The following is a 288,358-nucleotide window of genomic DNA, read 5'->3' as shown; positions in this document are numbered from 1 at the left end:
TGCCTGAATTCCTAACCCACAGAATCTTGAGAAGTAACAAATGCTTGCTTCAAACTACCTTTGTCATGGGTTATTGGGACACATGTCAGCTCTGTTGGAAGGAGCTGCCTCGCATACTGCCGTGTACAGGAGACTGTGACTGTGGGCTCAGATGGGGCAGGTTTCGGTGATGCCTCAGTGATGCCTGCCAGGGTGCAGGTGGGAAGCTGGGAGCTCCCTGGCTGCACTTTTCATATCCCCGGTGGATGGTGTGTTGGCTACGGGTGGGTCCTGGCTGCATCTAAGCCTCTCACACAGGCTTTGTCATCCCCATTCTCTACATGCTCTGCTGAGAGGTGGCATAGCTTCCCGGGATGATTTAGGGGCAGAGTCGAGTCCACATCTCTCCCCCACTGTTTAGTTTGATTGCTGTGCCTTGTTTAAGGCACAGTAAAGTGCCCAGCATAGGTCTCCAAACCCCGCTCTCCCTGACGACTAATTTCCTGTCTTCCCTTCTCTGCTTGCCAGGCTCCATTTGCACCACCAGGCCTGGCTTTCAGTGTAAGGCTGGGGACAGCTGGCGCCTGGCCAGCGTCGCCAGGGCCCCAAAACGGCTGGGCTTCCCCTCTGTCATGGGAGGCTGGCGCTTAGGTATCTCTCAAGGGTGGAACCAGGCAAGTTTGTAAAGAGCTTAACGAAGCTCTCCTGTCACAGCTCCGGAGCCAGTCAAAGCCCAGCGCGCCTCAGCGTTCTTAGAGAGCAGTTTCATGGAGCTTTCCTAGGGGAGCCTGAAGGCCCAGGAGGGGTGGCGGGGAGAGAGACAGGGTCAGGGAGTGGCAGGGCCGAGAACTCTGACCCAGCTCTGTCCCTTCCTGGATGTGTGGTCATGAACAACTACTGACTTCACCATTTGGACCCTCTGTTTTCACATCTGTCAGGTGGGGATTACTAGACCTCTGTGGCATGGGCATTTTGAAGATAAAAGGTTTCAATCTGACTAAAATACCTAGAACAATGCTTGGCTGCTATTGGCATTTATCAAACAGTTTTGTGATGAATGAGTGAGTGGGTGAATGAAAGAGTGGCTGGGCGGGTGACGGTCGACAATGCTGCAGTATGTGCTCAGGTTTGAACCCCGTGTTCACTATCCTGGGGACCCTCTGTGTTTGGGCAGAGTAGAGACCCCATGTCTATTTACTGAAGAAAGGATTCTAAGTCCAACTTAAGGAAGTTGTGTCCAGGAGTCTGTATATACACACCCACACACACATTATACAATACATTCTGAACCAGGCAGAATATTTTCAGGTGATAATAATGCCTGCACCCTTCAGACCCCTTATCAGGCAGCCTCATCTGTGAACCAGGAAGTTAGCCAGAGAGACCTCTGAACACAAGAAACAGTATAAAGTTCACACACAGATGCCTCTGACTTCTCTCCTAGAATTACCTTCTGATTCTCATTTTTCACCCAGTTCTTGGTTTACAAGAAAAATCCCACTCAGTCAAAAGCCATGCCAGGGCCTCATATCCATAAAATAGGAATAATAACAAAAAATCAGTAAAACCCCTTAATAATGCAACTTCTGGTGAATTGCAAACCACAGTGGGTTTCTGGCCCCCTAGAAGTCGTGGCCAGCTCTGCAATTGCCTCTAACCCAATTGGACGCCTGGGGCTTCTCTTCTTGGGTTTTTGTTTCCCTCTCCCACCTCACCCCTCCCCTCCCCTGCCTACACACACACACACACACACACACACACACACACACACACACACACACACACACACTCTTATTATGACATCCAAATCAACGTGTTCATACATCGCTGAATGTCTCTGGTTGTGACCTTCCATTAGAGATGAAGACACTGTAGTTCAGAGAGGTTGTTCAAGGTCACACAGCTCAGAAATAACTGGACTAGGATTTTCACCCATATCCATGGGGCCCCACAGCATAATCTCAGAACCTCCTGGGTGCTTTCTTCTCTACAAAGGCAGGGACCCTATTTTTGTCAACTACCCAGAATCTTCAAGAGAGTGACTTCTTAGCAGAAATATCACCACCTTCCAGCTCCCTGAGTGGGTTAGCAGGGTTATATATGATCTGAGCTGATTGTCCTGTTAAGGTCACTAATCCTTGATAACAGTTAACTAGTTAACTTGAAGGCAACACAACAGCAACACAAGTTTAGTGACAATGTGTGTAGAGATTGATTCAAAGGTCACATCTGGGTCCCGTGGGGAGGAGGATCATCCAACATGGGTCCCAGAGGAGGCAGTGGGCCAGACCATTTCTATTCTGCTTTGGTGTTGGAGGGAGTTGGTTCTCCTTGAAAAGGGGCAGCTCCATCTCCCAGGCAGACCAGGACATTAGGCCTATACAAGGCAGGCTTTTGCCGGCACATCAAGGCCTGTGCCTCCCTCAGGGTCTGCTCTCCTTGCCCTGGTTCTGAAAGAATCTTGGTGATTGAGGCAGGCGGCTCTCCTGTGGGGTGTAGAGGGGAATTTCACACAGAAAGGGCATCAGGGAACTTGAAATGTGTTGTGGTGGGTGAACCCTACATGGAGGGGACAGATGATCTAATGGTGTGACACTTTTTATGCTGATTTTCCTCTCTACCTCTGTTCCTACCTTCATTACGGTTAACTTAAAGGGTTTTGGGGAAGGAAGGTGAGAACTCCAAGGTCAGGCCGGGTCTACGCTGCTGGCGCTGGAGCTGAAGGCTTAGATGCGCACATTCCTTAAAACACGGTCGGCTGAGGGGCTGGAGAGATAGCACAGCAGGGAGGGCGTTTGCCTTGCACGTGGCCGACCCGGGTTCAAATCCCAGCATCCCATATGGTCCCCTGAGCACCGCCAGGGGTAATTCCTGAGTGCATGAGCCAGGAGTAACCCCTGTGCATCGCCAGGTGTGACCCAAAAATCAAAAAAAAAAAAAACAAAAAAAAACACGGTCGGCTGAGGGCTGGCTGGCTCAGAGCAGGAGCTGCAGGCTTCTGGGAAGACTGAAACAACATCACCAGTGTCCTGACCACTGTGGTTCCATCCACACCACACACCACATACCACACACCACAGCCCTGTGAATGTGTGTGTGTGTGTGTGTGTGAGAGAGAGAGAGAGAGAGAGAGACAGAGACAGAGACAGAGAGAGACAGAGAGAGAAATTTAGGAAAGATGAGAATGAGAAGAGGAAGAGAGGAATCCTTTTCAAGTTAAAAAAGAAAAAAAGATAACCCCTGCATTGGGATGTGTGGGTGACTACAAAATAAAGTGAGAAAAGTAGCAGGAAGGAACTGTGCACTCCAAGGTGGGGATGTGAGTTACCCCAATATGGAGTGAGGCTACAGCAAACAATATTAATGATTCCCAGGGACAGTGGCCACAGGCCTTGGATTCTGGGCCTGTGGTCGAATAACTGTTTCATTCTACACTATTTTATTCTACAAATAGATGCTTCATTCTATACTATTAAAAAAGAAAGGATTTAACCCATGGAAACAAACTTTTTATTTTAGTAGGGCGAAGGTTGAGGCCACCACTGACCTCAACCGGCAGTGACTGGGGGCTACTCTTGACTGTGCTTAGCAGTCACTCCAACTCCAGGTAGGGCTCAGGGGACTGTGTGGTGCCAGGGAGCAAACCAGCGGTATGCAAGGCAAACATGCTAACCTCTATACTATCTATACTATCTTTTCAGCGTGAACATTTCTTCTTTTTTTTGGGGGGGTTGGGCCACATCGGTGGTATTCTGCACTCAGAGATCACTCCCAGTGGTGCTCAGGAGACCATATGTAGGACTGAGGATTGAATCCAGGTTGGCCCTGTTCAAGGCAGGAGCCCTACCACTGTACTATTTCTCTGGCCTGCCTCAACTTTTCTTGATGTGAATTCATTCAACTGGTTTATTTTATTTATTGAGCACATCAGTGTGACTGAACAGTATCAGGCCCAGTGTCTCCTGACACTCATCCTGGCCTACCTGGAAGGGCCGCAGGAGAGAGAGACCAAAAATAATGACAACAGGTTGAAGGACAAGTCACACAGGGATTGTTGGTATGGGAAAAAGGTCAAGTGTGTAGACAAAGAAGTGAATAAAAGTAGAAATGGGGCCACCATAGAGGTGGTTGTGAGGAGAGGCTGTTGGTGAGATCCTGCAGGAGATGAGGGTGTCAGCGAAGGTCTCCTGGGATTGTTCCAGGAAGCAGAAAGAGCAAGACCGGAGGTTGAGGGTGGGGTGTTGGCTGCAGGAATGGGAGCAGAGTGATGGAGACAGTGTGGAGGAGGGGGCAGAGGTGGGAGGCCAGCTCCATGCTGGGATCTGGGGATGGCATGGCATTTGGATCTTCCTCTCAGTACAGGTACTGAGTCCTGTGACAAACACAGGAGTTTCTCTGAGAAATAGGCTTTTACTGGCCTGTCTGGAATTAATTGTTGTTTATTTGTCTAGTTGCCTTTAATACAATGGACCCACATTTCTTTTCAAATAAGGAAAAGACCAAATGTAATTTTTTAAACTTTTTTATTGAATCACTGTGAGGTAGACCCTTACAGAGCTGTTCATGATTGGATTTCAGTCATACAATTTACCAAGACCCACTCCTCCACCAGTGCACATTTTCCAGCACCAGTGACCCAAGGTTCCCTCCCATCCACCTTCACCCGCAACCCCCCAACCCCTACCTGCTTCTGTAGTTGGTGCTTTTCTTCTCTCTCTGTCTCTGTCTCTGTCTCTGTCTCTGTCTCTGTCTCTCTCTCTCTCTCTCTGTCTCTCTCTCTCTCTCTCACTCACCTTTTAGACCAAATGTATTTTCAGGGTATTTTTTTCCTTTGATTAAAAATAATAATTTTTTAGTGACACCCCCTCCCACCCCCTGTGGTGCTCAGGAGCCTTCAGGGCCACACCAAGTTGAAGGGTGAGGTGCATCTGGTGTCACGGATCAAACTTGGGATCTCACATATGCTCGGCATGTGCTCTATACCTTGAACTATCTCTCTGGCCTGATAGTTTAAAAGTCATCCTTTCGCTGACTTTTGAATCTCCCCATATATTGGGGCAATTCTCCAACATTGTGCTGCCTTCTATTTAAGTTGTATCTTTGAAGACTTTTTACGTAAGTAACATAAGTCACCTGAAGTATTTCATGGACTGAAATGCATAAAAAAGAGTCACATTAAACATATAGAAGGTGAGGGTTAGAAATAGAGTTAGGGTGCTTACTTTGCATGTGGTGGAGCCCAGTTTGACTGCTGGAATCCCATATGATTCCATGGACACCAACCAGGGTTGATCTCTGAGCACAGAACCAGGAGTAAGCCTTGAGTACAGCCAGATGTGGGCCCCCAAACTAATAATTAATGATGATGATAATGATACAGAGCAGCATTTTTCAAAAAGTGGGAAATAGTTTTTCCTCCAATGTAATCCCATGAATGTATCCAGAGTGTAAAGGATACTAAGCAGGGAATAGGGGTGGTTGGGACACTGGGGAAGGCTGGTGGCCAGGGTCTGTGCCTATTCCCATTCTGTCACTTGAGTAGGTTTCTCAAGTACCCAAGGCTCAGTTTTATCATCTAGGAAAAGAAAATAGTAATTATTTCAATGTTCATACGGGAAACGGAAGCCACTCAAGGCATGTTAAACAGAGGGACTCATTCTAGGGATTTAGGAGCTTATAGAATCCTTGGAAGGGCTAAGGGAACAAGCCTTAGACCTGACAACTGGAATCTGAGTCTAGAGTTGATCCACTAGGGGAGCTAAAGTGTATGATGGAGAAAAATCCTCCAAATTGAGTGGAGAGGAGAAGGCAGATGGAATAGAGAAAGGATCACTAAGAAAATGATGGCTGGAGGAATCAGTTGGGATGGGAGATGCGTGCCGAAAGTAGATAATGGACCAAACATGATGATGACCTCTCAGTGTCTGTGTTGCAAGCCATAATGCCTAAAAGTAGAGAGAGAGTATGGGGAAGATTGTCTGCCATGGAGGCAGGGGAGGGTGGGAAAGGGGGGGGCATATACCGGGGATATTGGTGGGGGAGAATGTGTACTGGTGGAGAGATGGCTGTTTGATCATTGAGTGACTGTAACCCAAACATGAAAGCTTGTAACTATCTCACAGTGATTCAATAAAATAAAAAAAAGAAGACAAAAAAGAAAAATCCTCCAAATTGCCAATCATGGAACAGAGAGGCATATTTAGAAGCCACCACTGCAACTGTCCTGGCCCCCAGATATAAAGAGCACTGGGATATACTGTAGAAGCATTTAACTTTGCTGGCCATCAGAATAATGAAAAAAGAAAAACATCTGTTCTGACCTTCTACAAAATCACACTAGAGTCCATAGCCAGGACTTTAGATGCAAGGGAATCTGGGAAATGGTATTTAGCTGTCCAGCCTTTTCAGAAATGGTAAGATAGTCTGGGTCCTTTGGAAATCAGCTGTCAAGATTGAATTAAACGTGGAAGGATTTGGTTAAGAGAAATTCCTGCATAAGAAAAAATGGTGAAGGAGTCAGGTAGGTGCAGGAGACAGCAAAGCAAGACTCTAAGAGAAGGTGTGAAGGTGTGGCTTGGAAGGAAGGATTTGAGGATGTTTCAGCAAAGTTATCTTAGTATCCTGGAACCAGTGTCAACTGATAAAGGATGTGTGTTGCCAAGGAACAAGTCATATCTCTTTTTTGTATCTCTTCATTGATGGTTCCATATCATGAGGATGGACTTCAAGGCAGGCCTGGTGGGGGCCTTCAGGCAGTTACACTCCCTGTAGTAGAAGGTTTTCCATGCCTATTCCCGTGGCTGCTCTAGAGGGTGGGTGGAGGTTGAGCAAGTCAATCCACAGAACCCACCCTGATAACAATATCTGTCTCCTAGGTACGTGGAGAGTTTCCGTGAGATTGTCCAAGCAGAGCACTTAACAGAGTATCTGTGATCGAGTAAGTGCTCGGCACATGAGAAGAGCAGGTTGGAGAAGGAAGAACAGGGAGGCCCCTTCTTGTCCTCCAGGTTCTCTCCACCCTCTGTGGGAGACCATCCTGTAGGAGAACAGGATAAACATCCTGGAAACAAATAATTATACCAGACAGACAGACAGACTGGATATCCACTGGCTGCTTGTCCTCATCCATTGAGAAGCCTATTAGGTGACAGAATCTAGGCCCTCATCTCACTTGGAAGATCTGATTCTGTTAGTGGGGCCAAGACATAAATCAATTGCACAGGAGGTCTGGGATTCAAGGACCCAATCAGGCTTGAGAGCACAGCTTTGGAAGTGTCAGGGGAAGCTAAGAAAGATTTTAAAGCATAGCTGGTAGCTGAAGAGGGTCTTGAAGGATGAATAGGAGTTTCATATGAAGGAAAAGAGCTTCAGGTAGAGGGAACAGTTTTTAGGAGAGGGTCTGGGAGGAGGGCAGGTGTTTGAGAAGTTACAGGACCTTGGTGCAGTTGGGTGAAGGGTTTCTTTTCCCTTTTATTAGTAGCCAGACTAAATGCAAAGCTTTTAATATGCTTCACATCACTAAGCCTTCACAAAATACTGCTAAAGTCAGGATTATTGCTCCTACTTCACAGATGATGCATTTGAGGCCCACAGAGAGGCTCTTTCTGGGGTTATAGTTATTTTTTTTTAACTTGAAATTTTTAGGGGGTGGAGAGATAGTACAGTGGGTAAGGTGCTTGCCTAGCATGGTATCTGGGTTTGACCTCCTTCACCCCATATGGTCCCCTGAGCACTGTCAGGAGTGATCCCTGAACATAGAGCCAGGAGTAAGCCTGAACACTGCTGGGTGTAGCCCCAAAGCAAAATAGAACAAAACAAAATTTTGTTGGAAACATTCTATTCTTCAAAATGTTTTCTTTAAAAAAATTATTGATTTTACTTTATTATCAGCTCACAATATTATGGAATTTCAAGGGGTAAGTTTCATATCTTATATCTGAGTATAAGACCCACCACTCCCTCTACCCAGTTCCAGTGCCATCCCCCACCAAAGTAATATTTCCACTTAGTCCCTCCACCCCCCCCATTCCTCCTTTCCTTGAGAAATCACCATAGTTTGCTCTGAGTCTAGGTGTTAGTTTTGTTGTTTTATTTCTAGCTTATTTACTCACATTCCACATATTGAGCAAAGCCATCCAGTAATTTTCATTCATTTCATAATTTATTTTACATAGACAAATCACCTCAATATCTACTTGTTTTCGTTTTAAAGGCACAATTTTGGTTTTGGCCACACTTGATTGTGCTCAGGGATGACTCCTGGCAGGCTCAGGGGACCATATGGAGTGCTGAGAATTGAACCCTGGTCATTCGCATCAAATTACACCTGTGCTATCACTCTAGCTTCCACGATTTCATTTTAAGAGCAGAGTTGTATTTCACTAAGTGTCCACACCACCACCTCCATACCCAGTTATCTATGATGAACATTTAGGTGGATTCCATGTTTTGACTAGTGTGAATAATGCTGCTAGGAACATATTAAACCCTTTTGAATTGGTGTTTAATAGCCTTTAGATAAATACCTGGAATGTTTTGCTGAATAATGTAGAATTTCTAATTTTTTTTTCCTTTTGGGTCACACCCGGTGATGCACAGGGCTTACTCCTAGCTCTGCACTCAGGAATTACTCCTGGCAGTGTTCAGGGGACAATATGGGATGCTGGGAATCGAACCCCGGTCGGCCACGTGCAAGGCAAACACCCTATGCACTGTGCTATTGCTCCGGCCCGAATTTCTAAATTTTTGAAGGCAGTTTCCATACTGTTTTTTCACAGAAGCTGCTCCAATGTGCATTCTTCAATAGCAGACCAGGGTGCCTTTTTGCCCACCGTATTTTATGATGAACTCAAAGCCAGAATTCATTTGTTGTCCCAAAATAATGCTACTTACGCTACTAATACTTCTGGGGAAAGTGGCTGAAGGGGAGGCAGAACTCGGAAAGGAGCATGCTACAGGTACATGGATACTGTGGCATCTGGGAACACAGTCTTTGGGGACTTAGACTACTGCTACTGGCTTTGCCTCTACAGACTTGGTTTTCTTCATCTATAATAGGGTAATAATAATGCCCAGCATATGGTAGGTCATACGATAAAAGCAGTTGTGATATGTGAAGCACCTACCACAGAGCCTGGAGTACATTAAGCACACAGCAAATGGGACCTGTTGTTATTAACTCATGAAAACACATTAGAATTTAAAGACAATGGGGAACTTAAAGGCTCTGGAGCAGGATGAGGGCAAATCTCTATAGGAGGTTGTTAGAGAGTAAAGTCTTGCACTCAGATGATGGGCCTCAGGCACTAACCAGTGGTCCAGGCAGCTTTGGAGCAGGCATGAGCCTTGGAGGCATTTGGCTTTGTGGGACTTCAGAAATCTTCCCATATTCCAGAACTCACCATTTCTGTCTAAGAAACTTAAACTACTTCAACAAGCTTGGGGGGCACTTCCAGGCTGAGCTGGGGGAGAAAGCCATTTAAATGTACCCATGATGATAATATTGGTGCACACTTACAGAGTTTCGGTATTAGGACAAACACCAACATGTGACATGTGCTTTGTGAGTGATGGAAACTTTTCATCCTTATCTGTTTTTTGTATGTTTCTATCCCTGAATGTGTGATTTCTGTATTTCAAAAAATTGATGCTACTAGAAAACTAAAGAGTCCGTCTCTCATGGGGAGGCTGACTACCATGTCCCCCCAGCAGCCAGGGGAAGGTCTGTGCACCCCCACTCTCAACTGCCATGTGGGAACTGGCCAGGTGAGTCCCCCTGGACTAGCCATTCTTTTTTTCGTCTTCTAGTCTGTTGGCTTGTATGTGGTCAGAGCTGTGGGTCTGAAAGCTCTTTGCCCCAGGATCTCTTATACACTTCAGAATTATTAAGGATTTTGTGAGTTATATCTATTGCTAAGATATATATTTGAAATGGAACCTTATATTTTAGAACAAAGAATCATTCATTTATTCGTTCATTCAAAGCAGTGGTTTTCAGCTGGGAGCAATGTTTTGCCTCCCAGGGGACATGTGCAATGTCTAAAGACACTTTACTGGTCATAATGGGGGCTGCTGTGAGGGCTTGCTAAGACACTTGATCAAAGAGTCCAGAGCCGCTGCCCACACTCACCTGTAAGGCACAGACCAGTCTCCCAACAGAAAAATCACCTGCCCAAATGCCAATTGTGCCAAAGGTCAGAAGCCCTGGTTTAAAAACCAGAAGGCACACTTCTTACATGTAAGCACAAAGGCATATTTTGGGGAAGAGTCTTTTCCAGATGAAAACAGCTTCGTGAGAAGACTGACACAGTTAAATGCTTTTGCAACCCTCGTCAATGTTTGGCTGAATGGGAGATGGTTAGATTCCCGCAGCGCCACTGCGTGCCATCTGTTGCAATATCATGTCACGTAGCTTCTGGAAAATTTCACAGTATGCTTGTCTAAGAATGAGATAAAAAAGACACAGAGCATCTCAGAACTCTTAGGAAAATCGGAATGGCCTTGTGCAGGCCCTCCTGGGGTCTCTGGGCTCGACAGGCATCTTTAGTCTTTGCCCTTTTTCTGGGTATCAAGGACTGAAGCCAGGGCTGCATATACGGAGGCACTTCAGACCTTTTGATAAATGCAGCTGCAGCTAGAGGCCCTGCTGAAAGATTTTCCAGAAACCACGGTTGTATTTGGAGTGTGACACATCTGGTCCCACTGTCCCAGTGGGAGGGGAGGAGGTGGGTATTGGTGCAAAGCCAAATATGTGTTCCCAGCCCCCTCCCCACTGCATTTCTGCTGTCAGCTGGAGACAATGGCCGAAATTTCTAATGACACCTCTCACGTTTCACCAGGGTGAGAAAGCAACAGGCTAGACAAGTAAATAATAGGAAAGAGGAGAAAGAGTGGGGGAGGGGGCTGCTCTGAGAGGTAAGAAGGGGGGCTCTCCTCTCCAGCTGCTTTGGGGTCCCAGTGGGGTGTAGGGGGGTGGTGAAGGGTGGGGAGGCCCACGCCTTGGCCTTGCCCAGGAGCCCGGCCCTGGGAGCAGCAATCAGGGTGGCCCGCCTGTCTCTGAGTCACCCACCTGAGTTTCACAGGCTGCGATAGGCTAATTCTTGGCAGGGAGCGAGGGAGCTCCAGCTTTGGAGGCCCAGGCTGGGTCTCTCCACTTCCCTCCGAAGGAGCCATGAATCCAGGTCAGGAACCTGCCACTCACCCAGGGGTCTGGCCCCTGAAGTCTTCCTGGGCTGGTCTTCAAGCTCCTGAGAGGGATGAGGGGCACCATGGCCACTCAGAAGTGAGGGAGCAGAACTTCCAAGGGCCTTGGTGGGTGTTTGGGTGTGCAGTAGCAGCCTCCGAACCAGGGGCTTGAGCCATCCCCATTGGCTTCACCAGGACAGCAGGGCTGGGAGAGGAGCTCATGGGCCATGGCCCGAGCCAGAGTCGCAGTGGGGATTAGATCTAGGTTAGTTTCTGGCCCCTCTCTATTCCTCTGACCTATACATTGTTATGTTGACTCAGGCAGCTCTGATGGATCCAATTACTGGAGGTCCACATGGGCCCTATGGAAGAGGCCTGGGGTTTGGGCAAATAAAGTGTGCTCCCTGCAAATAAAACATGCTCCCTGCCTGCCTCCAAGCTTTCAGCCAACACTGGGCCAGGAGGGGTGTGTGTGTGTGTGTGTGTGCGCGCGCACATGTAGGATGTGGGAGAGTGGAGAGCTGCACGAACAGACAGGCAAACCATGGTGTTAGGTGCTGTGATGGAGTGAGCAGGGTAAGAGGGGCCTAGAGAGAATCCCAGCCCTGACTGAGGAAAAGTGAGCAATGATGGCTTCCTGGAGGAGGTGATATGGAGGTTAGGAGCTGGGGGAAATAAAAGAAACCCCACCCCAGATATGGAAGCTAGGACCAGAATGGATGGGATGTCAGGAGGGCTTTGAGGTCCCAGAGGGTGGGGAGACAAAGCTACTTTTCAAACTAGATAGATATAAGAGGGCGGAAGTGATAGTACAGAAGCTAAGGTGCTTGCCTTGCATCTGGCTGGCCCTTGGTTTAAATATGGACACCACATATAGTCCCCTGAGCCTTACAAGGGGTCACTCCTGAGTGCAGAGCCAGAAATAGCCCTGGGCACTGCTGGGTGTAGCCCCATCCCCCAAATAAACAGAAATAAATAAAGATAGAGATCTGCCTACTAAGTCTGGGCTAGCCAGGGAGCAGCTTGGAGCCTGGGTGAGTTTTGTTTTTGTTTTTGTTGGTTCTGGGGCCACACCTGGCGGTGCTTGGGGTTTACTCCTCCTGGCTCTGTGCTCGGGGGTCACTCCTGGTGGGGTTTGGGGACTCTAGGGGATGTTGAGGATGAAACTGGAGTCAGCCACATTGCTAGGTCAGTGGCTGCCCTCCCCTCCCCCACACTTGCTGTCTCCCCGGCCCTCAGGACGCTTCTGATTCCTGCAAGAACCCGTCCATGGAGGCTTAGTGTGATTCCAAACTTTGGTGGAACAAAAACCCCTGCCGCTCTGCTGTACCGTCCAAGAGAGCACCCCTGTGTGGCTGCACAGAAAGCGATCACAGTGGCTGGATCCGCCACGGAGATCTGTAGGTCTGGGAACTCTTCCATTTCTGGGGGTGGGGCGGGATGGGGACACAGTCTGCTGCATATTCCATGTGGTGTTTTTCTCCAGAGGTCTTCCCAACAGCTAGCCTCCGAGGGGCCTCTCACTCTGCATGTTGCGGGAGAGGAGAGAGATGGAGGAGGCAGTCTGAGGAAAGTGGGAGAGCTGGGACGCCCCCCAATTCTCACCTGCCTCTCCTGTGCTGGGAACAAACCTCAGATCTGGGAGGGCTCCCCAGCCTCACCTAACTCGTGGGCATTCTTTCAGCTCTTTCTCTTTCCTGAGAGAGGACAGTGGTGGGCGAGGGAGGCTCTGGAGCAAGTGTTTGAAGGTTTTCCCATGTGACTCAGGGGCTGGACTCAGAGCAAGTCAGTCCCAGCAAGCCCAGACAACACTCCCTGTCTCGGTCCCCTAACCCCCACTTCCCCAAACAAGGCAGCCAGGGAGGGGGCATCTGGGAAGTGAGAGAGGCTCTAAGTGGGGTGCCAGAGTGGGGGTAGGGCAAAAAGATCTTTAAAACTGATCCACAGGAGAGAATTACTTCTTATTGCTTCCAGACAACTTCTATTTCAAAAGTAATAATAAAAATTGGCACTCCGATAAGCCCCAAGAAGAAAGTTTGAAAAACCCAGAGTCCCACCACCCATGCATAAACACTATGATTATTTTGGGTGTGGTTTCTCTCAGGCCTCTGTCTATGCATATGTATACACATTCATATTTATAATAATAAATGTATTCACAATAGCTTTTATTGTTGCCAAAATAACATTTGCGGCAGACCTTCAAGAGAGTAGAAATGAACAAAAGGAGAAGGTGAAAAAACAAACTAGCCATTTAGTGTCAGTTTTTGGTGCTTATCCTTTTTCCTGGGAGCTGTGTTATGACTCTATGAATAAAAAGCGTCAGGCTACCCCGGCATGGTAGGGTTTTCAGCATGAGGACTGGCTTAGTGAAGTCTGAACCCCAAATAAACGAAACTATGAGCTGTGGATTTTCTCCTTATCTGCCCTTAAGAATCTGGTATGAGGGGCTGGAGCAATAGCACAGCGGGTAGGGCATTTGCCTTGCACGTGGCTGACCCGGGTTCGATTCCCAGCATCCCATATGGTCCCCTGAGCACCGCCAGGGGTAATTCCTAAGTGCAGAACCAGGAGTAACCCCTATGCATCGCCGGGTGTGACCCAAAAAGCAAAAAAAAAAAAAAAGAATCTGGTATGAGCCACAAACACACAAAAATGCACAGATGGGTCATAGAGGTAGTGCAACAGGTAGGGGTCTTGCCTTGCATGAAGCCAAACCCAGATTTGACACTAGGCGCTACATAGGGTCTCCCAAGCACCATTAAGAGTGATCCCAAAGCGAAGAGCCAGCAGTAAACCCTGAGCACCACGGGGCATGGCCCCCCACCAAAACCCAAACAAACAAACATATATATCCTCTTCATTTATACCAGCAGGTCCCTAGTCCCTCAGTCTTCTGCATAGAAACCAGGAAACCCCAATTATAAATCACCCCACTTCCTCATGATTTTCCAATAAAGAAGGACTTACTTAAGTTAGAGTTTGTGGCTGAAAAATAGTCGCACCCACATGCCTCTGTCCTGTCTTTCACCAGAATGTTTTTATAGGAAGCATTTCAGGTTTGTTAGCAGTTCAAGAGGGGATTTCTACTGGTTTGGTATTTCATTTTTTAGGAAAAAAGCTATTTCTTTTATTTTGTTTGGGTTTTGAATGTTTAAGGTTTTTTTTTTCTTTAAATCTAATGTAGTTTCAAGCTTACGGAAAAGTGGCACAAATAGCACAAGAAACTCCTAGGGACTGTTTTGTTTTGCCAATGACAATGCGTGCGAGTCATAACATATCAAATGATGTTAAAGTGTGCATAGACAAAGTTCATGATCTGCCATGTCTCTTTGCAACACACTGGAACTTCTCCAAGCCCCCACAAACATGTGCATGTAGATGTAGTCACTGCACTGTTTTTCTTTTTGCCTGCATTAGAAATGTTTATTATAACATACAGAATAGCTTATCGGTGTGAGATTCATGTCTTCTGTTAACTGAAGGTAAAGCACAAGACTGATTTAATAATATCCAGCTATCAACTGTGAAGACTTTCAGAGAAATTTGAAGGAAAATGAAATCATAAGCAGAGAAACCAGGGGATTATTGGACAACATCTCAGGAGCCTGTGTGGTAATCTCTGGACCCAACACTCCCAAGCTGATTCTTTGTGACATATCTCAAGGTGAACTCCTGTGGACTTTGTTCTTGTTAATCACATCTTACTTACTTTTCATTATATTGCTGGCTCTACCTTCTCCAGCTATTCTCCTACCAGAGGCCTATCCAGGTTGTTGCTGATTTGCTGCAATCACCATGTCTTAAGAATGGACTGGGCTGTGCCTAGTCCATTTTCACAAATTAGCAAAAGATGTCCCTATAGGTGGACATGTGATAAGGTAGGTGTTAGTGGGATTATGTGGTAAGTGGGATCATGTGATTACACTTGTTAGTGGCCATTCAATAAGGCAGAATATTAGTGGGTAAATAAATCAAGTCCCCCCACCCTTCCCAGCCCTGGTGCCCTGGTGCTGTGAACCTCCTGCTCATTTCTCTATGACAGTCTAATTTCACCTGTCCCTCATCCCGTGTATAATAGATTTCACAGAGTTAAACCACAAGGTGAAAGGGTATTGCACATTTTAATTTTTAAACATTTTTCTTTCTAGTTTTTGTTTTATTATTTATTTGCTTTTCGGGTCACACACAGCAGTGTTCAGGAGTTATTCCTGGCTCTGTACTCAGGAATTATTCCTGGAGGTCCTCAAAGGACCATATGGGATTCTAGCAATCAAACCCAGGTTGGCCACTCCACCCGTGTGCACTTTTAATAATGAAAGGTTTTGCTAGATTTGTGTGTATTTTACAAAGTTGGTCTATTACATTTGCTATTTTAAAGTTTTTTAAATTGTGTTTTGGGGATTACACTCGGTGATGCACAGGGGATACTCCCGGCTCATACACTCAATAATTACTCCTGGCAGTGTTAGGTGGACCCATATAGGATGCTGGGAATCAAACCCAGGTTGAGCGTGTTCAGGGCAAACACCCTACCCGCTGTGCTATTGCTTCAGCCTCTTTAAAGTGTTTTTTAAGAATGGTATTTCCTCAGCACATTTTTCTTGTCTTTACTATCACTAATTCTACATTTGCGCTTTAATTAAAGAATAATCTTAGAGGTCAGGGAGAGAGCCTAAGGGTTGGAGCACATACTTTGTGTGTGCAAGAGTTTAGGTCCCATTTCTGGAACCACATGGTGCCCCTCACACTGCTGGGAGAAGTTCTTGAGCACCAAGCCAAGAATAACTCATGAGCATTGTCAGGTATGGCTTACCCCACAAAAGAATGGAATCTTTGGGGATGAGAGATTACTCAGTGACTAAAGTAACCACCCATACACATGAGGACAAGAGTTTGTTCCCCTGTGCTGCAACATGTCCCAAGCATGATCCTGGAGCTCAGGATCCCTGCCCCACAAGTCATCCCAGCCCTGGTGTGTGCAAGCACTGCGGTGAAAGGGTTTGACACCGAGAAAGCACCCAACCAAAGCATGTATGAGTGTGTGGCCAGGCAGGTGCCTCCTAAGATCACATGTGTGAGTACTGCAGCAACCCCCAGTAAGTACTACAGCCAGAAGGTGAGCTAGTGCCACAACTGATGAGTGTCACTTTGGGGAGCACTATTGTCAGGGTGGATCTGAGCCTGAGACTAAAGCAGTGTGACCCCTGGTGAGCATTTCAGTGGAGCCTTGAGCACTGCAGCTTGCTGTGTGAACTCTGGCGAGCACTATGATCACAATGTGTGAGTCACACGTTGTGTACTCTGTGTGTGTGTGTGTGTGTGTGTGTGTGAGAGAGAGAGAGAGAGAGAGAGAGAGAGAGAGAGAGAGGATAGATCCCAGGTCATTGAAACATCAACAAAATGAAGGAAGGAAGACAAATAAAAAATAGTCTGTCTCTGAGACATAATTGAAATTATTTATTTAAAATCAATGCAATAATAAATGGAACTATTTAAATTGTCAGTTTAATAAACTTTGACATGTGGATACACTGTAAAATCATCACCTAAATCAAGATAATGAGCATATCCATCACCCCCAAAACCTTTTTTTTTGGTATTTTGTTTGTTTGCTTTGAGCCACTCTCAATGGTGCTCGGGCTTTGCTCAGAGATAACTCCTGACTGGCTAGGAGGTACCATACAAGATGCTGTGTGCAAAGCAAGCTTCCTACTGGCTGAACTATTGCTGCAGCCCCTTCCAAACTGTTCTTTCCCCTCCTCTCAATTCTAACATTCGTGTGTGTGTGTGTGTGTGTGTGTGTGTGTGTGTGTGTGTCTGGTAAAATAGGCATATCTTCAAGAAAGAAGGGGGAGGAAATTTACTAGGGATTAGTTATTTTCACTAAAAGCAAAATGCAATTGACTATCCATATGCAAAAACCAACCAAATGATACACACATACACACATCAATATGTATCTCACATCGTAAATATAAATGATTTCAAACTTTTATATCATAAACTGAAATGTAAAACTTAAAATGTGGGTTTGGCATGAGGATTGAATTAGTAGGTAAAGTTTGTCAAATGCAGTAGTTGTTCAGCAAAATATTAATTCTGGTCATTGGTCAGAGACATTAATGAATTTTTCTTTTTAAGACCTTGGCTTTCATTAGTGGAAAACACTTAAGGTTTCATCTCTTGGTAAGAAATTCCAAAATCCAAGCCCTGTGATCTTTTGTCCTTTTGTTGAAGCTCCGTGTACAAGAAGGTTGGAGTTTGGGAGAGAGTGTTCATTCAACAATTAACCCAGTGAATCTCCTACGCCACTGCAGATCCACATTTTAGCACTGGTTATATTACTAAGTAAAAGAAAACAAATGAAGAAGTCATGGAAAGTGAAGTTCCCGAAGTTTTAGAGGCATTTAAAAGTGACATTCAAATATAAGAGGAGCTTAGGTTTATACTAATGACAGTCCCATGCTGGGCACTCGTCTGTGCTTTTACGTATGTGGGTTTACACATCTTCCTATTGTAGAGATGAGAAAAACTGAGGCATGGATGGAGAAAACTTGCCCAGATATATATTTTCTATAAACATTAAAGCCAGGATTTTAATTTTAATTTTAATTTAGGTAGCGTTTCCCAGTTCCAAATATAGACTGATCATCAGGCGTGGTCCCTGTGAGTTAGGCCTCCTGTGAATACCATGGAAACCAAGGACAGGAAAGAAATGGGTCTAGTATGCAAAACTGTTCCTAATATGCACTTATTTGGCTGGGGATTTTTCGCGGGGGGGGGGGGGGAGTTGAGGAGGGGGGATTTGGGGGAGTTGTGTCATAAACACTGATGCTTAGGTTTATTTCTGGTGGGCTTCAGGGACCATATGAACTGCCAGGGGATTGATCCTGGGTCAGCTGTGTGCAAAGCACGTGCTCTACTTGCTGTACTCTCTGGCCCCTGTAGTTTTGGTTTTGGTTTTGGGACCACATCCAACTGTGCTCAGGGCTTACTCCTGCATTCTTTGGTGCTCAGGGGTCACTCCTGGTGGCGTGTGGGGGACCACATGCGGTGCTGGGGATAAAACTGGGTGTGGCCAAGTGCAAGACAGGTAGACAGATGTTTTAACCCCTGTACTATCAGGTCGGGTCCGTATGTGCTTATTTGGAGTGCTAAACACACACACACACGCACTCACACACGCACTCACACACATACACACACCGAGACACACACACACACACACACACAGACACACACACATTGTGCTACTGCTGGGAATAGAATAGAGAAGAAAACAGATGTGGTTCCAGTACAGTGGCAGGGCCAGACTCAGACCACCTAGGCAAAGAAGAAATGAGGATATTTTCAACTCAGAGAAAGCTTTCCAGGAAGAAGGAATGAAAAGATGAGACCTGAGGAAGACTTGAGGCTTGTGGGCAGAGGGAAGTGGGCAGAGCACAGAGTCTTGGAGACTTCTTGGGCCCCCGGGAAGCCACGAAGAGTGAAGGAAAGAAAGGCTTCAGAAAAAATCAAGCTCCTCTGGCAGGGTGTGTGGGGAAATTCCCACCCCCATTTCTGTGGCCTCAGACACTCCCTGACCACTGTGACCTCAGTGATCCTGACGTGAGCTCAACCCTCCCCGCTCTGTGAGAAGGGTCCAGGGAGCCTGCGGGCCTGCAGACTTCCTCAGTGTTCCCTCACTTCCTCCCTCCCCATCTTACTCAGCATAGCTCACTTTTAGTGTTTAGTTTTTTTTAAATCTATTTGTTTATTTTATTTATGTTTTGGTGGTGGTGCAGCATACCTGAAGGTTCTTGGAGACTAGTCCTGTCTCTGTGCTCAGAAGTGACCCTGGGAGGTGCCTGAGAGACTGTCTGTGGTGCCGGGATTAGAACTGGGGTTGCCACATGCAAAGCAAGCCCATTACCTCTTGTGCTACCTCACTGACCCCCAAGCACAGCCCGCTTTAACAGTTAATTTGTCACCAGAAAACTGTACTAACACACTTGGGCCAACTCGGCATATAATTTCTCTCAAAACCTTCTAGTATCCCAAGAGCCTCTGACTGGTTAATTTTATAAGAGAATTCAAGCTCCAGGGGGCAGGTAGCCCAAAAGGTACATTGTCAAGTTGGGAAATTTTTGGCAACTTTGCTCTGTTTGAAGGATGAGATTTTCCTGAGAGTTTTCTGTGGGAAAAGTGAGGCCCCAAGGCCTAGGCCCTGGGGAGGGTTCTCTGGAGGAGTGTCACTCTATCCATCCACTTCTCAACCCCAGTGATAAATCTGGCACAGGTCAGTTCCTAGAGGAGCCCAGAGGACAAAACGAGAGCCTTACCCAGCCAAAGGTCATTACCTCAGGGTCACTGTTTTATAAAAGGCCATTGTAAAATGTGGGGCAAAGCCCATTGCTTCTTTTCTTGTCGGGACTTAAAAGCATATATATCTCTCTTACAGATGAGACTAGGGTGACCCATCGACAGGGTCATGCCAGGATGGAGAGATAGTCCACTTTTTAGGGTGCTTGCCTTGCATGCCCCCTACTTGGCTTTGATCCCCAGCACCCCGAGCCCACCAGGAGTAATCTCTGAGCACAAAGTCAGGAGTAAGTCCTGAGAACAGCCTGGTGTGATCACCCCCAATCCAAAGCAAACCAACCCACAGAGATCAAAATCCTAAAAATGGAGGGGCTGGAGTCACACAGTGGCCTCCTCTTTCCAAAGATGCCTGAGGGAGAGTTGGAGGAGGAAGGAGTTGGGAAACTTCTGGAATTAAAGGGCTGGAAACATTTGTATGTCCCTAGGCTGCTGAAAGGCCTCCTAATGAGAGGTCACAGAGGGCAAAGGGTCAGACCTCACCATGGAAGGCGTCTCTGAGGCCTAGAGAAAGATCCAGGCTGCAAGAAGGCCTGAGCGCATTCACCCTCAAGCTCACAGACTAGCAGAGGTCAGAACAGGAGGGTGGGACTTTTCTGCCTCTCCAGGGGCTTCCGGTGAGGTTTGAGACTGGACAGGGCCTCTGTGCTGCCTAAGGATTGGGGACAGGACTGTATCTGGGAAAGGAAAGACACCACAGGTCCCCACTAGCCCAGCAGTCCTACACCCACTGAGCCCTGCCATGTGCGGGGCACTGCTCTGACTACACACACACACACACACACACACACACACACACACACACACACACCCCACACACACACCACTGTCCCACATCTCACACAGAGATCCTGGGAGTGGGTCAGAGTTGCCCCGTTTTACAGAATTGTTACCCAAAACTCAGGAAGAAGCAGAAGTTCAAGTTACTCAATGAGGAATGGTTAGTGCCTGGTTCCAGGTCGGGTCTGTCTGATTCCGGAGCCCATGTGGCCGACCACTGTGGCATCTACCAAGCTCTGTGTGAAATCCACTGACATGACGAATGGTGACTTTGTTGCACAGTGAGTGGATTGGTAGCTAGTGAGGCTTGTCACTTGCCACCGGGGTTTCCATACCTTGGCATCTACAAGAGGCCTTTCTCACTGCAAGAGGTTAGATTCTGCTTCTGGGGGTGGCCTCACCTGCTCCTCGCCCTGCCAGCAGGACCAGAGGCCTTGGGCCTGTGCTGAGTGTGCAGTTATCATGCCTGTCACCTAATGGAGGTGGAGGGCTTGAACTACTGGGTGATCTATGGAGCCATGGACACAGCCCTTGATGAGAAATAGCTCAGAGCTCCAGAGCAGGGAGAATTCCCTCTTGTCCATCATGGAAGGGACATGCTGGCCAAGTGCCAAATTTCCTTCTGGGAGTTGAGGTTAGAGGGGTAGACCCAGGCAGGTGTGATAGGTGGCCAGGAAATTTCCCAGTCCCTCCTGTGTTGTGGCCTTGTGACCATCTACAAAGCCAGCCTAACAATTTTGCTGTCAGTTGGTGGTCACAGCAGGTTGGCATATCCAGAGGCCCATTTGTGGCCTTGACCATGAAGCTCTGTTTTGCAGGGAGACAAGCAGGGGAGGTGGCCAGGCATGGGTCCTAAGACCATCAGATCTGGTGCAGGGCCAAGTTTCCTCTCTCAGTAGCCTAAGTAATATCTTCAGGACATTGACCAATCCCGCTGAACCCAAACTTCCTTTGTAAAATGGGATGAAGAAGAGGTCTTCCATCAGGAAGTGTGGTGGGAATGAGGTGATACATGCCATCTCATATCAGAGAGCTCCAAAGCACTATGAGACAAGGAGGGACACCTGATGTAATTATTGCAGAGTCTGTGGCTCTCAGAGGCATATTGTACCCCCAGGGCTCTACTCTGAGTAGCAGAGTTGGGACTCTCACACAGCACCCCTCAGTATGGTTCAGGACAGAGGCAGTGGGACTACTGATAGATGCCAGCTGACCTGAATGGGCCTAGAGAGGGGTTCAAGTTGTTCTAGACGCCCTCTGTGTTCTTATCAGCATCTCAGGGATAGGTGTGGGCTTGAGGGAGGGAGGAGTCAGGTGCTCAGGCGTGAGCAGGGCAGGATGGAAGGAAAGAGGGGGCCTCCTGAGAGAATGTGGCTTGCATCCTTTCTGAGGCCCCCTGACTAAGGGCTCCTCCCTGCCAGTCCTCTGCCTGTTGCTGTAACTTTCCAGCCTCTTGGTGATTTCCCAAGATGAGTGCACCACGCCTCAAACAAGCTCTTTGCCTAAATGATAGGATGCTCTTGGTTCATCCACTGAATGAATATTTATGATGTCCCCACAAGATGGACAACCCTATAATCAGGGCTGGAGGGCGAGGTACTGGACTAAAAAAGATCTGGGCCCTGAAGGATCTTCTGACACAGCAGTGGACCCAGGAAGCAGCCTGGAGTGGCCATATTCCTGTCCCCTGCACTACTTCCGGTGTGCACACACAGGTTCTGTTGAAATCAACGTAAGTCCCCCCCCACCCGAGGAACCATGTGCAGAGTGGGTGGAGATTGGCTTCTTTAAGTCCTCCAGGGCTGTCTGGTGGGTGGGTTTAGAGAGAGCTCAGAGCAGACTGCTATTTAACATTCCCTGGGAGGAATGAATCAGGGGTTGTCTCGTATGTGAGTGCCAACTGGCCCTGTCCCTAATCAACACCCAGGAGTGGTAGATTCTTGGAGTAGAGAACAGGGCAGCCTCCACATCTCTGGCTCTCAGGCCCTACCCAGAAGGCAGCTGTGTGCGGGGAGACTGGCTGTGAGTCAGCAGCTAGGATCTTTGACCTTGTAGCAGGGGTCTTCCCTTACTCTGAGGGACTCCTTCATTCTAGGTTACCATCTCAGTAGGAAGGGACAAATTTGAGATGAGCCTCCTCCCCAAGCTTTCCTTAAAAGGAGATGAGTCTTCATAGGTGAGCCATAAAGAAACTAAGCAAAGGAACAGATAAAAATGGCCCTTGGATTCTGACTGCAGAACCGAATTTAGTAGAGGGAGAAGGATGTGGGAGTGAAGGAACCGTGGGGAAGGGGTACTGGTACCTGGTGGTGGAGTACTAGCCTATATTTTTTTTTAAAACTTTTTTTTTTTTTTTTGCTTTTTGGGTAATACCCGGCAATGTACAAGGGTTACTCCTGGCTCTGCACTCAGGAATTTCCTCTGGTGGTGCTCAGGGGACCATATGGGATGCTGGAAATCGAACCCAGGTTGGCCGTGTGCAGGGCAAACAAAATACCCTACCCGCTGTGCTATCGCTCCAGCCCTACTAGCCTACATTTTAAGGGGTGTGAACCCTTGCTTTAAAAACATATGTGATGGAGGCTGGAGGAATAGCACAGCGGGTAGGGCGTTTGCCTTGCACGTGGCCGACCCAGGTTCGAATCCCAGCATCCCATATGGTCCCCTGAGCACCGCCAGGGGTGATTCCTGAGTGCAGAGCCAGGAGTAACCCCTGTGCATCGCCGGGTGTGATCAAAAAAAAAACAAACCAACAAACATATGTGATGGGGTGGGAGGGATACTGGGTTCATTGGTGGTAGAGAATGGACACTGGTGGAGGGATGGGTTCTTGAACATTGTGTGAGGGAAACACAAGCACGAAAATGTGTAAATCTATAACTGTACCTCACAGTGATTCACTAGTTAAAAAGTAAATAAATTTAAAAAAACATGTGATGTAAAACGCCAATGTCACCTAATTAAAAATTAAATAAATGAATTCTAAAAAAAAGAAACAAGTCTTATTTTAATATGAAAAGTAATGCATAGCTAACTACTTGAGTAGATGCAAACATAGAAAGAATATTTAAAATCAATTTAGGTCCACTACTAAACAAAAATTACTTCTTGGTATATTTTATTGGAGCCTTTTAAAAACCATATTATTTTAAAACACTTTGAGATTATGTTTGTGAAAAAAGCCTTAATCACAGGTGAAAAAAAAAAACAACAACCACAAACCCAATCACAAAACTGTTTGACTCCACTTATATGAGGTGGTTAAAGTAATGAGACTCACGAGAAGTAGGAGGTTGGCTGCCAGCAGCTGGAAGGAAGGGGAAAGAGGGAGTTTCGTTCTATGGGTATGGAGTTTCAGTCATGCAAGATGAGAGAGTCCTAGAGCTCTTTGTACTACAGTGTGCTTAGTTAATAATACCACACTATGCATAGAGATTGTTAAGAGCGTAAATTTGTGTTATGTGTCTTTTGGCACAATAAAAAAAAAATCTTTTTTTTTATGTGACTTCTCCACTATATGGGTTGCTTTGTATCCCGCCTTCCTTATTCATTTTATACAATAAAATATTAAAGTAAATCCAAATTCTTTATTACCACTATTTTTAATGACTACATAACATTTACTAGATAAAGATCCCACGGTGCATTCATCATTTTCCTTTGGGACATTTAGGTTGTTACTTTGCTGAATAAACAAAGATGAAGTATCTCATCTATAAAGATTTTCTTTCTTTAAGATTCCCTGGGCTAGCCTCTCTTGGAGAAGGCGCAGGATCAAAGTGTGTAAACATACCATAGCTTTTAATATACATTGCCAAATTGTTTTCCAAATGGGTTGTACTAATTTCCACTCCTAACAGCACTGAATGAGAGTGCTTTTTTCACCACACCCTCTCTAATACTGGATGTTATCATTTTCTCAAATATGGGCTGATTTGGTAGGCAAACATTTGTATCTTGTTTTAATTTTCTCTGTCTGGAGTGTTCACAATTACCACCTACAGTTTTGGTGTGATGATATTCTTTCATTTCTTTCTTTCTTTCTTTCTTTCTTTCTTTCTTTCTTTCTTTCTTTCTTTCTTTCTTTCTTTCTTTCTTTCTTTCTTTCTTTCTTTCTTTCTTTCTTTCTTTCTTTCCTTCTCTCTCTTTCTCTTTCTCTCTCTCTCTTTCTCTTTCTTTCTCTCTCTCTCTCTCTTTCTCTCTCTCTTTCTTGCTTGCTTTTGGGGTCACAGCCAGCGATGCTCAGGGGTTACTCCTGGCTTTGCGCTCAGGAATTACTTCTGGCGGTGCTCAGGGGACCATATGGGATGCTGGGAATCGAACCAGGTCGACCTCGTGCAAGATAAATGCCCTACCTGCTGTGCTATCGCTCCAGCCCCCAATATTCTTTAATTGTTTCCTTCATGATGGAGCTCAAATAGGTCTTTCTGCAGGAAATCATTTCTACTTGTTTCCAAAACAGTAAGCTTGAGCTTTTCGTAAGGATACTTATTAACCTCTATTCCTTATAGTAGTGTATTTGAATGTGATCTCTGAGTTAGATCAACTAGGGTCCAACCCCCATCTTGGCCACTTACTAGCTATAACAACTTGGCAATTCACTTAATTCTCTGAGCCTTGATTTTTCCATCTAGGAAATGGGAGACATAAAACCTCTTTAATGCTATGATATAAACTAAACATTAAAACAAACAACAAGCATTTTTAAAGCTGTTATTATTATTATTGTTGTTATTATTATTATTCTCTTTCCATGAGAATAACAATTCCCATGGGGTTTTTAAAATTTATTTTTAAATTTTTTAATTGAATCACAGTGAGATACACAATTACAAAGTTGTTCATGATTGGGTTTCAGTCATATAGTGTCCCAGCCCCAGCCCCTTCACCAGAGTATGTTTCCCACCACCACTGCTCCCAGTTTCCCTCATGTTCCCCTTTTCCCCCTCCCCCACCTCCCTCTGTAGTGGGAACTTTTCTTTGTTCTCTCTCTCTCTCCTTCCCTCTTCCTCTCTCTCTCCTTGTGGGTATTATGGTTTGCAAACAGATACTGAAGGATTATCATATATGTCTCTTTACCTACTTTCCACACTCAATTCTTGTCCAGAGTGATCATTTCTAACTATCATTGTGATACTGGTCTCTTCTCTATCCTAACTGCCCTTTGCCCCCATACACATTTAAACAGGAAGCATTTCACAATGTCTAACACTGTGGGCTAAATGTATGGTCAGCTTGTTCCATTATACTCCAAGTTCCTTTATAATAGGAACTAAAACTTATACATCCTTGTAACTCTCAGAGAACTCAAAGAAGAAAAAATTTAAAAGTCAATGATTCCTTATCTTTAAGTACCATAATGATATATATTAATCACACACACATATAGGTGAGGGAATTGAGGCCAAAGAAGCGAAATGACTTACCCAAGGCCATGCATTTAATAATTGGCTCAGCCCAGGGGCTGTGTGCCTTCAGAGGTCAAACTGACTCTAAGTAACTCAACCAGTTTATGTCTACTTCCCTTATAAGAGACTACAAAAACACTTCTTGAAAGCAAGTTCTTTATTTTACTTCTTTTTGTATCTCTTGTACCCCCAAGAACATAGAGATATGCCTTGGACATGAAAATATGCTGACTGGATGGATGGATGGTTGGGAGGATGAGTGGGTGGAAAGATGGATAGGTGAATGAATGAATAGATTGAGTAGATGGATGAATGAATGGATGGAGGGATGGAGGGATGGAGGGATGGAGGGATGGTTGGTTGGTTACTTGTTTTAATGGATAAGCAAATGTACCAATAGATGGATGAATGAATGGATGGAGGATGGATGGATGGATGGATGGATGGATGGATGGATGGATGGATGGTTGGTTGGTTGGTTGGTATAATAGATAAGCAAATGAACCTATAATGAGTAAAAGAGACTCCAGATGATATGCTTGAATTCTTCTTTAAAATATCTTTACCCCTTCCCCCAAGGGCAGTCTTAGAGCTGAGCTCAGAGTGGAAAAGTCTGAGAGATAAGTGGGAAAAGAAACACACCGTGCTTCTCTCAAAGTTGCATCACTCTGGATGTGACAGGAGTCCATTCTACCCTCAATATTCATATTTGCTTCCTCAATGCCAACACAAAACACACCACGTGAAACACTTTCCAGGTACCTGTGAGCATTGAGCCAGAGCCTAATTCATGCTTCAGTTCTTTTCTTTTCTTTTTTTTTTCATTTTTTTTTTAAATTAAATCACCATGTGGAAATTTACAAAGCTTTCAGGCTTAAGTCTTAGTTACACAATGCTCAAACATCCATCCCTTCACCAGTGCACATATTCCACCAACAAGAACCACGGTAAACCTCCCCCCCAACCCCCGTTCAGTTCTTTTATAACCCCCTTTTCTTCCACTGGCACTCACTGCCACGCCCAGATTCTTGACAATAAGGTGAGAGGCCACAGGTCAAAATTTGCCACTAGATGATGCACAAAATCCCCAAAGATGGTGAGGCCCAGAGGCTGGCTTTGGCCCAGGAAGTTGATGAAAAGCCGCTGCTTGATTATAAAAATGGTAGTAAAGGTTCAAGATCTTAATCACCACGCTATGTTGATAGCATCTTAGTCCCTCCACCATAGATATCCTGAGAGGAAGGGAGGGGAGCAGGGGTGATGTGGATCTCTGCAGCCCACACTCATTCCTGAGGGATAAAGGAGACAAAGCATTCAAAGCGCTCAGCATAGGGCCTTGGTCCGTAGTAAGTGCTCAGTAAATGGAGCTGCAATTATTAGTGTTATCAATCCTCATTAGAAATAATTAACTGTAATTGAGGTGTACTTCACTCTGGCTACATCTAGAAAGGACTTGAAGCCTGTGGTTTCAGACCCAAGTTTATGTTACATCCTAGAGTGGTAGAAATAAAGATAAAAAGGAAAGGTTGGGTTTGGTGCCAGGCAGTCCATGAAGTGGAGTTCTGGGCAGCTATTCAATTTGTGAATGGTGCCATATCTACTACAAAGGTTTTTTTCTACTAAAGTTCTTAAATGTCCAGACGTGAAGTCAGGGAAACGTTGGCGCTTTTGCCTGTCACTTGGACTTCCAGAATCTCAGTTTTTTGCTCTGTGAAAAAATTGTAAATGAGTTTCATACTTGGGGATTTGTTGAGTGAATAAATGGATATTCCCCTTATATGACATCAAATGAAGAGCTTAGAAATTGAGAATCTGAACTTAAGTCCTGATCTTCATGCTCCTCAGACATAACCGAATAACACACAGTACCCTAAATCAATCTTCTCCACATAATATTCTAATTTTTTTTTAATTTTATCACCATGTGGAAAGTTACAGAGTTCTCAGGTTTATGTCTCAGTTATACCGTATTCAAACACCATCTCCACATAATATTCTAACACAGTGAACACAGACCTACTGAGGGGAAAACACAGAGTGAAGGCTAGGTATATGACTCAGTCATAGAGCGTTTGTCTTGCATGCCCTGGGTAAGGCCCCTGGCACCACTCTACACTTTGAATGCGATTCCTAATACCACAAACAAATGCATGAGCACCATTTATTCACCCAACATATATTCACTCATCCATTTATTCACTCAACAACAAAGTGTTTAAAATAGCTTAAACATTAGCAAATGCTCAGCAAATAACTCAAAAGCCTCTGGGCTTCCCTTAAGCTCCCCATTTCCTTATTTTTTCTTTTTGGGTCACACCTGGTGATGCATAGGGGTTATTCCTGGCTCATGCACTCAGGAATTACTCCTGGTGGTGCTTGGGGGACCATATGGGATGCTGGGAATCAAACCCTGGTCAGTTGCGTGCAAGGCAAACGCCCGACCCGCTGTGCTATCTCTCCAGCCTCAAGACATACCATTTCTTGCTTCTCACATGTGCTTGCTTACTTCATAATTAAGTTTAACTCTCTTCAGTGCTTGTTCTATCCACTGCTGCTACTCTAGTGTTTGCCACCTGGATTATCCTAAGTGAATCCTCTCTTCAAATCACTATTGCCTCGTAGTCCAGATTCCATCGAGTCACAACAGTGATCTTATTTTTCAAATGACTAACTCAGATCTTGGCATTGAAAACTAAATCCAAATCCTGGTCATGATTTGCAAGAACTGGCTCCTGTTTGCTTCCCACTGAGTACTGTCCCCTCACTCAGCTCAGCCTGTAGCTGTTCTGAAAACAGACCAAACTTTGCTCTCATCTCAGGTCCTTTGCACATGCTATTTCCTTTGCATGGATCCAGCTCAAGTCTGGTATTTTCTTATCACTCAGGCATTGACTTGAATGAAAGCCTTCTCAAAGGGGGCTTTTGTGACCACGCTTTCAAGAGTCACCTCCAACATCCTGCATTATACCCCTCCCTTTCAACATACACACACACAGTCTCACACACACACACACGTGTCTCATTTTTTTATTCTTCATTATTTTATTGTTTCACTCACTATTTCATTAACTTTTCACTTTTAGAAGCTTATGGCCTGTACTCCAGTGAGAGGGAAACCTTTTCTACTTTGTTTATGTCTCTGTTTTTGTTTTCTAGAGAAAATGCCCAGAAAATAGCTGTGGGTGTCATATACATTTTGCTGAATGAACAAAGCTATTATTATTACGGTTGTTTATGTGAAAATATCAAAGGTTTATGGTGGGATAAGAAAAATATGGTGGATTTCAAAACAGGATGTCAAACTGCTCCCTTTTCTAAATTTGTATTTCCATACATACAAGTACACATACATTATACATATACAAATATGTTTCTAAAAGTCTAGAAAAAGTGGGCCAGGGGAGATAGCTCACAGGGCTAGCATTCATACTTGCATACTGGAGATCTGGATTTGATCCCTGGCATCACACAGCTTCCCCAAGCACGCCCAGAGTTGATGCCCTGAGCTCCACTGGCCCCATAACAAAACCTAAACAACAACAAAGCCCAAAGCCTAGGAGGAGATATAAATGTTGAACTTTTAATTTACAGTCAACAAGGTTTATTTTTAAAAAATATAATAACCTACCAAAGAATATTTACTTTGGAAAGAAAGAGTTATAAAATTTTTATTTCTATAAGGCACCCCATAGGAGAAGAAGGCTCATTGCACTAGAACCCGGGTTTAACAGTGGTGAGCGCCTCAATTTATTTCCAGGTTCCTGATGGTAAAGGACGGCTTTGGGCTGGTCTGGAAAGACACATTCTCTCCTGACGTTTGGCTGGAGGAGGAATCAGGCATGGGAATCTTGAGATAAGGGACATTGAGCAACTTGGTGAATAACATCCTCAGCTTCAACAATGACACCAACACATTCTTTGGTGGCTGTTTGTTATATCCACCCTCAATAAAAGCCAAAGTATAAAATTCAAATCACAACTTGGTGGAAAGATTTTTGCGTGTCGCAAAATTAAAATACTTTGGGCACCTTGCCTAACTCATGGCGCTTGCAGGCACTCATATAAAACTTACAGCATGCCATTTTACTGAAAATTTCAGCACAAGCCTAAGGACACATAGCTAGTAAATGGAACAGTGGGGATATGAAGTCAGCAGGAAGTCTGGCTCTGGCATCCCATGCTTTCTACCACTAAGCACTACCGGCCCCCTCAGGTCTCCAGCCCCACCCCAACTGGGGACCTCTGAGGGAATTTCACATGCCTTTAGACATACACTGAATTCTCTCTCTTCCTTCCTCCCCGATCTTTTGACACTCAATTGTTTTAGTTGTTCCAGCCAACTCTGTCCCATATGGTACTGTGCATTATTTAAGCATGGCTGGAGATGGCTGGGATGGTAGGTAAGATGGTTCGTGTGTGAGTTTGGGAGACAGGATGCCTGGGACTTGAACTTCAACTTTACCCTTTTAACTATATAATAGTTTACTTGGTGACCCTTAGTCTCAGTTTTCTGATCTATAGGAGGAGAGAACTCATGTCCACCTCGTATTGAGGTGGAGGAGATTAATGAGGTCCATAGTGTGGTTGAGGGATTATCTGGCCCTACTGAGAAGGGGGGCAGTATGGCTTAATTCTTCTCTGGGGGCCAAGTTCTTTGGCCATTCATTTATTCAGCCTCCTCTTCTACATAATGGGGTATAATCATAAGACCATTCCACAGGATTGTTTTACTGATCTAAGTCAACGTTGTATTACTGTGTTGAGCAGGGTCCCTGGTATAGCCTCAGTCCTAAACAAATGTCAGCATCACCATCATCATTGTGGAGCTCACATAAGTGGGTAAGCACAGGGGCTCACTAGAGCCATCCCATCAGGATTCTGGGGCAAATTACTTCACCATTCTCAGCCTTGGTTTCCTCATCTGAGAAATGGGATAATAATAGTATCAACTGTGACACTGTAATGCTTTGGCACACTGCCTTGCAATTAAGCCCTTAGCAACTGCACTCTCTAATGTCTGTTTACCAAGTGCCCACTTGGTGCTAAGTTCCTGTCCCTTTGGGGCCAGAGTTGGATGTCTCTAATTGAGGTCCTTAGCTTTTAGACCCCCAGTTTATGGTTGCCCCCAGAACAGCCAGCCTCAGCCCTGAGTGGGCGAGTGGAAGAGAAATTTAGCTTGAAGCTCAAGGCTGAGCACATGCTGATGAGCCTGCACTTGGCAGAACTTCTGGAAAGCTGAGGCCCACCTTCAGGGCTGGGTCCTGGCTTGTGGCCCAGAGGAAGCCCTTGGTCTTGCCGGCGCCCTGAGCACGCACCGCCTTTGTGCCTGAACAGAGCTTCCTTTGTGCAGTGACGGTGCTGATAACTGCTCTTGGGTGGCAAGTTACTCACCAAAGGGCAGTCATCGACTTAATAACTGGAGCAACGTTGGGCTGATCCAGCTGGGCCAGTGCCAGTCTCTGAGTGCAGGCAAACAGGGGCCGTTACTATGCCCGGGGGGAACCCCAGGGCCTCACAGCTCTGACCCATGCGCCCCAGGATGTTGCTCCTCACAAGGCTGGCCCACAGAGCCTAGGGGGAGATGAACCAGAAGCAGCTGTTCACCCCACAGTGGGGTTTGGAAACATCACATCCCCTCAGGTCTGCAAGCTGTCCCGGGTTTATCGGGTCCCCATGGCTGCTCTGCCAGACAGGAATGATTACCTCTACTTTGACACTGAGCGCGCAGCTCAGAGAGGTTACAGTTGAGTCAAATGTACTCAACCGACTCCAAGGTCTTTCTTCCTGCCCAGCCTTGAGCCCTAAGCAGTACTGAAAGGAATACGTAAGACACTGAAGACTGGGGCCAGATAGATGTACTGGGATTAAGGCGCTTGCTTTGCATGCTATCAACAAGGCACTGCATATAGTCCCCTTAGTGCTTCCAAGAGGAGTCCCTAGATACAAAACCAAGAGTAAGACTGGATCATAGCTAAGTGTGACGCCCCTCCCCCATCACCACCATTGCAAGAAAGAAAGAAAGAAAGAAAGAAAGAAAGAAAGAAAGAAAGAAGGAAGGAAGGAAGGAAGGAAGGAAGGAAGGAAGGAAGGAAGGAAGGAAGGAAGGAAGGAAGGAAGGAAGGAAGAGAAAGAAAGAAAGAAAGAAAGAAAGAAAGAAAGAAAGAAAGAGAGAAAGAGAGAAAGAAAGAGCGAAAGAAAGAGAGAGAAAGAAAGAAAGAAAGAAAGAAAGAAAGAAAGAAAGAAAGAAAGAAAGAAAGAAAGAAAGAAGGAAGGAAGGAAGGAAGGAAGGAAGGAAGGAAGGAAGGAAGGAAGGAAAGAAGGAAGGAAGGAAGGAAGGAAAAAATAGAGAAAGGAAGGAAGAAAGGAAGGAAGGAAGGGGAAGGAAGAAGGAAGGGGGAAGGAAGGAAGGAAATAAAGGAAAAGAGAGAGAGAAAGAAAGAAAAGAAAGAAAAAAGGGCTCACAAACCTATTTAATTTCATGTTTAATGAGCATATACCATGTGATCTATACTAGACTAAGAAATTAAAGTGCATTATTTCACTCAATCCCAAATTTGGATCCAAATTTCTATGAACCCCAATGCCAAAAGTTTTTCCGTTTTATTTTGTTACATAATTAACCCTTGAAAATGCAGAGGCCAGCCCTGCCTCCTCTGGCCCACACAGTTGAAAATCCAAACATAACTGGGTTCCCCAGAACCTTGAATATTCATAGTCTGCTATTGGCCAAAGCTGACCAATAACACAAATAAACTGTTAGTACATTTACTCTGTGCTTTGTGTATTAGATGCTGTGTTCTTGCTCTAAACTAAGCTAGAGAGAAGATAGTGTTATTAAGAAAATCCTAAGGTTGGGGCCAGAGCGATAGCACAGTGGGTAGGGCATTTGCCTTGCACGCGGCCAACCCGGGTTCGATCCCTGGCATCCCATACGGCCCCCCAAGCACCGCCAGGAGTAATTCCTGAGTGTAAAGCCAGGAGTAACCCCTGAGCATCGCTGGGTTGTGACCCAAAAAGCCAAAAAAAAAAAAAAGAAAGAAAAAGAAAATCCTAAGGAGGGACAAGAGCATTTGTACAGTGGGTAGGGTGTTTAATTTGGATGTGACTGACCTGAATTCAATCCCTGTCACCCCATATGGTCCCCTGAACACTGCTAGGAGTGATCCCCTAGCACAGAGCCAGGAATAAGCCCTGAGTACCACTAGGTGTGCCCGCTCCCCCACCAGAAAAAAAGAAAACACATACACAGTACTAGACTTTATTTATCAACATGAGTATTTTGGGTCCTTTTAAGGAGGATTTGCACAAAAGTAATCCCACACAGTTCAAATCCATGTTATTCAGGGTCAGATGAACTTCCAAATACCATAGGATCTGGAAAAACGCATTTAATAGGCAGACAAATGGTGCCCTGACTGAGAAAAAACAGAGGACACTGGGGGAAAAGGGCACATAAGAAGGGCTGAGAGAGTCAGGATAAAAGATGCAATATGCCCTATATTGATTGATGCATGTTAGTAACATTGCAAGTGGTTTTTTTTCTCTTTTGGGTCACACCCAGCGATGCTCAGGGCTGACTCTGGCTCAGGAATCACTCTGGAATCACTCCTGACGGTGCTCAGGGGGCCATATAGGATGCTGAGAATTGAACCCGACCTAGTGGTTTGTTTTCAAACTTCTTTATGACTCTCACACATTCATTGGGACTTCATTTAAATGCTTTAAGGTCCATTGAGGGACTGGAGCGATAGCACAGCGGGTAGGGCATTTGCCTTGCACGCGGCCGACCCAGGTTCGAGTTCTCCATCCCTCTTGGAGAACTTGGCAAGCTACCGAGAGTATCTCGCCTGCATGGCAGAGCCTGGCAAGCTCCCCGTGGTGTATTTGATATGCCAAAAATGGTAACAAGTCTCACAATGGAGACATTACTGGTGCTCGCTTGAGCAAATTGGTGAACAGTGGAACAACTGTGATACAGTGAAGGTCCATGGAAATTTTCAAGAAAATGAACTGATTATTTTAATTCTGGGGGGCTAGAGAGTACAGGTGTTAAGACCCTTGCCTTGCAGACAGCCAACCCGGTTCAGCCACTGGCACCATCTACGGTCCCCCAAGCAAGAATAATCCTTGAGCTCAAAGCTAGACTAAGCCTTGAGCATTGCTGGGTGTGGCTCTCAAAACCTAAACAAACAGAATTGTTTGGTTCTTTAGCTCAATGAAATCACACATTGAACATGCTTTTATGTCTAACTTCTTTTGTGTCACATGATGTTTTGTGACTAGCAAATGTGTTTTACAACATATGTGGTCAATATTAGAACTTAAAACAAAGTTGAAAGAATATTACAATCAACACCACCTAGATTCTGCTATGAACATTTTACTGCACTTGCTCCCCTTTTATACAAAGCTATTCCTCTACCCACTCATTAATGTTATTTTATTGTGCATTTCAAAGTAAATCCACAGACTTCCCTATATACTTCAGCATGTATGTCACTAAAGAGTTTAATATCTGTTAACGATTGTTCCTTTGATGTAAAAAGTTTATATAAAAAGTTACTTTGGCCCTAAGGGGCAGTAGGTAGAGTAAGTTTGGGAGCCTCTACTCTAGAACTTTCTGGGGCCAGAGCAGTAGTTCAGTGGGTAGAGCATTTGCCTTGCATGCGTTCTGACTTGGATTCAATCACAGGCATTCCATATGGTTTCCTGGGCTCCTTCTGAAGCGATCCCTGAGTGAAGAGCCAGGAGTAACCCCTAATCATCACTGGATGTGGCCCCTCAAAAAAAATCCACCAAATAAAACCTAGCTTCTTAAACTAAAGGTCTCAACTCTAAAAAGGGTCATATAACATTTTTAAAAGTGTATTTTAAAATAAATAGCTTGATTTTTCTAGTATTTATTATGAGTAAATGTTTGATTTGTACACTGTTTTATATGCCTAGGTTTTCAGGGCCATGTAAAAATTTCCTGGGCAAAAAAAGCCTCACATCCTTTCCTGATGAATACTTCTGCTTCCCACCTTTCCATCTCTCCACCTTCTCTTCCCACACCACGAGGTAGTAACTGTTCTGATGCTTTTCTACATAGATTAGCTTTGCTTAGTCTAAAAGCTCATATAACAATAGAATTATATTCTTATATAAGACTTATGTCATTTAACATAATGATTTTGAGATTCATGCATGTTGTTACATCAGCAATTTGTTCGTTTTATTGTTGGGTTATATTCTACTGTAGAAATATGCTTTCATTTCTATTCTCTCCTACTGCTAGACACCTTGCCTGTTCCCCGTTTGGAGTTACTGTGGGAACGGCACTAGAAGCTTTTCTGTGAACACATGCTTTCATTTATCTTGAGTAAATAATACTTAAGGGTACACTGTAAGGTCATGGGGTCCAAGTTTATTTTGTGTTACTTTAAAAACATGACAGATCCTTTCCCAAAGAGCTTGTATCATTTTATGTTATGACCAACAATGAATGAAAGTTCCAGTTGCTCCATAGCCTTGCCAACATTTGTTGTTGTCAGTCTTCCTAATATTTCTGGTAGTATGTATATCTCCTTCTAGTCTTGACTTGCATCTTCATAAAATCTCAGCTCTTCCTACCCAGCACTAGAGCTCCTTACCAAGGCTCCCAGTTTAGCCAGCAGAGTACATGCTTTCTTGTGTGTCCCACATGCAGCTGTAGTTGGCAGTCCTGTTTCAGCATTTTCTGCATAAGAGTTCTGATAAATAAAACCCTCTTCTTATTTTAAGAAAAAAACAACATTTCAGATTTTCCCTGAAAGTCAGATTTTCTGGATTTAGAGTTCACCCTCACCACATACCAGCTGGGCAGTTATGGGAAAATTGACCTTTAAAAAACACTCCCTTAAACCTACTTAGAGATTTGCTGTGAAGATTACATGAGATGATACATGCGTCATGCTTAGAACAGTCCCTAGAATAGATGAAACAAATGCTCACTATTTTTTGTTATTGTGTCTTATTTTTTAAAAATTAAATGGTGGTCATAGAAATTTTAAAAAATAAATCAAAAAAAGTTCATAGCTACTATAGCCATGATTCAAAGCTAGCTGTTGTTAATACTGGGTGCATTAAAAATGTTTTTTCTTATTTTTAGGCCACACCTGGCAGTGTTTAGCCTTACTCCTAGCTCTGCACTCAGGGATCACTTCTGCCTGGTGGGTTCAGGGGACCATATGGCCAGGGATCAAACCTGAGTCAGCTGCATACAAGGCAAGTACTCTACTGCCTGTACTATCATTCTGACACTTTTTATTTTTAAAAATGTATTTAGTTTTTTTTATAAAGTAGTTCACAATATTTGATTACATTTAATATTCAGACATCAATCCCACCACCATTACACCTTCCCACCACTATATTTAGGATGTTTCCTTCTTGAACCCCAATCCCTGCCCCAAAGCAGAATCAAAATAATATATTTTGTATTATTTGTCATGAGAAAACCACTGAAAATGCTACTAAAAGTTATCCTTAGAGGAAAGAGTGTGAAGATTGTTGTATTTCACCCAGGGGCTATTAAGCCCTTCTATAAGAGATCGATCAACTAACATGTTGTTAAGGGTTGAACCTTGTGTGCTTATATATATATATACACATATATATACATATATATGTATATATAATATTTAGAAAATAATAGGAAAAATATTTTCCTCTAAGATTGGTTGCCTCCTACTTTGAGTCCCATCAAATGTGGTGTGGTACTCTTGGAGTGTGGGTAGGGTGTGTCCCATGAAGTATCCATTCAAAACCAGCTTGGTCCAGGAATAGGTTCACTCGTGGGTGAGGCTCAGATGGAGTGTGTGGAGAGCAGCTGTGAGCATGGCGGCACTTGAGTTCTGGAGGTTTTTGGCTGCCGGGGCTGAGTCCCTTGGGGCATGGAGGGGTCTCACCTGCTCCCCTGTGGGGCACCCCAAGTGAAACAGCCTGGTGCAGCGTCCAGCTGCATGGTTATGGCAAGTGTCGTGTTGTGTTCCCTTCTGGGAGAGAAGGACATACCTTTAAAAAGTGTATTTTAACAGCATTTTTCTTAAGAAGTTTTTCAAAAGCATAATTTATTTTTTCTTTTTGGGTCACACCCAGCGATGCTCAGGGGTTACTCCTGGCTTTGCACTCAGGAATTACTCCTGGAGGTGCTTGGGGGACCATATGAGATGCCGGGGATTGAACCCGGGTCGGCCGAGTGCAAGGCAAACGCCTTACCCGCTGTGCTATTGCTCCGGCCCCTCAAAAGCATAATTTATCACATACTGTAAGTAATTTCATATCTCCTTACTTATATTTAATTATATTCTACTAACTTTTTCACATAATTTTCCCCCTTTATTTAAACACTACGGTTTACAAAGTTGTTCATAATACAGTTGCTTTGGGTATTCAGTGTTCCATCACCAATCCCACCACCAGTTTGACTTTCCTTCCACCATTGTCCCTATTTTCTACCCATCCCACAAGAGTGACCCCTTGGCTGACACAAAATAATTTATTTTATATTGTTACAACAAAATCGTAAATGGAATCATTAAAAAATAGATCAGTAAATTTGTAAAAATTGTTGTATCTCACAATAGTGCCACTAAAGTCATTGTCTGAGGATTTACTAAGCTGTTTGTTACTAGTTGAATTTCTGTGTTATTCTTTTCACTTTTGAGCTCAGTGGGTTGTTCCCAATCTAATTTGTTGTTCTCTTACTGGGCAGTCAGTATGGTGGAAGTTGGAGGTATTGTGTGGTTGCATATGTGGCTGCGAGCTCCAGGAGTTCCAGGATCTGTGGAACTGGATGATTCTCAGCCTGCCCTGCTTCCTAGAGTTTTTCACCTGAAGGCCAATATACCTGAGAGTTTCATCAGGTAGGCCTCCGTTGTTCTGAGATTAGTCGTGAAACTATGAAGCTGGGCTGTTCACATGGCTGTGGCTGTGGGATGTGGGTGTGTGTGACTGTTGGGGCTTCTGGGAATGGGCAGGGGGAGGCAGCCTTCCTTCCCCCACTCCGAGAAGGCCCCAGAATTCTCAGGCTGAAGACTAGCGTACCTTGGAATTTCATCAGCATGGCATCCCTTCTGAGATTAGTCGTGAAACAGTGAAACTGAGCTGCTTATCTGGTGGTGACTGTGGGGTGTGGGTGCGGTTTCTGGGACTTCAGCAGGGTGGGGACTTGGTCCGCACCCCTGCTAAGGGGGGTCTCAGAGTTTTCAGCCCAAAGACCAATGCACCTGGTGAGTTTCATTTACTTGACATCTCTTCTGAAATTAGTTGTGACGCTAGGCCCTTTACACGGCAGTGGCTGATATTTTATTTTATTAACATATTCCGTGTTTTGCATATTCTTTGAAATTCTGCTTTTAGAGGCTGTGTGAAACCATTGATGCTCCATATTTGCAATGTGCCATGCAAGCAGAGGTGATTAAGTAATGTTTCAGGTCTAACGACCCTACAGACAGCCTGTATCTCCTAGACTACAGGGATATTTCTTTAAAGTATTTTGTTTGTAATATTGGTGGATGGTTGGTTTGGGGCCACAGCCAGCAAGTGCTCAGGGGCTACTCCTGGGTTAGTTTTCTGGGGTGGCCACTTCCAGAATTACTCAGGGAGCTGTGCAGTGCTGGGGGTTAAAGCCAAGCCTTCAGCATGTAAAGCATGTGCCCCTGCCTGCTGAGCTATCTCTCTAGCCTCTTTTAGGGCCATTGGTAAATGTCAAATTGGAATACACCGTTAAAAGCATATCTTTTCCCAACACCCCATGTAGTCCCCCCAAGCCATGCCAAGAGTGACTACTGAGTGCAGAGGCAGGAATAAGCCCTGAGTAACCCAGGTATGTCTGACAACCGAAACAACAACAACAGAATTTATCTTTGGGTGCCAGAGCAATAGTATAGCAGGAAACTTGCCTTGCACACCACCAACCCAGTTTCAATCCCATATGGTCCCTTGAGCCTCACCAGGCATGATCCCTGAGCAGTCAGGAGTAATTCCTGTGCACTGCTGGGTGTGGCTTCAAATAGTATATATGAATATATGTGTGTATATCTATGTGCGCGCACGTGCACGTGTGTGTGTGTCTTTCTACTCCCCACCTCCTGAACAGAAAATGTGCAAGACCATAAAAATGGGGGGAGGGGTGTTTATAATAGAAAAATGAGATATGAAAGTGAAAAAATAAAATGCAAAAGCCCTCCTTCCCTATTACCCCACTAGCAAAGGACAATCCCTTTGATATACATATTTCCAGGGCCTTCTTTCTATTCTTTCTATCCCCCCTAGATATAAATCTACTAACGGGAAGGCAGGAGTGGCCTGTAGACTCTACCCAGCTGCGGTCCAGTCCTAACTCTATCACTTACAACATGGGACCTTGGGCCTATTAACTTACCTCACCATGCTTTTCAAAGGTTTCAGGCGATTTTTAAGACCGATTTTTTTCCCCCAACATGTTCAGGCTTTCAGCTTCCTCCAGCCTGAAGGGATACAGGGAGTCGGGGGTGTGTTGGGGGGGAGCCTATGTCAGAGCTGAAGAAGAGGTCACATTCTCTTTTTGGACCTGATATCCCTGCTGGATTGCTCGCCAAACATCTCCAGGCTCCAAGTCCTCTGAGGAGGGCAATAGATAAGCAGAGATTCATTTGCACAAAGGGGGAATTGCAAACATTCTATGCAGATGGGTTGCTCATCCCCAGTTACCCAATACTGACCTGGGTGTGTATGGTTACCTGGGGACAACTCAGAGCCTGGGCCTCATGACCATCTGAAGCACCATAATCTTCCTGGCTTTGTAGGGGAGAAATGACATTTTGAGCTTTCTCAAAAACTTTGCCTTTTCTAGTGCAGGAAGCTGAACTGCATTTATCCACCAGTAGATAGGTAGTAACTGCAGACTTGTTTGGTTGTTGGTGTTTTGGACCACATCTGGCAATGTTAGGGATTTCTTTTCACTCTGTGCTCTGGGATCACTCCTGGTGATGCTCAAGGTACTGTATGTGGTGCTGGGGATCCCCAGGAATGGCCAAATACCACCTTGGCTTTACATGCCCAGGAGCCCATGGTGCTGCTATTTTTATGACCTCTCTGAGCTGCCTTTATTCAACAACATGGATGTGGATCATCATGCAAGATGCCCTCTGTGTTGTCTGGGCACTCTGACCAAGCTGCTTCCTCCAGGAGGAGAGAATTGGGCCACATGTTTGATTTATTTACTTACCTACACACATCTGGTCTCCTTTGCATTATGACTCATTTCAGGGAGGTAGATCAGATGGGACGGCATCCAGGGAAGAACCAAGCCGGGAAAGGATGTCCAAATCCCGGAATCACCTCAGAAGTAAGCTCTCTCTTTTTCCCCCTGCACACCCTCTCTCCTTCAGGATGAGTTTTCTCGCCAGACTACTCAATGAACTCTGGGACTTCTCAAATATTTTCCACATAAAAATGGGGCTGGCCCTTGGGGAGGACGAATGACCTAGGTTTGATCTCCAGGGAGAATCCCACAGGCTCAGGATGTGACTCTGGAATCCCACGCAGCTCCACAACTTCCTCAAACCTCAGTTTCCATGGACACACAATCAGACCTTTCCTCCCGGGAAGAAACGGGGGTTCACTGACATAATGTTATGTAGCAATCTTACTCCCTGGCCTTTGCACTGTGGCACGTCTTTCCTGTCACAATTCTCCTCTACCCATCGCATCCCCTGTCCCTCACTTCCTCCACACCTTGGTGCCCATCCTCTGGGCCGTACCTTAGGGGTTATTGTTTCTCCAGTAAACACCCCCGGTCTAGCTCAAGTGCCCAGTGAGAAGCACCCACAGTTCCTCCCACCTTTCCGCCTCAGCCTCATCACAGCTGTGTTTAAGAAATTCTTTGTTGTTTAACGCCCACCTCCTAGGCCCAGAATAGGGCTGGGTCTGACAGGCTCTTCCATAACCCCCGCCCCCCACCCCACCCCAGCTCCTTCCTCAGTGGACGCTCAGGAAATATTCACATCCCTTTCAGAACCAGATGGCCCGTAGAGCTGTGAGGCCCTTGGACTTGGCGTCCTCTCGGATAAAACTTGGGATAAGGCCAGAGAGATGATAGCAGAAGCCTCAGAGTTCAGACTGAGGTGTCTCGTAGCTCTGGGCCTCAGGCCGAGCTCCCCTAGAACTTGGGGTTCAGTCAGTTCCCTGATTTTGTGGTCAGATTAGGGGAGGGCAGGCCCAGACAGGCCTATTCTGAAGCACAGGCCGCTGGAGCTGGCAAACCCAGGACCTCACCCACACCACATTGCACCCAACGCACGCAGGCAGCTCCATGCCCAATGGTGGAGCAGCACCTCCATTTTGAAAGAAAGGGAAGCCCCAGTGGAGAGTGTGGTACCATCAGACCCCAGCACTGAAGGTAAAACACGGGCACCCCGAGAAACATTCACAAAGGCACACACTCCCCTCAGAGAAAACTTGGGGACAAAATTCAGCCATTTGCTTTGATTTCTTATGGACCCAGACACTTCTTTCTTGGTTTCTGTGTAAGGAGGATGGGAACCTGATATGCTCCACTCGGCATCACAGAGACCTGGTTGTCTGTGTGCCTGCTGGAGAGAAAAATAAAGCTAACAGCAGCCACTGCCACTGGAGCTGCCTTTCACCAGAGACTTCCTATGCGCCAGGCACTGAGCCAGACTCCTGGGTGATGGCCACAAGCAGAGCTGGGTAGCTCCACCCTCCTGTAGCTCATAGTCGAAGGCAGATGATGAATGGATTAAGTAACATCTATAGCAGTTTAGAAGGTGACAAGGGCATGGGAGGAAGATAAAATAGGAAAGAAGCAAAGAACTATGTGTTGCTGACAACTTTTTTCTTTGGTTGGTGTTTTTTTTAAACGTGTGTTTTGTGTGTGTGTGTGTGTGTGTGTGTGTGTGTGAGAGAGAGAGAGAGAGAGAGAGAGAGAGAGAGAGAGAGAGAGAGAGAGAGAGACTTCCCCAGTGGTGCTGGAGGCCACAGGCTATATTCAGTAGTATTAGAGAGGCCATGGGGGGAGGGGGGATTGAGGATTATTAACCTTTGGGCTCCGGTTGTGCCAGGCCAGTGCTCCAGCCCTTTGAGCTATTTCCCTGGCACTCATTTCTGATATTTTGGTTTGTTGGTTTTAGTCACACCCAGCTGTGCTTGGGAGCTACTCCTGGCTCACTCCTGACAGTGATCTGGGGGCCATGGAATGTCAGGGATTGAAACCAGGCTTCCTGCGTGCAAAGCATGAGCTCAGCCCCCATTTCTGGCATCTTAGTATGATGGAGAAAGATCTCTTGGGAGACTGACCCTCATCCTCATGTCCTGTCATCTTCTAACACACTCTCAAGATCCTTACTAATATCATCCCTGCTTTATGGATGACGGAACATAGGCTCAGAAGAAATGGGTTCACTTGGGAATCTCAGCGGGTAAAGACAGAGGCTGAATTTGAACCCAGACCTCCCTGACGTCAAAGGTCCAACCTGCCCAGAGATCCTGTCTACTGACTCTGAAACTCCGGCCGGTCAGATCTGCAGGTAACAGAGCTGTGTGCAAAACTCCTTCCGCTGCGATCCCTGAAGAGGGCAGCGAGTGGCTGGCCGAGGCTTCCTGGGGCCTGGCATTCCTGCTGGGCATGTGCCTCCACGTCAGACCTGTTTGGGCTGGACTGCTGGCCCCTGAAAAAGTTCTTTTGTGCTTTCTCAAAGGGCCTCACAAGAGGGTTAACCGCCCTCACATTAGTGCTAATTTGGGCCTGGCTTTCCTATTCAGCCAGTGACAAAGCCGCGTGTTTGCACAAGGGCCTGAGGAATGGGACCACACGCACTGCCAGGGAGCCAGCTCCATGCCCGCGGCCGCCCACCCTGCGCTTCCAGGCACCCCCTTCTCTCCCCGTAACCCGAGCTCCCAGGACAGTCCCCGTCCTCTGGCCCTCACACTGTCCCAGCATCGGAGCAAGTCTCATCACAGAATGAGGTCGGACCTCCTCTGACGTGTGAGACGTGTGCTCTTTTACTGGCCAGTGAGACCAGAGGACTTCTACACTAGGCGCCCCCTGGGCCCTTTCTGATTTCAGAACTGGGTCCTTTAAACCAGCTGGCCATGGGCTCAAGGAGGCTCCTGCCTGTCTCCACAAAGGCTCTGAGAGAGGCACACTGGCACTTCTGAGACTGCCTCTGTTCGCACCCTCGGACTCTGGTTCTGCCCACACAGCCGAGCAAGTCTGGCTCCATCTCTCCCAAGAAAAGTCACTGGGAAGCAGAGACGGGGGAAAGGAAGGGAAGACCCGACTACTAAAAGGTGATACTGCACCTTGGTTCGGGAATGAAACCCCTCATCCTAAAAGAAAAAAAAAAAAGCTTCTAACGATGAAAAATGAAAAAAAAAACGAAGACGCCTAAAGGTCCACCCAAGGAGGAGATGGTGAAATGAACATGAGATGGGTCTGTGGGGAAAGTGCGGCCCAACCTGCTGAGATTCGACAAGGAAACAGAAGCGACTAAGCAGCCCACAAGGCCCCATGTAGGTTTGCTACGGAAATTCCCACCAAAAGCCAATGATAAACCAAGCAGCACACCTTGAGGGGAAACACTGACATACGCTAGCGCTCCCAGGGAGCTTGTGCTCCAGTACTGGGTTCAGAATGAGGCAAAAGCTTCATTTTATAGAATATCTGATGTTGGGGCATCTGCAGGCAGTTGACAGAAGAGGACAGAAGCAGAAATCCCAAAACCTTTTACTGTGCCAACCAGGGTCTGGACCACATGAGCATATGCTTCCAGGTTACCAAAGTTACAAGGCAGGACTCTAACCATCTCAAGGCCATCCCAGATGTGCTCCACGGTGACCTTATGTCTCCCAGACTCAGTTGCCCCTTGGCAGGTCCTGCTCTCTGGGGTCAGTCTGCCTGAAGTGAGCCTGTTTGAAATATGGGCAGGGAGGGGCATCTTTTCCTATCAGGTTCACTAAAAACAGTCCTACAGAGGGGAGCCGTACCCTAAGGCAGGGTGGTGACTATATGAGAGTCTGAATAAGAAGATTAAAAAATTTGCACTTAGGTAAGAAAAGTAATACAGGGGCCAGAGGGCATTTGCCTTGCACTTGGCTGACCCAGGTTCGACCCCTGGCATCCCATATGGTCCCCTGAGCACTGTCAGTAGTAATTCCTGAGTGCAGAGCCAAGAGAAACCCCTGAGCATCACCAGGTGTGACCCAAAAAGAGAAATAAAAAAAAGAAAAGTAATACATATTTGGGGGGGCCTGGGGGAGGAGGTTGGGTACCTGGAGGTGTTTTGGGGCTACTCTTTCTGTGCTCAGGGATCCCTCTGGTGGTGCCCAGTTTCAGAGAGCTTTCAACTGCATACAAGGCAAGTGCTTGAATCCCTGTATTATCTCTCTAGCCTAGAAAATAATAAGTACATTTTCTAAACGTTGTTTTAAAAGTCTGTTTATTGGGCTGGAGAGATAGCACAGCGGGTAGGGCATTTGCCTTGCACGCGGCCAACCCGGGTTAGAATCCCAGCATCCCATATGGTCCCCTGACCGAGGCCAGGGGAAATTCCTGAGTGCAAAACCAGGAGTAACCCCTATGCATCGCCAGGTGTGACCCAAAAAAAAGCAAAAGAAAAAAAAGTCTGTTTATTTAAAGGCCAATGTATGTAAGAGCCTGGGATGAAACCATCAAAATCCTAACAGGAAAAAGATGGCGTGATTAGGGATGAGGATTGAACCTGAGTTGGTCACATTCAAGTTAAGTATCCCCATACTGTCTCTCTGGCCCCAGCAGAAGGCGGCTGCTCTAAAGATGCGACCCCCTCCTCCTTCACTGGGAAAACTGGGACACACATCTTCCCTAGCCTGGTGGCCACATTAAATATCCAAGTCACCATGAAAAGACACTAAGGCGTCCTTGTTTCCAGTGGAAGAGCTGAAAAAGAAAAGTCCCCTTTGCAGCCTCAGCTGCATGTCCTCTGAGGAGGGGGCTCTGGTCTGGGAGTTAGGGATCAATGGATCAGCGAGTCAGCACATTCACAGAAAGGAAACCTTCAAGTAACAAGGATTGTCTGGATAACCGTTAGCCTTCCTCCACTGCCAGAATAATTCTCCTCTCATGTCTTTTAAGCTCCATTTGGCTTTCTGCAAGCTCCCTGGTGCCCATGCTGGCCCCTGCATAGTCTTCTGAGTGTGTTCCAGGACAAACTCACTATGTATATGTATGAATATGGCTTTGGGGGACCCAGGAGGGACATCCCAGCACAGAGCCTGAAGTAGCCTGGGTCACTGCCTGGTGTGGCCTAACAACAACAGTAACAACAAAAGCCACTGTTAATCTCATCATTGTCCATTGTCCTGGGAGATTCATTAGAATCATGGAAGAGAGGTCTGTACCAGAGTACCAGGCCGGCTTCCTTTTAGGCACTCCATGTCTCATCCTTCTTCTCACCAGCTGTAGTTTATAATCAGACAACAATCTGAATGTTAAAAATTATAAATTACTTCAGGAGCCATAGTGACAGTACAGTGGGTAGGATATTTGCCTTGCACACAGCGACTTGGGGTCTGGCCAAATCGGATTTGATCCCTGACATCCCATATGGTCCCCTTAGAACACTGCCAGGAGTAGTTCCTGAATGTAAAACCAGGAGTAACACCTAAGCATTGCCGAGTGTGGCCCCAAAACAAAAACAAAAGGGAAAAAGATGAAAAAAAATGACTTCAGGGACCTGAGAGATAGTACAGTGGTTAGGATGCTTGCTCTACCTGGCACTCCATATGGTCCTTGTAACCCCATCAAGAGTGATCCTTGAGCACAGAGCCAGGAATAAGTCCTGAGCACTGCTGAGTGTGGCTCAAAAATAAAAAAATAGGAAACAAACAAACAAAAAAGGAAAATGACTTCAACGATTGTGGGTCAAATCATTGAAATGACGACCCTGTCTGGTATGGCCTTGGGGCTCTGTTCCATCCTTTGAATTCCCTAAACACTGTTCAGCCCAAATCCCATCCTGCTGGGTTATGGTGAACAGTCAAGAGCTGTCAGGTGGGGAGGCAGCTCACCAGAGCAAGGAAGATGACAGTTTGTGCATCAATGGTCGGTGCCCAAGGAATGGCTGGGAGTGAAAACCAAAGAAATAGGGGTCATGAGTGAATCATGCTTCTCCCCCAACGTCCTCCCCAACCTTAGAGTAAAAGCAGTGAGCACATTTAGATCAAATATGGTAAAGTGTGGGTCCCCTTCACAAATATGCTTAACAAGTAGTATCTCCTGTTTTGATATACTTCATACAGTATAGTGAATCTAAATTTTCTACCTGATTTTAAACACGATTTTTCTCATCCTAATAAAACTGTGAGTTGATTCCCAAGACCCTCTGACTGGGTAAAGAAACCATGGTACATGTATCAATGGAATCCTGCTCGGCTGTAAGAAAAGATGAAATGTGCAGTTTGTGCTAATGGGAATAGATCTGTAGAATACCATGCTGAGTGAGTCAGAGGGAGAAAGACCCGTGTAGAATAATCTCTCTCATTGCTCTCATTGCAGAATCTAAGGAAACATAGTAGGGGAGTAATAAATGCTTAAAGGCAATAGAAGTGAAGAACATGAAAACTGGTTTTCAATAGGAAGCTTGCCACTGGGGGAGAGGGCTAGGGGGTAGGACAGGGAAGAGAGCACTAGGACACTATCTCTCTGGCCCACACTATCTCTCTGGCCTCAACAGAAGGGGGTTGCTCTGAAGACACTCCCCATCCTCCTGCACCCGAGAACACTGGCCATAGGATACACTTTCATGCTCAGGATGGTGCCCAGATCCCGTTGCCCACATCAGTGGGTTGGGGTGCCTTTGCTTGCCTCGTTCCCATTTCTCTGGTTTGTTCCCACAGACTTCCCCATTCTCATCTTCCACTTCCATCCCTGCCCTAAGTGCTGCGCCCTAGTTCAGCTTCACTGCTCCTGGGTCACACCTGTATGTTCTTATCTCTAGGCCCTTCCTGCCACTGTTCTGCCCTTGGCCTAGAACATGCTCTCCCCTCCCTGTCTATCGCAATCTGCCCCACGTCTGCCACTCTAACTTCTATGTGCCTCGCTGGGGCAGCCCTCCCTGCACATTCTCCCTGCAGGAGGGGATGGGTCACACCTTGTCCACCTCTGGGCTTCTAGTCCCTCTTGATGTCCCTAGCTCCATGTTTCTCACTAAGGAATCCTCATTGACCACCACCCAGGGGCTGCGTTGTAGCATCCGCCCCAAGCCAGAGGTTGGGACAACAAATTCCAGAGCTTTGTCTAGTTCATGTGCGTGTTCTCATAGTCTAGCACAGAATCTGGCATAGATATGAAAGGACATCTGACCCCTTCCTTGCATTGAGTCTATTGATGGAAAAAATCACTGGCAGTTTAAAAGTCATCCCCACCATGAAGCCATGGTCGACTAATTAGAGCAAGCTGCTGTCGCCAAGTTTTCCATTCCAGACTTCCTCATGAATACCATTTTCCCATCACACCTCTGTGTCTTTGCAATGTGAAACATTCTTCCCCCAACTCTGTGGGGGCAGGACCCACCCTTACTAATGTGGTTCTATGTTCCTTCCTCCAGGAAGTCTTCTCTGAATACTCAGTGCCACACTTTGCCCCAGTTGTTTCTGCCTCAGTGATGGCTAAGTTTGCTGTTACACTGTAATAGGTTGGTCACTATGTCTGTCCCCTGATAGCTCTTTGAGATAAGACCAGGAATGTGTCATATCCGCTCTATGTTCCCAGGACCAAATGAATTTTCAAGCATTTTTAAAGAGTGGTCCTTTCTCCAAAAGAAAATCTATGTTTGTCTCAATATAAAACAAGTTGAAAAAAAAGAAAGCAGTTCTTAACAGAGGTAGGTAGGGGCTTGGGCCCTGCCAGCGTGGTACCTCAGGCCCAGTCTGGGTCTCCGTCTTGGAGCCTCTGGCTCTCTATGGAAGCCTGAGAGCCCTCAGTTCAGCACAAAGCTGGGAACAAGGCCACGCTCAAAAATACACTTTTGTCAGGGCTGGAGTGATAGCACAGCAGGTAGGGCATTTGCCCTGCACGCGGCGGACCCGGGTTCAATTCCCAGCATCTCATATGGTACCCTGAGCACCACAAGGGATAATTCCTGAGAACAGAGCCAGGAGTGACCCCTGTGCATTGCCAGGTGTGACCCAAAAAGAAAAAAAAAACACTTTTGTCAAGTGATTTAAATACATCTTCAGAACCTTAAAGAATAAGTTCCTGAGAGTATGAGGCACCTCAGAAGCCCTGCCCCAAAGGTGGGGAGTATTAGGCTTTCGGGTCAGAGCCAGGGGTTCAAGCCTCAGTCTCATTGCTCTCTGGTGGGACAGGAACCTCATCTCTCTGGATCTCATCTACAAAATAAGGAGAAAAACAGTGCCTCATCAGTACTGACAGTTAGGATTACTCTTGGGGGGGTGCGGGGCTCCTGCCCCAGATTCTTCCTAATCAAGGACTCATGTGCACCAAAGAGGAAGAGCCATACTTGGGAGAGATGATGGCCTGGAGGGCCACTGAGTGTGGGATTTGGTGCCAGAGACCAGTTTCTCTGACATTGACTATGGGGCGTCCAGAAGCCTCAGTTTCCATCACAGTAGCTCACAGTCTAGGTAAGTCAATTATTGGGGCTATGTAGGGGGATACTCTTACTTTCTAACTCTGCAGCTTTGAGCAGGCTGGCTTACTTAACCTTTCTGAGCCACCGTTTCCCCATCTGTCACAGGGGGATAACAATAGCAGTCACCTGTTAGGACTGGATTGGTGAAAGCACTTGAAATAGAGACCAGTGGGTAGAGCCCTTGCCTTGCACATGGCCAAGCCAGGTTTGATCCCTGACACCACAGACAGTCCCCTGAGCCCTGCCAGGAATGATTCCTGAGCACAGAGCCAGAAGTAAGGCCGGAGCACAGTCTAATGTGGCCCCAAAGGAAAAAACAAACAAAAAAGAAATAGAGACCAGTGACTGGCGCATAATAACTACTCTCTGTAGAGGAACAATTGATTTCACCCTCCGGGGCTGTTGTGAGGATTAAATTGGGTTGTGATTAAAATGTGCACAGCCCCGAGTCTGCTCCGTGGTGAGAGCTGCATGAGGGGGGCTGTGATTAAAATTGATGTGATTTCATATAAATTCAGTTCAAACTCAGCACACTTCACATACACTCAAGAGGGGAAGAGAAACCATAGAATCTAGGAAGGAATTCCTGGGCTTTTGATCTCGCGTGGCTATCTCCACCTGCAAAAGGAGCACAGGCAGCGTCTCCATGGGGGTGGGTGCTCCATGCTATGGTTCTGGGTGTGTCCTGTCCTAACTCCCACCTGCTCCCCACCCATCTTGCGGCACCCTGAGTCTGCCATCCATGCAGAGATCAGACCTGGCTTCAGAGAGCAGCAAGATGCCATCGCTGCCCCAGGGCTGGGGTGGTGGCAGGAGAGGTTATAATTATGGGTTTCAGAGAAATTGTGGATACTATGAGCACCGTTTGCTGTCGCTCCTTGAAGGACTCTGCCTCCCAGCCCCTCCCACTTCGGTGCCCCCAGAAGCTGGCACTCCCCAACCCATGGCAAGCTGCCAGTGACTGATGACTTCCTAGGCAGGTCAAGCTCTTCATGTAAAATATCTCATTTAGTGCTCACAGAAGTGTTTGTTATGCGCCCCAACCCCCATTTTGCAGGTGTGGAAACTGAGGCTCAGAGAAGCCATCATCTCACCTTCAGGGGGTCATGACAGGTGCTAAGGTTAATTCCGGTTCCATAGCCTACGATCTTAACCTCCACGTGTTTGCAACCCAAGTCAGATCCAAATGTGATTGGAATCCTACAGTTAGGACAATGGGTTGTAGTAACAAATCTGGGTTGGTTTTGGAAAATCTGGTTGGAAACTGGAGTCAAACAGCTCTGAGTTTGAATCTTGCCTCTGACACTGCATGATCCCTGGATAGTCTCCTCTCAGAGCCTCAGTTTCCTTACAGGTGTGTGGGGGAAGCCTAGGAAGAGCATCTAATCTCTAAAGCCAGGAGTAGAGAATTCAATAAAGGCCAATCAGGGAATTTGCTCCCCACTGTTGATACTCAGTTTATTGTTGAAGAGCCCTGACATCACTGGCTACATAGACTCAGACAGAGCACTAGCAAAACCCTTATTAGTAGGGGTGCCACTAGTGACATTTCCTGTTTCAACCAGTCATGAAGATATGGGTTATCAGAGGATTCCATTTTGCTTATATCAAGACATCACACTATGGGGTCTATAGTGAGCTACGGCTCTTAACTAAAAGCAAATGAAACCCACCTCCTGATTTGCTGCGTGTGTAGAATCCAGTCATGGAACCTCTCAGTTCTCTGTTCCTGAATTGCTCTCTAGCTAAATATGTAAATCTTTTGCCAGGAGGTTTTGGATGATCAGAGCGTAGAGCCTGGAGCATGGGGATGTCTTAGGCTCTACTTTGTTTCTTTTCCCCCTTTGCTTCCCCTATAGAATGGCTGGGGGAGTGGGGGAGAGCAGAATGGAGAGAGGGAAAGTTTGGTGAAGGTGCTTTACGGATCCTGGAGTTCTAACCAGCTGGGGTGACCCACTTCCCTCTGTGGCCCAGAGCAGGTAGAGCTCTGGCTTGTGAACGTGTGACAGTCACCTCCCTCAAACTTCCTCACCTCACCTATGAGTGACAGGAAGGAAACACCACGCCTGCCATTGGGCAAGCCCAAGGACCAGGCAGGATTCCATTAATCCCAGAAATGAACTCTGGGTCCCCACCTGCCAGGCCCCACCCCCAACTCTGCTGGGGCTTCATCGGCGATTTATGAGCTTCTTCACTTTACCTATTATTATGTCCCTCTGATTAATGAGCAGGCTGAAGACATGCCGAGTTTCCTTAATTAGTGTTTCCTCCTCAGAGCTTTCTGTCTTAGGATTTTTTATAGGTCACTTGCAGACCACGAGAAGCTTTGACATTGTACCAGGTAACTTGGTTTCTTCCCTGGAATGCACATGATGTCATCTGAGGAATGAAAGCTTATGCAGATGGGCAGACTTGGGGGTGCAGGAGTGTTTCAATTGGGGTGGGGGGCTCTTACTCATCAAGGGCCAGAGACTCACCATTTCCTGTCCCGAGAGGACAAACAATACTCTCAAATTTTTTTTTTCCAATTCAGAGGCCTTGAAGCTGGGTCTCCAGAATGAGAAATCAGCCCTTGTCTGCTGCTTTTTTCTGAGCAGGTCTTGAGGGTTGCTTTCCCAGAAGACCTTTTGCCTCTGCCTGGAGCCCTAAGGTAAGGCCAATGGGGGTGGAGAATCTGGAGGTGAGGAGATACAGTCCTAGTCAAGGAAAGTGCCTTTCCTCTCCTTCTGCAATGTTCCATATACATCGACAAGCTTAATGGGGCAGGTACCAGGCATGGCCGTCCCAAATGCTGACTCAGCCCTGCACTTTTCCTTTCATCCTGGGCCTGACTGTTTAACAGCCAGCCTTAACAAGAGAAGATGGGAGAGTTGATCTCCTTAATAGGCCGCCCTGATGTTGCTGTGCATCATTCTCCTCTCCAAGAGGAGGGGAGAATGGGGGCAAGGGAATAATTTCTAATGATATTAATTATTTACCTGGTATGCCTAAGAACCATTGATGCAGTCATCTGAAGAAAAATCAAGAAAAAAGTTGATAAAAGAAAAAAAACATTCTGTTTAGACTGGGCTTACCAGATAGTTTCTTGTACTTACATTTTTGTGACAAAAAAAATCCACAGGAATAGAAAGAAGTTTGGAAGGTGTTAAACACCAACATTAAATGGTAGGATAATGCAGTTTTATTTACTTATTCATTGGATTTTGGGGGGTGGGTCATACTTGACAGTGTTCAAGGATTATTCCTGACTCTGATCAGGAGTCACTCTTGGTAGAGTTCAGGAAACCGTATGTGGTGCAAGGGATTGAACTCAACTAGCTGCGTGCAAGAACAGTGCCCTACCCACTGTACTATCTCTTTGGTCCCTGAATAATGTATTATTGCTCCAGCCTCCCACAACTAAACATCTTTAAATCTCATTACTCATGAGGTCAGAGAGATAGTACAGGGGTAGGGCGCTTGCCTTGCACAAGACCAATCTGGGTTTGACCCCCCCTGGTATCCCATACAGTCCCCCAAGTCCTGCAAGGAGTGATCCCTGGACTCAAAGTCGGGAAGTTGGAGTAAGCCCTGAGCTGGGTGTGTCTCAAAAAGCAAATATATATATAGTATAGTATATATATATATGTGTGTGTATATATATATATATATATATATAGTTAAGATCTAAACAGACAGGTTGATGACAAGCCTTTGGGGAGTAAAACAATTATTTTTGGCTGATGAAAGCTGAAAACTGATGTTGAAATTGAGACAGCGGTTTCCTGTGGAATGAGAAGCTACCCTAGCCCAGGGTGGCAGTCCGAAGTGGCTGCCATGCCCAGGATGTCCTGCCCTGCCCCCTTTCCCCAAAAACACCCGTGAGGGATGCTTTGTGAGTGACTCCATGTCTCTAGCTCCAAGGTAATAAACGGCCTGAATGAAACCCCTGCCCCAACCAGCAGCAGGTTCCTTATAAATAAATAAATAAATAAATAAATAAATAAATAAATAAATAAATAAGGGAATCTTGCCAACCAGGAGGAAAAAAGGTGAACTTTGGAGTGGATGGGTCTGGGTTCACATCCCCCTGAGATCCCTGCCCCACGTGGAGGAGAAACCGAAGGGGTAGACAGGCTGTCTCAGAGATGAGGGACAAGCCTGAGTGCAGTGAGGAGTGGAGACACTCTGGAAGCAAAAACTTTCAGGGTGGCATGAGGGCAGTGGGGAGCAGGCACACTGTTCTGAGTCCCAACTGTAGTAGACAATACATTATGTGTGTTTGTCAGAACTGCAGCCCCTATGACCAAAGAATTGACTACACGTTGTTGGTTTTAAAAAATTGCTTAGGGGCTGGAGCGATAGCACAGCTGGTAGGGCGTTTGCCTTGCACGCGGCCAACCCGGGTTCGATCCCCGGCATCCCATATGGTCCCCCAAGCACTGCCAGGAGTAATTCCTGAGTGCAAAGCCAGGAGTAACCCCTGAGCATCGCTGGGTGTGACCCAAAAAGCAAAAAAAAAATTGCTTATCTGGGGGATGGAGAGAAAGAACAGCAGGTAGGGCCTTTGCCTTGCATGCAGCTGACCCAGGTTCAATCCCCACCATCCCTTAAGATTCCCCTGAGTACCACCAGGAGTGATCTCTGAGTGCAGAGCCAGGAGTAACACTTGAGTGTTATGGGTGTGGCCCCTAAACAAACAAACAAAATATGCTTATCTTGGAGGTTTCTTCCACTTTTGTCATATGGATTTCTCCATCTGTAAGATAAGGTTGTTGGAAAACAATGAGAACATTGATATGATCTGGCATATTTTGATGGAAAGAAAGGGGTCCCCCAGCGAGCTTGCTATGGGATGGGGTAGGGATCAAGAGGGGAACCTAAATATAGTGGTGGAGGGATACTGGCACTCTGGTGGTGGATACAGTTAGCAGCATTGTATTCCTGGAACATTCATAGTAATGGTACTGTAAATCATGGTACCTACATTAAAAAAATTTTTTTAAAGAAAAAAAATTCACATCCTCTTTGAACTTAATCTTTCTATTACTCCAGTGTTCTAGTACCACCAATCAGCTGCCAGAATGTTGAGGATTCATGTGTGTGTGTGTGTGTGTGTGTGTGTGTGTGTGTGTGTGTGTGTGTGTGTGATGGCTGGTCAGAACTTCATCTGCTCACTAGAGCTTTGCTTTCCAGTATGGTAGATATGGCATGTGGCTATTGAGTGGAAAGGCAGTTAGTGCAACTGAGAACTGAATTTTACCTTTTATTTCATTCTAACTAATTTGCATTTAGTTTTGGAAACCGAATCAGTATGAAATATCCTATTAAATACCACTTAATTGAGTAGATAGGATTACATTTTATTTGTAATATACTTCATTCTTACTTTAAAAATTGAGATGTGTTGTCTATCGTTAAATTCGCCATTTAAAGTAGGTGCCTAAAGAGAAGCTACCCACCAAGAAAATGATGGCTGGAGGAATCAGTCAGGATGGGAGATGTGTGCTGAAAGTAGAAAATCGACCAAATGTATTGCAAGCCATAATGCCCAAAAGTAGAGAGAGAGTATGGGGAATATTGTCTGCTGTGGAGGCAGGTGGATGGTGGGAAAGGAGGGGTATACCGGGGATATTTGTGGTGGGGAATGTGCACTGGGGGAGGGATGGGTGTTTGATCATTCTGTGACTGTAAACCAAACATGAAAGCTTACAACTATCTCACAGTGATTCAATAATATTTTAAAAAAATGATAATAGGAGCTGGAGTGATAGCACAGCGGGTAGGGCATTTGCCTTGCATGTGGCCGACCCAGGTTCAAATCCCAGCATTCCATATGGTCCCCTGAGCACCACTAGGTGTAATTCCTGAGTGCAGAGCCAGGAATGACCCCATGTGCATCACCAGGTGTGACCCAAAAAGCCAAAAAAAATGATAATAAAGTGAAGCTACTAAGGAAGAAGGAACTGAGAAGAAGAGAAGAGGGCAGAAAAACAAAGAGTCTTGTGATATAATAAATAAATAAATAAATAAATAAATAAATAAGGTATGCCACTCTGCCTATTTGGATATTCACAGGGTTATGTAACTATCACCAGAGCACTTCATCATCCTCAAAAGAAACCCTGTAACTATTAGCTGTCATTCTATATTCCCTCATCCCAGCCCCTGACAGCCATAACATACTTGTTTCTATCTATCTGCTTATTCTGCTTGTTTCTTATAAATGGAATCACTCAATACATGCTCTTTTATATCTTGCTTCACTCATTTATTGCATGTTCCCCAAGTTTGCCATGCAACTCTTATTCCTTTTTATAGCTAAATAATGTTTCATTGTATGACTATACTACTTTTGTCAACTCATTAATTTGATGAACATTTGGCTTGTTTCCATGTTTTGATTACTAATCCTTGAAAATGTAGCATCCAGGCTGGAGCAATAATACAGTGGGTAGGGTCCTTGCCTTACACGTGGCTGACCCAGATTTGATCCTCTGCATCCCACATAATCCTCAAATTGACCAAGAATGATTTCTGAGTTCAGAGCCAAGAATAAACCCTAAGCATCACTGGGTGTGCCCCCCTCCTCCCCAAAAAAGACAAAACCAAAACAAAACATAGAAACAAAAAATAAAATGTAGCATCCAGATAGAGATGTGGTACAAGTATAAATTGCCAGATTTCAAAGACTTGTACCCACCCAAAATTAAATACCTTATTATACTTTCCCTCAGTTGCATGTTGAAAAGTTTCCATATTGAGTTAAATACATAACTTTTAAAACGAAGGCTTAAAACTAGGCAGGAAAGGTATCAGCTACAGAGGTGAGACCAGGACCATTCCTCCAGGATCTCATTGTTCAACGACCCAGCTTGTGATGATCCCATGTAAGCGCCGGGCTCTGATGGCAGCGGGAGCAGCCACTCCAATCCCTAAGTCCCCGGCCTTGGCAGTGAGGGGAGCTTCAGAGAGGACAAGTTCAGGCAGAAGTTGGTAGATGATTTCCTCCCTGGGAGGGTAGTTGGGACTGAAATTAATGGACAAAAGGAGTAATTGGAGTGACTAGGGACAACAATGGCTTCTCCTGGCACCTGGCCTGTGCCAGGCCACAGAGTTGCTCAAGGCTCTTTCAGCTCAAGTCCCCACATGCTCCTGGGCTCCGGTCCCTTACCCAGAACAAGGGCAGCAACGTGAGAAGCTTTGTTACCTCTGGGCACGAGGAGGCTGGAATCCAGGTTTTGTTCTGTCACTATGTCACTGTGTGTCCTTGGGCAAGTTCCTTCTACTCTCTGGTCCCTGTCACATGTAGATTTGCTAATCTAGACCATCAAGAGGGTGTTTTCCAGTGTTAACATTTTAATGTTCTGAAAAAAAAGTCCCAAGTCAGACAGATGTGAGATCAAATCCTCCCTCTATCCTTCCCAGTATGTCCCTTCTTTGCTCTTTATTTCCCAGTCTAGCAGTCAGTGGGGGCTGGAGTGATAGCACAGCAGGTAGGGCATTTGCCTTGCACGTGGCCAACCCAGATTTGATTCCCAGCATCTCACATGGTCCCTGAGCACCACCAGGAGTAATTCCTGAGTGCAGAGCCAGGAGTAACCCCTGAGCACAGCTGGGTGTGACCCAAAAAGAAAAAAAAAAGAAAGGAAGAAAGAAAGGAAGAAAGAAAGAAAGAAAGAAAGAAAGGAAGAAAGAAAGAAAGAAAGAAAGAAAGAAAGAAAGAAAGAAAGAAAGAAAGAAAGAAAGAAAGAAAGAAAGGAAGAAAGAAAGAAAGAAAGAAAGAAAGAAAGAAAGAAAGAAAGAAAGAAAGAAAGAAAGAAAGAAAGAAAGAAAGAAAGAAAGAAAGAACGGAAGGAAGAAAGAAGGAAGAAAGAAAGAAAGAAAGAAAGAAAGAAAGAAAGAAAGAAAGAAAGAAAGAAAGAAAGAAAGAAAGAAAGAAAGAAAGAAAGAAAGAAAGAAAGAAAGAAAGAAAGAAAGAAAGAAAGAAAGAAAGAAAGAAAGAAAGCCAGAGTAATAGTACTGTGGGTCAGGTGTTTGTCTTGCAAGTGACTGACCCAGGTTCAATTCTCGCCATCCCATATGGTACCCCAAACACTGCCAGGAGAAATTCCCGAGTGCAGTTACCCTTGAACATCACTGGGTGTGACCCAAAACCCAAAACTAAAAATAGAATGATCGATAGCTCCTTCACAGGTTACTATCAAGTTCGAATCAAATCATGGTTGCTGACACGCAGTGTGGCCTGTAAAATCATCCCCAAACCCTCTAAGGCAGGTCTCATCCGTCCTGTCACCCAAGCTTATGGAATGAGACGTCTCTGAGCGAGGATTCTGATCCCAGGTTGTCCAGCTCTAGTCAGTTTCCAGACCCACCGTCCTACTGGGCTTCCTGCACAGAGGGGAAACATAATACATCTCAATACTTGTGGAAGACAGGAGGCCAAATTTCCAGATGTTTAGAATAGCTTTAGAGGAAACACTATGAAGCTCCTCCAGTGAACAGATAAAAGATGCCAGATCCAAAAGGATGAAGAGACAAGTCCCGGCCCAGTGCCCAAATGGTGACAGTGCGAAACTTAAACCCAAGTATCCTGGCTCAGTGTTCCCTCAGGTATTTGAAACTGGAGTGAATCTCAAGTTCCACATGCAAATCTGCTGGCTGATAAGCAGCCCCAGCCCAGGCTGATCTCAGGACGTATCACTGGACTGATTAATATCTGAATATCAGGGCAGTGTTTCTGGAAATGCCTTTGCCTTCCTCTGCAGTGTCTGAATGCCAGCCAGGCCCAAGTTGGTAGGTTTTGAGTGACAGAATTGGCACTTCAACAGTCACTCTTGGCTCCTGAGACTTAGTTCAGATACTGTTTACTGTAAGCAGCGTGCACACAAGGCATGGAGGGACAGCGCTCCTCCGTAGAGATGAAGGGACCGCCTCCCTGCCCTGCCCTCCGGGAGTTCCCAGTTGAATCAGGCAGAGAAGTGCCCTTGCTCAAGAATAATTGCTCAAAGATGTACAAAAATGATAAAAGCCATTGTTGATGTGTTGGTGATGGTGCATATCAACAGTCACTCTCCCTGCTGGGGGTTAGAAACCTGGTACAATCTTTCCGGGGGGGGGGGCAGTTCTGTGACAGATATCAAATAATAACAATAATAATAATTATAAATAACTGCACCTGCCCTTAAAATTCTGTCATTTTAGTTCTTGAACATGGCCCCAAGGAAACATTGCAGCTGAGGACAAAGATTTAGCCTCAGTTGAGTTCGTGGACCATTGTTGGTAGTAATGGAATATTGACTCTAGTCTGAATCTGTGTCACTGGGAGGCTGGTAAGTGAGACCGTCCTGTCCATACAAGTTATTGTAGGACACTGAATGCTAAAAAGAAAGTCACACTCTCATTGTGAGATGGGAGTGGGAAGACAAGCTACAGCGTCAAGAGTAGCTGTGGTATGACAGCATTTTTGTTAGATATATAACTTTTTACTATTTTAGCATTTTTATTAAATATGGACTGGAGTGACAGTACAGTGGCTAAAATGTTTGCCTTGCATGCTGCTGACCCCATTCAGGTACCCTGCCAGGAGTCACACTTGAGCACAAGGCCAGGAGTAAGCCCTGAGCACCGCCAAGTGTGGTCTCCCTCTCTATGCACACATAAAGAATGCATACATACATACACATATATTCTATAATAAAAGCTAACACTTGGAGCTGGAGAGAGTACAGCGGGTAGGGCGTTTGCCTAGCACACAGCTGACCTGGGTTCGATTCCCAGAATCCTATATGATCCCCCGAGCACTGCCAAGAGTAATTCTTGAGTTCAAATCCAGGAGTAACCCTGTGCATTGCTGGGTATGACCCAAAAAGAAAAGAAAAAAAAAGCTAACACTTGATTTGCTTTTGGTCATGATTTCAATACTGTAACATAAATGCTCTCTTTGGGGCTGGAGTGATAGCACAGTGGGTAGGGCGTTTGCCTTGCACGCGGCCGACCCGGGTTCGATTCCCAGCATCCCATATGGTCCCCTGAGCACCGCCAGGGGTAATTCCTGAGTGCAGAACCAGGAGTGACCCTTGTGCATCGCCAGGTGTGACCCAAAAAAAAAAAAAAAAATGCTCTCTTTAAAAAATTTTAATGATTTTTGGAGTGATAGCACAGCGGGTAGTGCGTTTGCCTTGCACGAAGCTGACCCGGGATAGATTCCTTCGCCCCTCTCGGAGAGCCCTGCAAGCTACCAAGAGTATCTTGCCCACACGGCAGAGCCTGGCAAGCTACCTGTGGCGTATTCGATATGCCAAAAACAGTAACAAGTCTCACAATAGAGACGTTACTGGTGCCCACTCGAGCAAATCGATGAGTGACGGGGTGACAGTGACAGTGACAGTGAATTTTTAAAATATCACTAATGCTTTGTTTATTTTAATTTTTTTAGTTTTAATCCTTTTTTTCCTTATCTTTTTAAAAAAAATGAATCACTGTGAGATATACAGTTACAAAGTTGTTCTTGATTGGGTTTCAGTCATACAGTGTCCCAACACCTCTACCTTCACTAGTGTACATTTTTAACCACCAATGTCCCCAGTTTCCCTCCTCCTACCATATCCACCCCCAACTCCAGCCCCCTGCAGCCTGCCTCTATGGCACTTCTCTCTCTCTCTCTCTCTCTCTCTCTCTCTCTCTCTCTCTCTCTCTCTCTCCTCTCTCTTTCTTCTCTCTCTTCCCCTCCCTCTCTCTTTCTCTCCTTTTGGACATTATGTTTAGTAGTGTGAAAGGTTCTCATGTTTGTCCTTTTACCTGCCTTCACTACTCAGATCTTGTCCAGAGTGAGCCTTTCCAAATACCACACAGATGCTCTTAATTTCTATTTTACGACAGAGAAAACATGATTCAGATAGTTTAGGAAGTTGGCCCAGGTGCATAGCCAGCGTTAGAATGCAGTGAGCCTTCTGGGGCAATGGGTTCCTGTTAGTAGACAAACTGCCAGGGGAGAACAACAGTGTTTCTGCAGCCTGACTGCTAGTATAGTGGGTAGGATCCTTGCTTTGCACATGACGACCCTGGTTCAATTCCTGGCACCCCATATTCTATAAATCAGTTTTGGTTTGTCTTTTTTTAAAAAAAGACAAGAGTGATTCTTCATGGATGGGCCATTATGAATATATCATTTTCCCCCTTTCATTAAGCTTATCTATGTTTTTCTCTTATCTTGATACACTCTTTTATTCCAAATAACACTGACCTGTTGAACTCTACAAATCCAAAAGACTAAATGCCCAAACTTTCCAGAGAGTGTTTCCTGGTCTTTTCCCATGAGGGGATAGTTTGGGGCTAAGGGCAGGAAACTCTTAGACCTGGTCTTTAGCTGGAAATCCAATGAGAGACTCCTCTGCCCAGCGAACCCCCATCAGGCCAAATCCCCAAAGGGTAAGGTTCTAGGCTTCGAATCCATCCTGAATTCCAAGCCAAGGCTACACCTACACGGGCAGTTCAGGGTGACAACAGCCCCACTGAGCCCTTGTAAGGCTTCCCAGCTCCTCACTTCACATGGGGTTGGGGTAAGAGAAAACCAAAACAGATGGCAAGGATTCTTAAATAACAAAGGAAGAATTATTTTCTCCCAAAATCAGCTAGTAATCCTGAGTTCTACCCATCAGAATTAGCTGACTCATTACGTTGTTACTGTCTTTGTGTTTTGCACCTTGAGCTGACTACTATGATGAAATTATCCCTCACAACTTGAGGACTATATCCCAAGTTTCCAACCTCTGAGGAAAGGGAGTGGTTGGAGATAGGCCAAAAAACTTTTTGGGGGGCGGGGATGAGGAGGAGAAAGGGAAGGAGTGTAATCACAGTAAAAATAGTAACATGATAATAATAATAAAGTCACCAAACATTCATTGAGAACTTACGCATGCCAGAGGTTTTACACGCGTTATCTCTTTGAATCCTCCCTGAAAATGCCATGAGGTAGGCACTGCTATTAAACCAATTTTGCAGGTGGGAGAACCCAGGCTGGGTGACACCAAACAATCTGCCCAAGGTCATGCAGCTAATAAATGGTGCAGTTAGGATTATAAAGCCTAGCTCTCCTCTTGCTGAACTACTTCATTCCCAAAATAATGGGGAGTCTCAGCCTTTACACGTATCAAAAAAATACATATATATATATATGTTGCAGATATTTTTTATGTCAAGGAAACTGTTGTTTTCCAGTCACTCGATTAAGAAGATCTTTACAGCCTTTCCTGTGGGTTTATATAATGCCAGTGTTGTGATTATGCAGTCCTGTATAGCATCTTATTGCCAATACTATGCATTTCTGTGTCTTTGCCCTTCAGTATTCTCACTGCAGAATGGAGCCTGATAATACATACACACATAGTGACCATAAAGTTTGGAAACTTTATGGCTGAGAGATAGTACAGTGAGTACTTGCCTTGCACATCGCTGACCCAGGTTTGATCCTCAGCATCCCATATATTGAGTCCTGAGCACAAACCCAGGAGTAATCCCTGAGCATTGCCTGGTAGGGTTTAAAAACTAAAACTAAAACCAAAATGTTTGGAAATGTAACTTATAATTTTACCTGTATTATAGTGCAATATAACTAAGCCATTCACAATTTGCTTATTTGCCTGCTTTTAGACTTAAAAGCTATACCATTCAACTTATGGGAATTACATGTGTATGTTTTTATAGATGTATGTGTGTTTATATGTTGCAGATATTGGGGGGCGGGGATGAGGAGGAGAAAGGGAAGGAGTGCAATCACTCCTTATAAACACATGCATAGGGTCAAGGGGGGAAAGTGAGGTAAAGAGAATAGTTGAGAAAGGAGAGAAAAGAGAATGAAAAACATAAATTACCTAAGCATTTGTGTAAAGAATTTAGCATTCAATTTGGCAGCTAGTAAGTGCCTAACACATGATAGGAGCAGTTCTTTTTTTGTTTGGTTACACAGTGGTACTCAGGGCTGAATCCTGCCTCTGTACTCAGGGATCACTCCTGATGGAGTTTGGGGGACCAAATGGGATGCTAGGGGATCAGACATGCAAGGCAAGCACCCTACTTGCTGCATTATTACTCCAACCCCCAGGAGCCGTTCTTTGTGTATCCCTCTGTCCTTGGTTTAATCTCACAGTGTTGTTTGTTTGTTTGTTTGTTTGGTTTTGAGGGGCCCACACAGTGTTTGTTGAGTGCTTGCTATATGATTCCTGTGAATGTTCTGGGGTGGGAGAGGGGCTCTTACATTAGTGGGGGAAGCAAACAGCCATAAATAGTTGTCAAATGATGAGCTGCCAGAATTCCCTAAGGAGGAAATGTTTGCCAAGGAGATATATAGTTGGTAAGATGTAAAAAAGTTTTACATTTATAGTGTCAAGAAATGCACAGATCTGGTACACCCTGTTTTTCTGCTCAGAAAATGGTGGCGGCGGCATCATCCACGTGGCGAGAGCCACCCCCTAAGACTTCCACCCAGAGGTAGGAACTTTGCAATGTTGTGGCTCATAAGCGATCATGGTAAGGGGGTGGTACCGGCACGCCCTCGGCCCAGATAAGATCCGGAGCTGTTGCTCACGAAACAGGCCCTCTGCTCCCAAAGACTATGATCCAAGAGGTCTTCTAATCCATTTTGGAACCCAGAGTGGCTTCTTACAGAAATGCATCTAGACTGTGAACTGAACTAAAATATCAGAAATCCAAAACCGCGTGGCTACAAGAGCGGCCGCGCAAGCTCATAGAATCTTCATTCTCAGCAATGAAAAGAAATTACTAAATGATGCCTTTTCAGCAGGCCTGATTGTTGGGGGAAAATTCCAAACAATAATAGTGAGTTCTCTATTGAAATATTGAATGTATTCAAAGTATAGAGAATAAAATGAAGATCATTAGCTCCTTAGGTGGGGGCTGGGTGGGAGGGGGATATATTGGGGTTCTTGGTGGTGGAACGTGTGCACAGGTGAAGGAATGGGTTTTCAATCAATATATGACTGAGACTTATACCTGAAAGCTTTGTAATTTTTTTCACAGTGATTCAATGTAATAAAATAAAATAATAAAAATAAATAAATAAAAGACATTAAGAGGAGCCAGAGTGAAAAAATATATAAATGCACAGATCAGGGTCAGAGCAATAGCACAGCAGGTAAGGCACTTACCTTGTTGACCCGAGTTCCATCCCCAGTGTTCCATATGATCACCTCGGGACCCTTCAGGAGTGATCCCTGAGCACAGAGCCAGGAGCAAGCCCTGAGCACTACCAGGTGTGACCCCAAAAAATAGAAAATAATTAAAAGACTTTTGAAAAAAAAAGAAAGAAATGCACAGATCTTAAATCCCCCCAAAATTTGACAAATGTACATTAATCACCATTGGAATCAACTTACAGAATATTTCCATGTTCCCCAAAAGCCCCTTACTGCCCCATTCCGTTTATCTCTAGTCCCCAAGACAATCAGAACTCTGGATTGTTTTTTTCTACCATAGAGTAGTTTTACCAGTTCTTGATCATTCTGAAAAAGGACAATTAATAATGTTCTCTTTTTGTGTCTATCTTCTTTCATTTAACATGGGTGTTATGTCCTGGGCTAGGCCTCAAAGCATGGCTGGGATTGAAAAAGCAAAAGTAGTGTCGAGGGGGGAAGTTGAGGTCAAGACAATAGTAGAGAAAAGTGGGAAAAGAAAAATAAAAACATAAATTGTATCTGGGGAACAATGAATGTAGCTAGAATATTTCCCATGGGAAATAGTGGAAAAGAAGAATGAAAAGGTAAGTTGGAGACCCTCTGCGCCTAAAGACTTTGATTCCAAAGATGTAACACATTCGGGCATCCAGCGCAGCATCCGAGAGCGATGCACTGGGACACCAAACTGGGCTACAACTCTGTGCTGCCGGGGGTGGATTTTTTTTTCCTCCCCACCCTGTCTTCCTGCACGGAAAGCGTCGGGCTGGCGGCACCCATGTGGCAGGCGCCATCTTCTGTGACTCCAAACCCACAGGTATTCGGATTTTACTTTGGGGGCTCCCAGGAACTCATGGGAAGGGGGCGTAACCGGCATGCCCTCGGCCCAGATAAATCCGGAGCCGCTGAGCGCGAATCGGACCCTCTGCGCCTAAAGACTTTGAATTCAGAGACTTCTTACAGCAATGCACTGGGACTGTGAGCAGGGCTATGTAATTTCTGGCAGAATTTTCCCTGGACTTTATACAGAAATCCAAAACCGCGGGGACGCTGCCGCGTCCGCACAACTTAACATTTATAATTGTCAGCAATGTGAAACGGTTCCATTTGAACAGGTCTGACTTGGGGGGGAAACTCCAAATAATAACAGTAAGTTTTTGTTGAAATATTGAAGGTTTTTAATGTAGCAGCCATCTCTGGACTGTGAACTAAGCAAAAGCCCCACGCTGGCCGACACGGCGTGGCGTACACCATACTATGAGGCGCAGGAAGGGGGATGAGGGGGAAAAAGAAAAAAAAAAGGGGGGGAAAGGAAAAAGAAAAAAAAAGAGAGAGAGAGAGAGTTATGTCAACTATAGTGAGTTTTCTGTTGAATTATGGAATGTAATCAAGGTAAAGAAAAAATGAAGTGAAATTCATTAGTTATACAGTAGGGGGTAGGGGGTGGGGGCGGGGGGTATACTGGGGTTTCTGGTGGTGGAATATGGGCACTGGTGAAGGGATGGGTGTTTGAATATTGTATAACTGACATATAAACCTGAGAACTTTGTAACTTTCCACATGGTGATTTAATAAAAATTTAAAAAAAAAAAAAAAAGGTAAGTTGGAGTCTTGCTCTACAGGGTTTTGTACATTCCACACCAACCAAGGCAGTTGGGCTTTATCATAAGGGCAGTGAGGAACCGTCTAGGATTTCTGAACAGAGAAGTAAACTCAAGAGATCCTGGTTTTGAGAAAAATATATATATATATGTATATATAAACTTAACTTTAGACATATGAGTAGATATATACTTTCTAAAAATGATGTATGGAAGTAAATCATTAATTTAGCCACAGCAAGTTACATAAGAATAGAGTAGACATTCTGAAAGCCAAACTAGTTCATTCATTTGTTTGTACACACATACATTTTTTCCAGAAGCTCTGAACTTTTTTTTATTTTGCTCTTTTGGGCGGCCAGACCTGGAGATGCTCAGGGCTTACTCCTCCTGGCTCTGCACTCAGGAATCACTCCTGGCAGGGCTTGGGGACCATCTGGGGTGTTGGAGATGGAACCTGGATTGACAACAAGCAAGGCAAGCACATTATCTGCTGTACTCTCACTTCGTCCCCAAAGTCTCCTGTATTTTTTTTTACCTCACACAGTCCTGTGTGCTCAGTGATGTTTCTGTCTGTGGAAGACCCCACTTAGGCCACAGCGGTCCTAAGCTACATAGCACAGTCAGATTAGTCAGTGTTACACTGATGTTAGCGAGAAATGCCCTGCAAAGCCCTTCTCAGAATGTATTTCATTCTTATGTGGCACTTGGTTGGAGTCCGTTCATTCACTTACCACCAAAGCGTTTATCAGATACTGGATTCTGACCTACTGGATGGAACCGCTCCGATATAAGTGGTCACTGGCTAAAATATGGTGTTTATTTCAGTGGCCCACTCAGACAGGTCTCCCTTCCCTCTCACTGTGATTCTGTCTCTCCTCTGGTCAAAGGACTGGAAGATGAGTGATCAAGTGGGTCTTCAGGAAACAGGGAGCATTCACATTCGAGGGAGGTAGACTGTGCAGACCCAGACCATGCTCATGGTAAGGGCAGGGCCTCACCAGCAAGGTCTCTGTCATGTTTGTCTGGGAAGCTGCTGCTGCAGCTGATGCTCTAGAGTAACAGAAGACCCACCCGCTCTCAATTTTAGTCCTGCCAGTTAGTGTCAGCAAATCAGTTGGTATCTCTGGGCCTTCATTTCCACATCTGGAAAATGGAAACTATCATCCTGTTTTTCTCTATCATGATAATGATGCCAGCACATTTTTAAATAGTAACATCACTATTTAAAATGTTATAAAACATTTGGCACAATGTTGGGCACTTAGGGCTGCATAAAAGATGACTCTGGTCATTGTCATCTTTGGCCAAAGAAATTCCTCTAGAGCCCATTGTCTCTGTGAAGGGAAATTTGTTACATTTGAATGTTCAAGTGATATTTTACTGTAAGGGGAGAAGTAGGAGAAGTTGTTGAAGCCCATTGTTTTTTCTATTTTCTGTAAATCCTACTACCTCACCCCCCTCTGGGTTCAAATAGGGCCTAAGAATAACTCAGTGGGACTCTGCAGGAAGGGAGAGTCTGTGATGGAGCCAGACTTATTCTTAGGGATAGGACTCCTCCCCACAGGCTGGCATTTGCCTCCTGCTGTGGTGACTCCAATGGCTTGGTGAGCGAGGAAGGGGGTCATAGGTCACTAAACCCAAACCAAAATAAACAAAACCCCCCAAAAGGGAAGAAAATGTTGTATTTCCCTGGTAGGACCCATTTTATAACAGCCCCAGGCTCCTGAGGGAAACAACCCCACCTTACCATAAACTAATCCATTCTGGAGACTCGAAGGGTGACTCTGACCCAAGGCACTAAAGGAAAAAATCCCTGGGTGATGGGTTTAGGGCTGGCCAGTTTTCTAGGTCTGCCCCTTTTGTGATGCAGGCTTTGCTTTCCTTCTTTCCTCGGGCTCCCTTGGGGCTCCAGGCCCCGAACCTTGCAAACACTTTATCTGGCAAAAGGCCACTGGATGGGTTGACATTTGATGAGGACTTCAAAGGCCTGTGCTTTGCAAAATCAGATCCTGGTAGATAAAGATACCTAGCACTAATTCTTTGTTCTCTCTCTCTCTCTCTCTCTCTCTCTCTCTCTCTCTCTCTCTCTGTCTTTTTGTCTTTCTCTCTTTTACACACACACACACACACACACACACACACACACACACACATTTCAAAGCAACAGATCATAAATTGTAGCTGGGCAAACCTTAAGTCTTTCCCAGTTGAAGGAAGTGGAGTTACTGAGCTTGGGACCCTGCATAAAAAGCAGTGGGGCTGAACTGTAAACCCTGTTGTCTTGGCCCTGTGCACCTTCCCACTGTTTGAAATGGTTTTGGAAATGTGCAAAGCACTACAGTGAGTACGTCACATGCGTTTGATCCTCAACAAACATCCTATAAAGAAAAACTTATTATTTTCATTTTAAAGATGAGAACATGAACTAGAGAAATGGGTTATAAGCTTCAAGGTCACAGCTAATAAAAAGCTGAACCAGTATCTGAACCTACGTCTGCCTCAGGACCTGGAGCTTGTACTCATTACCATTAAGTTCACTGAGGCATAATCAGTTTTTAAACAGAGGGCCTTCACTTTCGATAACCCCCCAAACCACCTTTCAGGCTCCAGGGTATCCCCAGAGGGTAGAAAGTATAGAAAGGTAAAACAAAAGGATCCCAAACATATCCCATCCAGATGGGGGATGTGTCTGTGTTGTCACTTTAGTCCAAGGACATCCAAAGGAAATAAACGCCCTATACCAGGTCAGAGGCCCAGTAGCAGTTTACATATATGAGTAAATATGGCCACTGGCTATCGACTCATGTCACTGTCACCTGCCTATAAAGAGTTACCTTCCTGGAGGTTTCTCCGGGGCCTGTCAAGGGGTAATACTGGGGATGTCTGCACATGACATAGGAGGCCACAAATGACTGGGTTTATTGTGAAAGGGGAGAGGGCTGACACGGGAGGAAGCCTCTCTTTCGGGAGCACTAACAATCGAGGCAATTGAGCCGTGACTCAAATTTTCAAGGAGCCTGGGCAGAGAGAAACACTCATGCTTACATCCCCTGGGAAGCTGAGTGAACACATGGTGACTAACCTCCATTACCAAGCACATCTGCCTGGGGCTAGGTGCCCTGGGTGGAGATGCAAAGAAACGAATCACACAAAAACTCACGGTTTCACCAGGGATCCTGATGTGCCCACCCCTATTGATAACACCATTCACACTCTCAGGACTCACTCACGAGAATGGGGCTGTCAACTTTGCAAGTGTTTTCTCATCGAATCTTTGCAAAACCACACACATACATAGGTGCTATGTATGTCCATTTTAAAGATGAAGAAACTGAGGCTCAGAGAGATCAAAGAATTGCCCAAGGTGACAACAGTAAGTGGTAAGCCAGCACTGGAACTGGAGTAGCCTGTCACCTCTGGAATCCAAGCTGTTAACACGATGTGCTCTCCATCATGCATGTGTGCATGCCTGATGTTCTTTTGTGTTCTTTGGTACCAATTCCTGTATACTAGAAGGAGAGATTAGAGAACTTAAAAAAAATTTTTTTTATTGCTTTTTTTTATTGCTTTTTTTTTCACATCCAGCAATGCTCAGGGGTTGCTACTGGCTCTGCACTCAGGAATTACTCCTGGCAGTACTTGGAGGACCATATGGGATGCTGGGGATCGAACCCAGTTTAGCCGCATGCAAGGCAAACACGCTACCCGATGTACTATTGCTCCGGCCCCAAGATTAGAGAACTTTTATGGAGTCCTACACACATGAGCATCTATGCTATCAAAGCAGATTTTGCACAAATCTGGTTGTTGATAAGAGAAAGGAGGAGGAGCTGGAGAGATAGTACAAGCACACAAGCACTAGGGCGTGCTTGCCTTGCTGGCAGCCGACCCAGGTTTGATCCCTGGCACCCCACATGACCCTTTGAGCCCTGCCAGGAATGATCCCTGAGTTAAATCCCTCAGCATTTAACTGAGTTAAATGCTTAAAGAAATGAGAGTCACATTATGATTTTAATAATTAATTGTGATTTTAATAATTAAATAATTAATTAGTGAGTGAAGAAATGTTCATTCTGTAGATAGCTAAGTCTTGATATGGATGTTTCAGAGCAAACAGAGTGGAACATGGCAATAGCAGAAATACATAAATGAATCCAATCTGGGAGGAAAATCTGGCTGAAAGGGTCAATGGGAGCAAGAGAGGTGGTGAGCTGCCTTTTTGAGGAACTGCTACAGGGGCCTGATGTCATGCTTAGGTCCCTCCAGGACACAGTTCCTAAGCCCTTCTCCTTTACTGCTTGACTCCCTGTCTCCAGACTGGAGGCCTTAAAAATCTCTCCGCAGCCCAGTTTTGGCTTCAGAAAAGCCCCACCTAGGACTGGAGTGATAGTACAACCAGTAGAGTGTGTGGCTTGCAACACGGATCAAGGTCAGCCCAGGTTCAATCCCCGGCACCACATATGGTCCCCCGAACACCCCAGGGGTAATCCCTGAGCACAGAGTCAGGAGTAACCTCTGAACACAGCCAGGTGTGGCCCCAAACCAAAAACCAAACCAAAACAAAAAGCCTCACCTAAAGACCAAGGCTCAAGGTCAAGCCTTTAGCCTCTGACATAGGTCTGGTCTCATATCTCTATGCTCGAGAAGGTGTCGGCCCAGGAAATCCCTCCCGCCCCCACTTTTCCAGGGAGATCAAAACTAAATAAATACCAAGAGCAGCCTTTGAAGGAAAAAAGACTTAAGATATAGAAGGCCCCTATGGGTTAATTGTGCCTACTGGAATATCTCTGAGCCTGAGGCAGGCCCTGCCCTGCCCAGCCCAGCTCACCCTGCCTCAACCCTTCACACCTGAGCAGGTAGTCCTGACTTCTGCCACTCTCTTCTGTTCAACCTGGGTTATACCTTGACCCTCTGTTTTCAAGCCAGTCCTCAGGCATTTTCCCTGGTAGTTCCTCCAGGAAACCCTTCAAAGGTCCAGACTGACACCTGCGCACAGATGAGAGGGAGAGATACTTTTTCTGCACTTATCATTGCAGTGGTGGTGGGATTTAATAGATCTTTCTTAGTGATGTGTGTGCTTTGGGACAAGGCAATAACTTGCTGAATGGCCCTTTTCAGATCCAGGCTGGTGATGGGTGCTGCCATAGTTGGGTTGCTGGGCCCATGAAGTCCAGGTTCTTGGAGAGCAGAGCCCCGGGGCTGAGCCAGCTCTCTCCTTCCAGGATGGAGGCTGCAGTTTCCTCGGCCACTTCCTTCACCCATTGCCTCCTGTCCCTACTGTTCTGTTCACAGAGAAGGACTCTCCACATGGCACTCTGGCTCCCCTAAAAGTGATCAGAGTCATCTTCGTTGGTTTTTGGATTTTGGTGCTAGAAATGGAACCCAGGAACCCACAGATGCAAAGCATGTGATGGTGATGTAGCTCTGACCTGACTTGTTACTTTTTTTTTCTTTTTGGGTCACACGTGGTGATGCACAGGGGTCACTCCTGGCTCTGCACTCAGGAATTACCCCTGGCAGTGCTCAGGGGACCATATGGGATGCTGGGAATCGAACCCGGGTCAGCCGCGTGCAAGGCAAACGCCCTACTCACTGTGCTATATCACTCCAGCCCCATGACTTGTTACTTTTTAATAATAGTTGTTATTTTTTACTTTCAGAAAAATTAAGTTAATAAATAAACAACAAAAACAAAAAGGTAATTACTCTAATGCCGTTGACTAGGATATTGTCTGGTGTGTTTTTTTCCTGTTCATCATTCAGACAAATAAGCTTTTATTTTTTTATTGTTTTAGGACCAGTGGCACTTACATTTCTTTCTAGAGGTTCTTTGAACAGGAGGAGTCATTATGGGTTCTATAGTTGTCCCTGAAAACCCCTCTGAAAGAACAGATAGAAAGTCTCTGGGTTACTCCTAGCTCTGAACTCAGGGATCACTCCGGAGACCATACAAGATGCTGGGATGGAATGAGTTTGGCCCGAGTTCAAGGCAACATCTAACAGGCTGTTATATCTCTCCAGTCCCCACAAATGATTTTCTAAAATATGGATGTATTAGTTTAGCAAAGGTAGAGTAAGCAGAAGGTTAGAAAGAAGGGAAATAGTTCCAGGCTCAAGACCCAATTCAGAGACAATCCCAGAAATAATCTTGCAGAGTAAGCTTCACTCCAAATCCTCACTCTTTCTTATTTGTAAAATATGGATAATAGTACTTACCTTAGAGGGTTGTTGTGGGGATTAAATGAGATTAATAAACCCAGTGCCTAGCATGGTAATATGTACTCACAAATGCCAACTATTTTTCCGTAAGCTCAATGAAAAACTTTTGTGATACTAAAGGGCCTTCTCTAGAATCCTTTTAAACTGTAGCTGAAAGTTGGGGATGTTACTCAGTTGCCTAGCATATGAGACCTTGAGTTCAATCCTTGGCACATGAAAACAAAACAAAACAAAACAAAACTGTTGCTCAGTATGAAACCACATCCGGGTATATTTATTTCACTAAGCTTCTGCTGAAGGGTATTTATATTAATTCTAATTTTTCAGAATTATAACAGTGCTCTGATGCATATCCTTGGAGATAACTCTGTGCATACAGAGATTATTTGCTTAGACATAATTTCACTATGAGTGAAATTGCTACATCAAAGGATAAAGTAAAATATAAAGCCAAGGTTTGGACTGATTCACACTCCCTCCAGCAAGGAGCCTGTTTTCCCTCACCTTGGCCAACACTGGGACTTCGCATTTTCTTTTATCTTTATCAACTTGATAACTGAAAAGTAACTGCTTATTATTCAGAGACTTTCTCTCTGGTTCTTTCAGAGGAGTTTCAGGGATAGCTATAGAGCCCATAATAATTCTTCCTGTTCAAGGAACCTCTGGAAAGAAATTTAAGTGCCATTGGCAGGATTTTGACAACAATCTAAAGTAGAGCAGATAAACAAGTTGCTAGGCTATTTACTACTTCCCCCACCCTCTCCATGCATACTTCCAGGTTGTACTGTGAAGCTATACTAGCAAAGAAAAGCCATATTCTCCCATCCAAATACTAACCAGGCCTGACCCTGCTTAGCTTCTGAGATCAGGATATCAGGCACTATCAGGGTGGTATGACCATAGACCAAGGGTCATAGTCTATGTGTAGTGTTTGGTCTTGACTTAAGTTCAAGGATAGGGCAGAAAAGAATAGCATGAAACTTTTTGAAAGCTCTAGGCATAAAGCCCAAATAATACTCCTGCAACCTTTTAGAATTCATAATGGTATCTGTGGCGATGCTTTATCTGAAATCTGAGATTCCAATCCAAACTCTTTCGGCTAAGTATGGGTGATCCCTCTGAACCAATTTATCTATCAAATAGAGCCAATTATACATCCTTATCCCCCCACTTCCACTCTTGTAGTTTTATCAGAGTTCCTAAAGCAAAAGAAAAGAAAGAGCTTTATACTTAGGAGTTGCTTCTAAGGGTGGCTGAGTGCTGGCAACTATAGAGTGGCAGGAAATAGGTCGTAGCTGAGAACCCTTTTCTAAATTGTATTCTCACCTATAACACAAATGCTAACCTGAATTTTTTAAAGGTATTAGTACTGGTGATTGGCTTTACATTGAGATTTATTTAATGTAATCCTCAAGTCAACCTACTGATAGTGGAGAAACTGAAGTTTACACAATAGAGGTACATAGTAGTGATAGGGAGAGAGGGATAGGGATTCAACGTTGGGAGGTCTTCCCTGGGGCATAGGGTGAAAGATGACAGTTGATTTCCCCAGAATGTCAATTATACTGTGTGAATTATATGCATTCAGCATTTTTCCCATTAATCTGACAAATATTTACTGAGCACTTATGTTAAGATTTGAAACGAGATTGATGAAATTTATTTTGGTTTTTCTCATACAATTTCTGCAGTACAGATGTTTACTAATCCTTTTTACCTAACCAAAAGCCAACCTACCTACTTTTCTTTTTTTCTCTACTTTTCTTTTTCTCTTTTCTTTCCCTCATTCATCTAGGCCTTGTTTCAAAAAAGAAACTTAAAGACTATGGATGTGATGAGCAGCAGAGTACCTGCTTGTATGTGAGGCTTTGGGACTACAAAAGGGAGGAAAAATTAAAAATGAAAAAGGATCTCAGGAGGCTGGAAGGACTGTTTCAGTGACTTGAGGGGGAATGAGTGGGGTGTGCGGGAAGGTCAGCAACCTCAGCTTATTTAGGTTGTCAGGTAACCTTAGATGAGATGAGTTACCTCACCTCTCTAACCCTGTTTCTCTTCTGTAGAAGGGGGATAATTATGACAACAACGACTTCATAGAATTCAGAAAAATTACACTAGGTGCACATAGAGCAGCTGGAACTATATCTGGCAAATACTAAAGACACTGTTATCTCCTGTAATCCTCATAGGAATCATTTTACTGAGGAGGAAACTTGAGGCAAACCAGGAAGAAAATGTTGCTTTTCAAAGGTCTAAGGCAATTGACTGGCAAGCTACTCGTGGTGTATTAGATATGCCAAAAACAGTAACAAGTTTCATAATGGAGACGTAAATGGTGCCCACTCGAGCAAATAGATGAGCATTGGGATTACAGTGACCAGTGACAGTGAAGGAAATTGACTTCAGAACTTCTTTTCTTGAGTAACTTGGCCAATTTTCCAGGAGTTGAAGAGTACAACCTCATTTTAGAAGAAAAAAATGAGATAAAGTATCCAAAGCAAGTAGAGAGCAAATAGAAGCTCAATAAATTAGTATAATTTTAATTGTTAGAATCAGATATGCCCCCTGAATACCTTGGAATACCTTCAAGAAACCCCATCCTCCATTCATGTACTTCCCAGGGGAAGCTGAAGGCAAGGACTAGGAGTCTATATTATCTCTACTTTTGTTACAGAGAGAATAGGGACACAGAGACTGTTTAGACAATAGATGTTTATTTTAGTTTTGACACTTAAACTAAAATTTTTACCCACTTTTTGAAATTTTTTTGGTGTTTTGAGCTACATCTGGCAGTGTTTGGGGGGCCATATACACAGTTTGGAATTGAACCGCAGGTCAGCCACATGCAAGGCGAACACCTTAACCTCTCTACTATCTCTGAAGTCCTGACCTACATTATTTTTAAGTACAAAAAAAGCAATATAAGATCCATATAGAAAACTTGGAGAAAGTGAAATAGGAAAAAGTTAAAACCTTGCCATTTTGGCGCTGGAGCAATAGCACAGTGGGTAGGGTGTTTGCCTTGCACACGGCCGACCTGGGTTTGATTCCCAGCATCCTATGTGGTCCCCTGAGCACCATCAGGAATAATCCTGAGTGCATGAGCCAGGAGTAACCCCTGTGCATTGCCAGGTGTGACCCAAAAAGAAAAAAGAAAACCCTTGCCATTTCAAGCACTTACACAGACTGTTGACATATGGGTATTTGTCCTCAACATTTTTATTGAAATAAAAATATAACATTTTAGAGAACCATTAAGTATTTTGCTTGTTTTTGTTTTGGGGCCACACCCAGCTGAATTCAGGGTTGTTCTGGGAACAACGCAGTGCCAGGAATTAAACCAGGGGTGGCTGCATGCAAGGCAAGCGTGTGCCTACAAGGCTCGCACCTCAACCATGAAGTGTTAATGAGAGATAAGAGGAAGGGCTGCTCTCAGATCCTCATGTCCAGTCGTGTAAGCACAGTAACAAAACGGCACTGGACTCTACAGTGCACAATCTTCAGAAACAGACAAGGCAGCTCTGGCTTTTAGCATTTACTTCTTCAGTGGTCATGACCTTTACTTCTCATCAAGCCAATGGAAAGAATCGTGTTCTTTGGGGGTGGGGGGACAGAAGTATAGGGCAATTGGAGGGATAGGATGAGTTAATCTTCAGAAGAGCAGATCATAGTATCTGGAGCTAAAGCATTTGTTAACCAAAAGTAACCAGGGTTGGGCGTAAAGGGATATGATGAGGTGAATAGAGACTGGAGTGCATGCAGGAGGCATCTCTGGCAGTGCAGGGCTCCCCAGTCATCATGACCTCCCAACTCTGGGCCAGGGAGTAGAGGCCCCTTTCCCACCCTCTAAAAGAACTGTGTGAATGTTGCGATTCCTGGCAGACATTTCTCTGGACTTAGTTACTAAAATACAGAAATCCAAAACTATGCTGCTGCTGGTGCGGCCTCCTGACCTCATATCTCTTCATTCTCAGCAATGGAAAACAAATTACCAAATGCTTTCTTTTCAGCAGATCGACTTTAGCGGGGAGAAACTCCAAATCAATAATAGTGAATTTTTTGTTTAAATATTGAATGTAATCAAAGTAAAGTGAAAGTAAAGTGAAATTTACCAGTTACACATGTGGGGTGGGGGGCTGGGGAGGTGGGGGGAAGGGGGGAGGTATATCGTGATTCTTGGTGGTGGAATATGTGCACTGGTGAAGGGATGGGTGTTTGAGCATTGTATAACTGAGACTTTAACCTGAAAGCTTTGTAACTTTCCACATGGTGAATCAATAAAAGAATTAAAATAAATAAATAAATAAATAAAAGAACTGTGTGAGGCTCAAAACCCCAAAATAAATAAAATAAATGGGAAAATAAAACCTAGGTGAGGGGCTGGAGCGATAGCACAGCGGTTAGGGCGTTTGCCTTGCACGCGGCTGACCCGGGTTCTAATCCCAGCATCCTATATGGTCACCTGAGCACCGCCAGGGGTAATTCCTGAGTGAAGAGCCAGGAGTAACCCCTGTGCATCGCCGGGTGTGACCCAAAAACCAAAAAAAAAAAAAAGAAAAGAAAACCTAGGTGATTTTATTTTGTTATTATAATAATTAATATTTTTTTTTACCAAACAAGGTTATTTTATTTTTTCTTTTCACCACCCTGTTCTTTGGTCCCTTTTGCCTGGATGCTGACTGGAGCGATAGCACAGCAGGTAGGGTATTTGCCTGGCACGTGGCGGATGCTGGTTTGATTCCTCTGTCCCTCTCGGAGAGCCTGGTAAGCTACCGAGAGTATCCCGCCTGCACGGCAGAGCCTGGCAAGCTCCCCATGGTGTATTCGACATGCCAAAAACAGTAACAGCAAGTCTCACAATGTAGACCTTACTGGTGCCCACTTGAGTGAATCGATGAATAACGGGACAACAGTGCTACAGACAGTGCGACAGTGCCTGGATGCCAAAGAGTCAGGCATAAGATACCTTGTCTTCTCTTTGCTGACCCTGGCATGCTTGATCTAGCGGGCACTTTGGATGGATATGGCAGATTCTGTCAGCTGCAAGGCAAGCTTTAGTTCTTCAGCAGAGCTGCTTACCTTCTTAGGCGCCCAAGAGAGATGAGAGCCATGGAGCAGTACTCCCTCAGCTGAGCTCTCCAGCAGTGCTTAGGATCACCCCTGACGGTGCTGGCAGACTGTATGTGATGTCAGCGATAAAACTGGGATCAGTGGGGCTGGAGCAATGGTACAGTGGGTAGAGCACTTGCCTTTCATGAAGCTGACCTGGGTTCGATTCCCAGCAACCCATATGGTCACCCGAGCACCGCCAGGAGTACTTCCTAAGTGCAGAACCAGGAATAAACCCTGAGCACTGCTGGGTGTGACCCAAAAAAGCCAAAAACAAACAAAAAACTGGGATTGGCAGCTTTACCCCATGTACAATCTTTCTGGCCCTTAATTTAGTCCTAGAGAGAAGAGAACTGAGGCACTCTGAAAGAAGGCAATTAACTGCCCATTCATAGAGCTAGTTAGTGGTCAGGAGACAGGCAGAACTTTAACTCAAGACAATCCCTAAATTAGTCTAGTTCTGTAAGAATAGAGGCAGAAGGATATTTTAAGTTTCCTCATTAGTTTTGAAGTCAAGTGGGACAGAAACAACAAAAAAAACTTTCCTGACAATTACTGAGCTATGTCAGTCTACAATGGCACTTCACATACACGGTCGGATTTCATCTTTACAATAACCTCATTTAAGGAATACTATTTTTAAGGAATACTATTTTTAAATCAACTTTAGAGGGAGGAAACTGAGCTTCAACAAGTCTAGGTCATTTACCCAATATCACGAAGCTAGTCAGTGGTTGGAATGGGATTTGAACTCCAGCCTATCCATCTCAGAACAGAATCAGTTAACAGAGGTAACTCTTAGAGCTGCTTGCAACACACAAACACTAAATAAATAGCAGCCATCATTATTTACTGTGATTGTTGTGAATATAATAAAATGACCTGTGATTGGCTGAACTGTTTTTAATCTCCTTGACTAAGAAGTCAAGAATTAGACTTCATCAAGGGGCTGCCTAGGTGACAGGGAGTAGGAAAGGGGTGGGAGTGAGAGCAAAGCCTGGGTAGTGCCTAAAACCTTGGCATCTCTGAGTCACACAGTGAAGGCCTGGAACAGATCCTGCCTCCTAACTGGAAAGCGGAGTTCCTATTGAAGGAGTCAAGCAGGGAACTCGTAAGCGGCCTCCCGATGGCCTTTGCCTACCTGGCCTGGACCACTAGTCCCTCCATCTCATCCTGGATGTCTAAGGGAGCCATTCTGCCCTGTGATGTGAGCCTCTGCTGATCTCTGCAGATGGGTGCGGGTGATTAAAGAGGTAGGATCCAGAGGGAGAGGGAGAGGACCCATTTAAAGAATCCCAGCGAGCACAGACACGCCACCTGAAATCGCAACCTCCACCTGAGCATGGCGAGCATGACTCACTCCCACAGTGCTTCACCTCGCGTTGCAACACAGCTGACAGAAACTCCGCAGCCAGCCAGGAGGCAGGCAGACTGGCACATGGAGAAGTGTGCCATCCTTTGGTCTGCAGTAAGCTTTACAGCTACAGCTGACACCAAAGGACCCTCCTACCACCTATTAACCTCTGTGAAGTGGTGGGACACCCCAGCCCTGCTCCCAGAGCAAAGGCCCGCTCCAGCTCTGCTGCTTTCCGGCCTTGTGGTCTGAATAGCTCGCTTAGTCACTTAATACCTCAGTTTCTTCATCTCTAAAAGGATAATAAAAGTGCCTATCTCATGGATTGTTCTGAGGATTAAATGAGATAATACAGGGAAAGCTGAGCTAAATGTCTGGCACATGGGGTGGATACAGCACTTATGTGTGGTTTTAGGACACTCGAGGGGGGGAACAGGACAAGTTCTTTGCTTGCGTGAAGTTCACATTGCAGAGGAAAGGGAGGTAGACAATAAACAATCACAAATACTAGCAAGATGTCTGAAGGATTCTGCCGAGAGCCAAAATACAGCCGTCTGATTGTCACTGGATGTCTTCTTCTACAGGGCACCTGGCAGGAACAGCCAACTCGAGGAGGTGCCTTTAAGAGCAATTATGACTATTTATATTCTGTCAGGGTCCTCTGGGCTGCCTCCAACACAACCTCCTTTGAGGAACCACCACTGATAGTTCTTTGGAAAAAAACAAACAAACATAGTATTCCCTCTCCATCCCAGACGGACTCCTTTGAAATCTAAGTTTACCTTGAAAACCTCTGTCAAAATTGGCAGCAGTAGCTGAAACCTCACCTTTCCCTGAGAAAGGAGTGGGCCAAGATAGGGCTCTCAGAAAGACAAAGAGATAATTTGCCAAAAAGGAAAGGGGAGGGGGCAGGACAGAAAGGTAGGGTGGGGGTGGGGCGGGGGGGGGGAATAAAAGCTACCAAGATCTTTGGTTTAGGTTTAATTTCAAATTAGTCTCAGTAGACGCTCAAAAAAAAAAAAAATGCCCTAGCATTCTCTTGTTTGTGTTAGTGGATCTTCTGGGTTTACCAAGTTTGTTCTTCATAGAAGACAGCTCAGCACCATTATTCCACAATTAGTCTACAGGGCATCTGATTTCTCCTTCCAGAGCAGGCCAGAGTAGCTTCGAGTTTGTGAAATGACCAGGTAGCTAAGGCTTCAGAGGCGGCCGACTTTAATTTTTCCATCCGTTCTGTGTGGACCCGAGGTATGTAGTTTGCCCACTTCTCATTCAGATCTGTATCACAGCAAATAAAAGGTTGCTTCCCACCCGACTCCCCTCCCCCCACCCCCGCCACCGGCACACTCACACACACCCCGATTGTAAACTCCAAGACAGTGACCCCATAGCTTTTTTTTGCTTCTGTCTCCCCAATACTCAGAGTAGGGCTTGGCACACAGTAGGTGCTCAGAGGATCGAGACCACTAAGCAGCGTAAGAGATAGCCGGAACAGGGATGAGACGGCTGCGAATTCAGTAGCCTGTCCCTCACTAGTTTGTGCCCTTGAGCAAGTCACTTTACCTCGCTGGCCTCTATTTCTTCACCCATAAAGTGTTTAAATGTGTGTGCCTGGGAGAAACAGGAGGAAGATAATTTCTGCTACAGATGGTTACTCTGAGAATCAAAGAAATCACTTGAATAATTATAAAAGTTTACTCAGAAATAAGGTTGTCTTTGTGGGGAGGAACCCTTTATAAAAGGAATCTATTCAGAGCCCCCCTATGGGAAGAGCTATTTCATCTTTGGAGAATTTCCCCATGGGTATGAAGAATTTGAAGGGTTGAAGAAGGAGCAAAAGAATGGCAGGGGAAATGTTCCCGGGTGTCCAGAATACTAGCCAACAAACAGGAATCAGAATTTCTTTTAGCCAAGTATCTGTTTGTCCCTGTACTTTTCCTCTACCTATCTTCTTTCCAACATTTTTTTTTTGCTCCCTCCCTCCCTCCTCCCTCCTCTCCACCCCCCACCCCCTCATCAAGGAAGGAATTGGCCAGCTCCACCCCTCCGGCCCCCCATGGCTCCACCCCCAACTCGGCAGGCCAAGAGTTAACAGCTGCACCTGTTGAGGTATACCTGCTGTCTCCGGCACCTGTACCCACAGCCAATCAGCGCCAGCACTGTCGGGAACCTACCTGTCAGCAAAATCCCGACACTCAAACCTCAACATAAATCAAACACTTCCCTGGGCAGGGAATGTCTGTGTCAGGGGAGAATTAGAGCCGACCGGTCAGCAGAAGCCTTGGAGCCTGGGAGCCTGGGAGCCTGGGAGCCTGGGAGCAGGAAGATGTCGAATGAACTTGAGTGAGTAAACATCAGCGGATGCCTGGAGCTCGCTGAGCAGAGGCTGGATGGGGTTTCCAGAAGAGGGAAGAACGGGGAGGCCGGCGCCAGGATTCACAGAGCAATTTGTAAGGGTAAATGAATGGGCTGACGGTCTCGCTTTGGCGTGTCAAGGCAAGCCCCGTCTCAGGCTAGTGCTGAGTGTTTCCCTGGGAAAGTAGTTTTTTTCCCTTTCTCTCCCTGTTGAGCAGTTTCGAGCCAGGTACAGAAACATGGGACTGAAACTATGAGGACTTTGGCATTAGTTTCTGATCCTCTCTGAAGGGGCTGGGGAAACCAGACAGTCCCACTCCTATTTAGGCTTACTGTTGTCATGTCAAAGGGAACTTCTCTGAGGTGGTTCTAAGAGCTGTCTTAAATAGAGGGTTGGGTTTCTTTAAAGGGACTTGTTGGGCTGGAGCAGTCCCAGGTGGGGAGAATGCAGTGTGGTGGTTCAATAGATGCCCTTTGTGGTCAGTTTGATCAGGTTCAAGTCCAGCTCTGACCCTCGTGGGCTGTGTGATTGTGGATATCGTGCAATTTACCTGAGCTGTATTTTCCGCATCTAGAAAATGGGCACAAGAATGTTTTGTAGGAATTCTTGAAAGAGTTAAAGGCTGTAAAATGCTTAGCAGAGAGTCAAGGTCTGAAGATGCTTTCAATAAAATGTGGTTGATTTTATTCAGAGGCAGTTCTAAGGCTCAGGAACCTGAGATGTGGTTTTCAGTGAGGTCATCTCTGTTGCCTGGCGGGTTACAGGTGCCTTCCCGCCCACATCTGGGATTCAGAAATCCCACTGGTGGATGCCAACCTTTACCACCTGCTTAGAGTTCAGAGCTCAGAGAAGGTGGATGTAGGCTGGGATTCTGAGCTGCTTTAGCCTGGTTCCGTGAACTGACTGAGTCAGGCTTCTAAAATAGATTCTCCCTTCCTGCCACCTTCGGTGAGTGGTGGGCAGAGACAAGGGTTGAATAATTTTTGTCCTGACTACCTCCCAATAGATTGTTTTATGAACTTGAACCTTAAGCCCAGCTGCTAATGGGTCCTGACTACAAAGATGGTTCTGGTGAGATTCTCCAGGACTTGGGTGCTCCTGTGTCGGTCAGCTCTGTCCATCACATAATCACTATGGTTCACAATTCCCTGGAGTTGACAATATGTTGAGCATTGGACCACAATGAGAGCAAGGGCAGGGGCCTTCCAACAATGGGGTTTGAGTCTCAGTTCTACCACTCATTAGTGGTGTGTCCGTAGGTAAATCATTTCACTGCTCCGAGTCCAATTGCCTGCCCTGTAAATTACAGCAACCACAGAACCTAACTCATGGAGCACTGCACTGCTGCTGCTGTAGCACTGCTGTCCTGTTGCTCATCGATTTGCTTGAGCGGGCACCAGTAACGTCTCCATTGTGAGACTTGTTGTTACTGTTTTGGGCATATTGAATATGCCACGGGTAGCTTGCCAAGCTCTGCCGTGCAGGCAGGATACTCTCGGTAGCTTGCTGGGCTACCGAGAGGCACGGAGGAATCGAACCCGGGTTGGCCCAGGTTGGCCGTGTGTAAGGCAAATGCCCTACCCGCTGTGCTATCACGCCAGCCCTCATGGAGGGATTGGGGAATTCAACAACTTGAGATAAACTATTGTCTCAGAGGCTGGTAAGAAGTAAGCGAATAATACCAGAGCTGCTTCATATAGAAATAACAAATGAAAATGTCTGAGCATCTTGCTTTTCTATTTTTCCATACTTTGAAAAATCACACATACACACACACACACACACACACACACATTCACAATCAGAGACTCTGTTCCACCTAATTCTGATTAGGGGTGACTCTCAGAAGCTGCCCTGTTAGAACAGGAAGATTTCCTATTGTGTCCTTAAAGATTTGGGTTTGCAGTGGGATTTCCAAACCCTTGAGACCTCTTTTTGCTGTGGGTTGGGGGGAGGGGGGACAAGTGCCTGCCAGTAATTGTCACCATCTGAGATTACAATGACAGAGCCTCAGTGCCTGGGGGCCCAATTCCCCCTACAACTTCTCTGGAGGTGGGGGGTGGGGAGGGGAATGACGTAAAGTGTAAGGCCAGTAGTTTTAAAGTGTTGCTGCTGAATTCCCCACAAAGAAACAGTGCCAAGTTTGAAGGGCACACTTTTGGGGACCAAGAGAGTAGGGCACTTGGCTTGCATGCAATTTTGTTCCAGGTATGTTTCCTCAAGCCCCTCCAGGAGTGACCACTGAGCACAGAGCCAGGATTAAGCCCTGAGCACTGTCAGATGCCCCTAGCCCCCCCCCAAAAAAAAAAAAAAAAAAACAGACTTTAGAGCCCCTAAAGAATAGCCAATTCTTGCCAGCACAGAGGGAAAGGCCGGACTGGCATCTTGACTAAATTCTAGAGGAGACAAATCCCTGTCCTCAGTTTCCTCACCTTGTCCAATACAGACTAGAAACACCCACCTGGCAAGGGAATGAGCCGCCCATATGTGGGCTACCGGTCCAGTGAAGGAGCCGCATAAACACAGCGCCCTGTGATGGACCTCCGCTGGGAGGCCTGTGATGGACCTCCGCTGGGAGGCCGCGCTGCCCAGGCCCAGGGGAGCACGGAGGCCAAAGCAACGCAGCGCCCAGAGGCTGGCAGGTGGAGCTCACAGCCTTTCATGTGGTCGGGCCCAGCGCCTGGCTGGAAGCGTCCACCAGCCTGGAGGCCTCCGCCTGGCATCTCCAGGGCCTCCAGCCCTGGCTTTCCATTGTCCCTAGGGTAGGGGCACTCGCAAGGGATCTTGGGTCGGCTAAGCCTGGCTTGTCTTAAGCTCTGTGTGTCCAACGCACCCGCTGCTCTTGTCCTGCCCCTAGAATAGAAGCGGGCTAGAATAGAAGACAAACCGATGGGCGCTTAGTAGGAGGTCGGTCAAATTGCAGGAGGAGAGCTGGAAATGAGTGAGGCGCGCCAGGAGTCCCCTCTGAAGCCCCGCGATCTCGGCAAACTCCCACCCCAAGCCTAAAATCTTCTCCCTCCCCCAAGTGGCGGGGAGGGCTAGGGGGAGGGCCAGAAACCCCGCAGTCAGCGTGCGCCGACCTCCGCGCTGCTGCATCTGATCTCCCGGAGCGCCGGGCTCCAGACGGCCTGGAGCGCTGAAAGAGTTAACCAGGAACGCCTCCCCGCTGTGGTTTTGTGGTCGAAACCATGATTGCCAGGAGCAAATTTTTGTCGTGCACAAGGTGTGTTATTAAAAGTCGGAGTTACGCTGTTGGTGAATGAAAAGTTAAAAGCCCTCATTAAGCGTGGGCTGTAAAACAGGCGGACTGGGCCGAGAGGCCGCGACTACCCTAACGGCGGCGGCGGTGGGTGCACGACGCTCCCCGAGGCTCCGGGCGCCCCGCGGGCAGCCCGCGCCCTCTGGCTGCCTGGCTGGTGCCTGGAGCCAAGCTTGTCTACCAAACAGACGGGAGGGAGGCAGGGCCGCAGCGTCTGCCGCACGCTCGCTGTGAAAGCTCGTCCTCGGCTCAAACCAAAATAACAGCCAAGCGTTTATGGAGGGCGCGCGCCGCAGCAGACGCTGGGTGCAGTGCCCGGTGAATACATCAGCTCCATAACTCTCCCATAAGCCCCGAGGCATGCGAGTCCAGTTTTGCAGAGAGGGGACGGAGCTCACCCTAGAGTCCAGATCGAAATGGGATTTTCACCAGGCTGGAGCGATAGCGCAGCGGGTAGGTAGGATGTTCGCCTTGCACAGGGCCAACCCGGGTTCGATTCCTCCGCCCCTCTCAGAGAGCCCTGCAACCTACCATATCCCACCCGCTAGGCAGAACCTGACAAGCTACCCTAGGCATATTCCACATGCCAAAAACAATAACAACAAGTCTCACAATGGAGACGTTACTGGTGCCCGCTTGAGCAAATCCATGAGCAAGGGATGACAGTGACAATGAAGTTCTTCACTGAAAGCCCTCCCCACCCCCACCCCCCCCGCCCCTCTTGGCACTATTTTCTGTCTGCGCACATATCATAGGGATTATTTTTGGAGAAATAACATTCCCCCCCAACCTAAGTGGGTAGAGTGCTTACCTGGCACACGACCTCCCTGGATTCAATCCCGGCATCCCATATGCGACCCCCCCACCAGTACTGCCAGGAATAACTCCTGAGCACAAAGCTAGGAGTAGCCTCTGAGCATGGCCAGGTATGGCCCCCAAAGCGCAAATTAAAATGGTGAGCTCAAATCATGCTTCCCAAACCAGCACCCTCACCTGGGAAATCGTTAGAAATGCAAATTTTTAACTCCACTCTGTACTTTTATTGGTCTCCACTAACCTGCCTGATAGTTTCTGAATCAGCTGAGTTTTGGTACTGGATAGTTGGTTAATTTTTTTTTTCTTTTTGGGTCACACCTGGCGATGCACAGGGGTTACTCCTGGCTCTGCACTCAGGAATCACTCCTGGCAGTGTTCAGGGGACCATATGGGATGCTGGGAACCGAACCCAGGTCAGCCTCGTGCAAGGCAAATGCCCTACCTGCTGTGCTATCGCTCCAGCCCCAGTTGGGTGACTTTTGGATGAGCTTCCTGACCTCTTAAGTGTCCATTTCTTCTGTGTAAATGGTGATAGTAACACCAACCTCACAAAGCAACTGTTATTGTAACCCTTGGTAAATGGTGAACAAATCATTGAGTGAATGGAAGGACATAATACCCTGGAGTTATTTCATGGAATTTTACTTCTTTAGAAACTTAAGTGGATGAAAGAGAAGAGAGTCAGAAGAATTTGGGGAGAGAGACAGAGAGAAAGCCAGAGAGAAAAGAGGAAAGAATTTTTCAAAGGAGAGAAAGTGAGTTTCTGTTATCATCAGAAAATTGTACATAATTAATTTAAATGCAACTGAAGCATTGGTTGGAACTTGACGGCCTTCATTTTGCCCACCTGGATCCAGAGAGGAAGTTGGCAGCATTTGCCCTTCTTATCTGGGAATTCCCTCTGCTCTGGGAATCTCCACATATCTTCTACTAGAAAGCAATGTCTCGTATACAGGAGTAGAGGTAGACTGACTTATCATATATTTTTTCTGGGATCTACCCCACAAAGTGAATAAAAATAATGATAACAATATATGCTGCACTGTGTTGATCATTATTAACAGTCATACCTCAGAAAGTTGTTGTAAAGATAAAATGACTGAAATTGTTTGCCACTAAATGGCAGCTGGTAAACTGTCCAGTTATTCAGTGAGGTTAGTGCTTGCATCTTCCCCTATTCAACAGATAAGAAAACTAAGGCACACCACTAGTTAGCACAGAGCTTAAGCAGGAAAGCCAGGTCTGGGGCTCACCCCTAACCATACCAGCTCACATTGCCTCATACAAACTGAATTACCATTGAGACACACTTCAGGCACCACCAAACCTACTAATGAAGCCCCCAACAGGGCCCTTAGCATGTGAAAAGGCACATTTCACAACCTATGCTTCCAGAAAACCAGATGGGCCACTGGCAAGCAGAAGAGCCCTGAAGCTTACTGTCCTGCTCAGGGAACACCTTGCATGGGACTGACTAAAAAAATGAGTCCTGGGTGAGCAGTTGTGGCAGGGCCTCCCTCTGGGTAATTAGCGTGATTGATCACCCTTGATGAGGCTGGGTGGCTCACAACAGGGTTTGGCAAGTATTTGGGTGTATCTATCTGAGTGTCAACACCCAGCACAGGCAGCCCCTGGAACTCTAGTTAGGCTGGAGGGCAGGGGGCCCCAGATCACTGGATCTATTCTGTACCAGGCACCTCCTTTGGTGGGGCTGAAGCTAACCCCCTCAGAGGTTTTCTTCCACCTTCTGCAGAATTGAGTAAGAGGCCTGACTTTTTCATCTCTGAATTACTGAGATGCCTTTGAGATAGGGCCGTGATTGAAGGGAGTTCTGGATGGGAAGCTGGGAGACTGGAGTCTCAATCCTTCTTTATGCTGTATATCCTTAGGCAAGTCACACCTCTCCAGCACAGAATGTCTAAGATCTCTTTGACCCCAAACTGTAGGGATTCTAACAGTGGTGAGAGGCCAAGTCTCACTGAATGACTGACACTTTAACTTAATCTCATTGGCACTTGAAGTGACTCAACCAGAAAGCAGTGAGCCTTTGGAGTCCAAAAGGACTTATTGGGGTGAAACTATACTAGCCTCATTCTAGGCTTCCTCTGTCTTGGTGCTCAGAATGATGCATGATGAAGTCAGGAGACTAAGAGTCTGACTGGGCATGGAGCAGCTGGCACCACACCTCCCCGTGGGCCCAGAGTGAACAGCTGGGGAAAGGCTGGCAGTTTGCATATCCCCCCAGGCTGGGGACAGGAGGCCTCCGGAAGTGAGGCCTATTAGACAGGCTTCCTCAATTCTTCTCTCTTGATCGTATATCTCACTGTCTGCCAATGAAGAAGCCAGGATACAGAGGCTCAAAGGCAACCATCTTGTGAAGGAAGGTTCTCCTTGCTGGAAGCCAGAGTCCTCTGTTTTAGGCTGGCTGTCAATGGACATACCAGCTGGCTAGCCTTAGACAAGCTTGTCGCCCTTTCTGTAGCTCAGTTTTTCCTGCTTTCAAATGGGGAGAGTCATACCTTCCTTTCCTACCTTACAGGGGCGTTGTAGGATCAGAGGTGATGACAAATGATGAGAAGCACGTTGAAAAATACAATACTCTATGCAAATAGGAGGGATTATCAAATCTCAGAGTTGAGTTTCCTCCTCCGTGGGCTGGTCTTCCTTGAAACAAGGCAGTATATGCAAAGAACCTGGCTCACACCTGGCACACAGTAGGCGGACACTTTGGGAGCTGGCCCAGGTTCATGACTTCCATCCTGCCTCTCCTGTCATCTGGAAGGTCTGATATTGCCCTCACCCATCTTCATGCTACTTTCATGCTACTTCTTCCCTCCACCCTTCTCCATCAACACCCAGTCACTTCTCAGGGTTCAGGAGGGTCAGAGGTCCCCCTGCTGCTCTTCCTTCAGAGTTTTCTTCTCAGGTATTAACTGTTTCTTTGCTTTTGCGGTTGTATCTGTCTTGCTGTCACTAAAATGAAGCCTCCACGACCACAGGGACGATCTTGTTGTGCTATTCACCAAGGACAAGGCCTGGCAGAAAATATAACTTGGTGATGACTGGTTGGTTAGATGGATGGATGCCACCCAGAGCTATTGGTTGATGTTCTGCCCCACCCCCACCCTTTCTTCTACATCCTTCCTTAGAAATGAATAGTTTGTTTGAAAGTCAATAGCTATATAGTTAATTCCTCAGCCAGATCCCAGGAGACCTCACTTTGTAACCCTTGGCCAGTTCCCTGAAACAAGTCACCTAACATCTCTGTCGTCTATTTCCTGCTCTGTAGAGATAATAACACATCGCGTATGTTGGAAGGCTCTGAAAGATAATGAATGTGAAAGTCAAGGCAAGGGGTTATTACACTGTCTCTTTTTTGTTTTTGACACAGAACCTGGTTCACAGACAGGAGGCTTGGGGAAGGTGTTAATTTAAGAACCTCAGGCTGAGTCTCCCCTTTACTCTCATTTGGGGGTTCTGGGATGATGATGGTGATGATGGCTGTTATTTACTGAGTGATTATTCTCTGGCAGGCTCTAGGCTAAGCACATTTCTTATTTAATGCACTTAATTCTCCTAACAACCCATGAGATAGCCTCACACTAAAGTAGACAGCCCTGGTGACTCCATCACATGGCTGTGTTCACAGCACTTATCACTAACTAAAATTAACTCATTTACCACTTGTTTATGTTCTGTCTTCCCCAATTAGACTCTGAGTTCCATGGGAGCAGAGCCTTATCTGTTTTATTTTTTGGCTGATTCTCAAGTGCCTAGAACAGTCCCTGACTGATGCAGAAGACACTGCAGAGAGCCATCTAACAGATGAGGACAGGCTCAGAGGGGCTAAGTGCTTTATCCTTAAATACAGTCCCTGAGTCCATGGGGCTATGACCCTTGCTGCTACTTCCTTCCATGGCATTGCATGTTCTTTTGCATTCTGCTCTGGTGAAGACCTGGGATGAAGAAGACTGTCAGGGCCAAGTCTTCTTCTTTCACCTTCTTCCCCATTCCTCTGTGGCCTTCTGATAGTGAAGGAGCTCTGCCTTGGACAGAGATACCAAAAGTGCATGGAGACCCGGGGGAAGGTAACTGTATTGGAAGGGAGTTGCCTGTTCCTGCCTCTCGGTCACCATTAATTGAGCCCACTCCTTCTTGGAATGCCTTATATAGCTTTCACTTACTGGGTCCTCAATCTTCAATTCCAAATCTTGAAGAGAACAAGAAGCCTAAAGTCTTTGCTGGATTTGACAAACAAATCAATGCTGATCTTTTCTTCAGCAAAGATTTCCTCGGAGGCAAAGGCTTTATCTTGGGATGTGAAGTCGATCGATAGTATGCAAAAGCATGGGGCCAGGACACTAGGGCTCCAATTCCTGGTGAGAACCCCTTTGAGTCATCTTTCTTTCTTTTAGGCCCCCTTGCCTTGTATGTAGGATCCATGTCTGCCTGATAGCAGAGAATAGGTTTGGTATATTCCAGAGGAGAGGGATTTCCAGTGTAGGAAAGGAGACCTGTTTATATAGGACTTGAAAGTTCATTTGAGAGTCCAGCTGGCCCACGTTCCACTGAGCTTCTGCCACTTACTTTCTGAGTGATCTTGATCTGGTAATCTTGCTTGTTTGAGTCTCAATTTCCCTAATATTTCAGCTCTATTTTGCAGAATAGATGAGATGACACAAAACCAGTTGGGATGGTGTTTGTCTCTTATAAACTTAAAAGTGTGGTAGCAGTTTGGAATCAAGGAATCAGGGAATCAAGCTGGGATCCCCATGGAATGGAGCAAGACCCTGATAGCCAGAAAAACTCAAGGGAACAGCAGTCATTGCATTTCTTTGGTTCTTTATTGCTTTTTCCCCTACCATTTACTTCTAAACTTGTTTGAAGTAACTGACAGATCACCAAAACTGATAATGATTACTCTCCCTGTCTGCAAATTGGACTCTAGGTCCAGCTCTGCCACCAACTTGAAGAGTGACTGTATCTTACTTATTCCACTTTATAGAACCTTAATGTCTAACTCCAAACTGGGCCCAGAGTAAAATGTATCAAGCACCCATGTAAACACTCACTGCTTGTAATCCTACATGGTGGTGCTTTTTATCAGACTCATTTTTGGGTTTGCACCACTCTCGGTGTTGCTCAGGGGTTATTCCTGGCTCTACACTCGGGAATTACTCCTGAGGGTGCTTGGGAACCATATGGGATATTGGGATCGAACCCAAACCAGCCACCTGCAAGGCTAACAACCTACTGATTGCATTATCACTTTGGTCCCAGGCTCATTTTTATAAATGAAATATGGTGCTAAGCACCAGAGGTCCCAGCAGACCCACAGGTAAGCATTGAGCAGACTTTCCTTGTTTCTCTCCAGGCTCTCTTGGTTTGAGACTTGCCCTTAGACTGGGTGTCTGAGGGAAGTGCAGCAGCCCCCGGGGCTTGTTCTGCACATTCCTCTAATGCTAGGTTCAAGAGGCAGCCAGGGGAACTGTCTTCTGGCCTGTTCATCTCATGGTCCTTGATTTACAGCAGCAGAAACTCAGGGTGTGCCTCCTTTTCTATGCCCCTGTAACAGGAAGGTTTCTGTCATTCTTCTTCCCTGTATGACAGTTCCCTCCCTTCTCTCAGGGCCCAGCACCCCGCACTCTGGGACCTGATGGATGGGAGATGTGGCACCTGGATAACCCCCCAGGAAAGTGCCACCCACTCTCTGCCTGGGTGGGGCCTGACTGCTGTTTCTAGACTCTGTGTCTGAGGATGTCCTGCTGGAGCTGCAGGCAACGAAGGCCATTTACTGTGGTCTGACTTGTGAGGGATCTCCTTGCTCACCAACTTCCTGAAATTTTATTTGCTTGTTTGTTTGTTTTTGTTTGGGGGCCACACCCAGTGGTGCTCAGGGCTTACTTCAGACTCTGCATTCAGGGATCACTTCTGGCATCCATGTGGGGTGCAGGAGGTTGAACCCAGCGACATCTATGTGCAAAGCCAGTGCCTTACTCACTTTTCTATCTCTCCAGCCCCATCTGTTTGAAATTTGACCATGAAAGCCTGTTTCTGCTGCTGTAAGGATGGACCCCCTTGCAATTATGGGAAAGCATGTGGCGCACAGGAAAACACTGGGGCTCTGGGGCTCAGCAAGCCTGGGTTTCAGCCCTGTCTGGGGTTATCATGGACTCGCTGGGTGATCTTGGACATTCTTTTTCTTTTTTTTTAATCCTCTTTAAGCCTCAGACGTTTTCATCTGTGAAGTGAAGCAGTGAAGCACCCTGCACTGCTCATGTAAGGAGCAGCATGAACAATCAGAGCATTCTATGTTACAGTAAATGGCAGCTAGAATTGTTCCTATGTCCTGAATATGAGTGAGTCCCTCAGGATCACCCAGATAGTGGCATGTAAATGATAGGAGGCCAGTCATCATTGCTGCATACTTCACTTCTGAGGTTCTCTTCTGCTTGTTTGTTTTTGTTGTTTTGGTTTGGGGCCATACCCAGCCCTGCTCAGGGGTTACTCCTGACTCTGTGTTCAGGAATCACTCCTGGTGTTGCTCAAGGTCCCATATGGGATGCAGGGGATGGAACCATGTTTGACTGCATGGAAGCGTCTTACCTGCTGTACCCTCTCTCCAGCCCCTCTGAGGATCTCTTTTCTCAGACTAGCCATCCTATCTTCTTACCTACTCCCTGTCCTCGATACACTCTCTGCTCTAAAATAAACACGGCTGGAACTTCCCCATCTCTGTGCCTGTTCTCGTGATCAGGAACATGTCCCATCCCAATGATTCCCAAAGTACAGTCTCCAAATTGTCAGCCTCAGCATTACCAGAGAACTTGTTAGAAATGCAAATTCCCAGCCACCTCAGATCTGAGTCAGAAACTCTGGGGGTGGGGCCCAGAAATCTGTGCTTTAAAAGGTCTTCCGGGACATTTAGATGCAACTGAAGTTGGAGAAAATTATTCTGTATTAAAGCAACATTCTGCTTGAACCTGCATTTTCCCTGGGTCACTCACTCACTGTCAGGGATCTTGGGCAACCTCCTCAGCATTTTTGAGCTTTAATTTTCTCAACTATAAAATAGAAATGGTACCTACCTTAGTGAGCTATTGTAAAAATTAATGAAAAAACATCAGGAAACTGTGTACCACTATGGTCATTAAAGATTAACTGTTATTTTTATCTTATTTGGATTTTTTATCTTGTCCTGGGGGTCACACCAAAACAGTACTCAGGGCTTACTTCTGGCTTCGTGCTCAGGAATCACTCCTAGCAGGGCTGGGATGGGTGGTGCCTGGTCAGCTGAGTGCAAGGCAAGTGCCCTACTCTTTTCTCTCTCTGGCCCCCAGCTTTCATCATCTTTTTTCTGCATCCCCATCCCCATTCCATGCACTTCCTCTTTGCCCATTTCTGAGTGACAAAGCCTTCGTGGTGAGTGTTGTCAACTAAAAGAGTTTCCTTCTCTGAAAACCCTTTCTTGATCTCCTTCCTTTGGGTCCCTGAGACATGGCTTTTAGGTCAAATACCTTGGCTTATTAGTGTAGCACTCAATTTCTGCCTTATACTTCTCCTGGCTTCTGAGCCACTGCTTGGGTCCTCTGTAATGAACTTGGTCTGCAGTGTCATTACCAGATACGGGTTCTGCCTGTGGGCCTCCGGGCCCAACTCTCTGCCTCTCCATGCTCTCCCTCCCACTTGAAGCGATCCCTATTCTTCCTTACCATTTATAGTCTGGGTGAGAACTTCCTGAGCTTATATGCTGGAGGTTTTATTCTTTGCAGAATTCCCCCTCCTTGTTAGATTCACCATGAATAAGTCTCAATCATGAAAGAAAGAATTTATTGAATCCTCTCATGCCTTGCAAATTTAGGATTATAGTCTCCAAGTCATAGAAGAAGTAGAGCCCCCAGCTTCTACATGACAGGTACACAGCATCCACAGGGCAGCATTTGGTATTAAACCGAAGCAGTTGGTTCCTGAGTTCAGGTAGTTTCCACTGCCTGATGCTATCCAATGGTGGTAGAAGGAGCAATTTCAAATTTTCTAGGCTGACAATTTTCTGAATTCTTGAGTATTAGTCTTAGGTTTCCCATGTGTAGAGCTTTCTCTTAGTCTAAATAAGATCTTCTTTACTTGCTTTCCAGTTTCAGGTCTGTGAGGCTGCTAAAGAATGAACCTGTCAACTTCCAGAAGTTTCCTTATACTAATGAGGATGAGGCCTGGAAAACTTACTTGGAAAACCCTTTGACAGCTGCCACAAAGGCCATGATGAGAGTCAACGGGGATGATGACAGCGTTGCAGCCCTGAGCTTCCTCTATGATTACTACATGGTATATCCCCACTTCAGGACATGTTCCCCTTTGAATGAATGTATCTCTGCTTTCACATCTCATGATTCAACAGCCCACCATGGTCACCTTCAGTCCGTCTGCCTGGGCCTTTACACTTGCCCCTCACTAAACCAGGCTTTTGGGTATCAGGGTATTCTCTTATTCATTTACTGAGAGTAGGGCAAGACTTTCGTGGGTCTCCTGTGCCTCCTCTGGGCACCATCAGCTTTCACCATCACCATCCTTGACTCTGTCCTTAGAGATGATCTATTTGTATATTTCCCTATGAGACCAAACTTCTAAAGGGCAAGAACAATTTCAACATTGTTACTATGTTATGAGGTACCCCATACTGACTGCCACACAATGTTCAATGTGAACTGATTGAAGGGGCAAATGCCTTGGCCAACTCATGCCACAACAGTTCCCTCATCTGCCATTTTCTTTCCATTCCAATCTTTTTGGTCACCCTACTCTGCTGTCCTCACCTATGTATTACAATCCCATCTCCTGGGCCACAGCTGCTTCCCCTGCTCCAGTCACTCCAGGCTTCTTCCCAAAGCCCACCCACCACACCATCTTTCCATGTCCTGAGTGTCTCTCAAGTCTTCCCACCTTTCCCACCTGTTTTCACTGCAATATAGACAACAACTCTAATTGTTGTCAGGGCATGGCCTTGACTATCAATTTTGGACAACAGGATTTAGAGCCTCCCATGTCTGTTGAATGAGTGGGTTTAAACCAGTCATCACAAATGCAAAACACAGATGGCATTACCACCCCCTCCAGTGCCTGGGCAACTATTGATAATGGAGTGCAGCCAACATTCGCACTGAATGTTTTCTAACCCAGTACATCAGGCAGTTCCTACCCTTCTGCCTCAATTGTCACATGATAGCAATATCTCTGGCTATCTGTGGATCAGATAATATGGATTATGGAGTCCAGGAGACTTTTTTTATATTTAAAAATGGGGGAGGGAAGCATGAGGAGTCTATTGTTGACATAATTGACTTAAATTCCCTTTATGAGCAAGCCCTCAAATTTACAAGTTCAACAAGCATGTTATCTACCATATTCCAAGGAGGAAGGCCAACTCTTCGTATAAATTCAGAGGTCAGGTGAGGGAAGTAGTGCCATAAGAGAAGATTTTCCTCTCCCACCCAGTTAACTCTGGCTTTGGTTCTCATCCTGGCAAGGTAGATCCTCTCTAGAAGAGATAGCATTTGGCTCAAGCCAATGGTAAACAAATTTGAATTGGCTGCTTAAGCCTGGGAATGTGGTAGGAGCCAGAACTTACAGCTTGAGGTTAAACCAAAAGATTAGATCCAACACCATCTCCTCTGGGTGAGAGGCTGTTCTCCAAGCCAGAATGGCAGGGCGGGGCTCTGAAGGTGACACCTGCAGTGGTTATAGAGAAATACACCCACTTGGCTCTTCCTTCCCCAAACACTGTGGATTCAGAGCACCTTGTAGAGAGTTAGCATAGTTACACAGTTTAATGGAAAGAGCATCCAGTTGAGAGATTGAGTCCTGGTCTGGCCACGAAGTGGCAATGTGGTTTGAGGAAATATAGTCCTAAAGACGCTTACTATGCCTTCCTATCAGGCACCTTCCTGCATGCGTCCCCATGGGCTATGGCAAAGAGCCCAGGCACTGGGGGTGGTGGGCTATGTTGGAGACCTGGTCCTGGATTTTTTTTAAAGGGGGGAAATAATTTAGACTCTCTAAATTGCAACAGTATTGCAATCAAAATCATCTGCAGCAACATTTACATAGTGTTTTCCAGGTGCTGGTTTAAGCACCTACAATAATCCCTGGGGTGGTTATCACTATTATCAATCCCTTCTTTGCAGATGGGGACAGTGAGGTCCAGGGAGGTTCAAGCATTTGCCCACCGTCACCCAGCCAAGAAGTGACAGATCTAGTAGTTAAACCCAAGAAATCTGGACTCAGAGTCCTTATTTCTAACCACTAAGACCACAGAGCCTTGGATTTCCATTTCCTTATCTTTAGAGTGGGAATAACCTTAGTAGATATCGCAGAATGATACTGAGTTAGAGAACGCAGGAACACCCTTTGTTAGGAGCTTTTGCAAAGAAGATACATTATTATAAAACAAAACTCTCCTTAGTAGCTTGACCTAGGTGTTTAGACCCCTATTTGGCCTATAAAGATACTAAGTTTCTGAAAGATTATTTTTTTTTTTTAACCAAAATTCCACCTCTCTGTAACTAGAACTTAACCCAGGCCTGTGTGACTCCAGATTCCGCAATTCCTCATTGCTAATAATCTTGGGATTCTCCTTTGCACTCTTTCTTCACTTGGGTGCTGAGATTAAATAATGGCTAAAGCTCCTGCCAATTCAAAGACTGGTCATTTCTCCCAGGGACCCACATGGCTTATCTGCCTCATCAAGTCTGCAGGCAGGGATAAAAGCTCCTACCACAGCCAGCTCTGACCCAAGAGCCATGCATGAAATCTTCCTTCTTCTCCCCAGGGCCCCAAGGAGAAGCGGATACTGTCCTCCAGCACAGGAGGCCGGAACGACCAAGGAAAGAGGTGAGCTGCACCCTCCACCTCTCTGCCCTTTTTTTCCTTTCCTCCTGTCCACCTTGAGCCTCCTTAGTCACTGGGCACAGGATTCTTTTAGGGGGCCAATGAAAGTACTCAAGTATCTTTTTTTCTTTTTTTGATGTTACCAATTAAAAATAAAATAAAATAAAAATACAAAATAAAATAAAATAAAAACAGTCATTGGTAGCACTGTCGTAGCACTGTCGTTGTCAATAGTGCTACGCCAGTGCTACCAATGACTGTTTTTATTTTATTTCATTTTTTAATGTTTAATGGAATCACTGTGAGAGAAACCCTTATAAACCCTTTCATGATTATAGGAATATAATTGTAAAAGGTATTTTTAATGTATTTTATAAAATAGGGGTCCTCAGATGATATCAAGTAGAAACTTTAAAATCGTCATCATTACCACACACACACACACACACACACACACACACACACACACACACACACACACACCAGCTACAAGCAGGATTATTGTTTCCTGCAAATAAACCTCAAAGTCACAGCAGTGGCAAGGCCCTGGGGGCAGCTTTCCTGTCCCAGCTCCAAAGCCCTCCTCCTTGGCTTCTCATGGGGACAGAGACCTGGGCCTGAGGCTGTTCCACCTAGGTCCCTGGCTACTTTCCCTAACTCCCTTGGGCCTCTGCCTGGTATTCACGCCTCTGGCCGCTGATGTTTCTTCCCCTGTGAAAGCAGCTCAGGTCATGAACGTGGCAGGCAAGTTCTTGAAGGACCATCCCGTCTTCCTCCATCTCCTCCTTTCCTGCCACTGGGTAGGGCCTGGGAGCTTTCTGAGCTCCTCTCTGCCCTTGGGAAAATCAACCAAGGCAGGATTAAGACAAAATGCCAGTAGAAGCAGGCACTGACATGCCTGCAGCTCTCTCGGGCTTTCTCCAGGCTTTGGTATGGGACCTTTCTCAAAACTTTGCAGAAACCCTAGATTTGATCCAGTCACTACAGAGGTTCTCATGCTCCTCTCAGAATGACCATAAGCACTGCACAGCGGGTAGCCTCCTTGAAAATTATATCAACTACTTGCAGACATACTCCCTTGATCTCTATAATTTAGCTGTTTATATTTGAGATCTGACCCTGGCTAAGACAGATATATATTTTAAATGGTCAAGTATTGTCACAGGTAATGTGACCCTGGGCCTGAGCTTGGTCATTGCTGACACCTTCCCTGCTCCTTCCTGTGGCACTTTGGCTGGCTGTGTGTCTTGCTCATGAACCGGGAGGCCCTGCCATGGCATAGGATGAAAGGTCAGTGTGTTGATACGAAGATCAGAGAGGAGACCCACTGCCTCACCTCTCTCCAGGTACTACCACGGCATGGACTATGAGATGGACCTCTCCCCCCTTGAAAGCCCCACACATCTCATGAAATTCCTGACCGAGAATGTGTCAGCCACCCCAGAATACCCAGATGTGCTCAAGAAGAATAACCTGATGAGCTTGGAGGGGGCTGTGCCCTCTCAGGGCAAGGTGGCCCCCCTCCCGCCGGGTCCCAGCAAGTTGGAAGCTGGCTCCGTGGACAGCTACCTTCTGCCCACCAGTGACGTGTATGACAATGGCTCCCTCAACTCCTTGTTTGAGAGCATTCACGGAGTGCCGCCCACTCAGCGCTGGCAGCCAGACAGCACCTTCAAAGATGACGCACAGGAGGTGAGACCCGTCCCCCACAGCCCCCACGCATCTCTGGGCACGTGAGAGCGTGTGCAGGAGGAGAGAAGATGTGAAGAGGTCATGGCCTGGGGAATCTGTGGGAGAAAGACCTAGGCCTGAGCTGGGCTGCCACATTGCAGTCAGGCTGGATGCAGTCTGGACCGTGGAGCCTCGTGGCCTGCAGCTAAGGCCAGAGTTGCCTGAGCATGGCCCTTCATTGTCTCTGCATTGTGTTTCTCTGCAGTCACTACTCTTCCCAGATATCCTGAAAGCATCTCCGGAACCCCCGTGCCCAGAGGATTATCCCAGCCCCAAAAGGTAACTCAGGGGTTACCTGAGTGGCCCCCAAGGGAGTGGTAAAGAACTGATTAAGGACAGACACTGCCAGTGAACCCTGGGAGACAAAGTGGATAAACAGGGAGGTTTGGGGGCTCTTTTATAATAAGAGAAGGAAACTAGTTCTTTATTTGTTTTTATTTATTGTTTGGGGTCACATCTGGAGGTGCTCGGGGATTACTTCCAGTTCAGTGCTTGCAGGACCATGCAGTGCTGGGCACTGAGCCTGAGCCTCCAGCAGGTAAAGCCTGTGCTCAGCGCATTGAGTTCTCTCCCTGGCCTTGAAAAGAGAAATTTCTGTATCCCTTCCCTGGGTTGTGATGGAGTTGTAGCACAGTGGGTAAGGTGCTTGCCTTGCACGCAGCCCACCCGGGTTCAATCCCCAGCACCCCATATGGTCCCCCCAAGCACTGCCAGGAGTAATTTCTGCGTGAGAGCCAAGAGTAAACCCTGAACATTGCCGGGTATGCCCCAAAACAAAAGTGATTTTCTATTGCCCTCAGTCCCCTACCCCTAGTGGTTTTGTCACCTTTTCAGGGTCACTCTGGTTTCTGTTGTTCAGTATAATTGTGGTGCAATGAAATCATTAGGCAGAAATCCCCAAAGCAGAGACCCAGAGAAGTTGAGTGATTTTCGAGGTCACCCAGAAAGGCTGTAATAGGCTCTTGCCCCTGAGATACTCCTATTGGGGATCCCAGCTTCACTGTCCTCTCCCTCCTCCCTGCAGTGATTTTGAGTATACCCTGGGCTCCCCCAAAGCCATCCACATCAAATCTGGCGAGTCGCCCATGGCTTACCTCAACAAAGGTCAATTCTACCCCGTCACCCTGCGCACCCCAGCAGGCGGCAAAGGCCTTGCCTTGTCCTCCAACAAAGTCAAGGTGCGTTGGGCCTGGAGCAGATGGGGAGGGGGTGGGATGAACAGGACTGCCCCACACGTCGGAACCCCTGGGGTGGGGTGCTGGTAGAAGCTTTCCATTGCTGGAATGGGGGCAAATGAGACTGAAGGGTGGCACTCTGGACCCAGAGTCTAGGAAAGGATTGGGACTGCCTAGGTCTCTCTCGAGGCTGGGGTCACAGCAGCCACTGTGCTTACAGAGTGTGGTGATGGTCGTCTTCGACAACGAGAAGGTCCCTATAGAACAGCTGCGTTTCTGGAAGCATTGGCATTCCCGGCAACCCACTGCCAAGCAGCGGGTCATTGATGTGGGTAAGAATCTCCCTAAGTCTCTGTCCAGTTATTCCTCTCTCTCCTCTCTCTCTCTTTCTCTCTCTCTCTCTCTCTCTCTCACACACACACACACACACACACACACACACACACACACAATCAGGCCTTCCTTGCTTATAACTTCTTCCTCCCCTCCAGCTCCTGCCTCCAGGTCAGATATCGTGTCAGATAAATAGGCCCCTAGATGCTGATGGCTTATCCCTTCAGGGTCCGGGCTGAGTGAGACAGATGCCTGTGTCACCAGTGTAGACAGTTTGTGATTCGGAAAATAGAGCACTGTGCCAGGGCCATTCCTCTTTAGGACCTGGAACCCTCGGGGTCTTTAAACACTGGGGTCAGGGATGGCCTTTGTGTGTGTTGTCTTCTCAAGCCCAGCCCTCAGACAGGTTGGCACATCCTTGGGGCTGCAGGTCCTGGCTCTGTCATTTTCTTCCTGACTGTGACCCCCCTTACCTCTGCTACCTGAGTCTCAATTTCTTCCATCATTGATTGAACTGAGGTCAGCTCCCCTGCCTGTCACACAGTGCCTGGAGAACTTTACCAATAAGGACAATTAAGTGACTTCTCTCAGACACCAGATAACAGTGATTCAGAGCATGGGTATAGGAGCTCAGTTCTTGCTCCACCTTTTAATTAACTGTGTTTCTCTGGGAAATGACCAAACTTCTTGAACTTCACTTCCTCATGTGTATGCTCAATACTCAGTGTCAGTGGGAGGACAAGCCATGGGTTTACTGTATTGTATAATTTCGGTGCATGGTAATAATACTACCACTTATCCCACATTCATTTATTCTACACAGTTTAATCTTTATGTTAACATAGTTCAACATTCATTCCATATAATTTAATATTAGTTCAATAGCTCAATATCAGTAGTGCAGATACTAGTACTTTCATTACTGCCACAGTTACTGCTGTGGCTATTACGAGTGTTGCTTTAGCTGGGAGAGGTTTAAGTCCCCATCTCAATGAAGAGTGTAACTTCCACACCAGAAAGCTAAGAACCTAGGCCTGGATACCATATCTAGAGATTCCTTCTGGGGATTGGGTGAATCTACAGCTCAGACTGGTCCCCAGTCCCCGGCGCCCCCCCCCCCCCCCGCCCCCTTCACCCCCTGCAATCAGGGCATACTAAGCAACTTTCTCTTTGGACTGAAGTGTGATTCTCTAAGAAGGTGCAACTCCCTGCACCTAAATGTGGCCCCGCACAGTGCAGTAGCTCCTTCCCTCCTGATTCTCCTCACCTGTGGTTTCAGCGGATTGCAAAGAGAACTTCAACACTGTACAGCACATTGAGGAGGTGGCCTACAATGCGCTGTCCTTCGTGTGGAATGTCCAAGAGGAGGCCAAGGTCAGTGCTGGGGTATGGCTGGTATGGGGCTGGGCCACCTCAAAGTCCCCCAGCCTGGGAACAAGGCTTGTTTGCCACTAGACCCAGGGCCTCTCCTTTGGTGAGGTCCTAAGTGCAGGTACAGGGCACGGTATAGGGGAGAAGCAAACTCCAAAGCCGATGACTGAGCCTGCTCCCAGCTCTAATGCTAGATGAGTATCTCAGTCCTTCCGAACCTCACTTTTCTGGACTGTAAAATGGGTATAGGCTGGGGTCAGAGAGCTGAGCTCAGTGGGCTGAGCACATGCTTTGCATGTGGAAGCCCCAAATTCCATGCCTGCCCTATGTAGTCCTCCAAGTATCCCAAGCAAACCCCAAATACAGAGAAGGGAATAGGCCCTGAACACTGCCTAGTGTGACCGCAATATCACACAATAAAAAATTAGGGTAGAACCATAGCACTGATGTATAGGTTTTGTTTGTTTGGGGGAGTCACACCTGATGGTGTTCAAGGCTTACTCCTGGCAGGGCTGAGACAACCATATGGGGTTCCAGGATAGAACTGGGGTCAACTGTACTGTCTCTCCGGCCTTCTGATTAATAAGCTCCCGTGAGGATCAGATTAAAGGCCAAGCTCAGCCTGGTACATAGATGCCAACAGCTATTCATCCCTGATTCTGGAGGGATCCTGAGCCTGTGCCAGATCACGTGTGCCAGGCCCGTGTGATGCTGCAACAAAACGCGTTTTGGAGTTTGTTATCTAAAGGTTAAAATCCAGCCACCTCGCTCTTGAGCCCCTAGAAAAGGAACAACTACCTATTGTCGGGGGTTATGGTAAAGATCACACGAGATTACGCATGTCTGAGAGACGGGCGCAGTGCCAGGCCTGTCAGGAAGGCTCGAGATCTGGAGCCTCTGGTGGCTTCTTTCAGACCAGTGACTAAGCCTGTTAAGACTCTAAACTGAGCCTCCAAGCCTTCGTGCTCGAGGCCAGTCTTGAACTCGCACTTCTGGGTTTCTCTGTCTTAGTTTTTCTGGCATTGTGAGAGGGGCTCTTGTGGAGCATCTGGGTCAAGCTTGTCCTGTCAGAACAAGGTTGAGTCTGTGTCTCAAGGGCATTTCCGGTCTGGCAACGCTGGGCAGCTTATTCCCATCTCCCTGCCTACCTCTGGGGGTGGTCCAAGCTACCTTGTGAAAATATAGGTGAAGGGGCCCCGAAAACACAAAGGCAAGAAATTATTATTATTATTTTTCAAACAGACGCTAGGGGCTGGAGGAGGAGCGGGGTCTGGGGGGGGCCTCCAGCTCAGGGAGGTGGGTAAGGAGTTTCGTGGGAAGGGAGAGGTGGGTTTCGGTTGCAATTTTCTCACAGTCTCTTAAGCCCCCAGGCTTGGAACTTTCTCAGAAGTGAACTGGGTGGGGGCTGCGTTAAGGCTGAGCTGGCTGAGGGGGAGGTATGTCTGGCATGTGCCCAGGGGCCTGGCCCCCCACAGCCGGCAGGGGAAGAAGAGGGGGTTTCTCAGGTACCATCCCCCCCCCCTTGCTGATCAGGTCAGGGTCATTCATTTCCAAGGGAAATGTCGCAAAGAACAGCTGGGGTGGGTGGAACCCTGGCAGGCCTGGTGGGGCTCAGCAGGTAGACAGGGACCTAGGGAGCTTGGAGGAGACGCTCAGTGGAGACTCAGCCCGGTGCCACCAGCTGAGGCTCCAGCTGCCCGGCTCACCACAGTCCCAATGCAGCCAGCCTCACACCTTGCCAGGACCCTCCGGTGCCTGGTGCCCCACGCAGCCACACAGCTTGATTCTCTCTGTTTTGCACGTCAGGAAATAGAGGTTTTGTGAGGTTAAGGGTCTTACAGCACATGGTTAGTGAGTGGAAGGGCCCAGCTCCCACCTCAAGTCTGGTCTCTCCATCCCAAGCTTCTTCCACACACTGCACCCTGCCTGACTCCTTGTGGAAACGTTAGAAAGTCACGTCACTGTGCAGAGCCCCCATTTCCTCAGCTATAAAATGGGGGTGACCCTTGTGGTGGAGACTGGTGAAGCTCTTGGTTAGGGGTGCAGAGGGATGGTGTCTCACCCTTGGTGGTCTCTGACCCTGGAGTTTAGATGATTTGGGGATTTGGCTCCGTATTCCCTACCCCACTGGTCTGCAGGGAAATGAGGCAGGGATTTGATCCCCTGTGGTCCCTCCTCCTTCTTGGGTCTTGTTCCTGCGGGCTGCCCTCAGCGAGCCAGCAGCGGGACAAGGCTGGGGTGCTGGGGGGAAGTCCTGTCACCCAGTGATGGAGGATCGTCCCAACTGGGTCCCACCCAGCCCTGCCACTTTGCATGACTGACTTCAGTGTGTTGTGAGTTAGGGGTGCCCTCCAGGCTTGGAGCAGGAACAGTGAACGGGGTGCTGAGGAGAGCAAGGCTGGTGGCTGTGCAGCCTGTTTCTCCAGCTTCTCCTCCATCTGCAGGTGTTTATTGGCGTCAACTGCCTCAGCACAGACTTCTCCTCACAGAAGGGGGTGAAGGGCGTCCCCCTCAACCTACAGATTGATACCTATGACTGTGGCTCAGGCACCGAGCGCCTGGTACACCGCGCTGTCTGCCAGATCAAGATCTTCTGTGACAAGGTGGCTGGGGTCAGGCCCCCTGCTGGTTCTTGGGAGGGGGAGGGCCTGCACCCCAGAACCCAAACCTACGAAGCCCCCTTAGCCACTTCCCATTTCTTGCTCTCGCCAGCCTCTGTCCTCTGTGAGCTAGCCTCTCTTACGTACATCTTTGTGCTTTTCTGCCTCTCTCATCACTCATCTCTGATCAGCTCTTACTAGGGCTTATAAATCATCTCTCATTTTTCTCCATGTCCACCTTTAACACATTTCTCTTTCTCTGCTCTCCCTAACTCTGTCTCTTCTCTTCTCTCTTCTCCCCCTTTTCACCCCTCCCCATCTCTCCATCTCAGTTGCTTTCTTAGTCTTTCTCTCCCTATTGGCCTATTCTGATGAGGGCTGGGTGGGGTGGGACAGGCCCTGCTCCCCTCCCATTTCCTGGTCCCCTCTGGGAAGAAAACACAAACTAATATGCGAAGCAGCCAGATCTTTTTAAAACCCTCGTTGACCCCTTTCCTTTCTCTCCTATAGGGAGCTGAGAGAAAGATGCGGGATGATGAGCGGAAGCAATTCCGGAGGAAGGTCAAATGCCCAGACTCTAGCAGCAGTGGTCAGTGGGGACTGGACTGGGTGGCATAAAGGGGAGGAGATGAGGACAGAGGTGAGGGGTATGGATGGAGAGACTTGAGACACAAAGCCTCCCTGTTCCCATCAGGCATCAAGGGCTGTCTGCTATCGGGCTTCAGGGGCAATGAGACCACCTATCTGCGGCCTGAAGCTGACCTAGAGACCCCACCTGTGCTGTTCATCCCCAACGTGCATTTCTCCAGCCTGCAGCGCCCTGGAGGGGTGAGTGCTTTGGGTTGCAGGAGGGTCTTGGCCTGTACGTGGGATATTCCTTAGCACGAACCAACAGGGAGCAACCCAACCAATGCAAGCAATTTAGATGCCTAGCGACCAGACACTTGCATGACTGGATGGGGAGAGAAACCCTTATAAATCCCAGGGATTGCAAGGTGCATGCAGTCATTCTCCAGTGCCTTTTTCCTGAAGACTATTCATGAGAAATTGAACCATGGAAACATGGAAATGTTCATCCTTGAAGCATGCACATATGGACACACACACACACACACACACACACAAATGAACACTCATGCATGCCAGGTATCAGATATCTGAGCCCCAGATTTGATCACTGGGAGTACTCCATGCTGGTTCCAGTCTGCTGTGATGACTTTCCATGCATTATTACTCTAGTCTTCCCTCCTTCAGAAGTGGAAAATGTTTTCCCTGGTTTTGGGGTGGGCCTTGCGTCCCAGAGACCTCCCCAAAGTCCACAGAAAGTGGCATAGCCTGGATCTGGACCCAGCCACTGGTTCCACAAACACTGTGCTCTGAGCCTCGAGCTGTTTCTGGAGCTCCTGGGAGGCACCTGGGCTGCAGGGAGCTCGGATCCCCCTGCCCCCCAGCTTGGACAGTAGAGACCTTTCCAGACAAGGTCACACAGACCAGTGGCCTAAACAAGACCCCGACGCCTCTCTACTGTCTGCTAGTGGCATCCATGCTGATCAGCTGGGGTGCTTCCTACCATAGCTCCCTGCATCCCCAGTCTAGGGGGACTGGCCCTTCACAAGCAAGATATCTAGGGGGCTGACTCAGAACAGGGCCAGTGTGGGAGCGGCACAAGTGCTCTGTATGTAAGGCGCCAGTTCATGACACACACTTGTGTGTGGTGCACAGCAAAGCCCTCCCCGCATCCTTCTTTCAGCCACCCCCCTCCATGGTGTGGCCCCCATGGTGCTGCAGTGACCAAGCAGTCTCTCCCCAGGCCGAGGCCCTATAGGGAGATGACACAGGGGACTGAGTCCCTGTGGCCAGGTTGGTAACTGATTTGTGGGACTGGGGGAATGGACAAGTGTGTGTACATGTGAGCCTGAGACGGGACCCCCAGCAAGTGAAGAACAGAGAGCCTGGGTCTGAACCCCAACTCTGCCTCTGGCTGGATGTCTTCTATTTGGGGGGCACCCTGTCCACTCTGGCCCTCACTGACTCACCTCAAGGATGAGCCCTTCAGTGCGCTTATCAGCCCAGGGCGGGGTGTTTCCTTTCACCTCAAGATCTCAGCTCACTCCGGGTTCCAAGGTCCCACCCTGCTCAGCAGGGGCTGGAAAGTCACTGAAGCAGCAATCCCCCCTACCCTCACCCCCCAAGCTTCTCCCTCCCAGGAACCTTGGGGGCTCCTCCCATCCCCCCCCCCCCGCACGCGTGTGATGGAAAGTGTCTCTTCTCTTTGCCCTAGGTGGTGCCCCCAGCGGGACACAGCAGCTCCAACAGGTAAGGGGACAAACAGCCAGGGGGTCCCCTTTCTGCTTGATGCATCCCCACACCCCTTTACCCCACATGGCCAGCCACACCTCCCAGACACATTCCTGCTCCTTTCTCGCTGAAACTGCCCTGGTTTTTATGGGTTGGTTTTATGTGAAAAGTTGGTGAATCTCTGGCGAGACACCTGCTTGTAAAAGGTCTCTGAGATGGAGCTGCAGATTGGAGTGAGGAGGGAAGCCAGGCTGCAGGAAGGAGGTATCTGAGGCCCAACACACCCACCAGACTTCCTGACCTGACAGTCCCCAGGCCCTGCCTCAGCCCAGGGTGGCTCTGTCAGGGGAGGCAGTGGTCTGGCAGGGGTGAGGCCCATGTGCCAGAGGGAGAGTGCCATGGGTCGAGACACTTCTCTGACAGTAACTTCACTCCCAGGATGCCATTCACCACCTGGACGCAGCCCCCCAGGAGTCAGGCACTCAGGGGCCTTCAGTCACTCTGCTTTGTCATGACGAAGTAGAGGCTCAGCAAAGTGAAGGGACTTGCAGCAGGTCACACAGTTCTAGGTGTCTGGGACCTAAGTCAGTCTGCTCTGAGTCTCTCCCCTTCCTCCTGCCACCACCTCCCACCCAGCGCTATTCTTTCCAGAACAAGCAATGTGGCGCAACTCCACAGCACTGTGCTGTTAGGGAGTGTGTGTGTGTGTGTGTGTGTGTGTGTGTGTGTGTGTGTGTGTGTGTGTGTTAGGGTCTTTACTCCCACAGCCCCCTTTCTCCCCTGCCTCCCCGCCCAGCCTTCCGCATATGCACAGAGAAACTAATATACTCAGCCCCGGGCACCCAGCTGGGGACGGAGTGCAGGGGCTTGAAATCAGCCTCTGTGCTTCGTGCAGGAGGCCCCTGGAGATTCAGCAGGGTCCTTCCAACTCCAGGATCCCCCGTTCCTCATGATCTCCTCCCTGCTGTCCCCACAGGCTGCCCCTGAAGCGGACCTGCTCCCCCTTTGCTGAGGAGTTCGAGCCTCTGCCCTCCAAACAGGCCAAGGAAGATGATCTCCAGAGAGGTAAAGACCACAGCCCAGGTGTTGTCTGAGCCCCCAGCCCCAGGGCATGCTGGGTCAGGCCAGGGCTGGAGGGCCAGAGTGGGTGAGAAGGGCAAGGCGGGGGCAGGGGGTAGGGAGTTGGAGAGAAAGACCAGAGGGCTCTGCCTCCTTTCTCCTTGTCCTGGGTGAGCTGGGCAGTATTAGATTGGGCAAGGACCCCACTTTCTCCAGTGAGTGTGGGAGCAGAGTCGTTTCCATCCTTGGCTTTCTAGCACTGACCCTCTGCTACTTCCAGGAGAGAGGAATATGCCCAAACCTCAGGAGTCTATAGCTGCCCAGAAGGAGAAACCAATCAGCAGCCCAGCCCCAAAGCCTTGAGTTTAGCCTCACACTGCGCTGACTGTTGGCAGATGCCACAACATTAATCCCCATAACTCTGCCAAAGGGGCGGGGAGAGCAGCTCCACCCTCTGTGAGAAAGTGGGGTCCCCAGTGTGAAAGACCTTCCAGGTCAGCACAAGCCCCTGTGCAGTGCAGCATGGGGCCAGCAGGTGGGTTTCTAAATACAGACCCCAGCAAAGACGTTCCCTGTTGCAAAAATTGTCATAAGTTAAAAAGATTTTAAAGAGCGGTGTGTGCCTTGAGGTATTCCCAGGCTCAGAATCTTCCCGCGGCCCCTAAAAACTACCCCTTTGCTTCTCAGTTCTATTATACGTGCGGAGGGAGACTGAGGAAGTCTTTGATGCCCTTATGTTGAAGACTCCGGACCTCAAGGGCCTGAGAAATGCGGTAAGAGGCCCCCCACGCCCCCCCCACACCCAACCGCCCCACCCTGGGCTCGCTGGGTGCTACCTTTCACCCCACTCCTCACCAGCCAGGCCTGAGTTCCCACAGGAAGGCTCGGAGAAGGAATATGCCAGAACCGTGGCTCTCTGAGGCCCACCTGTCCCACCCACCTGGGGGGAGCCCTGCAGCCGGCTGGTGGGGGTGTGCCTCTGTGATGTTATCTCCCAGCCAGATCCCGGGCCCCGCCCTGGGAGTCACACACACCATAAATCCTCCTTAATCTGATGGCTGCAGTCTGACAGGCCCAGCTTTTTGTTGGCTTTGCAAACCTGTTTCTGTTTTAATGGGAATGAAACCCAAAAAGGCCAGGCCCCAGAGACAATCTTTTTTTTCTCTCTCCCAAGGGGCCTCATTCCTCCAGCCCATGGTTGACAAGGGCGGGAGCAGTGGTGTCGGGGGGGGGGGGGGGGGGGGGGGGAGCGGGACGGGGAGGGGGCGGTGCTGAGGGGTAGGGAGAGAAACAGGGCATTATAAGATCTTCTCTACACCCCAAACCACCAGGGAGCAGGTGAAACAGCCCTGCACAGACTATTAGAGCCCACAGTAGCTCTGAGGCCTGGGTGAAAACAGCAAATAGCTGGGGCTGGAGTGATAGCGCAGCGGGTAGGGCATTTGCCTTGCACGCGGCCGACCCGGGTTCGATTCCCAGCATCCCATATCGTCTCCTGAGCACCGCCAGGAATGATTCCTGAGTGCAAAGCCAGGAGAACCCCTGAGCATTGCCGGGTGTGACCCAAAAAGCAAAAAAAGAAAAAGAAAACAGTAAATAGCTTCCACCAGGGCCAGCTGTGCTGAGATGCCTGGCTAGGAGGGAGAAATAATCAAATATCCATATTTGTCCCACTAGGGCTGCACCCCCATTCTCTGCTCTCTGCTGCTCCTGCCTGTTCCCTTCCCTTCCTCATCTTCTCACCAGCCCCGCTTGGCACCAGCCCCAGGAAGCTGGCAACCAAAGGCCATTAATGTCACTCAATGTAGATTCCAAATTTGGGGTTGGACAGATCCTTAAAGGGTCCGTCGCCTGTCAGGTGCTTGAGCTTTCCCCCCGACTGGCCTTCCAGGTGGGTGCCCCTCCTGTGTCCTTTCTGGGAGAGGAGTGCTCACTGCCTGGCAGGCAGCCTCTGCCGTCACCATAAGTTCCCCCTCAGGTTCCTGAGGGAGCTGCCAGCGACAGGTCTCTGAAAATAAATAGTCTACGACCTTCTCTTGCAGGGAGGGATCTCTGTGGATGCAGAAAAATCACAGAGGAGCACAACTAGAATGCTCCTAAAAAGCTTATAGTGGCCAGGCTGGACCAGAAGGTGGATTCCCAACTAGTGGCCTAGGTTGAGGCTCTTGATAGAGCACCAGTTTCTAGCTGATCCTTTAATGACAGGCTCTCTTCCTGTGCAGAACCCCATGTGTCCAAATCCCAATTATTATGCCCACTGTATAGATGGGGAAACTGAGGCTTTCAGGAGAAAGTGACTTGTGCAGAGTTCTGCAACTCCTGGCAGTGATGCTCATACTGAACTAGATTTATCTGCCCTGGAGGAAACTTTCGGAAGGAAGCCTGGGGCGATAAGTAAAACCTGGACACTGTTTGGCCTCTCAGAGGTATATTCCCCATCAGAATAAGCACCGATGTCTGAGGTGAGAAGGCAGAAAACCTGGTTCTAGGCTAGGCCTGGGGCACCTGCCTTGTCTTTGAGTTCCAGATCCTCACTCAGTCACAATTACTGTCTGCTCAGGATGCACTGGCAGGAAGTATCCTCAGTGGGTTAATCCCTTCATTCTTCAACAACCCTGTGAGGTGGGCACATCATTGTCTCCACAAGTAATTTGCACAAAGCCGGCCTGCTGGTGAATGAGGGCCCTGGGCCCTGGGACAAGTTGCAGCAAATGACTGACTATAGTCCAGGGTCAGGGAAAGGCTGGTGCTCTTTGGGTTTATTTTACAGCCACTAACCATGCTGTTCAGTAAGAGTTTGTAGTGATATGGGAAGGTTTTCAACATATGATGATGAGATTTTAAGTTGTGTTTAAACTATTTAGATTTAAGTTTAAATTATCTATATGAAATATTAAAAAATCAGGATCTGGAGATGGGAAAGAATACACCAGATGTTATTAGCAGTCATATCCAGGAAACTGGATGGCAGGTTGATTCTAAAGTTTTGTGGGTTTTATTCTTGCAGTTTTTTTTTTACAGTGTGAACATACTTTTATAGTCAGGAAATAAATCGGGTATAAAAGACTGGTTTTTAAATCCAGGTTGGGCAGCAGACAATGAATGCCTTCCCATTTTCTTTCAGATCTCTGAGAAGTACGGCTTCCCTGAAGAGAACATATACAGGGTCTATAAGAGATGCAAGCGGGGGTAAGTGCCCGGTAGCTCTACCACACCCCCATTTCCTGCACCCTTGGCTTGCTGGCTCAGGGAACGCCCACAGTTTAGGGGTGAGCCCTGTTAGCTCTTGGTAATCAGAGAGATCCCAGACCAGCTAAGGCCACCTGCAGAGACCAGATCTCGATCACTGTTAAAAGAATCCAAGACACAGAGGAGGGGATAAAAGAATTGCAGCCACAGCGGAGTCAGAATTCCTGGGATCAAGTGCTGAGGGCCTTGGCTGACCAAGTCCTTTGATTCCAACTGTGGTGAGAGTGACGACCTTCTTACAGTCACCTGCTCTGTGTCCCTCACCAAACTGAGCACAAACCACACCAGGAGGTAGACATCCTTACCCACATCTTACAGATGTGGGCAGCTGAAGCTTAGAGTGCTGGCTAAGAGAAGCAGAGTAAAGAAACCAGAGCAGGTAAGGAGCTTGCTGTGCATGCGGCTCACCTGGGTGTGATCCCCGACACAGCGTAGGAGCCCCACGCCCTGCCAGGAATGATCCCTGAGTGCAAAGTCAGAAGTTGTTTCCGAGCACTGCCAGGTATGACGTCAAAACCAATAAAAGAAAGAAACAAAAGCAGAAGGACCCAGCACTGTTATTACTGGCAGAGTTAGGGGGTGCAGGAAGGGAAGGCCAGGTGGTGAGTGTGGAAAATGAGTTATATGTGGATGTTGCTTGCAGGAACCTTCTAGGGGGCTCGTGGGGCTCTTGCCCCCACAGAAGGATGTAGGTGATGATGAAGCGGGGAGTGAGTCCTGTCCAGTTGGTCAGCTGCCCAGCATGGGCTCCGGACTAAGTACCCAGTAGCCTTTGCTGTGTGACCAGGGCAAATGTGTCGAGTGGGGATAGATGGAGGCCCCCTGGTGACATCCCTACCAGGCTTTAGTGCCCTGCCAGTTCCTGAACAGAGACTTGGCACCCCCCAGTGCCACCCCAACCACCACCACCAAGTAGGTCACCTGATCAACTCAGCCTGGGTCCCGGCAGTGAGGAACTATTACTGTCTCTGCTGTCTCCCTCCTCGGAGGACCTAAGGCCTCGAAGAGACTCAGGGCCCCTCTGCCCACAGCTCCGCCCAACTGTCCCACTCCTGGCCCTCTAACTGGGGTTGGACTGTGCGCCCATTAACTCACTGTCCCTCCGATGCTCAGGCACTGCCCCCTGCTTCAGCGGCAAGGCTCCGCTGGGTGACGCAGGTTTGCTGCTGGGCCAGGCTGGGGGCAGCCTCCTTCCTAGCAGGCCCAGCCCTGCCTCCCTCCTCGCTGGTTCTCATCCAGCCTCCCAGAGCAGGGTGGGGTGGAGGGAAGGTGTCCCTGCCCCGCAGCCCCTGGGAAAGAATCCATTTGGTTTTGGTTGTATGAGTGTCTAGGGTTTTGTGTGTGTGTGTTTTTTCTTCCAAGTTTCGGTTTCAAACTGGAAACTCACACGCTGTCTTGGAGCAGAATCTACCTCATAGCGGAGAGCAGGCTCCGCTTTGCCCAGACAAGTCCAGCCCCACTTCCCCATTGTGCCAGTGCCCGCAGCCCCTGGCTGCAGCCCCACCTGCAGCTGGCCCCATGGACTGGGCTGAGGGGCCCGGAAGTGCCTTTGTGCATAATGAGGGGTGGGAGGTAGGCACCGGAACACCCACCTCCCCACCCCCAGGGCTGAGTTGTGTTTTCTTTAAGCCCTAGTCAGCTGCTGAGACATAATTACAGTGACTTGCATTTGTGGACCCCTGCCTGCATGCCAGGAGCTGGGCTCCAGTGCCCAGGCACCACCTCGCTGCCCTTCTGAGTTTCTTCTGCCCAATGGTCCTGATTCCTGCAGGTGGGGACGCTGAGGTTCAGAGCAGTCAGGTCACCGTGGTAGTAACTGGCGGGAGGAGCCCTGCCCTGTCTAAAGCCTGGCACGCACACGCACCCATTGTTTTCTCTTGCCTCTTGCTTGCTCCTCAAACCGCTAAGCAATGTGCAAATAAAGCCTGGGCCAGGCAGCTGACTTACTCGCCCAGCCTCCTAGCCCGGGGCATCCCTCAGCCGCCCTTCAGCGCTCTCCACGCCCATCCACAGTCCCAAGCCTGCAAACACCAGGCTTAAGATCGTCTGAAATACCCAAATGAGAAGACAAAGTCCTGGGAGAGGCGAGATCAGACACCTTCCCTGCTCCTCTTGGAGCTGGCTCTCCTCCTCTGAGAATAGGAAGTCAGTGGCCTAGTTTGTTTCACAGAGCCCTCACCAAAGTCCTCTGGACAAAGGTAGATACAATCAGCTGTATAGGCACCACTGAGTGCTTGAAAGATGAACAAACACATTGTTTTTGCTGGCAATTGGCCAGGGGGTTCATGCAAACCAGCACGAGAGACAGCGAGAAGCTGGCAAGTGCCCAGCGGACTGCATTCTATGACAGCCATTCCCAACAAACCCTGCCTCGGGGCAGGGTTGTTGGTGACCTCGGAGGGGAAGGGGCTGCTGGCCTGCCTGGGCTCCTGGGCACGTAGGTGCCCTTCAGCCTCTGGGAGGCCCTGTTGGGAGTGGAAGGGAGTGGGCCCTCAAGTTCGTGCACGTAGGGCACATCCCCAGCCCCTGAGAGGACGCAGTGAATGCCACTGATGAAACAGACATAAAGTCTTGGTCTGACAAAGCAGCCCCCACTCTGCCCAGTCCTGGTCTTCCCTGGACTGTGCCTGTCCACAGTCCCAGGCTAAGATCCCCTCCATAATGGAGCCGCTACAAACCCGAGGGTGGGGGTACAGGTCGTGGGATGCTGTGGTCAACACCCAGCCTCAGAGCCCCAGGCCAGCCCTTCTCTCTCTGAGCAGCAATATTCTTTTTCTAAAAAAAAAAAAAAAAAGTAATGCTAGTTTATGAGGATGGAGCAATAGTACAACGAGTAGGCATTTGCCTTTCATACGGCAGACCCGGGCTCAATCCCAGCATCCCATATGGTTCCCCAAGTACTGCCAGGAGTAATTTCTGAGATCAGAGCCAGGGAATAACCCCTGAACATCATTGAGTGTGACCCAAAAAGCAGAAAAAAAATTAGTTCGGGGGTTCTGGAGAGACAGAACAGAGGTGAAGGCATTTGCCTGCACACAGCTGACCCCAGTTCAATTCCTGGCATCATATATGGTCCCACCAGGAGTTATCCCTGAGTCAGGAATAAGCCCTGAGCACTGGTTTGGTCCCAAACACCAAAAACCAAAACCAAAAGTCTTGGTATTTATTAAAAGAAAACCAAAAAAACTAGTGAGAAGAGACAGAAGTCTAGATTTAAATTCCAGCTCTAACATCAATTAATTGTGAACCCCCTCGCAAAGAACTTTATTTGAACTTCATCTTCTCATTCATGACTATGGTTATAAGGATTTGCTTGCTCAGGCCCAACTCGATTCTAGACTCCTGAAAGGCATGTCCTGAAATTTTTATTTATGCCTCTAATTTTTGTTTAGAATGAAGTGCTGTACATGGGAAGGCCTCAGGAAATAAGTGGTTGAATGAGTAGAAGGATGGACAGTAAATGGGCAGATGGACAGATGGATGACAGATGACTAGTAGGACAGACAACTACCTGGACAGATGAACAGACAAGAGAGGGTCATCCAGCCAGTCACCCAGCCAGTAGACGCTTAGGCAACCAAGCAGGAAATGGGGAGAAGGTGCCCTTGTGGTGGGGTGGAGTAGGGCACTTGCCTTGTATACAACTGACCCAGGTTCGTTCGATCCCTGGCACCTTTTTTTTGTTTTTTGTCCTATGAGCCCCCAAATCTTATCAAGTTCTTCATCAGGGAGGTAATACTGTAATACTGCCCTTGGGCCTAAATTTTGGCTTTGATACACACACACACACACACACACACACACACACACACACACACACACACATGCACACACGCAGAATCAAGCTTAAGGAGCTTCTGTCCCTCTCAAGCTGGTAGAGGGCCTTTCCTGGAGAGTATGAGATTCCAGCATCATGGGGAGTCAAACTTGAGAGATGACTTTTGACACATGTCTGCATGAACAACTGCCCCTGAGTGACACATTGCAGTCTTCCGTTGAACCTAAGCCACAGTATCCCATCTACCACACCTCCTACCCTTGAACTCACACTTTGTCCACATCCTCAGTCTGGCATGGCGGTTAAGAAATGCTGTCTCTCCCCCAGAGCTTCACATTAGTTGCTCAAAAGTGTCCTTTCCTGTGTCCATGAGCCAATGCTACCTGGCACGGTGGATGGCTGTGGTACCCAGCAGGCAAACAGACCAGTGGTTGGGCTGTGGCCTGGCCACTGGGCATCATGCCCTCCTTTGTGAAGTTAGATGGTAAGGATCCATCTGGAAGGTGTTTATCAGGGTCAGAGAGGAAGTTTTTCAGCAACCTGCAGTGTTGGGGGCACCCAATAAGTAATAACCATGACTATCCTCCTTGTTACCCAGAGGGCTTGAAAATAGAAGACCCACCACATTCCAATTCTCTCTTCTCTTCCAGAATCTTGGTCAACATGGACAACAACATCATTCAACATTACAGCAACCATGTTGCTTTCCTGCTGGACATGGGGGAACTTGATGGCAAAATTCAGATCATCCTTAAAGAACTGTAGGGCCTAAATCTCCAGCCTCCACCCCTCAGTGTAGACCAACCCAGGGAGCCAGCTGGGAAGTGACCCCTGCCACAGACCACCTCTCCACGTGCCTCAGTGATGTTACTTGAATGCCTTTCTGCGAGTCACAAACCCACAGATGCCAGAGCAAGGATGGAACCTGGGAGGTGTCCTGACCTCACCCCCATCTTATGCTTGAATCTCTGTCCCTCGACTTCCGATCGGCAACCACCAGCCAGAGACCATGTCACCTTGGATAAGCTGCTGAACAGACAGCTCCCTCCTCAGAAGAACCCTTTCTGCTAATTTTCCACCTGCTGAACTGACATTGTCTTGCTCCCATTCTGACTCTTCCATCAACTTTGATACCGGATTTCTCCTCCTTTGGTAGATGACTCTGAAAACTCTTCAGTGCAAATGCCTTCTAAAACATTTACAGTGGAAAACAAACAAACCTCCTCTGTGTGAGGCATAAATAATAGAGTTGAGCAACTGGAGCTAAGTGAACATTGAGTAAAGCGACCACCACAGCCACTTGCTGGCTTCCACATTTCTGACAGTTTCACTGATGTTATATATATATATATATGTAAGTGTATATTGTATATATATATATATGCAACATTTTATTTTATGCAACATTTATTTTATACTGATCTTGTATACATTTTTATCATTTCAAAAATGTGTATTTCATATTTCTCAGACTATTTTTTTTAGCTGTTATTCAATAATGCATTTTGTATACGCATGTGGTATTTAGTAATAAAATTCTATGTATGTTTTACTTCAAACGCATCACTTGTTCCTTTAGTGGGAGTCATGTCCACCTCTGAGGTCTGGCATCAGCAGCTTTCCCAGAGCACTGGCTGCAACAGCACTAGCCCATTAATGGGAGTTTGGGCCTCTATCTTACTATTATTTTGTTGTTTTATTTTTATTTATTTATTTATTTTTGCTTTTTGGGTCATACCTGGCGATGCACAGTGGTCACTCCTGGCTCATGCATTCAGGAATTACTCCTGGTGGTGCTCGGGGGACCATATGGGATGCCGGGAATCGAACCTGGGTCGGCCACCTGCAAGGCAAATGCCCTACCTGCTGTACTGTCACTCCAGCCCCTATTTTTATTTTTTAACCATTTTTATTGAGGTTCCGGAATTTACAATCCTGTTCCTCAGACTTCTCATGCATGTATCCTTCCAACAGGGAACCATCACCACTTTTCCCTCCACCAGTGTCCCTAGGGTCCCTTCCACTCAGCTCCTCCCCACACCCATGTAAACTCAGTTCCACAGACAAAATTTTCAATTCCAATGTCTTTGATCATTTTTTGTTTCCTTACCATGTTACTTTTTTTTATCCCACATATGGGATCTTTTTTATTTTTAAAGACTGTGGAGGTGGTAACACCAACATACATAGAGATGGACAGAGCTAATCTTTTGTATTTCCACAAAACTGTAAATCAATAATAGCTGGACAAAGAAAAAAAATTTCCCCAAAACTTTTTAGACATATTCAAATTTAAAAAATTATTATGAATAATGTTTTTCATGCAAAACATTTTAAATTTTGCATGAAATAGCTAGATCTTACAAATGTAAAATTTAGTAAGAGTGAGGAATAGTTAAGAAAATTTTAAGGGGAAAATCTGAATAGGCTTATAAAAGTGTTTTATCCTAAGGCATGTTGGCTTTATACTAGAAATTATATTATAGATATGGCTTAAGTGTCTGCATTGATAAGAAAAAGATGGTAATAAAAATCTCTATGAATGTAAAAAGAAACAACCTGATCAGATAGAGAACTTATAAATGAAATGTTAACTTGTTATTGAACATGTATAAAACTGCTAGCAATCTAGGAGTAAACACAGCTTTCATATTCTAGTAGAGGGCAACAATAAGCATCGTGAGTGAATGCCATACTGATTGACAAGTGCTGGAAACTTTGTCTTGTCTTTTAAAGATACTCCTATAATGCTTCTTACAAACCTGGTTTCAAGGCTACGAGTTCCCTGAGCTGTTACCTGTCTATGAAGTTCTGTATTGTTCCTTCAAATCTAAATGATAACCCATATGGATAGAGTGTTCTTGGTGAGGTGTTCATTTCGTAAAGTTTTTGTACTTTATCCTTCCATTCTCTTCTGGCTCACAGGGTATCATTTTCTAGATCTGCTGTGAATCCTATGGGCTTGCATCCATATTTAAATTCCTTTTTTGACCTCGCTGCTTTCAATATTCTTTCTCCTCTTTGGTTTTTGTCATTCTGAGCTCAATGTGTCTTGGAGTGTTCGCCCGGATCCTTTGAGAGAATGGTTCTCTTTAGCAAGCAGTGTCACCTCAGCTGCTCCCAAGCAACCAACCGTGCAGTGCAGTGGATTGCCTGTCTTGCCCCTGGACATGTAAGACTTTGAGCCCCCAATTCCAAACTAACCTGGAAGAAGCCAAGGGAATGAAGGTAGCATGAAGCTAACTGCCTAGCCAGACTCGATTACTCTCCACAGTGTTCATAGTGACCATTCTTTATTTTTTTTCTTTTTTAGGTCACACCCAGCGATAGGGGACCATATGGAATGCTAGGAATTGAACCCGGATTGGCCACGTGCAAGGCAAACGCCCTATCCACTGTGCTATCGCTCCAGGCCCTACCTCCCATTATTTCTAAAGAGAATTTAAGGTCCACAAAAAAGGCAAGCTTTTGTGAGAAGCAAGAATCTGTTTAATGAGATGTTACTCCCTCCTTCTGCCTTACTCCCCGCAACCAACAAGGGAGAACTACCAACCCACTGCCAGCAGGGGTAGGGGGTTAGGGGGGCGGGATCTGTTTTCTAGGGGATAGGTTCCACTTTCTTTTTTTTTATTAGTGAATCACCATGAGTGTACAGTAACACATTTGCACATTTTCGTACTTGTGTTTCCCTCATATAATGTTCGAGCACCCCTCCCTCCACCAGTGTCCATTCTCCACCACCAGTGAACCCAGTATACCTCCCACCCCCCAATCCCATTCCCCCTCCCCACCACCGCCTCTGTGGGGGTTCCACTTTCAAAGCAAAGGATTAAATTAATATTTGGAGGAGGAGGAGGTGAAGGAGGAGGAGGAGGACGACGATGATGATGACAACGACGATGAGAAATTACACCTATTTCCTCCTGGTTCTTTAGGAATCCCTTCCTCTTATCAAGGGAAAATGATTGGGCAGGTCAGGGAAGATCTGGTAATGAGTGTGCCAAATATGACCAAAAGTCAGCAATGGGATAGAGACCAGGGCAGGAGAAAGGGCCAGTGAAAGGAGGTCCCTGCAGTGGTGGTATGTGGCCTCTTACTCTGACACCTTGGTTACCAGAGTAAGGGGGTTGGTTACCTCAGAGTGCCCCTATGACTCTGGTCCACCTGCTATTAATGACAGAATCAGCAAAAGGTGTAGCAGCCTCCATGGATCACAAGCATGAGGGGCCATGGGGGCTGGGGTCAGATATGAAGGCTTAGCTGAGGGCCAATGGGTGCTCCTGAATTCCAAGAGGAGTCTAGGATGGGAGCATCTCAGGCCACAGCCCTGCACTGAAGGCCCTCTCTGGGCCCCCGAGTCCTGTCTCTGCCACCAGGCTTTAAGGGAAGCATCAGACATGGCTCCTCCTCCCTGAGTCCAAGGCTTCAGGACCCCCTACATCTGAGGGGGTACACAAAAGTCAACCTGTGGGAGTGTATGTAAAAAGGAAAGGTCTACCCACTCCCTCATTCTGGGCAGGAACTCACTGGAGACAGCTGGGATGGCAGGATAAGATCAGGCCAGAGGCAGCTAGAATGTCAGGCCAGGTGGCAAAGCTGCCCTCCCAGGTCATCAGCAGTCACACAAGAAATACAGATTCTCAGGAGTATCATGGGAAATATGGGGCATGGGGGGGGGGGGGTCAGTTGGTGGCCAATGTTCTCCTGAAGCTGGGGTGAAGTCATTACAGCACAGGGATCCATTTGTTGTCCTCGTTGTAGAGAAAGGACTGCTTTCCTGGGAATTCTGGCTTGTAGGTGGCTGTGAGGGAGAGAGAGGGAGAGCATCAGGAAGAGAAATGCCAACTGTGAGAGCCCCTATCATTTGATGTCAGAGCTGGCAAAGCTGGTGTGGGCCTCTCTATACCCCAGCATTTCCCATGTGGAGAGACACAGGAAGGGACAGATCCAAGGTTATGTGGCTCTTAAGTAACAGGCAGAACTCAAATTTTGTTTCTGCCTTTAAGAGGAAAAAACTCCTGGGCTGGCGTTTGCCTTGCTCGCGGCCAATCCAGGTTCAATTCCCAGCATCCCATATGGTCCCCCGAGCACCGCCAGGAGTGATTCCTGAGTGCAGAGCCTGGAGTCAGCCCTGAGCATTGCCAGGTGTGACCCAAAAATCAAAAAAAAAAAAAAAGAGGAAAAAACTCCCTATAAATTCCTTGACAGAAGAAAATCTCCAAAAAAAAGGTAACCTATATATTAAGAAAAAATTAGTAAGTAAAGCAAATAGCTTAGTCAGAGTTTGTATTAACTTCATTCAGACGTTTCCAGGACAAATGGAAGGCAGGACAATGACAGGCCTAAGAGACAGGCAGCCAGCCAGGACCATGGCAGCACAGGGGGCCACACTCAGTGACATAGATTCTCAGGTTGACACTGATTTGATCCACGAGGGGATGTGCACGGCTTCTGCTGGGGCTGGCTGGGACCACACAGCCACCCAGGGTCATCTGTGTCTGCATGTTCTGACACTCAGGAGCCCCGAGGAAAGCCACCCCCAGCAGAGCTGGTCACAGCGGCAGGCACTGCGGACTCTTGGGAAAAGGGCTAGCATCAGACAAGGCTCCCTGACGGCCCAGAGCCGCCTGGAGTTGGCCACTCCGGGGAGCTGCCAGTCCCTTCGTGGAACCACAACTCTGCCTGTACTGACCAGGTCACCCCAGGAGGAACCTCTGCAGACTCCTAGTCTCTGAGTCTGAGGCACAAGCATGAGCTTCCCCCCTGCAGCTGCCTGACCGGTCACTCTTCCTTGTCTGTTTCCCTGCCTCCTTCCCCATCTTGGCTCTGCCTTCCCTCGCCCTCTGTTCTCCAGGCCCAGGGCTAGCTGCTCTGGTCAAGATCAGGATATGGTAAGTAGCTACTAGTAGGGACAGAGAGCAATGCCCGGTGAGTCCTGCCTGCTCTCCAGTCCTGGGTGAATCCCTGTTTCAGCACCTCCAGAAAAGGTGGCTGAGCCACTTCGTGACCTGTCCCTGTTGAATTCTTAACAATGGAGGCTGGGAGGGGATCCTCCTGGTTCTCCACCCTGTCACTCACTCCCTGGGGCGCTGGGCCTCTCTACAAGTCTCCCGGCTCAGTAAATGACTTGGCCCCACCGGACCAAGGATTTAAATTTGTGTGTGTATGTGTGTGTGTGTGTGTGTGTGTGTTGTTGTTGTTGTTGTTGTAGTTGTTGTTTTTAACTTTCTTACAAAAACCTATGGCCTCTTTCCTCCAACGATAATGTCTTCCTACTTTCAGCCTACAGCAATTTCACAATTTCAGCCTCACCGTTTCCTTAGCGCCCTTCTTAGAGTTTCTAGAATGTTCCTGTTCCTCAGTGATGAAGCTCTGACCTAAATGATCTCTGAGAGTCCTTTCCCCTTTCCCCTTAAAATTAAGAAAGAATAGAATAAAAGAGCTTTCATATTCTAAAAGTAGGAGCTGAAAAGTCTTCCAGATTGACTCTAAGCCCTATAAACTCTTTGGCAAACAGCCAGTAAATCGGAGGCATCCGGGAACCCAGGAATGGCAAACAATTGCAGATGGGTTTTTTACAATCATGTAGAACCATTTTCTGACCTGGGCCCGGCAGGCCCGTGTCTGCTCGCGCCGTAGCCCACCGTTCAGTGGTAGACACAAATGAGGCGCTGGAGATGAAATGCTTGGGGGGGCCCTCGTAGTCCACAATCTCGTACTGCCCAGGACCAGGGAAAGGCTGCTTCGGGGGCAGAGGCAGAGGCTGCGCAGAGAAGTTCAGAGTGGGGTTTCTCCTTGGGAAAAAAAAACACAATGGGAGGCTGTTACTAACGCAGATTGGGGAACAGTGACTGAGACACTCCCACCCCCACCCTACGACCTGTCCCATGCGAAATCATCCGAGGGGAGACCTGGGCAGAGCTCTGGGGGAGACCCCAATCCTCGATCCTCCTCCTCCCCCTCCCCCCTCCTCCTTTTCTCTCTCCCCCTCCCCCACATCCCCCTCCCCCTCCCCCTCCTCCTCCCTCTCCTCCTACCAGAATAGACTTGACCATGTAAGCTTCTTGGGGTTAAAACGCACAAACAACACGACGCTCAGGACAGGCCCCCGCCTGAGGTGCAAGCTGAGCATGCGTGGTTGTTGGCTAATGTAGCATGGGGCAGCAGGAGATGGGGCGGCGCCTGGCTGGGACCGCTTTGTGAGTCTACAGGGCCAAGACAGGAACCAAAACACTGAATCCCAGAGGTTAAAGACCAGGTGGTCTCTGAAGGCTATTAAGTGTCCTCCTGGCAAGGCAAGATGCTGGAGGATAAAAGACTCACTTAGAAATCAAGACCCCTGTGCATAATACGCCCACTGACATTGTAAATGCTCCCTTTCCCGGGCTGTCTCTTCAGAAATGTTTTTGGGTTTTTTTTGGTGGGGAGGAGGAGGTGCACACTCAGCAGTGCTCAGGGGCTATGCCTGTTACGGTGCTCTGGGGTTGCTCTTAGTGGTATGGCAGGAGCTCAGCCCACTGAGCCACCTCTCCAACCTCATGACAGGAGGGGTCGCTGCTTCCGCCTCACACCTACTGCTTTGTCCAAGGCTGTTCAGCAGACAGGAAGAGGGAAAACTAAGTGGCCACAATGCCCACCCCATGGAAGGCAATCAAGCCAAGCAAAAGAGGGGACGCAGGTGCCTGGCTGCAGGGACCATCACAACACCTTGATGTTGTCACATGCCACTGGTGGCTCACACCAGATGCCACTTAATAACACAAATTGTAGCAATGGCATCGACCAACGTGTCCAACTCAGTGAGAGGGAACCTAGAGAGATCAAGTTCAACCTCACAGTCTTGCTCTAGCAGCTAGAGTCTGGAGAGAAAGTTGAGTCATCATGGGACACCAGTGATACTGTGAACTGCCTAGTAATTGGGGGCAGCTTGTGGCAGAGGGGACTGTGTACACAGACCTGAGTCTGAATGCCAGAACAAGTCCCCTCTTTGTGCCTGCAGCAAGGAATAAGGACACCTACTCTTTCTGAGGAGTCTGTAAGGTCTTTCTTTGCACATAGTAAGTGCTCAATTAAAGCATTTCTATGCTTCTTGATGTACTTGCTCCTGCCAATGAGCTGTGGAGCTTCAAGAAGCAAAGAATAGGGGTGCTCCCTCATGTCAGAGTCACGAAGGGCAGCATGGACACTCCCACAGGCAGGAAAGTCTGTTGAAAGGCATCATAAACCTGCTCGAGGCTCACATCTCTGCTGAAGGAACCGCTGGCTTGGGTGCTTGTACAGAGAACAAAGGTGCCCACAGGAAAAGGGGGGGCTTGACTCCTTTCTTCCCCTACAGACTCCATGGAAAAACTGGTTCCAGTGTGAGATCAGCCACTTCTCTCCATCTAAATTAAAGCTGACTTCTCCTTGTTCTGGCTTGTGTCACCCCTTCAAAGCACCCCCAGAAATTGGATGAGTTTGTGACTGGCATCTAAGAGAGAGACAGAGAGACTGGTTTCCTAGAAGTCACAGCAGGAAGGAGCCACAAACTGAGCACCCCCACAGCCCTCACTCTGGGGCTTCCCCAAGTCTAATTTCTTTGCTAAGACCATGAGGTGTAATGTTTGCCACAAAAGGAGCCCCCAGCAGGAGGCTATGCAGTGGTTTCAGCAGGCCTCTTGGCAACAGTGGGGTTAGAGAAGGCTTCGGCTCTTCATGCTACCCCCTGTGCTGTGGAGTGGCTTGGCCCCAGCAGCACAACCCTCAGATCCCTGGAGAGCATGGTGCAGTACCAGGTACTCCAGGACACTGCGCTCCTTGACAGCTGAGGGAGTGACTTTGAGTTTCCACTGCTAGTGACAGCCAGGACCGTGGCAACCTAAGGCAGGGCTGGCTTTGAACCCAGACAGATGTAGCTTGGAATTGCTCTTCCCACGCATGACAGTGGGTTTCGAGTCCTTTGAGAAACCTCATTGTGTTCCTAAGCCTCTGTGTCCTCATCTATAAAATGGGTAGTAGCACCCGCCGCCAGGAACGCTGCAAAGATTAAGTGGTGTTGTATCTTTCTTTTTAACGGCATGAAATCTTAAAAGTCTCTGCATTGAGAGTAGGAAAAAGAAATTGGGGGCCGGGGGTGGGAGAGGAGAGAGAGAGAGAGAGAGAGAGAGAGAGAGAGAGAGAGAGAGAGAGAGAGAGAGAGAAGAGAGTGAGAGAAAGGACAAAGAGAATAGAGAGATTCTAACTGGAAGAGTGGATAGAAGCTATAGTAGGAGAATTCACATTTCCCTGAAAACCAATAGAAATCTTCCAGTTAGAAAAGTGGGAAAGTGTTTCTTTTAGCTCCCTATGCATTCTGGGAATATATCCTGAGGGTGCAAAAAAAGCACAGTAGAAATGACATCTGTACCTATATGTTTAATGCAGCACTGTTCAAAATAACCAAAATCTGGAAACAACCCAAGTCCCCGAGAACAGATGACTGGTTAAAGAAATTTTGGTACAGGGGCTGGAGTGATAGCATGGCGGGGAGGGCATTTGCCTTGCACGTGGCCAACCCGGGTTCAATTCCCAGCATCCCATAAGGTCCCCTGAGCACTGCCATGGATAATTCCTGAGTGCAGAGCCAGGAGTGACCCCTGTGCATCGCCAGGTATGACCCAAAAAGCAAAAAAAAAAAGAAAAAAGAAATTTTGGTATAATGGAATACTATGCAGCTGTTAGGAGAGATGAAATAATGAATTTGCTTATAAGTGGGTAGACATGGAGAGTATCATGCTAAGTGAAATGAGTCAGAAAGAGAGGGACAAATATAGAATAACTATACTCATATGTGGAGTATAAAATAACATAACATGAGACTGACACCCAAGAACAGTAGATACAAGGGCCAGGAAGATTGCTCCATTTTGGAAGACTGCCTCATGAGCAGGGGGAGGGGCAGGAGAGAGAAGGCAGCTGGACTAGAGAAGGGATCACTAAGACAATGATGGTTGGAGGAACTGGTCGGGACAGGAGATGTGTAGCTGAAAGTAGATAATGGACCAAACATGATAACCTCTCATTATCTGTATTGCAATCCATAGTACCCAAAAGTAGAGAGTATGGGGAATATTGTCTGCCATGGAGGCAGGGGAAGGGTGGGAAAGGGGAGGTATACTGGGGATATTGGTGGTGGGGAATGTGCACTGGTGCAGGGATGGGTGTTTGATCATTGTGTGATTGTAACTCAAACATGAAAGCTTGTAACCATATCTAATGGTAATTCCATAAAATAATAAATAAATAAGAAAAACAAAGAAAGGTGGGGAAGGAACATTTTCAGCAGAGGAAACAGCAGTTTTAACGGACAGAGGACAAACAAGCTATTGTAGCTGTGTAACTGGGACCTTAGAGGGCAGAGACTGAGTCCCTTAAACCACCTGTAATCCTCAGTGTGCCCCCAGGGCCCCTCCTCATTCAGTTGTTTAAATCATGCCTCCCAAAAGATCTTGGAAGGTAAAGGAGAAGTTCCTGGGCATGTGAGATAGTACAGTGGGCAAGGTGATTACCTTGTCGCACCCAACTGGGGGCAATCCCCAGCACCACACGTGGTCCTTCAAGTCTCACCAGAAATAATTCCTGAGCACAGAGCCAGGAGTAAGCCCTATGCACCATAAGGTATCGTAATAAGACAATAAATGAAGAAAAAGCTCCCATTTGTGGCATTTAACCCCAGCCTCATCCAGACCCCAGCTCCTATTTCACCTTCCAGAAATGCCCAACTAAGCCCAGCTCAGCAGCTTTATGCCATTGCCCACACAGCTCCTCGCTCCCCGGCCAGGAGCACCTCCTGTGCCTGCATGCTCTGATTCATCCCTCACGTCTCTCCTGGCCCCCCTTGTTCCTTCTCTGGCTGAAGATTCACTGTAAGATCAGGGAGGGGGTTTTGGGCACCCCGGCCCCCGCCCCTCCAGGTTCCACTCCCTGCCCTCACCCCCAGCCCCCATCTGCCCTTCACCTGTAAACTCCATCTCTAGGTCTAGCCTGGAGCAGAGCTAGAAGCAGGACATCAAATAAGGTCTATCAAACCCTAGCCCCAGCAGTTGGCTCCCAGCTCATTTATTCTAGTTTTCTTTTCTCTGCTCATAGCACACTAGACTCTTGCTTGCTGCGCTCTTTAAGGGAGGGAATTGGTTCTTACTCATCGCTGAGGTCCCTGGCTCTATTCCCAGGACATTGCTGAACTGCAGAAGAGTTGAAGCAAGTAGGGGAACCCAGACATCAGAGCCCCACCTGACAATTTTTTTTAAATAGGCACCACACCCACACCTGGTGGTGCTCCGGGGCCTGTGGCTACTCCTGGCAGAGCTCCATTGGTGTGGGCTGGAGGTGCTGGGGCCATGAGAGCCACACCTAGCAGTGTTGGGGGCTACTAGGAGTACAGCTGGTCACGGTCAAGGAGGAACATGGTGTCAGGGATCTAACTTGGGGTCTTGCAGATGCTGCGCCACTCAGGATATCCGCTTCCCCTCCTGCACCTGACAGATTATCACATCCCAGGATGTTTCTTCTCCTTCGTGGTGGTGTGGCCAAATCACAAAGCTCAGGCTGAATCAAACTCAGGACAGTCCACTGAGCTTTTATGAGCCTCATAACTCAGTTATAAAAGCCACCCTGGTCCTGCCCTGTTGAGAGAAAACAGCTATCAAAGGCTGTGAGTTGGCCACAACTGGAGTGTGTTTGCAGCTTCCAGTGTGAGCTGTTTGTAAATCGGCCGAGAATAATGAACATCTCTGAGGACACAGCAGGTCACCGAGGAAGGCATCTGAGACCCTCAGGACACTCCCAGGCACACATGCACTCTGCCTCAGGGATTCCCAGGGTTGGGAGGGATAAAGGGGCAATTTTTTCTCATCATTAAAGGGCAGCAGATTGCCCCTGGGTGGAATGCAGGATCTGTTTAACAGGTAGCGGGTGACAGATTACAGTTGCTTGGGAAGAAGTATCCCATAGCTAATTGAAAATCCCAGGGGGAACTTTAGGTGGGTCCAATGTAATTACCCAAATTGGAGAAGGGCCAAGATCCCCCCTCCCCACCAGTCTTCAGTTCTGGCTGTGGCAGGACAGCGTGTCTGTGCAGAGCCAGTGACTGAAAATTCACGGAAGTTGATCAGGGGTTAGAAAGATGTCACTGGGTGTTTCACCTTTTCGATGGTGAGTTGGGAGGCAGCACCCAGGAGGAACTATTTTGATCTCCAGGAACCCTTATCCTGACTCACCCTGATCCACTGAATCATCACTGGGATGGAGATTGAAGGACTAAGCAAGTGAAACCTGGCTGACACTTCTCTTCTATAGGCCCCCAGACGTGGCTAGATCCTTAGCTTTTGAGTCCATGAGAAGACCATAGCAAGATGCATACTTTAGCTATGGAGTCTAGAAAAGCCTGTGATGACAACCAGAGATGTCTTTCAAAATCCCAGAAACGCTTGTGCTAATACCCAGCCAGCCCAGAGTGGACCATTTGTCCTTGCATCCTTCAGTAGAAATCTAGACTCAGTGTCTGGAAAGCTCCCAGAGGTGGACCTGGCAAGATGATGGGTGAGCATACTTTCTCCTTACAAGCATATCGAGAAGTGCTCTCATCCCAATATGTAGAGGATAATTATGGATTCTAGGAATCTAAGGGTTCATTCCCTGAACCCAGTCTCTCAAGCTAGTTGACTAGCTTGACTCGAGGCCTGACTTATTTCCCCCTTCCCTGATCACAAGCCCCAGGAACATAGTACCTCACCACACAGAGCAACCCCCTATACCTGACCACTCCACTGTTTTAGCACTAGAACATTCCACCCACCTCTCTGGGCTTCTCTTTCTGTCTCTCTGTTGGGGATCAGGGGCTAACAACTCCAGGAGAAGAAATATCTTCCCTGATTCTCCCAGAGTTCTTCAGAAAGTAGAGGTGAACCATCACTTTTGCCAGCTGGAATTCTAACCAAGAACAGAGAACCAGACACTTCAACACAGCTGAATAAGAGCAGGTCTCTCACACGGTCACAAACAGTCAGGCCCGGCATCTGAGGTGGCTTGTGCTTCTGAGAGAAACCAGGATTGCTTCTCAGATTTTGATTCCCGCCACCTCACACAACCCAGGGACCCCTCAGGCTCTAAGTAAGTACCAACAGGGCAGGAGCATCAATGCAGACCTTGTCAGGGGCCTGCCGAATCCAGAGCAGGGCATGTAATCTCACCAACGGCCAAGATTCAGGGACTATAAAACATCTCCCGAAAGAGAGCGATGCAGAATCTCACACAGCAGAGCCTGGCAAGCTATCCGTGGCATATGAATATGCCAAAAACAGTAACAATAACAATAACAATAACAATAATGGACCTCATTCCCCTGACCCTGAATGCGATAAGGATGAATGGAGATCTTACTGGTGCCCACTTGAGCAAATTGATGAACAACAGGGCGACAGTGATACCGTGATATTATTTTTGGTGATCTGAAATCAGTGATCTATGATGATCTATGATGCTTCTATTGTAATTTTCTGGATTCATGTCCATATAAGAGAATAAACTTCAATGATCAACATGGTGTATATTCTGACTGGCCCAGAAGACTCTCAACCTTCTCCCTTCAATTCTGGTCTCACCATTCCCTGTGACATGATGCAGAAATCAGATCAATGAAATAACCTTACAATAGCCCCAACTGTTTTGTTGTTGTTGTTGTTGTTTTGTTTTTGTTTGTTGCTTTTTTGGTCACACCTGGCGAATCACAGGAGTCACTCCTAGCTCTGCACTCAGGAATTATCCCGGCGTTGCTCAGGGGACCATATGGGATGCTGGGAATCGAACCTGAGTTGGCCGAGTGCAAGGCAAACGCCCTACCTGCTGTGCTATCGCTCCAGCCCCAGCCCCAACTGTTTGAGGGAAAGTAAAAACATCATGTCTCACTTTAAATCTAGAAATGAAGCTAGATATGAAATGATTTTACCTTACTGAGCAAGAAATATTACAAAGCAAGATAGGGCAAAAGCTAGGCACCGTGTGCCCACGTGCCATCAAAATGAGAATACAAAGTATTCTGGAAGGAAATGAAAAATGTTGTTTCAGTGAGCACATGGAGGATAAGAAAGTAAACAGTTCTTTTGCTGATATGAAGAATGCTTTGCTGGTCTGGCTCTAAAATCAAACTAGTCACAACATTGAGTCTTAAATTCTCTGAGCAGAGAGCAAAATTTGAAGCTGGTAGGAGCTCCAGTGAGTTCTCATTAGATCTAGCCAAAGAAATTAAGAAAAGTGGGTACAGCAAACAGCAGAGTTCCAATGCAACCTTATATTAGCATATAGAACAGTTTTATACTGGAAGATGCAACTTCTTCTAGTACTTCCTAGCTAGAAGATGTCTCTGGCTTTCAGTCTTTGAAGAACTGGTCGACTTCTGTCCAGAGCTAATGAAACTCGGGACTTGAAGTTGAAGTCAATGCTTATTTATGACTGAAGATTCTAGGGTCCTTAAGACATATTCTAAGTCTATTCTGTCTATAACTGGGATCCCCCAAAGCCCAGAGACAACACATCTATTTATTACATAGTTTGCTGGCTATTTTAAGCCCACTGGTGATACCTGCTGCTCAGGGGGGAAATACCTCTTTCAAAAGATTAATGATCATTAGCAGTGCACCTGGTTTCCCAAGAGCTCTGATGGAGATGATTACAAGATTAATATTAGTTTCATGCCTCCAAACACAACATTTATTCAGCAATCCCTGAATCAAAGAGTAATTCTTTTTAAACTCAAGTCTTAGTAATTAAGAAATACATTTTAGGGAGTGGAGCCATAGTACAGAAGATAGGGTGCTGCCTTACATGCGATCAACCTGGGTTGGATCACCAGCACCCCAATGGTTACCCAGGCCCCACCAGGAGTGATCCTGACAACAAAGCCAGGAGTAAGCTGTGAGCAATGCTGGGTGTGACCCAAAACCAAAAATATGTATATATTTTATAATGCTATAGCTACCTCAGTTATTCTCTTCATGGATCTAAGAAAATTGGAACCCTTTTGGAAAGGTTTCACCATGCTAAATGCCAGTAGAACACTCATGATTCATGGCTGGAGCTCACCTCAAGAATTGAAGGAGTTTGGAAGAAGTTGATTCAACCCCTCACACTACAGATGGGGACATAGCAAGAGAACCATCATTAGAAATGATGCCTGAAGATGCAGTCAAATTGCTGCAGTCTCTTGGGGAAACTTGAAAGGATGAGGGGTTGCTTCATTGGGAAAAGCAAGTGGATTCTGTTTTGTTTTGTTTTGTTTTGTTTGGGACTTGCACACCCAGTGGTGCTCATGGCTTACTCCTGGATCTATCCTTAGAGATCACCCTTGCCTGTGCTCAGGGGACAATATTGATTACTGGGGATTGAACCCAGGTTGGCCATGTGCAAGGCAAGCACCTTACCCACTGTGCTAAATCTGCAGCCTTAAGCTGGAAGCTACACCTGTAAAGAATCAAGAATCAGTAGATTCTTGAGCTGGAAACTAGTCCTGGTAAAGAGTCTATGAAAATTGTTAAAAATGACAATAAAGGACTTAAACTAATGCGTGAGCTTAGTTTACAAAGCAGTGGCAGGGTTTCAGAGAACTGACCCCAATTTCTAAAGTTCTACTGTGGGTCAAATGTTCTCACACAGCATCACTTGCTTCAGAAAAGCTCTCAAAAAAGGAAGAGTCCATTGATGCTGAAAACCTCATTGTGTCAAGAAATTGCAAGTCATCTGAACCATAGACAACCATCTCCCTGATGGGTCAGCAGTCATCAGCAGGGAAGGGCAAGACCCTCCAGCAACAAAATGACTGATGATTCCTGAAGACTTAGATGATGGCCGGCCTTGTTAGCAATGAAGTATTTTATAATTTAGTATACATGATCTTTGAATTGATTTACTGACATTTTTTTCAGTGCTGGAGATCAAACCCAGGTTCTCATCAATCAAGACAAGGGCTGTACTGCTGAGCCACCCTCTCCGCCCCATACATTGTCTTTCATAATGAGAAGCCCTTGCCCGTGCAATAGACCATACAGCAAAGGCTGAACTTTTAAACACACCAGGAACTGAAAGCATGTGTACGATATGCTTGAATGCAACATTCACTTTATTGCAATAGTCTGGGGCCAAACCCCTAATATTGCTGAGGTGTGTCTGCACACAGGTTCTTGCCTTTCTCTTCCCTCCAGTGAGAAAGAGAGAACAGAGAACTCCCGTTGTAGAGACGGATTGGGAGGCTCCACCACCACTAGCATTAGGCTTATGTAGCCTTACTTTATCCTAACACGATGTTTTTTCACTCAACCTGAACATATGTGTGCTTTTTGAGAATAAGTCAAAGCAAACTCTAGTTTTATCTTCTCATCTTTTCCATGAAGTGATAATAGCTCTCTCTTCTTTCTTTTCATGTCAATTTCAAATACACACACACACACATATATATATATATATATATATATATTTATTTATTTATTTATCAACTCCTCTGTGGTTTTCTGCTGGTTTCATATTACTGCCTAGACTAGGCTCATGAATGTCAGAAGGTGAGTATCACCCATCACTCATGAATGATGCAGACACAGAACACAGCTCGGAGAAGTCAGTTAACACAAATATCCTGTTCAGGGCACCATCCACTGACCAGGATGAGTTCAAGTTTAAGAGACACCAGATTGAACTTCAGAGCATTTAATAAGCCCACACATGCTGCCTTGCATCCAGGGGCAGAGGGTCAATATGCAATGATTCGTGAGCTTGTTATCCAAAGATCTATCATTCACAAGCATCACAGAGAGCCAGTGAGCCCTAGACACCCCCAGACACACCAGCACCACTGCACTAGCCCAGACAGCTAGCATTCTGTTGCATGCTCCCTGCCTGGCTCTGGAATCATTCCCAGGGAAGCACGGCCAAAGGTATGCATGGAGTTCTGTTCACCTGTACACCCCCACTGCCTCCAGCACAGAACCTGCAACCCACAGAGACTGGTGATGGACAGGTGCAAATACCATAAAATGAGAATATTTCAAACCATTCAGCCAAATCTGAACAAAGGCCAGCTGAAGCTGTTAGACACAGAGTTTTCCACTCTCATTGTTTTTTTATTTTTAAATTTTAATGTTAAAAAGCCACCATTATTGATACAATTCTAGAATTTAAATGATTAGATAACAAAGGAGCAATATTAAAATCAATAGGTACCGAAAAACCATTTATGTGAAAATTGTTGTATCTGGTTGCAGGGTTGAGAAGTCCTCATCTAAGAATTTATTAAACTCCTTGTTGCTTTAGGAGGTAACGTGCAGCCACATATGTGACCCCTCCACTCTCATCATTTTTTTTTTTTGCTTTTTGGGTCACTCCTGACAATGCGCAGGGGTTACTCCTGCCTCTGCACTCAGGAATTACTCCTGGCAGTGCTCAGGGGACCATATGCTGGGAATTGAACCCAGATTGGCCGCGTGCAAGGCAAATGCCCTACCCTCTGTGCTATCGCTCCAGCCCCCATCATTTTTTTATATTATATATTTTTTTGTCTTTTTGGGTCACAACCAATGATACTCAGGGGTTACTCCTGGCTCTGTCCTCAGGAATTATTCCTAGTGGTGCTCGGGGGGCCATATGGGATGCTGGGGATCAAACCTGGGTTGGCCATGTGCAACGCCCTACCTGCTGTACTATCGCTCTTGCACCTCATCATTTCTTTAAAAAGCTTCCCAAATCTGACAAAGTGCTTGACCTGCCATGTCAAATAACAGCTGCAGCTCTCCCCTAACATACACCTAGATACATACACCTAGAATGAGAGCTGCTGCTCAAATCCTGGGCACTGGCTCTTTCCAAGAAGTTTCTCACTCAATCCTCATACAATTCCTATAAGATTCTTATCTCCACTTAATAACACCGAAACTGAGGCTCGGAGAGGGAAGTTCTCTGCAAGGGTCAGAGCGGTGAGTCATAGTCAGGCCTGCTCTCATACCCCAAACCCCCTCATTTGCCAGTAAAGTAGGAGAAAGGTTGTGTGGTGTCTGACACTGGCCTGGGGATGAGATACCTGGTATTTGGAGAGAACCTGCTTCTAAAGACATTCCTGCTCCAGTCCCAAGCCCTGCAGTCTGAGAGAGCCCCACATGCTGTACCCACAAAGGACAGAGGGACTTGCCCACCAGTTAACCACTTACTCCACCCAGGTTTGAATCCCTTCTCCACATCCCAACTTTGAGTCATGTCTGGCTCCTCTCTCAACTTTCCTTGTCCTGGACTGATGGGTCAGATATACCCAATGTTGCCAGTCTCCCTGGGTGGCTCAGACTTCTGACCCTTTGTGATTTGGGGGCCCAGCCACCTGTCTGGACTCTTTATAGAGGTGCCAGGGAGACTGTATGCAGTCCCAGCATGCCAGCCATCCTTCCTTACACTTTGTCCTGCTGGACATGGATGAGGTCTGAGATGGTAATCGCAAGAATGGCATTATCTACAGTGAATTTTGGAAATTCCCTGGAGCATTTTCAGGTATAGCCTAGAGGCCCTGTGTCCCACCCAAGTGTGACCCTGGAGGTGCCCAGCACTGCCCAGTGACTCTGCATCCCCAACACCCCAGGACCAGAGCAGCTTCACATTCTCAAACCCTTGCATTGAACTGTTGGCCCAACTGGTTAAGAATTTCTTCTAGTGGGGTGCCCAGGCCTTTGGAAGGGACCCTCCTTTAAAATATGACAATTTAGGGGCTGGAGTGATAGCACAGCGGGTAGGGCATTTGCCTTGCACGCGGCCGACCCGGGTTCGATTCCCAGCATCCCATATGGTCCCCTGAGCACCGCCAGGGATAATTCCTGAGTGCAGAACCAGGAGTAACCCCTGTGCAGAGCCAGGTGTGACCCCCCCCCCAAAAAAAAGCAAAAAATTAAAAAATAAATAAAAATAAATAAATAAAATATGACAATTTAAATTCCTATCTTCTCTTCATTTTAGAAATATGCATTAATATTAAGTCACCATTTATAACTACTACAAGGCACAAGGTGTACTTTAAAATCTGAAAGCAACATTAGGAAGTACGGACTGTCTTTACAGATAGAACCTCAGAGGAGTTAGTACAATGCCCTCAGTTTACACGGCATAAACACTAAGGAGAACTAAAAATCCAGCAGAACCGACCAATTTTAATGTCTAGATTTTCAACCTATCAGTGAAAAACTAGGAGAGGTTCTCTGGTTCTGCCCATCTTACCACCTCAGTGGTGATTATAATCATGAAAATAGAATGAAGTAAAAATCAGAATTGTGCAGTATTGGAAATGTGGAAAAATCCAGGCAGTGCTGAACCTAATTCCCAGTGGCACCCAGTTGAGCTGTGTGGACTTATGCAAATCTCCTAGCCTCTCTGGAGTTGGGCTTACCTCTCTATAAAATAACAATCCTTGCAACAGGATTGTTATGAATAATCAAATATTGTGAAGCTCCTGGCACATAATAGTTGCTCAATAAACAATAGACATTCAACAAAGATTTATTGAGGACTAACAGTATGTCAACAGATGCCCCTAAAGAGAGACCAAATGCTGATTGGCCTGCGTCACCTTTCTCCCATGTTGTGGTCCATCCCCAGAATCACCATTTAAAAGAAAAGTCAGAATAATCAAGACTCACGGGATAAGAGCCTTTTTTGGAACTTTGATGTGATCATTTGGATTGTAATAACCAGGTCCTGGGCCTGCAGTCATAATTTTAAGTCCGCGGTCAGTCTTAGATTTAAAGCAAGACATTAATAATTTCGGCGACTTCTTCACCAGAGATTCATTGATGTCATATTGCCCTGAGCAGAAAAAAATGCATAATAGAATGAGGAACTCTTCTCAAAATAATACAATGCTACTTTACACTTAGGAACACATTTAATGACTCAAAGGTAACCAAGAGGCTCAGATGAAATTGCTCCTGAAATAACTAAATCCACCTTACCTTTAGCCATTTAGGGAGCAAAGGCTATGTGCTTCACATAGCAATACAGAAAAATGGTTTCCACCTCAGATTAAAAGACTCACAAATAGTAATTTGCCCAAATATATCTGTCTAACTAGAGACTAGCCTAGTTTCTTTCTCTCTAAAGTATATTCATTCTTTTCCCAAACTAGATAGTTATGAGAGTTGAACAATTTGTTAGGTTTCTGGAACATAGTTGTTGTTTAGTAAATATATGCAACCAACAAGTATTTATTGAGCAGCTGCTAGGTGAGCCCAGGACCATTTATCTCCAAAGTCCAAGTTTTCCAAGATGATGTATAAAAATCTGACACAGATTAAAATGATGTTGACAGGGACTGGAGATATAGTACAGCGGGGAAGGTGCTTGCCTTGCATACAGCCAACCCAGGTTCAATCCCTGGTACTAAATATAGTCCCAAGCATCACCAGGAGTAATTCCTGCATGCAAAGCCAGGAGTTACCCCCTTAATTATTGTTGGATGTGGCTAAAAACTAAAATAAAGCAAAATACTGTGACGGGGGGATGGATTGGGGGGGTGGGAGGGATACTGGGTTCATTGGTGGCGGAGAATGGACACTGGTGGAGGGATGGGTTCTCGAACATTATATGAGGGAAACACAAGCACGAAAATGTGTAAATCTGTGACTGTTACCCTCACGGTGATTCACTAATTAAAAAATAAATTAATTAATTTTTTAAAAAGCAAAATACTGTGACAGTTCACAAGTTTTCAAGGAAAAAGAGAATGAGTTGAATCAGGAGAAGAGGGTAGAGTTTCCCTCTAAATTGTCAGTTGCCCTGTGTAGGAGCGCAGGCATTCTGAAGCACAAAGCAGCAATACTGGGCAAAAGCCTTGAAGACACGTGTGCACCCTAGCATAAGGCATATACCATAGCAGTAGCTATGCCCCTAAAGGGCATAGGAAGGATACGTCCAAGAAAAATGGACACAGCTGTGGCCACAGTATTGTCCAACTTGGCAGAATGTCAGTCATGATGATGATATATACAAGACCATCAGGCCACATGGCAATGTTTTAGAAATAACAGTGAATATGGACTTAGGTGCTAGCTCAAAGGCCTCGAGAGTGTGCTTTTGCATGTAAAAACCCCGGCTTTTTAAATTTGATTTTGGTTTGGAGGCCATACCTGGTGGTGATCAGGGATTACTCCTGGCTTTGTGCTCAGAAGTCACTCCTGACAGGGCCTTGGAAACCATATGGGGTATTGGGGATTAAACCCAGGCTGGCTGCGTGCAAGGAAAGCACCTTAATCCCTGTACTTTCTCTCCAGACCCAAAAGCCCTGGGTTTGATCCCCAGCATTTCATGGTCCATGGAAGACAGGAAGGAAGGAAGGAAGGAAGGAAGGAAGGAAGGAAGGAAGGAAGGAAGGAAGGAAGGAAGGAAGGAAGGAAGGAAGGAAGGAAGGAAGGAGGGAGTGAGTACATAAAGCCTAAAAGTCTATATATATTCTGATGACATCTATGCACAACTAGAAGCAAATAAAAATATGAAGAACCCAAAAAAGTGGAAAGAATTTTATCAGTGATATCTGTGGGTGAGGAAAATAGTTCAGATTTCATCAACAGTGCAAATTTTACTTTGCTTTAAATAAAATGTACTTCTCCAAAGCAAAAGTACTGAGAACAAAAGTCTGGAATATGTTGGCAAGACTGTATTGAAAGGGGGAACAGCTGCCTTTGAGACGCAAAAAGAGATATTATCCCTGTGCTGAAGGGCAATTTGGCCATAAATGTAAAAATCTTGAAATATGTTACATGCTGTTTGGCTTAGCAATTTAACTTGAAACAAATTACACAAGAAAATAATCTGGAGTATACATTAAGCCATGAGCAACAAATAAAAACCACTATATTTTCTATATTTTCTGTATTAGTCCTTCATTCAAAATGATCTAACTTTCCTCCAAGAGGGCATCTGTCCCTCCCTTATGGTGCCGCCACACAATGGAATACTATGCATTCAGTAAAGAAATGCTGTTCTAGAAGGATCTTTATAATACTAAAAGGTATTTCAAAAAAATAAATAAATAAATTCAATATATGTTAACTTTTTTCTTAAAACAGATGTCCAGTTACTGGCATTTCTAAAGTTTATTTCATTTTGTGTTTTTTATTTTTGGGTCACATCTAGCAGTGCTCAGGGCTTACTCCTGGCTCTGTGTTCAGGGATCACTTCTGGTGGGCTTGGGGGACTCTATATGGTACTGGGGGTCAAACCCAGGTCAGCCTCAGCCTCGGGTAAGGCATGTTCTCTACTGTACTATTTCTCCAGCCCCCACATTTCTAATATTGGTCTCTGTCTCTCATATTACCTTTGCTCTTTTATACACACACACACACACAAACACAATTTCCCCTCTGCTTTAAAAAATGGGTAAAGTAATGCTTGATCATAAAACACTTTAAGTCAGAAACAAGGGGAAAAGGCATTCAATCTCCCACTTGCCAAAGAGAATCAAAGTTAATATTACTATATATTTACTTCCTCCCTTTCCTGAGCATAGTTAAGTTGTTTTGATTTCACAGTGTAGAATTCACAGTGTGGGTTCCATTCTGTAACCTACAATTTTCAAGTGACAAGTTAATAGAGGCATCTCCCCATGTCCTAATAACCTTATTCATTTGTTTCATTACTGTGGGGGCCACACATGGGAGGGCTGGAGGTGGGGGTCATGTGCTTCCGGGGAAGGAACCCAGGGCTCACACATGAAAGGTATGTGCTCAACCACTTGAGCCACATGCTTGGGCCCAACCCTTGTTTTTCCTTTCATTGGCATGTCTAAATTTAGAAAATCCAATCAGCACATGTGGAAAAATGAGTGTTTGACTAAGAATGGACTATAGGTCTGATCTGACACTTGGCGACTGAGTTGGGTCACTCAGGGCTTTGGGAATACATCTTGTGTATGGGAAGCCAACTGCTGTCGCAAAACCCACAAATCTGGCAAAACCCACAGAATTATTCCTGAGAGTTGAGAGCAGCTTGTTTCCAGCTGAGGGACAGTGTCCCTGGGCTCTGGCTTCTGGGTCAAGTCAAGAGGAACAGGGGTAACTGAAAGTACCAGACATCAAATCCACTGGGCCTGGATTCCAATCCAGCTAAGGAACCTCATCTGCCTTCTCTGTATCACTTTCATATGTAAAATGTATAATAATAATAATAATAATAATAATAATAATAATAATAATAATAATAACTCACACTTTCTGAGCACATAATTATGTGCCTAGCAAATGTTCCATGGGGTTTTAGAGCACTCAGTGAGATCATAAATGTGATGGCCCTAGAACACAGTAAAAACTTAACCCATACTAGTGCCTTGCCCCCTCCTACTCCGATATAAGGAGCTGGGCTCCTCAGGACCCTGCCAGCAAGAAGGGGCACATGTGTCTCGCTATGAGGGAGCCACATCCCTGGGCTCACAGGCAGGGCCTCTGGCCAAACCTCAGGGATGCTGGCTTTGTTCTCCTGTATAAACAAACAAGGTGGGGTTTTGCCCATAGATGATGCAAGGCAGGGGAGCTTTAGCTGGGGCTTAGCCTCCTAATTAGGGCTGGTTTTGTTATTCAGCTTCAGACTGATCTTCTCAACTTTAATCTGGATTTGCTGAAATCTGACATGCACTGCAATTTTATCCACATGCCTCCTCCAAGAGGCGTGATTAAGTGGCAAACCCTGACGGCCTTTACCTCTGGCCTTTACCTCTTGGCTCTGGGACCCATGGCTCCCCAGGGGATCTCGGGGACCTATTAGAGAAAGTCTAATATAGTGAGCACTGTGTCTCCACATCCTTCTAGAAATATCTCTAAGGCTGGAAGCTATGGAGAAGATCTGAGGGCTGCAACACCTCCTCTCACCCCCAGGAGGCAAGTGCTTATATCATCCTGAATCCTGGCAATTGCAGGATTATTTGCACAATAAAATGACATGGGGTGGGGACGGTGGGCTGGTGGTCTGCAGTGTCTTCAGTCAGACCCCTCTGGACCTACCTCCATTGTTGATTAGCCTCAAGATGCTGAAGCAGTCACTATGACTCATCAGAAAACAGGACTGTGAGTATGGCCCTGTGAGGACAGAGGGGATGGATGCCATGGAAACACTTAGCCCAGAGTAGAGGCTCCAAAAATGGAGCTATTTGCCATCATTTGGTGGCGAGGTTATGATGAGAAGGGAAACTGCAGTGGCATGTGCAAGGATCAAGCAGCATGTGTTCCCTTCTGTCCCCAGTGGTCCAAGAACACTGTGGGGAGGTGACTGTACATTTCTGATGTGAGAAGCCATGACCAACTTGGCTGCCCAGAGCAGGTGTGCTCAGAACAAAGGAGAGCCCAAGTGTGTTTGGGGCACCATTTCCAGACCCAACCATTTGGCCTTTGCAGAAGAGCAGGTCTCCTGATCAATGCCTACTGCCACTGCTCCATCCCCAAGGCCTAAGGGACTCCCTCAGAAGGAACACTTATTTGTAGATCAGATCTGGCACATCGACCCTTCAGTCAAATGCAAAGTAGCCACTTACCTGGGGCAGGTCCCGATTTTTCAGCATCCCTAAAAAATCCTCTCTGCGTTTTTGACATAAACCCAGCTCGGGCACAGACATTGTTGGTCTGCTTACAGATGGTGACGGAGGTCTGCAGGGGGAGAAAAAAGAAGCGTGTTATGCTTTGTGCCAACCTGCCTTTGACATTGTACCTGGGTGAGTAACATAAAAAATTATGGCCAAAGAAGCTGGCCCCAAAGTTTGGAGCATATGCTTTGCATGGGGGAGCATAGGGTTTGATCCCCTACACCATGAGGTTCCCCAAGCAATTCTGAGAGTGGTCTCTGAACAGTGTTGAGCATAGTCCACAAAGGAAAAGAAATATACCAGTCCTTCCCAGGAAATGCATCAACACAGCAGAAAGGGCCACAGCAATTGTGCCCTCCCATCCACCTGCTTGTGTGGTGGAGGAGTGTGTGATCCCTAACAGCTGTCTGAGACCCAACATGGTCTCCAGACTAATTACTGGACAGAAGGAGAGGAGCCAGGTTGCCGGAGAGGCCAGTGCCCAAAGAGCCCAGAGCACAGAGCATGTGATTCTGCACAAACCGTTTGACGCCTACAAGTGGAGTTTTCTCTCTTGTGAAGATGAAGCAGGGACCGGAGCAATAGTACAGCAGGTAGAGCATTTGCCTTGCACGCGGCTGACCCAGGTTCGATCCCTGGCATCTCATATGGTTCCCCCAGGAATGATTCCTGAGTACAGAGTCAGGAGTAACCCCTGAGCATTTCCAGGTGTGACCCAAAAACCAAAAAAAAAAAAAAAAAAAGATGAATCAGCTAATTCCTGCTGATTGAAGAGACATAGTAGAGTGGGCATTAGAAGTCACTGACAGAAAGAGAGAGACAGACATAGAAAGATTGCACTCATCTGTGGAATATAGAATAATAGACTATAAGACTAACGCCCAAGAATAGTAGAAATAAGTACCAGGAGGTTGTCTCCATGGCTTGGTGGCTGGTCTCTCATTCTGGGTAACTCAGGGAAGGGACCACCAAGTAAAATGTGGTTGGAGGTCATGTGGGGGAAGGGTGATGTGGGCCGAATACAGACTAGAGACTGAACACAATGGCCACTCAACACCTTTATTGCAAACCACAACACCTAATCAGAGAGAGAGAACAAAAGGGAATACCCTGCCATAGTGGCAGGGTGGGGTGGGGGGAGACGGGACTGGGGAGGGGGGGAGGGATGTTGGGTTTACTGGTGGTGGAGAATGGGCACTGGTGAAGGGATGGGTTATCAAACTTTGTATGGGGGAAACATGAGCACAAAGATGTATGGATCTGTAACTGTACCCTCACGATGACTGTCTAATTAAAAATAAACTAATAAAAAAAATAAAAAAAAGAAGTCACTGACATTACAGTGTTATTTTTGAAGTGTGTAACACTGCACATACAAATTCTTCTTATTATTATTTCTTTAGAGGGGGCAGTGCTCAGGGATTACTCCTGGTTCTGTGCTCAGGGATCTCTCCTGATAGTGCTTGGGGGACCATGTATGGTGCTGTGATTAGAACCCGGGTCAGCCCTGTGTAATGTAACCACCTTAACCCCTGTACTACCAGGTCCCTAATTTTTATATTCCTTCCTGGACACAGCTCTTCATATCCCCATCTATTTATTCCGCATGTCCCCACCCTGATTTCTTGCTATTTAAACAATCCTTCTATAATCACAGGATTTGGAACATGACAGGGATTCATGTAATTTAGGATTATGATCAGATTCATAAACATACTCTTGTCTTGACTTGTCTCGACTGACCAGAAATGAAGAATTTTGCTTGATCCATATGACATAAATTTGAGAGTGTCCAATGTGTTTAGAACTCAAAGTAACAGGGTTAAAAAAGAAAACTGAGATTGTTAGTATGTTACACATGAATCATGAATATTTTAGATGCCAATTTCAGTCTCTGGTATTTATTAGATCAAAGATGCAATAAAAATTGTCCCAGCAGTGGCTGGAAATATTTACTGAATGAGTGAAACTATTTGCTGGGGCCAAGACAGTCTGATTTTCTGTGATACCCCTTCGTCAAAAAAAAAACCTTTCTGTAGAAATGCAGATGGCATTTTGATTTTGTGTTTACAAAGGCGGAGGAATTTAGCTTTTCCCAGGGTCCTAAATGGCTAGACTGCATGCAGAGAGGGCAAACAAAAAAGATCAGATGGAGCAGACTAATTACTGGACAGAAGGAGAGGAGCCAGGTTGCCGGAGAGGAAGTAATAACACGGTACCACGGAAAAGCATTCGAACTGAGAAGTGAGGATCTTGGTGAGCGAAGGCACACAAAGGCCCTGACAGACCTCAATGCAGAGTGTGGCTAACAGGATTAGCATGCTTCTACTCCTCGACAGTTGACTCAACCATTGTTCTCCGGGTCTGAAAAAGAGCCCCCTGTAGACAAAACAGTATTTCAGCTTTATTCCTCACCCAGACAGCAAAGCAATGGGGAAAAGAAGGGGGAGCATTTTGTATACTCTGAGTGTGTGGAAGGTTTCATCATGAGACTAACAAACTAGTCAGCTCCTCTGGCAGGTTAGAGAATAATGAAGCAGATTTATTGTGCACCCATGAGGGAAAAACAATCCAAGATAGAGTTCAGCAGAGAATGCTGATGCCTAGTGGAGAATGGCGTAATCCTTACAGGGAGGGAAAGAATGTGCAAGACATTGCACCTGGGTTTTAATGGCAGTTTGCTTTGAGAGTGAAGTATGGAGGACTTCTTCTTTCTAGTTGCTAGATTGTACTTTGTGATGAACGTGATTATTTTTAGAGCCGACAATAATGAGCAGGAAAACACATGCTCTAAAACAGATCTTTTGGTGGAAGAACAGAGGACTTGTGAAATGGTCATTTTGAGATGCATAACTGAATATGCCTGGGGATTTATTCCTTTGGTGCTGCAGCCTGCTCGCTGCATTCTAGGACAGGACCCAAGCTCTGAAGATATGAGGCTGGGGAGAAGAGAACAGAGAGGGGGGACAAACATGGGACACCTAACTGTACATCTTTAGCTACAAAAGCAGGAGGACACAGAAGTGCAGTCACCTCAGGGAAGACAGTGCTGTGATTATTTCCCAAGTGCCCTGGCCCTCTCCCAGGGATAGCAAACATGCGGTCACCAAGAGTCTCCCTTATTGCTTTATTTTTGCAGAGAGGGGGCACACCTGGTGATGTTCGGAGGATACTTCCAGCTCTGCACTCAGGAAGTGCTCGGGGGACCAAATGAGGTATGGGGGGTCGAACTCAGGTCAGCCACATGAAAAGCAAGCATCTGACCATTGCTCTAGTCCCAGAATCACCCTTAAGCTTTCTTGGACCAGACATGTTAGGAAAAGGTCCTAATTGATTTTCCACAACCGGCTTGCCCCATACTACAGCCCATTCTCATAGAGTAGTTACTAGGAGCTTTTTTTTTTAAGTGTTTCAGATGACATCACCCCATACTTTCTAGTCCACTCTCCCCTTCCCCAAAAGCCTCCCAGTAAGTATACAGTGGACAAAATTAGAACTCTCACCTGGTTTCTTTAGGACCCCACATGAATTGGACCCTGACTACCTGTCTGGTCCTTCCTCCCCTTGTTTTCTCTAGCTCAAGCTACTCTAGCTACCATCTCGTAGATTCTTCTAGGCTTAGACGGTCTGCTGTCCCAGGATCTTTGCATACGCTATTCACCAAAGCTGACTCTCTTCAATCCTTGGCTGAGGACCAGTGCTTGGTGCTACAACCTCCCATATTTCCTTCTTCAGGTTCCAACTATTAGTTTCCCTCATAGCTGACCACAGTCTAATTGTCTGTGTTTACAACTGCTTGCTGACTTCCCCTCTAGAATCTAGCAGGGTTTTGTTTTTTTTAAATAATGTAGGAGTATTGCTATTTATTCAGCCATTAATTAAGTTGATCGAATTGGGCATGAACTCCAAATTACTTTTTATTTTTTTTGCTTTTTGGGTCACACCTGGCAATGCACAGGGGTTACTCCTGGCTCTGCACTCAGGAACTACCCCTGGCCGTGCTCAGGGGACCATATGGGATGCTGGGATTTGAACCCGGGTCGGCCGAGTGCAAGGCGAACGCCCTACCCTCTGTGCTATCTCTCCAGCCCCGAACTCCAAATTACTTTTAAAAAATGTTTGTAAACTGAATATCCATGAGATAGACCAGTACAAAGCTGTTCATAATTGGGTTTCAGTCATACAATGATCCAGCACCCATTCTTCCACCAGTGTATATTTCCCACCACCAATGTCCCCATTTCCCCACCACCATTCCCCAGCCACCCTCTATGGGAGACACTTTCCTTCTTGTGCTCTCTCTCTCTCTCTCTCTCTCTCTCTCTCTCTCTCTCTCTCTCTCTCTCTCCCCTTTTCCTTTTATGCATTATGGTTTGCAATACAGGTGCTAAGAGGTCATGGTTTTTATTCAGGGCATTTGGTATTTTTATCAGGATGGTAAGCTGGAATAGCTTTTTAATTGGGTGACCGCTTTGAGGTGTGGATGTGACTGCTGAGGCTTCCAGAAGTACAGGGAGGTGTGGGGAGGTAACCCATCCCAACCCTAAGAAAGTCTGGAGATTTCAGTCACAAAACCTGCATACCAAAATTTTCAACAGTAGAATCCAGCAGTTTCACTGATCTGGCACAGACTGCCCACAGAGCCCACAGCTGGAAGCCCAGTGGTATGCTGGGGACACAGTAACTCTGATAGTTTGTCAGCTTTTCATCTGAGCCATCTAGCTGTGCCCACTGGTGTGTCAGTGGTGTCTTCACCTCTGTTTCTCAGCTTCCTCTTTTTAAAACTGAGAGCAAGATAATTCATTGCATGGATTCTTATGAATATTAAGGAAGATGAGGATATGCAAATCTTAGAACAGCACACAGGCCATTAAAAGTGCTTAATTATCATCCCCATCATCATAATAATCATCATCATCATCTTTATTTTTGGCTCTGACATCCTCAGGGAAAGACTATGCAGAGCTGATCTCTCCAACAGTCACCACTGGCCACAATGTGGCTATTGCGCAGTGGAAAACCTGACTGGAACAAATAAAGAGGTGTTGCAAATATAAAATAAATACTAGATTTTACAGACTTAGTGTAACAAAAATAATGTAAAATATACAATAATAATTTTATATTTACATGATAATATTTTGGATATACTGGGTTGAATATAATATAGTAATATAATTAAATTCACCCATTGCCTTTTTTTACTTTGATATACGGCTGCCAGGAACATCTAAATGATGTTTGTGGCCCCTACACATTTCATGGACAGTGCTGACCTAAGAGAGATTTATATGAATTACAATTGACTGAATAAATCATAGAAGGTAAGCAGGATCATTGTAGTCAGGAAGTATTACTGATAACTAATATTAGAAGTATTACTGATAAATATACAATAAAAATTAGGTATTTCAAAACCAAAATATTTTTAATCACAACATAATATTAATATCTTATAAACAAATCATGTCTTATGCATTTCACAGTATTTCTCATTTAAAGTCTCATTGCTTCTTATAATAAACTTGTGGGGCAAGTGTAATTAATTCCATTTTACAATTGGGGCTCAACAGGAACATGACTTCCCCAAGACAGTTCTGCTCATTTCCACGTGCTATTCTTATATGTTAGGTGCAGTGCTAAGCATTTAGCATAGATTATTTTATTTAATATTTTCTTTAACACTACTGAGTTATTAATACTATGTCTATATATTCCCACTTTACAGAGCTATAACCTGAGTCCTGCAACATTAAGGGACCTGCCCAAAGTCACTACCATGGAAAGTGGCAGAGTCAAGTTGAACTAAATCTTCCTGAATTCATCTTTAGCCATCAATTATGTCATTCTGCTTCAGTGACTACTGTAGCACTGTAGAGACTTGTGAGACTTGTTGTTATTGTTTTTGGCATATCGAATATGCCACCAGGAGCTTGCCAGCCTCTGCCATGGGGGCTGGATACTCTCAGTAGCTTGCAGGGCTCTCCGAGAGGGGCAGAGGAATCGAACCCAGGTCGGCCACATGCAAGGCAAGCACCCTACCCTCTGTGCTATCACTCCAGTTCATATTTTTCATAAGACTTAAAAAAATATTTTCTAATGAGAGATGCCTTATTTTCACTACAAGAATCTAACATAAAATTAATCATGTCTATAGGTAAAGTGGTAAAAAAGATAATCATTGATCCAAATGAAAACATTGTCTCAGAAAGGTTACATGATAGGAGGAATTAAAATAAGAATTTTCACTGTGGATTGGCTTGGTGGTCCTTGGAACCACATTCTCTGTCCCTGGCACTGAACTACCAGCATGATTGAGCATCACCAGAAGTAATCCCTAAGTCCTCTGAGGACCTATTGGGAACACCCCCCCAAAAAAGCCCCCAAATAAATAAATAATAAAAGAGAATGATCATACCCCAGAGTAATGAGCAGCCCATTGTCTACGCTGGCCCCCAGTTTGCCCAAATTTTTCTTGTTCTATAATTTCCTATAACAGATTCCATATTCTCACGCACCTATTGTGTAGTTGATAAATTAAATACTAACTGGTTTGCCATTGCATAAAAAGGCTGTTTCCCAACCACCCCCTAACTGCCCCCTCCTCCGCCTTCCTTTCCTTTATTTCAGTCAACTGTTGAGTCAGTTAGTAGTAAGCAAGCATAAGCAATGTTCTTACATTGTAACGGTTTGGTGCAGGAGTTTCAAATCTGGGAACTTTTCTAGAGCCTGGCAACTGGAACATGCTCGAACAGGTAGTACTGAAATCTTTCTTTGAAACAAAATCTGACCGAATAGTGTATGTGTTGGCAGCAGGGTATTTAGAAATGATGGTGTCCATCCTGGCACACTGTGAAGAGAAAACCAAAGGAAGTTAAAAAAGAAGATGATTTCCAGCATAAGGCCTGAGACCACTTTATCAGAGGCAAAAACTTCAACAAGTAAATAGGCAAACTGACCTCAGGTCTTCAGAATTTGCTCTAGGTAATTGCAAGTTGAGACCTGTTTCAACTTTTGTAAACTTACTCAAATTATTCATCTTACATTTGAGAGTTGGCAAAAATAATTTTGCTGTGATTGCATTTCTATCCAATCCTATTTCAGGCCATTTACACTGAGCTTATTGGCTATATAATTGGATAATTTACATGACAGGAAGCTTTAGGACTTTCTTCCTCAACCCAGTCTTTCCTTCTGAGTAGAACCTCCCATCACGTTTCTAAGGTTAAATAATTGGAATTAAATAATTAAAACTCCATGGGGCTTGGTGTCCGAGTATGCCTTATAATCCCACCTAATGACTGAGCTCATAAAAAATCAACAATATTTTTGCTGTTTCAACAGAAGCGATTCTGGTCCTTCCCGGAAGCCATGGCAACCTATTTTCAGTTTAAAAAAACAAACAATCATTGTTTGCCAAATGAAGAAGGACAGAGGCCATAGAAACTAGATGATAACATCATTTTACCCTAGGACAATATGGCAAATATTGGAATCTGATAAAACGAAATAATCTTATTTTATGGCTTAAAGCTTGATAACATTGCTCTGAGTTTCCTCGGCTTCACAGAATTTGATAACGAAGAAGTGCAGGAAGTGGGGCATGTTGTGGAAAGGCATTGGCCCCTGCCCCAGTTCACTCTGTGGGGAAGCAGGGGTTCTCGGCACCTGGCTTATGCCCTGCGGTGTGTGGGTAGATATGCTGCCAGAGGCAGGCGCACTCCTGCCCAGTCTCAGCTGCTCAGCAGCCACTCTGGGTTTGAGCTTGGGTCTTCTGTTGGTTAACTTAATAGGCATTAAGTTAACCAAATACATTGCACGAGTTCTTGCATTTTATCCTCATGACAACCCTGGGTACTGATGTTAGGGTTATTTCCACTTGGTAGGTGAGGACACTGAAGTTCCTTGACTGGTTAATTGGTAGGACCAACATTCTCACTCAGGGCGCTGTGCCCACTGTGCAGCGTGGATCAGATCACCCAGCCTGTGTGTCCGTTTACATGAGCTGGTGCAGGACTTGGGCCAGGGACAGTTGCGGGGAGGCGGGGTGGCGGGGTGCAGTCTGGTTCAAAAAGAAACATTCACCTCTGTCTCCTTTGCTGGTGGAGAGGCAGACTCTTTTCTTTAAACTTCCTTAAAAAGACGTCAAGGTGAAACTTTCCTTGGCAGCTACTTTGTAGTATGGATACTCTGAATCACCTCATAGAATGGCAAGTATGTTTTTCAAAATCATTTATGTCCCAAAGTAGCTGTCAGTTCCATAAAGCTGTATGAATAGTGGCAGCAGTGACTGGCCCTGCAAGCCCTTGTCTCCCTTGAACATGGATCACACTTGCCTGTCTCTACGCTTCTTTGCTTATTTCCACTCTGGAGAAGCTTGTGTTCTCTCTTCAACGCATATTTCTCTTTTCCTCTCCCCTCACATCTATCCAAATAAATTTAAATTAAGACTATCTTCTTCAAAAATTAAAAATTAAACAGTAGCAGCACCAGGGGAAGTATTCCAAAATCAGATCAATTTGAAAAGCCTCAAATACCGTACTTCTATTTTGAAGATTCATAATATTTGAAAATTCATAAGACAGGTGGAATTATTAAGCGTGCTGAGAAATTCTACAGTAAAGAAACTTCTTTAGGGCTAAATAGAAAACTCAAAGAGCTAGAACACATGTTTGCTTGTGGGGGGTTCAGGTTCAATGCCCACATGGTTCCCCCAAAGAACTACTGGCAATGACCCTGGCCTTGAGCTGGGTGCAGTTCCTAAACCCCACTGGATATTGCCCTGCTGCCCAAAACAAGCAGAAACTTTCCAAACTTAGTCAGTCAGGAAGACTTTGGGGTCTAGCATACCTATTATTGTAACTTTGTGGGGGGAAACTGTTCTCAAAACGCTCCTATCAAGGTGAAGTTTCAGAAAGCGTATCATTGAATTAGTCCCAGAATATAGCTAAACTGCTCCCTCCCAAACCTCTCTCCCTTCCTTGACTTTCTTTGATTTGCCAGACCTGTGGGCGCCAACCTTGAATATGCTGGCATTTACAAACCTCTTTCCAGCACATATAAAGTTTTCGAAAACCACTCCTGCTTCCCGGCAAATAGCATAGAAAGGCTATGAACAAGCCTGCTTCCTTGAACGTCTTTGTCAAAATCATGAATTCTCAAGCAACGATTTAGAATACATAATGAAACCCTTATATTATTTGGATTTAGAGAGATGACAGGTCCTCTCAAAAGGCTGGGTGTCGTAGTTCCAATAGTTACCAGGAAGTTTCTAAAATTTATAGCCCCACAGAGGTTTCTGATCAACCTCACCCATGACACTCCTAGGCATACCAGTGTCACTATGACAGATCCACTTTTGATGAGGGCAAATTTTAATTCCCTCCAAATATTGGGATCTGGAAACAAGATGCTCTGTCTGAAAGTCACTAAAATAAGACAGGGTTGTTTGCCCCGCCTCTGGCTTGTTCTCTCTTGAACATGTACTTTTCTGTCTCTCCCTTCACTTTTCTCTGGATGTCTTTCAATATTATTTTGCTTCAATAAAATAAAATAAATTGGGACAGAGTAATGAAACTAGTATCCAGTTCAGAAAGGAACAAGGTAAAATGTGTGATATGCTAACAAATTTCCACTGAAGTTTCCTGTCTAAGGAAATATAAAAATGAGTTTATTAAAAAGATCCATATCCCCTTGTCCATCAAAAGGTGGGAAAGGAAGCCTAGAAAACTTCATTTCTAATTTCTCTGGGGTTTAGTCAGAACATTTTTTTAATCTGAAAAGACCTGATAGGATTCTGTGATTCTCAGCTCTTCTCTAAGCCCCTCTCCTCCAGTCCAGCCACCCTTATCCTTCGGGAAGTTTCCGTGTGCAAAGCCTCACACGAAATGGATCATGTGCTCTGATTCAGTCCTTTCTTTGGCAGTGAGTAGGAAAGGGCAGTGGCACTATTTGGCAAAGATGTTCTCAGAGAGAAAACCTAGGTGTTGCAGGAAGTAATGTTTGTGACTCAGGTGGTAACAATCATAATATTTAGTATGTTTATAATGCTCTGCAGTTTCAAAGAGTATTTCACTCATTGCAGCGTTAATTTGCACAGCGCCTTCAGGGAGTCTCCCCACTTTCATGAGGTAAGTAGGACATAGAAGGGTGACGTGCTTGAGGTCACATCAAGAATCCACCGCTGAGTCAGGATTAGGTCTTAAGTCTTGTCTTCTGTGCCATGGCAGCGTGAGATGGCACTTCTTTTGCCCATGGCTTTTGAATCTCTTTGCTCAGATGGTTTGGGGAAAGAAAATGGGTAGAGGTGTGGTTGTTCTGTGGATTCACTTGAGGCAAGTGCTTTGCTCATATGGAGTTAATGCTAAAGTTGGTTTGGTCCTTGAGTGTTCAGCTCTGCCAAACTAGAATTCCATTAAATGGTTATAGTCAGTGAGTCTTAAATGATCCCTTTGTGTATTTTTTTAATCAAAAGAAATTCCAATGTCAGATACCATAATACATCTTTGCAAGAGATTACTATAACTTTTTTTTTTTTGCTTTTTGGGTCACACCCAGCAATGCTCAGGGGTTACTCCTGGCTTTGCACTCAGGAATTACTCCTGGCAGTGCTTGGGGTACCATATGGGATGCCGGGGATTGAACCCGGGTCGGCTGCATGCAAGGCAAACGCCTTACCTGCTGTGCTATCGCTCCGGCCCCAAGATTACTATAACTTTTAAAGGGATAAGATGCAGTGTTGTCTTTTTTTAAGGCTAAAATGTGATCTGCTTTCTTTCTTGCTTTTTTCTCTCTATTAGACTTATACTAGTCTGACTCTTTTGCTAGTTTTCTTGCCAATTTATAAATATTTATTCTTATTTTTTGTTTTGTTTTGGGTCACACCTGGCTCTGCTTTCAGAGATCACTCCTGGCAGGGCTCTAGGGCCATTTGGGGTGCTGGGGAATCAAACTTGGGTCAGTCATGTACACAGCAAGCACCCTCTCAGTCCCTCAATTTACAAATATTTCAATAAAGACTGTTCTGCTCAAATGTGGTCAGGTATATTTGCATTTTCTTATAGCTTCTTGATAGAGTTTTCCACAAAGGCAAAGATCCACATTTTACAAAGAAAAGCAGTGGGGAGAAAAGATGATCACACAAATTTCAGGTCCTTTGCCTGATTTTTTCCCCTCCCAACAAATTTCTCAGTAACTGAACAACCCAATTAAACTAAGCCTTATTAAACATCTTAGAGCAAAACATGTCCAGAGTAACATCACTTTCCTAGTTTGGCTAAAAGTATCAGAAGAACATTTGTGAGTCCACACCATGAAGACAAGATGTGTTTTGAATGATCAAGATCTGAATATTTCTTTAGCTTATCTCTCCATTCTGGCAACAGGTGGCAATAGAAAACAACTACTTAAATACAGAGGCTCCAATTGGCCTGCATGCAATTTGAGAATATGGTTACTAATTAGATCTAGGGGGTCTTTGGAGAGAAGGGATCATTGGGCCAGAATATGACAACCAACAAATGAAGGAAATTGCTATCTAATATCCTGACTCCAGAGACAGGGTTCTCACCAGAGAAGGGAAAGCACACGTTCCTTTCTTAGACAACGAGACACTGTTGAATACTGGAGACTGGTGGATGATGTTGTAGAACCCAGGACCAGGAGTCTCATCCTAAAAGGGAAGAGAATGTGGCACCATCAAGACACAGTGAATTCCATTGTGTTTTCTGCAAGCTCTGCATCCATTAACACTAAGCCTCACTGTAATCCTCCTGCACAGGCGCCACTTCACTGCTGACAGCCTGGCTCCACTGTCTTACATGCCCAGTCACCATCTCAGTTACTGAATTCAGAGGCTGGAATTCCAACCTCGATCTGGGACCTCCAAAGCCAGGCTCTGTCCTTTCTGTTCTACTGCATTCCAGAGGAACGCTGTGTTTTGTTTCTGTGCCATTAAAGAAATGAGCATAAAATGGGATACCAAGTGTGGCTGATGTGCTGGTCCTCGGATATCGATTGGGCCAGCCCAGCCCACAGGGAGAGAAGGTGACCGATTTCACGTTAACCACACCCCATCTGACTCAGCTTCCTCCTTAGCCTTTCAGAAGAGAAATCAGGGAGTGTTTCTGTTTATAAAGCAAAATGAAACAAAAACAACCTTCATCCCAAACAACACCGTTTCTAACTCTCAGACAAAAGAGGCAGGCAGGCTCACTGAGCTCAGGTGCTAAATGATACAGGCATATTAGAGAGGAATAAACAGAAGCTTGAGTTCTCAGTTCATTTCTGCTGGTGCAAGTAATTGGGCCTTCATCTAATTTCCCATGCTATTTACTAGGGGGAAATAAAGGATGACAGAGGCTGGCCAAGCATGTGACATGAAATGGTAAGGATGTTCCACGGCCTCAAGTATTTCCTGGGTATCTACTTGGTGCCAAAAGCTTTTCTAGGGTGGTCCCACTTAATCCTTCAGTGAAGGAGGGATTACTGTGCCCATTTTATAGATGGAATTACTAAAGCCTGTGGAGTAAAATTTGCCCAAGATTCCACTTCGAGAAAAGCCAGTACCTGACTACAGTACAAAGCACATGGTATACACAAGCTCTTTGCAGAAGAGTATTAAGGAAAAGCCTAGAGAATTTTGGTCCACAGTTAGTAAGTGGTGAAGCCCAGACTAAAGTACAGGCAACCTGATTCTAATAGTATGCTTCACTCTAACTCCTACTGCCCAGGTCCATCTGTCTCTATCATTCCTTCTTCAGGGCGGAAGTTAAGCTTACAGAACCATCAGGGCCTTTAAGAACTTTCCAGTGTGGCGTAAGCAGTTTGTCTTTCTAGTTTAACACAAGAGAGAGGGCCATCAGGGCTACTAACAGGTTCTTCTGGACTAAATTTTCAAGGCAGTGAATCCTTTGGGCCTTGTTCAGCAGCAAGTGAGAGCTGGTTTCCACTTTATAGGCAGTAATGATCCCTGGTAGTGAGAAGGGGGACTGTTGTAAGAGAGAACAATGCAGGCCTTGAAGGATGCAGCAGGACCAGACGCACAAGCATCTGGATTCTGGGTTGAGTTCAGAATCCTAGCCTCTGCAGATGTAAGGGTCTCTAGTGATACAAGAAAAGGATTTTTCTAAGGCACTATATGCTAGTCCAGAATATATCTATTGAATAGTACTAAGGGCGAGGTACTTTACCTGCACTAACTCAAGGAATTCCCGTTTTAAAGATGAGAAGACAGAGTCCACAGAGATAAGGCCCATGATTGTATAGCCAGTAACTGTCAGAGCCAAAAATTGAACTCAGGAAGTCTGAATCTACCTGGTCAGACTAACTTTCAAAAGAGAATGAGTACATTAAAAGAAGGGGGAAGGGAGGTAAGTCCCATGAGTTGTGAATCAGGCATTCAAGTGTCAGAATTGCTGCTTTCTACATGACCTTGAGTATGTCACCTTTAGTAAGTCACCTCTCTAGAACTCATTTTCTTCATTTGTAAATCTAGAATACTGAACTATATCTTCTGCTGTCTTTAAGTTTCCAAAGTCCCTACCTACAGTGAGGAGAACTGAAGCAGAAAGCAGAAATATGACTCGTTGAAACACTATCAATGAAAACCTATGTCCCGTGTTCCCAATTTATTGCCACGCTCTCTCAATGCCGGCATCAATCCACACAAATCTTCTGGGCATTTCTGTATCCTGAGAAGCTAAGAATTTCAGATCAAACCAGGTCTCCTATCACATCCTGTTCAATAAAATTTGAATTTCAAATAAATAGCAAACTGATTTTATATAAACATGCCCTCACAATATTGGGTAAATACTGATACAAAACTAGCTGATTTTCATGTATTTAAATTTCAAAATTGACTGGGAATCTTCTATTTTCCTTTACTAAATCTGGCAGCCCTATCTTTAATCAGGTTTTGATTCTGCCACGTTGCAAACTTGTTGGAAACCGGGCCAGAGATGACAAGGATGCCACCAATTAGCCTGGAGGGAGAGAACGCTGCTTATTTGCTCTCAGACAGTGTCCAAGAAGAGTCTTTCATTCCCGCCACTGCTGGGGCTGGCCAGTGTCAGCTTATGAGGGCAACAAGAAAATAATTTCAAAACTCTGTTAGTGGGAACTTAAAATTCACCAGGATAGGAGTGTTTATACCAGGATAGGAGAAAAGTTTAAAGTTAAACTTTTCTCTTTCTTTTTAGGGGGAATAAGTTTAGGGGGGCACAGCTGATGTTGCTCAGGGCTTGCTCCTGGCTCTGTGCTCCTGCCCAGTGCTCCTGCCTCCGATACCTGTTGTGGATGACAAACGGCTCTCTAGAAGGGAAATAAAAATGCAGAGCCCTCACCTCTGGGATAGCAATTCATGTGACTAACATTTTCCTGACTTGGATGAGTTGGAACTCTCAGAGCATATCTTAGAGATCTGGAATTCAAGTTGCACTGGCGTAAACTTAAATCAGTCAGCTATTGGTACCTTGGCTGAGACCAGAAGGCAAAAAGCAAATAAACAAAACCGAAGTGGGTCTGGAGAGAGAGAAGATCAGAGAACTATTTCTTGGAGCTCCACTGACAGCTGTTGACTCCTGTCCTGGCAGCACTGGTCTCCTGAACCCATTTCACAGTGTGAGGTTCCAGTGAGTCTGGAGACTTAGAGCAGGGCCAGCACTGGCAGACCATGATCACCAGCTCTTTGGTCTTTGGCTGTCCACAACAGTATACTGGATCCAGTTCCTGTCCTTGGAGTTCGAAATATCAGAGGAGGAAGAAGAAAAGGCTGATCCATAGGTTGATGTGCTCCCATCCCCTACCCAACATATATCTGGGTGACAAACTTGAAATGTTCTTTGAGAGCACTTTAGAAGGATTGAAGGATCAAAAGGCCAGCCTTTGCTGTGCCAAGGCTGGGAACCAGATAAGCAATCACTTAATCTAGAATCAGTTTAGAGAGCTAAGGAGGAAGAGGGGAAGAGAGGGAGAAAGGCATTTACCTCCTCGCTCCAGTTCTCTCCATAGTTTAAGGGAGAGCTGGATAGTCTTTTGCTTGGAGTCAGTCACATCTTTCATAATCGAGATTTTTTTTAGCACAGATTTCAAAAATTCTGTCTAGAAAATCCTTTCAGATGACAAATCAGTGGTTTTTAAAAACCTTTGCCTATCTTGGAAGATGTAGTCCCTGCTGGGTCTTTGGTTAAAGACCACATTGAATCATCTTTTTTAATTTTAATTTTTTTTCTTTTTGGGTCACACCTGGCGATGCACAGGGATCACTCCTGGCTCTGCACTCAGGAATTACCCCTGGTGGTGCTCAGGGGACCTACGGGATGCTGGGAATTGAACCTGGGTCGGCCGCATGCAAGGCAATTGCCCTCTCCACTGTGCTATGGCTCCAGCCCCTGAATCATCTTTGATTCTTCAAAGATGTTTGAAGAATCTACTTTGGTCTTTTATCGGGGCAACCGGTGTTTTTCTTGTGCCCAGGAGTATATAAGAAGAGTGAAAATAGGAGTTTGCTCAAGTCCTAGAAGTATATAATGAAGAAGGGCATGCCTGAAATAAACACTGAGCCCTATTTTATGACTTATTCACTGAAGAAATTGCATAAAAATTGGGGGTCTCTGAGTAGCAATTCCTTTACAAAATGCCTATGGTCTTTGAGTCTTAGCATAATGTATTTATACAGCTCATTGACTTCATAGAAAGACATTTGGTTTAAAGCATTCAAAGTGGTGAGGAGAGCATGGACCAGAAGAAAAGCCAGCCACATTCTCTCTTTGGGCCTCCTCCAAATTGTGAATCTGCAAAGAGACAAGATCGATGGTCTTGATTCTATGCTCTAGCCTTCCACAAAGAACCCAGGAATGGGGGCCAGAACTGGCAGCAGTTTCAAGCACTGAGTCCCCACCACCACAGATGGGCTTCAGCCTAAGGTGCTGTAACAGAAATGACCATTCTGCAAAGCACAGGGATATAGGGGACATTTAAGATCTTCCAGTTCAAACTGTCTATATAGCCTCCGGAAATCTGCATAAGATGACTTCCTCCTTTCTGCTTTCTTCCTCTGCCTAAATCCCACTTCTCACTCTGGCAAATTTCCACAACTCTGATCACAGTTAAAAAGGCAACAAGCATATATTAAACAAAAACAAAAAAAAAAGAACAAAAACAGGACTTCTTTTATAAGAGTAAACGAGGATAGCAGAAACGCAAAATCCCCAGAACCCTGATGAGACTGCAGGAAATCTCAACTGAATTCTATCAAGGCGATTGGTTGTTAGACTCAAGGTGAAGAGTGGGAATGGAGAAAACAAGGTCAGTTGAATGGGTGAAAATGGAAGGCTGGAGAGACAGTACAGTAGGGAGGATGCTTGCTTTGTACAGTTAGTTGACCTGGGTTTGATCTCTAGCACCCCATATGTTCTACTTAGCCCCACCAAGAGTTATTTCTGAGCCCAGATCCAGGAGTAAGACCTCAGCACCACTAGATATAAACTCCAAAGCCAAAGAAAAAAACTCTAAAACACAGTTACAAATAAAAAGAAAGTGGGGACCAGATTCTTGCCTCTTAACTGGCCTAACTAGGTTGGACACATGGCAAGGAAAGTCAATCGCAAATTTTCAAAGTATTCCTTAAAGTCAAATTGTTTCTGAGTGTACCCAGGCTTCACTTGTTTAGAGCCATTTTTAGATCTAGTATCAACCCATGAGCAGTACTTTGAGCAGAATGTGGGCAAAAATTCAACTATTGAAATCTACTGTGGGTCAAAGCCTATGTGAAGGCCCTAAAACATGAGTACAGCAGCTTGTTTAGTCACTCACAACATTAAGAATGGGATAGAGAAGCTGCAGCAAGCCATGTAAACCAGAAGAGTTGTGTTCCCAAGACTCGGTGCATGAACTTGAGTTAAAGTTGTTCATTCATTCTATATCTGAGCGGCTTGGGGTCAGGCATAGCAAAGATCACTTTCCAAGGAGCTCCTGGATAAGCTAAGCTATATGTACACCCATGACCATGGGTGTGGACAGAGACGTGACAACTTTGGAAATTCAGCAGAGGAGGGGATGCTGACGTCTCCCCCAGGAGATGAACTAGGAACACTACTCAGGTTCAACCCTTTCCCGCTGACCCTGGCCATGCAAGTTACTTAACCTTCTGTGTCTCAGAGTCATTATCTGAAAAGTGGGGATAATGATAGGACTTAGCTCATAGGTTATTATTGGGATTAAATGAGTTAATAAATGCAAAGGTCTAAAAGGGGTGTCTGGCACAAAGCCAGTGACAGCAGAGTATTAGTTATCACCAGGAGCATCACTACCATCAGCTCCTGTAGCCCCACAAGAAAGAGTCCTGCTCTCATTTGTGGGATATAAAAATAAAAACATAGTATGAGACTAACACCCAAGGACAGTAGAAACAAGGGCCAGGATGAATGGTCCACATTTGGAAGCCTGCCTCAAGGGATGGGATAGAAAAGGGACCATTATGATAACGGGAGATATATGCTAAAAGTGGGCAAAGTACCAAACATGATGACCTCTCAGTATCTGTATTTGAGACCATAATGCCCAAAAGGAGAGAGAGAGAGAGAGAGAGAGAGAGAGAGAGAGAGAGAAGAAAAATGCCTGCCATAGAGGCAGGCTGTGTGTGGGGGAGGGGGGGCAGTGGCAGGAAGGATACAGGGGATGTTGGTGGTGGGAAGGGAAATTCATACTGGTGGAGGGATAGTATTGGAACATTTTATGACTTAAGCCTGATCATGAAACCTTCTGTAACTATATCTCACGGTGATTCAATTTAAAAAAAGGAAATAAAATAAAATAAACTTGATTATGATATAGAAAGAAAGAAAGAAAGAAAGAAAGAAAGAAAGAAAGAAAGAAAGAAAGAAAGAAAGAAAGAAAGAAAGAAAGAAAGAAAGAAAGAAAGAAAGAAGGAAGGAAGGAAAGAAAGAAAGAAAGAAAGAAAGAAAGAAAGAAAGAAAGAAAGAAAGAAAGAAAGAAAGAAAGAAAGAAAGAAGCAAGCAAGAAAGAAAAAAGCAAGAAAGCAAGAAAGGAAGGAAGGAAGGAAGGAAGAAAGAAAGAAAGAAAGAAAGAAAGAAAGAAAGAAAGAAAGAAAGAAAGAAAGAAAGAAAGAAAGAAAGAAAGAAAGAAAGAAAGAAAGAAAGAAAGAAAGAATGGAGAGGAGAGGAGAGGAAGAAAGGAGAGAAGGAGAGGAAAGGAAGAAGGAAGGAAAGAAAGAAGTCAAGCTGCCATCTGACACGGAGAACTCAGATTCCAGAGGGGAAGGTAAGGGCAGACCTTATTGAGGTCTGATTTGCAGCTGAGTTCACCCTGAAGTCATTGCCCCTTGTGCATAGTGGTCTCAGCCAAGGAAGTGGTCTCACTTCCTTTCTTTTGGATATCACTGACATACTTTTAGATATCACTAACATCAAGGTAATAAGTGAACAGTAGTAATTTTGTTAATTTCACCAGTATTAATTTCACCACAAATTAGACACTGGCCTGCTTACCAGCTGGGCGGGCAGTCACTGTCAGTCTATATATAGCATTAGCATGCATAAAAAAAAAAAACCCTCCCCCCTCTATTATTCCTCTTTTGGAATCAAAAGGGATCAATTAAGTTTAGAATCATGGAAAAGTAATCCCTGCCCAGGCCTGCACCCTTATTTTGAAGGGGAGGGCTGGGAGATGCGGAGTTGAGTGTCCTTACTATTACCACCCAGCTGGGAAACCGGCGACCACCCTCCAGGATGAAATGGGGACAGGGAAGTGGGGGAAGAAAATGTTCCTTTGGCTACTGGGCTCTGCTGAGTCCATTGAGGCATGTTGCTTCATGTCTTCAGAGTCAGCAGCCCTTCTGTAAATAATTGTAAAATGTTTGGGGAAGCCGGCTTCATTTCGAGCAGCCCAAATCCCCAGTCCAGAGACCGAGCTCTGTGAAGGATTCCTGGTACCCAGCAGACCCTTGTGAGGAATGTGAGCTGGGCAAGAAGGCCTGATATTTTTCTGCAAAATGGGGCTGATAAGGTAAGGGCATGTTTCAAGGGGCACCAAGTCCCTCTGTTGTAGATGTGCTAAATGGGTCACAGAACTAATGTGAAGACACAGCGACAATGCATGAGATCAGGCACAGGGTGTGTGCGATTTGTGTTTTAAGAAGGGTGGTGAGTTTTAAAATGAAGAAGGGTGGTGAGTTTTAAAATGTTTTAATTTGTATTGCCTCACTAAATTATTGGGTGATGTTAAACAAGATCCTTAACTTTTCAGTGCCCACTTCCCCCGGGGGGAGTGGGGGAATGAGACAATAAGCATAAAATAACATCCCCCTTCTTTTTTTTAATATAGCTTAAAAATATTTTAAATGTATATAATTCTCATTTTATGCTTTAGACAGGAAGATGAGTCTAGAGAAGTCAAGTGACTTCATGGCAACAGCTAACAAGAGGGCAAAGTACAAGTTGATTGGTGGGCCCCACAGATTTTCTACAAAATTCTATTTTTATGTACAAAGCCCTCTGAGATTTCCTGTTTTCACATGATTGAACCAATGTGACCCACATTTGAGATGCATGAATCAAACTTCTGAGTTGTGTCTCTATATTAGATGTTGTATGCATAGTTTTTAGCTGGCTGCCACCTCGGTTCCTTAGAGAGAAAAATTTCTAAAGAGCAAGCATTTGGTCAAAAAATGTGAATTGAATTAAATTTGTTCACTAAAAGAAAAGTTCATTCAGTTTCTGGATTTGGGTCTTCAGAATGGAGCCTACGCATGAGCTGACATCGCCCCCTGCTTCAGTTTGATCTACTTTACTAAGGCCTTTCCAGAAACACTCACAGACCTTCACAGATCAAATTTATGGCTTTGCAGGCCGCAAAGCAGGGTGTGGTGTGTGTGTGTGTGGAAAGAGCATGAAGCTTTGGAGTGAGCTAGGCCTGGGTTTGTGGTCTAATTCTTTCCACATTGATTCAGCAAATATTTATGTAGGGCCTCTTCTATGCCAAGCCCTGTGTCGTGTTACCTTGGGTGGGTCATTTAACTTCCCTAAACCTCTGTTTCCTCTTCTATTGAGATTATAAGCCCTTCCTTTTAGCATAGACTGAGAATTAGAGATAGGGTCTAAAAATGATTTTCATACAGTAGGAATCAGTTAAAAAATAGTTGATATTATTTTTATTTGAGGAGAGCCTGCAAATATCCTAGAGATAGAGATATATTATCTTAAAATTGATAAGTGAGGGGCCGTAGCGATAGCACAGCGGGGAGGGCGTTTGCCTTGCACACGGCCGACCCGGGTTCGATCCCCGGCATCCCATATGGTCCCCTGAGCACCGCCAGGGTTAATTCCTGAGTGCAGAGCCAGGAGTAACCCCTGAGCATCGCCGGGTGTGACCCAAAAAAAAAGCAAAAAAAAAAATTGATAAGTGAGGAAACAGGAAAGAGACAATTAAAAAATATAAGAAACTAGGGGCTAGAGGGATAATACAGTGGGGAGGGCATTTGCCTTGCACGCAACCAACCCCGGTTCAATCCCCAGCATCCCATATGGTTCCCCGAGCACCGCCAAAAGTGATTTCTGAGTGCAGATCCAGGAGTGGCTCCTGAGCATGGCTGGGTGTGACCCAAAAAGCAATATAGATATGAAATATATATGTGTATATATGAAACTAGGAATCAAACCTGGGCCAGCCGTATGCAAGGCAAATGCCCTACCCACTGTGCTATAGCTCTATCCTTCTCAGAGAGCCCAGTAAGCTACGGAGAGTATCCTGCCCGCGTGGCAGAGCCTGGCAAGCTACCTGTGGCGTAGTCAATATACCAAAAACAGTAACAAGTCTCACAATGGAGACGTTACTGGTGCCCGCTAGAGCCAATCGATGAACAACGAACAACAGTGCTACAGTGCTATGAAACTAGAAGAAAAGAAGGAAAAAAATCCTGAGAAAATATTTGATTTATCATCTTCAGAGGAAAACTACAGGTAATTAAAAATCAGTATGATTGTGTGATTGTGTTATACATACACAATCTGCTCCTTATTATTCTTTTTTTTTTCTTTTTTGGGTCACACCCAATGATGCACAGGGGTCACTCCTGGCTCTGCACTCAGGAATTACCCCTGGCGGTGCTCAGGGGACCATATGGGATGCTGGGAATCGAACCCGGGTCAGCCGTGTGCAAGGCAAATGCCCTACCCGCTGTGCTATCACTCCAGCCCCTATTCATTTTCTTAAAGTCTTAAAATATCAGAAGTGAATTTTCTACATATTCTCTAGTATGGTGTTCTTGTTCTCAAAGGCAAAACCAGGTGGAGGGGAAAAGGGCCCCTGCCAGTGGCCGCCTCTCTGTTAATACTCAGAACCCTTAAAAAAAAAAAAAGACTCAGAACCCAGTTTCCCCCCCCGCCCCCCGCCGGCATCTCCCGGTCCTGCACAATGTCATAGGATGAGAAACGTCTATAGAAAGCAACAAAGACAACTGAGACACTGATTCATCCAAAAGAATATTGTCCTAAAGGGTTGGTGAACTGAACAAAGGAATTAAGATTTTTAAAGATAACTCTGGGAACATCTGTGAGTTGCTTCAGCCCCCTGCCGGTTGCAGGGGAGAAGGTTAGACTCCTGGGATTTTAGTGAAATCGAAAATCAGGAAAAACAGGATATTTGGAGAAGATGGTGAATAGAAATGACCCAATAGCAACACACTGATAAAGGAAGATTAAGGGAAGGGGAGCCTATCACAAAAGGTAATTTCCAATTTAAGATTCTTTCATTTTCCCTTTTAGTTTTGAAGAAAGAATCCTTATTCCTACTCATGAGTGAGGTTAAGGGCAGCAAACAAAGTGTTTTTACCTTTTTCAAGAGACTCATGGTATTTTTGATACTAGTAATTTAAAAATCCTTTCTTTTCTTAATTTTTTTATTCAGTGTGTCACATTAAATCCAGACATGGTTGTTTTCTCCTGAATTATCTTTCTAGTTCATTCTAGCAAAATTAATTCATTAAATTTTGTTTAATTGAATCTCCATGAGATACAGTTACAAAGTAATGACTGAATTTCAGGTCATACACTGTTACAGCACCCTTCTCTTCAGCAGTGCACATTTACCACCATGAATTCCAGTGTCCTACCCCGCCATCCCCCCCCCCCACATTAACTTACCCTACCCTCACCCCCTACTATCCCCCCAGCCTACCTCTATGGCATTTTTCTTCTCTCTCTCCCTTTCTCTTTTTCTCTTTCTTTCTCCTTCTCTCCCTCCCTCCCTCCCTCCCTCCTCTCTCTCTCTCTCTCTCTCTCTCTCTCTCTCTCTCTCTCTCTCTCTCTCTCTCTCTCTCTCTCTCTCTCTCTCTCTCTCTCTTTCTCTCTCACACACACACACACACATTTTCCTTTTAAGCAGTGTCTAGCAAAAATTTATAAGCCAGTCAGTACACAGTCAGACAGACAGGGTGACACTACCCTCTACTGGTCACAGAAACATTCACAATAATTACAACAATCCACACTAATTGTCATTACCAGCTTCTTATAAAATCGCTTGGATTGACTATTAAATCCTTTTTTTTCTGGCTCTGGAATAACAAACTGAATATATTTTGAAGGAATGGAGGAGTTTGTTGGGTACGCAGCTGTGAAACCTGGACAAAAACAAACAAAAATTAGTATCAAGAACTGACAAATGCAGAAAACAACCGCCTTTCATTTGGGTTTTTTGTTTATTTTGGGGTCACATCAGGATGACCACGGGGATTACTCCTGGCTCTGTACTCAGGGATCATTCCTGGTGGGGCTCAAAGAAACATATGGAGTCCCTGGTTCACCATGTGCAAGGAAGGCTCCCTACCCACTGTGCTATCTCTTCAGTCTCCACAGATTCCTTTTAAGTTTTATTTTCAATGGAATAGAACAAAACCATGTATTTTGACCAGAAATAAACATAAGACCTACTTTTAAAAAAGTAGCACTATAGCACTGTCGTCCCATTGTTCATCGATTTGCTCGGGCGGGCACCAGTAACGTCTCCATTGTGAGACTTGTTACTGTTTTTGGCATATCGAATATGCCAGGGGTAGCTTGCCAGGCTCTGCCACATGGGTAGGATACTCTCGGTAGCTTGCCGGGCTCTGCGAGAGGGACCGAGGAATCAAACCCGGGTCAACCACGTGGAAGGCAAATGTCCTACCCGCTGTGCTATCCTGTACTCCCTTTAATTTCTTTGCCACATGTAAATTTATCCAAAACTTCCTACTCCATTTCTTAAACTAGTGGAGTGATCCCACTGTTGAAATGTAGAGTTGCAGGGAAGAAGAAAGAGAGGACAGGGAAGATGCTCTTGCCAAGCCGAAAGAGGGCACAGAAACATCTGTGGAGCAGCCTGGGATAGGAGGCAATCAGCAACCCCCCTCCTACTCCCCCCAGGTCACACATCAGCAGGGCAGACTGACACAGACTAGAGGCATCCTGCTAATGGCTTACTGTCATTATTCAGGTGCTGTCCAAGACGAGAATAAGTTTATTCTTTGTCTCTGCTTTGAACAGACACAGGGGTTGAAGAGAAGCCTGGGATCATTTATAGAAAATCAAGGGAAATTTTTATGCATCTGGTTTGGGGAAATTGATACATCATATGTACCAACCGCTTCACCTTAACTGTCCCTAAGTAAGAGAATATACACAATCAGAAAGCTGTTTACACTCTAACCTCCACAGGTCATGAAATCTGAGAACAAACTATTATTTAATAAAACCATTTTTCAATACTTAACTGCTGACAACTTTTAAGCCTCACCCTTTCCTCTTCCTCTTCTGACCCACACTTGAGTATCTGATGAGAAATCCTGAATGCTCTGTCCTTTGGTACCTGCCCAAAGTTCAAACTATGAACCCTTGACCGTCACTCCATTCTCACTGAAAAAATAAAAAACAAAAACAAACTACCTTCTCCTCCTCCTATTCCTCCTCTCTCTTCCTCCTCCTCCTTTCTTTCTCTCTCATTTTGTGTTAGGGCGACATCCAGTGGTACTCTGGGCCTACTCTCAGCTCAGTTCTCAAACAGTAGGTTACAAAATCAAAAAATGGGAGGGAGAGAGAAGTGAGGTCCATTTTCTGAGTTTGAGATCAGCAGGGGCTTTTAAAACTCATCCAGAAAGTGGAGGTGAGCATTCAGCAATGTTTACTACACCCTGTAGAGGTCCAAGATTATCCAAGTTTTGTAATGTAATGAAACTAAAGAAAGCAGGAGAGCTGAGACGGGGATTTCAGCTGTGTAGACAGAGAACCAATGTTCTGAGTACCTCTTCCCTTCCCTCCATCTCCACCACCCCCTCCGCCTCCCACCCATCATATAACCTCTTTCTACCAAGAAAGATCCAATGACTTAAAACAAGGAGGAAATGATATTTGTACTATTGATGACTGGAGTTCAAATTTTCAACAACCCAGCAGATTGGAACTTTTGTTAAAATTTGGTAAATAAATTTCTCGGATGGAGCGATAGCATAGCGGTTGGGCGTTCGCCTTTTACACGGCTGACCCATGCGTATTGGACATGCCAAAAACAGTAACAATAAGTCTCTCAATGAGAGACGTTACTGGTGCCTGCTCGAACAAATCGATGAGCAACGGGATGACAGTGACAAGTAAATTTCTCACATCTAAAGTTGAGGATGAGCTTTTTACCAAATACATGGAAATGATAACCTGGTACTTTTTTAAAAAATAAATTTCTTCAGCCTCCAACCTGCACATCCCATCTTACAACTCTCTCCCAATCATTTCTCCCAACCATAAGGAGTGGGTACTAACTAAAGCAGTTATCTGATATGCATTCAGGATGATCTTGTGAATATGACATAGGACATAGTACATTCCCTTAAAATGCCCTCCAAAGATGTGTTATTAAATTCACTTTTAGACCTTTGAACAGTTTTCTAGCACTTCTGGAAGATGGTTTTTTCTGTGTTGAGCTATTCATCTTAGAAAAGGTTTTGATACATTCCATTTGTTTCAAGAGAAATTCTACTATATGTTCCTCTATGTACCTGAAACAGAAAAATAATTGTTTTAGGAATTGTTCACATCCTTGTTCATTATGTCTACCTAATGTTATATCTGCAGGAATACTGAGAAATCTTATGGGGTGAGACTGAAATGACCAAGCTCTATGACCCCAAAACCCAAGCCCAAGCTCACCACATGACCTGCAACAGGAACTCTGTACCTGGACACTTCCAGAGCTACTGAAAACTTGGGTCTATGCTTTCATCATTATTGGGATAATTTATAACTAGCTATAATAGTTCACCAATTATAAGGATATAATTCTACATTTTGATTAATTACTACAATTTGTTAAATATCACCACAATCACTGTCACTGTCGTCCCATTGTTCATCAATTTGCTCGAGCGGTCACCAGTAACATCTCCATCGTGAGACTTGTTGTTACTGTTTTTGGCATATTGAATACGCCACAGGTAGCTTGCCAGGCTCTGCTGTGAGAGCAAGATACTCTCGGTAGCTTGCTGGGCTCTCGAGAGTGATGGAGGAATCGAACCTGGGTTGACTACATGCAAGGCAAACGCCTTACCTATTGTGCTATTGCTCTAGCCCACCATCATAATGAAGATATAAATATCACTCAAAAGGATTCCTGGATCACTCCCAACCCTGTCCTCCAGCAACCACTTTTCTGCTTCCCACTAAAACTGTTGCCTTTTCTAGACTATAAAATATCAGTATTGATACTTTTTCATTCAGCATAGTGAATCTTTTTCCTTTTTATGATTTTTGGGCCACCTCCAGTGGTATTCAGGGTTTACCCCTGGCTCAGTGTTCAGGGGTCATTGCTGGCAGGACTCTGGGGATAATTTATATGGTGCTGGGGATCAAACCCAGGGTCAGCTGCATTAAGTCAAGAGCCTTAACCCCTGCACCATCTCTCTAGCTTTTAGCACAGTGATTATTTTGAGATTCTTCTGTACTGCTTCATGTATTAGTATTTGGTTTTAATTACTCCACACCTCACCCCAACATGTGCTTAGTAAACCTCTTTAATTACAAGTATTCTAATGGATATTAGTAGTACCTTACTGTCATTTTAATTCATGATTTCCTGCCTGTTTTTTTCTGTTCCCCCACCCCGCCCCACCCCGGATTTGGGGCCACACTCAGCAATGCTTAGGTATTAGTCCTGGCACTATGCTCAGAAATTACTCCTGGTGGTGCTTAGGGGATCAAATGGGATGCCAGGGATCAAACCAAGTCATCTGTGTGCAAGGAAATTGCCCGATCCACTGTGCTATCTCTCTGGCCCTGCTTATTTTCTTTCTTTGAAGGAGCTGATCAAATATTCTCTGCTCATTCACTGTATCACTGTATCACTGTCATCCCGTTGTTCATCGATGTGCTTGAGTGGGCACCAGTAATATCTCCATTCATCCCAACCCTGAGATTTTAGCAACCTCTCCTTACTCGTCTTTCCCAGTGATTGGAGGCTCTTTTCAGGGTCAGGGGAATGAGACCTGTTATTATTACTGTATTTGGCATATCGAATACGCCACAGGGAGCTTGCCAGGCTCTTCTGTACACTGCCCTACTTTATAAAATTTGCTTTTTGTTTTACAACCATAATCTCACAACTATTTAAATAGATTTAATTTTTGCCCCATTAATCTTACAAACTTTTTCTTGACTTGGGTTTTTTGTTTTAGCTTTTGTTTTTGGTTCACCTTCTTATTTTGTGAGTGTCATTATTCTCATGTTTAAGAATGTCTAATATGCCAATCTATTTTCTTTATATTTTAAGGTTTGGGGGTTTGTTTGTTTATTGTTTGCTTTTGGGTAATATCTGGCAATGCTGCAATCACTCCCGGCTCTGCACTCAGAATTACTTCTGGTGGTGCTCAGAGGTGCTGAGAAGCAAATGGGATGCTGGGGATCAGACTCAGGTTGTCCACATGCCAGAAAAAAAGGTCTACCTGTTATACTATTGCTCTGGCTCCCTACTTTCTTTATATTTTAATAGTAGCTATCATAGTGGAACATTAGGTTGCATATCTTTCAGAACTTGAGAGATTTCCCATTATCTTTTGGGCTGGTGCATTGGTTACATTTGATAAGACATCTCAAGTCCTATATGTTTCCCAGTCTCCCCACCATAAATCTTCACTTTTTACATTTGGACCTCTGAGAAATAATTTATCACTTGGAATAGCAAGAGCCCATTTAGGACATGACTCTGTATTAACTATTTGCAGCCAATTCCCTCAAAGACAAGAACTTTTTAATCTGCAGCTTTTTTAATTCATTTCAAGTCATGTTATTTCTTTTTTTTATTTTTGTAAAAGTGTCCTGTTTGGGTGTTTTGGTTTATCAGCTTTATGACCATTAATAATCTTTTTTTGTTACATCATCATTAAATATAACAATTTGATTATCTTATATTCTGAATATACACCCTTAATCATATATATATGGGTTTTGTTTTCTTTTTGGGGGTCACACACAGCGATGATCAGGGGTTACTCCTGGCTCTACACTGAGGAGTTACTCCTGCGGTGCTTGGGGGACCATATGGAATGCTGGCGATTGAACCCAGGTCAGTTGCATGCAAGGCAAATACAGCCTACCTGCTATACTACTGCTCCGGCCCCTATCATATATATGTTTAAAAACATTTGCTCCCCAGGCAGGAGAAATAGTGCAGTGGATAATGGTTGCCATAAAGGCAGACTGGGGGCCGGAGGGAAACTGGGGACAATGGTGGAGGGAAGTGGATATTGTTGAAGGGATTGGTGTTAGAACACTGTATTTATGTAAACCAATCATGAATAACTTTTAAATTCAATTATAAATTAAAAAAAATTTTTAAAGATACTGAACATCATCTTAGGACCCTATCACCAGATCCACCTGGATTTCTGCTCAGAGATCAGAAGAAATCACACTCTTCTAGAAATGGTTCCCTTGACCATTCTCTATTAATACATACAACCCCATCTCTTTCTTTCTCTAGCCCTTTATCCTCCCTAATTTTTCTCAAAAAGCACTCTCATTATATAAAATATCATTTTATATTTACTTCTTTTTATGTCTCCCTAGGGCTGGAGCGATAGCACAGTGGGTAAAGCATTTGCCTTGCACTCGGCTGACCTGGGTTCGATTCCCAGCATTCCATATGGTCCCCTGAGCACCGCCAGGGGTAATTCCTGAATGCAGAGCCAGGAGTAACCCCTGTGCATCGCCGGGTGTGACGCAAAAAAAAAATTATGAAGTTATAGTATTAACTAAATCTTTTTTACACTATGGGTTATACCAATATACACTAAATCATGTACACTGTTTACTTAATCTGTAAATTTATAGACTTTGCATGAGTAAAGTTTTGACTCTATTTGTGTCAATTCAGTTATAATGCTATCAAGCATGTTAGAAGCAGTTTGCATTTTTTTTACCCCAAAACTACTCTCAGTGAAATTTGGGACATTGGTGATGGAAAATGCACACTGGTGAAGGGATGGGTATTGGAACATTATATAGCCAAAACCTAATCATGAACAACCTTATAACTGTATATCTCACTGTGATTCAATTTAAAAAATTAATAAAATTTAAAAAAAACAACAAAAACCCAAAAACTACTCTCAGAGAAGAATCCATTATCAATCAATATTTCATTAGCTGAGAAAACTCAGAGAGTTGTGGATTCCAATCTCATTCTTTGACTTTACAGACAGCTAAATTGAGGCCCACAGTAGAGAAGGTACTTGCTGGAGTGAATTTGAGACTAGAACTCAGCTTTTCTCTCTCTCTCCTACCGATTCTCCAGCATAGCATAGTGCCCCCAATCCGATGCATGATGCACGCCCGCAGTTGAGGCCAGGAGTCAGTTACTCTGTCCTTCAAAGCAGCCTCCTGGGCTGACATGTCTAGCTCTCCCCACCTCTTTCCAGGTGGAGATTCTGAGGACACACCTCCCGGGAGGGTCTCTGAGCTTTCTCCCCTCCTTGCAGGGACCCACCCGCACCCAGTACGCAGGGTAGGTGTTGGGGGGTCGGAGGCATCCCACGGAGATAAACGGATACTCCTCACCCGGGATCCGAGGACAGGAACTGCCGCCTACCTCGTAGGTCTCCCGGGACTGACTCTGGCGTCACCAACCTCCCCGTCACTATGGCAACCCGAGACTATACATTCTAGGAGTAAGTCTAGCCAATGGTGTTGCCTGTTCCTTTAGCATGAAGTATTCTTGACCAATGGTTAGAGGCGTTTCAAAAACCGCAGGGAAGCTGCCAGAATTTGAGGATTCGGTTTAGTAAGTACGTCAGCACATAATGGAGGAAACTTAATAGGGGCTTATTTAGTTTGATAGCCCCCAAATAGCAAAAGTCTTAGAATTTTGCTCATCTCATCCTACTTCAAAGAATAAAAAGAACTAACATTCTCATATCCAAGCCTATTTTTAATAACGCTGATGACTGACGTGGTCAGTTACCCAAGGGCAGCTTGTAGTGTCTCATGAGCCCCTCTTCCCAGTTCTAGAGTAGTCACAGTGACCTTATCAAACTCCACCTCCACCCCCAACGGTTCCCCCTTTCAATGTCAGGTAAAATCCAAACACACTGCAGGTCGGCCAGTCCTTCTGGTGGCCCTGCCATCACCTTCGCCCCAGAAAACCCTCGCACCAGCCACGCTGCCTTCTGGGCAGGGGCTACAACATGCCAGCCTTTTTCTGCTCTGCATTCGGCTGTGCCCTCCACTCTCGCTTCTGCTCAGGGTCTGAGCTATCATCAGATTTTTCCTATCGTCGGTCTCCGCCCGAAGGTCATTTCTCATCTGTAAAACTGACGTCTTCCGGGGCTGTCAACTGAGTCGTGGCTGCGGATGTGAAATAAAATGCGTGCAAGTGAGAGCTCGCGAGCTCCGTGCACGCGATCGCTCTGACAGTTGCACACAAGGAAAACATCCGTAAAGTGCTGAAGTGTGGCTTGTATAGACTCGGAGGGCTGGTGTTGACTCAAGCCAACAGGTGTTTCGGAGGTCCCGAGGGATGCCTGTGGCTTCGCGAGGGCCCGGGGAAGACTTTTTGGAGGAACCTGGGCGCTGAAGCTTAAGAAGGATTTGAATACATGGCAACCCCCTGCGGATGATGGGGGTGGGAGACTGGAGGGCAGGAGTAAAGCCTGAGGGTGGGCGGCTCTGAGGAGCAGGGAAGACTCCAGGCAGGCCGCCCACCTGTAGGGCGGATGGACGTGGACCGCCACCTGAGCTCTCCAGGACAGCCGGCGAAGGCGATCAGGGCTGGTTCCAGCGTCCTTCTCGTGCCCTCTAGAGGGGACTTCCCCCAGGTGAGTGGGCAGCTCCGGCCCTCGCTGTCTCACCGGGTCCCGGCCCTGCGCTTCAAGCAAGCTTTGAGATGCAGCCAATAAACCGGCGGTTGTCCCGCCCACCTCCTCCCCGCAGCCACTCGTGTGTGCGAAGCTCTCGCCAGCTTCTTGACTGGCAGGCAGCCTGGCAAATCACATCTTGGCCTTTGAAAGCAAAACACTGCAGCACCCAGGGCAGCTCGGAGTTGGGGAAGAAATTAAAGGAGGCTGCGCCTCCGGCTTGCTTTCCCGAAGAGCCCAAGTGCTCTCCGAAAGCTCTGCTAGGTGGGCCTTAGAGGAAACGCCACCGGTGAGTAGTGACTAAGACTGAGAGGGCCGAGGGAATTTGGATTCTGCTTTATTTATTTATTTTTCAGAAAGCAAAATTCACTGGGAATCCTCGAATGTGCCTGGGTATTGACACCTCCCTTCTCGCTGTCACCCGCCCTGTCAGTTTGGGTCACCTTACCTCGGAAATATTTTTTTCCAATCCGGCAACGAAGGTGACAGGAGAGGGGGCAGTGGCTTGCCTCGAGAGAGGTGATGCCCTATTTTATCAAATCAGGAAGTGACATGGAGTAACTTTCATCATTTGCTCTCTGGCTCGGGCGTCCTGGCAGTAGCAGATGGTGGGGTTAGCAGGTGGGGACGAGGGGAAGGCATTCTTGTTCGGCATGGCAGCTGGAAACTGTGTTCCCCAGCTCCACGGGAGAGACTGCAGAGGGAAACCTTCCAGAAAGCCCAAGCCTAGGATAGGGGAACGCTGCACATGTAGCTGACACTCACCGTCTAGGCACCGAATAGGAATCGTCAGGTAGGTGGCAAAGGGCGTGCTGGTGTTGTTCAGTTGGAGCCAAGTTCTGAGCAGACCCTATCCTTAGCAAGCGCCAAGTAGTTTCTCCCGTGCCTAAAACCTGCTCTGTGGGTTGGTGGAATCGTTGGTTGAGATAAGGGGGGTGCGGTGGGGTGAAGGCAAGCACCCAGTGAATTGTTTTTCCTTTCTCGAGCCCAGTGCGCTCATTGAAAGGCAGCTGGAGTCCCAGCCTCCTGCTTCTTGGGCCCGCTTCAGTTATGGGAAAGCGCTTTGGAAGTCAGGAAAAGAGAGGAGACAAGGAAAGCGGGCCTTATAAGGGAGGACAACTTGCAGAGAGTTTCTTTGAAGCTTTTTGTCCAGAAGCTTCCCCAGCTTAGGGAGAACCTTGGATATTTGCAGGAAAATACAGGGGATTTCTGAGAGAGGAAGAGGGTTTTAATAAGCAAATTAAATGCCTGCTACCACCATCAAATACAAAACGCAAAAATTAAAAAAAAATTTAAATACCGCAAAAATAGAGACCCACCTGGACCAGCGAACCAGCTGGTATAGAGATTAGAAGATCAGAATTTATGGACATGGGGAGTATCATGCTAAGTGAAATGAGTCAGAAAGAGAGGGACAGACATAGAAGGACTGCACTCATTTGTGGAATATAAAGTAACATAATAGGAGACAAAATACCCAAGGATAGTAGAGATACGTGCCAGGAGGATTGCTCCACAGCTTGGAAGCTGATCTCACGTGCTAGAGGAAAAGGCAGCCAGGATAGAGAAGAGACCACTAAGTAAATGATGCTTGGAGGGCTCGCTGAGGATGGGAGATGCGCGCTGAAATTAGACTATGGACCAAACATGATGGCCACTTAGTACCCATATTACAAACCATAACACCCAAAAGGAGAGAGAGAGAGAGAGAGAGAGAGAGAGAGAGAGAGAGAGAGAGAGAGAGAAGAGAAGAGAGAAAGAGAGGGAATGTGCCTGCCACAGAGGCAGCGGGTGGGAAGGAATAGGGTTGGCAGGAAGGATACTGGGAACATTGGTAGTGGAGAATGGGCACTGGTGGAGGGATGGGTACTCGATCACTCTATGACTGAGATGTAATCACAGAAGTTTGTCAGTCTGTAGCTGTATCTCATGGTGATTCATTAAAAATAATAATAATAAAATAAACATTTTTAAAAGACCAGAATTTTACATCCTCCCTGTGGCATGATCCCAGGGCTAATTTGCTTTCTCTGACATCCTATGGGTGGGGCTGAATTTATCTGTTGTATATCTCAGGTTGTGGTGAATTAGACCCAAATAAGCCATTTTGTTTTGGACTGTGAAGCAGCCACAGGGTCAGAAGCTCCACAGGCCTCTCTTTAGCCAGTCAGTGGGTGAGTATTGCAATAACTGTGCCAGCTCTGCACTAGATCCTGACTGAAGTGAGTGAACAGGGGATTCCTCAAAACCTTTCCAGAATCTATGTCCCAGTTATCCTTCACCCCCAGAGCAGAAATCCTCCTCCAAGAGTCACTCAGAGATGAAGAAAACCCTGGAACATGCTTCCTTTTTAAGGCTATTATATTAAAAATGTTGAAACTGGCATATACCCATCTAACATGACAGGACTTTTCACATATATAAAATGATAGTGAAGAATAGTTATGATTACAAACATAAGTATGCAGGCTGGGAAGTCTGGGTTATGCGATGTAAGTTATAAAGCCTGATGAGTGTACTTCATAATATGTGTCTATGTGCACATACATATGTGAGCTAGATAGCTCTGTCAATGTGTAGTCTCATCTGGAGGCAGTGGCAATAATTTAATTTAGAGGCCTTTTGACAAAGTGAGACGTGGGCCAAGTAGCCTTTTTTTCCAGCCCTTGTATCAAACCTTGTGCTTGCTGTCTTGTAAATAGTAGACAAAGAGCTACTATCCAAAGGGCTTTGGGTCATGCCTCCGTACGACATGTGACTTTACTATTAACACCAGGAGCCAGAATCCTGGACCCTAGGGCTATATAACAAAAGGAACAGAAAGCTACAAGAGCGGCTGGAGCTATAGCACAGCGGGTAGGGCGTCTGCCTTGCACGCAGTCAACCTGGGTTCGATTCCCAGCATCCCATATAGTTCCCTGAGCACCGCCAGCAGTAATTCCTGAGTACAGAGCCAGGAGTGACCCCTGTGCATCATTGGGTGTGACCCAAAAAGAGAAGAAAAAAAAAAGGTACAGGAAATAAGAAGGTAGCTTTCTGGAACCTGGAGGCCTGGGAGAGACTTTTTGGCACCAATTAAGTCCTCAGTACTTATTTCTTGTATGAATGCATGACAGAGAAAGAAATATTTGTCAGAAAATTAAATATTTAAACTGCTACAGATGAAATTAATACTGATAATCGTTTACATTCATTGCCCACTCACTGTTCAGGCTTTTTACATGCAATATTTCATCACACACCAATTATTTCTCATAACAACCCTGTGTGACAGCAATGTAAAATAGTAAACTCCTTTATTTTGCCACAGAGAAAATGGATTGGGAAGTTAAATCTTTTGGTTAATGTAAGCAGGTAGCACATGACAGGTCAAAAGCCATCTAAAACCTTTTATAATGGGAATGAACATACATAGACATTATAATAGAATTCAAATGTGTATGATAGTTTTCTTAATATTCAAAATCATCAAAAAACACTCCAGGGTAGGGCTTTGGGTCATGCCACCCTGGACAGAAGGATTGCGCGCGCGCACTCTCTCTCTCTCTCTTTCTCTCTTCCCCCCTCCCTTATTTGCAGGAAAGCTTGAAATGCACTGAAAGTATCAGTACCCAATGAAGTTAGCAAGAATTATCAACATTGCTGGTGAGGTCACATTATTTAGCACACTAACCCCACTTTACAAAGGAGGCAGCAGAAAGAATCTTCCAGAAGCCAAGTGATCTGATCACTCAGGTTTAACCCTTCTCAAGGTGCTCAGAAGGCCCTAGGCAGCAACCCAGGCCACTTCTTTCACGGAGATTACTTTTCTTTTCCTTCTTATTTCCCTAAGATGATATTCAGATGGTTCCCTTTTTGTGTGTATCAGTGGGATTTTTTTTATGCCTTCAAAAGTAAAAATAGGAAACATTCTACTTTTTATGTAGAGAAGCCTATGAAAATGGAGGGATTTAAATTAGACAAAAAGGGGGGTTATCTATCAATTAAGGGAATTTTAAAGGAACAAAAAGAAAAATTTTGAAGTAGCTGAGTGATAGCATACAATTCCTTAAGCAGCCTCATCTATCATGGCAATTAGTATCTTGTCCTAATATTGTTCTCTTCTTGGGGAGCAAAGTTGGTTTAATGTTCATTGTACATGAATTTTTATTTATTTTATTTATTTGTTTATTTTGGTTTGGGGGCCACATCTAGCAGTTATCAGAGCTTTCTCCTGAGCAAATCTACCATTCCAGTAGATTTTGGGGAACATATGGGATGTCAGAGATGGAACCAGGGTCAGACGCATGCCAGGCAAGCCTCTACCCACTATATTATTGCTCTACCCCCTATACATGCATTTTTAATGCTCCCTCTCACCACCCTACAGCAAAGATCAGAAAACGGACTTTGTCAGCTTGGAAGAGACCAAAACTGGCACTTCTCTGTATGAAGATGAAAAAAAGTCTCTAAATCAGGCAAGACAACGTGAAAAACTGTGTAAGAGAGAGGATACGATGGCTGGTAGAATCAAGATGGCTTCCAGCTTTGGTGCTGCTTAGCAGCTGTTCCATTACCAAGCCAGACCTGGGGAATGTGCCATTAGCCAGCATGGATAGAGCCCACAGTGCAGCCCTGCAGCTGCAGCAGCTCCCACCCACCAGCAGTGCTGTCCCCATGAATGAGGGCTCCTTCTCCTACAAGGTAAGATCTTTTGGATTTGGAATTTTGTCTTTTACTGACAAGAGAATGAAGCACTGGCTTGCTGATATATATATCACTATATCACTGTCATCCCATTGATCATTGGTTTGCTTGAGCGGGCGCCAGTAACATCTCCATTCATCCTATCCCTGAGATTTTAGCAGCCTCTTTTTACTCATTCTTCCCACCGGTGCCTCATTGGAGGCACTTTTAAGGGTAAGGGGAATGAGACCCATCATTGTTACTGTATTTGGCATATTGAATATACCACAGAGAGCTTGCCAGGCTCTGTCGTGTGGGAAAGATGCTCTCGGAACATTGCCAGGTTCTCTGAGAGGGAGAACTGGGCTTTAAGAGGTCGTGTGGCCACAAATGCAGCCGTACACTTCCAGAAGCTATGTTTTATAGTCTCTGGATCTTAGCCATTGATGGGATTACATAGCGCCAGGGGCAGTTTGTGGGTGTGGATACCAAGCTGCTGGAAAATGGGGGATCTGGGTAGAGGATATATATATATATATATGTATGTATATATATTTATATATATATATATATATATATATATATATATATATATATATATATATATATGGGATGCTGGGAATCGAATCCAGGTCGGACATGTGCAAGGCAAATGCCCTACCCGCTGTGCTATCGCTCTAGCCCCTAGAATGATATTTTTAAGGAATGCATTCCCACTAAGAAGATTTTATATTTTTGTTTGGTTTTATTCTTTTGAGTAGGAGGCACACTTGACAATGCTCAAGACTTACTTCTGGCTTTGTGCTCAGTGATCACTCCAAGTGGGCTCACAGGATCATAAGTAGTACCAGGGATTGAACCTGGGTGTGCAAGGCAAGCAACCCTATCACTGTGCCAGTGCTCCAGCCCAGAAAAAGAAATTTTAAAAAATTCATCTACCAGGAGCAGGGCAGAGAATTCAAAAGCATGCATTCCTGGGGCTGGAGTGATAGCATAGCGGGTAGGGCGTTTGCCTTGCACACAACCGACCCAGGTTCGATTCCCAGCATCCCATATGGTCCCCTGAGCACCGCCAGCAGTAATTCCTTAGTGCAGAGCCAGGAGTAACCCCTGTGCATTGCTGGGTGTAACCCCCCTCAAAAAAAGCAAAAGCATGCATTCCTGAATTCAATCCTTGGCACTGCATATCACCACCCCCAAGCACTGCCAGGATGTTCCTGGTTTGCCCAGCACCTCTGTGTCTGAGCAGCACCAAGTATGGAATCTTGTAACCTGAGACCATTTGGGTGGCCCTTCCCCCCAAAATTTACCTACTGTGTCACTTGGGAGGCAGTCTTTGTTCAGATTTCATTATGTTCCCTTCCCTTATTTCTGTATTATAAATTTGGGGTGAGAGTTATATTATGTTATGTGTTTTGGTCTTTTTACATATTCTTGTTTGCAGAACATTTCCCGTGACATCAAGTAGGAATTGAAAGAACGCTTTTGAGTTAGAAAGATACTTCCAAGAGCTATATAGCACATGCTTGTATGTGGGAACCTCAGGTTCAATCCCTGGCCCTTATCCCTTTTCTTTTTCTTCACCCTCTCCTTCTCCGTGTAGAAAAATAAAAATAATAGTGAATACAAGTGTCCCAGTGATCAATGGATGGCAAATAGTCCAACATAGAAGATAAGAAAACACTGAACACTGTCTGATGAATTTCTAAAAGTTTCCTTTTAATTTCTTTCTTTTCCAATATTAGTTTATGCATTGTGATTTACAGAACTATTAATAATAGAACTTCAGGCATACAGTGTTGCAGCTCCATAGCCATCACCAGTATTCCTCCCCAATGCCCCAAGTTCCTCTTCCACCTATCCCACCCTCTGGGAAACTTTATTTTTTTAAATTTTTCTACTATTATAATTTGGGTCACATGCTTACAAGCTTCAGTGCTTAATGTTCTGATATATACACAACTCACCACCTTACCACTGCCAAAGTCTAAAAGTTGTTATTTTATTTTATTTTTAATTTTTATTTCTCTTATTGAATCACCATGTGGAAAGTAACAAAGGTTTCAGGTTTAAGTCTCAGTTATACAATGCTCGAACACCCATCCCTTCACTAGTGCACATATTCAACCACCAAGAATCACAGTATAGCTCCACCCCACCCCCCCACATCCCCAGCTCCCCACCCCGCATGAGTAACAGATAAATTTCACTTTACTTTCTCTTTATTTTGATTACATTCAATATTTCAACACAAAACTCACTATTATTGTTTGGAGTTTCTCCCCCTTAAAGTCAGACCTGCTGAAAAGGAAGCATTTGATAATTTGTTTTCCATTGCTGAGAATGAAGCGATATGAGGTCGAGTGGCCACACTAACAGCCACACAGTTTTGGATTTCTGTATTTTAGTATTTTAGTAACTAAGTCCAGAGAAATATCTGCCAGAAATTGCATCATTGCAAACTTGTACTTCTCAGCTATATTATATTCCACATATGAGTGCAATCTTTCTATGTCTGTCTCTTTCTTTCTGACTCATTTCACTCAGCATGATACTTTCCATGTTGATCCACTTATATGCAAATTTCATGACTTCATGTTTTCTGACAGCTACATAATATTCCATTGTGTAATTGTACCAGAGTTTCTAAAAGTTGTTATTTTAATTACGAACTTAATTCCATGACTTACCGCAGCAATATCTTGGTGCCAGAGCAAGAATATGTAAGTCATGGTGACACTACCAAAGAGCTAAGGGGTTGTGGTGGAGACAGACATGTTATCAAAGAGTCCCAAACTGAGGGAAGTACTGAGTGGGAAGCAGGGAAGAAGACCTGGGTGCAGTTTCCCACCCTGCCCCTTCCTAGATATGATCTTCAAGACCTTCACCCTTTGGAGCTGGTAGGGGGGAGATGCTGGTAGCAATATCACCCTCCCCACTGTGTCCCTCCGAGTTATATGGAACAATGAAACAGGGCCTTCCTGTGCCGGGCATGCAGGAGGTGCTTGGTTCATAAAACCTGTGTTTACAAAGACCAAAGTGCACAGTGCAGAGGAAGGTATAGTTAGTCTGCCTGGCATTAGAAGCAAGGGCTCCTAAGAGGAAGCTGTCTCTTTTCTGCTTCATTTTGTTTAGCATGCCTTGACTGGAGTGACTAAATCCCATTTCAAAGCAGCTGAATTCTATAATAACGTTATTATAAGGCTCCACGGTAGTTCTTGGATCCCAGGTGGAGAAAGTGTTAATTTGTCTTGGAAGGTACTAGAACTCATATTCTCACTTTCAAAAAAGAGAGAAAAAAAATTTGTTTGTTTTGGGGCCACACCTAGCACTGCTCAGGGGTTATTTCTGGCTCTTCACTCAGGAATTTTTCCTGGTCCTGCACTGGGGATCACATAGGATGCAGGGATTAAGCCTGGGTTGGCTGTGTGCAAGGCAAACTTCCTACCCATTTTACTATCTCTCAGCCCCTCAAAAGAGAGAAAATTAGGTTGTCCTGTCTTGGGTCAGGTATATGTGTTGGTCTTATCAGTCAGTGGCCATGGGGTTATCCAGCAAGCAGGAATTGATCACTATGGGCATCTCAAAGAGGATTCACATGGGCATGGTCAGGTGCCCCCAAATCATATTTTACCCACCATTAAAATATTAAGAGGCCTTAAGTTCTTCCTGATAGATGGAATGATGTTAGGAATAAGCAAATTGTCTTGAGCTGCTGCCCTGCCCTTTGATATTCCCAACAAGGTATGGATTCTAGTTGTTAGGAAAGATGGTCTGTGAAAAATAGACCAACAGGCTGAGCTAACCAGGAGGCAGCCTGAAACTAGGTTCCTGACACTGGAGGCTTTCTCTCAGCCTGGAAGAGTGAGGATTCAATTTCTTCTATTTGGCAAATTGACATTTCAATTAAGCACCTCCTCTATTCTTGCCTGTGCTGAGTAAGGGCAGGAGCTATGTAGATAATGGAGATGCATCCTCCCAGAAGGAACTTACACTCTAATTGAGAGGTGGAGCTAGTTATTTTCATGAATACTATCCTTCAAACAGAATTTGGCATAAACACAGAGGCCCAGCAGGGTTTTAAGGTCATGGCTTTTGGAATGGGCTTCACATCCCAGCTTGATCACTTTCTAGCATTATACTGTAGGGTGAATCATAGAACTCTTCTACAGGTCAGTTTCAAATCCATTCTATGATGTGGTTATAAGGATGTCCTGAATTCACAGATGGAAAAAATGAAGCTGTCTGCATCATCCTCTGTTTCTGCCTATGGGAAATCCTATCCCATCTTTATAACCCTGGTTCAAGTATCAAATTTTCCAGGAAGCCTTTGTCAGTCTTCCTGTCACAAAAAATACAGGTTATTTATTTATTTATTTATTTATTTATTTTTTATATTTTTGAGTCACACTCAGTGATGTTCAGGGGTTACTCCTGGCTCTGCACTCAGGAATTACTCCTGGCAGTGTTCAAGGGACCATATGGGATGCTGGGGATTAAACCTGGGGCATTCAAGGCAAATGCCCTACCCAGTGTACTATCACACTGGCCCCAGGAGAAATATAGGTCCTTTATGCCCACTTCCATAGCCAATTCATAGTTACTGTAACAGTCATTCCTATCATAATAGTAGCTGACATTTGTTGAGAGTTTACTTTGTGACAGAGAACAAAATCCCCACAGGACTGGCATCATTTTACATATGTGGCAGCTAGCACAGAAAAGTTGATAAACTGGCTCAGGACCACACAGCTGATAAGTAAAGAAGCTGGAATTTGAATCAAGTACATGTGCTTCGTGCCATTGGTTTTTTTCACCATTCCCAGCTGCCCACATTGTGCCAGGCACTCTACAAAGTCCCTTCTCCCTCTGGCAATGGGAACTAAGTGATGAAATGACAACTGTAGAAAAGGTAATACCTCACCTGATGGAGAAGGTAAGCATCGGGGACTCACCAACTAACAGTGTGCACAACCTGGTTAGCCAAACGGCTGCCTGTGCTTGTATCTGCATGTCAGTATTCCATGGAGCAAGCCAGGATGCAGTTTACATTGACCTGTTTGTCAATGTTTTAAGTTTTAAGCCCAAGGGATTTTCAGAATCCACGTAGGTGTAAGTGCTATTTGGTCATGTTGCATTGGCTAAGGTTGGTAGATGTGAAGCTGACTTTGGAATAAGACACCTGAACTGAGGTTTTGCTTGAACATCAACATCCAAACGAGGTTTTCTGCCTCCATGACCTCTGTCTGCTTTTTTTTGGGAGTCATTTCTTCATGTCTAGGGTTGTAACTACTAACAGATCAATTCTTGGATCAGAGAATATCAGACCCAGAAGCATTCTTAGAATTATTGCTTATATAATGATGATTATAAAAATAATAAGAACAGAATTGCTTAGAACGTATTACTTATCTGATGATATTTCAACACAAATATCATTTAATACAACATGCATGACAATACTATGAGTTGTCCCCAAAAGGTGGTTGCCCATTTTTTCAAAGGGGAAACTGAGACTCATAGAGTTCAGGTAATTGCTCTGGAACCACACAGAAGTAGTGCCAGAGGCAGGACCCCAGCCCAAGGTCTACGCTTCATCAGAGTCAACACAGGAAGCTGAAGCAGAGAGAAATGATTTTGTGTATGCTCCCCTTTCCCCTTGATATTTGGGTTTGTTGAAGATATATCTAAAAGTCACTGAGACTAAAATCCTGCTGCCCTCACCCACTTCCCTTGCCAGTGACACTCTCCAGAGAATTTTGCACTAGGAGTACAGTGGCTCAAAGTCCTGATATATTATTACATTAGTGTGTAGTAATGAATGTCTGATTTGGGAAATACACATCCAAAATATTAAGCACCTCATAGGTGGAAGGCCTTATCACTCTTTCCTCATCCATGAACTATTGGGGTATCAAAGTGTTGGGGACACCTGTGTTCAGGCTTGGCCCTGCCACTTGTTCACTCTGTGAATTTGATCAAGTTTTCTCTGAGATAACTGAGATCCTCTACAGAGCATTTCCTTTCAAAATGGGCATGGCCCTCTTCCACTCAGCCCAGGAAAGCTGAGACATAATTAGGAACTGGCTTAGGCATTACCTCAGAAGACCTAGCCCTGTGTGACATTTCTAGGATATTCCAGGGGAAAGAACTCAGGGACCAAAGATGCCACAGATGTAGATGTTGGCCTGAGGCTGCCACTAGGCTCTCCTCACACCCTGCCCTTGGTGGGCATTCCCACTGTCTTATTCCCTTCTCTTCAGGGACAAGGTCAAGTCCCCATTCATGGTTAAACCACCACATGGACTCCTGAACATTGAGCACTTGAAGAACTCCAGTGAAAGCTCCTGTAGTGATTCCTCGGGAAGAAGAGGAGCAAAGTGGGTTGAGAAACCTCCCAGCAGGGTTCAGGCAATGAAAGTTGCTCTTTAGTCCTAGACACCCTCATTTTATCATTTTTAAGCTCTGGGGCCCAGAGAAGGAACTTACTACCTGAAGGACTGTTGACTCTCTCCTCAACTCTGAATGCCCTTTGCCAGGTTCTTGAGGGCAACTAAATGTGTATTTAAACTGTGACCCCTGGGCCCATGGTATTTTTTTTTTGCCTGACTTTAGTTGCTCATAAAATGGAGCAACTCAACACTTCACAAGGGTTTGGGGGCCATAATTAGCGTGAAAGAAATACTTTGAAATGCTAGGATGAAAGGGCATTTGTGATATCATGCTATTACTAATCATGTCTGCCTGTAGCTAGTTATTATTCATGGTGATAATATGCTTGTGGAAATGACTTTTAGAGGAACTCCAGCTGCCTGTGTGGTTTGTGGGAATGTTAGCACTTACAAGGTGTGGTTATTTTTTTTGCTTAACTCATTTGACCCCCTTGGAAGGACAGCTCTGAGTTCATGGAGATGGACTGGAAGGGAAAATCAAAGTCACAAAGCGAAATTGGCACCCAGTATTAATTGTAGTAGTACTCGGCAATTGTCAGAGACTGGAGGTTAGACCTCTAGCTTTGGGCAAACCTTAGTATGTTCACCTATAAACTCCTCCCAAATATTATGCTAAAAATAGGACCTGCTTCATAGAATTGTATGTAGTCCAAAGGAGTTGGAGCGTAGTACCAGGTCTATATTACACACTTATATAAACGTCACATAAATATCTTTATTATCATAGACACTTCTAATGGCATTTTGGATATTTAGGTTGGTTTGTCAGCGTAAAGGTAGTGAAGCACCTTGAAGGGTTGTGGGAGCAGAAATCAGAGACCTTTTATCTCCTACCAGCCCAAGGCAGTTCCTGTATAATTGTTGTGCGTTAATACACCCCAGTAAGCCCCCCTCCCCCCACTTTTTGCTGCACTGGGGTTTGAGCCCAGAGCCTCATACTTGCAAGGCAAGTGCTCTACTGCTGAGCTGTTGCCAAGCCCCACTGAACTCTCTTTAGCAATGACTCACTCGCATAGATAAACTGAGTTCAGGGAAAAGACCCGCCTGACTGCCAGGTCTTGGCCTCCCTTGAGGTTTAAGTTCTGATTTTTTATCTTAGAAGTCACTCTTCACAAATGGTTTCTTTTGAACTTCCTCACATTTAATGTTCTAAAGGAACACCAGGTATTTTTTTTTTCACACATTCGGTTGACAACTAAAACTTGAAACTTTTCATTATAAGTTTAAGTTTTTCTTAAGTATGTGTCAGATTTTTGCTAGGTGTGGGAATTGAATCCAGGTCAGTTGCATGTAAGGCATGCACCTTACCCCCTGTAATATCTGATTCCAGAAGCGCATCCTATAGCTATTGAAGTATAACAAAGCAACTGAAAATCTGGGTAACTAGAAACATCAACTATTTCACTGTTCATGGTTCTGTGGGTCAGGAATCTGGACAGGATCCACAAGAGTTTAAATCAAAGTCACAAAGCGAAATTGGCACCCAGTATTAATTGCAGCAGTACTCGATAATTGTCAAGATGTGGCAACAACATAAATGTCCATGAACAGATGACTGGGAGAAGAATTTGGTTTGTGTGGCAGTTAGAGGTTCAATCCCCAGCACCGCATAAGGACCCTGAGCATGGCCAGGAGTGATCCCTGAACACAGAGCAAGGAACATTCCTGAGCATTGTTGGGTATGACCCAGAAAAAAAAAAAATGTGGGGCTGGAGTGGTGGTACAGTGAGTAGGGCACCTGCCTTGCAGCCGACACAAATTCAATCCCCAGCACCCTGTATGTTCCCCTGAGCACCACCAGGAGTAATTCCTAAATGCAGAGCCAAGAATAACCCATGAACATCTCCAGGTGTGGCCCAAACCTCAGCCCTCCCCAAAGAATAAAAGGAAAATGTGATTTACTCATATAATGAAATACTATCCAGCCTTCAAAAAGAAGACTCTGGAACATGTTACCACATGGATAATCTGTGTCGCCCCATTGTTCATCGATTTGCTTGAGCAGGCACCAGTAACGTCTCCATTGTGAGACTTGTTACTGTTTTTGGCATATCAAGTATGCCACAGGTAGCTTGCCAGACTCTGCCGAGCGGGCAGGATACTCTCCGTAGTTTGCCAGGCTCTTCGAGAGGGACGGAGGAATCGAACCCGCGTCGGCCGCGTTCAAGGGGAATGCCCTACCTGCTGTGCTATCACTCCAACCCATGGATAGTCTATGCTAAGTAAAATAAGTGCTATGGATTGAATGTATCCCTCCAAGCAAATACATTGCAGGTTTTTTTTAAATTTTTTATTGAGTCACCATGTGGAAAGTTACAAAGTTTTCAGGTTTAAATCTCAGTTATACAATGCTCGAATACCCATCCCTTCACCAGTGCTCATATTCCACCACCAAGAATCCCAGTATAGCTCCACCCCGTCCCCTCACACCCCTAACCCCCCCACACCCATAGCCCCCCACCCTAAGCCCCCCCCGCCTGTGTAACTAATAAATTTCACTTTACTTTCACTTTGATTGCATACAATATTTCAACAAAACTCACTATTATTGTTTGGAGAGTCTCTCTCCTAAAGTCAGACCTGCTGAAAAGGAAGCATTAGATAATTTGTTTTCCATTGCTGAGGATGAAGAGGTATGAGGTCGAGTGACCACACTTAGCGGCCTCTCAGTTTTGGGTTTCTGTAATTTAGTATTTTAGTAACTAAGTCCAGAGAGATATCTGCCAGAATTTGCATCGTTGCCAACTTGTACTTCTCAGTTACATTATATTCCACATATGAGTGCAATCTTTCTATGTCTGTCTCTTTCTTTCTGACTCATTTCACTCAACATGATACTTTCCAAGTTGATCCATTTATATGCAAATTTCATGACTTCATGTTTTCTGACAGCTACATAGTATTCCATTGTGTAGATGTACTAGAGTTTCTTTAACCAGTCATCTGTTTTGGGGCACTCTGGTTTTTTCCAGATTCTGGCTATTGTAAACAGTGCCATTGCAGCTTTTTTTTTCTTTTTTTACTTTTTGGGTCACACCCAGTGATGCACAGGGGTTACTCCTGACTCATGCACTCTAGAATTACTCCTCGAAGTGCTCAGGGGACCATACGGGCTACTGGGAATCGAACCTGGGTCGGCCACATGCAAGAGAAACACCCTACCCTCTGTAGTATTGCTCCTGTCCCTATATTACAGCTTCAACCCCCACCTCTACCCCATAAGACATTATTTGGAAGTGAAGATTTGGGAAGAAAAACACAAAGGTGAATCCCTTCATGAATGATAATGCCCTTAAACTGAGATAAAATATAATTTTTTCATTATGTGAAGGTACAGCAAGAAGGCAACCATCTTAAGTGAGAAAAAAAGGATTCACCAGAACAAAATTAGCTCACACCTTAATCTTGGAATTTCCAGTGTTTTTATTCTGTGAGAAATAAATACTTGTTTCAGCCATCAAGTCTATGGTATTTATTACAGCACTCCAAACTGACTGGACAATAAATGTCACAGAAGGACAAATTCCACATGATTTGCTTACATTTGGCACCTACAATAGTCACACATTGAATCAGAGAGTAGACTGGTAGCTGCTAGGGACTGGAGGCAAGGAAGCAACAGGGAGTTGCTAATCAAAGGGCATGAAGTCTCCGTGCAAGATGAATAAGTTGTAAAGGCTCGCTATCCAGCATTGTCCCTATTGTTGCCAATACTGGATTGCACCCTCAACATTAACATGGTAGATCTTGTGGGGTTTTTACAGCAACAAAAGTTATAATTAGTAGTAATAATTTCAGCAGGCTCAGCAGCAGTGACCTGAGTTACTTCATATTGTGGCATCTGGAATCTTGGCTGGGCCACAGAATCCAAGATGGTCTTCACTCAAGCCTGAAACATAAAGCTGGGCTGGTTAATTAGCTGGCGGCTGGCTGGCATGTTGCCCCTCTCTGTCTTGTTGATTGGGCTCACTCATATATCACTTCAGTCCTCCACATGGACCTTTTATTTCCTTTCAAATAGTTTAGACTTATGTGTGTGTGTGTGTGTGTGTGTGTGTGTGTGTGTGTGTGTGTGTGTGTGTGTGCTGTGCCGTGCCAGAGATTGAAAACAAGGCCTCATATAGGTGAAGATTGTGCTCTCCTGCTGAGCTATATGTGTGGCTTAGTTGTTAGGCCCTTTGTGATAAATAACAGATCTGACTTCCAAGCCAAGACTGCCGACTGTCCCAGACTCCAAGGCTGAGCTAGAGCTACAGGCTTCAGGAAGCACAGGAACCGGGATGTCTTGTCCAGTCCTTGCCTTCCTGCCTTTGGCAAGATTTCACTCAGAGGCCCATCCCTGTCCAGGGAAAGATACAGAACTCAGTGACAGCCCCAGCAAGACACTCCACTGAGAACAGGGGGTCCTCCACAGATATACTAGGGTGCCAGGGTGCCAGTCCCAGAAGAAAAAGAAAGGGATTAAAATGTCAAGCAGGTAAAAGCCACAGCTGTCCTTATAAATGTCAGTGGATGGATTTTAACTTAAGAGTTCTAGAATTAAATTTGGGAAACCCAAATTGGACTTGGATACACAGCCTCGGAGACACATCTGAGCACTGTGGGCCTCCAAGCAGTAGATTGATGTACAGAGTTTCCCAAACTTATTCATCTATGTGATGCTTTTGCCTCAGAACCCCATAATACCTCTAGAAACCTATTTACAGAAACCCTAACCTGGTTAGTTTCCGGTGATCCTTTTAGCCCTGTGATCCCATAATCTTGCAAAAGAGAAGACATAGTTTCTGCTTAGTTCTCACTAATCAAGGAGATAAAAGATGGGCAAGGAGTACTGACTTAGTTCCCTGTAGTCTCTGAGATGCCCCCAATAAACTCTCCCTAATGAGCTTTTATTATGAATCGAAGTTGGTTTTGTATCTAGTTTGATCATTCGTTTAGTTTCTGTGGGCAGTCTGGCCCTGACCAGGGGCTTGAGTCCGGACTGAAGGAACCCAGAGGTGCACTCACATTTTACAGACACAGAACTGACATGTGGCCTGATGAAGGATGAAGGGAATGAATTTGTCTAAGATCATACAATGACATGGCAGCAGATCTGGGTGGTTCAGAACCTGATCTGCTGGCTTGAGGCTGTAGCTGAAAGAGGAAGAGGTTGAGAACATACATGAAAGTTTCTACCAGAAGTGTCCCTCCCCCAATGCTCTGCCCCACCCCTGGGGTCCCACAGTCTACTGCCCGTTCTTGAGGAAGGCCTCTTCAACTCTCTCAACACTCAACATGACTTACCGCTTGCTAACTATCAGTCCTTCCAGATGGATTGAAGAAATGTATTTTGATCAAGGCTGATTTTTGAAGACTTGGGAGGACAGCAGGGTGGGAAGAATCAATCACTAAGTAAAGGGGCAGTTGGGAAAGGCCCTTCATGGGAAGGGAAGGTTCATATTTGGTTACCAAAGCATTTCTGTTGGGGCTGGAGTAATAGCACAGTGGGTAGGGCATTTTGCCTTGCACAAGACCGACCCGGTTTCAAATCCCAGCATCCCATATGGTCCCCTGAGCACCGCCAGAGGTGATTCCTGAGTGCATGAGCCAGGAGTGACCCCTGTGCATTGCTGGGTGTGACCCAAAAAGGAAAAAAAAAAAAAAAAGCATTTCTGCTTATTTGGGAAACAGGGTAGTGGAGTTAAGCTGAGCCTGAACCAAGCACTTTTTGACCTAGCAGTCTAGGAATATGTGCCAAGGGAATAATCTCTTGATATTAATGCATAGAAAGTGGGTGTACTAGGTTTTGTGATTTTTTTTTTTTTACAACAGTGCAGGGAATTGAACTTAATGTCTCATGCATGTAAAAGCTGCATCTTCAGCCTCCAAAATGGGTATAGGAGGATATTCAATCATAGTATTATTTTACAAAGAGGAAGCAATCCACAAACCCAATAATAGAAGCAATGATATGAATTATGGCATATTCAAATGATGAGCTTTTTACATTTTTCTAAAATGATAAATTATAATGTTTGAGAAGGAAAAGTATTAAAATTGCTTAAATAGAATAGAAACCTTATTTTTATAAAATAACATTGCCATGAATAGCTAAGTTTATACACAGAAAAAAAATGTTTACCAGAGCCAAGATATTTTCAGCAGTTACCTCTGGTTATTAGAATTACAGGTGGCTTTTCTATTTTAGTAGTATTACTCTTTTCATCTGTCTACATTCCACTTGGATGGCACTGTAGATTAGACAGCAGAGTAGATTTAGACCTGATAAAGTCATTGTAGCCAGGGGACAAAGAGTGCAGCTTTCTGGAAATATCCAGTTCGGGGCTGTGTTTTGTAAATGAGCAAGGCAGCCAGATTAAGTGCGGATAGTGAAGTTCCAACAGAGGGTCCGGGGTGTGGCTCTGTGATGGATATTGTTTTTTCCTGGTTTTGTTTCCAGACCCAACACATGGTTGGGCTTCAAATATGTCTTAGAACTAGCTCACATCTTTTTCCCATGAACTTTCCTTACAGGAAAACTTGATCGGTGCCCTCCTGGCAATTTTCGGACACCTTGTGGTCAGCATTGCACTTAACCTCCAGGTAAGTTCTTTCACCAGCCGACTGGGACAGAGATACAAGATAAGCCGCTGTCTGAGCTGCCACCTCCATGTGGCATGTGCCTGCTCTACCCCTGGATTGGGACTATACCTGCAGGTTGTTCTAGAATCTCTCCTGCTGCTTTGCCTTCACCCACACCCTCCCGGCCCCACCCCGCCTTTTCACTTTGGACTATTATTGCAGTCTCCTCCTCTACGACTTACCTGATGATATCCTCTCATCCTCTCTCTCCTGCCTTGCTTTAGGATTGTTCCTTTTTTAAAAAATAAAATCAGCTCTAATGATAGTATTCTCTGGTGCTTAGAAGCCTCTGGGGTGTCGTGGAGCAGCTGCAGCACCCCAAATCCCTGTGACTCACCTGAGTTGGCAAACAGCTTTCATTTGGAGCTAGCAGATAGCTTGAGGAGGTGTTCCGGAGAACCCCTGTGGGAGCTGGCCCACAGATACAGTCCTGTGTGTGTTCAGGGCCCTAGGGTTCTTGTCAGTGCCCCTGCGGGCAGTCTTGAGTGGGCGTGCAAGTAAGTGGATAATTGCTGAAGATCCTCCGGTGGGATGGCTCTCAGGTGAGTTCAGGCTTCCCGGAGGCTCCGGCGGGACTAAGCAGCAGTTGCCCACAGGCCTCATTTGCCCAGGTTGCACTCTACTGGTTCTTCTGCCTCCCCTGTCTCACTTTCCCCGCTTCCTTATTCACTTCCTGGAATCACTTTCAAATGACTACCTGCTACCAGATCTCAGGACCTGCTTCTGGGAACCCCACACTAAATAAGTCCCGAGATACTCCAGCAGGTCCCTCTCCACCAGTGCTGCCCAGCTCTGGCTTCTGCCTACTGCTCCTTCCTGGGTACAGGCATGTGAACATGCTTGCGGACCTGGTACTTCAGTGAGGGGCTTCAGCTCAGCTCCCTCACACACATGTGTACAGGTTTTTCTACAGCCTCCTGGGGATGGGGACCCACCTGGTGGTACTCAGGGCATAATCCTGGCTCTGCACTCAGGAATGACTCCTGATGGTGCCTAGGGGACTATATGGGGTGCTAGAGATTGAACCCCCAGGAATACGCATGCAAAGGAAGCACCCCGCAGGCTGTACTATTGCTCTGTCCCCAGCCCCATGGTCTCTTAAATGCCTGTCTGGGTCATTTCCTTCTCGCTACAGATCACCATCTCTGCTTATGCATCTGCTGCCACACATTCCCCAGCCTGATCCACCCCAAGTGGCCACCTTGACCCACCAAGTTGATATTACACTGCCTCTGTTTCTTTAGGCCCACCTCACATTTCCTAAATACAGGCCATCCCTGGGTCAAGTATTTACCCAGGGTGGGCAGAGTCCACAGGTGTCCACAGGACTACCCAGCAGAGCTGCTAGCACAGAAGGCAGTGTAGGGAACCGGCAACCTGAATATGGGGACTTGAGGCATTGCAGATAATGATCAAGCTGGGGCCAGGCCAAAGTGGGGATCCATAGACCGTGGCTCCCACCCCAGCTGTATGTTGCTCATGATTGCATTGTAGATGCTTGTTTCCAAACCATGCCATTGCCTCCCCTCTGAAGACAAGGCCCAGGTTCCTGTGCTTTTTCAAAGCTATCAAGGAATTTTTTTTATTATATTCCCTGCAAGTTTGAACTACTGTCTTAGACTAGCAATCTAATATTTACATGGCTACTGTTTTTCTTTTCTCTGAGTAAAGACTTCAGAAAAGCCTACAGATCTTCCCAAACTAATTTTGATAGTGAAGAGTGGGATATGTAATAGCATTTCCTTCCAAGACATCTGACCCAATTGCATTCCTTCTTGGATGTCTAGAAGTACTGCCACATCCGCCTGGCAGGCTCCAAGGACCATCGGGCCTATTTCAAGACCAAGACATGGTGGATGGGTCTGTTCCTGATGCTACTGGGCGAGCTTGCTGTGTTTGCCTCCTATGCCTTTGCTCCGCTCTCACTGATCGTCCCTCTCAGCGCTGTTTCGGTGATAGGTAAGACACCCCCACCCCAGACCCTTCCCTGGGATTTACCTGTCTGTGTGAACTCAAGTGTTCACTTCCAGAACAAAGCAACGTTTGCTTTGATTGTAATGAGGCTTTATGCACATCAGGACTGGCCAGAAAATGTATGGATATTCATTCTTTTAAACCACTGGGTGGCTTTTTTGGGGGGAGATGTTCTTATTATCTCCTTCATTTTATAGATGGAGAAACAAGGGCATAGACCAGTGAAGTTACTCCCTATAAATTATACAGCCAGTTCGAGATGGAAACATCCAAAATATGGTGGTGGGAAAGTGTAATAGTGGTGGGATTGGTGTTCGCATATTAAATGTAATCAAATATTGTGAACTACTTTATAAGATAAAAATTTTTTTTAAATTATATAGCCAGGGTCTAAATGGACTGCCTGGCTCCAGAATCTACTTAAGGTTCAGAACATATCAGCCAACCCAGGTTCGATCCTTGGTGCCACGTATGGTCCCCCAAATGTTGCCAAGTGATCCCTGAGCATGGAGCCAAGAGTAAGTCCTGCACACAGCTATGTGTGACTCTACCCCAACTGGCCCAAAGACAAACAAAACAATATATATATACATACATATATATATATATATTACCATCCTCATTTGGCATTTTTCATAATTTCTATAATCAATAAACTCATGTTTCAGAATGTTGGATCCAACTAAAAGACAAAGGAGCTTTAATGTCACAAATGAAGTAGAATGGGGTGGGGAGATAGAGAGGGAAATCTTATCTTCTTAAATAAAAGATGTTTGGAGATTAGTGAACAATAGCTTTTTGTTCATGGAACTGGGAACAATAAACTTGCTTTGAAATACTTCCTTCCATCTGGCTGGCAAGCCCTAGGCTGCCTAAAAGCTCTTCCCTGCTCTGGAAGGAGAAAGTCATATTTCAGGTCTTATTGCTCCTGGAATTAAAAGGGCCTTGGAGAGCCTGGCAAGCTGCTGAGAGTATCCGCCGCACGGCAGAGCCTGGCAAGCTACCCGTGGCGTATTCGATATGCCAAAAACAGTAACAACAAGTCTCACAATGGAAACGTTACTGGTGCCCGCTTGAGCAAATCGATGAACAACAGGACAACAGTGCAACAGTGCAGTGCTATTACAATGAGATGACATTTGGGTGGCTTCCATGTGACCCTCCTATACCCAAGGCAGACCCTATAACTCTCCTTCCTACAAAATCTCACTGAAGCCTCAGAATGCTGAGATTTTACAATGCTGAGACATCACCAACTAGCAGGAGAGCTAGTGGCAGAAGAGTGAGAACTTCACCGTTCAATGAATACCACAGCTCTGGAGGCTAATGGGTAGCAGCAGGCAGTGTGAAACGCCACCTGGCTCTCTTACTTTAAGGTTACTGCTTCTGTCTTCACCAAACCTTTCTCTGGTTGGTGCACATTTCTTACAAGACTCCGGAGTTATGCTGTAACAGTTGGTTTTGACAATTTTCCAGTTCACTGGAAGTTATTATTTTGCTTTCTCAGATCATTTTCTAAATCCCTCTTTTGACCAGAGTTGGTATACTGGTACCCCCACACAATAGTATGAGGTCCTCAGCTATGCTACTTTTTCCCATGCAGTATTTTTTTATGTGGGAGGACACATCTGGCAGTGCTCAGGGGTTACTCCTGGCAGTGCTCAGGGGATCATATGGAATGCTGGGGATCGAATCCTTGTCAGCCACGTGCAAAGCAAATGCCCTACCTGCTGTACTATCAATCCAGCCCCCTATGCACTATTTTTTTTTCTTTTTGGGTCACACCAAGTGTTGCACAGGGGTTACTCCTGGCTCATGCACTCAGGAATTACTCCTGGCGGTGCTCGGGGGACTATATGGGATGCTGGGAATCTAACCCGTGTTGGCTGCATGCAAAGCAAGTGCCCTACCTGCTGTGCTATCGCTCCAGCCCACCCTATGCAGTATTTTTAAAACATAATTTATATGTCTTTAATTGAGATAAGTAGCTTTCCATGGTCTTTGTCCTATTATCTTCTCTGACCTACTTTATACATTTATTATTGCTTAGCCCCTATAGGTATTCTCTCTCACTCTCTGTTGCACTTTCTCTTCTCTTCTTTCCTCTCTCTCTCTCTCTCTCTCTCTCTCTCTCCCTCCCTCTCTCCCTCTCTCACTCTCTCTCTCTGTTTGTCACACCTGGCTGTGTCCAGGACTTACTCCTGCTGTGTGCTCAGGGTCCTTCCTACTAGTGCTCAGGAGACCATATGTGGTATCAGGATCACACCTGGTACTTGCCTTACGTGCTGTATGTTTCTCTGGTCCCCTATAGATATTTAGACTTGTCCTCTAATCCTAAAGGGCTCTCATAAACATATGAATGCTTATTCATCATCAGAAAAAAATGTGTGACTAAATTCTTTATATATTAGCCTTTGAATTTTTGGTATTGGTTTTGTTTGGGGACCACAACTGGCAGTGTTCAAGGCCCTAGTCTTTGGATTTTAATAATAATCAAATAATTAAATTATTTCTGTATCACTGTCATCCCATTGCTCATAGATTTGCTGGAGCAGGCACCAGTAACGTCTCCATTGTGAGACTTGTTGTTACTGTTTTTGGCATATCAAATACGCCATGGATAGCTTGCCAGGCTCTGCCATGTGGGCAGGATACTCTCAGCAGCTTGCTGGGCTCTCCGAGAGAGACAGAGGAATCGAACCCGGGCCTGCCACGTGCAAGATAAACGCCCTACCCACTGTGCTATCGCTCCATCCCAATTAAAATATTTAGGGAAAATTTTTTTGGTTTTGTTGATTGACATACTATGCTTTACAAAGTTGTTAATGATGGTTTTTTGTGTACATATGCTAGTACTACTCTCATTACCAGTGTGCCATCTCCCTCCACAAGGATCCAATGCCCCTCCCTTTCAACTTCCCCACTCCCCACAAAATCAGTTTTGTGGATCAGTTCTCTTATTGTGTTACCTTTGGCCCTTTGTTGATACCTTCTGTGTATCTTTAAGTCTTGGGGGGGGGGCATTTTTTAAGTAATTATTTATTGTAATTAATAAATTAGAAATGAAATACTTCTAATATTTCACTTCTAATTTATTTTTTATAAAAACAGGAAAAAGTGATGTACCGTTCTTTAACATTATACTGGTAGAAATATGTTTTTCTTTTATCGAGAAATAGCACAATAAAACTTTTGAGTTCTATTGTTTTTATTAAAGCACTCAAAATTTTACTCGTTCTATTTTCTCAGTTGGGAATATGTGTAATAATGATATTCCAAGGAACTGTATTTATTATAATTTATTTTTAAAATTTCTATTTAATTTTTTAATTGAATCACAGTGAGATACACTGTTACAAAGTCATTCATGACTGGGTTTTAGTCATATAATGTTCCAACACCTGTCTCTTCACCAGTGTTCACTTCCCACCACCAATGTCCCCAGTTTCCCTCCTGCCCCCTCCTCCACCCCTATGGCAGGCATTTTCTCTCATTTTCTCTCTGTCTCTATCTCTGTCTCTGTCTCTCTCTCTCCTTTTGAGCATTATGGTTTGCAATATAGATACTGAAAGGTTATCATGTATATCCCTTTACCTACTTTCAGCACTCAGTTCTTTTCCAGAAGGGGGGGAGGAGAATAACGCAAAAATTTCCAAATACTTAGGAAATAAGCCGTATACTTTGATACCATGAGAGGGCGGAGGGACCTCCAAAGAACCCTAAGAATTGTAAAATGTTTTGAACAAAATTCTTATAGAAAAAATTATAGTATTAAATGTTTGTCTTAAAAAGGAACATTCATAAATCAATATTTTGTTTTCACCTCAGTAATCTAAAAAGGGAGGAGCATATGAAACCACAAATAGGAAACTTAAGAGCAAAAGTCGGCAAAATTGAAACCAGAAAGACAATAGACAAAAATTAATCAAACTAAAAGATTTTTGTAAAATCATTAGAATTGACAAACCTCTAATAAGACTAAAATAGGGAAATGAGGCAAATTCATGTAATCTAATCCAATTCTTAAGAAAGAAGAGACTGAATTATATGGAACTTCAGGTATTGGCCTCCAGAAACCCTGGGCTTTCAGAGCTTTGTGAGTCACATAACAAAAAAATATTTAAAATAGATATTAAATAATAGCAATAACCATTTATTGGGTGCCTATTATTACCAGTCAGGCTTAGGTGCCTTAATAAAAATAATTTTCTAAATAGTAATAGTTCATTTACTTAACTTTTACTGTGTGGCAAGTGATTAACTCGTATTTATCACTTATCTCTGTAACTCAGAGAAGTAAGGTGTGTTGAGAAACTGAGTCAGATTGAGAAAAAAATGAGAGAAGAGGAAGTGAGGGGAGGGAATGAAGGAGAGGAGAGAAAGAAAAGTGAGAGCAGAGAAATGGAAGACCGGATTTGTAGTGTTTCTGATTTATGTGGTATAAATACTGCCACTGTGGCTGATTTCAGGCTACCAGTGGTTTCCTAAATATTTAGCAATCAGCAAGCTGGTGCAAGGTGGATCCAGCACACTATTTCATAGACAAGGGAAACAGGCTCAGATGAAGTGACTTACAAAGTTAGCAGAAGCAAAACTAAAACAGAAACATGGATCTATTCAAGTGAATGCAGTTCATCTTCTGGGGACTTTCTGGAGAAATGTGAATACTTCTGCAAACATGGAGATATCAAGAAATAAAATAATCAGGAGCTGGAGTGATAGTGCAGCAAGTGGGGTATTTGCCTTGCATATGGATGACCTGGGTTTGATCCCTGGCACTTCATGTGGTCTCCCAAGCCCACCAGGAATGATTCCTGATCACAGAGCCAGGAGTAAGCTCTGAGCCAGGTGTGGCTGGAATCTACCCCACCACCAACAACAACCACACATACATTAAAAAAAAAGAGAGAGGGGGGCCGCACGCATGTGCGGCCTCTCCGCAGCTGCACAAGCGTGAATCCAGACCCAGCAAAACCTCCCACAGATGGGATTTACGACAAAAACTGCAGCAAAAGGACACGAGGGTGCTCTTGGGAAGGTGGGAGGCACCGGCCCCTCCCACCGCCGAGATGTGATCCCGGGGGCCACACGCATGTGCGGCCTCTCCGCAGCTGCACAAGCGTAAATCCAGACCAAGAAAACCTCTTTCGGCATGGGCAACTCCTCGAAGAATGTCTCCAACCTGAGAACTAAGCCTCGGCCCCGTGCCCGCCCAGGAGGGGAAAGGTATTTCTCTCGCCTCTTTCTCTCCAGGGATGAAGGGCGAGGTGTCCGCCATATTAAGACGACCACAGATTGGGTTTTCAAGCCTGCAACGATCCAATATCTGGAAGAAATCTCCCTGGACTTTGTGTCAAAGTACAGAAATTCAAAACTGTACTTTGGTGTCAAAAAAGGCAGAAGTTTGTCTTATTTGTCTTCACAGTAGGTCTGAATCTAGTGGGGTACTCCTAACAACAATAGTGAGGTTTGTGTTGAAATATTGAATGTAACCAAAGTAAACAGAATGTAAAATGAAACTTATCAGTTACAAGGTAGGGGATGGGGGGGCGGGATGGGAGGTGTACTGTGTGGGTTTTTTTTTTTTTTTTTTGGTGGTGGTATATGGGCACTGGTGAAGGGATGGTTGTTTCAGCATTGTATAACTGAGACCTAAGCCTGAAAGCATTGTAATCTTCCACACGGTGATTTAATGAAATAAAATTTAAAAAAATAAATAAATAAATAAATAAATAAATAAAATAAAATAAAAAAAGAGAGAGAGAGGGAAATCCAGACCCTATGTCAGGCTGTCTTCACCGGGGCAACTCAGAGGGGGTGGATTGAGTTTCCCTCCCCACCCCAACAAAGCCCCAGCAGCCGAAAACCTCCAGGATCCATCACCACCATGCTCACAGGCACTGTCCACAAGCCTCACCCACAAATGAATCTGCAGGGGGGCCCAGATACACGGACCTGTGACTGAAATCTCCAAGCTTACCCAGAGTGGGATGGGCCTCCTCTTCCCACCTCCCAAGTTTACTAGTAGCTTGGCAGTCACACTCATAAAGTGCCCCTTGACAGCATATAATCTCATCAATGGCCAAGATCCAGAGACTATGAAATAAAGCTCCCAGAAGAGAGCAACATAGGCCACACCCATGAGTGAATCTGCTCTATAATTCTATTCTAAATTTTAGAATTACTGGAGTGCACGACTGCATTCACAGCCACACAACCTCTCATGCTCTACACCACTGATGTACCTGATGTACCAAGAATCGAACATATTTGATTGGGTTTAACAAACATGTTTTTAATCTCTTATACAAGGGCTTAATGGCTCCAGGATGAAGTACAACAATCTTCACACACTTTCTTCTTATGGTGGTGGGAAGGTGCACGGTCGTGGGATTGGTGTTTGAATGTTAAATGTAATGAATTATTGTAAACATCTTTATAAAAATAAAATAAAATGAAATGAAATAAGAGAGGGAGGAGGAGCTGGAGCGATAGCACAGCGGGTAAAGCATTTGCCTTGCACGCAGCTGACCCAGGTTTGATTCCCAGCATCCCATATGGTCCCCTGAGCACTGCTGGAGTGATTCCTGAGTGCAGAGCCAGGAGAAACCCCTGAGCATTGCCAGGTGTGACCCAAAAAGAAAAAAAAAAGGGAGGGAAGAAGAATCTAGGATAAATACCAGAAATGCCAAAGTAGGTATTGTAGTGGAAGGAAAGTAGTTTGGGGTAAAATCTGTCCTTTCACCAACTGCAGGATCTCATGTTATCTTTCATCTCTTAGCCTTGCTGTTCTCATTTTTCAAATACTAGCATCCATTTCAAAGGGCGGACATATTTTAAATAACTTATATAACGCATCACTTGTCACATAACATATACTCAAGATGTGGTGCGTCTGACCTCCAAGGAATTCCTTAGGAAGTCCCGAAGAGGAGCCTCCTTCCCAGGATGGAATCACAAAGGAATCAGCGGGACTGAACTCATGGGGGCAGGAGTAAGAGGCTACGAAGCACCAAGCCCTACTCCAATGGGCAGAGGGATGGGTAAGATGACTCCCTTTCACTGAGTTGGCCTCCATTCTCTTTTCCTTCTGTCTAGCAAGTGCCATCATAGGACTCATATTTGTCAAAGAAAAATGGAAACCTAAAGACTTTCTGAGTAAGTTTACTGATTTATTCATTTTAGTTGTGTGTGTGTGTGTGTTTATTATAAAACCAGTGTAGCCCAATTTAGAGATTATTACCCTGTGGTTCTATATTCCACCCTCATCAGCTGCCTAAGAGCTGGGTTTTTTTTTTGATTGGTGGTACTCAGAATCATCTGTGAGACTTTTAGGACTGGACTTTCTTTTCTTTTCTCTTCTTTTTTTTTACTTGGGTCACACCCAGAACTGCTCAGGGATTACTTCTGGCACTCAGGAATTACTCCTGGCAGCGCTCTGGAGACCCATATGGGATGCCAGGGATCAAATCCGAACGGCAGCAAGTAAGGCAAATGCCCTACCTTCAATACTATTGCTCTGGTCCCAGAATTGGATTTTCATTCATTCCATTTGATCTGTACTTATTGAGCATCTATTATTGGGATTTTGGAAGGCCCAGTAAAAGGTTCTGTTCTTTCTCTGCATCAAAAATAATGTGAAGTGAATGCGATAGTCACACTCAGGAAATTAGAATGCATGCTTTACTCCTAAACAAAATAAGATACAAGTCTACAGCTCAGGTATACTTAACACCAAATGAACTTGCTTACACTCTTTCCCAATAATGCTTTGACTCTCTACTAATCCTTGGGTCGGTCTCCCAAAGGAACATTTAGGTTTACAGAATTGAACTCTTGCCTGAAATTACCACCTCAGTATAATCTGGGGCAGAGAAAAAATGGAAAAAGAGCAGAGCCTCAATGTTTAAAATTCTGCTAGATGAGTTCCACTCATTTGATCAGTGTGGGGGGCAAGAGGTAAAATATCAGTCCAGTGATGGTCTCATGGAAACCCCAGAAGTGCGGAGAAAGTACTACCCAAGATGCTCCTATGAGTGCCAGGAAGTTAGCAGTAAGTATGAAGGCAGCATTTGAGTTCCTGTGGCGATTACAATTTAATGTGTGAGTGTGTGTTGCAAGGAGAGTGCATGCAGTAAATAAGTAAACAACAAAATAAATAATAATAATTTTAGATTGTTGTGAGTGTTTCAGAGATAAGAATGCTTCTTGGTAAAGAATGGGGAGATGGAGAAATTTTATCTAGACCAGTCTCTCTGAAAAGGTGATTTTAAGCCCAGACATAAATGATACTGAGGAGATTGCCATGTCAAGATCAGTGGACAGAATGTAGAGGAAAAAGCAGGTACAAATTCTCTGAGATAAGAATAAACTTGGTGTTCATAAACTTGGTGTTCAGTATCTATAAGGCCAGTATAGATAGTAGTGAGTAAGAATGGGAGGACATTAGAGCAAGGAGACATAAAGATAATATAAGGGGAGGGGGAGAGAGAGAGAGAGAGAGAGATGTATATGTCAGCAACTAGCTTTAAGATATATCAAAAATAAGATGGATCAAATGAACAGGTAAGCTAGATGTAATAAAGTAAATATCAGATATCATTTAAGTTGTGGAACTAGATGCTTCCTGAATAACTCTTTCAACTGTTGAGTGAGTCTGAAAAAGTTTTAAGCTTAATGTCAGGAGGTGTATCCTGATACTGTGGATTCACAGCCAGCTCTATGAAGTGTCAATAGTATAGAATAAGATCAAGATGTGTTCACTTTAGAAGCATTCGCTGCATATACTTTTCTGTCTATATGTTTTGCTTCATTAAAAATGTTAATGCTAGAGCCAGAGACATAGCTCAGTGGTGGAACACTTATTTGCCTAAGTAAGGTCCTGGGTTCAACCACTGGCACCACAGACAGCACCACCCCATCCCCATACCCCCAAATTAGCATTAAGTAGAGAAAAAAATGCAAGTAATAACAAGCCATGGTTTGCTGCTGGCCTGGGCCTGCTCTGTCAAGAGCCCTATAACAGCCTCTCTTTCTCTCTAGGGCGCTACATCACATGCTTTGTTGGCTGCGGTTTGGCTATCATAGGCACCTACTTGCTGGTGACATTTGCACCCAACAGTCACGAGAAGATGACAGGAGAGAACATCACTAGGCATCTTGTGAGCTGGCCTTTTCTCTTGTACATGGTAAGGAAAGCCTCTAGTCCTTCCACCTTGATGGGGCAGACAGCTGGGGGTTGACTGGGAGAGGGATTTGGGTCTTGGAAACCAGAAACCAGGATACCAACCAATAGAGGAATCATGATATATTTTATAAACCTCCAAAACCATGCTTATAGAGAATACATAGATCATGGGGAAAAGCTTTTTCTCCCCTTCCATCCTGAATAATATCTAAAGCTCCTATATAGACAATGTGAAAAACAAAAAGCTAAGTTATATCTTCAAACAATTATAGCTTATTGTTTTGCCCAGTATCATACACCTGATGGAAGCTGGCAGAGACACAAGAAACACTAGATCTCCCACCCCACAGCCATCCTGCACTCACCTGCACCAACTTGCACCAATTGCATTCCACCTTAAGTTAAATAAACTGAGGAGAAAGTCTTAGGCGTTGATAAAGCGCTGGTGTCAGCTGGTGTCATTCTATTCACATGCAGCACCGTGCTGAACATTTTGCATGTCACCTCAGACTCTCAGCAATCCTGAGTGGTTTTTCTCCCTCTCCATCTTATGGATGAAACCTGGACTCAGGGAGGTAGCTGCTTGCTCAGGGTCCCATCTGAGCAGAGCTGGACTGGAAGCCAAACCTTCCTGGCTCTGGTGCCACCTTCCTGCCCCAGGGTGACAAAGATGTTCATTGTTTCCCTTCTATTGGGACTGCTCGAGTGGCCTTAGGATGTCCATTTCCATTTTATTTCCTGCTAGACAGAGAGTAGATTTCTCCAAGATCAAGGCTGTGTCAGCTCCCCGGCCTCAGGCTTCCCAAAAGGATGGGGAAGATGTCTGCAGGGCTTCCCTCTTCTGGAAAAGCCCAACTCCAGGACACAGGCTCTGCACCTAAGGCATCCTGAGCTCCAATATGTTATATGCTATTAGCCTTGGCCAAATCAGCAATCAGAAGCTTCACCTCCTCTGAGACCTGGTAGAAGTCAGTGGGATTGGGGTGGTGGTTGGGAGGGACAGAGAGTGGTCTGGAAAACACCCAGCACTGACATAAGCTTAAGACTGATGCAGTTTGTCTTCTCTCGTGGTCACCATGAAACAATGCAGCAAACTAGTTACAACATGGTCAAATCAAAATCAATAAATAGTAATTGTCTGCTATGTGCCACACCCTGTGGGTATAAAATATTAACAAGACTTGCTTGCAGAACTCAGCAGGAGGCACCAACATCCATTTAGAGGTTTTGTTTTAGAGCACTAAGGGCTGTTCCACATTTATTTGAGCATCATGAAGAATGGTGGAAAAATTACATGTACGGTGGTTGGGAATGTTGACGAATGACTCTCCATCTGCTTGATGAAATATTCTGAAGCAATTGAAGATAATTATAACAACTTCATAAGCCATGAAGATTGTTTATAGTAACTAAAAATGGCCCGGTACGGAATTATGCATTGATAAGATGACAAGTAGATAAAATAAGTATTCACTGCAACCAAGACAGGAAGAAACAAGAAAGTGAAAACAGCTGTGTTTTTTTCAACTCTCTAATTATAAGAATTTTTAAATGTTTCTTTTCAAAATGCCCACTAACATTTCTATATTAGTTTTTATAACAAATACACTTTAGCAGGAGGTTGGGATACAGAAATGGAATTAAAGCACTGTCAAAATTCCCTGGCTTCATTTAACTGGATGCTGAGACTGGTTTCACTTCTTAGGAAACTGTTGCCAAACTCCTGGCCTATGAAGAAGAGCAAGGCCAACGTATTGATGCAAAGGGGCAATCTCAAACTCAGATCTTTGTTGTACAATTATAAGATGCTGTGGATTGGTTGCCAGCTAGATGCTAGGCTCTGGGTCTCCTGCCTTCAGGCAGTGAAGTCTAGTGGGACAGTGCATGGCTCTTGAAGCCAGACTATGAAGGCTCCAGTCCTAGCCCTGTGATTTATTAGTATTAGATTCTAATAGTACCTATTCCATAAACCTTGTATGCCAATTTGACTACAAGAGAAAATGCTTAGAATAGTGCCTGGAAAATTTTTGTTGATATTGTTTATTATGAATAAGCTATGGGACCAGTGAAATGGTTCAGTAGTTAACCATTGCCTTGTATGTGGCTGTTGCCAGTTCAATTCACAGCACCATGTATTGTAAAAAACTAAGGCTCCCTGAGGGGCGTGTGCACTCGAGGGCTCTCTGGGCCGCTCTGTCTCACCGTCCGTGTTTGGTGCTCTGGAACCACTGTGTATGGGCTGGATCGGGATGGCTGTTGGCCAAGGGCAGGCAACGGAAGAACGAGGACCAAGCTGGTTGCTGATTAGTTACCGTTTATTCAATCTTCCATCTTTCCCATCTCCCGCACTCCCAGCTCCGTCCTCTCTCTCTCCATCTACTGCAGGGTCTCGCTTCTCTAGTCTCTCCTCCTACTTGTCTCTCCCACCTTGCCCTCTAGGCTACACCCAGCCAGGTAGCAAAATCAACATAAGAAAGCCCTTCCTGACTCTTAAGGTTTTTTTCTTTTCCTTAGTCCAAACACTTATTAACATCTTAATACTAGTTATTTTTGTATGGACATAGCAAGAGATACATTGAGGCTTGCAAGGCAGCTCTCCTGGCAACATCTTGCCACAGACTCAGACCACAGCACTCAGGCCAGATTAATCACTCCTCACCCTAGCAGGGTCCAAATCTAGTTATCACTGTTTGCATCATGACATTTGTCCATGATCAAGCTCTTAATTTATAGTTAAGCATTAGGCACCTTGGCCAGGCCCATCTCGATGCCAGGGTAGCACACAACTCACCGCTTGCCCTGGGTCCGTCTCGTCCCTCGTCAGGACCCTGCTTTTGGGAGTGCTAGGAAGTAAGGGCAGCTGAGGCTTAGGTTGAGAGAACAGATGCCCAGGAGGAAAATATCATGTAGAGTCAAATGACTCCCAGGTTACAAAAGCGTAACATTTGCTAAGTCTTCCTGTATCCATACAAAAAGGACATTGCTCTGAATAAACTATGCAAAGGACTCAAGGAGAAGAGAAAAACATTATTTACAAGTCAATAGAACACTAAGAAAGAAGCTACAAATAAACAAAAAGGAATGGGAGCACTGTAATGGGAGTAACCCAATAAACCTAAACTACCTGAGGCTATGTTATCCTTACAATGTATGGTCTCCCCAAGTACTGCCAGGGGTCACACCTGAGCACAGAGCCATGAATACTACAGAGGATGCCCCCCACCTCCCGCCACAACCCTAAACATCACACAGTTTTTTTAAAAAGAGTAAGTTCTGGTTGGTATCCTCTGAAATAAGAATTATTATCCCTATTTCACTGAGGAGAGGGCAATGAGGTTTTTGAAAAGTTCAATAATTTGCCCAAAGTCACACAGATGGTTTAAAAGTAGATCCAAGTTCACGAGTGGGCCTCTATGACTCCAAATGTTCTCTTCTTCCTACACTACTCAGTCATACACTAGAGGTTTCCTTAGGGGAAGGAACCTATATGCCACATTCTTACCCAAAGAGTCAAAGAGTTTTCTTTGGGCAAGTGGCTCCCCACTTTAGGGTGAATTAGTGAACTTCCTGAGGTTGTCCAGGGCCTAGGGAGATCCCCTCAGTATTCTTCCTTTTCCACAGGTCCCCTATTGCAATTTGTGGAAATATGTATGGGTGTTTCAACTCCCTTTCAACCCTGAGGGTGTGTGAGTGATGAGACAAATAACCAGCACAAACCTCATCCCAGCCAGCCGGCTCTCCTGGTCTTGTCTTTCTCTGGGGTTTTCCCACTGACCCCTCTGACTTGCTGCTCTCTGTAGCTCGTGGAGATTGTCCTCTTCTGCTTGCTACTGTACTTCTACAAGGAGAAGAATGTCAACAATATTGTCGTGATTCTCCTCTTGGTGGCATTACTAGGTAAGTTGTGGGGGTCGGTGTTGGGGGGGAGGATGCAGGGCAGGGGTATGTCTGGGTGATGGAGTTTTGCCGTCCCCAAGTGGCACTGAGTGATCCCCGCTGGCTACAGGCAGCTTCTAGCTTCCAGGAGGTACAGCTGAGTTCTTGCTCCAGTACAAAGATAGTTCTGTAAACGGGCCACAGTGAACTCCTACTTTCAGTGTGCCCTCCTCTCGAAGGAGGAAAGGGCAGTGAACAGTAGACACACACACAGATTGTGTAACTTGGGGAAGTGCTGTCTGCAGTGAGGAAGGCAATGGATTTGGTGGAAGGGCAGTTGTAATGCTCATCTCACAAAGCCAGAGGTGGGGCAGGTGCCAGCGATCGAGGCATTAAGGTCCATGGAAAACCTGTCCGAAGTTAAAGGTCAGAGTGGGTTTTGTGCTCTCTCTCATTCTCCTTTAGAGGGATAGGAGCTGCAGGGTGGCACCTTCTCAGACAGAAGCAAGGTGTGAGCCACACAGTTTGCTATAGTAACTAGAGATGTAACAAACGTCTGGGCTTCAAAAAAAAAAAAAAAAAGAAACGTCTGGGCTTCCTGGAGGAGGAGGTAGAAACCTTATCACTGCCTTGTAATGACTTGGCAGTCATGGTTGGTGACTTGCCCTTCTTGTTATACTGTCCTCTAACTGGGACATGAGAGGATGAAGGAGAGGGTTACTGAAAGGACCACAAGTGCCCTCTCTCCTGTCCTCCCCCAGCATCGGGCCCCAGACCACATGGGCATGTGCCCCAGAGACCAGGTGGTTTTTACTGTTTTGTTTTGTTGTTGTTGTTGTTGTTTTTGCTTTTTGGGTCACACCTGGCATTGCACAGGGGTTCCTCCTGGCTCTGCACTCAGGAATTACTCCTGGCGGTGCTCAGGGGACCATATGGGATGCTGGGAATTGAACCCAGGTCAGCCGCGTGCAAGGCAAACGCCCTACCCGCTGTGCTATCTCTCCAGCCCCAGACCAGGTGGTTTTTAAACAGCTTCATGGAGGTGGCATTTACATGCTATGCAGTTTACCTGTTCAAAATATATAATCACAGAGGTCTGCAGCCATTGTCATTATCAAATTTTAAGATTTTTTGATACCCCCTAAAAAAATTCTATGCTTTTTTTTTTATACTTGTTCCTGTCCTTCCCTCTTTCCAGTCCTTACCAACCACTTGTCTGCTTCCAACTCTGTAGATTTGCCTTTGGGGGCATATTCAAAGGGATCCTATCATCGCTGGCTTTTTGTGAGCTTCTTTAACCAAACAGATTGTGTTAGTTATTCATTCGTGTCATGAGTTACAGAGCAATAGTACAGCGGGTAAGGAAGCCTGCCTTGCATGCAGTCCACCCAAGTTGGCTATGGTCCGGATGCACTTCCAGGAGTGATCCCTGAGCACAGAGCCAGGAATAAGTCCTGAGCACTGCTGAGTGTGATCCCTGCCCCCTTCTCCTCACACACACCAAAGAATTACTAATCCACTCCTAGGTGATTTCTTTCTTTCCAAAGGTGATCTCCGTATCAAAAACATTTCCAACCAGAAGATTCTGAGATACCCTGTGTCTCCTTCTTAATAATACAACCCACATGAAAGTGATTGTCTAGGCTGGTACTCATGTCTAAAGATTCTGTTCCATCTCGTGAGTGGCCCAGAGACTATGTGTGCTGGATGGTAGGCAGCAATGGCAAAATAGGATGAGGCAGAGAGAAACAGGGGAAAACTTGTTCAGTCAGAACTAGTGGCTTCATCTGTAATACATTTGGAAGCTGCTTTTAAAATAATGTTTTTGAATTTTACCAAAAGGATCAATGGTATAGAATTGAAAGTTGTTTCTTCAGCGTTGTATAAAGTAGTGGGGTTGCATCAGTGAGGTGAATAAGATGACCCACAAGGTGTTTTGGAGTAAAATATTAGAGCTTACACTTACTTATCTCCATTTTTAAGTGGAATTTTCTGTCTGTGGTTTAATAGTGTTGTGATATGCCATATAAGCACAGTATTACATGACTAAATTTTCATACACATAAATGTATATGTTATAAAAAGCCTATACAGATGCATAGTGGTATATATTTCAAAACATTTGAAGATCCCTGATCTAATGAAAGCTTATTCTAAAATACCAATATGAAGCCAGAAGTGATAGTACTGTGGATAGAGTTTGCCTTGTACACAGCACACCTGGCTTTGTTCTCCGGTGTTCTTTGATCCCCATATGATCCCGAGTACTTCCAGGAGTGATTCCTGAGTACAAAACCAGGAGTAACCCCAGAGCACTCCCAGATGTGGCCCCCAAAAAGCAAAACAAGAAAGAAAGAAAATACCAGTGAATTGGGCCAGGGATATAACACAAAGGAGTAGAGCATATGCCTTGCTTGCATAAGGCCTTATTTGGATCCTGGCACTGCATGCCCACTCCCCCTGGCCCTAGCACCACTTGGGTATAGCCCTGGTGGTCCCTAAGCACTGTGGAGTGTGGCCCTGGTGATTCCCAGCACAACCTACGAGAACCCATTGTCCTTCCTTGTTTAGAAGGGACATTTAGAAATACCTAGGGTCTTGTTTTCCTCTCTTCTGCGATGCAGTGGCAGAGAAAGCTCAGGACAGCTACCTGGAGAAGCTCTGAGTTATTGCTCCAGCACCAAGAGTCTCCAGAGGGGCTGGAGCAATAGCATAGCAGGTAGGGCGTTTGTCTTGCACACGGCTGACCCGGGTTTGATTCCCCAGCATCCCATATGGTCCCCTGAGCACCGCCAGGAGTAATTCCTGAGTGCATGAGCCAGGAGTAACCCCTGTGCATGGCCGGGTGTGACCCAAAAACAAAACAAAATAAGAGTCTCCAGAGTGCCAGGAATAGTTCCGCAAACATAAGATCCAGTACAGTGGCTTCACACCATGTAAATCTCTGGGTTGGCAGTGGGGGCGCCCTTGTCTTCTCCGCCAAGTTCGTTGGGGTTATAAATTGACACCCTCCAAATCCCTGAGACTCTCACTTGCCCTCTTGCCCCTTCTCCAGGCTCCATGACGGTGGTGACGGTGAAGGCAGTGGCTGGGATGCTGGTCTTGTCCATCCAGGGGAACCTGCAGCTGGACTACCCAATCTTCTACGTGATGTTTGTCTGCATGGTGGCAACCGCCATCTACCAGGCCACGTGAGTTACAAATTCTTGACCAGATGGGCCTCGCTGGGTTGGTGTTGATGGCATTTGTCTCTTTGGAGCTGTGGAGAAGCAGCCTTGCACCAGGGTTTGGCATCTCGGGTGGTTACAGGGGGCCTGTGAGTTTGCTGATTTGTCACGTGGAGTGGCTCGGTGCCACTTGAAAGATGATCCTGATGTAGATGGAGCTTTTTCTTTCCCCAGAGGTGAGAAACGCATGAGCGGAGGCAGCTTCACGTCCCATCTGCTTCCAAGCCGGCTTCCTCTCTGTGGGCTTTGGAAGAAGCTGTGCTGCCCCATGAGGCACTTATTTATCTTCTAGGTGGAAATCTAGTTGCTACCTACTGTTCTCAAAGGATCTCCCTCAAATCTTCCCAAGTTAAGGTGGCTATTTATCTTTCTGAGCACAAGAATCAAAGTCAAAAGAAGCAGCTCTTTTTTTTTTTTCTTTTTGAGTCACACCTGTCAATGCACAGGTGTTACTCCTGGCTCTGCACTCAGGAATCACCCCTGGAGGTGCTCAGGGCCATATGGGATGCTGGGAATCGAACCCGGGTTGGCCGCATGCAAGGAAAACACCCTATCCGCTGTGCTATTGCTCCAGCCCCAAAAGGAGCAGTCTGAGGGATGGTCTAGGCCTTGTCCATGTCTGAGACCCTGAGCCCAGTTGGCAGTCTGGAAGGATCGGGGACAGTCCTGTGTAAGGACAGTCCTGAACTATGCTAGTTTTATGAGCAGCCCAAGGTACATTCAGCCTAGGCAGGGCCGACCCCAGACTCACATGGCCTGTCAGCAGTGGTTTCAGGAGACCGTGGGAGAGTTAGTTCTCCAACAGGGAGTCTGGAATAAGTCAGTTCCTCACTGTTTGGCGTGAATTTGAGTTTATTTAGCCCCCATGATATGCTGGGAGGCAGATATGTTATATATATTTTGCTTACGAGGATCTGCAGCAAAGAGAGGTAAGAGGCCAAGTTGTGATAGGGCTGAGATTTAAACGCTGCTAAATAGGTCCCCAGCACACGCCTTTCTCTGCTCTGTTTCACTGTCTTCCTCATCTCTTCCCGATGAGGAAAATTACAGAACGTTATTAACACAGTTCCCAGTAATGGTTAATAAATACCAGCTTGTTTTATGATCATTGTCATCATTATTATGTTGGTCTTTTACATTCTCAGTCCTACCACAATTTCCAGTCAGCACTACTCAGCGCCCCCACCCAGCCCCAGCCTCGGAGGGTTAGTCCAGCCACTGAGGGGGCAGCCCAATTACTGGGGGTCAAGCCCACCAGTGTGGGGTCAGCCCAGTCACTGATGGGTCAGCCCAGTCACTGAGGGATCACCTCAGTCACTGAGGGTCAGCCCAGTCAAGGAGAGTCACCCCTGTCTCTGAGGGGTCAGTCCAGGCATTGAGGGTCAGCCCAGTCACTGAGGGTCAGCCATGCTGGGCCTTTACGCAGACAGGAGGAAAATTCTTTGTCCTTTCAGTGCTCATAGCGTTGGTGTGGGGGCAGCCCAGCAAACGGTTCCAGTTGAGTGGGAAACATGTTACTGTGCAAATATCTGTACAAGAACTAAAATACACCACAGAACTGAGGCTGGCGTTCACTCATAGCACTTATGGTTGCTCTCTGTTCAATTCAAAAATGTTTGTTGACTCCTAGCTTACAAAGAAATTTTGTTCATTTCCAATAACAAATTTGTGTTTCATTTATATTGAATGTTCTATGTCTAATCAGGCATATTTTTTAAACATCCATAGAGATTTATATGACAAGCTTTGATTTATTAACACAGATACTTAAACATTATCTATAATATAATATTTTCCAATATAAAAATATTTTCTTTCTTAGGATAAAACATACTGTGAATAGGTCTATTCAAATTTTTCCCTTAAATTTTTCTTAATTCTCCTGGCTCTTAACTAAATTTTACATTTGAAGGATTTATCTATTAAGAAAATTTTTAATGTATTAGCTCAGAATTATTCATAGTATAAATTTTTATTTATATACTTATAAAAAATAAAGATACTATTTTTGAAAAAAAAATTACCAACTTACTGATCTGCAATTCTGTAGAATTTCAGGAGTCTATCACTATACATCTTTATGTATGTAGGTGTCACCACCTCCACAATAAATTTTTTTCTAAGTTCTCCATATGTAGGATTAAAAAGAAACATAGTGAGGAAACAGCAATTGGTCAAAGTCATCAGAACTGGAGATTTTGTCTATAAAACTGAGCTTCCATGGGAGGGAGCGAAGGGAGGGGTCATGGGAACTCTGGTGGAGGGGACGCAGGCAGTGTGGTAATGAGTGTGGTGTTGGAATGATGTGTGCATGAAAAGTATAATTAGCAATGTTGTAGATCTTGGCACCTCAATAAAAATGATTCTAAGGGAAAAAAATGTTCCATAGAAATGACCACTTGTGCATTCCAGTGACAGTAGTATTGATGCTTGAAGGAGATTAGGAAAGATTCTCACCTTCTCACTTTTCCTTATATTTATTACAATCATCACATTATATCTTTTTTCTTCTTTTTTTGGCTTTTTGGGTGACACCCAGCAATGCACAGGGGTTACTCCTGGCTTTGCACTCAGGAATTACTCCTGGTGGTGCTCAGGGCACCATATGGGATGCTGGGAATCGAATCTGGGTCAGCCACATGCAAGGCAAACATTCTACCCACTGTGCTATCGCTCCAACCTCCCACACATTATATCTTAATTAAGTAGAAAAGTTCTTTTAACATTTTTAAAAAATTTTAAAGATAGTTTTAAAAATCTTTTTAAAAAATTGTTCTAATTTAAACTATGAAAATTAGATGGAAGTCCACCCTACCCTACAACACTGTTTTTTGCTTAAGTGCTTCCTATTTGAACAAAGACCATTTTTTTCTTAGCTATACCTCTAAGCTCCCAGAAGGAGACATCTTATAGCCTGGTTCTCCCTCTCGGAGAACTTGGCAAGCTACCAAGAGTTTCCTGCAGGCATGGGAGAGCCTGGCAAGCTCCCCGTGGCATATTCATATGCCAAAACCAGTAACAATCATGATCTCATTCCCCTGACCCTGAAAGAGCCTCTAATGCGTCACCATTGGGAAGGACGAGTAAAGAGAGGCTTCTAAAATCTCAGGGCTAGGACGAATGGAGACATTACTGAGACCGCACAAGAAAATAAACAATCAACAGGACAATGATGATGATGATGATGATGATGATGAGTGACAGAACCTTTTAAGTGTTATGAGTCTCTTGGGATGTGGCCAGGATTGGCTCTTTTTGGTGGGGTGGAGAGGCATGATATTTCCGGGCACAAGGCATGTAGACAAAGGTGTGAGGCCCAAGGGGCATGGTCTGCCTGCAGAGTAGGAATGGGTTCAGGTTCTGAGTACAGGGAAGAATGGGAGTTGATGTGCACCCCAGCCCTACATGTACACAAGGATGGTATCTTTACAAACCCAAGGAATGTTCCTTCATGAATCTTACTATTTCAAACCTAGGCCTACTGTCATCAGTGTTCCCCCATGTCCCTCTAACCAGGGCATTTTTGTATTGAAGGTTTTTAAGTCAAGCCTCACAGATGTACGACTCTTCTTTGGTTGCCAGTGTGGGCTACGTTCTATCCACGACCTTGGCTATCACAGCAGGTAAGTGAGCCCCACTGCTCCATACTGAATGTCTTCTCACTTGGCAGTAGGGACCTGACCCCAGTGTAGACAGGGAGGCTAACTCTGTCTCTTTCAGAAGCCCATTCAGTTTCTCCGCCTGTCAGAGCTGTAGATATAATCTCATGGGGGAAAGCTTAGGATTTAGAGCTGGGGAGACACAGGTTTCCCTTGTAGCACAATTCTGGACTTCTCTGCACCTCAACTCTACCTTATAAAATGGGATTAATACTGCTTCTTCCTAGCATGGAAATATCTGCCCTCCAAATGTCCTCTACTGGGCACTTTAATGTGCAAGGTTTGCTAATGTTTGCCAAGTCCATGCCATCTACTATGGTCACTCCAAGAGACCACAGGTGTCTTGAATACAGCGTTTTATTAGTGATATATATGGGTATTTCTAACTAGTGCTCAGAGAGCCCAGGGACCACTCCTGGTTATTCTCAGCCTGGCTATACAAGTTTGAAGGGTTAATGCTTGGGCACAGCAGTGCAGCCCTACTTAGGGCCCAGCAGTGCTGGGGGGTCCTCAGGGCCACCCATGCAGTGTTGCACTCAGTGGTACTCAAAGGACTATGCATTGATCAACCCCAGGGCCCTCATATGCAAATCCTACCCCAGTCCTTTGAGATATCTCTCCAGCCCCTCTATAACTTTCAGGCATAATGAGTTTATGAAGCAACAACCCAACAAATTTCCAATAAGCTATATTATTTTAATTTATCCTTTGTCTTCTGCTCCATCCCATAAAAATGTTTTCATTTTCTTTCTTGTTTATCAGAGTCTGGGGCCAAGTTTGGAGGCTAGTATCTCTTGTTTTCTTTATTTTGTGATGCCAGGAATTGAACATAGAGCCTCACACTTGCAAAGAATATGCTCTACTGCAGAGCAATCTCTCCCTCCCACTTAATTTTCTTTCTGAGATGGTGTCAGAAGCTACAAGTCAAGAGTTTGTTGTCTAAAAGCAGTAATGGTGGCTCAGATCTTCAAAGTGAAAAGATCAGATTTTCTCAATAAGAGCCAAAAGAAGATTCTTCCCTAAAGGAATACCTCAATGTAGAGCCATGTGAGTTTCCCTGCACGTTGGAGCCCTAAATGTCACACACAGTGGTAGGAACAAGCAGGCCACATGGCCTGCAGAGCCTGTGGTATGACAATGATCTCATGCTGCATTGACTCAGCAGCCTGGAAGGTGATGCAATGTGAAGACTTAAGTCATGGTCAAGAACTGTGGTCCAGAAAGAGAGAAAGAGAAAGAAAGAAGAAAAGTGCCTGCCACAGAGGCAGACTGGGGGAGGGGGTTGGGAGGGAAACTGGGGACATCGGTGGTGGGAAATGTGCACTGGTGAAGGGACGGGCGATGGAATATTGTATGACCAAAACCCAATCATGAACAGGTTTGAAACTGTGCATCTCACAGTGATTCAAATTTAAAAAAAAAAAAAAACAACTATAGTCCAGGGGTCAAGGAGGTGATTTAGAGGACCAGAGAACATGCTTTGCATGTGGAGCCCCATGTTTCTATCCCCCAAGCACCACCAGAAGTGAATCCAAGCACCACACCCTGAGCCAGGAATAGCCCCCAAATAATAACAAACAAGCAAACAATAAAAGAACTGTGATTTAGTCAGAATGAATTTACTTACCAACAGCATTCTTTACCAGTCAGAAGTCAAGCATAGAGCAGAAGCTCAGGAATACAGCATTGAAGCGGATCTGCAGGCTTGACATCTGCTAGCCAGCTGTCAGCTTAAATGCTAAGCCCTATTTATCCATTGTAAGAAAGGGAGGGGAGTGGAAAGAGTATGTGTGAAAACTGGCCTATGATTTCTCAACGGCATTTTCCCCCTAGGGGAATCTGGGTGCAGTTTATTCCGAACAACTTTTGTGAATTTAATATTGTCACAAAATAAAAATGTTAAGAAAAAAATTGCAGCAGGGCAAGGGGATATGACTCAGTGGGTCAGAACATTTGCCATACAAGTATGGAGTGAAGACTTCAACCCTTGGTGCCACCTCACCTCGTGCAGTTCCCAGGTCATGGCAACTTTCAGCTGCTCGGCAGCCAAGTGTGTACAGGCACCCTAACTGAGCATGTGAAAGACAGGAGCACCATCATCACCCGGGACGCACCAACACCATAATGTGCAGGAGCACCCAAGTAAAGGTCCCAGCCTCAGAAAGCACCTGGCTGTGAGTAGGAGCACTGCAACCGTGACTGGTCCCTGTGAGCACCACAACTAAATGTGTGAGCACCCTATCAGGCATGGTCATGGCTCATCAAAACATCACGATGGTGAAGGGAAGGGGGAAAAATGCAAACTAAACAGTCCTGCATGCCACTGGGTGTGGTCCTATGGCCAGAGTGGCCCCCAGAACCCCTGGGCCCCAGCAGTGCCCATAATGCTAGGCTTGAGCATTGAACTGTCTGTCCCCATTAGCCAAATCTCACAGGGAATGACACCGACGGCCCCTCTGAGCATGTCTTGGGAGCACCTCCATCCAACTTAAAATAATTTAAGAAAAAAATAAGGGCCCGAGGGCCGGAGCGATAGCACAGTGGGTAGGGCATTTGCCTTGCACGCGGCCGACCCAGGTTCGATCCCCGGCATCCCATATGGTCCCCCAAGCACCGCCAGGAGTAATTCCTGAGTGCAGAGCCAGGAGTAACCCCTGAACATCGCTGGGTGTGACCCAAAAAGAAAAAAAAAAGAAAAAAAGATGGGACCAGAGTGATAGTACAGTGGGAGGCACTTGCCCTGCATGTGGCCAACCCAGATTTGACCCCCAACATCCCATATGGTTTCCTGAGCACTGCCAGAAATAACCCCTGAGTATCAATGGGTGTGGCCCAAAACTAAAAATAATTAAATAAAAAAAATAAGATTTCTGCCAGGAGTGGTCCCTGAGTGCCAACCCAAGAGTAAGCCCTGAGCACCTGAGCATTGCTGGGTAGGGCCCAAAAACAAAACTAAAAAGTTCTGTAAGCAATCTACCCCATGCCATCCTCTGAGTGCAGTGAAAAGAATAGTTGTATGTGAACAATTCCCTGCATCTATATATTTACTTGGTAGAGTGAGGCCGGGTGCCACCTGGTTTTGCTCAGGGATTTGCTCAAGGATTATTCCTGGCAGTGATCAGGGGATCAGATGAGGTGTTGAGATGGAGCCTGGGTTGGCTGCATGAAAAGGCAAGTGCCTTGCCAGCTGTACTCTCTCCAGCCCCTATTTTCTGGGCCAAGCCTCACATGAGTGAACATATTCCTAGACCTCACAGCCGCGAAGTGGCCATGCAACACATCATCATAAAGAAATATATATATATATATGTATGTACATATATATGTATATATATGCATCTCGGAGAGCCCGGCAAGCTACCAAGAGTATCCCACCCGCACGGAAAAGCCTGGCAAGCTCCTCATGGTGTATTCGATATGTCAAATACAGTAACAATAACAGGTCTCATTCCTGTGACCCTGAAAAGAGCCTCCAATCGTTGGGAAAAATGAGTAAGGAGAGGCTGCTAAAATCTCAGGGCTGGAACAAATGGAGACTACTGGTACCCAGTCGAGTAAATTGAACAACAGGATGACAGTATTACAGTGATACAGTGAAGAAAAAAATGGGAGAAATAATTTTGTTGCTTCAAAGGGCTTTTATTCCACTCTCCTACTGTTTCTCCAGACAGTATTTCTGACTTTTTTTGTTTCCTGCAGGCAAAGAAGCCTCACCAAGACCTAGACAGCTTGGCAAGAAGGGTATTTGAAAACATCTCACCTATGTGTTGTAATCCTTGCTTCACAGGTGCTGTCTTTTACCTGGACTTCCTCGGGGAAGACGTGCTGCATATCTGCATGTTTGCATTGGGGTGAGTCTCCCTTGCTTCCTGGCCCCAGGGTGCTGCATGTAACATTCTGGGATGTTGCCTCTGTCTCTCCAAGTTTGCCTCATCCTCTCAAACAACCTGTTAGGGCCACTGGAGCAGCTGGGATCTGGAGCTTTGTGCCCAGTGGTTAGCATGTTACTCTCCAGAGGGCTTTGTCTTTGTTCCCCTTTCTTTTCTTTTGCAATTGAATCTCCTTGTCATTTCTAAGTTATCACATTTGGACATGTGAAAAGACTTACAAGTTTACCTCAGATTAAATATATATATATGTGTGTATATATATATATATGCATTATATATATATATATGGACACCAGGAGACTAGCTCTCTGTGAGGGGTTGTTTTATGTTGGAGAAAAACTAGGTCACAGCAATTGAAATTTTACATAAGCATACTTTGTTTATTTGGGGGCCACATCTGCTCTGCTCAGAACTTACTCCTGGCTCTGTGCTCAGAGATCACTGTTAAATTAATTGTGTAAATAAACAACTGAATGCAACCTAAATGCCAGTGTTAAAATACAGGTTAAATAAATTATGGAATATTTATATTTTAAACAATAGTATCCATGGGGGCCAGAGAGATGGTACAGTGGTTAGGGCACTTGCCTTGCACACAGCCATCCCAGGTTCAATCCCCAGCACTTTATATGGTTCCCTAAGCCCACCAGGAATGGTCCCTGAGAGCAGAGCCAGGAGTAACACCTGGAGCACAGCTAGGTGTGACCCAAAAAACAAAGCAAAGCCTCCCCCCAAAATCATCTTGTTATTCTGGAAAATAAGTCAGTCTATAGATAGCGACATAGGACCATGTCTGGAATACATTAAATGGAAAAGTTACACGTATTTTACATGCATAGATACTTGGATTTTAATTTTTTGTTTCTTATTTGGGATGACACCTAGTGGTGCTCGGGGGTCACAACTGGGTCTGCACTCAGAATCACTCCTGGTGTGCTCTGGGGACCATATGGGATTATGGAATTTGAACCTGGGTTGGCTGCATTCAAGGCAGATGCCATAACCACTGTACTGTAACACCAGTCCCAGATGTTTGAATTTTAAGATTCAGAAATTTTACATCTAGATAAACTCCCAGAAGAAATGAGTGCATAATATATTGACAAAGTGACTCGTACATGAAAATTCTAGTAGCACCATTCACAGTAGGCCCAAATTGGATAACTCATATGTCCGTCAATAGGGCAGTGGAAACAAACTGCAGTGCATTCAAACAATTCTATATGACAATTAAAAATAGTGAACAACCAATATCTGCAATAAGGTGGATCAATCTTGTAAACATGTGAGTGAGACAACAGAGGGCAGAGCCAAGATGGCTGGAATGAACGGTTCTGTGGAAGCTCTGGCGACACAACCCAGAGAACACATGGACACTTACCAGGCCTTAGTATCCCATAGTCAGCCTCTCTAAAAAACTTCACTAGAGAAAACAGCCATTACCTCAGGGTGACTCAACTCCTGAGAAACAAAATAATTGTGAACAAGTCCAGAGCTAAGGAGTGTCTCCTCTGGGGAAGAGAAGGAAGAAGCAGAGACAAAAAAAAAAAAAAAAGTGGACCAGAAGCCTGGTATGCTGGAACCAGGCAGAAAACATCAAACTAGGGCAGAAGGGAGCTGAATACAAAGGACTTACAGAATATCAGCTTGACCTCAATACTCAGTAAGTCAAAAACACGTTTGGAGCTTGTCAAGTCCAACACTGAGGACTGTTGCTCCCAGGGCCAGCAGGGAGCAGCCGTTATCCAAGATGAGTCATGCCCAGTAGAATTTTGCCTCTTGTTAAACCTAACAAAGGGTGCAACCACACACCTGGCCCAGACTGAAAAAAGTGATTTCCAATGTAAGCTCCACCCAACAGGGGTCATAGCCATACCTAGCCCCCACCCCATCCCCAACACAGTCTCGGCCCCACCATACAAGTTCAAGCTGCCCTACAGTGTGACAGGCTTGTAGCTTCACCAGGCTCAGAACCAAAGGAAGCTCCTCCAAAGTGGATGCACCAGACTTAATCTCTAACTGAAGCTGGAGGACACCAAGTGCAAAGGACCAAAAGAGGTTTAGTTTTGCGCCTTGCCCAATGTGTCAGAGAGACAGGAACTGTGGCACAGACAGGGGCGGTTTTCCCAGGCTACAGTCGGGGGCAGCCGTTCCTGTGGAGGCAACTAGGTGCTGCCATCCTAGAAGGGGCAGCGGGTAGCAGACATCCGGAGGTGAGCCCCACCCACTAGGCCGTGGTTTGAATTTGGTATCCTGAAACTAGCATAGGCAAATTCGGGGCGGAGGGAGAGGGAGGAAGAGGGAAACTCGTAGCTATGAGGATCAGCTTGCTGAACAGTTGTTACTGGGCATATGTGACCTCAGTCACCAGTCACTGCCCAAGTCAGGTGGACTGGGATGCCTCATCAATCTTAAGAGAGCAGCAACAATGTGCCCAGGCCAGCTAGATGGTGCTGTAACAGTTACAGGGCACAATACCACAAATACCCATTGTCATCAAGATCAGAGCCAAAATAAAGAAACAAGTGGAGCTATATCAAATTTTAAAGGGTGTATACAGAAAAATAAACTCGGGCTAAGTTAAAAAGGTAGCCTACTGGATGGAAGGACTGGTGTGATAGCACAGTGGGCAGGGTAGTGGCACGCGGCCAACCTGGGTTCGATACCTCCGTCCCTCTCGGAGAGCCGACAAGCTACCAAGAATATCCCGCCCGTTTGGCAGAGCCTGGCAAGCTACCCATGGCATATTCGATACGCCAAAACCAGTAACAACAAGTCTCACAATGGAGACATTATTGGTGCCCGCTCAAGCAAATCGATGAACAATGGGATGACAGTGCTACAGTGCTACTGGATGGAAAAAATATTAGCACATCATATATCAGATAAAGAGATAATTCAGGGGGAATAGAGAGGTAGTACAAGTAGGGAGCTTGCCTTGCATGGAGCCAACTTGGGTTTGATCCCCAGCATTCCTGTGGTCCCCCGAACACCACCAGGAATAATTCCTGAATGGAGAGCCAGGAGCAACCCGAGTATTGCTGGGTGTGTCCCAAAACAAAAAGAAAAAAAAATAGATAATTCCAAGGTGGATAAAGCACTCACAAAGTTCAACAATAAAGCAGTAAAATATAAAAACCAAAATATAAAAAAAGAGAGAGATTAAGCAGACTTGCATCTTAAGAGAATAGACTTATCTTCTGAGGCATATGAAAAAGTGTTCAGGGATGGAGCCATAGTACGGCAGGTAGGGTGTTTGCCTTGTAAGCGGCGGACCCAGGTTCAATTCCTGGCATCCCATATGGTCCCCCAAGCACTGCCAGGAGTAATTCCTGAGTGCAGAGCCAGGACTAACCCCTGAATATCTCTGGGGGTGACCTAAAAAGAAAAAAAATTAAAAAGTGTTCAGCATCGGGCTGGAGCGATGGCAAAGCAGGTAGGGCGTTTGCCTTGCACGCGGCCGACCCGGGTTCAATTCCCAGCATCCCATATGGTCCCCTGAGCACTGCCAGGGATGGTTCCTGAGTGTAGAACCAGGAGTAACCCCTGTGCAATGCCAGGTGTGACCCAAAAAGAAAAAAAAAAGTGTTCAGCATCACTTATTAGGGAAATACAAATCAAAAGGACATTGAGATAACACTGAGAATAGCATATATCAAGAAGACTGGAAACAGCAGTTGGGGGTGTGTGGTGAGAAAGGAAGTCACACTCACTGTTGGCGGGAATGTTCTCTGGCTCAGCCTCTATGGACATTCCTCAAGAAAAGTAATAGAGCTCCCATATGACTCAGCAATCCCACTTCATAGCATTTATCCACACCCAAAACACAAAAACATTAATTTGAATAGAAATTTGCAAACCCATATTCACTGTAGCACTTGTGTAACAGCCAGGACATGGAAACAATTCAAATGTCCAATGATATATGAATGGATAAAGAAGTTGTGGTGTGTATACACAATAATGTACATTGAAATTTCTTTTCAATAAGAGATGCAGTCTTGCAGTTCACTACAACTTGGCTGAAACTAGAAGGTACAAGTCAGAGGAGAAGCACAAATGCAGGCTGATCTCACTCATCTGCGGCATAGAGAGAAATAAACTGAGGGAATTGACGGAGCTAAATAATGACCAACCTTGGCCTCAGATTACAAAATTCAAGATCACCAGCAGTGAGAGGCAGGAGTGGGGAAGGAAAGAAGAGGTGGACTAAAAGTTACATAAGGGCAGTGGTCGAGGTGGTGACGAGGTACAATAACTGTGAACATCAAAACCATAAACGTTGATAATATTGTACCCATGTTACCTAAACTATGATTTTTAAAACACGTGAGTGAAATGCTAACACAAGGAGTACATACTGTGATCTCATAAGACATCACATGATGTCACAAGAAGCTCAGGAATGGGCAGATCACATCTGTAGTGAGGCAATAGTAGTTAGCTCTGGGGAAGGACTGACATGAATTAGGAAGGGCACAGGGAAAACCGGGCTGGGCGAGGGCATGTGGCAATGTCTTCTTCATTCACCTGGACCATGCATACACAGACAATTCAACAAGCTCTGTCTTTAGGGTTTGTGCATGTTACTGCATTTTACTTAATTTTTAGAAAGGGCTGGTTTATCCAAACTCTAGGGAAAAGACAATTTTTTAAGATTCCGGAAGATCAGTTCAGTTTTCTCTATTCCTGGGGTAGATCATACATTTTTTAAAAGAAATTAATTTTTAAAGACGGGGTTTTGAGCTATAGGCTAAGTGAAAATGGAGAACTGTGAGAGTTTTGCCCAGGAGAGACTAACTGGTTCCGATTAAGGTTTGTGTAATGTGCCGGGTGCGTGGGGCTATACAAGCTGTTATCATTCATCTAGCATCTGTTCCCTGCTGAACTCAGGCCTAGAAGCTGCTCATCAGCATGTCCTCTCTGCAGCCAGAAACCCCTCTTTATACCTGGGTTTTTACCTTTTCCTTTGTCCTAAGTTTGAATGTGTGTCTACTGACCTTGCTTCAGTCTTATTTCTCTTCCTTATGTTCATTCCTCAGGTGCCTCATCGCATTCTTGGGTGTCTTCTTAATCACCCGTAACAGGAAGAAGGCCGTTCCATTTGAACCCTATATTTCCATGGATGCCATGCCAGGTAACACTGAAACCCTCTGTGTCCCGCTGGCCAGCCTCTCCGTACAGAATGATGGCTACTGCCTGTTTAGAAAAAGACACCCAGCCACTGGGTTTGGTACAGGAAAGGTGTGCTGTGCCGTTATGGTGTGACTGTCTGTTTCTTTCCTTTTTTAAATCTTGGTTTGCAGAAGAGGAAGCAATGGCTGAGACACCTCTCTTGGTTTTAAGCACATCTTGCCAGTTCCCATGTCTATTTCAGGATGTTTTCAAGACAATCCTGATTCACACTGGATGTAATTATGATCTGCAGCACAAGGCTTCATGCCTACAAAAGGGAACATTCATTCTTTGAAATGGAATGATCTGAGAGGACAGGGAAAATAGAGTGAAGGACATTCAAATACTATAAGCATACTTTGGATTCTACAAGTAAGTGGATTGTTCTGTGGAAAGTCTGATTTCCCAGAGAACTATGGGTTCACACTGTGAAAGAAATATAAATTCAAATGCCTTTAAGCCGTACAGAAACAAATGTGTAAATTGGTTGTATACTGCATGAACGAAAGTAGCAGGGCTTTTGGAAAATTGGAAAGTGCCTGTCAAACCTACAGGGTCCAAATGGGAAAGGTTCAGATGGGACTAGCATGTAGTTTGCTGACCTAAATTCTTCAGGTTGCCAGTGACCACTCGTTTTTACTCTTTAACCCCTATATTTTTTAATTTTAGCATATGTGATAAAATCTCTCCTAAAGAGAAATGTACCTTCACCCTTAATTTAGTCTCACAAACAAAATATGAGTACTAAATACACTAAGTACCAAGTACTGCTTTATAAAATACTGTGTGCTGTGATATTAATGGCCCCAAGACTTTACTGTTTGCTTTTTCTTTTCCTCATCTCCTGCTATTAAGCTGTTGTCTGTCATTCTTGCTGTTACCAGCCTGCCTGCATAGAGCAACTCTGTGTCAGTCTTTGCATTTGACCAGATTTGTTTGAATTGTGTAAAAATTTAAATAAGTTCTGAATTGGGGACTTAAAATTTCTCATAGGGATTAAGTGCATGAGCTTTAGTGCATGGACTTTATAAAACATCTAATCTGGCTGCTGAGATGCCTTTTTTGCTTACTTCCTTGTTTCTCGGCTGTGTTCCGGATAGATGAGGGCGCTGGATAGCTGAATTCCAGATAGGTGAGGTGTCAACTCTGTGTGTGTGCAAGTATGTGTATGTATATGTGTGTTTGTGTGTTTGTAAACTGTATATGTGTACATATCTAAGTTTCTGTATATGCATATTTACAGATGTGTTTTCTCTGATGGGAAGTAGAAGGGACTGGAGGTAATCTTAGGTCTTAGGTTCTGTGATGTTTGGTCTTAGGCTGTGACTTCCTGCTCCTTCAGTGTGCCTTTTCACTGGCAGGAAGTCAGATGCTAAAGAAAGAAGACCCTGACCTATTTGCTGCATCAGGTCAGGAAACTTCAGGATAGGTAACCCCACTATACTATGAAGAGTGAGGGCTTAGGATTCAGTTGAACCTGAATTCAAATCCCAGCTCTACCACTTGCGCTCTGTGACCTTAAACATCCAGACAGCTCTCCCAAGGCCTCTGACCCTCATTTTTTAATTTCCTTCTTTCTGGATAATGGAGTCATGTGGTAAAAGGCCCTTGCACAGTGTTTGGGATATGGCAGATGCCTGACTACATTTGATTTTAGTTTCTATTCCTTTCTTTTAAAACTCTAAACATTTAAAACTCTTGGCTAATCTAATACCAAGATGAAGAGTAAAACAATTTAATGTAATTATTTTTCAAGTAATGTGGTTTCCCTGTTAGGCATCGGAACCCTGTTTTCTGTCTACCTAAAATATCTGTGTACAGATCCATACTTACTATTCGAGAAGCATTTATATTCCAAAAATGTCCTACATGTGATGATTGGAAGAGGCTAATAGTAATGCCAGCACTTGAAAGATTTCTGAAAAATGAGAAAGACCAAAAGCAACCTTGATAGTTAGGAGCTGGGCCTTGCTGGGTCTTGGCTGAACAATTTCACAGAATATCAGCACCAGACACAGTCACTCTGTGATTGGATGAATCAAAAACAATCACTCCATTTTTGTATGAACACATGAACATTGTATAAACCTTAGAAAGAAGGGCCAAAGTGATAGTACAGAGGGTAGAGCATTTGCCTTGCACGCACGTGGTCGACCTGGGTTTGATCCCCAGCATCCCATATGGTCCCCCAAGCACCGCCAGGAGTAATTCCTGAGTGAAGAGCCAGGAGTAACCCCTGAACATTGCTGGGTGTGACCCAAAAAGCAAAAACAAAAACAAACCTCAGAAAGAACCAATTTTCCCCCTATCCTGGCTAATATGAGCAAACACTGCTTCCTCAACAATTACAGCTATAAGCTCAGTCTGGTCTCTCCTTGTCTAGTTAAGATTTATTAAGCTTCCCAATTGTTGAATTATCCTCCCTTCCTGACAGCATCAAATCCAAACCCAAGTCCTGCTTCCTTTAACCCTCCCTGAAATTACCATTGACAAATCCTAATTCCATATCGGTTTCCAACATCCCCATATTGGAAAGACACCATGGCTGCCCACAGCGTCTGGCTCCATCCTTGCAATAAGTCAATAAACCCAAAGGGTCTTTGCAGAATGTTGGCTGGACCCAAAAGCTAAGGTGATTGGAAGAACGTAACTCCAAATTCTCACCTTCCCCTGTTAAGTCAACTCACTGTATCACTGCCATCCCGTTGTTCATTGATTTACTCGAGCGGGCACCAGTAACGTCTCTATTCCTCCCAGCCCTGAGATTTTAGCAGCCTCTCCTTACTTGTCTTTCCCAACGAGTCAACTCTCTTACCTAAAGATAGGCACACTCTTCACTCCTTCCCCTCCAACCAGAGCCCACCAGATCCAAACTATACCCTTCAAAAGACCAACTGCTAAGAGTCATAGAATGGAGAAGCAAAGGGCTCTCCACAGACAGGCTTGTCCCAGGCCTTTTGCAGAGCAGCTAAAAGTACAGGCTTTGGTGACAGGTCTCAGCACCAACTCATTACCTGTATGATCTTGTATAAGTTACTTCACCTCTCTGAAATTATATTTATTATCCTCATTTAATATCCAGAAAATGAGGATAGTAAGGCTTTTCCAATACATCACTTTGGGGGATATGTGCAAGCATAGTGGGAGAATATACAGCATTCAGGTTAAGTGTGTGGGCTTCAGAGTTGAAGCCTCTTAAGCAGCAACCCAGGCTCTGCTACTTCCTAGCTTTGTGACTTTAGGCAACCTAGTTAACCTTCAGCTGCATTCTTTCCTTGTTGGTACTTATAAGGATCAAAATAAATAAAACTATAACCATTTAGACCTGTTTGCCACCTAAGAAGTGCACCTATTAGCTATTATTATTATTGTTGTTATTGTTGCAATGATTACCATTAAGTTGGATTCTAAGGGAGTGGGGGGACACCTGACTCTGTTCAGAGCTTAATCCTGCGTCTGTACTCAGGGATCATTCCTGGCTCAGAAATCACTCGTGGTAGGGCTTGGGATCAAACTTTAATGAACTATATGCAAGGCAAGTACTTCACCCACTTTACTTTCTCTCCAGCCCTACTATTATCATTTAAAGCACTCTGTCCAATGCCAAAGGCATATGAAGCAGTAGTTTTCAGCTGTAATTATCAACATAGTTTCATAAAAGATACTTTACTTTTAATTTCTTATGATTTATTCTGGGAACAAGAGTTTCTTATTTGTTGTTGTTGTCAGTATTAGGAATTGAACTCAGGGCCTCATGCATAATCTACCATTTGAAGTATCTCCCCAGACCACAAATTTGAAGGCTCTTAATCCCCTGTCAGGAGAAAAATTGACTTTAGAGGAAACCGGGTCTCACTTAAGAAAGGGAATTATAGGATAAGGTTAAAGAAATTAATGGAAAAAATGAGAATAAGCAAAATGATTTTAAAAAAAAAAGTTTGAGGCCAGAGCAATATTATAGAGATAGGGCACTTGCCTTGCATATGGCTGACCTAAATTCAATCCATGGCATCCCACATGACCCCCTGAACACCACCAGGATTGATCCCTAAACTCAGAGCCAGGAGTACGTTCAGAATACCATTGGGTGTGGATTCAAAACAAAACAAAACAAAACAAATTTTTTAAGTATAACAAAATTTAAAAAAAAGAATCAGGGGCCATTGACATTGTAAGCAGGTAAGATGCTTGCGTTGCAAACAGCTGATCTGGCTTCAATCCCCAGCACCCCATATGGTTCAGAGAGCACTGCCAGGAGTAATTCCTGAGCATAGACCCAAATATATGCCCTGAGCACAGCTGGGTGTGGCACAAAAACCAAAAAGGAAAGGAAAGAAGGGATCGGGGAAGAGAAGGGAGGGTATGAGAAGAATTAACAAGAAACTGAACCTCACCAGGAATAATTCCTGGGCATAGCCAGGCATAAGCCCTAAGCACAGCCAGGCATGACCCAACCTGCCTACCCCCCCATTAAATAATTAATTATTAATGTCTTTGCCCTCAAATATAACTAGAAACCCAACATTAGCATGCAAATAACCACAAATAAGCAAAATCACACCTGAAACTCTTATGTAAATCAAAGATATTAGTGTTCAAAGCCAAAAGTCACCTTCTGAGCATCATATAGCATGTCCCAAGACAAAAGTGACCCTTTGACAGTACAGTGAAGTTTTTTAGATCCTCATTTAACTCAGCAAAACTGCTGGCATCTACCATGATCGAAACACAGTGCAGGTTGCACTTTACCTGTGGCCCAGACAGACTCCACCTCTCTGTAGGCCAATTGGTGGTTTCTCATGCCAATGGCCCGCCTGATGTGCGTATTTCCTGAAAATTTGTCCCTTGTTGCTTAGCAACCCTATTACTTCTGGTATATATTTATGGGTGTTCTTTTTTCAGTCTAAAGCATTCAGGAAATTGACAATGCACATGATTAGTTCCCTAACACTATAATTAGTCTGTAGTGGAATAGAGGAAGATGCAGCCTTCTTTGACCCCCTTACCACATAATGATCGGGAGGAAATGGATTTCTTTCATTTCAGGTATGCAAAACATGCATGACAAGGGGATGACAGTCCAGCCTGACCTCAAAGCTTCTTTTTCCTATGGGGCCCTGGAAAACAACGACAATGTTTCTGAGATCTATGCGCCTGCCACACTGCCTGTCATGCAAGAAGAACACAGCTCCCGGAGTGCCTCTGGAGTTCCCTACAGAGTCCTGGAACACACCAAGAAGGAGTGAGCCCACCCTAAAGGAGACATACTTCCCTGCCATGTATAACTGCTCCAGCCCCGTGACAAGTGGTTGAACCCTTAACTCTAAAACTTGCCTTTCAGATCTTAATTTTCGTTTTTAAAACTCAAGAACTCTTTGTGCAGAGATGACGCCAAGGCTTGATAAGGCAAAGGATCCCATTGTGTTGGCCATGGAAATGTCAGGCGACCAGGGAGGGGGCTAGAGGTGGAGGGCTGAGAGCAGTCATTGTTCAGGTGTGGCGTTGGACCTCTGCCTGAGCCAAACTGGGAAAGACTTTATCATCCATCTTGCAGATGATAACTGAGCTTCCCAGCCAGTGACCAAAGGTTGCCACATGCTTCAGCACTAAAAGCAAGGCAGAGATTCTGCTCTTCCTTTCCCAATGCAGGGAAAGATTCACAATGTAATTCTTTCCCCTTCCTATGCAGGGCTGTGACCTCTGCGCCTCTCACTCACTGTTCCACATCTGCTTGCTCTCTGTCACCTTTCTGTAGCAGGGTAGGCCAGAGCTGGATGGGACAGTCCACCACACCCCTGTAGGATGAGCACATCTGCCTCCGCTTGTGCCCTTCCTGGGAAAAATGTGCCTGATGTGCTTATCTAGGATCCTCTCTGAAAACTGGATTGTTTTGGTTCTGTGAACTACTCAATCAATTTTTGTCCCCAAAAGGAACTGAGAGTTATGATCTGAAAGGAGAAAACACAGGGCAGAAGCAGAGGTGATGATACATTGGTCCATCCGGAAGAAAAATCTTTTATCTTCTTGCAAGTGATCACATCACTTATAAAAAAGATTGATAGAAGATCAAGCTGTTGTATGTGTTTTCCTGCATATGAATACCCTCTGGCAGATTGGGGGTGCTCATTTCAGAGGTGGCCTCATTTACCTGTCTTCATCCTCTGCTTTTTTTTTTTTTTGGTGAAGAAGTCACATCCAGTTATGCTCAGGGGTTACTCCTGGCTTTGCTTTCAGGAGTTATTCCTGGCGATGCTCAGGGGACCATAAGGGGTGCCAGGGATCAAACCTGGGTTAGATGCATGCAAGGCAAACACCCTACCCGCTGTACTGTCACTCCAGTCCCATCCTCTGCTCTGTAGACAGACAGCTCAGCTTTATTTATTGACTGATGTCCTCAGAGTCCATGGAGATCTTTTGTCCCTCCGACCTCCACACTGGCCTCTGGGAAAAGCAGGAATTCTCAGAAACAGAGCGCTTTCTTTCTGGCTGTGTATATGCTTATCTTCCTATAAACTCACTGTCTATTTTTGAGAACGGCAGATAAATGTTTTAAACCTGAATGTGCATAAGGATATCCTGTAAGGAGGTTATTTATAAATGCAGATTCCTATACACTGACTCTGGATATTCAGAGGAAGTCTGGGGTGGGACCCAAGAGCCTGGAGCACAGGTGAATCTGAAGCAGGAAACCCCAAGGATCATGCTCCTTACAAGTCTTATAACAGAAAGATGTGCTCAGTTAAAGCCCCTAGGGCCAGTTCATTCCTGTGAGAAGGTTGGAACTACCATTCCTTGTTTCTTCTCTGGGTTTCATTTAGCAAGTCAATTATTCCCATAGGATCTATGGCATTTCTCCATCCTGTGATTACTTAGATCTATGCTTAACTGCTTCCCTAAACAGCCTTTAACTCACAGGCAAGATAACAGTGTTAATAGACCAGTGTTGATAGATCATTAACTTTTATGGATTGTACTTAATGTTGATTTAGTACCTTGACTTCCAAAACTGACATCTTTTGGCTGTGATATCCACTTCTGTATTGTCTGAACCACTTCTGTATTGTGTCTTATATGCCTAACAAGGCAACAGTAACTTTTTTCCTTCAGATAGGTATCAATTCAATTCAACAATATTTATGAGACATTAACTCTGTCCTCAAGATTTGGATGACAAGGTCTACAAAGAGTGAGACATGTTTTCCACTCTCCCGGCCAGCAGGGGGAATCACAGAGACCAAGGAAACTATGGCAGGGTCAACCCTGACAGGTGTGAAGTACAATAGGCAACCAAAGAAAGTAACAGGTCTGGCAGTGCCGCTAAGGGAACAGTATTTAGAATTGGAGATAACTAATTGGGCCCCACTCATTGACAGAGGTGTGGGATAGGCAAATCTAGCTTAGATTTAAGTAAGGCGTAAAACTAGGGTGATCAGGATCCATGCAAAGCCAGAATTTGCAAAGATAAGAGACAGGGCAGGAGAAATGGCAAAAAAAAAAAAAAAAAGTTAGGAAAGGAGGCAAGAAATGAGTGCGGAGAGCTCAGCATTGGAGACCAAATCACGGAGGGCCTGGAACAGAGGGTTGAGGTGTTTAATGTGTATTTCCAGGGGCCTGGAAGCCATTGAAATTTCCTGAGGAAGAGAATGACAAAGTCTGCTCTGGTTAGAAAGGTCTTAAACAGGGTGGCTATAAGAGGGAATAAAAAGTACACTTCAGGGTCAAGCTACATGCCTACAAGAACAAAACACTGAAGGGGAATTAAAAGTTGATTTTGCTGCTATTTCAATTTTCCAAGGTGAAAACAGGGAAGAATGTGACAGTGGCATGGGTACCTAAAAATGTCACTACAAAGGTGATCATTTGTTCTTTTATGTCCTTCCCACCTTTCTCTACCCCCTTTCTTTTGGGGTAAGTGGGGTTGGTCATTGTTGTTACAGATCTTTTACCTGTAGTCAGGCAAGAATGAAATGGGGCCAGAGAACTAGTGCAGCAGGTGAGGTGTTTGTACACATGGCCAACCCAGGTTCAATCCCCAGGACCCCTCGGAGTCCCCCCAAAACATCACCAGGAGTTATCTTTTAGCACAGAGCTGGGAGTGAGCCCTAAGAACAGCTTGGTGTGCACTGGCCCCCAAGAAATCAACCAAACAAAAAAATAATGAGATGCTTGGATCAAAGTGAGTTGAAATTTCAGATCAACTGAAGATCATGGGCTCAGTGCCACCTGGGACCATCTGGGCAGCTCCTCTACTTCAGGATTGGGGCAATGGCTCCATCCTTTGAAGCTGACATAAGAAGGTGGAGCCAAGTTGCATGGTATTTTTCTGCGTGGTCGTTGGGTACTGGGATGATCAGGAGACAGGGAACCTTGGTCTCCAGAATTCTTAATCTGTCTTGAGCAAACCCTCCCAAAGCTTTGTCCCCAAGTTCCCATGAACCCTTCACCAGTGGCAGATCAGCAGCCCTTGTTAGGACAGTGAGGAGGTCATAACCAGAACCTTGATTCTCTTTTTAACTTTCAGCTCTGACATCCCCAAGCTCTCCTGAAGGCCCCAAGGAACATGAAACATCTAATGTGTCTCTCCTCCTTAGTGGCCAATCCCTGAAGCTTGGTCAGCAAATGGGTATAAACTTTCCAGTCATTCTCTGGTCTTTCTCTTCTCACCCCTGAACTCCGTCTACCTCTGGGAAAGGCTGGGATTTTGGGGTCCCTTTCAGATACTAGAACCAGTTCTTCCCAGACTGGTGCCTGTGGGTTCTGAGGGGATCCTAGCCCCCACTTGCCTGGCCTTTCCATGAAATGCAGGTCAGAGATGCCTTCACGCTGGGCTGCAGGTCAGGGGGGAGGGGAACCTGAAGTAAATTCTGGATGGGGAGCCAAAATTGCCCTCTCCATAGCTTTTCTGGTGGAAAACAGCTGACATGATGCTATGTGGATATACAGAGCCCCCCAGGGGCATAGTGGGAAACCTTACCCTAAACCTTGAGAATTCCAAGTTCAGTCCAACACTGGATGATAGGCAAAAAATGAACTGTGTGTTTCTCTGAGAAGCTGTGTAAATGAAGCCCCCTTAGAATACATTCTATGTGGATGCTTATATTTTGTTCACTTCATGACTAATAATATGGCATGTCTTATTTTTCAAAAAAATGTGTGTGCAAATATTATGATGGTATTTAATTAAAAAATGTATCCCAGTGATTCCTACTGAGTTTGAGTCTTCTGTTTGGCTTCTGTTCCTGGAGTCGCTGGAGCATTAGCCTGTGGAGGTATGTGTGAGGTATGTGTGAGGGTGGAAATAGCCTATGTCCTTGCTGCCCCAACCCACACCCACACTACACATGTGTCTGGTGAGCACTTGCAAGGGGCTGAGCATGCCCCCAAAACTGGATGTTTGGTTTTACTTACATATGATGAAATTTGAAAATTTTCAGTATGTGACTGCCTTAGTAAACATGATTACAGTTAAGACAGAAGTAAGCCCTTTTTTATTCCCTTGCAGTGGCTAATAGTGTAGACTATGATGGCTACCTGCCTTTTTGATTCCCGGATTCACAAGCTGTGTGGCATTGGCCAAGAGACTAAACTTCTTTGTGCCTCATCTCGAAACAGGAACAATATCTACCTAAGTACCATAATGAGGATCAGGTGAATTAATGATATAAAGTCATGGAACTGTAGCATTCCATTAGGACATTAAATAAAAGTGACAGTTTCCCTCTGCTCATTTCTAAATCAAATAATTAGTAGAAATGTAATTTTTCTTAACTGAGAAGAAAAGTATGCCCTACCTGCTGTGCTATTGCTCCAGTCCCAAAGATTTTTTTTTTGCTTTTGCTTTTTGGATCACCCCTGATGATGCACAGGGGTTACCCCTGACTCATGCACTCAGGAATTACTCCTGGAAGTGCTTGAGGGATCATATGGTATGCTGGAAATCGAACCTGGGTCAGCTGCGTGCAAGGATGCAAGCGATAGCATAGCGGGTAGGGTGTTTGCCTTGCAAGTGACCAACTTGGGTTTGATTCCTCCGTCCCTCTCAAAGAGCTCAGCAAGCTACCGAGAGTATCCCTCCTGCACAGCAGAGCCTGGCAAGCTACCCGTGGTGTATTCGATATACCAAAACCAGTAACAACAAGTCTCACAATGGAGACGTTACTGGTGCCTGCTCGAGCAAATCAATGAACAATAGGACAAAAGTGCTACAGTGCTACGGATATTAAGAAAAACATTAGCAGTCATCTCCTTCATTTTAAGTTCCCAAGGCAGGTGTGGCATTGTACCTATAAATATATTTATTCATATACATATGGCTATAGATGTATTTATTCACATTTATATACACACAGTATCATATATACCTACATATTTAATAAGCACATTATATGTCATGAACTATGGCCAGAAAATGTGGTAGATTGCATCTTTCTTGTGAGTAAAACCAAATATTTGGTTTTCTCTTTTCCTGATACTATATTTTTGTTTTTCATGGCAATGTGTTTACATAAATACAGGGATAATTTTAAATGAGTTGAGAGTTTGAGAAAGGGTTATGTTACTGAGACTTTGGATTATCAGATAGCTCAATTAATAGTTAAAACTCGTTGGAATTATAAGGAAACTCTGACAGTTAATGAAATTCATTCTTATAAAACCCTGAGGCCTTGTCACATAAGCCTATCTTCTTCTTTAGTTGCCCTGAATTGACATTTCTTAAACACCTAACTATGAGTCCTACGAAGGGCCTCATGGACCTGGAACAGACCAATGGATGTTTCAACATGGGAATGCATAGAGACCCAAAATTGTAATCCAGCGATAGTTATGAGTACTATTCTCCGACAACAAAGAAGGAAGTGTAATTGAATAACCATCTTTTCCTTCCCTCTCTGAGCTGAGGAAAATGAAACAAATTGGCCTGAGGTCTACAGTTTGGAAGGTGTGAGAACCTCTCTCTGGGAGAAGCCATCTTGTTCTGATTGGCTCACTAAATGTTACCTTATTGTTGTGAGTTCCAGCAAAGCAAATAAAAAGATTTTGCATGTTATCCCTGTTCTTACTCTATTTATACAAAATAATTGGCCAAATTTGTAAGAACTAAACTTCACTGTCACTGTCACTGTCATCCTGTTGCTCATCGATTTGCTCGAGCAGGCACCAGTAACACCTCCATTGTGAGATTTGTTACTGTTTTTGGCATATCGAATATGCCAAAGATAGCTTTCCAGGCTCTGCCGTGCAGGTGAGATACTCTTGGTAGAATCAAACCCAGGTCGGCTGTGTGCAAAGCAAACGCCTTACCCGCTGTGTTATCACTCCAGCCCTAAGAATTAAACTTACCCCCAAAATTAAACTTATTAGAATTATTTGGTAAAGTTTGGATAACTGGAAAAATATGTTTCAATAACATATCCTTTTGTGAATATCAGATTATTGTCTACTTAATCATTTTTGTAAGTTTTACCTTTTATCTATAAACCAGAGTAAATCCCAAAATTATTATGATATCTGGGTATGAATTTCAAATCTAATGTTTCTGGCTTTATCTAGTTTGTTTTGATTAAGAACGAAAGACCATCCTTTTCTAAAGGGCACTCAAAGTGGAATGGAAAACTTGAAAATATCACAGTGATTACTCTGATACAAACTTATGTTGCTTTTCTGAACATCAGAGGACACTGTAGTCCAGAAGGACCTGCCATTTAAAGATACCCTGGCTCATATCTGAGAATAATTCTCCACTCTCGGTTCCTAGAGCTCTCGGTGGGTTTGTCAGTTTACTTCCACTTTATTCAAGGATTGAGACACAACTCTTTAGTTGGGTTGAGTCATTCTCAGGACTGAGAAACTGAAAACTGGACAAATGAACTTCTACATTAGGGAACTCCCCAGGCAGTATCGAGAGAGGGCAGAAGAGGAGATGACTTACAGATGAGCTGTTAAAAATGTCAGTTTTATCCCCAACCAATCACGGGGGGAATCACTTTATTCCATAAAAGAATTTTAAGGGTATTTGGAGTGATAGCACAGCGGGGAGGGTGTTTGCCTTGCATGCAGCCAACCCGGGTTTGATTCCTCCATCCCTTTTGGAGAGCCCGGCAAGCTACGGAGAGTATCCCGCCCGCACGGCAGCACCTGGCAAGCTATTCGTGGTATATTCAATATGCCAAAAACAGTAACAAGTCACACAATGGAGACGTTACTGATGTCCGCTCGAGCAAATCGAACAATGGGATGACAGTGCTACAGTGCTGTGTAAGTGTACATTCGTACACTTGAGTGAGACTCTATTCCTGGAAGACTGTTAGCAGTCCTGCCTGGCACACACTCCAATTGGGATGTCTACTGGACTGAACAATATCTGCTGGACAGCACAGTGGTTTCCATCTAATCTGCACCCCCAAGATACAACTATAAATTTGGAATTCCAGGTAGAAGCTCTCACCAGTCATACAGTTACTACTTTGAACCAAACCAAACATGCAATGGCTCTTCATACAAACAAAATAGCAAAAGACCAGAAAGTGATCTTCGAGAATCACATGGCACTAGATATGTGAACCACTGTGCAAGGTGGCATATGTTCCATGCTTCGCACACAATGCTGTAAATATACCCCAGCTCCCTCTGGATTTCCTCCTTTCCCACAGTATGATGCTGTTTATTGTGGCAGCACTGTTCATAATGTTTAGTTACAGCATACACTACTATATTTGTGGAATATGGATGCAATATATGACATGATTCACCATTCCAGGGAATCTCCATAAAATTATGTGATGTAGAGGACGGAGAGATAGGACAGTGGATAAGGCACTTGCCTTAGATGCAGGCAACCAGACAATCCCCAGCATCTCATATGGCCCCCTGAGCCCCACCCGGAGTGATTGCTGAATCACTGCTCCAGTGTACCCCCAACCCCCCCCACATACACACCACTAAAAACAATGTGTGATTATGCAGGATATTCAGGTGGTGGTGTCAGGGTAGGGATGGAATATGAGGAAAATGAAGGTCATGCCTCCTTCACTGCCCTCACCTTTTTGGCAGAAAGCCAGAGACAGACCTGGGAGTTGCCATGACCAAATAACTCCCAGGAAGAGTGGAAATATTAAGCAGAGACACTGTCCATATCTTTGTGCCCAGTACAATATCTGGTCTTCACAACCATGCCCAAGTGTATTTTTTGTTCTGCATGCCATACACGCAAATGTATATAAATAAATACATATTCATATATATTTCCTTGTGACAAAGTCCTGGTGTAGTTTAATTACCCAAACCAGAACCAGTCTGCCATATTGCTTATGTTATGGCACCAAAACCAGTTGGTCTGTTATGGTACAGAACCAGCCTGCCACCACTGGTTCTGCTCACTCAACTGGTTCAGCTTGCTAGGCTGGTTCCACTCACCAGCCTAATCTTGCTTGCTGCTTCCATAGGCATACAACACTAAATCTGTATTTGCTAGCCACCGCCCCTCCGAGTGCTTTCTTTGGAACAGGTAATCATGCTCAGGCTCTTAAAGATCTGGATTTGCAGTATTGCAGCCTTCACATGACAAGCACCCAAACTTGGGTTCAGTAGCAGAGTTTGAAAGGCAGCCGGGAACCAGCTATGGCACTCAAGGCTAGCTGGCCTTCTTCCCTGATTTCCATGGATCAGAGATGTTGGCTCAGCAGCCCACCAGGACTTCCTGGATCAAGTTAGCTGAGAACTGAAATAGCTAGATAGCCTGTGTGCCTGATGGCTTGCTCTCAGTGAACCGATCCTGTTACAGGGGGAGTGTTTGAACACCCAGTAGCTGCAGAGATGTTGTTTATTTTAAAATCCTCCCTGCTCTTCTCCCTATCATGACAATGGAGAAATTTGTTTTTGTTTTTGTGGGGGGAGGGGGTTGTTTGATTGTCTGGGGAACACACCTGGTGATGTTCGGGACATACTCCTGGCTCTGCACTCAGGAATCACTTCTGGTAAGACTTGGGGGCCATATGGGATGCCGGGGATTGAACCCCCATCAGTGGTTTGTAAGGCAAGCTTCCTACCCGCTGTACTATCACTCTGAGCTGGAGAAATTTGTATTTTAAAATGGCTCTGTTCTCAATTTTTTCCTCTTCATCTCTAGACAGGCTTTTTGTGGTCACTGAAATTGCCATACTCAAGAATACACAGGCTTTATTTTTAATCAGCTGTAAGATATAATAGTAAGAATGTTATTTTCACCAAATATTGAAAGTGCTTTTTATAGATTTTGCTATATTTGGTCATACACACAGTTCAGAGAACCAAAACAAAGTGTCATATGAACTGTAAGTTTGTATCTTTAATAAGAGACCTGAATGGGGGCTGGGAGCGATAGCACAGCCGGTAGGGCGTTTGCCTTGCACACGGCCGACCCGGGTTCGAATCCCAGCATCCCATATGGTCCCCTGAGCACCGCCAGGAGTAATTCCTGAGTGTAGAACCAGGAGTAACCCCTGTGCATCGCCGGGTGTTACCCAAAAAGAAAAAAAAAAAAAAGAAGAGACCTGAAAACACAATTTAGAGGAAAGGGATAAAGTCTTAGATTGTCTATGTTCAGTTTAGTTTGAAGGTCAAATGTTCTTTCGTCTTTTCTAATATTCTTTTTTTCTTTAGTCTATGAATAGTGTGGTAGATTAATCTTGTTATAAGGAACACTAAAACAAGTTTTCTCTCTTCCTGACATCTTAAGTGTTCTTATTTTTTGTTTGTTTATTTGGTTTGGTTTGGCTTGAGGCCATAGGTGGTGATGCTCAGGGTTACTCTTTTTTTTTTTTTTTTGCTTTTTGGGTCACACCCAGCGATGCTCAGGGGTTACTCCTGGCTTTGCACTCAGGAATTGCTCCTGGCAGTGCTTGGGGGACCATATGGGATGCCGGGGATCGAACCCGGGTCGGCCGCGTGCAAGGCAAACGCCCTACCCGCTGTGCTATCGCTCCGGCCCCAACTCAGGGTTACTCTTGGCTCTGTGCACAGGAGTTATTCCAGAGAGCTCAGGGGGACCAAATGGAGTGCCCGGGATTAAGCCCAGATCGGCTGCATGCAAGGCAAGTGCCTATCTTCTATGCTTATCTCTCTGGCCTCTTCTATTTTTTTATATCAATATATTTTCATAAATTAAGGAAGAGTTATGAATAATTTGTAGTTTTTATAACTGGTTGTATTATTGAGACTCTAGCTAGAATATAAAAAACCATAAATGCTTTAAAACTTAAGATATACAAATACTTAAGTAAATTCTAGTGGTGTAAATTCTCAAAGCACTGAGTTCTTGTCACAAGTTCAATCTGTGCCTCAGTTTCTGTAAATTGTACTATTCCTTGTATCCTAGATCTGAGTCTCCCAAGGGTCTAAATTAAACTGGAGTGAATCACTATATCATTCAGGCTTCAACGTAGGAGGGCCTAACGTACTAAAATGTCATTTAACTATAGTTAATCAAGAGCACTAGATTGTGAAACAGATTCTAACAAAAGGGGGAAAATTGAGGCTAGAGTAATAGTACAGCAGGTAGGACATTTGCCTTACATGCAGTTAACCCTAGTTCAATCCCCTGCATCCCATATGGTCCCCCAAGTCCTACAGGAAGTGATCCCTAAGCTCAGAGTCTGTTGTAAGCCCTAAGCACTGCTGGGCATGTCCCACCATCACAAAAAAAAAAAAAAAATGGGGGGGTGGGGGGAGAAATTGCACTTTTCCCCCCACAAACTAAGGATTCTCTGGGGTTAAGAAAGCTAAAACAGATTGGCCTGAGGCCTACAGGCTGAATGGTGTGGAAACTCTTCACTGGGAAAAGTTAAGTGGTATTGTTAACCTTGTTAAGTGATATTGTATTGTCATGAGTTCTAGCAAAACGTATTATGATTATCTCTATTCTTGCTGTAGTTATGCAAAATAACTGGCAAACTTTATTGGAACTAAACTAATTTACTGTAATTATTTGGTAGAAGAGAACTGAAAATGGAAAGAAAACTGTTTCAGTAATAGCATGTCTGTGAAACTCAGATTTTAATCATGACTTGTTTTTGCTGAAGCTTTTGTTTTTTCACTTATAAAGTTGATGAATCCTACATTTCTCTTATTCTTACTATAATTTTATGAACTTATGTTTACAGTTTTTTTTCCCTTTTGACACATACTACCTTTTCTCTGGCTAGAGAAAGCTTGATATAGACTACAAAAATGTCACTGCAGTGATTATACTTGAACAAAGCTTATGCTGCTTTTCTTAACATCAAAGGATACTACAACCCAGGAAAACCCACCTGAAGATACTCTAGCTGATATCTAGAAATAGGTCTCTGTTCAGAACTACAATGGTATATTTTTTCTGCTTACTTCCATTTTAATCTTTTGTTCTTTTTGTCTCTATAGAACTACATCAAAGATTTAGCCACACTCTTTGATTGAATTATTCTATTATTAGGACTGTGAAAATAATTCTGGTTTGGTTTGGTTTGGGTTTGGGGAGCCACACTCGGTGGTGCTCAGGGCTTGCTCCCCAGCACATATAGCCCTCTGATCACTGTCAGCAGTGGTCCCTGCCAGGTACGGCCCCCTAAAAAAGTAAAAAGGAGAAAGAGAAAACAAGAAAAAGAGAGAAGAAAAAGAGGATTGTGAGGGGCTGGAGCAATAGCACAGCGGGTAGGGCGTTTGCCTTGCACCCAGCCGACCCGGGTCCGAATCCCAGCATCCCATATGGTCCCCTGAGCACTGCCAGGAGTAATTCCTAAGTGCATGAGCCAGGAGTAACCTCTGTGCATCGCCGGGTGTGACCCAAAAAAACAAAACAAAATGAGGATTGTGAGACTGTAAAAACAAAACACAAAATATTTGCCAACCCAAATACACTAGAGTAAAGATTATTTTCATGGGAGGGTTCTGGATGGAGAATGAAAATTATCTTTGAAGGGACATTTTTCTCATCACATCAGTTTGTTCTATTCTAACCTGTTTCATAATGTCTCTATTAACAGGAAATAACCAGATCTGAGTAGGTTCCCACTTCTCAGAGAACTATAAAACTGTGCAACTGATAGTGAGTTTTAAAACTAATATAAAAGAATGAATACTGCATTTATTTGTAAGTGGATAAAACTGATTTATAAATGTATTTTCTTAAAGCAGCTGGAATCTATTCCAAAAAGAAGCATCTTGAAGCTGAGTTTAGGGGCTGGAGCGATAGTACATCGGGTAGGGTGTTTACCTTGCATGTGACCAACCCAGGTTCGATTGCCAGCATCCCATATGATCTCATGAGCACTGCCAGGAATAATTTCTAAGTGCATGAGCCAGGAGTAACCCCTGTGCATCGCCAGGTGTGACCCAAAAAGAAAAAGGAAAAAAAACCTGAATTTTGTCACTCTATTATAGGGATGATTTGAATTTTTTTAAGTCTTCTTCTATTGGGTTCCCCATTAAAAGGGACAAAGGGTTATTTCTCTGACCATATCAACCTCTCATTCAAACTCCCATGTCACCCTTGTCCAGCAGGAAGAGGCAAGACTGACTTCTGGTGCCCCAATATCCATAGAAATGGAAGGAGGCTTAGTAATGGAGAACTGTGAGTGAGTTAGCAGTAAATACTCCACCTTGCTCTTCACAAGTATATTTCTTATCATCTCTATGTCCACCTTGGTATTTGCCCTGGTCTCCTAGTCCTAAGAGATGTTCTCATGCTCTGAGTGTTTGATGCTGAACCAGATCCATTACAGATACGGGGATGGGAGAAGAAAACGGAAGGCTTACTGAGAACACTCCTGGGGCTTAGCATTTTCAAGGACTCCTTGCTCCCGTGGAGAGGAGTCCAACACACATGCTCTGGAAAGACTCTCGTAGGCTATCATGCAGTCCTGTAAAAGGATGATTGCCTGATCATATCACAAAGACTAGACCAGTATTCTCCAAAGATCCTTTAATCACGATGCCAGCCCAAATGGCCTCAAGAAAGAACTTCCTCCCAGATCTGACCATAGCCATAAATTTAACCTATTTTCCCAACCAGCCCTATATAAACCTTAGCCCCATCTGAGAAGGAAGATGATTTGGGTGGGGGAAATATGTGTCCATCATCTTCTCAGGTTGCTAGCCCCAAAATAAATTCTTTCTTGCATCAACTTTGGTCTCTTGAGTAAGGGCCTTCAAGCAGGCAGTACCAAAACTTGGGTTTGACAACAGTGAGACTCTTACTTGTATAGGAGGCTAAGACCCCCAGGGTGTTGGGCAACCTCTGGGATAAGGAGCCATGTGCAGAACTCAGGAATCATTGATCAAACAATAATTGTCAATGTGTTCTTGCCCTGGTGTACACAGAGGTTGGATGTAGGAAGGATGATTTAATACACTTTCAGGAGAGAATGAGGCTTGGCAGAAAGCAAGGTCTCAATTTCACAACTTATTTGTCTGAAAGCTAGGGAGCAGTAAGGAGAGACAGAGAATTGCAAGGCTGAGGTCAAGGACCTTACTATCTAGATTTGAGCTTCCTGCATTCATTTGGGTCTAAATCTACACTTTATTTACTTTAGCGGGGAGAGAAATTACTGTTCTAAAGACTTAAATCTGATATACTCAAGAATAATTTTTACAAGTTTCATCTGATCTACAGCCCTTCAGTTACCTTTTTCAAAACCACCTTGCAGTTACTGTCTTGGAGATTATAAAGCTAGTCCCTGGATGGTCTTCCAGTTCTCAAGGTGCACAAGTGCTGGGGACAGACGATGTCCTTCCAAAAGTCATGTATTTTATTCCCAATGTGAAGATGCTTGGATATGGAGTCTTCAGGAGGTCATTAGGCCCTGAGGTGGAGGTTAATACCTCTAGAAGAATTCTCTCTCCCTCTCCCTCTCCCCCTTAAAGGAACTTTTAGCCCCAGAGATTTTACAGCAGGTAAGGCTCTTGCCTTGTACGGGTTAATCTGGGTTCAATTCCTGGCACCACATATAATCTCCTGAGCACCACCAGGAGTAATTCCCAAGCATAGAGCCAGGAGTAATCCCTGAACACCCCATATGTGGCCCCTAAACAAATAACAAAAAGTTTTCAAAGGAAATAACTTGTGATGTATGTGTATATATATACATATATATATGTATATATATACACATATATATAATGTGAATATCATTGGTCAGGTTATGCTAAGCAAAATAAATTATTTGATTTATTTCAAAAAAATAACTTCTGCATTGTCCCATTTATATGAGGTACCTAAAGTTGGGCAAATTCATCAAGACTGAGGGTGGAAAGGCAGTTGCTGAGAGCTCATAAGCAGGGTGGTGAGATGTTACTGTGTAATGGAGGCAGATTCTTTTGCCATTTGAGGAGGCAAAAGAACTCTGGAGACAAATGATGACGGCAATTACACATCCCCGTCAATGCACGAGACATCACTAAACTGCCAACTTTCACCATTTGCTAAAATGGTAAATTTTATGTTATTTTACCATAATTTTTCAAAATCATTTTGGCTATAACTCTACTCCCTGTATCCCCAACAACACTCTGAGTCCTTAACACTTTCCTTCCAATCTATTTTCATCCTTTTTCCCTATTATGGATTTCCCTATTATGGATTTTCACATAAATAGAGTCATACAATACACAGGCTATGAATGATTTATCTTTTATCATGATGTTTTCACAGTTCAAGTTGTAGTGTGAAAGGATAGACATTTCATTGGGGAAAGTACGGGGTTCGGGCACACCTGGTTATGCTCAGGGCTTACTCCTGGCTCTGCACTCAGGGATCACTCCTGGCAGGCTCAGGGTATTATATGTGGTGCCATGGATCAAACCTGGGTCAGCCACAGGCAAAATAAGCAAGCACCCTACACTCTATGCTATAGCTCCAGCCCCAACACTCCATTTCTTTTTATGACTAAATGTCTTTCCTGTGTGTCTTAATATTCACAACCTCATCTCTTGGTTTCTTTCATCCTAGGAATGGGAGCTACTTTTCACAGTTGCTACTTTCTTTTTTCCCTTTCAGTTTAAGCTCCCTACTTATATTAAGTTATTTGCATTCAAATCACTGATATGATTTTTTTCTTTATCTAATCCTAACAATAATCAAGTAAGCTTAAAAAAATTGGAATTCAAGATTCTTCATACAGCTACCCAGCTTGAATGCTCCGTTTTCCCCTTTGTGCCCTGTGCCCATTCCTCTTCCCAATTAAGGCCATCTAGCTCTTATTTTCCTAGTTCCACCTGCAGTTCAAACTAATCAGGAAATAAATCTCCCAACAAGTTCAAGGATTGCAGCAGTGAAAAGCTACTCCTTCCTGCAGGGAGTGGCACCACTGCTCTGAAGTCTCTGTAGTTAGAGCAATAATCTCTGAGTCTGTGGGCAAATGGAACAGTCTCTGACCTTCAAAGCAACACAGAAAGATGAACTCTAATGCAGCACCAGGCTTCAGAATACATGGACAGCTAGTGCTTTCATGCCTGGTCCTCAAAATTATGCAGATGTGATTTTCTGAGACATATTTCTTTTTATTAAATGTAATTATTATCATCCACATTTTGTTGAGATGTTATTTTCTAGGAGATTTCATAAAACAGTTCACTGGAGCCTCAAAACCATTTATGAGAGACACCACAACTCTTTTCAACAGCTAAAGGTCAACCTAGATTAAAGCATGTGATATTTGTTCAGGGTTAAACAGCTAGTTAGCAGCATACTCAGCATGTGAGCCTTTAAGTACCTGCAACGCTGAGATGGACTCTCTTCAAAGAGGGTTATAGCTGACTAGAAAGGAAAGGCAGGCAGGAGAGAATAACTTCAGGGCCAAATAATAGTACAGTTAATAGGACATTTGACCTGTATACAGCTAATCTGGGTTCAATCCCTGACACCCCATGTGGCACCTGACACCTAAGTGCAGAGCCAGAAATAAGCCCTGAGCATATCTGGGTGTGGCCCCCAAAATCAAAAACATTAACATAGGGGGCCGGAGCAATAGTACAAAGGGTAGGGTGTTTGCCTTGCACACTGCCGACCTGGGTTTGATCCCCAGCATCCCATATGGCCGCCCCAGCATCACTAGGAGTAATTCCTGAGTGCAGAGCCAGGAGTAACCCCTGTGCATTGCTGGGTGTGACCCAAAAAACAAAAAACAAAAAAAAATAACATAAACAAAAAGCTTCTCTGAGAAGTATTTGGAAATATATGTACCCTGATATTCCTTTCCAGATACAAAATCATTATAAAAGTTTTATTGACAGCTAGATCAATAAAACAATACCCCAGAAATACACATGTTATTATTATTTTTTAATTACCATGAGATATAGTTACAAAGTTGTTCATTATTGGCTTTCTGTCACACAATGTTCCACCACCCATCCCTTCACCAGTATGCACTTCCAACACCAGTGTCTCTAGTATCACGAATCACGAAAATCCTGTTAATCATCGATTTCTCAGGCGGGCTCAGTAACCTCTCATTTTGTCCTTTCCCTGAGATCTTAGAAGGCTATCTTGCCCTCCCAATGATGTCGTACTGGGGGCTCTTTCAGGGTCAGAGGAATGAGATCCAGCTTGTTACTGGATTTAACATATGAATACACCATGGGAAGCTTGCAAGGCTGTCCCATGTGGGCAGGAAACTCTCAGAAGATTGCCAGTTTCTCCCAGAGGGAGAAGCAAGCTACATGATAGCAGAGAGTCTCTTGCCCACACGCCTGGCTGTCTTCCCCAGGGCCCCTCGGAGGAGATGTGCTCCAGCTTCCCTCCCTACCCCGAGCAGAGCTCCCGGCAGCCCAAGACCACCGGAACCTAGCTACAGCCATGCTGAAGGCCCCTCTCCACACGTTCGGACAGGCCTCATGCATGAAGAGGAACCAAGGTGTGTGTAATCCCATCAACGGCCAACATCCAGAGAGAGACTTAAAAGCAAGCTCTCAGAAGCACGCGGCCCTAGTATAAAATGCATATATTTTATATACAATAAATACTATACCCTGACCCTGAAAAGAGCCTCCAATCATTGGGAAAGACGAGTAAGGAGAGGCTGCTAAAATCTCAGGGCTGGGATGAATGGATACGTTACTGACGCCCGCTCAAGTAAATCGATGAACAATGGGATGACAGTGATACAGTGAATTACTATACTGTCTCTACAAACAGTAAAATGGATTTGGGGGACACACCTGTTATGCTCAGTAATTCCTGGTTCTGTACTCAGGAATCACACCTGGCACAGCTCAGAGACCGTACAGGACACCTGGGTCGGCTGAGATTTGACCTGGGTCGGCTGCATTCAAGACAAATGCCCTACCTACTGTACTAGCTCTCCAGCCCCTCAAACAGATTTTTAAAGAATTAATGCTAGACCTATTGGAAAAAGAATTAGACTTATTCTATATTTTATATAAAATTAAAATGTTAAGATAATAAAATCAACCCTCACCCTTAATAGACAAAAATAAATGTCAATTGAAACAAAGTGGTAAATGTAGAAAGTAAAATACTCTGAAAGTGAAGGTCACTTTATAATTAGGTAGTAGCAAGGTGGAAAAAGTAAGTGAAGAAAACAACAAAAATATTAATACGTGTGTGTACAAATAAAAATTATAAATGCTTATTACAAGTCAAAAATTAGCAAAACTTCAACAAATATGATATATCATATATCAAAAACTTCAACAAATATAGGGGAGTGTCAGAAACTTGACCTTGTGTACAGTTCATTAATAACAAGAATTTAATATCCACAGTGTGCTGCACCTGCGGGATATAATGGTAAAGAGAAAGGATGTGGAAAATTCTGTTCTTTTTCTCAAGTTGCTCACAATCTAGTTGATGGATATAACATGGTGGCACTTTCTCTGCTTGCCATACAAAAATTGGTCCAACAAATTGTTCAACAAATATATCAACCATGATATATCTGTGATGTATAAGATGTTTGTGTAATTAAATATATTAAAAGCTCAAGAAAAGAACGGGTAAAATAAATTGAGCAATTTTCAAGTAGAGTTCACATGAAAACCTATTTATTCTCCTAGTTTATCAAGATGCCATGAAGTTTTTGCCACCAAAGAAAGGCTTTTAAAATTAAATACCATACTAAATATTATTAAGGATGGGTCCTTCAGATATAGTCACTATGTAGTAATATATACATTAAGGCTGTAGGAGTATATGATTTGTAGAACCCTTCTGAATATTATCTTGTCAATTTCCAATTAGAACTTTTCAAATATACATGCCTTTGAGAAATCACCCCTTTGGGCTCAGCATTTTAAAAATATTTACTAATGCTATCATGCATAAAAGTATTTTATTTTATTTTTTTAATGTAGGAGTACTGCTATTTATTCAGCCATTGATTAAGCTGACTGAATTGGGGATGAACACAGCAGTATTTTATTTTTATGGCAATGTCTTATTCCATTATTTGAGTGTAACATAGCTTGTTTTTATTTTGCTAGGATAGTTTAATAATTTCAAATATTTTTTTTGCTCTTTTTGGGTCACACCCGGTGATGCACAGGGGTTACTCCTGGCTCTGCACTCAGGAATTACCCCCTGGCGGTGCTCAGGGAACCATATGGAATGCTGGGTCGAATCCAGGTTAGCCGCTGTGCTATTTCTCCAGCCCCTCAAATATTTTTAAATATTTGTAATTTCCAGATTTATAACCTAAAGATATTAAGAGCATTCCTCTATAGACATTTGTTAGTTTTGTTTTGCTTCAAGTCACATTTGGTGGTGCTCAGGACTTGGTGGTCTCCGGGGACCATATAGGATACCAGGGATCACACAGGTTGACTGCCAGCAAGCCAAATCCCCAACCCACTGTACTATCCTCTACCCCCACCCCCATAAGACTGGTGAACATTTGCATACATTTCTGGAGAAATGGAATTTCTAAGTCATATAACGTGTGGTGAGCGGGTCTTCAGCATATAGCTTGCAGTCAAACATTCTCATAAACAGGTTGAGAAAGCCATTTTACAAGAACCAGAGGACTGGGATATTTTTACAAGAGCAGGATAGTTAGCCAACAGGAACAGATAGATCAGCCTTCTGGATATCTATTGTTATCTCCCCTAGTTGCCCCGGGTGCCATTAGTTACTTCTAGTTTTACCTTAAGGCCATGACACCAGTAGATTGAAGCCTAAGCATACATAAGCGCTGTGGAGTTACAATAAAGTATTCCTTTTTTTTTTTTTTGCTTTTTGGGTCACACCCAGCGATGCGCAGGGCTCACTCCTGGCTCTACACTCAGAAATTACTCCTGGCGGTGCTCAGGGGACCATATGGGATGCTGGGAATCGAACCCGGGTTGGCCAGTTGCAAGGCAAATGCCTACCTGCTGTGCTATCACTCCAGCCCCCAATAAAGTATTCTTTTGCTTTTGTTCATCTCTGCATGTGTGTGTGTGTGTGTGTGTGTGTTTGTCTCCCCTCTCCCTACCACTCTCGCACCCTCTCCTTGTGAACCCCGTTATCCAGTTCCAAGGGACGGGACAAACATGTATATTGATAAACTGGCAAACAGCTTTTTTAAATGTATGTACTGATAAAATGTGTGAAAATATGTGTACTGATATACTGGTCATCAGTTTTTCAAAAATGTGTGTGAATATATGTATTAATAAACTTGTAAACAGTTTTTTTAAAAACTTGATAAACTGGCAAACAGCTTTTTAAAATGTTTGTACCTATTAACATTCCACCAGCAACATATGAGTATGAGAAAGATCTTTCACCATTTCTGGCACTTATAAAGCGTAATAAGGACTTTATATAAAGTATTAAAGTTTTAAATCTATTGGAATACTGTCACCGTCACTGTCATCCCGTTGCTCATCGACTTTCTCGAGCGGGCACCAGTAACATCTCCTTTTTGAGACTTGTTACTGTTTTTGGCATATCAAATACACCACGGGTAGCTTGCCAGCTATTGGAATAAGAATAACAAAATCTGAAATGGAATCTTCTATCTGGAAATTCTCATGAGAGGCAATATGTGAGCTACTCAGGATCTATAGCATTATCAAAGAGGTAGGTTCTTCTTGAGCTTTCTGGGACAACAAAATGCTTATCAACTGACATAGGTTTCAACGGACCCAAACACAAGGGATCAATGTCTCTCTTTCCCTTGGCCTGTAATTCAAACCTTACAATGATCAAGGGAAGGGAGGGAGTGTCAGAAACGTGAGCCTGTGTACAGTTCATTCATAACAAGCATTTAATACCCTCAGTGTACCGCACCTGCTGGACACAATGGTCAGGAAGAAGGATGTGGATGAGTCTGTTCTTATTCTCAAGTTGCTCACAACCTAGTTGATGGACACAAAATGGCAACACTTCCTCTGCCCGCCAAACCAAAATCAATGTTGTCCTAGTTTATGCTCTTGCCCCTCATGAGCTCTCTTTCACATATTCTCCCTGGGTCATCTCATCTGGGTCTGTGATTTTAATTACCCAGCAAGTCTCCTTCCTAGTGTACTTGGACTGAGTTCACTCTTTGGCTTTAGATTTGTCTTCTGAGTGCTTCCATCCTTGAGTCCTCACAAAAGCTCATAATGTACATATGTATCACTGTATCACTGTCATCCATGTTCATCGATTTGCTCGAGTGGGCACCAGTAACTTCTCCATTGTGAGACTTGTTACTGTTTTTGGCATATCGAATATGCCGCAGGTAGCTTGCCAGGCTCTCTGTGTGGGCGAGATACTCTCAGTAGCTGCCAGGCTCTCCAAGGGGGCAGAGGAATCGAACCGGGGTCAGCCATGTGCAAGGCAAACGCCCTACCCGCTGTGCTATATATGATTCAACAATAAATATGTCATCTTTGTCTTTGCAGAAGAGTCAGGATCCGGACCATACTATCTCCACTGCTTTCCCTCCTATGACTCTTGTTCTAGAGTCATCTCAAGTGTGCATTATTGCAACAGTTTCCCACCCTCTAAGGTACAGATCAGAAAGGAAAGGGGTAAAAAGCAGATCTGAAGGGCCAAAGCGATAATAAAGCAGGTAGGGCATTAGGCTGCCTTGCATGAAGCCAACCCAATTTTGATCCCTGACCTCCCATATGGTCCCCCGTGCACAGCCAAAAGTTATTCTGAGTGCAGAGCTAGGAGTTATCCCTGAGCACTGCCAGGTGTAGCTAAAAAAAAAAGAAGAAAGGAAAGAAGGGAGGGAGGGAGGGAGGGAGGGAGGGAGGGAGGGAGGGAGGGAGGGAGGGAGGGAGGGAGGGAAGAATAGGGGGGAGGCAAGCAGGTTTGAGAAAACCAACAGAATTTTCCCCAGTTCTCAGTCCATGAGATTTGAGAACTGCTGACCTCATCCCCTCTCTGAGCAGAGCAGAGAGTGATTGACAATGGAGGATGTAGCTCTAGTTGTATAGCAGAGAGAGAAAGAGAGAGGGAGAGGGAGAAAGAGAGAGGGAGGGAAAGAGAGAGATACAGATATCAGACTTTTGTCAACAGAAACCCAGAAAAGAAACTCTGGCAGCTAAGGATGTGATGTGAAGTTGTAAGCAGTCATTCTGACACTTCATGGGGAAAAGGCAGCTAGAGATTAAAATGTCAACACACACCAAAAAAAACCACCTAGAAAATGAAAAATAAAGACTGAACTAGTATGTCATAGTTTTAAGCTTCTGGTTCCAGTGATGCCTGAAGCCTTTTTGAACTTTTCTGTTCCATGAATCAATAAATTTCATTTGTTGTTTAACCCAATTTGAGTGATGCATTGCATACAGGCGCTCACACACACACATTGAATAATATTTAATACTTAAACCCCAAACCAACAAAAAGGTATACCCATACCTTCAAATATGTCATCATTTCTATGGCATGCCCTTTCCCATGTCCCTCTCCCACCCACCCACCCCCCTTAATAATGCCTATTTAATTATCTTCTTTTTGTACTTTCATTTTGGGATTTAAAGGCCAAAAAGCTCAGGGACTATTCTTTTTTTTTTTTTAATAAGTTTTGTTGGATCACCATGAAACAGTTCAAACTTGCATTATCACGTTTCAGTCATACAATGCTCAAGCACCCATCCCTCTACCAGTGCACATTTCCCACCACCATTGTTCCCGGTGTCCTTCCCGCCACCCCCACCCTATGGCACTCCCTGCCTCTGTGGCAGGTACAATCCTTCTTACTATCTCTCTCATTTTGAGCGTTATGATTTGCAATACAGATACTAAGAGGCCATCATGTTTAGTCCTTGGTCTATTTTCAGCGTATATCTCCCATCCCGGGTGATCCTCCAATCATCATTTACTTAGTGATTCTTTCTCCATCCCAACTGCCTTTTCCCCCAGCACATGGGGCCAGCTTCCAAACCGTGGTGTGATGCTCCTGCCCTTTATCTCCATTGTTCTTAGGTGTTAGTCTTGTATTATGCTACTTTATATTCCACAAATGAGTGCAGTCATTCTGTCTGCCCCTCTCTTTCTGACTAATTTCACTTAGCATAATATTGTCCATGTCCAATCCACTTATATGCAAATTTCATGATTTCATCTTGTCTAACAACTACATAGTATCCCATTGTGTAGATGTACCAGAGTTTTTTTTTTATTTAACCTGCCGCTGATTCCTGCACAGAAAGAAGTCACTGCCAATAGCACTGTGCAGCCTTATTATAACCATTCAAGTACAGTAGCATCTGGTAAAATTGGGACGGAATTGGGATTTAAAAGTGAACAGATATTCAGCACCTAATAACAGTTTGAAAGAAGCCACTACATACTCTTCACAAACATGTTTTCACAGAGCCAATACAGTACTAGCCATTAACTACGTACACCAGGTGTACTGAAGTAGAAAAGATGCAACGAGAAAAATAGTTACATTAGAAAGACTTCAACACTTTAGAAAAAGAGTAAAACACTTTTCGTTTCTCCCCTTAGCCCCTAAAACAACATTATACAGTCTGATCTACCTGTACAATGTAGATCCTACTCAGCTTCTAGAATATTTGTCCTACTCAGGACAAATATTCTCAGCTACTCAGCTTCTGAGTCCTACTCAGCTTCTAGAATATTTGTCAGGAGGGCAAAAATAAAATGACACTGGCCAGTACAGTCTTTGGATATTTAGGAAGGGGAGGGGGAGAAGTCAGTTTTCAGAACAAATTAGTCAGCTTCAGTCTCATCAGCAGGATCTTTGGATTCTTTGTTCTTCCGCACTTCTTCAACACGCTTCTTCTCTTGCAAACGCTCCAGTTTGGCAGCCATCTGTGCCTCTCGATTTTCTTTGTTGGCTTCCATTTTGTGGGTCAGTTTCTCTTCCGCCATTTTACTGAAATTGTTGTTCTCTTCTATCGCTTTCTGAAGCACTTCTTTCTCATGCTCTCGCTTCTCAGCAAGCTGCTTCAAGACTTCAGCTTCATGGGACTTGCGTCTTTCTTCTGCAGCTTCTAATTTCTTCTGAATTTCCTCCAGAGAAAGATCCTTCTTCTTTGGGGGGAAAAGAGGGAATTCAGGGACAGATTCTTTTGATCGAGGGCTAAGAATTAGTTCAAAAGCCTGGCCGGAGGCACGTTTCTCCAATTCTTTCACCTGGATATTAGAAGAAGTCATGGTGAAGAGAAGACAAGAGATTGACAGTGTTATCTACTCAATCCACTGGCAAGGAAAGCCCTGCTAGGTCCGACCCGCCTGGCCACACTCTGTACCAGAGTTTCTTTAACCAGTCATCTGTTCTTAGACACTCGGGTTTTTTCCGGATTCTGGCTATCGTGAACAGTGCTGCAATAAACATACAAGTGTGTATGTCATTTCTATTGTTTTGTTATTTTTTTTGCATCTTCAGGATATATTACCAGGAGTAGGGACTATTCTTGACTCTGCTCAGAAGTGATTTGATTCCTGGAAGTGCTGGGGAATCAAACCTTGATTAGCTGCTGTAAAAAACTAAGGCACGCTGAAGGCTATGTGCACTCGCGGGCTCTCCAGGCGGCCTCTCCAGGCAGCTGTCTCACCGCCCATGTTCGGTGCTCTGGAACCACTATGTGTGACTATTGGTCAAGGGCAGGCGATGGAAGGAAGAAAGCCAAACTGGTTGCTCAATCAGTTTATTTCATTCTCTCTCTCTGCTTCTCTCCCGGTTCTGGATCTTTCTCTCTGGATCTATCCCCCCAACCCACTCTTACAGCATAGTTAAATCCCCCCAGCATGAGGGGTTTGGGGTGTACACATAGGTGTGATCACAATCAATAGGGGTAAGGTTCCTTTCCCTCAGGGGATGCTTCTCCTAGGACAGATTCTCTTTCAACAGGAGGATCCACCCAAGGGCAGAGTCCCATGCGTGTATTTCTCCTCTCCTCATCCAGCAAACATATAAGCATTCATAATATTAATCATTTTGTATAAACACAATAAGAAATGCATTAAAGCTTATAAAATTGCTCTCCTGGGGCCATCTCGATCTCAGACTACAGTGCTCAGGCCAGATTAGTCTTTCCTATCCCTAGCAGGGTCCTAGTCTCGTCATTACTTTTGGATCATGACAGCATTCGTCCATGATCAAGCTCTTAACTTATAGTTAAGAATTGGGCACTGAGGCTGGAGTGATAGCATAGTGGGTGGGGCGTTTGCCTTGCATGTGGCCGACCCGGGTTCAAATCCCAGCATCCCATATGGTCCCCTGAGCACCGCCAGGAGTAATTCCTGAGTGCAGAGCCAGGAGTAACCCCTGTGCAGCGCCAGGTGTGACCCAAAAACCAAAAAAAAAAAAAAAAAAAGAATTGGGCACTTTGGCCAGGCTCATCTCGATGCCAGGGTAGCACATAACTCACCACTTGCCCTGGATCCGCCCCTTCCCTCGTCGGGACCCTGCTTTTGGGGTGCTAGGAACTGAGGGCAACTGAGGCTTAAGTGGAGAAAGCAGATGCCCGGGAATGAATAATACTCAAAGCCAATTAAGTCCCAAGTTACAAAAGCATATATTGTCTTCTTGTGTCTATACAAAAAGGACATTGCTTTAAAGTAAATTATTCAAAAGGCATAAGGAGAGGAGAAAGGCAATATTATAATATTTAGTGTTATGATATTCAATATTAACTTATAATATAAAGTTCAGTGTCCTAGGAAGGTCTGACCTTACAAATTAACAGAGTCAGATTAGGTGGAAAGCTGATTACTGTTTTGGGGAAGAGAGCATAGAGAAGTCACTGTCACTGTCATCCATCCCATTGCTCATTGATTTGTTCATCCTGTTGTAGTTACAGCTAAACAAAGGAATGGGAGTAATTCGGGAACACCCTGATGGGTGTGACTGGGGTAAGCCTAAACTCCGGGAAAAACCGGGACAAGCTCCTTGTGGCAAGTGGGGAGAGGACAAAGTAATGTCATCCTACAAGCTGCATGCAAGGCAAGCATCTTACTCTGCACTATCTCTCTGGCCTATTATCCTCTTAACTACAGTCTTCCCTCAAATTTCCAAGTAGTTCCCCCATTTTGTTAGTACTTTTCCAATGCCTTTATTAGGGAATTATAAAGTTCTACCAAGATTCATTTGCTCACTTACCTTTCTTCCCTGCTTGTGAGCCCTTATAAGGGTTTTTTGTTTTTGTTTTTTTTTTTAAATAAATCTCACCCTTATTAGCCTAGCGCCCAGGACAGGGCTAATGCTCAGAGAATGTCTGGGTTGAGCAGGGCTGACAAGTCTTTTTACTTTAAGATCCATCTCAGTGTGGATCTTAAAAGTGCATTATGGATCCCTAAGCAATGGGACAAAAAAGCTGTTTTCAAGCATTTTTGACCTTAAGAGCCCAATTTTAAAGAAGTTGCTGTGGTAGGGAATTTACTGCAGCGTTTAGGATGGCCTTGACAAAAGAAATGGCTCTCCATACACTATTTGTTAAAAAGGGAAAGATGTGAGGAGGAGGAGATAGGTAGTCCAATGTTGGACCCTGGAGAAACACAAGAAGCAAGAGTGGGTGATCTAGCGGAGCTGATGGGGGTGATCAAATGTTAAAAGAATGATTGAGCTCATTACTTTAAACATAACAGAGATGGGAGGGTTGGGGGCTGCAGAGATACTATAGTGAGGAAGACACCTAGTGCGCAGCTGACTCAGGGGTCCCCTGAGCACTACGGGGTGTGACCCAAAAAGCAAAAAAAACAAAAACGAACAAGCAAAAACCATGTAACCGAGATCAGCTAGATTCTGCACACTTTAATCCTCTTCCTGACCCCTGACCCAGGTGCCTGAGAGCATTCAGTTCACTTCACTTGGCTCTGAAGTCATCATGTGAAGATCAAAGCTGATTTTCCTCGTCCTGCACGCCCTTAATACAAATTCCCTTCCTGTTCTGAGCCTCTATTTCTTTGTCAAGAACTAAGGGAAGAGACACAGGCTCGCTTCCAAGTCTGGCTCAGATGACTTGCAGAACAGTAACAAAAACATCTGCAAAGAAAGCCCCATCCTACCACTGAACTTTGGACAACTCACTGAAAAGCCTAGACCCTGGCTTTTCCCGCTTGCAGAGTAGGCATAAATGTGCCCAGGGCTTCTGAGAATCGGGCAAGACTGTTTCGTAAACGGAAAATAAAGCATTAGAAATGTCAATATTACCAGTATTGTTCATAAGGGGAGGAAGGAAGGAGGAACGAGGGGGAGGAGGGCGGCGAGATGGGGAGGAGGGGAGAAGACGCGGGGCCGGGAGCGGTGGAGAGTATCCCCCCGCCACCTGGGTGCCCCCCATAGCTCTCGGCTACTTACAAGCTGCCTTTCCTTGAGCAATCAAACCCTTGCAAGCCCTCCTCATCTATAAAAATAACTGGTTCGCCGGTAACCGTGAGGTTAAATGAGGCGAAGCTTCCAGAGCACGCGGCGCAGTGTACATAGTAACTGGCCTCAGTAAACGTTCTTTATTGGAACTAAGCCCCGATCCAGATAACGGGGTGAGCGAGGAAAAGGAGATAAACTATTTGGGGTCGTGGCAGGAGACTAGAGGTCGTCAAAGATCCAGTCCTCAGAGTACCTAAGACCCCCGCCCCTGCGTGCCAGGATGAGCCTGTCCCAGCGCCCCCAAACCACTACCAGCCGGTTCCAGAAACGCAAGCGACGCGGGCCGGGAGCGCGCGCACCCGCGGCCAGACCCCGCGCCCAGGGCCGCTCGCGAGGGGCGGGGCCGCTGCCTGCCGCCACCCGGCCGGCGCGCCCCCGCTCGGCCCGCCGCGCGCCCCCGCCCCGCCCGCGCGCCTCCGCCCCGCCGCCGCCCTCGGGCGCCTGCGCGGCGCGCGCTCCGCCGGCGGAGGGGGCGGGGCGGAGCGAGGCGGGGCCGCACGGGCACGGCGGGGGCGCGCGCAGAGCTGGCGGCTCCGCTTGGGCCGGACGCATCTCGCGCCCCCGGCGTAGGCGGCCGCAGGAGCGGGCGTCGAGGGCGTGGCTGCAAGGGTGCGGGTTGGTGCGGCTCTGAAGCCCGGCAGCAGCCCAGCCCGACGCCTCTCCCCGGGTCCCGCTGCTCCTCGCGGCGCTGCCCGGCTTGCCGCGGAGCCCCGTCGGGCCGCTCCGGCCTCTCCCCGGCCAGCCTTCCTGCAGCCGCCTAGCGCGCAGGTGAGTCTTTGCCTCCGCAGGGTGGGGCCGGCGTCGGGCTTACCCCTGCAGGTTTTGTCGCCCGCCCGCCCCGGAGAGGATTGCGGGGAAGAGGGGTGAGAAAAGTTAATCAAGAGTGGAAACCTGGGTCCGCAGATGCCCAGGAGGGGTGGGCGTTCCGGTGTCCGGAGCCCTAACGATGCTGTCGTCGCGTCCTTACTGCGGGCGGGGTCCAATCCCTGTCGTGCCCGGGTTGGCGTCTTGGAAAACATGACCAAGGCAATTGTTCCCACCTATCTCTCCATCAGCAGTTTGAAAAGCGGCCGGTCCCGGTGGGTTAAACGGGGACGGCCTGACGTGGAAGCCCCTTCTCTTTCCCCGCCCCCCCACCTCCGGGCAGTGCGCCGATAACCTTGGCTTTTACTAGTTCATTAACTTCTAGAAACTTGTCTGCTTTCATCCGGTGCCTGGATGCGGGGAGCAGTAGCGCTGTTTGCACGTTGCTTGGTCCCGGCTTCCTGTGCGAAATCAGATCATCGCCTTCAGGAATTAGGGGTCTGGTGTCAAAACAAGGATTATCTAAAGCGGTGTTCCAGTGTAGTGCTCAAATGAAAATTACGTGCTCCCCCTTAAAGCAAGTTACCTAGCATGCCACTTTTTTTTCCTTTCATTTCCCTCTTTTTCCTCTTTTCCTAGCACTCCACATTTATTTGAACTTGTCCTAGAATTCTACTATTTCAAAGAAATCTCTCATGCTTGGGAAGAGAAGCAACTGTGATTACATGTAATTTGAAATGATTTTAAGACACTTCCTTGGCTCCTACTCAACACAGTAGTAGGATATATACAGTATTACAAGCAGAGTATTAGGATATACACGTGTGTACAATGTGTGCATGCTGCATTTTAGTAGGATTTTGGAATGTGGTTCCCTAGAAATAAATAATTTGGGACTAGATCTTGAAACCAGTGCTTAGTGACCTGGGGGCCACCCTTCCCCACACACACACCTAAACTTGGCTGGTACAATAACTGCCAGCCTTTGCATGTGTGGCTGGGAGAGGTGAGCTTTTAGTGCCAGAGATAGAACTTGGCCTCTTGTGCCAGACACTGCACTCCTGCACCTTTTGAGTGCTCTCTGGAAATGAACTTTCCATGCATGGAAGACAGGGAAATGCCTTGAAACAGTTGTTCCTGAGCCAAATGCTAACTGCGTTTTGCTTCTACCTTTCTTAGATTGAGAAGAGATTTCCATACTCTTAAAGAACAAGAAAAGATTTTTCCTACTTGAGTTTTAATATTTATAGTTTTTCAAATATGAATGTTAAGGCTACCAGTGAACAAAATTTGCTTGGTGTTAGAGGCTTTGTTTCTTAAGATTTAAACAAAATATTACAGAAAGTAATGTCATTTGGAAATCCATTAGGCCACAGTTTGTGAAATATCACCAGTTTGTGAATCACTACCATTTATGGCCCAATAAACAATAAACTTTAAAGTGCAGTATCATCTTTTAAGTTAGATCTCAGCAAACCATAGAAAGTGGAGATCAGACTAGACTCTGGGTCTCCATTATTCTCCTAGAATGAAGAGATTATATTGAGGAAAAATTAGTTATATACAGCCAAACAAACAACATTTGGCTTTTATATCTCTACTTCAGTAGTCTCTGAAGCTTATTTGTGCATGTTATGGCAGTTCTGATTTGTTGGTGCTGTTTTTCTTTTGGGGTTTAGAAATACTTCTATTCCTGGTGGAGCACTGGGCCTCAGTAATAATAAAATGAGCTCAGATTATGAAAAGAGGGCAGAGGTCATTGAAGCCTACAAAGCATAGAAATCTGACTTTTACCTATTTTTAGGAGAAATTGCACCAGAATTTTTACCACAGCATTAACAAAGAGTAAAATTTCTACCTGTAAGTGATTAATGAAGAGGAAGTTTGAAGGTTTTCAAGAAAGTCCCTTGTTGACAGTGCTGAGGTATAAAGAAATTTAGTCTAAACTTATAATTTAGGGGGCTGGAGAGACAGTACAGGAAGTAGGGCTCTTACCTTGCCTGTGGCTGACCCTGGTATGGTCCCTCAAGCACTACCAGGGATCCCTTCTGAGCATACAGCCTGGAATAGCCCTGAGCACCACCACTTATGGCCCAGTAAATAAAAAGTAAATTTATGACTTGGGATTTTTTTTTCCTTGTTTTTCTTGGGATGGGGTTCCCAAGCTGTACTCCAGGGGACCCCAGAGCCCACTCCCGTGATACATGTGAGGTCTGGCTGTGAGGTTTGGGTCAGTACTTGCTGGGCCATGTTATGTCAGGGATAGGACTAGAGCCTGGCAAATACAAGGCATGACTACATCCTTTTGAATTATCTTCCTGGCCCTAGAATTCAGAAGGTTTTTAGAGGAGTTGAATGGTTCAGCAACCTCTGTATTTTTCCAATTTTATAGATGCAAAACCAAATATAAAGCAAAAAGCTAAGTGACTTTTCTAAGGTTATTCAACAGGGCACTTTAGAAATTAATGGGTCCTTGTTTGCCTCCAGTGTTTGTTCAGTAGCATTTTGAACACATGACAAAATGATACAGTGCATCTGGCTAAGCTATTTAAAATGGTCATCAAGTGGAGAAGCGTGTACTTTGAAAAATTATTTTTCAAAAAAATACTAGAGGAGAAATTTACCTTTTTGTGATTAGAATTTGAAATGCAAAGTCAAATCGATGCACTTTATTTTGTCTTGATAGAGGACTTTTGTCACAGGCCTGTTGTAACAGAGCAGATGGTAGTGCTGGTTGGAGTTTTCCACTCATTTGATGTTTCCATGAAGAAACAATTTGCCAGAAGCCAACAGCAGCTACTATTGCGCTGGAGATGATGCTAACCCCTGATTAGCACAGGCCTTTGCTTACAGAAGCTGGAGGATATTGGTTCAGCCCTTCTGTTGAACCATTCAGATTTCCCTGCCTTAGTAAATAGAGGCAAGATTAGTTGTCCTAGATGAAGTGGGCAGAGTTAGCCACAATTGCAGTTACAGTTAGCAGCATAGAACCAATATGTAGGCTATATTTATATATGTGTGTGTGTGTGCGCACGCGCATGAGAATGAGACAGAGAGAGAGAGAGATATGCACTGTAATTTTTCCTAATATAACTGAGCTAAAGTTTTAAACGTCAGTTATCTTATGTTTTCATTGTAAATATGCTAGGATTGTTGTTTTCACCACCTGACTTGAATCGGCTCTTTCCCAACTTAGCTATATTTGTGATGTCAAAGTTAAAAATGGTTGGCAGGGACTGGAGCGTTAGCACAGCGAGTAGGGCGTTTGCCTTGCACACGGCCAACCCGGGTTTGATTCCCAGCATCCCATATGGTCCCCTGAGACCGCCAGGAGTAATTCCTGAGTGCAGAGCCGGAGTAACCCCAGTGCATTACCAGGTGTGACCCAGAAAGCAAAAAAAAAAAAAAAAAAAAAAGTTTGGCAGTGTGGACTATATTCATAAAACTATATTATGACTGACTTTTACCCAGAGAAGTATCATCTGCATGATAATGATAATTAGCATCAAATGTGGCAGGGCACTTGCCTTTCATGTGGCTGACCTAGGTTTGATCACTGGCATCTCATATGGTCCCCCAAGCCCACCAGGAGTGATCCCTGAGCACAGCAGCAGAAGTAAGCCCTGAACACAGCCAGGGGCTGTAATGCAGCCCAAAAAATAATAATAATATAGTAAAATTATTTTGATTTTAAAGTTTTTTGGTTTGCCACACCCAGTGGTGCTTGGGAGTTATTCCCAGCAATGCTTGAGACACTGTGTGGTGCAGAGGTCCAACCCCATGCCTCCTGCATGCAAAGCATGTGTCCAGCCCTTTGAGCTATTTCTCCAGTCCTGGTTTTATATTTGTCACTTTGTTGCATGGAACTAAATCATTTAGGAATGTATTTTTATTGTTTTAGTAACAGTTCCACAAGTGGTTCTGATATGTTGTAGTCCTTCCAGTCCAACAACAAATTGACATGTACCATACCTATATGTAAAGAATTAATTGGGGCCAGAGCAGTAGTACATTATGCTATGTACCAATGCTAATGGGTAGGGCATTTGCCTTGCATGAGACCAACTGGGTTTGATCCCTGGCATCACATGTGATCCCCGAACACTGCCAGGAGCAATTCCTGAGCATGGAGCTAGGAGTTACCCTTGAGCATCGTTGGGTGTGGATTCCCCACAAATAAAAAAAGAATTAATTGGGGGCTGGAGACATAGTACAGCAGGTAATGTACTTACTTGCCTTGGATGCAGCCAACCCAGATTTGATCCCTAGTACAACGTAAGGTCCTCCAAGTACTGCCAAGAGTGATCTCCAGGTACAGAGCCAGGAGTAAACCCTGAGCAGTGTGCCCATACCAAAAAATGGAATTAATTGAGCATCATATGAAAGCATTCTTAGCCTTAGCATATATTTACTCCTTCAGATATCTTTACTGGGGAAGAATTACTTTATCTCTATTTTCCAAGTGAGGAAATATAGACTGATTTACATAAAGATTTTTTTTGTTGAGTTTATTTATTTATTTATTTATTTTATTGAATCACCATGTGGAAAGTTACAAAGCTTTCAGGCTTAAGTCTCAGTTACACAATGCTCAAACACCCATCCCTTCACCAGTGCACATATTCCATCACCAAGAACCACAGTAAACCTCTCCCCCCAACCTCCCCAGCCCCCCACCCCGCCTGTGTAGCTGATAAATTTCACTTTACTTTCTCTTTACTTTGATTACATTCACTATTTCAACAAAAAACTCACTATTATTGTTTGGAGTTTCCCCCCGCCCCAAAGTCAGACCTGCTGGAAAGGAAGAATTTGATAATTTGTTTTCCATTGCTGAGAATGAAGAGATTACATAAAGATTTTTATTTTTTGTTATTGTTGTTGTTTTGTAGTGCCAAGTATCAAACCCAGGGCAAGTTTGCAAGACAAGTGCTCAACCACTAAAGCATATACCAGCCTAGATAATATTATACCAATGTTAGATGACCTGATTTGATCATTGTACTATGTATAAGTGAAAGAAAATTATCTTGTTATTAAACAATAACATATTAGAAGTAAAGGGGGAGGGGTCACACGACATCTTACCCTAATAATTCAGAAAAAACATGCATATGTCTATGGAGTTGGAGAGATATTTCCATTTTGGGAAAGGTGCTTGCCTTGCATGTGGCTGACCCCAGGTTCAACCCCTGACATCCCATATGGTCCCCAGAGCACTGGGAGTGATTTCTGAGTGTAGACCCAGACACCTGAGCATTTGTCAGGTATGGCTCCCCTCCTCTCCAAAACAAGAAAACACACATGTATGCATACATTTATATGTACATGTACAGAGAGGGGGTGGGGGGGCTGAGAGTGAGAAAATGATTTGGGGAAAGGGCATATGATCCCTCATTTGAGCTTATGGGACAGAGGCCTTGCTTCCTCTCCTTGCCCTTTCCCCCATCTCTTATCCCAGAGTCTTTTGTGGGTTTTTGTTGTTGTTGTTGTTGTTTAGTTTTGGGGCCACACCCGTTCATGCTCAGGGCTTAACTCCTGGCTCTGTGTTCAGGATCATTCTTGGTGGTGCTCTGGTGTGGTGATCTGGTGATCAATCCTGGGTCTACAGCATGCAAGGCAAGTTATTTACTCACTCTGCTGTCTCTCCAGCCCTTTACCTTGGACCATTTGTTTCAAAAGAAAAGAATTTAAAATGATAACAAATACAAAAATGGGGGACATAAGTGATAACTCTGGGTAAAGGGGATACAGGAACTCCTTATTTTAAACTTAAAACATTTTTTGTTTGAAATACTTGTCAAGTGGAAAAAGAAGACACAAAAGTAAAAATATCAAACAGGAAGTGAAGGTGTAACATTCTAAGAAGTTGTTTAAGTTAGGTAAAGGATAGTTTCCTGTACTGATTTTTTTTTTTTTTTTACATTTTAGGAGTTGGAAGAAATTTGAAACAAAAAACCTTACCAAAATAGTTTGACTTTCTCAAATTTTAAAACCTGGTCTTTTAGACCTTCTTAACTTTCCCATTTTCAAAAAACCAGGTCAAGTCTCTTCTCTCTCTCTCTGTCTCTCTCTCTCTGTCTCTGTGTGTGTGTGTGTGTGTGTCTCTCTCTCCCCCACTCCCCCCTCTCCTTTCTCCTCTCTCATCTCTCCTCTCTTCCTTATTTTCCTTAGTTTTGGGTCTGAGCTTCATACCAGCCTGTACTAAGGGGACTACACAGTGCTGGGGAATTGAACCTGGACCTATGCATGTTTAGCTATCTCTATAACCTCTTTTGAACTGGGACTGGGAAATAAAAACATTAATGCCTTTTGTGAAATAGCATATAATGACAGTCCACTGTCATGGATCCTGAAAGTCAGATTAGGCTAAAAATCTTCAGTGCATGCTGAGAGTGACTAGGTATTTATATCAGAACTCTTCCCCTCCCTCTTCTCAGTGCTCACAGAGGTCTGGGGTGATACTCGACCAACTGACTACACCAGCCAGCACTGCTTGGACCCAGAGGTACTGGGGACCACCAGGGCCACACAAGGGGAAAGGGTTGCAGGCTGTCCTTCGAGGTGCTCAGGAATGAGGGCAGTGCCAGAAGAAAGGCCAGAGATCCTGGCAGCAGTCCAAGTGCCCGGGCATGAGGAGAGATGAGCCCTGGAAGTGAGCGCAGCCAACACAGGTTCTCCCTTGCAAGGAGCTGGTGGGGAAGGTGAGCCTGGAGGGAATGAGGGATCCGAATGGAAGCTTTTCCTTTTTCCAGACGACATACTCCGAAACAGGTATATTAGCTGGGGAGAGGGACAGGTGGAGAGTGAGGAATGGAAAGTCAGCAGTCGCTGCATGGAACAGGATCCTTTTAGGGAGATTTAGTTATTGACTCCAAATTTTGGGGGGCTGCCACCAAAAATTTTTGCTTTAGTGGGAGCTCCTTGAGGATAGGAACCTCATGTCTTAGTCATCATCAGATGTGCCCGCCATATGATCCACATTCAGAAAATGTTTAGAACTAGTAAAGATTTTACTTTCAATAGTTTCTGTCCTAGGCGCCAGAGTGATAGTATACAATGGGTAGGGCTCTTGCCTTGCACACAGGTTCTACCCCAGGCACTCTATATGATCCTCTGAGCACTGCCAGGAATTATCAGTGAGCACAGAGCCAGGAATAAGCCCTGAGCACAGCCAAGTGTGGGGCACTACCGCCCCCAAATAGTTTTCATCTATAGTAATTAACATTCTATAAAGCTTTTATGCAAGCAGTGTATTTGCTGTCATCTGTTTTATTTTTGTTCTGGGACTATACCGAGTGCTGGGCGCTACCGACTCAGTGCTTAAGGGTCTCTAGCAGTGCCCAAGAGATCATGTAGTGCCGGAGCTCAAACTCAGGGCGCCTGTACACAAAGCATGTGCTACTGCCATTTGTACCATCTTCTGGGCCTCTTCAAGCTTCTGTTTTTGAATAAAAGAAAACAAACACAAATTAGGTAGTATTGAGGTGGTGTCATGATCAGTTAATTTTTTTGTGCAATGTAAATATTTACTAAATCTCATGTCAGCATTTTGAAATGTGTTTTGCTCAAGACAGTCTGGTAGATACAGATCCTGGGAGGAGACAGACACACACTTCAGCTGTCCACCTAAGACAAGGTGTTTTCCATTACTGAACACAGAAGCACTCACTGCTCCTTGCCTTGGGGTTCAAAATTAAAGTTCAGGAAAAGGACATGCCTTTGGGCATCCTTCGTCAAGTTCTGCCCACTGTAAATATTTCTGATATCAACATGGGTCCACCTTATACAGAACTACTAGCTTGGGTAACTTGGTACTGCGGGAGAGTATTCAAAAAGAGCAGATTGGTTAAGAACGCCATAATCAGCTCATCACAGAGAATATTTCAGGGTGCAGATGGTGAGTGAATCAGCGTGGGTTTTGTTCTGCTGTGCCACTTTCAGTCTAGACCTAAACCCAAAACAAATATGCCAAGGCACTTCTGGTTCGCATTTCCCTTCCCACTGCTTGTAAATCAATGTACATGTTGATGTTATCTGAGTTTGTCTGAAAAGAGCTCTTTCCCTCCCAATTTTATGAGAAAACCTTGCTTTGTTTTATTTTCGTAATGTGTCAATGTCAGGGAAATGGATTGCATACTATATAAGATATGCTAAGCAAATCCAATTAGTGTCTATAGAATTCATTTTGGAGTACTGTAATCAGTTGATTTCATCGCTGATTTATCATTCCTGAACAAAATTGCTGTGTTTGATGAATCTTGAGGATTGATCAGAACATTATTTGGCCTTATCCCCGTGTTCTGTTTTATTTTGTTCCTTACAGTAGATGCCTGGTAGACAAAACCTGAGGAAGGGAAAAAGAGCCGCCTGTCGGGAGCCATGCTGAGGGACACGGTGAAATCCTGGAATGACAGCCAGTCAGATCTCTGCAGCAGTGATCAAGAAGAGGAAGAAGAGATGATCTTTGGCGAGAACGAAGATGACTTAGAAGAGATGATGGATTTAAGTGATTTGCCTACCTCACTTTTCGCTTGCAGTGTCCATGAAGCAGTGTTTGAAGTGCAGGAGCAAAAGGTAGGCACACTCTTGCCTTTCCCTGCACTGGGGAGCATGTGGATTTGGGCGACACAGGAGGTAGCGCACCCTTTGCAAAATCTGCCACTGACGCAAGGTCCGACAGTCTACAGCAACCATTAGATCTTGCTGTAATGTTTTGTTTGTTTGTTTGTTTTTGGAAGTTTCAGTCTAAGACAAAGAGGAAGCATTTAAAGATCTGATCTTTACCCCCAAATATTTTGAGTAGGATGGTTTGTGAACTCTGGATCAGTCCTAGTAAATCCATTCATTTATTCATTCAATTTTGGAGCCTGCCAGAACAAATCTTGTTGGTTTTTATTTTGTTATTTAATTTTCAGTGCTAAGAATAGGAGGTTTGCATTTTAAAAAGTCATTTGAGGGAAAGTGGGAGCAATAGTACGGTGGGCAGGGCACTTGCCTGGTATGCAGCCAAAAAAGGCAGGTTGATCCCTGGCATTCCATATGATCCTTGGAGCACCACCAGGAGCAATTCCTGAGTGCAGAACCAGGAGTAACCCCTGAACATCACTGGGTGTAGTCGAAAATCCAAAAACTAACATAAATTTTAAAAATAAAAATCATTCGGAGTTATAGCTAACTCAAGTTTATATTGGAAGTGATTGAAAGAGTTCTAGTTGTGCTTCGTGCACTTCTTGCTATATACCACTCTTAGTCATAGTAAATTTTATAAGTTTTACAAAAGTTTTAATGCTAATATCTAATGATGCAAAATATAAGATATTTATATAATAATAATAAAACTGTATATGGGTGATCGTTATAAAACCTTGGGGGACAGGAGCCAGAGAGGTAGTTCAGCTGACTGGATCACAGAGAGATCAGGAGGTCCAGGTTCAGTCTCTTGTCAGCACATGTCATTCCTGAGCACCATCACTCAGGAAACTCTTTTTGCTGACCTGCTTACCATTTGGGCTGAGTCGAGTTGATAGTGATGGTTTTGGGGGCATTAAAACGTCTACTCACTGGCCCTGCTTTTTAATCAGAGGACACCTAGTCCCCAGTACACTTTGTTGGGCTGCCTTTCCACCCAGGCACCTCCTTACCCAGATGGGAACTGTTACCCCAACTGGATTGAGTTCCCTGCAGACCCCCTCCTCACCCTTCGCACTCTGAGTGATCTCTGACACTCTGTCCACCTGCCCCCTTGCTGATAATTTACATACTTTGCCCCTGCACTTGCCAGTTTCCCTGCCGGACCCTTCTCAGCCCACTGAGCTTCAGTATCCTGGGCTGGGTTGCCCCTCCGAGGACATGTGTCCTCATCCCTGTTGAACTCCAGTACCTTGGGTCCCGTCACCCACCCTCCCTGGTGACAACTTTCCTTCCCCCACTTCTACTCCAGCCCACTAGAACCCCTGGAGCTCCCCATCTGCATGGACACACCTACTTCACCTGGCCTTACTCTGAAGGCTTCTGGACCAAATATTCAGGAAGATGAAGGATGTTTTGTTTTATTAAAAAAAAGGAAAGAAAGAAAACCTCAAACAACTACAATTATATTTCTTCCCAGGGTTGTTTCTGACAGCATGCTTTCGAGTTTCTGTATCTTTGCAAAGATGGGTCCCTAACCTTAAAAACTGCTTTCAGGGCTGGGAAGATAGCTCAAGGGGCTAGTGTCCCACTTTGCATTTGTGGGAAACCTCTCCACACCCTCAGACTCCCATGGCCCCCACCCCCCTCAGTGTCACACTGCTGGAAACAGCCCCTTCAAGTGATGTGTCTGGGTTAGTCTTTTAGCATGCTGGGGGTGGTCTTCCCCACAAAAAATATGTGCCTTCATTCTGGGGGTACGAAATAGCTCAGAGGAGTAGAGCATGTGCCTGACACCCACAAGGCCCAGAGTTGGACCCCTTTGGGTTCCTATCGTTACATGGCTGCCAGGGAGAGCATGAAGCTGGTTCTGCAGCCCCAGTAATTACCTTCGTCCTTTAAGGTCCAAGAAGAAAACACTCCTGGGAGTGGGGAAGGCTTCTAGCCTAGAATAGGTCACACAAGAATCAACATTTGTTTCTTGCTTTCGCCTTGAGCTCCGAGAATAGAGCCTGACCTATTACATGAGTGAGGGGGTGGATGAAATGGTAAGAAAGAAGTTAACAAAACCTACGGTCTTTCAAACATCTATATGAGACCAAAGGGGAAAAAAATGGGTTTCTGAGTTGCTCCTTGTTAAGGCAAGCCTCAGAACAAAGCTTTTTTTTTTTTCTTTAATCTTTTTTGCCTAAGTAACCTTATTGAAGAAGAATCTTGTACTGCAGGTTCACATTTTTTATGTAATTTTGGTAACTGCATATCACTACTCAATACTTTAAGTGACTTTTTCATTTTCTTACTCTAATTGGCACCATGAATATAGACAATAGTGGAGCATTTGCTCAACCTGTTTTGGTTTTGGTTTGGGGGCCACACCCTGCAGTGGTTGGGGGCAGCTTCCAGCCCTGTGCTCAGGGGAGGCAGGAATCACTCCTGACTCTGCTCAGGGGACCATGGGATGTAGGAAATCCAATGCAGGTCTCCTGGTCCATTGACCTCTCTGCTGCCCAGAACGATTGATTTTCACAAGTAGCTTCATCAGTTTTCACCATGAATGTGATTGGGAGGTAGCAGTGAACCTTAACCAGCACTGTTGCCAGGCGCTCTGAGGCTAGCAGTTCACCAGACTTCTTGAAAACAAGTCCTGTATGATCCATACACACTCTGGACGGGCATGGGCATAGTCCTTTTTCAACTTTGCCAGGGCAAAAAGGGAGTTTTCTCTACTACTAGCAAAACAGGGAGACTAACAACTCAGGATAAACGGCTCTGATTGAAATGAACCATAGGGGGGCTGGAGCCATAGTATGGTGGGGAAGGTGTTTGCCTTGCACTTGGCTGACCCGGGTTCAATCCCAGGCATCCCATATGGTCCCCCATGCACCGCCAGGAGTAATTCCTGAGTACAGAGCCAGGAGTAACGTCTGAGCGTGACCACTGGGTGTGACAAAGAGAGAGAGAGAGAGAGAGAGAGAGAGAGAGAGAGAGAGAGAGAGAGAGAGAGAGAGAGAAGGAGGGGAGGGACTATAGCAGCTGACTAAGGTTGGCTCATGCTCTCACCTGCTCCCACATACAGGACTGGGGCACCCACCAGGCCTTTCAGGGATGGGGGTTGCGTTTTTGAAGCAAGCTTCTACAGCCAGCTCATCCCACCATTCTCTTGTTATGCCTCATGCTTTTAAAAATTAGTTAAAACTCACCTGTAGAGAAATGTGTAGCTCACAGGTGTGCAGCTTAATGAGCTCTGCCTCAACAGTGTCTGCCCAGATGGTAAACAATCCATGAGGGATAGTTCCTGCCCCACCTAATATGAATCCACAGATTTTTACATAAAAATTATTTCTCTGGGGCCAGAGCAATAGTACAGTGGGTAGGGCATTTGCCTTGCATATGACTGACCTGGGTTCTATTCCCGGCTTCCCATATGGTCCCCTGTGTACCACCATGATTAATTCTTGAGTCCAGAGTTAGAAGTGACCCCTGAGCATTGCTAGATGTGACCCATAAAGCAAAATAAAAAAGATTTCTCTGTCATAGATGTGACCACGTTTCTTGTTTGCGGTAAAGGAGATAGAGATTTAGGGTCCAGTGAGTCCGTGTATGCATCTAGATACATGCTAACCATTAATAAAGAAATCAGTATTGAGGAGATGATATTCCTGAGTGATGTTGAATTTAAGTCAGTTTTATGTTCTGCGGCGGCAACCTTCCAAGCAGCTCCAGGGGACCCACGGGTCAGTCCCAGCAATACTCAGCCATTGGCCAGACAGTTCAGTGTTTGGGCCCAATGAAATGGTGCTGCCCAGGCCAGAATGCTGGGATCACTTAGGCCATCAGGGGTACACTTACCCTGCAGTGTTTGGGGGACCATGCAATGCTGAACATTGAATTTAGGTCTTCATGCAAGGCACAAGTCCTGACCACTGAGCTACTTCCTAAACCCCTCATGCTTTATGATCTGAAAAAGTAATGAAGGTGACATAACGCAGTATACTGGAGATAATAGAAGACCTTACATGTTTTGTTGTTTTTTGTTCTTCGCTAGCATTTCTGAATTAAGTCTCAGAACTTTTACAAGTGCTCAAATGAGCAAAATTTTAAATTGCACCATACCTAGAACGGAGAGATAGTACAGCTGGCACAGGACGCTTGTCTTGTACAAGGCTGACCCAAGTTCAATCTTCAGTACCCTAACCCCACCAGGAATGATCCCTGAGCACAGAGCCTGGAGTAAACCCTGAGCACTGCCAGGCGTGGCCCCCCAAACAACAAACAACAACAAAAATTTACCCTGCCTATGAGTGCATGAGGTGTTTTTAGATCAGTGAGGTCAATTCCTCTGACTGTTTAGTTAGCAGTGACACTGGGCAGCTGAAGGCACATTTCCCATTTACATGTAGAAATAGATGCCTTGCCTCTGACACTGCTGAGCCTGCAGCCTCTGGAGAGAGGGACTGTTCCCATGTACAGAAAGCTTGACTGTAAGGCTCTTGCTTTAAGAGGCCAAAAACAATTTACCGTTGAATCAATCGATCGAAGCATTGCTTCTCAACAAGAAAATTATTTCTCCTCCTCACTATATGGGTGGTGGTGGTGAGCTTCTTGGATTTATTTTAAGTCTATGGCAAAGGGATAAGGCAAAGTCATTTTCAGTAAAATTGATAAACCTCTGCTTCACAGTGGGGAGCAGAGAGAAACACAGTGTTAGTTCAGAATGATCAGGAGACACATCCGTAACTCCCAGCCTCATCTGTTGCTTCTTGGAATCTGTCAGACCTTGTCTGCTTTTCTCCCTTAATGATTTTAATAAGCTTGTCGCCCAGCTACAGAGCACTCTTGGATCCCAAGAAAGTTGTTATCAGGTGTCCTCACGCAACTGGGGTACAAAGTCTTTGATATCGTTTTTTACTGCTGACATTGCTCATGATTTCCACAGCTGAAGGCAGCTTCTGATGGCTAAGTCGTGAGATTCCTATGTAACAGGAAACTCCTCCAGGACCGGCTTAGAGACTCATTTATGTGTATTTCCCTGTCAGATTCACTGTCAGAGGGGGTATACTGAGTCCACTGAAAAATCAAAGCAGTGTATGCCCAGTTGGAATTTTTTATGGCTCTTCAAATTCCTGTCCACAGTCACTTCGCAGCCATCACCCTTCAGGAGGTCAGAGTTCACTTCAGGGAATTCAGGGACTTACAAAGTGAATTTGTGTGTGTGTGTGTGTGTGTGTGTGTGTGTTTCCTTTGGTTTTGGGGCCACACCGGTGGTATTCAGGGCTTACTCCAGGCTCTGTGCTCACAGATTACTCCTGGCACAGCTCATAGGACCATATATGTGGTATTAAGGATAGAACTGGGTCAGGCATGCATAAAGCAAGTGCCTTGTATTGTCTCCCTGGCTTCTAGAAGTAAATTATTTTTAAATAATCCCAGAAAGTTAAATAATCTGTTATCTGAGCCAATAAGGTGGGTTGGCAGGAGATCTCAGAGGACTGGCATGAGATTTAGGGAGACCTGTGTAAGGGGACCAGGTGAAACGGATATATGGCACATTACATATGTTCCAACCTCATCTATTGCTCCTTGGGACCTATCAGACCTTTTCTGCTTTTCTCCCTTAGTGATTTTCTAGAACAAGAAAAAAAAATTGAGGGGCAGAGCAGGAGTACAGCAGGTAGGGCATTTATCTTGCATGTGACTGATCTGGATCTGACCCTTTACACCCCATATTGTCCCCCAAGAATACCAGTGGTGATTCCTAAGCACAGAGCCAGGAGTAAGTCCTGAACACCATTGGGTGTGGCCCAAAAACAAAAACAAAAAAATATATTTTTGAAAGAAAATAGGAAGAAATATGTGATTATCAAGTAGATGTGTAGTTGGCAAGATAGCTTTGGTCTGACACAGAATGAAACTTAGCAGTAGTGCTTGCCATGCATGTGTGAGATTCCAGATTCAGTCCCTGACACCATAGCATAAAAGTTAATTTTTACTGTGAAAACTTAACTGTAGACAATTAGAAATAAGCATGGAAGTTTATGGTTCTATAACTTGGGCAAGGAAAACCTTTCGCTGTACAGTCACAAAATGTTAGGATTTCATAAATGGTGCTTTATTAATTTTTCCTTAATTTCTGTCGTGTTTGCTGCTGATGCTCATTTAACTGTTTCCTGTGGAAATTTGAATATTTTTATCAGCATATTTAAAGAAATAGAATATGATTTTATAAAACCTTCTGATTCTTTTTAAAATGATGAAATCTGCCATCTTTGAAATGAATTACCAGGGAATTATGAAAATATGCCACAGATATTGATAATTATTAATATTTAATATATTTATATGTTCATATTCCTTTTTAAGAACTGGTATGTTGGGCCAGGGTATAGCACTTGCCTTACATGTATACAGCCGTAAGTTCTGTCTCCTAGTACCACAAGGTGTGGCCCCCAAACAAAAACAACCCAACTGATGTGCCATTTAAAAATCCTTACTCTGGGGCTGGAGCAATAGCACAGCGGGTAGGGTGCTTGCCTTGCACGCAGCCGACCCAGGCTGACCCAGGTTCGAATCCCAGCATCCCACATGGTCCCCTGAGCACCGCCAGGGGTAATTCCTGAGTGTAGAACCAGGAGTAACCCCTGTGCATTGCTGGGTGTGACCCAAAAAGCAAAAAAAAAAAAAAAAAAAAAAATCCTTACTCTGTGGACTTGAGTTATAGGAGAGCTTGCCTTGTATGCAAGGAAGCTTGCCTTGCATACAACTGACCTGGGTTCAGTCTTGAACCCATATGTTCTCTGAGCACCATCAGAAGTAATTCCTGAGCTCAGAGCCAGGAGTCAGCCCTGAGCATCTCTGGGTATGATTTAAAAAAAAAAAAAAAATTAGAGGGGCCACAGTGATAGTACAGTGGGGAGTGCATTTGCCTTGCACATTGCCAACCCAAATTCAATTCCTGGCACCACCTTGGTTCCCCAAGTGCCAAGAGTGATTTCTGAGTGCAGAGCCAGGAGTAAGCTCTCAGCACAGCTGGGTGTCCCCCCCCCCAAAAAAAAAGCCTTACACTAGGGATGCTCCCTCTTGAATCCCCACTTCTGCACTTTTGGGTTTGACTTTTTCACCGGTTTTTCTCAAACCTTTTTCCCCCCAGATAAAATTGCTTACTATATATTTGTCCATATTGCTTTTGTATGTGGAAATTATGAACAAGAGCAGAATTGATCTTAATGTTTAAAGAAGCTTATAGTACTTTCCTTTAGAGAAGTTTGTAGTACTTTGCAAAACCAGCACAGCACATGTTTGGCATGCAATTTGTTGCTTAGTATATATTATATATATTTTTATAATGGATAAACAAAATATTATTTTAGGATAAATGATATTTAGTCAATAATCAGATTTGCACATTAGAAGAGTAAATATCTGAGCACAGATTATTTTAGGTCTTATTAAGTTGGAGAAATATTGTAAAGTGGTGAGTAAATGTTCAAATTGAGAGACAAAAAAGAAATGATTTTTACTTTACTATCAAGCATGTAATTGAAAGATCTTCACATAGACATAAATCAGAACTTATAGATTCTTTTTTTATATTACCATTTGCATATTTCAGTATCTATGGAAGAACTGAGAATTTTCTTTAATCTGTTTTTGCTATAAATATGCTTTTATTAAGCTATTGCATAAAAGTTATCATTAAAGAAAATTTAGTGGTACTAATCTGGTAAGTTAAATTAGCTTTTTAATTTTCAGAGCTTTAGAACAAAAGGGAAAATAACTTTTTCTCAGCCTCACAGAATACCAAATAGAAAGAAAAACAAATAAAAATAGAAAGACAAATAAAACCAAAAAATCAAATAAAAAGAAAAACAAATAAATATTGTTTTTCTTCTTTCTGGCTCTTCTCCCATCTCCAAATATATAGGTAATACATATCTAAGTTTGCTGTTTGTTTTATTTTGGGACCACACTTGGTGGGACTCAGGGATTACTCCTCCTTTGCATTCAGGAGTTACTCCTGGAGTTGTTTAGGGGATAGGGGTGCTGGAGATTGAACCTGGTAGGCTGTGTGCAAGACAAATTCTCTACCCACTGTTCTATGTCTCCAGCCTCCTATTATTGCTTTTTTGTTATTGTTGTTGTTTTGTTTGGGGGCCACACCTGACAGTACTCAGGGCAGACTTAGGGGACCATTTGGGGTACTGGGGATCAAATTCAGATTGGCTTTGTACAAGGCAAGCACCCTACCCACTGCACATTGTCTCCAGCTCCCTAATTTTGCTTTTTACCAAAAAAAAAAAGTTAGAACTGCATTCCCGAGTGAACCTTGAGAGAAAGATTTAAATGTACTGCCTTTGTCAGAGGGAACCACCAGTTAAAGGATATCATGCATCTTTTCTTTCAGGGTTGGGTGTTAGCCACACACAGCTGATCTCAGGGCTCACTCCTGGCAGTACTCAGGGGGACCACATGCAGTGCCAGAAATCAAACCAGGCTCAACTATGTGCAAGGGAATAAATGTTGTACTATGACTTCACTCAATGTATCTTTTGTTTGAGTGGGGGGGTTTGGGGAGTAGTTAGGTTATGCTGGGGATTGAACCCAGGTCTCAGAGCAAGAAAGGCAGTTGCTTTACTTTGAGCCATGTCACTTTCATACATGAATATTTCCTAGACATTTAATTCATAGGGAAAAGTAGAGGGAAAAAATGAAAATATAAAAAAAAAAGAAAAAAACAAAATCTAAGACAAAAAAAAAGACATTTAAAAATATCAGTCATCACAACCGTGAACTAATTTCTTCAGTAAAAGGATCATTGTCAGAGCCAAGGATGTAGTTCAGAGCTCCAGTGCCAGTCTTGAGTATGTCAGGCTCTGGGTTCATTCTGAGCACCGCACACATTCCCAAAAAGCAATTATTATCAAACCAGATTTATTGACACATACACTTTTTATGAAGCATATCTAAAACAAAAGGATACATAAGTGTTAGAAGTAAAAGATATAGATCAGTTCCATGATAGAGCAAAGAAAACAACTATACTAATATCAGACAAAATAGATTTAAAGACAAAGAATTATTTCTAGACAGAGAAAGGTTAAGGGAGCTGCTTCCTAATGGTTAGATCCAGTTCACCAGGAAGAAAAATAATTATAAACTTATATGCACACAATAACATACCCTTAAAATAGGCAAAGAATAAGGAAAAGTAGTTCTCCCTCCTAGTGGATAGACCCAAGAGCGCTCAGTTGTCAGTAGCTCAGTCCATCAGGAGAGTGGCAGAGGCACAGGAGCCTGTGCGAGTGGCACCGTGGTGTGGCACCTACCTTGCAAACACCAGGCTGGAAGCACCATCCCCACACCGCTCCATGCTGCTGGATGCGATCCTGCCATTGGGCTGCATCTGCCACAGCGAGGCTGTCATCTCTGGTACACTGCAACCAAGTGTGCAGCCCCCAGGCTCCTCAGCAAGTACAGAGGCAAGGGAAGGGGAGAGAAGACCCAGGGGACCCCCCACCCCTTGGATAGCTTGGTAGGAGAGTGAGTTCCATTCTCCACAGGCTGAGTGTGATCCCAGACCCACAGTATAGTATGACCTGTGCACGTGTGAAACCCCAGCCATTGAGGCAGCAGAGGAAAAGGAAAGGGAGTGGGGACTGAAATAAAAAGCACAGGCTTGACATTCCAGACTGCAGAAACCTATTCTTTTAAAGCAAATATGGAAGGCTTATGAAAATTCACGACCTTTTGAACCAAAAAAGAAATCTCAAGAATGTCAACTTGGTATCGCTATGGAGAGCCTCCTCTGACCATAGTGAAAATTAAATAGCCATTAAAAAAGATAACAGGCTAGTGCCGAAGCAATTGGACAGTAAGTAGGTTGGACATTTGCTTTACACACGGCTGACCTGGGTTCAGTCCCCAGCACCCCATATGGCCTCCCGAGCCTGCCAGGAGTGATCTCTGAGCGCAGAGCCAGGAATAAGCCCTGACCACAGCCAAATATCAACCCCCCCACCCCCCTACAAAAAAAAAAGTGACAGGCAAACAAACTCCCATCTGTTTGGAATTTAGAATTTGACAAACATATCTGAAGAATTCATAAGAAGGGCCAGAGCAATAATATACGAAGTAAGGAGCATCTGTTTTTAGGAGATAGAAAAAGAATCCAAGTAAGTAAACAGAAATGATTAAGATGGATAAATAACACTACTTAGAGCCAGGAATGGTAGTTCTTACAGGAAGAAGAGGCATATCTTTGTTGAATTGGGACTTTAATTTTTCTCAACTATGTTTTATTTTGTTCAGTGCACAGGGGAAAGGATAAACTTTTCAGTAAGTGGTTATCTGTATGGGGGAAAAAGAACTTTAAAATTTTCTTTCCATCATATACATACGGTATCTTGAAATAGACTTTAGACATATACATTATAACATATCTAGGAGAAAATACTAGTGATATTGATGGTAATAGTACAGAGAAATAGTACAGCAGGTAAGGCTGCCTTGCATGCAGCTGACCTAAGCTCGATTTTCAGCATCCCATATCATTCCCCAAGCACTTTCAGGAGTAATTCCTGAGAGCAGAGCCAGGAATGATCCCTCATTATCACCAGGGTGTGGCCAAAAAAATAAAAAACAAAAAATAAAATCTTAGTGATCTTTAAGATTTTTTTTTAAAATATGAAACAATACAGAATATATGAGTACTGCCAGGGGTAATTCCTGAGTGCAGAGCCAGGAGTGACCCCTGTGCATCGCCGGGTGTGACCCAAAAAGAAAAAAAAAAAAAAAGCAGAATATAAGCACCTCCCTTGTGCTGATTATGTGGCTCAGCAATAGGGCACTTGCCTTGCTGTGTAAGACCCTGGGTTTGATCCCTGGCTCTGAGAGAACAAAACAAAACTTGGAAACTGTAGAATTTGGTAAAGAGATAATGAGATGCTTATTCTTGAATACCTGCAAAAAAAAAAAAATAGCTTTTTTGGAAAAGAGGTCAGTTGTAAGAACTTCTGTCAGATTACTTACTGATCCAAATTTTTATTTGTTAAAAGTTTGTCTTTTCTTCCCATTCTCTCTGCCCCCTTGTCCCTCACTCTGTAGGAGAGATTTGAAGCACTTTTCGCCATCTATGATGACCATGTCACATTTCAGTTGTTTAAAAGCTTTAGAAGAGTCAGAATAAACTTCAGCAAACCAGAAGCAGCAGCACGAGCACGGATAGAACTCCACGAGACAGACTTCAATGGGAAGAAGCTGAAGCTGTATTTTGCACAGGTACTTGAACAGTGCAAGGGATACTGGACTCCATCCAAAACAGGATCAGGTCTCTGTTCTCTGTATCCAGTCTTTTTTTGTTTGTTTGTCTGTTTGGGGGCCACACCCAGCAGTGCTCAGGGATTATTTCTGCCTTTGCATTCAGGGATCAGTCCCAGCAGACTCCCAGAACCAAATGGAGTGTCAGGGATTGAACCCAGATCAGCCATATGCAAGGCAAGTGCCCTAGTGCTGTACTATCATATCACTCTGACTCCCATTCTTTTTTTGGTGGGAGATTTACGGGGACCATACTGGTGATATTCAGGGGTTATTCCTGGCTCTGCTCTCAGAAATCACTCCTGTCAGTGCTCAGGGGACCATATGGGATATTTTGGACTAAAACCAGGTTGGCCCCAAGCAAGGCAAGCACCTTACCTACTGTACTATATCTCCAGCCTTAACTCCTGTACTTTGGGGGATTTTTTTGCTTGGTTACTTGGTTTTTGAGCCATACCCAGCTGTACTCAGGGGTTATTCCTTGGTTCTGTGCTCAAGGATCAACTCCTTCAGGCTCAGAGAATCATAAGGGGTTCTGGGATTGAACCCAGGTCAGCCATGTGCAAGACAAGTTCTACCAATCATACTATCTCTCTGGTATACTATCCCTTTAGTTTTAGAATTGAATTCTACATTATGACTACTTGACAAACCAATTTCTGCTCAGAAGAACTGGTTTTGAGGATACCATCTCAAGTAAGGTTTTAGCTTTCTACTCATGTATTAAGTGCACTATCGGCTTATTTGGGAACAGATTGGGAAAACTTAGCCTGCAAAGTAAAAGGGGAAAAAAATGGTGTCATTCTCAAACTGCATATCTAAAAGAAAGATATATAAATATATATATACATATATATATACATATATATATTCGTGGAGTTACTTGAATGGTCATGATAGTGACCTACTATAAAATTGGAGTTGAGTTCTTACTACCATTCACTGTACATTTGTTTATCAATTCTTTATTCAACAAATATTTATTGAATACTTAATGTGTGTGACTCTGTGCAATGCAAGTGTTCAGAGACAAACACACAACCACTTGCAGATTCAATCCACGAAAAGGCTGTCCGTTTCTCCAAAGACATGTGACCATTGACAGAAAGATGAAAATGAAGCAACAGTAGCGCAGTCACAATCTGGTATTAAGTCTCTCCTTCCCTGCAGGTTCAGACTTCTGGTGAAGCACAGGACAAGTCCTACTTACTGCCACCCCAGCCGGCCAAACAGTTCCTCATCTCCCCACCAGCCTCTCCACCAGTAGGCTGGAAGCAGGGCGAAGATGCCACACCAGTTATCAATTATGATTTGCTCTGTGCTGTTTCCAAACTGGGGCCAGGTAACAAACGTCTCTCTCTCTCTCTCTCTTGCGCTCTGTGCAACTTTTGTATTTGGGAACAGAGTCATTTGTACTCAAGGGAAATTAGTGGCAGAACGATAAGTGTAGAGGATCAAATCACACAATCCTGGGCCCAGGCTCTGGCATTTGCTTACTGGTGAACTTAGGCAAATACTTAAGTTCCATGATTTGATCGTCTGTTTTCACATTTTCAAAATAGTCACCATACTTTCTACCTTTCAGAGTGGCTAATTAAATGATATACGTTTTTTTATTCAGTAAATGTAACTGTAATTTTTTGATCCTATACATTCAGGCAGCTAATGAATACCATAGTTGATACCTTCTCTTTGCCCCTTCAATACCAGGTGGAGGGATTGGAGACATGACTCAGTGGTATAGAATTACCTTTACTGCTTAAGGCCTGTGTTTAGTTCCAGAAGTGAACAAGTACAAGGCTTGGGTTCAGTTCCTGAGCATTGCATGCAAAAAAATTATTTGAAAATAGAGCTGGGAGGGGGGCCGGAGCGATAGCACAGCGGGTAGGGCGTTTGCCTCGCACCCGGCCGACCTGGATTCGATCCCCAGCATCCCATATGGTCCCCCAAGCACAGCCAGGAGTAATTCCTGAGTGCAAAGCCAGGAGTAACCCCTGAGCACCACTGGGTGTGACCCCCCCCCAAAAAAAAAGAAAGAAAATAGAGCTGGGAGATGGCAGGAGGTGCCAGAGGTCCTGGATCCAGTCCACAGCACTGCAAAAACAAATACAGAAAAAAAATAACAAAACCAAGCTGATAATTCTACATTGAATAGGACTTTTATAGAGTTGGTGATAATACTGATCATCCTTTCCATATTTCTTCTTCTTTTTTCCTTCTCTTTCATCTATGTCTCTTTCTTAAATAATGATATTTTTTTAAAAAATCAATGCCAGGGCCAGCAAGATAACTCAGAGGACTCAAGCTCATGTTTGACATGTAGAAGGTCCAGGTTTTAATCCCCAGCACTCACATGGTCCCTCACATCTCCAGAGCAACCCCCCAAACACTGATCCAGGAGTAGCCCCTAACCACCGCTGGAAGTGACCTAAAAATAAAGAAATCAGTCCCACTGCATTCAAATTTGTTTTCAAATTCGTAAGTAAACATTTCTTAGTAGCTTGCCTTGCACTCAGCCAACCCCAGTTCAATTTCTAACACCAAATATGGTCTCCCGAGTTCTGCCAGGAGTAACCCCTGAGCACAGAGCCAGGAGTAACCCCTGAGTGGGGGCCAAAAAGAACAAAACCAAAAAAAAAATAAATTAAAAGCCAAATAATAGAGGGGAGACAGAGATATTTTGAGAGCAAGTATCTTCAGTGGTGATTTCAGCAGAGCTCTACCTCAGACGGCTGGGTCCGATCTATAATAAAGAGTTTGCAGATGCCACCCAGAATCACAGACGCATCTCCTAAGGCAAACAGAAACCTTTCTGGAGTAACATCAGCTACCATTTGCGTTTATTTCCCTTCCCTCCCCTTTGTTGCTGATGCTGCTATGGAATTCACACATGCCATTGAGGGGCTTCCTGGGGTCCCACACATTTTCCCTACTTGCAGTTTGGTACGCATGCTTGCCAGGAGTCACACAAGCCTAGCTCTGCTCTGTGGCTCAGGTGTCCCAGACAGCGAAGTCACTGGGACCACGTTCAGGGCTTCCAGATGGCACCAGAGATCGAACTCCTGGCCTCACACTGTGGGACAGGCACCGCTTGTCATCCCCTGGCCACTAAGTTTGCATTTTAACCTCCCTTTCATCACCCCTCAAGAGTGCTGCCTTTTTTTTTTTTTTTTGAGGGGTGGGGGATAGTGCTAGGTCATGAATCCACGGCCTCAAACATGAGGGGTATGCACTCTTCAGCCCCACTGGCACCCCTCTTGAAATGGCAGGACTTTGTATGAACTTTAAAGTTGCTAGGGTCCGGGGTGTGGCTCAGTAAATAACCATTTCAATTAGGAGTCGATAAACGTTTGAAGAGACAAGAGCCTTGTGAGGCATGAGGCTTATCCTGTTTCTCATTTTGTTTGCCTCCACAGGAGAGAAATACGAACTCCACGCAGGAACCGAGTCAACGCCCAGTGTGGTGGTTCACGTCTGTGAAAGTGAAACTGAGGAGGAAGAGGAAACCAAAGCCCCCAAACAGAAAATCACCCAGACCAGGCGCCCGGAAGCTCCCAGCACAGCAGCGACGGAGCCCCCACCCCAGCCCTTCGATTGCACCCTCTGAGGCCTCGGAGTGGGGGAGGCAGTTGCCTTCCTGGGCTTCAGTACCGGGGATCCCACCCTCTGCTGATGTCAACATTGCTGCTAATGTGTGGGTGCAGTGAGCAGGGAACGAAGCGCTCCCACTCTTGGGTGCCTGGTCAGAGGGTGGCCGCTGATTGTACTTACAATGGCAGCTGATACTCGCAACAGCACTTTAAAGGATCAGCCCCAGCACGTGGCAAATCTTGACCATTTCTAAACAATAGCAGTTACTCCCCGGCCGTGCTCATTCCTCTGATCCTGTATAGCATGGAGTAGACCAAAACTGGAGTGATCGTCATTGAGTGCAGTACCATTTTTATGGATTAAACAACAACAACAAAAAAGTAGTCTTAGAATTTTAATAATCTAGTGTGGGTATTTTTGTACTGGTGTGATAGCTTCTCACTAATCTATGGATCAGAAATGAATTGTTTTATTCAGCAGACATGAAAAAAATTTTTTTTGCACAAGAGGAAGCCTGAAACAGGACAGTTCATAGAAAATCACTGTTCCTAAGTATTCTCTAGTTTGGGGGATAAAGTGCCAAATGCACTTTGGATACCAAAATCACAGGCACCGAGCTTTGTGTTCTTCTGTGTTAGCTCTGCTTGGAACGGGGAGGACGGTGATCCTCAGGCTGTTTCCTCCACTCCGTCCCTCCAGAGAAAATACTGCTCCTTGCGAAGCAGACAGTCTCATCAGTAAGCTTGACTCATTTTGACCTCCGGTGGCTGCTGCCACATGCCCTCTGTGACCATGTTCTAGTCTGTAGTGCACCAAATTGTCTCCAGTGCCTGCTGAGTTTGCCTGTCAAGCACTTCCTGTGTGTGAGTCTCAAGCTTGACAGTAGGAAAGAACATGATGAGGTTTTGGAGATGACCCGCTTTTTAAGTTGTGCCCTTCAACATGTTCTTGCTAGCTTTGAAGGAGAAGCTGCGGCCCTCCTATTTCTGTGTTCAAGGCGGCAGTAGAGGTTATTTTGTTAGCCAGGACTTCCTTTTTGGTGAAATGTTTGACCCCAGCACACGGTTGCCATTTTCCCCTAACAGAATTGTTTGCTTGTATTTCAGAAGCTTACATTTGAACCTCCTGAACTAGAAGCTAGCAGCTCTTTAACTCTTTGTCATAACTCTTTGTTGTCTGTTCAGACCTTGAAGTCCCCACCCAGGAAAGTTCATAATTCAGAAGGCTTCGCTTTTGGTCTGAGGCTCCACCAGTTCAGCTCACTGTGCTGATTTTCTTTCTAAAGCAAATGGAGGGCCTGCCTGCGAGGCCTACTGGGGAAGCACGTAGGAGTGTAGACGAATGAACCAAGGTGGCTGCCCCTGTTAAAATGTAAACTGTGACCCACACTGTCTGCATATTTTTGGTGACATTACTGTAAATAAGATGTGCTTCTTATGACGGAGTCTCTGCGCTCTGGCCCAGTGGCTGAGAGACAGTTGCTGTGTGCATGAGTTCGAGCACATACACATTTTTCAGTTTGTGTCTGTTCATCCCAGTGAAGCCTCCGTGTCACTCCAGATGAAATGTGTGATTCCATAAGCAATGAATTCATTTCAGGCCATTAGCACTTTGATAGCCACTTCATAAATTGATGCTATAATTCTAAATTAAGCATTTTGCCAGTTTTTACACTTACCTGGTTGCAGAGTAGACCCAGTAAGTTGGTAAGTGCATGTATTTTCAACAGTTGGGAATAGTTTTATTTACGTATATATCCACTGTTACTTTCTAAGTGACCTAAGTCCATAATATTTTATTGTTTGATTTCTACCTTTCAAGTAAAGGTACTCTGTTCTTGACTATAAAACTTCATTTAATGTCAAACAATACAAAGTATCCCAATTTTTATTTTTCTCTGGTCCATTTTTTAAAGAATCACCTGTATCACATGTCGTCCCATTGCTCATCGATTTGCTCAAGCGGCGCCAGTAATGTCTCCATTAAAGAATAGTGAATACATTGAAGGAAAATAAATAATATATTAATAAACATATTTGTTAGTATATTATTTAATGTGTATTGTTTTTCTAAATGGAAAAGATTAATTTTTTCTTACTTCTTGTATATTTTTATAAAGTGAACTCTAAGAAAAATTATAAATGCACATTTATTTGGTACCAGAGATCAGGACCTCATCCCCCTGAACCATGTGTCAGCCACTAGCTATATGGCCTCCCAGTTATTTTTCTTTTTCTTTTTGGGTCACACCCAGAAATGCTCAGGGGTTACTCCTGGCTTTATACTCAAAAATCACTCCTGGCGGTGCTTGGGGGACCATATGGGATGCCGGGGATAGAACCCTGGTTAGCTGTGTACAAGGCAAATGCCCTCCTGCTCTACTATCGCTCCCACTTCCCCCCGCCCAGTTATTTTTCTGTATTGTAAGATCAGCCAGGAACTCAACAGGCGTGGGACCATTTTTTGGCTATTTTCTATATACTTAATGAAGCTTTTAAAAAACATCTTAAGGGGCTGGAGAGAGAGTTCAGCAGGTATGGCACGTGCCTAGCATGTGACTGACCCAGGTTCAATCACCAGCATCCCTTATGATTCCCCAAGCATCGACGGGTAATTTCCTGAATACAGAGCCAGGAGTAACCCCTAAGCATGGCCGGATGTGACCCCAAAACAAAAACTAAGAAAATCCTGAACACATTTCAGTTGAACAAATGTGTATATTTTAGGTTTGGTTTTGTTTTGCTTGGGGACCACACCTGGCTCTCTCAGGGCTGACTCCTGTCTCTGCACCCAGGAATCACTCCTGGTGGGCTCAAGAGACAAGATCATGACATCAAACCTGGTCAGCTGCTGTACTATCTCTCCGGCTCATTATCTGTATTTTTTCTTTGAAATTCATTTGTCACTTAAATTTTACTCATCATTTTTTAGCTATATTTTCTTTAGAGACTCTACTTCTGGTCTAAGAGATAGTACAGCAGGTAAGGCTGCTGTACTACATGCCTTGCATGTAGCCAACCCAGTTTCAATCCCTAGCATCCCATCTGGGTCCCTGAACACTTCAAGGAGTAATTGCGGAGCTAGGAGTGACACCTGAGCATCACTGGGTTTGGCCCCAAACCTAAAAAAACCAAAACAAAGCCAAAGATGCTTCTTTTTGGAATAAAATTTAGACAGTTGGGAAAGAAAATGATGTTTTGTTAGGGGGCATAAAATGAAAGAAAAAGCATAACAAAGATAGTCAATAGTGGTTATAAAGTACTGGTTCTGGTGACACACCCATTGATGAACAGTACAGTTCTTTCAACACACCCATTGATGAACAATAAATAAGTACTTTTGGACAATGTGTATATGGTTGGTACAGGTGCTAAGATGCAAGAATGGTAACAGTTCCCTTAACATTGGCAAATAAAAGTCAGCAGGTAGAAAGCAAATTAATCTTGGGGACTGAAGAGACAGTACAGGAATTCTTTGGGTGTATCAGACTACTGTCTGCAAATACTTCTTTTCTCCATTTGCACATTTCATACCTTCTAGAGGTGGAATTGGTCCATCTTTCCTCCCCCCAACAGTCCCTTGCTATTTCTGCACATCCATATCTTCCTAAACAAAAGGAAATAAATTATTTGCAATAATTGTAAACATATTAAGATGTAGGAAAATAATTGCCTCCTGGCTAAGATTCAAAGTAAGTCTCTCCTAGAAATTCACTTTTATTTTTCATTTTGGGTCATATCTGGCTAGGTCTACTCCTGGTGATGCTTGGGGAACCATGATATGCCAGGAATTCAACCAGGGCCTCCTGCATTCAAGCATGTGCTCCAGTCCTTTGAGCTATTTCCCAGCCCCTAGAGGTTCACCTCTCTAAAAATTAAAGATTTATGAACTTTGTCCCATAGTCTGATACTTTTTTTTTTACTTCCCTTATATGGATAGGCCATAACCTCTTATTTCAAAATGCTATTTGCTTTAATCATGAATCAACAAAGTATAATTTGCTGCTGCTTGTCATTACCAAATATACAAGCAACAAAAACAGCCGAAAATGGTAGCAGCTGCTAGATTAACTGGCAAAAAGGATTATTAAAAACATTGCTATTCAAAATCATTTCCAGCCAAGGTTCAGAAGTACTAAACTTGGGCCAAGTCAGCATGTCTGCCCTTGTAAACAAAAGTTTAAAGATCTTTTTACTAAATGAGGAATCTGAGTTTTGTCCTGTATAACTACGTTTTATTTTTGAGACAAAATCATGTCCTAAAAATTCTTGGCGCTCCTACATAGTTTTGACTGGATGTTTGTTGGTCTCATAACCAAGACATATATCTATGCAGGTAATCTGTGTTTTTTTCTGCTTAGTACACAATCTTCCTAGCTCACATTGGGAACTGAGGTGAGCTGCAAGTGGCTGATCTTGTTCTCGTGCCATACTCTTCCCTCTGCTTCTCGGCCTAGGGAGGGGGTCCCGGCGTGTACTGATTTACATTTCTGCTGCATCATGAATAGCCTCCAAGTTTAAGAGAAGTTTCTCAATCAGTGCTCTATCACTTGAACCAGGAGTTGAATGTATTATCTGGAAATGTTTGTGGTCCTATGTCATATTTGGGGGGGGCGTGTATGTTATCTTTCTGGTATATTACACACTGTAGTAAGTATTCATTGTACTTCAAGAATCTGGGTGTAATTTATATACATGTATTCCATATTTTAGTAAGCTTGAAGTGACAATCCATAGTTTGTAGGAGTTTGTTATTATTTCTCAACTTCGCTATCTTGTATTTTAAGGACAATGAAACATCCCTTGTCCTATCAAGATGACAGAAGCAGAATGTAATTTTGGGAAATTCTTTGTGATTGATTGTAACAAGTTTTGTTTTTAAAACTAATAAAAATAAAGTTAGTGTTCTTTTTATCAGTCTGCTGAATTTAATTCTATATGATTTTTGTTTAAATCTTATTGAAAATTTTATCTAACAACATGTCATACGTACTTTTTTTCACCCTGTGAGATGTTTTTTACTTAAAATATCTTAGGGTAGAGCCATAGAGATCTTACAGTAGGTAGGTAGGGCACTTGCCTTACACAGCTGGATTCAATCCCTGGCACTCCCTATTGTCCTTCAAGCACCACCAGGAGTAATTTCTGAGTGCAGAGTCAGGAATAACCCCTGAGCATAGCTGGGTATGGACCAAAAATTAAAAAAAACAAACAAACAGACAAATCATGGTGTTGCATTTATTTGGAGTGGGGGGCTCCCAGGTGGTGCTCAGGAGACCCAGGGGCCACTTGAGCAATATTTGGACAACCAGGCTGAGTTAGTGCTAGGGTCCAAGGAGGCAATGCTGCTTGGGCCCTACAGTGCTAGGGACCACCAGGGACATGCCAGCCATGCTTGAGGGCCACCAAGGCCATACCTGATGATGCCCGAGGGATCACGTGATGCCAGGAATCAAACAGGTTGGCCACACAGGCATATGTCTTAACCTGTGTCCTTTCTCCTCGGCCCCTATTTCTTTTGAGTTGTTATGGTTTACAGTAATATTAATGTTTTGCTTTGGGCAATAGTGCTACTGTACCACAACCCCAACTACCGGTGTCCCTCCATCACTGTCCCTTGGTCCCTTCTCTGCCACTCCTTCACACTCTTGCCTCCACCATTCCCTGTTTGTCAAACTCGGTTCTGGCAAAATCTCTGCTTTGTTTTCACTGGCCGTTTGTTCCCCTGATTTTTTTATACACACAAGAGAGAACATCCAATATTTGTCCTTCTCTCCTGATGCACTTCACTTTACATAACCCTTCCAGCTTTATTCAATTGTAGCAAAATGCAAGGTTTTATCTTTCTTTCCCCATTTTATTTAAACACGGTGGCTTACAAAGTTGCTCATGATGCCTTTGCTACAGGCATTCAATATTCCATCACCAATCCCACCACCACTGTCACCTTCCCGCCACCATTGCACCCATTTTCCCAACCATCCCTCAAGTCTACCCCCATAGCAGGACCAAAATAATTTATTTTATATTGCTTATTACCACTTATTATCTTCTATTATCTTCTAGAATATATGATTAATAGATTAATATCATTGCTCTTGGAGAGCCCAGCAAGCTACCAAGAGTATCCTGCCCGCACGGGCAGAGCCTGGCAAGCTACCCATGGTGTATTCAATATATCAAAAACTGTAACAATAGGTCTCATTCCCCTGACCCTGAAAGAGCCTCCAATCATTAGGAAATAGAATAAGAAGAGGCTGCTAAAATCTCAGGGCTGGGAGGAATAGAGACGTTACTGGTGCCCGCTCAAGTAAATCGAAGAACAATGGGATGACAGTGATACAGTGATATTACCACTAAATGGCTAATGGAATTATCAAAAATACTTCAGTAAGATGAAAAATGTGAAAATTGTTGTATCTCACCAAAATCTGTACTATTTTTAAAAACCATGAAGTCGGGGCTGGAATGATAGCACAGCGGGTAGGGCGTTTACCTTGCACGCAGTGACCCAGGTTCGATTCCCAGCATTCCATATGGTCCCTTGAGCACTGCCAGGAGTAATTCCTAAGTGCAGATCCAGGAGTAACCCCTGTGCATTGCTAGGTATGACCCAAAAAAGCCAAACAAAACAAAACAAAACATTGAGTCCTTATCTGAGGGTTTACTAAGCTGTTGTTCTAGCTGAACCTTCTGTGTTAATGTGTTTGTTAGTCAAGCCTCCTTGGCTTCATTATACTCCCATCCAATCTGGTGTGCTCTCCTGGGTTGTTAGTATTGCAGAGTTTGGAGATGTCACGCAGCCATGAACAGCGTGTGCTCCAGAAAATCCAAAATATTTAACCAGGCAATGAGCTTACATGTCAGTGGTTGTGGGATATGGATGTGGCTGTAGGAGGTGGAGCAGGGGAAGGCTGCCCACCCCCACTTTGAGAAGGCCCAGAGTTCTCAGCCAGGAAAAAAATAAAAGTGTGCCTGAAATTTTTTTTTTTTTTTTTGCTTTTCGGGTCACACCTGGCAATGCACAGCGGTCACTCCTGGCTCTGCACTCAGGAATTACCCCTGGCAGTGCTCAGGGGACCATATGGGATGCTGGGAATTGAACCCGGGTTGGTCGCGTGCAAGGCAAACGCCCTACCCGCTGTGCTATCGCTCCAGCCCCATGCCTGAAATTTTCAACCTGTTGGAGTCCCTTCAGAGCTCAATCATGAGGGGGTGGAGTCCGACAGGTGTCATGGCAGCAACTGTGGGGGTGTGAGTGCGGCTGCTGGGGCTTTAGTGGGGTGGGGACTCAGCCCACCCCTCTCCCAAGGGCACCCCAGAGTTCTCAGCCAGGGACAGGTGTATCCGAAAGTGTTGCAGTTAGTTGATCTCTTCTGAGATTTAATCGTAAGTCTGTAAAGCTGAGCCTATAGAGGTTGTGAACTGTGGGTGTACAGCTTTCACCTTACAGCTGAGTTTTCCATAATGTTTCTCATGGCTACGTTGTCTACATATTCCATTGTCTATATACGCAAGGTTTCTTTCATCTGTTACTAGGCACTTGTGTTGTTTCCAAAGCTTGGGTATTGTAAATAGTGCTGCAATGAACATAGGTGTGCATATATTTTTTCTAATTAGTTATTCTGTGTTCTTGGCTAGGTGCCAAGGAGTAGAATTACTGGATCATATGTAATTTTCAATTTTTGAGAAGTTATTATAGAAGTTCAACAAATAACGTTCCACCACCAGTAAATGAAGATTCCTTTCTCACCACATCCTACCAGCTTTTTATTTTATTTTATTTTATTTTTTTTGCTTTTTGGGTCTCACCCGGTGATGCACAGGGGTTACTCCTGGCTTTGCACTCAGGAGTTACTCCTGGCGGTGCTCAGGGGACCATATGGGATGCTGGGGATCGAACCCGGGTCGGCTGGGTGCAAGGCAAACGCCCTACCTGCTGTGCTATCGCTCCAGCCCCCATACCAGCTTTTTAAATACAGGCCATTCTTACTGGTTGGCAGGGATAACTCATAACCATTTTGAATTTCTTTTCCCTAATAATCATTAATGATGAACACTTTTTTTTTCAACTTCTTAAACATTTATTAAGAATTTATGGCTTGGGGCTGGAGTGATAGCACAGCGGGTAGGGCGTTTGCCTTGCACCCAGCCGACCCGGGTCCGAATCCCAGCATCCCATATGGTCTCCTGAGCAACGCCAGGAGTAATTCTTGAGTGCAGAGCCAGGAGTAACTCCTGTGTATCGCCGGGTGTGACCCAAAAAGAAAAAAAAAAGAATTTATGGGCTGGAGTGATAGTACAGCAGGTAGGGCATTTGCTTTGCACATGGCCAACCTGGGATGATGAACACTTTTTATGTGACTCTTGCCTATCTGTATGTCTTTGAATAAGTGTCTATTCAACTCCCCATATTTTTTTTTTTTGCTTTTTTTTTTTCAGGTCACACCCAGCGATGCACAGGGGTTACTCCTGGCTCTACACTCAGGAATTACTCCTGGCGGTGCTGGGGGACCATATGGGATGCTGGGAATCGAACCTGGGTCGGCTGCATGCAAGGCAAACACCCTCCCTGCTGTGCTATCACTCCAGCCCCCTCAGCTCCCCATATTTTGATGGGCTTATTTTTGTGGTTGAGTTTTGTGGGTTCTCAATATATATTAGATATTAGTCCTTTGTCAGAACTAATATCTATTAGTGTTTGCAACTATTTTCTCCCACTCAGGAAGGTATCGTTATTTTAGCTATTGTTTCTCAATGCAGAAGTTTTATTAATTTTGCCCATTTATTTTTGCTTTTACTTTTTGCCAGTAGATTTGGATCATTAAAATTCCTTTCCCCTCAGGCACTACCCGGAGTGGCCCCTGATCCCTGAGAAGTGAGTATCCTGAATAGGTCTGCCTCTGTTTCCCCGATGCAAATTATGGATTTGGTTCTAACATTGAGATCTTTGATCCATTTAAAATTGGCTTTTGGGGGCTGGAGGAATAGCACAGCGGGTAGGGCGTTTGCCTTGCACGTGGCTGACCCAGGTTCGAATCCCAGCATCCTATATGGTACCCTGAGCACCGCCAGGGTTGATTCCTGAGTGCAGAGCCAGGAGTAACCCCTGTGCATCGCCGGGTGTGACCCAAAAAGCAAAAATAAATAAATAAATAAATAAATAAATAAATAAAAAACCCAGCTTACAGACCCACACCTGACGTGAAATGTCTATGCGGTTGTTTTGGTAACATATCTTCGTCGATAAGGACTGTGTACAATCTGAAAAAAACACGGCAGTTTTAGGAGCCCTTTGGTCCTTCTCGTGACTAAATTAAAATCTACATTTGTGCAAGTCAGATATCCTATAGATATTAAAAAAAATTGGCTTTTGTGTATGGTGCAAAGTTGTGGTCCAGGCTTCCTTCCTTCCTCCCTCCCTCCCTCGTTCTCTCCCTCCCTCCTTTCCTTCTTTCCTTCCTTCCTTCCTTCTTTCCTTCCTTCCTTCCTTCCTTCCTTCCTTCCTTCCTTTCTTTCTTCCTTCCTTCCTCCCCTCCTTCCCTCTCTCCTTTTCTCCCTCCTTCCCTTTATTTATTTATTTCACCTAATAAGTTTTTCCAGCACCATTTACTGAATTAATTGGAAAAAATGGTGAGGGGGCACATCCAGCTTACTCTTGGCTACACACTCAGGGATCACTCCAGGTGGGACTCAGGAAACCATATGTGGTGCCAGGGAGCGAACCCAGATTGCCACATGAAAGGTACACCCTGCCTGTACTATATCTTCAGCCCAAGTTGAAATAATTTTTTTTTTTTGCTTTTTGGGTCACACCCGGCACTGCACAGGAATTACTCCTGGCTCTGCACTCAGGAATCGCCCTGGCAGTGCTCAGGGGACCATATGGGATGCTGGGAATCGAACCCAAGTCAGCCGCATGCAAGGCAAACGCCCTACCCACTGTGCTATTGCTCTAGCCCCCCAAGTTGAAATAATTTTCAAGAGAAAATGTATTATGATTCAAAGGTTCTTAAGTGTGTGTGGTGTGTGTGTGTGTGTGTGTGTGTGTGTGTGTGTGTGTGTGTGTGTGGTGAGATGAGTGTATGAGAGTGTGTATTTATGTGTGCTAATAAAACTCTGAACCAGCTCACTGGGAACATTTCCACTTAATAGGTGATTTTTTTTCCAAGTTGTGTTCTATGGAACCACCTCCAGATGGAGCTGATATTCCAGGTTACCCTTCACTTCTCTTGCTAGTCTTATTTTACATAATAACCATAGCAGAAATTTCCTTTGAGCTAAAGATCCCTTAGCTAAAGTAGCAAGTGGGACCATCTCTACAAGTAAAGCAGTTTTTCATGCAGAAGAGAGAATACAAGAATAAAGGCTTAATTTAATTTAAAAATGCAACTAAACTAAAGTCAATACATACAAATAGAGCTTTAATTTGCCTCATGAAATGGATTGACTTAAAAGTTAAATTGAGGAGATAGGACGGCGGGTATGGCAATGGGTTTGCACATGGCTGACTCGGGCTCAATCCCTGGCACATACAGCTTTCTGAGCACCTTGAAGAATAATTCCTGAGTACAGAGCCCAGAGTAAGCCCTGAACACCACTGGGTGTGCTACCCCCACCAAAAAAAAAAAAAAGTTAAATTGAACTCTATGTATCAGAGTCCTGTTAGCACCAAGAAATCAGGAATGAGCAGTAACTTTCCTGAGCACATCGAAATATTATTCTACTTTAGAAAGAGAAAAGATTTAAATTCTTAAGAGAAAGATCTCAAATCTTGTCAAATTTGCCCCGATTTTCTGAGATAGAAAAAGTAGAAGTATAAATTATTTGTAAGTTAGTTATTTTTTTATTCTTTTTTCTATTAGTGAATCACCATGAGTTACAGTTACAAACTTATGAACTTTCATGTTTGCATTTTGTTTATATCCCTCCACCAGTGCCCAGTCCCCTCCACCAATGTTCCCAGTATCCCTCCCACCCTCCCACCCCATCCCCCCACCCCACCCCACCTCTGTGGCAGGGCATTCCCTTTTGTTCTCTCTCTCCTTTTGGGTGTTGTGGTCTGGAAAGTATCATGCTAAGTGAAATGAGTCAGAAAAAGAGAGACAGACATAGAAAGATTACACTCATCTGTGGAATATAAAATAAATAACAGAATAGGAAACTAACACCCAAAGATAATAGAGATAAGTACCAGGAGATTGGCTCCAAGGCTTGGAAGCTGGCCCCACATGCTGAGGAAAGGGCAGCTCCCATAGAGAAGGGAACACCAGGTAAAGTGTGCTTTGTATGTTAATTACTTAAATAGAGTATTTTAAAGACTGTTGTTTGGGGAAGGTTTGTTATCTGAAATGTTTCGAGAAGTTAAATGGTTTCTGTACTGCCCTGCTTCTAGGAACTTTTAAATTTGCATATTCTGAGTCTCTAGGAGGATCCATTTATGTTTATCAAATCTACTAAACTAGGACTCTTTTCCCCAGACACATATGTCAGTGTGCTGGTGCTGAGAGAACATTTAGAGAAACACTCTACTTAAATCGTTTGTTTGTTTGCAGCCATACTGAGCTGTGCCAGGGTTTACTCCTTGCTCTGTGCTCAAGGATCACTCCTGGTGGCTCAGGAGACCATAAGCAGTGCCAGAGGTCAAACCCAGGTCAGCTGCTTACAAGGCAAGTGCCTTAACCCCCTGTACTATCTCTCCAACCCTACTAAAATCCTTAGCATGCGTGGAGAGGGAGCTTACAAGCAGTGCTCAGAGAATCTGCAGGCTGTTCCCAACTCCATCTCAGCCCAGTGTACAGACCAGGTGGTTTGATGCTAGGGTCTGCAACACTGGTCCAGTCTCTCCGTGCTGGACACAGCCACGTCCGGCAGCAATCAGGAGCCTCCCAGGTCATACCCAGAGCTCCCACATGCAAGGCGTGAGCTCCATTCCTTGGGGTTCTCTCTCAGCCCTCTCCTAAAATAAGGATTTGGAGTCTAATTAAAGCTAGAAGGATTGGTCCACAGTTGGAAGCCTACTTCAAATGCTGGGGAGAAGGCAGTTGGGATAGAGAAAGGGACCACCACAAACCATAACAAAGATAGTTGGAAATGATCACTCTGGATAAGAACTGAGTACTGAAGAAAGGTCAAGGAACAAACATGATACCTCTCAGTACCTGTATTGCAAACCGTAATTAATTCCCCAAAGGGGAGACAGAGACAGACAGAGTGGGGGGGGGGAAGAGAGAGAGAGAGAGAGAGAGAGAGAGAGAGAGAGAGAGAGAAACAGTGGCCAACCCATATCTATAGGGGCATTTAATATGCAATAACTTAGAGCTATTATAAATAACTGCTGGCTATTATTTTGCGCCATTGCCCCATTAGGACATCTAATAGCCTAGTTCTCCCTCTTAGAGAACCTGACAAGCTACCGAGAGTCTATTGCCCACTTGGGAGAGCCTGGCAAGCTCCCCGTGGCATATTCATATCCAAAATACAGTAACAGATATATACATACCTCTAGGAGAGCCTGCCCGCACGCCAGAGCCTGGCAAGCTACCCGTGGCGTATTCGATATGCCAAAAAACGGTAACGATAGGTCTCATTCCCCTGACCCTGTAAGAGCCTCCAATCGTTGGGAAAGACGAGTAAGGAGAGGCTGCTAAAATCTCAGGGCTGAGTGTAATAGAGACGTTACTGGTGCTTGCTCGAGTAAATCGACGAACAATGGGATGACAGTGATACAGTGATTTTTTTTTTTTTCGCTTTTGGGTCACACCCAGCGATGCACAGGCGTCACTCCTGACTCTGCACTCAGGAATTACCCCTGGCTGAGCTCAGGAGACCATGTGGGATGTTGGGAATCGAACCCGGGTCGACCGCGTGCAAGGCAAACGCCCTACCTGCTGAGCTATCACTCCAGCCCCAGTGATTATTTTTTTAAGGCTAGCTTATATAATGGATGGTGCTGGGGAAACTGGTTACCATTTGTGGGCAAATAAAATTTGGCTCTGATTCAACTATCACATACAAAGATGACTTTGGATGAATTAACGACCAAGATAAAAATGTAGAAACACAAAGTTGATAGAATTAAATGTAGAAGGATATCATTGTGACCCCAGGAAAGATTTTACAAAACATTAAGAATATATCCCATAAGGTAAACATAATTTAATTACAATAAAATTAATTACATAGAGGGCCAGGGATATAGTTCTAAGGTAGAGCACTTGCATGTGTGAGACCCTGGGTTTAATCCCTGGCATCACACACACCAAAAAACACTAAAATTGTAAAACAATAAAATTATTTAAGTTCAATAAAGAATGCCATGTACAATATTGACAGATAATAGGGAGAAGATATTTACAAATCTAACATGGATGAGTAACTGGAGCACTGGAGCACTGTCATCCTGTTGTTCATCGATTTGTCGAGCAGGCACCAGTAACGTCTCCATTGTGAGACTCATAACTGGAAAACAAAAAGTAATTTTGCAAGTCAAAAGAAAAGCAACTCAGTGGGAAAATCAACTAAAGGATATGAGTAGCAATTAACAGAAAAAGAGGGGAATGAGCAATAAAAAGACTTGAAGGGCTAGAACCATAGTACAACGGGTAAGACACTTCCCTTGCATGTGGCCAACCTGAATTTGATCCCCAGCATCCCATATGGGCCCCTGAGCATTGCCAGGGGTCATTCCTGAGTGCAGAGCCAGGAACACATCAGCATAGATGTCACTATACCTATTAGAGTTTCAAAAAGGTAGAGTCAGGGCTGGAGAAATAGTAGAGCCGGTAGGGCACTTGCCTTGCACAGGGCCAACACAGGTTGCATCCCCAGCATCCATATGTTCCCACAAGCATCATCCTGAGTGTATCTCCTGAGCATCACTGGGTGTGGCCCAAGAACAATTTGGCAGTACTGAGGAGTCATTTCAGTAAAAACAAAATCTTTACACAGCAATTCTGTTTCTGGAGATATAAATACTCAAAGACTATTCCAAAGACATTATTTATGGAAGCAAGTTGGTGTACCTGATGGTAAATTGATAGGAATGAGAACAATAGATCAATGGGATACACTCATAGAAGTGGATCTAGCATTAAATATTGCTGAATGACAAACGTAAGACTCAAGAAAATGTGTAGAATGTTTGTGCTATGTAAGTTAAAACACAAAGACGGGACAGAGTTGACAAATCAAAGTAGTAGAGCACATGCCTAACATGTTCGAGGTCTGATCTCCAGCATTGCATGCCCTCCACCCCCACAACCTCCTGTGGTGACCCTGATGGTCTCTGGACATTGATGGTGGGTATCAGTCCCTATTTAAAAAAATGATGCACACAGGAATGCATTCTACAAGAATATTCATTTATGAAAATATACACACAAAGTATATATCTTTTCATCAATGAAAACATGCACAAAACAAAGAAGTACCTTGCATGGATATGATAATAAACTGAGAAAACTCATATTCAATAAGGTCTTATAAATCTGTTTCTCCTCCATGTTCTTTTCCTCCATTATTGCTTTAGAAGAAAATATTTTGGTTCTGATTTGTTTAGGTGAAATCCAAATTTTATTGGAGATATTTGTGCCTTTTATGTTAGGGTAAATATTTCAGAAAAATAGCAGACACAACCTCTTCTATTGCTTAGATGGGCATATAGAGATGGGTTTTCCAAGTCATACAAATTCTTTATTAAATTTACCCTCATATGGATGAAGGTTATTCACTGTTCTCTAGCATCTAGTGAATAGCCTTGTGTGTTTTTAAGTGAAAAATAATCATCTACTTTTGTTTCAAATAATAATTGAGTTTCATTTCTGGTCTCATGTTTTCTTGGGGTTTTGGTTTGGTTTTGGTTTCTCTCAGCTTAAAAATATATAGCAGGGGCTGGAGTGATAGCACAGCAGGTAGGTTATTTGCCTTGCACTCGGCCAACCCAGGTTCGATTCCCAGCATCCCATATGGTCCCCAAGCACCGCCAGGAGTAATTCCTGAGTGCATGAGCCAGGAGTAACCCCTGTGCATCGCCAAGCATGACCCAAAAAGCAAAAATATATATGTATGTATAGCAGACACAATCTCTTCTGTGTATATATGTACATAAATATATATGTGCATAAATATATGTATATAAATAAATCTTTTTTTAAATTTTGAGTCTACTGGAAGTACTTGGGGTTGCTCTTAGCAATGTTTGGAGGCTTCGCAGTGCTGAGGATCAAACCTGGACCTCCTCCAAGCACAGTATGTGCTCCAGGATGAATCCTCCTGGCACTAATAATTGAGGCTTTGAGAAATTATACAATCATCTGTCCTGGGAAATTATACTAGTCTCCTTGGTCCCAAAGGAGCTGATTAGATCAAAAATGATTTCTTAGAAATCATCTCAGTAAACCTGGGAATAAAATGTCTTTCATGGACCAAAAGTACCAATCTTCTATCATTTCTTGATTACCTCAGTCATTTCCCAGACCATTTATTAGAAATTTCTAACAATAGTTGCAATTTCTAGACAGAGATTTACCTCCTTTGCAAATGAGATGTAGCCCTTGGGCAGTGATTTCCCTGCTAATTCCATGTACACTAGAGAGTTCCATCATGAAAATGAGTACAGCCCTTTCAGTTCCAGTCTCCAATTTCCCTGACCAAACTAAACTAAGAATGGGACAAAAGGCAGGGCTGGTGTGAGAGAAGACTCCATAACTAGAGCAAAAATCCCAGGTTCAAGCTGCAGCACCTCATGATCCCCAAGCATTGGGATGGTCCCTCATATGGTCTCATATGGTCCCCAAACCCACCAAGAGTAATCCCTGAGCACTGAGCCAGGAGTTATCCCTGAGTACCACCAGATGTGGCCCCAAAACAAAAACAAACAACAAAGCCTATATTGGGGCCAAGGAGATGGCTCAAAGGGCTGGAGCAAGTGTCTGGCCCCCATCAGCAGACTCTGGTTCCAGGTCCCATCCTTGCAATCTTGATCCCAGCAGCAGTTTTTCAAAGCACTCAGGTGATTCCAAAGAGCAGAGCCTGAACAACGAGCTAGGAATAATCCCTGAGCATAACCGGGTGTGGCCCAGAACAACAACAACAAAAGAAATATATGTGGGGGGGATTGGGGGGGTGAGTGTTTCATTAAAGCAGGACTTTTTTTTTTTTTTTTTTTGCTTTTTGGGTCACACCTGGCGATGCACAGGGGTTACTCCTGGCTCTGCACTCAGGAATTACCCCTGGCGGTGCTCAGGGGACCATATGGGATGCTGGGATTCGAACTTGGGTCGGCCGCGTGCAAGGCAAACGCCCTACCCGCTGTGCTATCGCTCCAGACCCCAAAGCAGGACTTTTAACATAGTTTGTTGCTGCTTGCACATAGTAGGCACTTGGTATATACTGGGTGGCTGCTTGGCTGGTTGGTTTGGTTGGTTGAATGACTGAATGAAAACAAGAGTAAACTAAACCCTGAGAGATTAAGTAGTCTGCCTGAGTTCATGCAGCAATTCAATAGAGTTGCAATTTATTCTCTCTCTCTCTCTCTCTCTCTCTCTCTCTCTCTCTCTCTCTCTCCCCCCATGTATGTGTGTGTGTGTGCTCTGTGTGTGTGTATGTTTTCTACTTTATTCCCTAGCATGACTGATATTAGGGCAAACCCCAGAAGTCTGGGGGATTCAACAGCTAAAATAGCTGCTACTAGAAGGTACTACCAAAAGTGCAGCTTCCTTGTCAAGGGAAGGGCAAAGGACTTGACTGAATTTATAGCCTCTCATTTTATTCTGGGAACGAAAGTTTCCCTCT

The 288,358-nt window shown here is 44.8% G+C and overlaps 5 protein-coding genes across 8 annotated transcripts; 3 read left to right on the top strand and 2 right to left on the bottom strand.

Moving 5' to 3' along the window:
• The first annotated feature begins 79,126 nt into the window (after positions 1-79,126).
• GRHL3 (grainyhead like transcription factor 3) lies at positions 79,127-112,862 on the top strand. Its single transcript, XM_004603446.3, has 16 exons — positions 79,127-79,161; positions 91,385-91,571; positions 94,072-94,133; positions 95,477-95,822; positions 96,067-96,140; positions 96,886-97,039; positions 97,257-97,368; positions 98,649-98,743; positions 101,185-101,343; positions 101,851-101,929; positions 102,035-102,168; positions 103,622-103,656; positions 104,615-104,703; positions 105,385-105,470; positions 107,822-107,886; positions 112,375-112,862. The coding sequence occupies exons 1-16, from the start codon at positions 79,145-79,147 to the stop codon at positions 112,487-112,489; spliced, it is 1,809 nt and encodes a 602-aa protein (XP_004603503.1). The 5' UTR covers positions 79,127-79,144; the 3' UTR covers positions 112,490-112,862.
• A 3,111-nt stretch (positions 112,863-115,973) lies between these two features.
• STPG1 (sperm tail PG-rich repeat containing 1) lies at positions 115,974-166,156 on the bottom strand. The gene is made up of 8 exons (XM_004603448.3): positions 166,006-166,156; positions 158,840-158,958; positions 147,889-147,990; positions 142,999-143,169; positions 136,272-136,383; positions 131,395-131,560; positions 118,328-118,518; positions 115,974-116,525 (listed from the first exon to the last, which is right to left on the bottom strand). The coding sequence occupies exons 1-8, from the start codon at positions 166,154-166,156 to the stop codon at positions 116,449-116,451; spliced, it is 1,089 nt and encodes a 362-aa protein (XP_004603505.3). The 3' UTR covers positions 115,974-116,448.
• A 684-nt stretch (positions 166,157-166,840) lies between these two features.
• NIPAL3 (NIPA like domain containing 3) lies at positions 166,841-224,637 on the top strand. Of its 3 annotated transcripts, XM_055138322.1 has the most exons (13): positions 166,841-166,996; positions 171,077-171,390; positions 184,341-184,409; positions 186,236-186,407; positions 193,521-193,580; positions 195,465-195,610; positions 199,410-199,506; positions 202,541-202,676; positions 206,247-206,335; positions 210,159-210,222; positions 215,304-215,398; positions 216,537-216,568; positions 220,483-220,620. In XM_055138322.1, exons 2-12 carry the CDS (start codon positions 171,298-171,300, stop codon positions 216,551-216,553), a joined length of 1,038 nt encoding a protein of 345 aa, XP_054994297.1. In that variant the 5' UTR covers positions 166,841-166,996; positions 171,077-171,297; the 3' UTR covers positions 216,554-216,568; positions 220,483-220,620. The 3 variants fall into 3 exon arrangements, with proteins under 3 accessions (XP_054994297.1, XP_054994295.1, XP_054994296.1); XM_055138320.1 differs by lacking the exon at positions 216,537-216,568 and having other exon boundaries at positions 220,483-224,637; XM_055138321.1 differs by lacking the exons at positions 166,841-166,996; positions 216,537-216,568 and adding an exon at positions 167,099-167,500 and having other exon boundaries at positions 220,483-224,637.
• An 18,405-nt stretch (positions 224,638-243,042) lies between these two features.
• LOC101550306 (stathmin-like) lies at positions 243,043-244,098 on the bottom strand. The gene has a single exon (XM_055139553.1). The coding sequence runs from the start codon at positions 244,010-244,012 to the stop codon at positions 243,566-243,568; it is 447 nt and encodes a 148-aa protein (XP_054995528.1). The 5' UTR covers positions 244,013-244,098; the 3' UTR covers positions 243,043-243,565.
• A 3,606-nt stretch (positions 244,099-247,704) lies between these two features.
• RCAN3 (RCAN family member 3) lies at positions 247,705-273,598 on the top strand. 2 transcript variants are annotated; one of them, XM_055139641.1, is made up of 5 exons: positions 247,705-247,994; positions 256,360-256,607; positions 267,762-267,935; positions 269,145-269,316; positions 271,391-273,598. In XM_055139641.1, exons 2-5 carry the CDS (start codon positions 256,413-256,415, stop codon positions 271,579-271,581), a joined length of 732 nt encoding a protein of 243 aa, XP_054995616.1. In that variant the 5' UTR covers positions 247,705-247,994; positions 256,360-256,412; the 3' UTR covers positions 271,582-273,598. The 2 variants fall into 2 exon arrangements, with proteins under 2 accessions (XP_054995616.1, XP_054995615.1); XM_055139640.1 differs by having other exon boundaries at positions 256,357-256,607.
• The last annotated feature ends 14,760 nt before the right edge of the window (positions 273,599-288,358 follow it).

Source organism: Sorex araneus, chromosome 5 (genome assembly GCF_027595985.1).
Source record: "Sorex araneus isolate mSorAra2 chromosome 5, mSorAra2.pri, whole genome shotgun sequence".
NCBI classification, from domain to species: domain Eukaryota; kingdom Metazoa; phylum Chordata; class Mammalia; order Eulipotyphla; family Soricidae; genus Sorex; species Sorex araneus.
The sequence above is the reverse complement of the archived record's forward strand: the minus strand, read 5'-3'. Positions and strand labels throughout refer to the sequence as shown.

Coding starts and splice junctions, on each gene's coding strand:
- LOC101550306 (XM_055139553.1), bottom strand. CDS start 244,012: ATGACTTCTTCTAATATCCAGGTGAAAGAATTGGAGAAACGTGCCTCC.
- RCAN3 (XM_055139641.1), top strand. CDS start 256,413: ATGCTGAGGGACACGGTGAAATCCTGGAATGACAGCCAGTCAGATCTC. Junction 256,608..267,761: donor TTGAAGTGCAGGAGCAAAAG/GTAGGCACACTC, acceptor CTCACTCTGTAG/GAGAGATTTGAAGCACTTTT. Junction 267,936..269,144: donor TGAAGCTGTATTTTGCACAG/GTACTTGAACAG, acceptor CCTTCCCTGCAG/GTTCAGACTTCTGGTGAAGC.
- STPG1 (XM_004603448.3), bottom strand. CDS start 166,156: ATGAGAAATGACCTTCGGGCGGAGACCGACGATAGGAAAAATCTGATG. Junction 147,991..158,839: donor AGCGATTTTATAAGAAGCTG/GTAATGACAATT, acceptor CTTCCCTTTTAG/GATGAGACTCCTGGTCCTGG. Junction 131,561..136,271: donor AAAATCGGGACCTGCCCCAG/GTAAGTGGCTAC, acceptor TTTTCTGCTCAG/GGCAATATGACATCAATGAA.
- NIPAL3 (XM_055138320.1), top strand. CDS start 171,298: ATGGATAGAGCCCACAGTGCAGCCCTGCAGCTGCAGCAGCTCCCACCC. Junction 199,507..202,540: donor CCTCTTGGTGGCATTACTAG/GTAAGTTGTGGG, acceptor CCCCTTCTCCAG/GCTCCATGACGGTGGTGACG. Junction 206,336..210,158: donor GACCTTGGCTATCACAGCAG/GTAAGTGAGCCC, acceptor CTTGCTTCACAG/GTGCTGTCTTTTACCTGGAC.
- GRHL3 (XM_004603446.3), top strand. Junction 94,134..95,476: donor CGGAACGACCAAGGAAAGAG/GTGAGCTGCACC, acceptor ACCTCTCTCCAG/GTACTACCACGGCATGGACT. Junction 101,344..101,850: donor TCAAGATCTTCTGTGACAAG/GTGGCTGGGGTC, acceptor TCTCTCCTATAG/GGAGCTGAGAGAAAGATGCG.